Raw genomic sequence first — 278503 nt, 5'->3', positions numbered from 1 at the left:
GCTAGGAGGAGGGTGAAACAGCCTGTGACTTGTCTTTGCCTGGTGTTCACCGCATTCAGAAGTTCCTAATTCTTGAAAGCGTGCCTTGCTATACTGTTTCGCCTTTGCTGCATCCATGTTTGCACATTTTGTGCCCCAGCTGGAGGGTTTATTTGCTCAGAGGTGTTTGGAGTTCTGCATGGCTTGGTTTTTCCTAAGCTGCCCATGGCTGGGATTACCGCATCGTTGAGGATTTGTGGCTTCTCTAAGCTCTGGTTATCTTATATGTGAGAACCACCAGATATAAACGGAGGGAATAAATTGTTTGCCAATCTGGCAAGACAGGGAATGATGGCTCTAGCTTAATACAAGCCATGAGAGATCAAGGGAGGAGATACTATCTTAACCACTTCTGAAAAAATGTTCTTGCCCCTTCAAGTCTGTAACTTACGGAAAAAGGGGAATACTGGAAGTGAGGATCTCCCATTGTTGGCCTGCTACTCCTCGTCAGAAAAGAACCTAATTTTATGTGCAATGTTCTCCTAAATCATAATACTTAAATGACTTAAGGGTTAAGCTTAAGCTGAGGCCTTTTGGTATCTTTTCACAGCAGAAACGCAGAACTTGGAGCCTGGCACGTAATCGGAAAGATCATTTGGATTGCTGAATGTATTTGATTTTAAAACCGCTGGGTTTCTCCTGTTGTCCGTATCCACTTTGCCAAGAAAAAAAATTTTGTATCCTTAGGTTTGACACTGGTTTAGCAGGAAAATCTTCCCTGCTTAAGTCATAACACAGTAAGCTAGAGGGGTGAGATACTGCATGGTTTCCTTAAAACTTCTAAGACATTTTGCTTTATCTTAAAGGTGTGTGCACTTTGTAATTGCTGCCTCAGGTCTGGGTGATGGCTTTAACGTGAGGTAAGAGGTTACCTCTTCTTCTAAGGTTAAATGGTAATAAATGAGAAAGGGGCGTTTGACTCCTCTAACAGTCAGTGAGATGAAGGTGGCTGCCTTTCCACCAAGGTGTGGTGTTAGTGCTGCTCTTGGATGTTTCCTGCTTTGCGAAGCTCATTTTCCAGGTTAGCCAAGCGTGATGAAAGCTGGAATGTGCTGGTTTTCCTTGACGTTGCATTCCTAGGAAAATAATTTTTAGCTGCTTCAAATCGCTATGTGAATACCATCGCTTCCCTGTTAAGTAACTGATGGACCCTGTTGGTTCTACATCACACTTGGAGGCTTTGCTCTCTGCTGCTCATATGTCCCCACTCTCTCTAGCCATCTTGTGCTTGCTCTGCAGGACCTGGTGGTGAGCGCAGCTGGTGCGGGCTGGCTTTGATTTGGTCACTTGGGGTGGTGGGGAAGGGCTATGCCATCCTGCCCTTCCCCCCCCAACTCACTTCAGAGCCTTGTTCTTATCAAGGAAATAAAGTCATCATTGCTTTCATTTGAACATGCATGAAACGAGGTGGAACCTTCCTCCTCAGCATCAGCTGTCTCACCTGGAGGGCACTGTCAGGTACCCAACATATATTATTTTTTTTTTCCCCTTTTTGTTTTTCTATCCTGGATTTAGTGAATTATTCCAGTCCCTCCTTTCAATTTAGGATGGTGAAGGACTGGCTCCAGGGATGAGGATTTTTGAAATCCTCCTAGCAATGGATAACAAAAACATTAATCTCCTGCTGTTCAACATGCTTGGGGGGTGTGTGTGCTTGTTGAAGGGCACATGCTGTTCGTTTATATGAAATAAGTGTGTTACTGCCCAGCGCTGTTGCTGAAAAAGGGGGGAACAGTGGAAGTGAGGATCTCCTGTTGTTGGCCTCCTACTTCTCATCTGAAGAGGAGTTAATTTTATGTGCAATGTTCTCATAAATCATGACACTTGAATGGCTTATGGTTAAGATCAAGCTGAGCCCTTTGGTATCTCTTTCCACAGGAGAAAGGCAGAGCCTGGAGCCTGACACCTAATGGGAAGGAAAGCACTGCAGCACCCTGTGGTTGCTCTGTGCCTAGCTGGCTTTGCTTTCCAGCAGGCACCAGGGTGGCTGAAGTTCCCCTTGAGAGCTAGGGTCTGTGAGAACCTGCCCCCTGATCCTTACCCGTAAGCTCTCGACCTGTTCTGCATCCACCCCCAGGCAGAGCTCCATACGTTCCTGTTGCTCCCTCGCATAAAGGGCAGCTCCACCACCTCTCCTTGCTGGCCTAGCTTTCCCAAAAAGCACATGGCAATCTGTGACAGCATTCCAGTCACACGAGAGACCCCACCACGTCTCTAACTGCAACAAGATCCCAGCCCTGCGACTGTACACAGATCCCTAATTCCTCCCGGTCGCTCCCCACGCTGTGTGCATTGGTGTACAGGAGTTTCAGAGGGGCAGGTGAGCAGGCAGGTTCCCCAGGAGGGGTGCGAGAGGATCTGCCATAGCCATGCACACCCTTGAGGTGGCTGGTCTGCTTCTCGTCATCATGGGATGCAGCTGAGAAACATGTATCGCTGCTCTGCTTGGCCTGGCTTGTGCCCCGGGTGGATGCGATGGTGTGAGCCTCGCTGCTTTGGAACCTGCCTCCTGCATCCTTCAGTTTAAAGCCCACCTCACCGAGCTGCCAGCCGGATTCCTTTGCCTCTTCTAGAAAGGTGAATCCTATCCCTCCCTAACAGGCTATAGTCATCAAAGGAGGAGGTTACAAAGACTTGCTGGGCTTGTCAAAAATGTTAATTATCCCTGGTTTCCTCCCAGCCTCAGGTGATGGTACCAACTCCCTGTTACTCCCTGGCATTCAAGATAGCTGTACTGAGCTGTAAGTCTCATTAATACTGAATTTGGATGAAAAATGCATTCCTCTCAACTGAAAATGGGGAGACACAAACAGCTTCCTCCACCCCCAGAGAAGCTTAGTGTGTGCCAAGACTCCTCTAGCTCAGTGGAAATGAGTAAGGCAGCGTAGCGATCCTGCCAGAAGGGAGTAGGACCCCACCCTCCCTCCCTGGAGAGCGAGCTTAGCATGCATTGTGCTTGTTCACTTCATTGAACTGATCATCAAAACAAATGAGCATTGTGAAGGTATCGTCTGTGCTGGGAGAAGGCAAATTGTGCCCCACACCACCCTACTTTGTGCCCATGCTCCCAGCTAGCTGCAATCCCAGCCATGGAAAATTACAGGTAAAGGGAAATACCTACTTTTTGGTGGACTGTCTTTAACACACACTAAATCTGTTTTCTTGGTGAACAGCAGCGAAGATGCAAGGTAAGAAAATAAGGATGCAGTGCTGCTCGGTTCTTGCCTGCTGTGTACAGAAGAGGATATTGAGGATGCACTCAGACTGCTAGTGGTAAAGTCAGGGGTCACTGTGTGATACAGCGGGATGCTTCCAAATACAGCAATTTTTCACAGTAGTAAACCCCTAGGCCGATAGCAAACTTCACCATCTAGAAAACAGATCCAATAGTTCATTTGGAAAAATAGAAGCACTCGGTCCTTTCAAAAATCTATTTCCTACAGCATATTGGATTAGGGAGGCTCTGCCTGCTGGGTTTGGCTCTATTTGCCATTAGGAAGACACATGGGAGAGGACAGAACTGCCTCCCCAGAGGTTCCAGACTTTGTCTGGTTTTAGTTGGCAAGTGTGAGGTCTGGATCCACTTTATTTTGACAGAGGTAATGAACAATAATTAACTGTTCTGCTCTAAAACTAGTGTGGCGGCAAGGCATTATGTTAGGTGATGGGATTGATTTTTTTTTTTTTTTTTTTAATGTAAAATGACTTTACGCTTACGGCATCCCGTGATTTAAGAGGTCACAACAAGATTTACAGCGCTGGACCTCACAGGGCACCCAGCCCTGCTGTGTCTGCAGCTTGCACTGGTTTCCCAGTGGCTGGAAGCAAATCATCACCATTAATGCAGCCCCGCTTAATGCCAGGGATCACAGATGTTTGCTCTTGAGCCTGAAGCGTGTGAGATCGGTTAATCTGGCAAACAAATCTAGCTCAGCTCGGTGCAATTTCAGGTAGGTCTTGCTATATCTGGGAATTTAGAGGAAGAAAAGAGGGTGCCGGGTTCCTGGACTGCTGAAGGCTTCACCCCTCCTCGGGAAGTTCCTTGCATTTGGCTGTTGGAGGAATGGACTTGCTGAAACTGCCAGTGCTTGGAAATTCGGATGTTATAGCAGGCATAACCGTAAAAGGTTTGTGTTTAATAACATGCTAGTGCCTAGGGGCACTGATAGGCTTTTCTTTAAATCTGTTTGACAGGGTTGTGAGCCCTTACAACAAGTGCAAGGCGTGCTAATGGCTCACGTGCCAGTGGGAGCTTCCAGCAGTAGATTGCTAAACTTGGCAAAGGTTGCTTGTGTCCCAGTGGGATTGGGGTGGGGACGGCTCTGTGTCTTAACCCAGTTCCAGTGATTGACACAGAGGATGAAATCTGCATGTGGCATCATCTGCTGAGGAAAGATGATGATACTTAAAACTGAGCTAGAAGATCTTACCCTAAAGGAGGGATTTAAATTAAATGGTTCGGTCTGGAATTTCCTTTTTATCCAGGAGGTAGAAAACCCACGTGTATTTCCATTCTTCCCCATAAAAGAGAACTCCAGGAGGGTGGGATTTAAGGAGCACATCACTCATGGGGATTTGCACCTTCCACATGTGGCATCTCTAGACCTAAAGGAGAATCATATGGCAGCAGAGAAAATATTTGTTCTGGTTGCTGTTCTGCAGTGTTTTTCCTCTTCTGGCCTGAACTGTCTCACTTCTCAGTCTTTGCCCCCAGCCCCTCTTCCCCTGCTTTCTGAAGTTCCCTTGAAGGTGTGGATAGGATTCCTGAGGAGCTGACATCCCGTTAGCACCCACCTCCCCCAGCTGAACAGCTAACCCCGGCCCTGCAGCTCGGGTTGGGGGGGCATCTCGCGCCTTCCCTGCTGCCCCGGCCCCCGCGGGTGGCTGGCAGGTTGCTCTCGGAAGCTGTTTCCCCCACGTCTAATTTTATGCATTGCAGCCTTCTCCGCTAGAGACATGTCAGCAAGGATCTACGCTTGGCAGAAATAGCTCTGGGAGAGTAATGACAGCAAAATGGATGCTAAATAGGGACTAGCAGAAGTGCTGTAGCACCGAGGTCAATTATAATCAACTTTCCTGTAACACATCTCTGTTTGTTCCGAGACACGCCAGGATGGGCAGCAGCTGGGGCTGGGAGGTGGTTTGGGGAGTGGGAGCTGTGGAAGACAAGGCTTGGTCAGATGGGCGAGACCATCTCCTCTTCCTTCTGCACCTGCCTTGTTCTTCCTGGGGATGCTGTTCCTCTGCTCTTGCAGCTATCCGAGCAGCTCAGCATCCACTCATCGCTTCCCTTGGCATTGCTGGCCTTTAGCTACGTGCAAACATGGTTTTTAAGATCTCGGGGATGCAGAAGCAATTTTGCAGCCGGTGTGTAAGGAGCAGGGGCACGCAGAAGGGAGATGCTGGCCAGAGGTGCTTGCCGGGGTCCAGCCAAGTTAGGAATGAATCCCTGCGGATGGACGTGGGGGGGTTCAGTGACTCGTCACAAAAGCCTCATGTGACTGAGCCAAGAATAGGACTGCTTAATCCAGGGAGAATTGGGTAAAAGTACATTGTTACACATTAATACATTTGCCTGTGAACTTCGCTTTGGGATCAACACAACAAAGAGAAAAATTCAGAGGAATGGAAGCGTTTCATTATGGCAACCTTTGAAACAAAGCCTCGTGACTTCTGAAAGCATTTCATTTTCAAAGGGGTCTCTTTTTTTTCCTTTCTGAAGCACAAAATGCTTCAACATTTAACCCCCAAAGGAAAGAAAAACAATGTTCTCTGCGGTTTAAATGAAAAAATTCGGGGAAGATTAGGAGTTAATTCACCAAAATCTATTAAAATATTATTTCTTTTATAGAAAATCGGAATTATACACTCACGTTTTTTACCCACATCCCCCTTTCAAATCCATTCTTTACACAGCTCGCTGTTGTCTCTTATCGCTGCCTGGTTCATGAATGATTAACCCTCGCTTCCTTTGAAGGCTGGAGAACAAAACGCCACCGTTCCAAGTCCCTTTTCTTGCTCTGGATGCACTCTGTGGCAAACCCAAGGCACTTTGTACCCTGCCCTGGAATATATTGACTCTTATCAGATGGATCGGGAAGGCAGATGGGATCTTCCTTTATGATAGATGCTCTCTTAGTGAGCATGGAAGAGATGCAGCTCGTGATACCAGCAAACACCTGCTTTATCCCAGTATTCTGGTACCCACGTCTGGAGATGGTTCCCAGCCCTGCTACATCTCGCATAAACACTTTTCCTGAGAACAAACAGCTTTTTTTCCCAGTTGTATATAAACATAGACTGATGTTTTGTTTGTATAAAACTCATGCAAAGCCAGATGCATCCATAGCCTAACTAGTTAGACAGCTTAAAGCTCTTTCATGCCGCTGATGAAATTCTGCAAACTGTAGCTAATTTTTGTGCGTGCGGGTGGAGTTTCTTTCGTTTTGTTTTGGTTTGGTTTGGTTTTTTTCTTCCCAGCAACTGTCTTCTCAAAGCGCCTGTCTGTCCTGAAATTATGTCTCTCTGTGTTTGTCAAATGGGCAGGCACAGCTGGTGGACTTCTCCCCGTGGGTTAAATATTCTGATTGAGAGATCCTGAAGCTCTCAGCTCCTGTCTCCGCATATTAAGGTGACTATCTGCACTGTAGTCAGCTCAGGGCCCTGCAGGAGGGAGAATTAATTAATTAACTAGTTAATTAACTGTCAGGTTGCCAAATGTCTGGAAGAAGTGACAAGACTGCTGTCTCCAGTCAGTCCCCTTGCATTGCTGTCCACTGCTTGTGCCAAAGCATGGTCTCCCATGGTCAGCTGTGCATGGGTAGGTCTTGGTCTTTGTGCATGTTTTTCCCCTTTATCTACAAGATCCTGATCTCTGCTAAAAGAAAAGCCTTTTACTGGGCTTCTGGGGGTGGTTTTTTCTGCGTCCCCCCTATTTTATTACCTCCTGGCCTGCTAACTGCAGTCCAATGTGCCTTTCCCAAACGCTGAGGAGAAGCGGTTGGGTCAAGAGTGCTCGTTGGATGGAGTTGGCTCAACCTGAAGGGATGCAGGTGAGAAAAAGGGAAATAAAATGTTCCTGTTTGGTTTATTTGTGTAATCTGCAGGAATTACTGCAACTCTCCTGCTGTTCCCATGGAAACAGATGTTGAATTGCAGGAAACTGCTACAGGTTTTCAGGACTTTTTTTTTTTTTTTTTTCTTCCTTAAACAGTGACACCTCCTTTATCATTTCCAAGCAGCCTGGAAAAGCTCTCCTTTTTGAGGCACAAATCTGGAACATCCCTGGGCCTTTCTTGTCTTACACATCCCTCGAGATATCCTGGGAGGTCTCCTTAAGTGGCAAGCAAGGCGCTGCCGGGAAAAGATGCCATCGGGAGGAAGGTAAACTCCGCTTTCCTGATGCGTGGTGGTGGTGGGTAGCAGCGTGCATCCCTCCCTCCCTCCCTCCCAGCACCAGTCCTGCGCGGTGGGAAGGGCTCAGTGGCCACCGGTGCGTAGGGCTGTGCAATTCTCACTGCTCAAAAAGCATCTGCTGAGCGAAGCCAACGCCTGCCTTTGTACCAGGGCTCGGGTCTCTGTAGTGCATTGCATAAGCTCCATCCTTCCGAGACAGACAGTTATTTTCCAGCCTGTCAGGTCTGACTCATCCAGCAGGCAAGTCGGCAGGCAGGGATGGAACACCTGGGGCTTTGTGGCCAAGCTGCTGTACCTGTCTCCATGCTTTTGTCCAATTTAAACTTGCCCTCCTCCCCCGCCTTCATCTCTCATTTCATCTTTTGCAGATGTTGACGTGGTGCAGACTGTTCGTCGTGGGAAGGTAAGGCTGCATGCATTCATCTAAGAAATGATGCTGGCCAGTGAAAGGTCAATGAGGGTTTGTTTTTTTTTGGAGTTCCTTTGTTGTTTTGTTCTTAATTGGGTGAATTAAATGCTTATGAAGATGAAAGAGTGTTTTAATAAATTATTAGCATCAGATATATAGGACTATGAGGATTATCAAGGCTTCCTGGCAGAGCCCTGTCAGGGCCACGCCATCTCTGCTCCCTATTTTATCATCATCCATCATTTTATCACAATCCATCATGTTTCTGCTGCCGGCCCGGGGCCCCAGCTGACCCCAGCACCCCACTCACTGAGTGCTGTACACGCAGTGTGGGGAGCCCAACCACAGGCATGAAGCAACAGGTGAAATGGGCAGACAAAAATCAGGAGGGAAAATGAAAATGAGATGAAGGGCTCGAGATCAAACAGCAACGTAAAAAGCCAAAACTATGTAAAAAGCCAAAACTATGCGTACACACCCAAAAAAAGCCCATAAAAAAACCTACCCAACACCCTCTACCCCCAACCCTCCCCCAGATTTAAACCAACCAACCAAAAACCCACCTGGGGTCAAACCCGGTGTCCTGAGCCCGGGCCCCAAAGTGTCCCCCAGTGTCCTGAGCCCAGGAGCTCCAAAACGGTTTGAAACAGCCACCTGCTGCGTGGTTTCAGTGGGTTCTGTAAACCACAGCTTATGGCTGATTTTAAAGTGGAACCCACAGCGTAACGCGGTTGCCAGGGCCACCTGCAGTCTGTCACAGCCCCTTCCCCACCATCACCCAGAAAGGTCACCCAGCATCAGGCAGCTTTGAGCTGGTGCCCAGCACGAGTTCAGCATGGGGATGGAGAGGAGCTCCCCTATGCCTTGAGGACCAGCACATCTCACCAGCTTCCCCTTTCCTCCCCCCATGGAAATGAGCTTTCTGTAGTCAGTTCTTCAGTGGGTTGAGGAGAAGACCTTTTGTGGTTTTTTTTCTCTCTCTCTCTTTTTTTTTTTTTTTAAACCTTCTGGGTTGTAAGCAAGGAGCTTGCAAGCTTGCTGGAAACCTTGCTCACCAGCTGCCTGGACTCATCTATAAACAGTCTGGTAAATAATAATAACTTACAAATACTAAGTGTCCAATAATGCCAGACTGCTAATAGCTCCCCTGTTAAAATCCAGTTTGATGGGGTCTTTTAAAATTTCTGAAGAAGAGAATGCTTTTGTAATAAACATCTTAATGTTAGATTGGCCCTGTGCTTGAGGTTTTTATTTAAATGCAAATTGAATCCTCCCAACGGAAAGCTAACAGGAGATTAAAATAGCTGATAGGAGATGAGAATTTGCTTTATGTAGAGTCATTTGACTCAACTTCTTGTTGATTTCCTCACTTTTCTTATTTTATGGCTAGAGCTGCTTTCAGATAGCTTCCCATCTCCACCAGCTTGAACTATCAGCAAGAATAAACCCTGCCTGGATTGCTACAGGGCTGAACTTGGGGTCAACTCTGGGGGCTTCTGCAAGCCAGGGCTCAGCCTGACACCTCCTCTGGGGACTGTCACTGGTCGGGGCTGCAGGGACAAGAGTGTTGGAGGCACGAGTCCCTCTGACATGGAAACGGAAGCCTCTTCCAGCTCTGGAAGCTGCAGCTTCGAAGGCTGTTGGGTGCTGGAGCACCTGATGCTGCTGCACGGGGACCAGCCGTGCCCCGAGTCATGCTGAGCCGGTGGTCACAGCTGTGTGAGCACAGTGCCGAAAGGAGAAGGCATCCCTGGGGGTGTCAAGGATGTTCAGAGTTCAGGGGGGTCCTGAAGGATTAGAAACATCTGCAAGCGCATCTCTGGGGAGGAGCTCTGAGGCTCGATGGAAGATGTGTTGAAAGGATCTTTCTCTTTTGCTTAGAAATGTTTTTTCGGCAAAGTTATTCTGCAACACTTTTAGAAGAGTGGAGAAGTGGGTCAGGGAAGTGAAAGCCCAGCATGAGCAGCGGGCTGGGAAATGGGACCCCAAAGGGTGCTACATCCCACCGCTGTCTCTGCAGCCTCCGAGCGAGGTGAGCAGAAGCTCTGGGGCTGCTGCTGCCTGAGCTGCCCCCGCTGCGTCCTTGTTTTCCACACGGTGAGTGCCCGTGGGGTGCGTGTCCATCCGATGCCCACACCAGCGCTGGGCTTTTCTCTCCCTGAGCAGTGTGGGGTCCCCCAGCTCCCAGCCGTGACCGGGACCCAGCTTGGGGCAGCCCCCCAGCCCTTCCCTCTGCCTCCTCCCTGGGGCAGCTCCCGCTTTTTAGCTGTAACTCCCTTCTTTTTTCTCATCAATCTGTTTTGGTTTTGCAGGCAGGGAGAGCCCCCGTTAGGGAACACCCTGTGCGAGCCTGGGGAGCCATAAAAGGCTGAAGTATGGGTCTTGTAACGCAGTGTGTACACACACGCACGCACGCACACCCCTGCCTGCTAGCACCGAGGAAAAGACCAGATGGGGAAACACTCTCCCTCTTAATTGTCCTACATATTCGGGAGGGTGAAGATTAGGGCTGCTGGATTTATGCTGATTTTTTTTTTTTTTCTCTCCTCGCATCCCTCCCACGCAGCCCTCCCAACCCTGGCTGCTCCCAGTGCTGCTCGCATCCCCCTCGGCAGTGCTGCGGGGTGCAGGGAGGGACGGAGGGAGCAGGGGAGGAGGGGGATGCTTGGTGGGCACCGAGGATTTGGGTGTTGAAGTGGAAGAGTGTTTGGAGCAGAGAGCCATGCTCCACCTGGACTCAGCACGGTTTCCCAGGAGCTGTGAGTACATCCGAGCTTCCCGAGCCATCCTGGCAGGAGGGAGGGAGTTTCTTGATGGAGGTCAGTGGGTTATGCCTGGGGGGGGGGGAGGGGGGGGGGATGCTTTGGAGGATGCTTCGGAGGAGGATGGCTTTCTCCTGCTGTCAGGCCAGGCTTTTAATAAGCAACCAGAAACAAAGCTTTGAGTTTGTGTTTCCCCCAAAAGAAGTGGGTTAAGGAGGGGGGTGGGGTGTTCCTTTTTTTTTTTTTTTTTTTCCTTTCCTTTTTACTCCCCCAGTAGTCCCTAAATCCCGTTTTTTCAGCCTTTCTCCCAGAGCAGGCCCCGGCAGCTGAGGCAGCCGACAGTGATGGGGGTGTGCCATGAGCTACCCCCAGCTGAGGTCTGGCCCGAGCTCTTTACATTCCCTCCGGAGGGATGCAGCCTAAATACAGAGTAACAGGACCTTTATAAACATAACCAGCGAGGCTGCAGGGCTGGAAAAAGACCTTCTGTGTTTGACCCGTGCAAGAGAAGCTGTTTGTGCAGAGCAGAGGCAGCCTTTGGGGGCAAGGGAGGAGATGCAGGATGCTGGTGGGAATTGGACCAGGGAAGGGGTGCGCTTCAGTCTCGCAGGTGGGTTTTCTCTTCCCTTGATGGAATTATAACTCTCTCCCTTGAGACAGACTGTGGTGTGAACAAATCTTGCCTTGTTCTTCTGATTCTTCAGCCCACCCGGGGACAAAAGGATGGTCTGGGCTCTTTCCCTGTGCTAATGAGTGCCAAAAAAAGAAACTGCTTTTGTCTCTGTCCTGTAGCCTGCTAAAGCTCCTGGCATCCTTCTGATGCACGATTGCCGTGCCGTAAGCCATGGAATATTTCTTTCCACGACCTCTCTGCCTTCCTCCTATTAGCAACTGCAGGAAATTGCTTTTGGCATGATGAGGCTGGAAATGATCTCAAGGGACTGGTAATGGGGGGACGGGGTGAAGCTGGGGAGGAGGTCACATCGGTCGCAGCCTGCTGTCTTCGCCTTCAGACTGCACCTCCTTATGTCTGCAAAGAGGGATGCTCAGAACAGAAGAAATGAAACAAGCTGCTTGTGAGTGCTGCTGCTTTTTCTTTGTTTGGTACAATTAATTCTCTTATAATTGCAATGTTTTTTCTCTTTCCTTTTGCCAGCTGGGTAATTTGCAGGGAACTAGTGGATTTTTTTGTTGTTGTTTTTTTTCTGGGTAGCTGTTACTATGGCAAGGAAACTTGATTCAGTGTGAAGAGAGGTCAGAAATACCAGACTGAACATTTCATGCATGTTCTGTTTAAAGCCTCAGCTGCCAGGGTTTGAACAAGGGGAGAAGTAAAGGCACCAGAGTCCCTGGTTTTCAGAGGTGATTTTTAAAAAGCCTTGTCTGTTTAAAAGTTGGAGTAATTTCAAAACCAAGACTTTGGTATTATATGACCTTGTGGGTGAGGACTGTCTATGGAAAGGCTGTCTGTAGCTTGCTCTGAGGGTCACCAAGAAGCAGTGTTAGGCTGGGTCACGTAGCACCCTGCTGCAGGTGACCACAGCAGCTCTTGGTTTTGCAGGACCCTGCAGGAGAGCGGGCGTTTGCGATGGGAGCTCAGGCTTCTCCCGTGCTGGGGGGGTTACAAAGGTGCCAGACTCTTCCAAAGACCCTGGTTCTGCTCAGAACCATGAATAAGCGGTGAGGATTTGAGAAAAGCCTGTGGGGGTGCTGAGCAATCTGGACTATTATATGATGGGGTTCTGGGCTCCTCTGAAAAATCTTTGGGTAGCAGAGAAATCAGCCTTATCCCTGGGAGAGGGATTTATGGCTCCCTTCAGAGTGCTGAGAGGGGGGAAAATATGGACTTAGAGCCTCCTGGAACATCTGCCCCTGTGAATGTTGTGATTCTTGTTGGCTGTGTCTTCACTGGAATAAGGAAGAAATAAATTCCCTGATTTACAGCAGGGATTGGTATCTGAGCCCACAGGGCCTCTTTGTACTGTGCTAACGTTTATCTGAGAGTGGAAAAGGTGGCTGCACCATGACATTTATACATATCTAGAAGGAAAAGCAGCTCACTTCAATTGTAGTGATTAATGGGGAGGTTTGGGTGCTGCTTCCACAGCTGAAACTTTTTCAAGGTGTTGTTTGAGATGCCCTGTATCCTGCTAACTTCCAGTGCAGGTGAAAACAGCATAAAGAAAATTATCACCGTGTTTCCCCTCCTTTCTCATAGAAAATTACCACCCCATTTCCCCTCCTTTCTCATCACTTGCTGAAAATCCTTGATTCTGGCCGATATAGGATGTGACACCAGGGCAGCTCCAGCTGCAAGTGGTTACTGTTGTTAGGGTTTTGAGGAGGGGCAGGTGGGTGGGGGGTCCCAGCTCTACCAGCAGCTTCCCTGTGTGGGTGACCTGAGCACCCAGCCCAGCAGGGAGCTTCAGCTCAACTCCCAGCAGAGCAGGTATGAGGGTCCCCGGCGAGCATCCTGTGCATGGTGTGCTTGGGCCCTGTGCACAGCATCCTGCGCATCCCACAGCTGGCACCTCTCGCCTTCTCCATCCCTGCTCCTGGGAGCAGGCGAGCAACGGTGGGTGGTCTGGGAGCAGAAACGCTGAGCCACAGGGGACTGATGCTTCCCAGGGGCTGGTCCCTTCTCCAAACCAGGCATTGGATCCTGAGCCTGAAGCAGCACCGGGAAAGCACCCGAGTGCTGGTGTAACTTGGAATTGCGCAGGGAGGAGAGCCAGGAGCAGGCAGGCAGGGCAGAGCTGGACTGTGCCTGGCACCCTTGGCAGCAGGTGAAATTCCTGGGGATCTCCTTTCTGTGTCCCCCCCAGCCTTGTACCGTGACTGCTCTTCGGGACAGCAAGGGCCTCCCTGCACCGAATCCCTTTTAACTGTCTTCAAGCCTGTGCTGTGTCATCTCTCCCTGCTCTTACTCAATAGAGTACAGGCAGCCAAGACAGAGCTGAAATGAAGCTGCTCACTCCTGCCTGGTGCTGAGGAGCAGGAGCTGTGATTTCTTCTCTGTTTTTGTGTGCTATTTCCAGCATGTTGTTGCCCCTGTTCCTGCCTCTCCTGTGACGCCCGTCCTCAGAGCAGTGGGAACCGTCACCGCTCTGGCTAGCGATGCTGGCTGGATGTCGGGCTGCTTTCAGCTCAGCTTTGCAGCCTTTTCCTTGTGTTGGCTGGCACTTGGCAGGACTGCCCCGTGCTTATCTGGTGGGACATTTAGGTGAGTACAAGAGCTTTTTCTCCCAAGGTGGTGGTTTCTCTAATAGGCTTCTCTGTCAGGCTGGTGGCTGGCTGCATCTCTGTCTTAACCTGCTCCTGGTGACAGCAAGGGACATGTGGGCGTCTGGCAACTGGCAGACAATCTGGGGGGCGGTGATGTTCTGGCAGCGCAGCTCCTGGTGGGGCTGTGGCAGGCATCCTGGGTCTGACCCATCCCCAGATCCGCTGATGGGAATCTGGGATCATGCTACTGAAGTCAGCGAAGCTGCGGGTCACTGGGTACGGCTCAGGTGAAGTTGTGGTGGGATGCCAGGAAAAAGCATGGTGGTCTCCTGGATCTTTGTGGTGCCCCTGAGGTGAGGGTTTGGGCGGGTGATGCTCTGCAAGGCACAGCCGGGATCCTTTGCTGGGGCTGCAGAAATGCTGGAGGCTTGTTGGGGTCAGTTGGACAAACATGATATAGCATCAGTTCGCACGGAGTTGTATCTGCCTCGGGCTGAGTGAGGATTAGGGGTCTCTCCCTGTTTCTAGCCCTGTCCCCCTCCCTGGAGTGAGTGTGTAAGTGTGGCTGGGAGTACACTGATGTCTCAGGGTGGATATCTTCAGCATGAGTATTGAAATGAGGAATTTGGGAGTATCTCCGTGGCTTTTCATCTTCTGGGGCCTTTTTGCATTTCCTTTAATTCGGAGAGGTGTAAATAGGACCCCTTTTCACTCCGCTTGTGCGATGCGATATTGAGGGTCGTGCATCAGCTTGAAGAACACCCTGATGGCTGAAGGGTGGAGGTTTTGCCTCCGGCGGGGTTGTGTGCTGACCCTCTGCAGCTGAGGGAATTCCAGAATTCCAACCTGGAGTGGCAAAACTTCTAAATCCTGGAGAGAGGTGAGAAAGGAAGGAGAGGGAAAGCAGCCACAGTCCGCAGCACCAAGCGCTGAGATCCTGAGATCTCTCTCCCTGTTCAGCCCGTCTATCACTTCAACACCCACCAGCACATATCTCTTATAAATCACAAATCGTTGCAGGTAATAAATGCCACTAAACCAGGGGCTCTTTAAAATGAGCCCAATGTAACCTGTGAGGTGAGGAGTGGCCTCTCCTTGGAGGGAGCACCTGGGTGCTGCAACACGGGGAGCTCACCCAGGGGTCCTGCTCTCCCACCTGAGCCCTGTCACCCTGCCGGTGGGTGCTGCAGGGCTCTCCCTGCCCAGCTGTGCTCCACAGCCTCTTGGCAAAGCCCCTCGGGGTGTGTGTGTGGGTGCTGAGCTGTTGAAACAAGGGTTTCTCTCCTGCAGGAGTCAGAGCTGGGCACCAGAGTGGGCTCAGCACCGTGCCTGCCATCTCCTCCGATAGCAAAGCAATTACCATGCATTTCGATTTTAATGTAGCCGTTGAAGAAAAAAATGTTAATGCTTCCAATTTGTGTGGTATAATTAAGTGATAATTCCCTCTGCCTGGGAGGAGAGCGTGGCTGCAGCGCACGGGGGTGTTGGGTCAGCACATTTTGGCAGCTCCCAGCTCCTACGGTGCAGTGCTGGCATTGCTTCCCGCTGAGATCCAGGTGATGCTGGAGAGGCAGAGACAAAGGGTGTGGGTACAGTGCTTCAGACTGACCTTGATTTTCTTTAAAGAGCATGAAAGAGAAGAATAGCAAGTTATTTGTATGCTAAGGCAGCTGAATTGATGCAGAGCCTTGTGTTGCTGCTGCTGCTGCTGCTGCATGGTGGCTCTCTGGACCACAGCTGGGCTGAATTTGCAGGTCTTTGCCTGTTCTCATGAAGGACCTGCCCAGCACTCCACAGAAATATGCAGCCATCTCCAAGTGCTTTGAATAGCACTGTGTGCTGGTATGTTGAAAAAGAAATTTATTTTAGACAATTATGCTTCAGTTTTGGATAGCCTTAATGACAGCCGAGAAACTGTCTGGCACCAGCCGTGAGTTTCTGCTTCTGTCAGACATTTGAGTGATGCTGATTGTGTCTCATCTGCGTTTTTTCATTGAAGAAATGGAGGCACAGGGCAGGAAAATTACTTCTCGGAGGTCAGGATGCAAATTTGTCATGCTCCTGGAAATAGGAGCTGGCTCTGCTTTTCTAATTTGCTGGCCCGTGCTGAACTTGTCATGGTAGTGCATGAAATTCGCCTGGAAAGGGAATAAACTATTCATGAAAGGAATAGTCCAGAGATGCTTAAACTGCCAAGACAAACCCACCTGAGCTGGTCGGGTGGCGGGTGGTGATGCACATCGGATGACAAGGCATTGAAGGGAAGGGAGACCAACAGCTGGTGAGCAGGTCTGCTGCTTGTCCCTTTCTCCTCTGCTGCTGGGGAGAGGCACAGTGTGGCTTGACTTGCTGCTGCTTTTCATCATTGCTTTTGTGTTCCTTTGTACCGGGGATGTGCGCATGTGCCTGTGCTGGGTCCTGCTGCTGGAGGGTTACAGCCCAAGGAGCATCCATGAGTTTATGAACCACGTTCTTTATGCAATAACTGATGTTTAGCTAACTACTGAAATGTATTTGGGAGAATAAGTTAAAAATAAACAGCCCTGTTTGAATTGATCAGTTCCCATGCCAGCTCAGATTTACATGAAGAGACTTTTGATGGTGCTCGATCCAGCTGTTGGGGACCTGTTTCACTGATGCTTTTCCATCAGCCTCCTCTAATTCACACTTTCAGAGGAGATGTAGGAAGTAACATGACCATGGAAACGGATCTTCCCTTCAGATGGGCCCTGCAGGCTCAGCCCCGAGGCAGAGATGAGGAGTTTGTGGGGATGCTGCACTGTAGCTGTCTGAGATAACCGCAAACACCCTGGCTCTGGTCCAAGGGCCACCTCTGTCTCCCTGCTTACCCGACAGGCATGAATTTACAGAAGCAATAACGTGGTGTGCCGCATGCAGGATGAGTCTGGGGTACAGCAGCAACAGCCCGTGTGGATCTGCCCTGCGAGCAGCCTGGTGCATCCCAGGGCTTCTCCCCTTCCAGGGGGATCTGCCTCATTGCCTCACGCTGTGGTCCCCGGAAAGCATCAGGATACCCACTCGGATGATGAAGGCGCTGTAGGTGGCTGTTGCTAAGCTACAGGCTGTCTGCTCTGGCTGTCAGAGGGCTCCCAGAGCTGAAGGGCTGTGGTCAGACCTGGGGAGTAAGCACTGTGGCAGGGCAAGGCGGTGGGGTTCAGAGTGGAGATGACCTGTTCATGGGTCAGGGAGTTTTGCAAAGCCCACTTGTTTTCTCTCTGCTCCAGATGAAGCAGCAGGAAACAAGTCTGGTTCTCCTTTTTGGGAGAAGGGAGTCCATCCCCTTAAGAAACCCAAGGGCTGTACTAGTTCGTTGCTTTATTTGTGCTTGGGTGTCTTAGGAGAGAGAAAGTTGGCTCTTTGCATCCCATCCCACATCCCCACTGCTGTATCAGAAGAAAAAACACCCGCAAGCAGCGAGTGGGCTGAGGCACTGGCCCTGGGCTGGCTGTCAGCCAGGGGGCAGGGATGTGGGTCCAGGGGGCAGGGATGTGGGTCCAGGAGCAGAGCCCTGCTCTGCTGCCAGGGAAGCTCTTTACCAGGGGCTCGGTGGGACCTCAGCACCCACAGGGAAAAGTCTCAGGCGTCTGTGCATGGGGAAAAGAAGGAATGATGCTGTCCTAGACCAGAGCGGCGCTCGGCCAGGAGTTTGCCTTCTTTGGGTTTTCTTGGCAACTGCTCACTCTGCCCTACAGTCCTGCCTCCGAAGGCTTGTGCAGGCAGCGTGTGCTGGGAGAGGCTGCGTCTGCAAGGGCACAGATAAATCTTACTTTGTTTTAAGGGCAATTGTTAAACAACTCCAGTTACGCAGTGCAGGTGAGGTTGCTCAGTGTGAAACGCACCTTATTCCATGCTGGGTGAGCGAGCAAGCCCCTGCCTTTGTTCCTTTCTGTTTGTCCTCTCTCTGTCCTCCTGCGCTAATTAATCTCATCTGCGTGCTTAAAGGCCTTTCCGAGAGAAGGAATGAAAAAAGACCGTGGGTTTCCAGCAAGAGCTTGTGCCTCTCCCTGCTGGGCTGGATCCCTTACAGCTCCGCAGATGCTCTCTGGATCCCTTACAGCTCCGCAGTGTGGGGCTGGAGAGGGAGTGCTGGCTTTCGCCTTCCCCAGCCGGGGATTCCTGGGGCAGGTTCTCCCCAGGTTCTGCCTGAGGACGTACACAGGGGTCAGGAGGAATAATCAGGTCAGAGAAGGAGGATGCAAGGAAAAGTTCTCCAGCAGGCAGGAGGACAGCCAGGGAAGTGAGCAGACAGCTTGCAGCCTCCTCAGTTTGAATGTCGCTTGGGGGCGGGGATGCTCAGGAAACAGGATAACAAACTGACTCCAACCTCTCTTGCCTTTTTTTTTTTTTTTTTTTTTCCTCTCCTTCCTCCCTCTTTTGTTTTGTTTTATTTTTAGGATCAGTCTTGGCGTGAGCTTGAAGCCGATCTGGAACTGCAGGATTAATGGAGACGCAATGAGAGGTACCGGTCACTGATGCTCTGTGTCAGGGGGTGGCAGAGGGGATGGGGGATGCTCAGCTCCCTGCCCTGCATCCTGAAGGGGCAGGGTGGGTATTTGCACTTCGTGTTTCTCCCTTATTTTTCCCTGGCACTTCCCTGCTCTGTTTTGCAGCATAGCCAGCCCCCTCCCTTGGGCCGGGACCGATGCTGCCTCGCCGCAGCAGCCACCATGGAGGTAGCTAATACCAAAGATTTCCAGTGGAAAACCCTCGCCCCGCTCCCAAGCAGCAGGGTCTACTCGACACTGGTGGAAGCCGGCGGGCAGGTGTTTGCCATCGGGGGCTGCGATGACAACGGTGTCCCCATGGACTGCTTCGAGGTCTACTCCCCCGAGGCTGACCAGTGGACCTCGCTGCCGGCCATGCCCACGGCCCGAGCAGGGGTGGCCGTGGTCACCTTGGGCAAGAGGATCATGGTGATAGGAGGGGTTGGAGTGAATCAGATGCCGCTGAAGATAGTGGAGATGTACAACATAGATGAGGGCAAGTGGAAGAAGAGGAACTCGCTGAGAGAGGCAGCCATGGGCATCTCGGTGACTGCAAAAGGCAAGGAGGGTTCTGTCCCTGCTGTGCCCTCCCAGGGCAGGGTGGGATGGTGGTGGGGTGGGCAGGGTTAGCATCGGCTGATGCATCAGGCACAGAAGCTCTCTGGGCAATGGCACACTGTTACATTGTTCTCCAAAACCTTTTCTGGGCTTCTAGAAGTATTTGTCATATCCCACCTGCTAAAGATGACTCTTCTGTAGGCATCCAGTTAAACTCAGGGGTTGCCCAGTACCATCAGCCCTGCAGCTGTGAGAGCAGTGGCTGTGCTGGCACCTGGGGGTATTTCAGACAGGCCCAAGCTCCAAGGTCTCAAATAAAACCTCTCCATGGTTTTGTAGTAAATTCTGGTCTTTGTGTGCTGCAGATCCTGGAAAAATAGGAACAGTGCTGCTGGCCGAGTGCAGCCAGGCTGGGAGGACGTGGCTGAGCTGCAGAGCCAGGGTGAAGGTCTCAGAGCCGCGGAATAGCTTTGATTTGAAGAGACATCTCTGGTCCAAACCCGGAACTGGCCAGAAGAAAGTCAGCTTCATGGTGGTGGGGTCAAACCATCGTACAAGGAGGGGAAGCAGCTGGCCTCGTGGGGGGCTCCTGTGTAGCTCCCTCTGAAAGCTTAACCACTGCCTTGAACAGGGCTTGTTAAACGGCTGCAAGGCTCTGCCTTATCAGCCCATCTCATTTTTTAATTTCTAAGCAGAGACACGGAGCATTGATTTCCTTTAGCATGCTCTCCCGTGCTTTGAAAAGCCTGAGACTGGGAGTTGTGTTCCCAAGCAGCGTGCCTGAGGTCGGCCAGCTTTCCGCCGTGCCCGGGATTACGAATCTAATCTCCAGGCAGCTTCTTTGAAAGCTGCTTGGTTTGTTTGCTTAAGTGGGTTTAAAAGCTACCATCAAGGAATGCTTAAAAATAATATTTACCATCTTGGAGATGATTTTTCTCTCTGAGTATAAGCTTGCTTGACTGATATGGCAGGGTCAGTTTGGTGTGAGAGGCCGGGAACAGAAATAGCTGCCCAAATCCTTGCAGCGCGCAGGCTGGGCTCTGCTTTTCCAGCTGCTTTGTAAGGCTGCCCACAAAGGGCAAGGCTGCTGTCGCTGCTCTCCTGAATCTTGTCTGTGAAGTGCTTGTTGAAGGAGATAACGTGGGTGCTGTGCAGGTGGGACTCCGTTTTGGAGAGCCAGGTTTGCTGATAGCCAGAGGTTGGATGTGGCTGCTAGGGATTTGGTGAGGAACAAGTAGCCTCAGTGCCTTGGCTCTGGGTCCTCTGGTCTGGGTGGCAGAGCTGCCATCCTGTGCCAGACCTCGGCGGGGCAAAGCAGGAGCTGAGCTGAGGAGCAGCAGCCACTGATGGGGGAGAGCATCAGCATTCCTGCAGGGACCAGAAGGATGCTGCGTTCCCCTCTGCCCTGGGGATGGGAGCTCGGGACATGCACAGGGCCTGGGCAGGAGCGAACAATTCTGGTCCACACCATATGATGGCACGTGCCTTTTTGCAAGGGGCTATTTCTGATGCTTTCCTATAATAACGTGGGATTATTTTATTTTTTTCCCCCTCTTCTTGGCCCTCTCCAGACTACAGAGTCTATGCGGCTGGTGGGATGGGATCTGACCTGCGGCCGCACAACTACCTGCAGCACTACGACATGCTCAAGGACATCTGGGTGTCACTGGCAGCCATGCCCACACCCAGGTACGCTGCCACATCCTTCCTGCGAGGCACCAAGATCTACGTGCTGGGTAAGAAGCGGTCCTGCCTCCTCCTACTCTTCCTTGGGCAGCAGCTCCTTTGATCTGAGCACTTAGAAACCTCCCTGGAAGAGTCTTTTGGGAAAGCTCTTCTCCATCACTGCCTGCTTTCTCACGCATTCAGAACCACCAGGCTTGCAGCTGTAGGTTTTGAGTGGGGCTAGTGCTGGGTTTGGATTCACAGCTCCCGAGCCAGCACCCACGAGAGCCCCTTGCACCCTTGAATGCCCCCAGAGCTCGCAGGTCCCAGTGACCTCCCCTGTCCCAGGCCCATCCATGGCTGCTGGCAGCTGAGGGTCCAGCTGATCTGTGCCACCTCAATTTGCAGTCCTGCAACTGCGCTAACAGCCCTTGCCCTCAACTAGTGAGTAAAAATACTTCCATGTGTTTTATATCGGCAGAGTACCCTGCAGCTTCACAAAGGGTCTGCCTTTGGCAGAGGAAAGACCTGTTGTAGCTGGGAAACACTGGACTAAGCCTTTTGCAGGGGACTATTTTCGTAAGTTTCACTTTATGGAAAGGGTAACTAAGGCAGGGAAATGCTGCCGTTCACTTGTCGCCAAGTGGCATATCAGGATCAAACCACAGAAGTCCCGATGGCTCGAACGGCCAGACAGCCCTGGCTTTCTTTAGGGGTTACCAGAAAAGACTCTTTGATCTATTTTGCAGTTTGCTTGCTGCTGGCAAACAGTTTGTGGGCCCAATAGCGAGCACAGGCTCTGCCTTCAAAGGCACGCTGAGAGCATCTGAGCTGAGAATAGCTGTATTCATCTGCGTCTGAGGGGTGGAAGAATAATGCGCATCTTTGGTGGCGGTGGCAGCAGCTGCTCTGGCTCTCCTGCTCCATCAGGAGCTTGGCAGCCAGGCCAGGGCTTGCTGGGTTGCACTGGCACTGAACTCATCTGAATTGCAAAGGCTCCCTGAGCGCTGATCCCTGCTCTGCTGTGAATTTGTCTTGATTTAATCGGTGCATACTAAACACCTTCCTGTGCCAGCGACCTGCTGCTGCCGGTGTGGAGGGGTGTGATGCGCTGAAAAATGAAGCGTTTCCATGCCATGAACCTGCAGTTGAAGGAGAGGGTGTGCAAGAGTGAGGAGTTACCTGGCTCAGCAGCCTCTCCCACCAGTGACTTGAGACCTGAGGACATCATAGGGGCTAGCAGCTCTCTTGCTCCCAGCTTGCTCCAGGAGGCTCCTCTGGTTCCTGCTGCCGTTGGCTTTGCGCTACGAGCCAAGCTGACCCTTTCCTTTCCATCTCCCCTGCCCCAGGTGGAAGGCAATCCAAGTACGCTGTCAACGCCTTCGAGGTCTTTGACACGGAGACCAGATCGTGGACCAAGTTTCCCAACATCCCCAACAAAAGGGCCTTCTCCAGCTTCGTGCCCACAGAAGACAAACTCTTCAGTCTGGGGGGCCTGCGGCAGGGACGGCTCTACCGGCAGCCCAAGTTCATGAGGACTGTGGACATGTTTGACATGGAACAAGGTGGGGGCCATCCCAGCTCTGTCCTGTACAGAGGAGCAGGGTGGGTGGCACATAAGGCTGGGCTTTGGGGCTTTGCAGAACGCAGAGCTCTCATCTGCTGAGTCCTGGGACTGCTGGTGCCTTGAGCTCCGCCACGAGGAAAGCCTGCAGTCAGGGTTAACAAGCCAAGGCAGCAGACCGTGGTCCTGAGGCAGCTGGGTTCAGCAGCTCCCTCCCGACGTGGTGGTGGGGAAGCTGGCCCCTGTGTCATTTTTTGTTTTGGGGTTTTGTTACCCCAAGGCACAGCAGCAAAACTGCACTTCCACAAGCAAGTAGGTCAGAGAGGCGGGTGGTTTCCCAGGGGTGGATGCTCCTGTAATACCCAGTCTGTCCTGTCCCTCCCAGGTGGCTGGATGAAGATGGAGCGTTCCCTCTACCTGAAGAAAAGGCGAGCAGACTTTGTGGCTGGCTACCTGAAAGGCAGAGTTGTCGTGGCTGGGGGACTAGGTGAGGCACTGGGGATGGTGGTAACGCTTTAAAAGCATATGTGAGTCGCGTGTTATCATTACAGAGAGGAGAGATGCTGGCCTGAGGGAGCAGGGAAAACAGACCCCAGAGTGGGATGGGGTCCAGAGCACAGACACTGTCCCACAGCAGACAAGGGATGCTTGCCGGTGCTTCCTGGGTGACCTACTGCCTCAATTTGTGCTTGCAGGAAACCAGCCGACCGTTCTGGAGTCCACAGAAGCCTTCCACCCCGAGAAAAACAAGTGGGAGAGCCTGCCCCCCATGCCCACCCCGCGCTGCGCCTGCTCCAGCATCGTGGTGCGCAACTGCCTGCTGGCCATCGGTGGGGTGAGCCAGGGCCTGAGCAGTGCCGTGGAGGCCCTCTGCCTCTCCGATTCCTAGCTGGCTGCTGCCGGCGGAGGACCCTGCAGCAGTGGTGGTGGTGCTGGGCAGGTCCTGGCAGCGCTGAGGCTGGTGAGCACCACCCAGACTGCCCTGGCAGCTCGGCTCTGCTTTGGAGCCTGCAGCCACAGGGCTGCTGTTCCTCTCCATCCCAGGCACTGCTGGTCCAGCCCCATGGAGGGAAGAGCACTTTGGCCAGGGGTCCCCTCTGGTGGTCTTCAGTGCTCTGTGGGGAAACCCAGATGAAGGAACTGCTCGCAGCGCTGGTGTGCCGTGTCTCCTGCCAGCTGGAAGGACGCTGGAGACTGGGGCATGGGCAGTGTCTCCCTGCCACCGTCCTGACCCACTACCAAAGGCGGCATGTTCAGAGGTGTTAGGGGTATCCCCACAGGTCGGTGGTAGCTCAGGGAGAACCGGTGTGGTGTTGCCCTCTTAGAGCGTCCTGGGATCTGTGCGTGCTTCCCTGCGTGGATCCTCTTGGCTTGCAACAAGGGAAACTCCTAGCGTGCAGCCAGATTCAGGGGATTGTTCTTCTGCCTTCATAGCAAGGCTTTTCCTGCCAACCTGTAGCATCTGCCTGTCGCTTTGGCAGAAGCTGGAGTGAGGGGCTCCTGGTGCTCCTGGGAGGGATGAATGCCCAAGGGACTGTTTTGGTTAGAGGGAAGACCTCACTTTTGGCACAGGACTAGCACAGATACTGCCTTTGCTGGGTTTCATGTGGGGATGGCCTCAGCCTACAATGTTCCAACCTGGGTTTTAGCTCCTTTTGATGATTTAGGATCTCCTGGTCAGCCCTGGGAGAGAGGAGCAGAACTGAACTCTGGTTCTGGGGGCTGGCTTTGACCGTGGCTTTGCTGGCAGTGAAGCTAGAAGCCCCTGGCTGTTGCCCCCTCTCTGGTTTTGCTCTTGCCGGGCAGTTGCCGGGAGGGATGACCGAGCCGTCCGGTTACAATTCCAGCTTGTAGCAGCTGCACCATTAAAAGCTCTTTTCGGCAAAACCCTTGGAGCAGCCCAGCTACGCACTTCTGGGGCTTGTGATGGCGTGAAAATACGGGATCCAGACTGAAAACGGGGAGCGGGGGGACCGCGGTGGTGCGTGCCCCATCCCTTGTTCCTTCCCGAGGTGGCACATCCCCCTTTCCAGCGGTGCCCGGCGGGGAGGGGGTGGCGGCCGCCGGGGGCTCGGCCGTGCCGGGCGCTGCGGAGCACCGGGGCCACCGTGCGGCGGCCGCGGCAACGGCAGGGGCGGCCCGGGGGGGCGGGGGTCGCTGCGGCCCCGGGATGCCCCAGGCGAGCAGTGACCGGCCCCACCGGCTGCATCTGCCCCGGTGGGAGCCGGCCGGTGCCCTCCGGCCCCTCGGTGCTGGGGGGGTCGCGGGTGGCTGCTTTGGAGCGCAGCCCTGTCAGCTCCCCGGTCCCCTCTCTCTGATCTCCAAATGCTGCGGAGCTCAGATGAAAGGGGAAAAGCACCAACTCTGCCACCACCAACCCGCTCGCTAATGATTTACATCCCACCTGCTTGTCTCTGGCTGCGTATGTTGGCAGAACAGCGCCTGTCCCCATCCTCTGTCATGTTCCCATCTGTGGCCCTGGTGCTTTGCTGGGGTTTTTTGCATCGTGTTTTGGAAGGTTGTAGAAATGCAAAGAGCAAACGGCAGAAAGGAGCTCTACCCCGATGCAGATACACAGCTCCGGCCAGGGTGGTGGAGCAGGTCACAGCAGTGCTGGGTTGTGCTTTAGGCCCCTGGTGAGGAGCACGGAGCCCAGTGGGGACGATCTTGACATGGTGCCACTGGGGAGGGCTCCAGGGTGAGAAGTGCTGGGGGGTGAGGCTGCAGGGATGGTGAGCGGGGCACTGGGGCCAGGCGTTTCTGTCTAATGGCATCCCTGGGTGATTAAAGGTCTGGTGGGTCTAGCAGAGCCGAGGGAAGGTGCTAAGAGCATCCCTCTCTGCGCGTGCAGCCCTGGGGGTGCTGCCTCCTGACCCCAGAAGGCTCATAAAACATCCCTTTGAACTGTAAAAATTTGAGGATGGCGGAGGCTTGGAGGGAAAGGGGGAGCCTTCCCTTCTAGAAGAAACCCCGTGTCTCCTGGCACAGCAGATCTCCATTTCAGCTGCCTCCGCGCAGCCGAGAGTCTCTAGCAATTAATGAAGTGTTTTCCTTTGTCCTTAAGGAACCTTTCCCACACACAGCACAGCCTGCTGCTCCTCTGCTCTTGCTTTCTCATTAGCCCTGAGCCCTGCTTATTGCGGCGAGGCCGCGCTGGTCATGGCTTAGGGTTTGGTGCCACTGTGCTGGCTTTGTTAAGCTGGAGCAAGGGGAGGAGGAATCCGCTCCTTTTGTCTGGCTGCAGCACAGCTGGAGGCTGATCCTTTGCTTTCTCCCTCCAGAAAGGCTGAAGAGAGTGACAGACAAAGCACCGTCATGGGAGCAAACCCGCTCTAGGACTTAATGAAGAGATGTCACGGGCTGGGGACAAGGCTGGGGGGAGACAGTCCATAATCAAAGGCAGGGATGTGCCGAGCATTTAGAGAAGGAGAGAAAGAAAAGCTCTCTGAGTCACAGCATAGACAGAAGTAGATCCGGGTCTGCTGCCTTTGTAGTGAAACCCAAGCTCTGGTCACCAGACAGGGTCCCTGCTATGTCCCCAGAGCTGCCGTGTCCCCAGCCAGCGGCAGGTCGCTCTGTGGCACTGGCCGCTCCTGGCTGAGGGCCCTTTTCCCCATGGTGGTGCTATGCAGAGCTAAGTTTTAACAAGAGCTTGAAATCTAGATGTCATTTGGACTTTTCCAGGTGTAGTTCCCACCCTGAGCAGCTCTCTCAGGAGTTTGTTTCCATGTCTGTCCCCATTTCAGGGGCTGGGGGGCTTCCCAAGCAGCCGTGAGCTCTTGCTTGCAACCCCCAGCATGTTCTGCAGCCTCCCCCTGCTCTGTCTGCTGGCTGCTCCCCAAGACCTGCTGGGAAAGGCAGCTGCCAAGACTTCAGACACTTCCAGCACGCCCCTGCCGCACCGTGCTTCCAGATAACACCCACTCGGAGACCTCTGTGCCTGAAAAACTGAAGCACTTTCCCTAGCAATGATGTTGTTTGCTTTTCACCAGCAGATCGTAAACGGCTTGGCAAACACAGAGAGGTCACCAGGCAGCGGAAATGAGTCCTACACCTAAATATGTGGTCGGTGGCAAAAGTGAGGATTAGAGGGTAGGTCTGACCTGTCCCTGTGCTGGGCTCTGCTTGGGGGAGCCCACCCCCTCAGTACAGCCCCTCTGATCTGGCTTTTGGTGGCTGGACGTCAGCCTGGTCGCGGATGGGGCACAGGGACCTCCTGGGCTCTGCCAGTGCCTGCCCCTCGCTGAGGGAACCTGGCTGTTCAAACTAATGGTCCTTAGTTATTTCTGGAAGAGGTTTCAAACTTGGAAGCATGCTCCTGAGCTGTTCTGCTGGGTGGCAGAGCAGCCCAAGGTGGGGCTGGAGGAACTCTGCTAATTAATCACAGACTAACAGATTTAATAAGATTGCTGCAGAGGCCAGGGGAAATCAAGCCAGAATTCAAAATGCAGAGTATGTTACAGCCTCTTGCCCCGGCACAAGCTCTCTGAGTGTCCACTCCAGACATCCATGGATGTGGTGTGACTGACCCTAAGCAGAAGGAACCTGACAGCAGGGACTCAGAGGTAAGCATGCATCCTATCCACAGCACTTGCGCTGCACCCCAAAAATGGCTTGGTGGATGCCAGTCCTGACCCCCACCCTCTCCTGGGCTTCCTCACTCTTGCTGGACCTCTCTGGGGGCTCATCCATGGATCTCCTCTGGGGCAAGGACGTGTCCCCTGTGGGGATGGTGGCTGCCCAGCAGGCAGCAACAAGCTGTTAGGAAGCACCAGGTTAAAGTCGCTTCTAGGCTCGCTGAAGACTGGAAGGGGATACTGTGGGACTCCAGCAACAGCCACCTTCTCGCCAGCCACCTGGCCTCCTTTGAGAACCCGCAGCTCTTCCCTGGCTGCTCTCAGCTTGGGGGAAAACCCTTCTAGTGGCTTGAGATCCCCTCCAAGAAGCAGGGGAAATCCTCCAAGTTTCCTCGTTATCTCTACGGGCTTGATGGTGGCATTGACTAGTTGTAGCGTGCTGAGCTGGAGGATTGAGTCTCTCCACAGATGGTTCTTAAAACTGCACCTTGAATCCTGCCGTTCTCTGTGGTGTTCCTGTGGGAAACGGGGACTGCGGGAGATAATCTGCTTTTGTTTGAAACAAAAGGGCTGTGCCTGCCCTCCAGGTGATGGAGACGCCACCGTGAGCCAAGGCTGGGGAGCAGGGAGGTGAATCAGATGCGCCCTGACTCTGTGTGTAGGGTTGTTTGTTTTTAAGCAGTGCCGTGCTTGTTCGGGCTGAGCGGTGGTGGATGCGCTCCCGTTCTCCTGCCAGTGCTCTGAACGGCAGATGGCATCCATGGGCTGAGCCCAGGCTGGACCAGCACCTCCCGGCAGGCATCCTGCTACAGCCGGGGTGGGTCTGCCCTGCCCAGGCGTGATGGACCATGCTGGTGGGACGGCAGGCTGGCTCCAAAATGCCATTTTGGATTGTGCAGGGATCCCGGCTAATAGCATAAGGATCCAGCAAATCACTTGATGCAAAAAGGATGTTAGGCATCTCCTCCGGCATTTTGTTCCCACGAACAGGCATTGCCTCCGAGTCCAAGCACCTGGCAGGAGCTGTGACAGAGCTGAATTCTGCTCTCGGGTCCCCCAGGCAGATAGTCTTTAATGCCACTGCACAGCGTCAGTCCAGGAAATATCTGTGGGCTTGAATCCTGCTCTTGCTCACGCTGCTGCAGCTCCTGAGCTCTGCAGTGAATCTCCAGGGATTAGATCGCTGCGGAGTTTCTTTCCCCAGACGCATGTTGCCTGTGCTTTTCAGCAGCTGATGCTGAGTGCTTCCATCTTTGAAACTGATACTTGATGGATCTTGTTGTGCCTGGAGGGACAAGGTAAAACCTCAGCTGGGAGGTCGAGCCCAGAGATCAAACCAGCCCCGTGGAACGGGGCCTTTGATGGGAGCTGCCAGCAGCAGTGGGTGAGCTTTGGCAGCGGCGTGGGGTGGACATCCACTCCTCGGGGCCAGGGGTGGTGACAAACCCTTCTCTTCTCCGGAATGGTCTGGCTGCTCAGCCGTGGGCATGGCACAGAGGTACCCCGTGCTGGGAGAAGGGGGTGGGGGTTCTCTGTGCGCCTCCATACACAGAGGGGGAAGTTGTGTGTTAATGTAGACAGACGTACAACAGTGTGTTGTAAGCTGGTCCACGGGTCCAGGTTTACATAGGACAGCACACCGGGCTGTGTGTACATCCCCAGGGTAAAGCCTGCAGCTGTGCGGTGCTCCTGAGGGATGGGAGCCAACAAAATTGCCACTGTGTGAGCAGGTTGGGCGGCCGGCAGCTCCCAGGCTTATCCCGCGGGCTGCGCCCACGGCTGGGTTTGTCCCGTGTTATGAAAGCACATACCTGTGGGCCACTGTCACCTCCAACAGGCACTGCTGCCTGAGCCACAGCCGTGCCAGAACTGCTTCAGGAGAGCTCAGGGAGGTACCTGCATGAATTCACACGTTGCCCCAGCTCCGTGGGCGACGGACACACACCGGGTCCCGTTGCACCACCTTGGGTTGCATCGTGCCACCCTGCTGGGGTGCAGAGGAGCTGCTGCCGGGGCTGGGGTTGCTCCTGCTCACGCAGAAGCTGGTGGCCTCAGCAGGCTGTAGCTTCCCTGGTGCATTGGGTAGCGTTTCCCAAGGTCAGCTGAAAACAAATGGTGGTGGTTGTTCTTCAGGGGCAGGGAATTCAGCGAAGTGTCCACCTCATCTCATCTCACCTCACATCCCAAGGATTATTGGTGTCGTCTGACACTGAAAACCAATTTAGATGCCAATTCAGTGGTGTATTTAGGGGGTGTGCTTAGACCTCAGCATAGAAGACCTGTTGATGTCAAAGCACATTTGCTGAACCAGGCCTTTAAGTTGTGGGTGGTGGTCAAAGGGGCCTGTTAGCAATAAAGCAAATGAATATAAAATAACTAGGTTTCAACCCAGCTTTCTTTTCCAAATACATAGTAAATGTGACCTGCCTCGGAGAATTTTTGTCAGCAATCTTGAGAATGGATTAGCGATTGTCTGCAATATCTTTTCTGTTTTTTTAAATATGCATTAGCTCTCAGAGAGACTCGCACTGAAATGGGACCACATTTCGGCACACCCCACGCTTTGAACGGTGCACGGCGGCATTCTGTTTTACTGATCATCCCTCAGTGTCAGCCAGCTCCTCCAGTCTCTTGGGAGCTGCAAAAAGCTACGGGCTGGTGCTTCTGCCCCAGCCAGCCCCCCGGTTTGCCGGCAGCCCTGCGCCCACCACCCTTCTCAGCAGTTGCAATCTGTTCTGTGTGCGCCTTTATCTGAAACCCAGCTGAGCTCTTGTAGTTTTCCAGCGACCTAATGGGGCTCAACAAATCTGGAGCTGGCTGCGGCCGTGTCCTCGCCTGAACTCCCAATACTCGAAGTTGTGTTTACTGAAAGCCAGGCTTTTCAGTACCAGCGCCCGACGCAGCAGTGCCGCCTGGTCCTGCTGCCGATGGCTGTGCTGCCCCCCTGCCAAAAAGCATCACTTCCCATCGTCCCGGAGCAGACTGTGTTTTATAGAAAACTCCTTAGAACAAGCTCTAACAGATCTGGTTGTGGAGCAGAAATGAGTCCTGTACCTTTCTGTGGTGCCCGTAACACAAACAGCGATGCCCCGCTCCGCTCGGCTGGTCCTGGCTGTCAGGGGAAGATGCTCTTTGGGGTCAGCGTTGCCCTTGGGCCATCAATCAGCCAACCCTTCCCCAACAGGGACCCAGCGTCGTTCTGTGTGAGTGCTGTCGTACAGCTTCAGCGATGGATTTATCTTTGGATGGCTGGGAATAGAGCTCCTCCATGCTGCCAGAGCTGCAGTGGCACTGGGAAACACCAGAACCCGTCTGTCACCGCCATCCCTGTATGCACTGTCCTGGCCCTGTTAGGTCCCCAACCCTGCAGGGACATCAGCCACTGAGTCACAGCCAAGCCGGACCAGCAAAGAAACCCACTCCATCAGCATCCGCCGGAACTCCGCCGGATATCGAGTCACTACCCTGAAATGCAGACGCTTCCTGCTCTGAAAATAAAAGCTCCAGCTTTCTGGGGGGGGACCTTAATTTTTTATTTATTTTTTTTTAAAAAAATGCCTCAGCATTTCTGCAGCCCCATGTGCTGCCACAGGCTGTAACCTGCCCTGCGTGATCGTCCAGCACCCGGCAGCACATCGTGGGGCATCCTGGGCTGTCTGATCTGTACAATCTTTTTGATCTATAGTAGTGGGATCACGAATGAGATGGTATAATAGAAGAACAAACCAGATAAGAATGTCTTCTATTTATTATCTATATAATATTTTCTCTCCTTGGTGTAGGTAACTTGTGGTTGCTGGTCTGTGCAACACATTCCCGTTCGCCGTGTGTTAGAACGAGCCGTTGGCGTGCAAGAGGATGGCAAAGCCTGGGGAATTGCTCCAAACTCACCGGTACAGAAGAAAATCATGTATGGGTCCCTACTCAGCCCCTGCTACCACTTGTCTGCTGGTTGTAAGTGGGGACTTCGGCCATAGGGGTTAACATATATTGTAGTGGTTGAAGCACAGGGCTCGAGTTGGATGGGGGTTGCCGTTTTGGTTTTTACTCAACGAAGTTTTAGATTAAAGTGTAATCCAGACCACTGCACATCTCTCTTACCTATCTGTAGCGATTTCTAAAGTACCGTGCAATAACAAAGATAATGTCATCACCTGATAACATGGCAATTAAAACCCCAAAGAAGATAAACCCATATTTTAAAGTGGCTGGTCCCTGGGTTCATTGCACTTTGGACTAAAAAGTGCGTAAATCTAGTGATCAAAGGAGGTGTTTGTCACAGACCTGGCATGGTTTGCCCCATACCAGTGGCCAGCAGATGAGGTCCTGGGACCTTCTGTGGGTGGTTGAGCTGTAAGTGAGCAGGACACGGATCCGGGAGCCTGTCCTTCCCCATGGGTCCCCGAGGCACTGTGCCTGTGCACTGCTCAGGTCACTCCTGGTTCCAGTTTTGCTTTGCTCTTTTTCTTTCCTTGGTGTGCTTCACCGCTCACGTTTCTACACGCTGAGCTGCTCAAAGAGTGATGTTTTTTTCTACTCTGTCCAGCTGAATGAGGCAATATTTCTGCTTTCTCCAGCTGTAACCCATCCTTGACTGTGGCACATCCCTTATCTCCGCGCGGCCGGGAGCTCCTTCTGCTCTCCTCTCCATGCCTCTGCCCACACTGGTGGCAATAAGGAGACATGGCAGGACCTGGGTCCACAAGCCCCATGGTGCAAACATGATCAGGCCAATGGCGTTTTGCCAAATGATCCTTACAAATAACTAGCCTGGGCACAAAATCTGCCCACCGAGTAGTTAAGAAGCTGGAAAAAAGGAGCTTGGCTTTACCCAGACCTTGAGTGGCCAGCCAGAGGGACGGTGGCCAGGCTGGTGGTGGCCAGGCTGGTGTCACCCACCGCAGTGGTGGAAGTGGGGTGTAGCGGTGGCCTCTGCTGTAATCATTAGAGGTGAGAGGCCATAAATTACTTTTCAAAAGGGCCCTATTGGTGCTAATGTGTTTCCCTTCTTCTGCTGATGGATGGGGCACCCAGTTGGGAGGATCAGAGCAAACCCAGTTTCCTCGGTGTTTTCAGAGGAGGAATGGCTTTCACACCTGCCTGAGCGCTGCCCAGCAGCAGGTGAGGAATGCTGCCAGCTTGGGAGACCACTAATGAGAGGCGACCATTCCACTTTTTGTTGTCTTTGGCATTTTAACGCCTAGTGGATTTCTTCCTTTCCCTCTTGGAGGGCTGGCTGCTGTAAGCGGATCTTCTGGGGAAAGTTTATGCCCTTACCAGTCCACAAGCAGAGGAGAACAGAGCCTGTTGCCACTGAGCCCAAAGGCAGAGCCGTAGGTTTGGACCAGGACGTGGATGTTTTTAGCACTGAGGTAATGCCCTAGCATTTATTTAAAAAGAAAAAACCAAACACAAATAAATACAGAGTTAGGAGCCTGCAAGTAAGTAGGGCTTCCGTTATGACAAAGCATCGCGGTGATCAGGCTAACTTTGAGCAGGTTTACCTGACATGGAGCCAAATTCTTTGTTGACTTTCATGTCGGGTTCAGCGGAGATGCACGGGGGGCTGTGCTACAAAGCGCTGCCGCTGCAGAAACCCCAGTCAGGATTCCTAAGGCTGCAGCCGGGGGAGGCAGGGGGAATTTTAGTGGATTTCCCCACTGCTGAGAAAGCCCTAGTTATACTGTTACAATAAAGGATCCTTATCAGTGGATTCCAGTGGACTTAGATCTGTGTCCCTTGACATTTCCATTAAAATAGGCTTCCTGAGCCAGCCTACAACAAAAGCATACCTAAGCCTACTGTATGGGCGACAACACAGAAAATTGCCGAAAGATTTATCTGGTAGAAACAGAAAGAGAAGCTAACCAAGTCTCGGCTTCCTTTCATCACTGGGAAAGCCTCTGGAAAGCATCCTTATAAATCAACGGGAGTATTAAACACGTGCTTAAGGTTAAATGCGTGCTCAAGCGCTTTCTTGGATGGGTGGGCTAAACCAGGAGCGATCCCGCTACACCAGGAGCGATCCCACAGCTGTCAGTGGCGTTACTCTGCGGGCTTGCAGTGTCCGGGAGACAGACTTTCATCTTAGGAGAGCGAAATTGCTTTGTTTATTGCAATAAGGTAGGCTTGTACCTTCCCCCTTCAACTCTTCTGCAGTCTCTGGGCTGTGCCTGAACAGGATCCTATCTGTTTACTTTGACATTGAAATTACAGCAGTTTAGTTAATCTCATCTACGCCTTGTTTATCTTCCCTATGGGCCCTGCTCACCACTTGCAGATGGAAACGCAGCTCCTGTTCCTGCACAGTAAATAATTCATAATGGCAACTCTGCTTCAGCGCAGTATCATCTTTGGGTGCACTGGTGGGAGATGACTCATTTTAAAACGGGGAGAGGGATTTGCTGGTGGGTTAGGGTGTTGCTCGGCTGGTGGGGGTGTAGGGGGGGTTGAGGGTGGAAAGGATGCAGGACCAGCCTGAAGCTGCAATTTGTTCATCCCTGACATCTCGTAAGGAACGGAGGTGCCACACGGCCACCAGCAATAAAAATCCAGGACAGTGGCAGCACAAGATACCAGTGTGTCCCAACTGCGTTGAAATGGTATTTAATATATAGGTTTCCCACCACCAAGACAGATCACAGCCACAGAGGAGCAGAAGCTTGGTGCATGGCTGTCTCCACGACCTGGGCTCTGGTGCCTGTTGATACAGCTACCCAGCAGATATTTTATACATCTTTAATAGATATATATATAAAAACATATATAAATAAATGTGTGTGTATATATATATATATATAACATGTCATTTTATAATGTCAGGCCTCCAATACGCAGCTTGCCAGTCCAGCCAGGAGACTGTGACACCTGCCTGGGTCTCATCCTGACACAGCCGCGCTGCGAGCAAGTGCTGGGCCATTGCACAGCTCCATCCTACACCACCTTTGGGACATGAAGCTCTCAAAGAGGGGTGGGTGCTGGATTCAATCATCCCTCCGGGATGCTCAGGAGCCCCTGCTCTGACTCACCCTGCCAGGCTGCCCTTGAGCTGCTGGAAGTGGTGGGAAAATCCAGGTCTGAGCCGGGGGATGAGTAATGCTGTAGTTATCTCCTCCTTCGATCGATACGGTGCGTCCTCACACATGCCAGAGCTGGGCAAGAGCTTTTGTTTTGGCTGCTTTGGGAAAGAATTGCATTCTTTTAATATCTCAAAACAAAGATTTACCACAGGGGCAAAAAGACCACACGGGAAGGTGCTGCCGATTTAACCAGAAATGCCCATAAAAAACTGCTGCCGATTTAACCAGAAATGCCCATAAAAAGCTGCTGCCGATTTAACCAGAAATGTCCGTAAAAAGCCTTTGTGTGGGAGCGCCAAGCAGCCCGCAGATGTTGCCCCCCGCTTTGGTGGTGGGACACGCTGTCCCTGCCAGGCTGTGTCCAGGAGGCCAAGGCATGGTCCTGTGGCCAGCACAGACAGGCTGCGCTTGCCCGGGCCTCTCCCCTCCCTGGTTTTGCCCTCAATACCTACTTTTTTGGGAGTCCTGGGTGCCTTGTGGCTCCTCGCAGCACCTGTGTGTGTGCCCCTGTATGTCCATCTCCCCCCATCCCCGCGGCTCTCCTGGTGCGAGGTCCAGGGGCTTTGCTCCGCATCCCCCCAGCACTCTGGTCCTGCGCCTCCTCCCAGCCTCTGGGTGCCAGTCTCTCCCTGCATCACCTTCTGGGGGACCCCCAACTCCCCCCACTCTGCGGGACACCCCCCTACCCCCGTCCCGCTGCCCCTGTGGCTGCTGCTTTGTACCCTGCCCCTCTGCCTTGCCCCTGGGCTGCCTCTGCCGCCCCCCCGGGCATGCAGCTCTAGGTGCCCCCCTGCACCCTGGTGCATGCCCCCCCCTCAGCCCCATGCTCTGTGCCCTCCCCTTCGCTCCCACCCGGTGCGGGGTCTCCCCCCCCCAGAGGCCTGGGGGTTCCCCCTCTCTTACCCAGGAGGTCGCCCCCTCCCACCTGGGAAGCCCATGGGTCCCCCACTCCCCCACTCTGTCCCCCCCGGAGTCCCGTGGGTCCCCCCCTCCCACCTGGGAGGCCCGTGGGGTCCCCCTGTTCCCACTCAGGAGGGCCGTGGGTGCCCCCTCCCACTCGGGAAGCCCGTGGGTCCCCCGCCCGCCCACTCTATCCCCCCCGAAGTCCCGCGGTTCCCCCCCTCCCACCCGGGATGCCCGTGGGGTCCCCCCCCGAAGGCCCGTGTCTGTGCCCCCCCCCACCCGGGAAGCCCGTGGGGTCCCCCCCAGAGGCCCGTGGCTCGCCACCCCCAACCCGGGCGGCCCGTGGGGACCCCCCGCAGCCCCCCCCCCGTCCCTCGCACCGGCTCCCGGGCGGGGCGGCCGCCGCCGGGCGGCCAATGGGCGCGGGGGGGCGCGGCCGGCGGGGCCGCCGCATTTAGCGGCCGGGCCGGGCTGAACCGAGCGGAGCCGAGCCGGGCGGGCGGCGAAGCCGGGGATGGAGCGGGCGGCGGGGCCGGAGGCAGCGATAGGGACAGGGACAGCGCTGGCCGCCTCGCTGGCCGAGGGGTTAATCAAGTCCCCGCGGCCGCTGATGAAGAAGCAGGCGGTGAAGCGGCACCACCACAAGCACAACCTCAAGCACCGCTACGAGTTCCTGGAGACGCTGGGGAAGGGCACCTACGGGAAGGTGAAGAAAGCCCGGGAGCGCTCCGGTAAACTGGTAAGGATCCCCCGGGGCATCCTCCCCGTGAGCCGGTGCGGGGCTCTGCGCATCCCCCGCTCCGAGAGGTGCGGCCCCGCCGGTAGCCGGGAAGCGCGCGCGGGGGGGGGGGGGGGGGCATCCCAGAGGGGTCTCGCACCCCCCGGGGGGGCTGCAGCTCCCTTTGCCCACTTGACCGCCTTGGCCTTCCTGCCGAGAGGAGCCGCAGGTCCCCGGCAGCCGAGAGCAAACATTGCACTTGAGGCTGAAGGGCTTCCCGCAGCGCCCCTGCCCTGGCTGGGGGGGGGTTGCATCCCCGTCCGGGATGCTGAGCCCCTGGGAAGCGAGTGGCTGTGTGCCATGCATGGCTCAATCCAGCGCAGCCCTCCGGAGGCGTGCAGGGAGAAGTGGGGGACCCTCACCCCCAGGGAAGCAGGGTGCTGCTGGCCTGGCAGCCCTGGCCTTTTGGAATCCACAAGGTTTCAAAGGATAAACCTGAACGTGATTTCCCTGCTCTGGTGCATCCTGCACCACAGGGTGCTGGGACCCGAGAAAGGCGCTGGCACCCACAGCCTGTCCTGGGAGCTGGGGGGGAGCGATGGGGTCCCACGGCTGGACCAGCTTGGGCAGGTGCTGAGGGCTGAGCAGGGTGTGAGGCTGCATCGCTAACGTGCCGAGGAAAACCACTGTAAATCCGAGAGGTTTTCTTGTGTAACGCTCTTCGGTAAGTCAGCTCTGCCATTTCCATTGGCCTATCTGATTCTGAAGAAGCTGCTGTTTTGCTGCATAATCAGGGCCTTGAAATGCAGCTTCCACCCACAGACCTGGAAGGATCCCTCCCCTCGGGATGGGCGAGAAGCCTTGGCTTTCCCTGGCGGCACCTCACAAAGCTTGTGTGGGGAATGGCTGAGCTGCCAGAAAACTCACCTGCCTGTGGAAGCCCCTTGGGACAGGGGCTGGTTTGGCTAGCAGGTTGGTCTGTTATAATGCAAATTAAACACACAAGCCAATGCCTCCCCAATAAATGCTGGAGATAGTCAAAGGCTGGATGGACTAACTAGTACCTCGACGAGCTGGCCGTGTAGGAACAGGAGGCTTAACCACAAATCTTCCCTCTTCCCACAAATTCTTTCTTGTAGCACTCGGCATTTCCGGACCTGTTTAATCTGCAGGCTTATCCTGAGCTGGGTGGGTGTTTGCTCCTGCTCCAAGTGGTTTTCACTTCCCAAACACCGAGGTGTGAGAGCAGGTCCTGCAGCCTCTGCCAGTTACTCCTCGTGGGCTGCGTGGATCCAACGTTACCGGCTGAGGCTGTAACGCTGGAGCTGCTTCGTGCCTGGTTTTTGCCTCTGGCTAATCAGAAAGTGCCGCTGTCAGATGCACTGAATATTGAACCATCTCGTTTTGCTGCGTAGCTTTCTTTTTTTTTTTTTTCCTCCTCTGAATTTTAACCAACCTACCCGGACTTAGTTCAGAGCAAGGTGTCTCTAACCAGCTGGTAGGCTGCAGGGAAGACCAAGCTCCCACAGCTGAAGGGTTTTTGGGGACTTCCATGAACATTCTTTGTCTGAAAACCCCTTGTTTTCCAGTTAGAAATCCTTTAGGTGAAATGATGCTCATACCTTCTGGTGGGTACTTCTGCTGAGTGCCCTCCCCAGTCCTTGGAAAATTGTTGTGTCCCTGAAATATTAAGCAGGTGGCGAGAGAGTCACTGGTTCTTTTTCCTTTCCCTTTTTTCTTTTCTTTTTCCCTGCATCTCTCAGTTTGAAGACTCAGTAATATGTGCCATGGTGGTGCAAACTGGTTCCTGCACCTGTTTGCATGGCAGCATCTAGCCTTTTTTTTTTTTTTTTTTTTTTCTTCCAGCCTGGTTCCCAAGCCCTGGCCCGCAGCCAAGTCAAACAGAAAGAGGGACCTTCTGTGGGACTCGCTTGCGGTGTCAGAAATGTATTTGTGGCCTTGTGTGTTGTCAAGGGGGAGGCAGCACCTGGAATATTCCAAAGCAGCAAAGCCTCTTTTGATCTCCAGTAAGGGGCGAACACTGGTCTCTTCCCTAGTGGGTTGTAATCCATGTTTCATGGAGCATGAAATGCTGCACTCACAAACTGGAATAACTTCTGAAGTGCTGCCTGGGGTTGTAGCTGAATGCACCTTTCAGCAGCTGCTGAGAATACCTGCTCTGCCTCCCGCCCCACCCCCCCCACCCCCCAAAAAAAATAAAAATTAAAAGGCTTTTTGACTTGGAATGGACTCTCAAGTTCTCTAGGCTCCTGCAGCGGGACTTCTTGGGGATGTTTCCTGCAGGAGATTCTTCTCATGGCGCTGGTGGTGGAGGCAGTGTGTAGGCTGTGGTGCTGTGTCCCTGAAGCTGCTGATCCCTGTCTCCAGGGTGGCACAGCCTTTTCTGTCTCAAGGGGAGATCCTCTGCTGTCATCCCTCTTAGGTAGAGGATGTTTTGGAACAAAGCTGCTTCTCAGCACCCCTGGGGAAGGATGGGATGGCCCAGGGTTTAGCCTCCCCATCAGCGCTTGACAGGCAGATAAATCATCCCACCTTGAGTGGCTGGCTCAGTCTTTGTATGAGATGAGGACCCTAACAGTGCCGTACCCTTGCTGTGCATCGTGCCTGGCCGTTACTGTCTGCAGGCGAGCCCCGGGGCTGTAACAGTGCCCTAAACCTGCTCAGGGCTGCTGACTCCCTCTGCCTTGGAGGTCACTAACCACCGGGCTGGTAGGCAAGGGCGTTCACCAGCACCCTGCTGAATACACCCGGTGGCATCTCCTAAGGCTTCCCACAGCCTGGAGCCACTTTGTCTTTTTATGGAGGGTGGATCTTGCCCTAAGCCCCGGCTCAGCAGTGCATGTGCATGAGCATCTTGATCAGCAAACACGCGCTGCATGCACCGCAAAATCCTGCGGCAGTTGGGTTGGATGTCGAGCTTCAGGGGGGAGATGAATAGAGTGAGTCAACAGGAATTTGGGAGCCCGCTGGCTTGCTGCAGGAAGGCTTTGCCCGCATTCTACTGGGGGTCAGGTAATCAGGGGCTGGAGCAAAAAAATTGTTAAACGTTAACCTAGCACAAAGGTCAGGGAAAAGAATACCTGGCTTTCAAGACGCTATTAAGCGCCTTCAGAAGCTTTGCCCAGAAACTTGCACCTGGGTTATTGGACTTTCTTTGGCCAGAGTCCATTCTGCTTGGTTGCTCCAACCCCTGGGGCTGATGCAGGCGTGATGCTTCCCCAGTGAGCAGGAGGCAACCTCTGCCCTGGCCAGTGCTGGCCTGAAGTGGACTAGTGCAGCAGAGCTCTGGGGCTGGAGGGACTCCATCGGCCATCTCTCTTGCCCATCTGAGCTCTTCAAATTGACCTGTCCTCCCATGGAGACACTGATGTGGCAGCTGGGATCTTGCTGCTTTAGTACCGGGTGACTAGCTGTGGGTGCAATGGGTGTTACTTAGCAAGGGCTGCAGACTTGCTCTGAGCCCTTTGCTGTTGCTGCTTGGTGGTCTAGCTCTCAGGGAACGAGGTGTCTGACTCCCCTAAATCAGAAGGAGGTGAGGCCGAGAATCCATCCTGCACAGCCAAAGGCGGAGGAGGGTCCCTGCACACTGTAGCCATGAGCATCACTCCTGTGCTGGCAGCTGGGGCCGTCGGGTGTCCGTGGCCCCTCTCCCCGTTGCTGGGAGACCCGCGTGGAGGTTCCTTTACAGGATTAATGCTGTTCCGCATTCTTGTCTGATAGAAAAAAAGAGGTTCTGCTGGATTCAGTTGTAAATTCAACCCTAGGAGCACATTGTCTCTCCCCAGCCCCTTTGAAAGAGGATTAGAAGGCATCTATTCTCCAGCACTTACTCTTCTTTCTCCTCCCCTTTCAATTTCCTTGTAGAGGATAACTTGAAAACCCAAGTGAAAGGCTGGAAAGCAGCTTCCATCGTCCGGCACCATGTCTCCAGGCCGGCTGGAGTACAGTCCTGTGCCTAGGAGGGATCTACTCTTTAATAGCAAACTTTCTCTTACCTTTACATGATCAGCTCCTTGAAATAAGTATTTACGAGGAAAACAAAACCTGGTGGTTGTTTTTCTTTTTTTGGTTTTGTTTTGTTTTTTTTTTTTTTCTTTCTTTTCTTCCTGCTTTCATGACCCCAAGAAGACGTTGTTGTTGTTATCTTCCAAGTCATGTGTGCAGGTCACATTCCTCTGGCTGGCAGCAGTCCAGCGGCGGCTGTAGCCTGGGACACAATTCCTGTAAGCCACGGCACATAAATGAGGAGCAGGGCTGTGCTACCTGCAGGAGGAGGCTTGGCAAGCTCTCCTGGTAGGAGCTGGCAGCAGGTTTCCCTTAGGGGGGAGGTGGGGGGAGCTTCTCCCTCGTGCACAGCATCAGGACTTGGAAAGTAAAAACCCCTAATTGATAAAATTCACTTTTTTTTTATTTGGAGTTGCTTCAGTGGAGCCGTGCAGCATGGCTTTTGGGTGCAGCACGCCTGAATGGGGAAGATAGGCTATTGATCTCTTGCTTGTGAGCCCCTTCCTGAAAGGGGGGTGGGGTGGGTTTCTTGCCCTGCAACAGGCTTTGGGAAGCCACGATGCTTCTGGCCCCAACAGCCAGGTGACCCTCTCTGCATGTGCTCATTCGCAGGTGGCTATCAAGTCAATCCGGAAAGACAAAATCAAGGATGAGCAGGACCTTGTCCACATCCGGAGAGAGATTGAGATCATGTCCTCCCTCAACCACCCCCACATCATTGCTGTCCACGAAGGTGAGCCCTCCTCTCCCCTTCCCATCCCAGCAGCATCCCCGAGCAGAGCCTCCCAGGTGGGCTGGGTACCAGGGCAGGCTCTGCGGCAGTGGGGTTAGCGCTTGCTGCCCTTCTCATTCAGAGCACAAGCTGTTTGCTATGGCCTGTGTGGTGCTGGTGACTCAGCACCAGCAGGGAGAGCAGATGCTGCTGGGCTGCGGTTTCCCCGCTGCACTCCCCCGCCTCTGCGCAGAGCAGTGGCGAGGGGAAATACCTGCTCCAGAAATAGCCGCTTCCCATCCCATTGCCTCCCGCCCGGAGAGGAAAGCTGGCTCCAGGAGTCTGTGTGGCCTTTTGAGGCTGGAAGCTTTGGTGCTGCTGCCGGCGAGAGGCTGTGCCGTGGAGGGGGAGCTGGTGGCCAGGGCTCCCAGCAAAGCCCAGTGTGCTGTGTGTGGGTCTGGTTGTGCTGGATGCTCGCCCCAGCCACGGCAAGTGCTGGAGCGATGGGAATCTGTGACTTTGCTGTCAGCCTGAGGCAGGAGCTAATCTCAGTGCTGGAGTCCCACTTATTCCCTCCCCTGGGGCACAGGAAAAGCAAACTGCAGGGTGCTGGGAGAGCTCTGGGTGCTGCTGGGCTTGGCTGGACGCAGGGTGCTGGGAGAGCTCTGGGTGCTGCTGGGCTTGGCTTTACGGCCAGGGCTGGGCTTTGCTCCCAGGGTGTCTGGACAACACCGACCAAAGGGGAATTTCTCAAATTCTAACTATGACTAGACTTAGAGCAAAGCTCCAGCTGGATCAGTCTTTGCTTAAACGCTGAGTCCTTTGGCCGCAAACCCAGCGTGCTCCGCACTCTCCCTCGGGGCTGGCTCTGCTGGGGTTCATTGTGCGGTGCCGGCATGTGGCCGGTGCCTGCGTTATTGCTGCCTCTGGTGTGTGTGAGGGATCCAGAGTCCTTTTGTCCTCTCAACAAAAGCAAGTGGATTGGCAGTTCATGGGCGGTGTTTGCAAGGACTGAGTCACGCTGACTGCTGGAATTCAAAAAATATTGAGGTAGCTTTCTGCAACAGGAAGAAAATGCTCCTTTTCTCGGCTCGAGCCAGGGCTGTGTTGAGAGCAATGGGAACGTGTAGAAAGGCCAGCCAGCAGCTCCATCGCCTTTCCCCTTGGCAGAGCTCTATCTAGCAAAGAACCATGTGTCTTAGTCACCCCCTGGCAGAGCAGGGCCCTTCCTCCCGTGCTGTGTGGCTGCAGAGGCCGCTTGTCCAGCAGCCCCAGTGGCACTGTGGGATGCGGGTGGCAGCTCTGGCCACCCCATTCCGACCTGTGGGTACCTGCAGAAACCCCGACACCTTCTGTTTTGCAAAACAGACTGAGGGCACAGGCACTGGGGGTGGGCAGTGTGTTAAGTTGGTCAGGGCTCCACCTGCCCGTTAAAAGGCAGGAGAAGTCCCTTACCTCTGCGAATCCATCCTAATGCCCTGTGGCTTCCCATCCCTGCGCAGTGTTTGAGAACAGCAGCAAGATCGTCATCGTGATGGAATACGCCAGCAAGGGGGATCTGTACGACTACATCAGCGAGCGGCAGCGGCTGACGGAGCAGGAGGCACGCCACTTCTTCCGACAGGTCGTGTCAGCTGTCTACTACTGCCATAAGGTGGGTCAGCACCACGCTTCCCACCACCTTCCCGGTGGGAGAACGGAGGGATCGCTCCTGTGTGCTTGGCAGGCTCCGGGCAGAAGTGCAGCAGCTGGGGCTGGGCAGGGGTCTGGTGCGTGATGGGGAAGCTCAGCCTGGGCTGGGAGGTGAGGGGAGCTGGTGGCCACTGGCCTTTCCTGGAGAGGGGTTCGTTCTGCCTCTCACCTGGGGTGCGGCAGCTCTTGGGCTGGCACGGAAGCAGCGCTCAAGCAGCTTTCGGGAAGTCCTTGTCTTGGCTTTCTGCTGCTGCGGCATAGGGTGACTAACCCTGCCAGGGAATTATCGACTTGGAGACACCCAGGGCTGTCTGCTGGCGCTGAAAGCTGAGCCCTGGGTCACCTGTTTCAGCCCCTGAAAGGGATGTAAACCCACAGGGCCCTGACCGTGGAGCCTGTGGGTCTCCCTGGAGGATGCTCTGAGGTCGCGCCCTGTCATATATTGGTCCTGGGTACCCGCGTGCCCTTGGCAGGGAGGAGGGGTTGCAGGGCACCTCCTGAACCTGAAGCAAGTTGGAGTCTCTCTTAGCTGGGCAGTAGCAGGTCCTGGTAAATCATGGAGCTGTGCCCCGGCGGGAGCGGGCACTGGCCGCTCTCATGGGTGGGCGGCTGGGGAGGGTGCGGGAGCTCAGCGTGGCACCCGGTGTGGGGTGCTGGCGTGGGGTGCTGCCCTGCTCGTGCTCCTGAGCACCACGGGGAGCTGATAGCACACGGCTTGGGTCATGGTTTACAGCCCGTCCTCATTGACGCACCCAGGGTTATTTACTGCTCCTCCAATTGCTGTCACAGTGTCCTGTTCGCGTGCCGCTGTGCACGGCAGTGACCTCCCCATGCCACCTGACTTTCCCTTCCCCAAACCCGCTGTGAGCTAAACCCGGCTCTCCCCTCCCTCGTGCAGAATGGGGTCGTTCACAGGGACCTGAAGCTGGAGAACATCCTTCTCGATACCAACGGCAACATCAAGGTGAGAGCCTGGCCGCGCTTTGGGTGTCACCCAGCAAAGGGGTTTAAGGGATGCTGCCCAGCGTGGGCAGACTGGGGGTGGCCACAACACCATGGTCCCCGCAGGGCACGCACTTTGCGGAGCTGCGGGAAGCCATCTGTCGGCACTGGGACTGCTGGGATCAGCCTGGCGCTGCTGTTTGCCCAGGAGATGGGGAGCCAGGAGGGCGCCTGTACCTGCCCCTGCCATCTGCACCTGGCAGCTGAGCAGGAGAGGCTCCGTGCTGCCTATTAAAGCCGTTATCTATCTCTCTGCTGATAAGAGGGCAAAGTCTGAACGCTGAGGTCAAAGCCCGACTGGCTGGATAAGGAGGGACTCTCCCAGCGAAAGTCCTGGTCCCTGTGTGCACCTCCCAGGTTGGCGGAGGGAGGTGTGGGGCAGCTCCTGGCTCCGCTGGCTCTGAGTGATGCTTTTTGCCCCAGCTGGGAATGCTGTGGCCGCCCGGGGAGGAAGGGCATGGCTGCAGCTGGGAATCTGCTGCGGTCGGTGATAAAGGGCTGCGGGGTTTTATCTCAAAGGGGGTAATTTAGCAACTGGGAGCTCATGGGCAGGGGCTGTACCTGCTGCTCAGTGAGAGGTGATGGGCGTGATGAGGATAATGAACGAGTGTGCGAGGTGGTGCAGAGAGGGGCTGAAGCAACCTGGTGTGGCTGTGAAGGAGCTGGAGGAGAGCCCGGCAGCTCTCCCTCTAACCCCACCTGTGCCTCTGCTCCCAGGGTGCTGGTGCTGGAAGAGCAGAGCCGCAGGGCAGCTGCTGTGGTGGCTGGGATGAGCTTTCTGGGAGGGGGAGAGGGGCAGGAGCAGCCCTGGGGGTGGGCACCCAGCCCGCTGCTGCTCCCTGAGGAGGCTGGGGGCACCCAGGAGCAGGGTGCCGAGGGCAGCACTGGTTTTGGCCGAGCTCCCAGCTGGGGAGCTTTGGGTGGCAATGGTACTCCACCCGTGAAGGGAAGCTTTGCTGCTTGATAACAGCTATAAATGTCTCTCCAGATCGCGGACTTTGGCCTGTCCAACATTTACCAGCAGGATAAACTTCTGCAGACTTACTGTGGCAGCCCACTCTACGCATCCCCCGAAATCATCAATGGGAGGCCGTACAAGGGCCCGGAGGTAGGCTGTGCTTCACCCCCTGTGGATGGGAATGTCGTGCTGCCTCTTTTTGCTCGGCCTTGGGAAGGCACTGGGTGTTTTCCAGCGGAGCGTTGTGGGCAGAGCCCTGCCTGCGTGCTTTGGGGTAACGGGGGTCGCCTAAGACCAAGTACCGCGTGGTTGGTGTGTGGGAGCCACAGAGGGATGGACGTGGTGGGATGCAGGTGGCTGGAGCTGGTCCTGCCCCATGCTTTGTCCTCCCCCTTGGCTTTTGCCATTCTGGGAGCCTGCTGAGGCTCTGGTGGGGGGTCCTGCCCAGCCAGGGTGGGGGCCAGGGCAGCCTGGTCCTGCTGTCCCCCCCTCCAGGCTCATCTGTCCCTCTGGCAGGTGGACAGCTGGTCCCTGGGTGTTCTCCTCTACATCCTGGTCCACGGCACGATGCCGTTTGATGGCCACGACTACAAGACTCTGGTCAAGCAGATCACGAGTGGGGACTACCGGGAACCCACAAAGCTGTCAGGTAGGCGGACGCCCACCACCCCACGCATCCCCCTCCCACGTGTTTCCTTCAGTGCCTGACCTGCCTCTTCCCCAGATGCTTGTGGGCTGATCCGGTGGATGCTGATGGTGAACCCGGAGCGTCGTGCCACCATTGAGGACATCGCCACGCACTGGTGGGTTAACTGGGGCTACAAAGTGCCCATCGGGGAGCAAGAGCTGCTGCGGGAGAGCGAGTCCCCCCTGGCCACGGTGGCAGAGTGGCTCCGCCGCTCCTCCCGGCCCCTGCTGGAGAACAGCTCCAAGGTGCGATGCTTCTTGAAGCAGCACATCCCCGGTGTAGCCCTGGAGCGGCAGCGCTCCCTCAAGAAGTCCAAGAAGGAGAACGATGTCTCCCACGCGCTGCAGGAGGTGGCCCTGGCCCCGGAGAACCCCTCCAAGTCCATCCTCAAGCGGCCTAAGGGCATTCTGAAGAAGAGAAACTCCTGCGAGCAGAAGGTGCCTGGCCCTGGCCCCCCACCGGCAGTGCCCGTGGGAGAGGCGAGGGGTGAGGATGGGGAGGTGGCCGCTGCGGATCTCACCCAGATCCTGTCCTCGGGCATGCTGCCTTGCAGCACGGATGTCGGAGCGGTGCCCATGGCCGTGCCCAAGAAGGGAATACTGAAAAAGCCCCCGACGAGGGAGTCTGGATATTACTCATCCCTGGAGTGCTGTGAGTCTGGGGATGTCCTGGATGCAGGGAGCTTGGACCTTGATGGGAACGTGTTTGCTGACAACCCCTCCCCAGAGCAGGGCCCCCAGGGTCTCCCCACCCGTAGGAAAGGCATCCTCAAGCACAACGGCAAGTACTCCTCCAGCAGCACCGAGCCAGAGGGTCTCCCCGGGCAGGGCTTTGGGAGCTTCAGCGAGGTGCCCCTGCCTCAGGCACCCCGCGCCCGCCCGTCCAGCGCCGTGAGCGAGGACAGCATCCTTTCCACGGAGTCCTTCGATCAACTTGACCTGCCTGCCCTTGTCCCCCATGGTGGCAGGGGCATGCGGGGCTGCATCTCCGCCGACAGCCTCCTGCGGCTGGAAGAGGAGGAGGAGATGGAGGAAGGGCGCAGGTTGCGCCGCTGGACTGTGACACATTGCCGGAGCCCCCTGAGAGAGAGCAGCTTGTCCCTGGCAGGCTGTGACAATGTCACTGAGGTCTATCGACGTGCTGTGGCCATTGGCATGAAGCTGAGCTGAGGGCACCTCCTGGCAGGGCTCCCCGGGGGGGTACGTGTTGGGGAGGGGGCCGAGCCCTCCCTGTCCCAGGGCTGCTGGTGCTGCTGAGCCACATCCCACGTATTTATTTCGCAGCCTTGTGCCCCCTGGGGAGGAGCGCAGGTGGGGAGGGAACCAGGGTGGCTCTGGGGCATTGGCAGGGAGATGCCCCAGGGCCGGGACATTAAATGGACCAAAGTTCAGAGTGATCCAGCCACTGCCCTTGCAGAGGGGCTGAGGGGTCCCGGAGGCTCCTCGCTGCCTCATCCCCTCGCAAACAGGTTCATCTCATTGGGGGTGGGGGGAAACCAAGGGGTTGAGGATTTTTTTTTTTTCCTTTGCACTGTGTTTTGGCTGCACAAGATAACAGATGGGGCAGGTGATATATACCTCAAACAAGCTGGAGATGTAGCAGGGTGCTGGTGAGGGGCTGAGGGGTGCTGCCCTGGCTGCTGCCTGCTGGCTGGGCTCTTGGGATGTGCCGGCAATGGGATGCAAAACCACCCAGGCTTTGGCTCTTCCCTCTCCTATGCTGAGAAACCCAACTGGATCTGGCCAAAACCCCAGTCTGAGAACATGCTCTGATGGTAACATCACTATTTTTTTTTTTTTTTTTTTAATGTCAAAAGGAGGAAGAGGAAAAAAAAAAAGTGCCTTTGAGGCACCATGTCTTTATTTATTGCCTTTGTCCAACTTGATGTAAAACTTCAGCAGCACAGGATGTGTTTGGCTCTGTAACAGACTCCCAGATGTTTTTTACAGGGGGTGGTGGGTGGAGGTGTCTGTGCCGTTGTCTCATGTGCCGCACATCGAAGCTCCGTTGCACTATTGCCACGTGTACGCTGGCCCTTTCCCTTCTCCAGGGTGTGTGTGATTTCCCCTCCTTCCTACAGAGGTGGTTTTGAGAAAACCATTAAATTAAAAGCAAATGCTAGATCCGAGTCGTTATCTTGATTGCTGTGCCACTGCTGCTCGGGGGAGCAGGGAGGTGTGATAGAGTGCTGCTCCTGGCAGGATGGGGCTGTGCATGGTGCTGGGCCTTGCTGCAGTAAAGGTAAGTGTGAGTTAGCTCAGGATGTATCCTCTGGGGTATAACACCTTCGTGCAGCATGTACTTGGCCCCTCCAGTGCCAAGGCTGCTGCGTGGGCTTAAACTGGTGCTTTCCCCACCAGTGCTGTGCGGTGCTGAGCTGTGCCTTGGCATATCCCTTATGTGGGGGTTCAGCACCCACCAGGATGGTGACTGGCTGTAGTTTTTAAGGCTGAGCAGCTGTGTGACCCCGTGAGGGGGGCTGGCTGGGGGCAGGACCTGCTGTGGCAGTACCACAGCACTGCTGCAGTGATGCTGCCTGCGCTGTGCCCCTGCACCGGAGGGCAACGAGTGGAGCCTGAAGTTCAGGGAAAGCTGTGATGGATGGGGGTGGGTGGCTGCTGAGGATGGTGGTCTTGTTACCCCCCTCCCCACCGCAGGGTGTCCCAGCTCTGCTCCCAAACTGCGCTTTGACAACGCCGGTGGTGGGTGGGTTTGGATTTGTGGAATATCTGCAGGTCTTGGCTGCAGGAGCTGCCTGCTGGGCAGCTGCCTTCTCCACCTGCAGTGCCGGCAGGTGCTGGAGAAAGGACAGAGCGAGATGGCCCCAGCAGCCAGAGCTCGGCCGTGGCAGGTACCACCGGGCTGTCTCCTCTCCGACCCTTTCCCCCAGCTTCCTTTGTCCTCTCCTCCTGCTGCTGCATTGAGACCAGTTTTATTGCTTTACAAAGCGCTGTAACGATTTCCCGTTTCCAGTTGGGTTAATAAGAGACATTTCAGGTCTCCACCACCACCGCGGAGAGGCTGAGCCGCAGGAGCAGGGTGGCAGGGTTGCCTGCCAGGAATGCCACCCCTCGTCCCACGCGGCCAAAGCCATGGGGGGCCACGTGCGCTCTGCCCCCCGCCGCGCATTCCCTGCGTGCTTCCCGTGTTATTAAGAAATGTCGGAGCATTTAAAACTGCTCTGAGGGCATCCAGCTTAGCCAGGGCAAAGTTCCAGTGCCCTGTGGGCTGCTGAGGTGGGAGGGGGCAAGCCGAGGGCTGCAGCACCCATGGGTGCGGGGGCACGGAGCATCCCAAGGTGGAGGTCACGCTGGGGAAGGGACAGAGCTTGCTTTTTGGAAAGCGTTGGTGGGTTTGGTTTCTGGAGCATCCTAAGGTGCTGCGGTCCTGTTTCATTAATAATTTTCAAGAAAATGTTCTTGTGTGCCGGCTTCAGAGCCAGGCTGGGCTGCAGCAGCTCCAGGTGGGCACCGCGCGGGTGCCACGCACATGCTGACCACCCCACCACGTGTGTCCCGGCTGGTGGCAGCTGCTCTTTGCACCAGTTTAGGAGTGGTGTCTTGGTCGGCTCAGGCTTGTGGCAGCCCCCCAGGGCTGCGGCAGCGAGCGGAGCTCCCACCCCACCTGTCCTGCAGCGATGCGCAAGGGTGAGAAATGCAGTCGGAGACTCCCAGGGCTGGATGAGCAGGCGAAGGAGGCAGTCTGAACCCAAGGGCACCTCGGAATCGGTGGGAGGGGGCTGCAGTGACTGTTCCCCATCCCTGCCGGTGCCCCCCTCCCCGCACTGTGCCCGTGCTCCCAGCATTCTCCCACCAGCCCTTGGTAACGCTCCTTTCATCCCAGCCCTGATTTCCACTGCCCCCCGTATGGCAGCTGCCCCCCACAGCTGGGGCCTGAGCCCCCCTTTCAGGCCACGACTATTATTAACATCTCTTCTTTATTCAGCCCTTTCATCTTGAGGATTCACAAACCTCCTGCTTCCCTCCTGCCTCCCCAGCTCCCGGGAGCCGCTCAGCGCAGCCCCCCTGCCCCATCCCTGCTGTGGGTGTTTGAAGTGGGTGAAAATGACCTCAGCGGCGTTTTGTTAAGAAAATGCCATTTTTTGGGGGTGACTTCAGCATTTGCTGGCAGTGCTGCCTTGGTGTGTGGGAGCGGAGCTGTGCTCCTGCTGGGCTAGCTTCGGGGAGAGGGAAAGGGGATGAAACACTCAAAGATAAATTGTCCCTGATGATGGGTGATGCTGGAGTGCTTGGAGCACTGTGGATTTATACCAACTGGTGCAAACTTCCCTTGCCACTGTCCCGAGGGGTTGTCCAGGTGAAGCCAGCCTGCAGTGAGTGCCGCGGCTGCTGGGGGGACAGTCAGGACCCCCTCCTGCTAGTCCTCAGGGTGCTGGCTTCTTACTGGGGGAAACTGGTACATCCCCATGGGCTGCACCCCAGGGACTGGTGCTGCAGCCATTGCCGGAGGGCAGGTGTAAGGATTGTCAGGCATGAAAACTGGGCATTTCCAGGGATTTTTCAGTGGGGAGGGGGTTGGGGTGGCTGGCCTGGCTGTGGCTTGGTGGCTCGCTCACACCCCAGGCATGCAGCACCATGCACCAGCCCAGACCTGTAGCTGCCGCTTACCTGGGGGCTGTTCCCGGAGCCACGTCCCCATGCGTCATCCGCAAGCAGCCCCAGCACCCTAAAAAAAAGGAGAGAGAAGGATATTTTGGGGCCGGAGCAGCAGTGAGCTGGCTGGAGGAGTGGAAGCGGGTGGCTGCCCCACCACTCCCAGCAGGTCCTGCCCGGGCTGGGCTGGGCGTCCCGGCAGAGGGGACCTGTCAGCGCTCCCCTGGCCCCAGGGAGCTGCCGTGGCCCTGAGTCACCCCACAGCACCGCGCTCCTGCCCGGGCTTGTGCCGTGGAGCCCGGATGCGCTGAGCCCATATTTGGGGCTGGGAGTGGGACAGGCAGAGCAGGCTCGGGGGGACACAGCGTGGGAAGGGAGGCATGTGCCTTCCTGGGGGGGGGATGCCTGTGACCCCCAGGGACAGCCTGCAGCAGAGGCCACTTGCATGTAACTGCTGAGAAAGCGGCTGCAGGCAGGGCAAGGGTGCAGCTGGCATCTCCGCTGGCGCTTGTGAGAACCGTTCTTGTATCGGTGGAAAGGAGACAGTGGCAGGGCCACAGCCTGCTCTCATTAGCAACTGGCTCCTAACGATGCCCAGGGCATGGAGCGGCTCAAGGAACGTGGGTGGATGCCCCAAGCGCTCTGGCTTTTCGTATCTGCTGCCTGGAGGCTGTCATCCTCCCGACAGCCTTGACTGAGCCACACTGCCGTTCCTTCGTGTAGAAATCTCCCCTTGTTGGTTTTCTTTTCCTCAGCTTTTCTGCTTGAGCATTTTTTTGTCTGTCTGACGCGTCATGGGCCCAGAGCCAAAAATATTTTTGAGACATTTTGTCGTAACTTTGAGTGCCAGAACAATTAACACAACAAAGTTTAGATGTTTCTTTTGCATGTGATGCTTTCAAAGTAGGGCTTTTCTTTTTAAGGTGCCTCCACAACTACCTGTTTGATTGCTGGATTTCTTTGAAGATCTAAAGAGAAATCCCCACATGAAAGTCCTCCCGTCTTCAATGGCACTTTGCTGCAGCCCGGAGCGGCTGAAAAGGGGGAGAAAGCGGCACCCGGAAACTTTGATCCTATTTCCCTGGAGCATGAGGAATGGCTGCATCACATCTGAGCCTGAGACCTAAAAATGTAATCCTGGACCCCACCAGGGACGTGGATAACTGAGTGCTGGTAACCACCTTGAAGCCCCAGTGCTCTCCCAAAGCCACGGCAGTGCTGCTCGGTCTGTGCCAGAGGGGGAAGCCTGCGGGATTTCTCTGAGCAGCACAACTCTGCCCACCTACCCAGACCAGCAGCTCCACAGTCCTGGGGTCTGCAGCACTGGGGCTGTGGTCCTCTCTGCAGCAGGATGGGGCAGAAGGGATGAGGAGAGGGTGCTGTGCCAGCACCTCTGGAGCATGGTTTCCAGCTGAGGGACCATCCAGCCATCTCCTGTCCTGCCCATCACTTGCAGGGCCATCTGCCCCATCATGCCTGCTGTGAGCTTCCACGGTGGGACCCCCAAATGCTCTCACTGGACAACTCCTTCTCCTGAGCATCCAACAGCCCATCCCTTGCTGAGCCCCTGGGCACGGGCGGGCACGGCTTATGGCAATGGAAACCCCTACGCTTCTCAAGCGCTTCATATATGTGCAAAGCAGGCATGGGAGGCGCAAAGCTGGCGGGGCTCCCACGGAGACACGGCAAACGAGCCACGCTGGCTCAACCGCCCGGCCAGGCACGCCGTCACCGGCTGCCTGCGCCGGGGGCTGCCGGCTGCTATCGCCCGGCGAGAGCAGGGCTGCGCTGGGGCTCCGCGGGGACATGGCACACCCAGATGCTGTCTCCTTGCCAGGCTGCCAGCTCAGCCCTCCCCGCCAGAGCCGGCTGAACCGCTTTCTCTGGGTGCAGGCTTGGCTTCTTGCAAAAGCAGGTGAAGCAAGAAAGGTGCCCATTTTTCCAGAGGCAGCGGCTGGGGGGGGGGCAGGGCTCAGCACCGCTCGCATGCAGGGCAGTGCCGCTGCAGGAAGTTCCCAGCTGGGATGCAAACCTGCTCCCGACATGGCAATGATGTCCCAACCTATGCAAACACCACCAGCAAGAAGCAGGCCTCCTGGCAACATTGCGGTAGGTCTTGTGGGTAGATGGATATTGGCGTTCCCATTTTACACCTGAAGAAACTGGAGTCACACAGTTACTTGGGTGCCTAAAGATGCAAAGCGTTGCTTCACTGGATTGTCAGGACAGCCTCGGTTGGATTTGCTGGATTTGGGACCCACCAGGTCCAGCCCTTTCAAGAAACCCGTCTGGGTGCTTCTTTGCATTCACTGGCAACCAGATACACTGGGAAAATCACCCTCCCCTGCAGCTCCCAGCGGTTCTGCGCTCCCTTCCCGTGTGAGACATGGGACAAGCTCCCTCACAGCACTGGGCTGGGGGACGGGGGCTCCCAGCTGCTACAGGAATGGCTCTTGGCAGAGGCATTTTAGAGCCTTCTGCTCCCCCTGTGCTGGTTGCCCTGTGCCCACCACCGTGCAGATCCACCTAGGAGGGTCGTGGTGTTGGGGTGCAGCTTTCCCCCAGTACACCAGTCCCAGTGGAGCCCTGCCCAGCTGGAGAGGTGCTGCCCTGGGCACTGTGGAGATGCCATCAAGGTGACACTCGATGAGAGAAGGTGTTGCAAACCTCAGTGTCCTGTAGGGTCACCTGAGTCACTGCGCTGTCAGGGCTTTGCCCCAGACAGGTCACCCTGGGGACTGCCTGAAGGATGGTTTGCACAAACCTGGGGTGCTCCGTGGGCAGCAAAGGGCTGGGATGAGGGTGTCTGTCATCAGGGAGCTGCCCACAGCGCAGCCCCATGCCCCTGCGCTCTGCCTGCAGCACCTGCTTTTGGTAGCCAGGAGGCCACCAGCCCACGGGCACAGGGGGCAGGGACAGCAGAGCCATCAGGGACCCTCCAGCAAGCCTGGGGGGTAGCAGGACCCTGAGCCTTTGGGGGTAGCAGGACCCTGAGCCTTTGGGAGTACCAGGACCCTGAGTCTTTGGCCATCACCTTGTGCCATTTGTTGCCTGATGTGGGGCAGTGAACATTGACTTTGGTTTATGGTGGGACCTGCACTGGTTTATGGTGGGACCTGCACATCCCTGCTCAGCCCCACGACGGTGACCAGGGACCGGCACAGCCAAGCCGTGGTCTCAGCTGAGGGATGCCCGGCTGGTGCCCGGCTGGGTCGGTACCTTGAGATGAGGCAGTCTGAACGGGAAGGATGGTGCTGCCCCTTCCCCCTGCTCCTCCGCGGTGACTTGCTGGGCAGGGGGCAGCCAGGGAGACCCCCCAGCCTCCACCATGCTACGATCGACCTGCGAGCCTAGGCAGCCCTCGGGGAGCTACACGATCAATTATTTTTCTAATCTTATCTAGCTGTCTTTCTCCTGCTTTCTCTTGTGTGCCTTTCTCTCCCTGCCTTCCCCTCCCTCCCCTGCGCTTTGTAGCTGCCCGACAGCCCCACTTCCCCCCTCCAGCCCTTCACTTTGATCCTAGGAAGAAGCAATTGATACTCCTTATCTTTATTGTGGTAAAGACATTCCCGACACTGCCCTTAATTAAATTCCTCTTCATTTTCTTCCATAAGCCTTTCTTTCCCCCTACTCCAGACGAGTATTTATTTTTAAATGTGCAATTAAATTATTAGATTGGCCATGAGTATAACAGCAGCCAGATCCACCGGGGCTCTGCTCCGTGCAGTTCAGGGGGTGACCCCAGGGCTTTCCCCCCCCCCCCTCCCTCCCTGTGCAGCTCAGCCATGGGCTGCTGGGGTCATTCAAGCTCGAGGTGCTGCTGCTCACCCCGTGTGCCCAGGCAGAGGGAGCTTGGGCTCGGAGGCTGGCAGGGCCTGGGACCAGCCTGTGGTGTAGGGACAGCAGGTGACAGGCAGCCAGCACCCACAGGCACTGGCCTTTCCAAAGCCCAGCGTCAGCAGGAGCTGCTCCACGGTGTGGCTGATGCACCTCTGATGGCTGCAGACAACGTACATGGGTGCCTCGATCCCCTCACCACCGGCAGCAGCCCTGGAGAGGGAGGCATTTGCAGCGCACGGGGTGATGGTGTTCTCTGCTGGGTGCTGAGCTTGCTGAGAACCACTCCTGGGAGGGGTCCAGATGCCCCCGGGAGAAGCCCAAGTGCCTGTGCTGGCCAAGAGTGCAAGAGAGTGCGGCAGCGGTCTGGAAAGCAGGCAGTTCCCAAAACCACATCACCGGTACAGAGCAGGCAGGTGGCATCTGAGAGTGCCCGTGCTGACCTCCCTGTCCCTGTCCCTGTCTCCGGCCAGGACATGCCCTGCCCGAGCAGCTACAGGAGCTCACAGCAGGAGGTTGGACCCCGTCAGTCGTGGTTTTAATTGCAGTGGCTTGGAGGAAAGGGGCTGCACGGGACATTATCAGCTCCCATCCATCCAGCAGCTCCCTCCCCACCATTCCCTGGCTGCAAGAAAGAAAAGGGAAGCTATAATGTGGGCAGGCAGACCCCCACCCCGGCCCCGGTAGGGATCAGGGAAGCAGGATGGGCTCACGGGTGGTGGCAGCAGCCTCCTGTGCCCTGCTGTGCTCTGCGGAGGGCAGTGGTGGCATTGACACAGGTCACAGTGGCATGGGCACTGCCAGCGGTAGCACAGGTGCTGGTCATGGTGACATTGGCACTGGCCGTGGTGGCGCAGGCACTGGCCATGGTGGCATTGGGACTGGCCATGGCGGCACTGGCCCTGCCCACGGTAGCACAGGCACTGGCCATGGTGGCATTGGCACTGGCCACCACCACTCTCACCAGGTGAGACCCGAGTGCCCCAGAGCCGCTGCCGGCTGTGTCTCTGCACCACTTTAAGCTTTTCCGCTCGGAAATTTTTCCTCCAGACACTTTGACCTCAGGGGCAGTGAGTATTTTTCATGTAGATCAGTCGAAATTCCCCCGGAGACAGCGCAGGAATGTGAAGCATGTTATCCTTGGTACCAGCTCTTTCTTTTTACGGCCTAAGTTTGGCCACAGCCAGCCAGGGGGAGGGGATGCCTGGGGTCCCGCCGTCTTTCCCACTGATGATTGCCAGCATCCCCGCGCCCCTAGACCCCCTTTCTCCTCATCTTCCCCCTCCTCCTTGGGAAAACTCCCCCGCTGCATTGCATCCCCACGATGTGCCAGGATGGGCTGTCCCGGCGGGTGCCTGGGTGAGGGTCCCCATGCCAAGGTTTGCAGTGGGGTGAGCAGCAGCAAACGGGGGGTGAGGCAATGCCAGCAGCACCCCAAAAAGGAGGTGGGTGCCTCTGGGCGCACGAGGGAGCAGCCTCCAGCTCTTGGTGCTCCTCTCCTTGGGCACGCAGGGAGGTCCCCAGAGCCACGGGGACGCTGCTGGGATGTTTTGGGAGCCCCACCAGCAGAGCAGAGGGCAGCTAATATATTATTTTATCGTCTGAGGCTCATGCAGCTGGAAGCTTGACGGCGTAACACTAGTGAGATAAATGGCTGCCTTGTTCATCTCCATTAAGTGCAATTACCCCTTAGATACCAAACCAATTTATTATTATTATTACTTCTTCAAAGCTTGCTGTGGTGACAGGTGCCCATGCACAGGAGGCAGGGGATGGGGGCCAGTGCTGCCTGGCCACCCCTCGCCCCATGCCGTGGGGCCTGGGCACCCCAGGGTGCCTTTGGGTGGCACCGGCAGCGCGGTTGCAATGTGGCAAACCAGTCCCAAACAGGGAGCGAAGGGAAATCCTGCAGAGGAAAGCATTCCTCTGGCTGTGCCCACCAGAGAGGTCCCACCCCGCCGGCTCGGCCACAGTGCTGGTGCCCCCCACCCCTGCAGGAACCCTCCGACCCACCTCTGGTGTTCCCCAGGAGCCCCCAGTGCCCATTCTCCCTGCGGGCACCCACGCCAGCCCCATGCCATGTGGCTCGCAGGGGATGCGACCTGTTCCCCACGCCGGGGCAGGGGTGGCTGAGCCCCAGGACCCCAGGGTGCAGGGCCATGAGGGTCCTCGTGCCCGGTGGCACCAGCTTGGTGTGCCCCGTGGCCCCCGCCACCCCAGTCACTCTGTCTTATCCCGCTCTCAATAGCAGACTGGGAGCCCAGCTGCAGCTATTACATAAAACGCAATTAGCAAGGCGGGCGAGGGAGGCCTGAATGGCATTAAGGAATTCCTCCCAGGCTGACGTCAAAGCTTCACCTCTCCTCTCACCACCCACACAAAGGGGGCCGTTATGAGCCCCCCTTCCCCTCCCCGACCCCGCTGTGCCGCTGCCCGCTGGGAGAATGCCAGTCCTCAGGGAGCCCCGGGCTGCACATGCCATGCGGGAATTGTCCCTGTGACCAGCGCGAATGTCACCGGCAGCTCCCTGGCTGCATGTGCAGGATTTGCTGGCTCTTGCCTCCCCCCTTGCCGGGCATGGCCCTTGCCGTCTGCCAGCTGCTCGCTCATGAGAGGGGGGCTCAGCCAGGTGCCCAGGCCTGGGGAGCGGGAGGATGCTGGATGCTGGATGCTGGGGGGCAGCAGGGATGTGGCTCCTGGCTGGCAGCACCCAGCCCACGGGCCCTGCTGCCCCCAGGCAGGATGGAGCTGAGGTGGGGACCAGCCCAGGCAGCTGGCCAGGGGGGACAGGCATGTTTGGGAACAGGAGGCACCACAGGTCCTGAAATTCCTGCTGGGATGGCAGTCGCCCAGCAGGCTGGAGGAGCTCTGCTCACCGCCCCAGCACCGGGGCCTCATCCAGCTGCTGCCAAGGAGGTGGTGGGGGGTGGCTAGTGCCAGGACATGAGCATTTTGCTATGAATGCCCCAAAGTGCCACAGGCTGCTCCGCTGCCCTCAGCCAGCGGGGGCTGCCTCTGCTGAGGGTGGGTGGCAGGGCTCGTGCACGGTGCGGGTGGGACCTCCAGGACCCTCCCCACTTTGCAGAGGACACAGCCATTGCTGGTGCTGAGCTGCGGCACGCACCCGCTGCGTGCTCCGGCACCCTATTGCACCCACCTCCCACTGCCAAGGGAGCCCACAGCCCCCTGAGGTTCATTTAACTCAGGGTGCTCACTGCTCTCCGCAGAAAGCCCCCCTTGTTCCGCAAGCTCAGGACCACCAGCCCTCCCCTCTGCCCCCCGCCAGGCCCTCCCGCCCCTCCGCGCTGCGCCAGACCCCCAGCCCGGGTGGGGTGGGGTGTCAATGCCGCGTGCAGGCAGGAGAGGGTTAAAGCGCTAATTAGGGTGCGCTAATTAAGGTGAAGGGCCCAGCCCGGCCCTGCCCGGCACTTAGGGAGGATGCTCGGTGGCTCCGGTCCCACCGCCGGGCCCTCTGCGGCGGAGCCCGGGGGCCCCCCTGCGGCCGCGGGTCCACAGCGCCGCGCCCCCGGCCCGGCCGCCCATCGCCGGCAGGGAAAAGGCTTTTCCCCGTCCTTCCTTTTCCTTCCTTTTCCTTCCTTTTCCTTCCTTTTCCTTCCTTTTCCTTCCTTTTCCTTCCTTTTCCTTCCTTCTTTTCCTTCCTTTTCCTTCCTTCTTTTCCTTCCTTTTCCTTCCTTCTTTTCCTTCCTTTTCCTTCCTTCTTTTCCTTCCTTTTCCTTCCTTCTTTTCCTTCCTTTTCCTTCCTTCTTTTCCTTCCTTTTCCTTCCTTCTTTTCCTTCCTTTTCCTTCCTGCTTTTCCTTCCTTTTCCTTCCTGCTTTTCCTTCCTTTTCCTTCCTGCTTTTCCTTCCTTTTCCTTCCTGCTTTTCCTTCCTTTTCCTTCCTTCTCCTTCCTGCTTTTCCTTCCTTTTCCTTCCTGCTTTTCCTTCCTTTTCCTTCCTGCTTTTCCTTCCTTCTCCTTCCTGCTTTTCCTTCCTTCTCCTTCCTGCTTTTCCTTCCTTTTCCTTCCTGCTTTTCCTTCCTTCTCCTTCCTGCTTTTCCTTCCTTTTCCTTCCTGCTTTTCCTTCCTTTTCCTTCCTGCTTTTCCTTCCTTTTCCTTCCTGCTTTTCCTTCCTTTTCCTTCCTTCTTTTCCTTCCTTTTCCTTCCTTCTTTTCCTTCCTTTTCCTTCCTTCTTTTCCTTCCTTTTCCTTCCTTCTTTTCCTTCCTCCTTTTCCTTCCTTCTTTTCCTTCCTCCTTTTCCTTCCTTCTTTTCCTTCCTGCTTTTCCTTCCTTTTCCTTCCTGCTTTTCCTTCCTTTTCCTTCCTGCTTTTCCTTCCTTTTCCTTTTGCTTTCTTTCCCCACCGTCCTTCCCTTCCTTTTGCTTTCTTTCCCCACCGTCCTTCTTTTTCCCCATGGGCAGGGGGCAGCTGCCCCCCCGGGTCTCAGGGTCCGGGCTGGGGCAGAGCCAAGCAGTGAAGGCCGGTGTGTTCATGTCGCAGGTGTAGTGGTGCTGAGCTGCCCTGGCGCAGCCGGTGCCGCACACGCCTCGCCGGGACGTGGCCGGGCTGGCAGCTCTGCTCAGCCTGTGGATGCGGCCGGTCCCCAGCCTGGTGCCCCAGCATCAGCCCAGCTCCAAGCAAGCCCACGTTGCTCAGACCGAGCTCACGGAGCCAGGACCGCTCCCTGCGGGAAGGATGTGTCCCGAGTGCCACCTGCTGCGACAGGCCAGGCTCCGCGGAGCCTCCGCGAAGGTCTGTGCTGTCTCGTCCCACCTGCAGCACGGTCCTGCGCGCTGGCGCTTGGCTGCCTCGTCTCCATCACCTCCTGGATGCCCTTTCCAGTAAGCACAGGGGACACCTGGGAGCGGGGTCCATCCCCGTGCCCCCAGTCCTTCCGCAGCCAGAGGCAGGACTCTGTCCCCTCGACGCCCCACCACCTGCTGCTTTGACTGTCCCCACCCGTCCCCGCTCAGCAGCCAGTTCAGACCAGTTTGCCATCTTTCCAGGCCAGAGCAGCTAAAACCCAGCCTGCCACTGTGCTTCAGAGCTAGCGCAGCCTCACCTCCCGGCTGCCCCTCCACACGGAGCTCACTCGCAGCCCCTGTGGTTCGACTTCGGAGCTGGGATGCACCCGGCACCTGCCGGCCCTGCTGCCATGTCTCTGCAAGGACAGTGGGGCCACCTCTTGCTGTGGCCACCCTCCACCAGCCCTCCTCGGTCTCCTCCACCACTTCTTTCCTTGTCGATGCATCAGACCCAGCGCCCTGGCATTGTGGCTCCTGCTCAGAGCTCTCTGCTGGGGCTACAGGCTGGGGTCTCCAGCCCGGTGCCCCACCAGCCCTCCTCCTTGCAGCCCCCCACCCCTGTGTTGCCAGTTCCTCTGCTCTGTGCAGAGCCCCCAGCTGCTGGGACGCACTGGGAGTTGTGCTAGTGTGAGGGGTGATGCTCAAGTGCCCAGGGGATGCAGGGAGCCAGATGTGGGGCCACAGGTGGGCTCGGCTCGGCTCTGGGAGCACAGAGGATGTGGGAAAGGACATGTACCTTCCTCTCCACCTGCTGGAATTGCCTCTGCCCCTCCTGTGGGACCCCCTCAACCCTCCCAAGCACCCCGTGCCCCCGTATCAGGCTGGGAAGTGCCACAGAAAATGTTAAGGGGCAAATTCTCAGCTGAGGCAAAGTGGTTCAGGGGCCTCCGAGGTCGGTGGAGTGGCACCAGAGGAGGATCTGACTATGCATATAGTTTTATATATATATATTTATATATATGTGTGTGTGTATAGATATATTACATAAATATATATGTATGAAATAATTTAAGAAACATCCGAGACAGCATGCTGTGCTCTTGTGTAGGGCCAGGGAGGCTGGGAAGGCAGCTGCTCGCCTCCCCCCACTCTACCAGCTTTGATTCACAAATGGAAACAGAGTCTTGAATTAAATTAAAAACCGCACGCGCACACACGCACACGCACACACACACGACACAGTGCAGAGGCTGTAAAACTCAGAGGCGTGATGCTGGAAAGTCCAGGTGTCCCTGAAGAGATCAGATCAACTAAAGCCAAAGGAGGGGGAAAATAAATAAATGAAACCAGCAGAGGGGATCTCGCTTGTGCTGGTGCTGTCTCCAGCATCAGGTTCCCCCGTGTCTGCCCAGGCCCCCGTGGGGACACAGGGACAATGTCACAGCACCGCTCTGTCCTGGCTGGGCTGTGGTGGGGCTGGGAGAGGCTGGTGGGATGTGCACGTCCTGCTGCGTTTGCCTTGGACCCGTGTTTTCCTTCACCACATGCTTTGCTTTCGCTCTATCCCAGGACTCAGCTTTTTGCCATCTTCGTCATCAAGGATGAAAGGGAAAACCCGGCCCCAACTATCGCCTCTCCTCTCTCTGCGGAAAGTTCTCCCGGAGCCGGGTTTGGTCCAATCCTTCCCATCAACAGAAGACCTCTGCAGAAGACCTCCTTCCCACAGACTTTCAAAACAGAACGACATTTAAAAAACAACCCCAAAAACCCTAGAAAAACCCAGCGCTCCATAAATAACCAGTTTCTTCCAAAACTCCTCGTTCCCCATCCTGCCCTCCCCAGACACCCCAAAGGACCGACGGATCCCGGCTCCAACACGCTGTGCTCCGAGCAGTCGCTGCTGGCTGCAGCAAGGATGGAGGGCCAGGAAAGAGACTGAACCAAGCGTGTGAAGAAACAACCTGAAGGCTTTGGACCACCGTCCCCCCCTTCCTCTCCTGTGCAAGAAATGGAAAGCCCCCGGGGCTGCAGAGCGGCCAGGCTGCGGATCAGCTGGAGAGCAGAACATGCTCCAGAAAGTAGCTGATGGAGTCCCAGTGCTTCCAGAGGAAGAAAAGGAAGAGGACGAGCAAGGCGGTGCTGAGGATGCGCATGCGGGTCTTCATGAGCGGGGTGATGAAGTTGGCAATGGTGGAGACGAAGACGAGCAGCACGGCCATCAGGGCAAGGATGACGTTGATGAACTTGCCCAGCAGCGCCCGGGCGTTGGCGTTCTCCACCCCTTCCAGCTGCACCACCTGCTGCTGCTGCTGCTGCAGCTCCAGCTTGGTCACCCGCGTCAGGCAGGACTCCACGGCCTCCTGCAAGGGACACAACGTCAGGGCAAGCCAGCGGCTCCGTGGATGCCCCGTGGAGGATTTCAGTCCTCGCCCCGTGCTCGGAGACCTGGCTGCTGGGAAGTTCTGCTTGCACGGCTCCAATGGGTGTACAACCTTGTGACACAGTGGCCACCCCAGCTGGAAAGCAGCTTCCCTCTGCAAACCCTTGGCCCACGCCATGTGCCACGTGTGCCCGTCCTGCACTGCCTGTGCCGGGGAGGTCTTGGTGCCGGGAGGACCCACTGCAGCAGGGGAGATGACCCGAACCGGGACACTGGGGACTATGTGTTGGCCCAGATGTGGCTTGTAATAGCCCAGCACTGCAGCCATCCACCTGGAGACTTGCCCTGCCTTGAGCACCCGGGGGCTTTGGCATAGTGGGGACTTGCTGGGGCACAGACAGGGATTTTGGGGACATGGCTGAGTTACCTGCTTCTTGCTGTGACAGCATCACAGTGAGGATCTCATCTCGGAGGTGCTGGAAAAAGGGATCCCCCTTTGCCCACCCTCTTTCCCAGCCCAGAGAACCTCCCTGCCCTGCGGATGGAGGGTGCAGTGGGGGGCTGAACCCTCACACACCCCTACCTGGATGTCCCGTGCCCTCTCGTAGGACTGGTAGGCCACCTTCTCCTCCATGCTGGCCAGCTCCTGCTTCAGGTTGGTCATTTCGTTCTGGTGCAGCTCGGTGAGATCGTTCAGCTGCTCCTCCAGGCGCTCGTACCTGCGCATGGGGGGTGGAGGGGCTGGGGTGGGCAGGTCTCCCCACAGAAACCCCTGCCCTCCTTCCCCTGACACTAGGGCAACCTGCCCAGCCCCTCCGACCCACCCTGCTCCAGGCTGTAGCTGGGTATAGCTGCCGAAGGGAAAGCACTGCGGGATCCTCCACAGGAGTGATGCTGCCGGTGGGTCTGGCAGTGGGGACTGCAGCTCCCCGTGCCCCTGGCATGCAGGGCTTAGCCAGACAAGCCCAGGATGGTGGCCTTGTGGTCCCCAAAGAGCCACCCTGGGCGACACGTGCTGCTGCCCTGGCACCCGCCCGTCCCTACCTGTACCGCTCTTCTTGCAGGCACTGTGTCATGTAGGTGTAATCCCGCTGCAGCTGGGCCTTGAGGTCCTCCATGGAGTCCTCCAGGTGCGACTGGCTGTCTTTGATCTCCCGGAGCTCCTCCAGGATGGTGTCGAAGTTATTGTGGTGGCTGTCCAGCGTGTTGGACTTGGGGCTCCCCAAGCCGCCGGGTCCTGCCCCTGAGTTGCTGCCACCAGCCGAGCCGGAGGTGGCACTGGAGCACTCGTCATCGCTGCCATACTTAGGGCTGGAGACCAGGGTGGCACTGCCGCTGAGAGCCCGGGAAGCCTCCTCCGGGTGCCCGTCGTCCAATGTGTCCTTCAGGTGGGCGATGTTGTCTGCGCTGCCAAACTTGTTCCGGATGAGGCTGGCAAACTCCCGGGGCTTGGAGACCACAGCAGTGTGGGTGGCCTGGGACAGCCCCGAGAGCCCTCCCTTGACACCCTCCACCACGCCGCCCCCAAAGCCGCTGATGCTGGAGCGAACGTTGGCACCCACATCCTTGAGACCCTGGTGCATGTCCCGGAAGACATCCTTGGGCTGCCGGGAAGGGCCGTTCTGCTCGATCTCCTTCAGCTTCTTGTGGTAGTGCTCCAGCTTCTTGTGCAGCTGCGCGATGGTCTGCGCCGACTTCTGGTTCTTCTTCTCAAAAACCTGCTTGATGCGGGAGGCTTGCTGCTTGTCCGCGTTGTTGGCCAGCTTCAGGTACTCGGCCACGTTGTCATCCCGAGCTTCCTGCTCGATCTTGATCTGCTCAGTGATCTTGAGGATCTTTTGGTGCAGGTGCTCGATGGCGGCTTTCGTTCTGTGAGGGTCGGGGGTGCCATCGGGGACATCCAGGCAGACGGTGCCGTCAGCATCGCCGTGCCCGGCGGTGGAGGGCAGACCGAGCGCGGTCACATCCCCCTTGTCCAGCTGCAAGCAAAGAGAGAGGAGGGCGATGCTCAATGGAGGGAGCTGACAACCAGGCAGCCCCCAGGGAGGGGTGGGAGGGGAATGGGGCTGGGGGCAGAGGAGGGAGAGGGAGCCAAGAGCTGGGCAGCAGAATAGTTAACCAGAGCAACAGCAAGATGTTTTTTTCTCCAGCTGGTTAAGCATTTCCCAGCCATACCACTACTGCTGGCATCCCAGGAGTAAACCAGTTAGAGGGTGCAGCAACAAAAGAATGAGGGTCTGGGGTCTGGCTTTGGCCAGGGGCTTTCAGCAAGGAGCATCCACCGCTGGGAGTTTGCCTCGGACTTTCTGCCCTCGCCCTGTGCACAGGCACCCGCGTTTCTGGGCTGCCGGACACCCAGTGCCAGCCGGGGAAAAAGGAATGAGAAGCTAAAACTGGAACCCATCATCAAATGTTCCACCAAACCAGCAGTGAGAGCAGGGATTGAGCAACCCGGAGGTATTTTAGTCTTGTTTTCAGACTTTGGCTTTTAGCCTAGATGCACACAGGAGTTTTTCAGCTGAAGAGAAGCTCTGCCACAACCTCAGTTTGTGGGTACCGGTCCCTCGAGAGCAGCAGGCTGCAGGAGCAGCGGCTCCTTTGCTTCCTTTTCCAAGTTTCCCACCTGGCAATGCCAGCCTCCTCTCGCAAACACAAGCTGCCACCTAGAAAGTTCGGACACACGCTGCTTGCCGTTTTACAGGTGGGAAAATTGGAGCTTTGGGAGAGGGAATGACTTGCCTGAGGCCACACTTAAAACCACCGGCAGAGCCTGGACTGCAACCCAGGGTCCTGCCTTGTGCTCTCCAACCCGGGCATGCTGCTTTGCCACTTGGGGAAAAAAAAAAAAAAATCACTAAAATCTTTCCAGTTGCTGGGTTTTATATGCGGATTCTTATGCAAATCTCAGTGGTTGTATAAATGGCTCCTGGCTTCTAATTAAGAGCTGCTTGAAAGTTAAATACTGTTGGCAGACCTGAATAATTTCTAATTTCCATCACACTTTCCCCGAATGACCCTTTAATAGGGATAATGCTGCGAGATCATTACTTAGGAGTGTGTTATCACCAGGAAATGCCTTGCGCGGGAGGGAGGAATGTTCTCAAGATGCTGCTCATAAACACTCCCGTCTGCAGCAGGTCCCACATGGGGCTCGGGAAAGCAGGGGCAAACGCTGCCCTCCTGCTGTTCACTGGCATCTCCTCCTTCCCCAGCTCTGCTGTCCTGCTGGGAGCCTGGGGGTGTTGGTCTGGGGGTCTCAGCCTCTTGGGAGGCAGAAGCAGACAACCACAGGCTTGGTGGGAGCATCCCCCAGTCCCCTCCCCAAGGCTTTTCTTCTCCTTTGTAATACAGGGCTGGAGGATGAGAGGAAAGGGGAGAACCCAGCAGCCCCCAGCCTGCAGGTGGATGCAGGGCAGAGCTGGGAGCTGGCTTCAGTCTGGCTGGAGCAGCACATTTTTTTTTAAAAAATATATGCCCAACAAACCTGCAGAGTTTTCAGACCCCGCTGCCAGGCTATTTTTAGTTGCTCAGCTGGGCTGGGCCCTTCAGCTGCCCCACAAAGGCTTTTGCTCCGGTTTCTTATCGAGGGGCAGAAATTAGAAGCAGCAGGAAACAGACTTTTTGCCCAGATGTGCAATTCTCTGCGCAGTAAGGGACAAACCAGCTGTGGCAAAGGAAAAGGCAGCCCTGGAGATGCCAAATCGGGAAACCCCAGCTGGGGCAGTGAAGGGGAGAAGTTGCTCAAACTTTATTTCCAAAGAGGGAAAGGTTTGGGAACCACCCAAACCTTTGCCCCTGCAAAGCCAATCTTTCGGATTTATTCGTGGGAGTGTGTTTGGGAGCGCGGCGGGAAGGGAGGGCAGGATGGGTGGTGGACGACACGGATCCGATGCTGCCCATCTGTGCTGACATGGCTGGGGTGAAATCCTTTCCCCGAGCCCCACCAAAAGCTCTGCTCTCTCTCAGACGCAGGAAAGTCACATCAGGTTATTGCTTTGAAAACAACCACCAAAAAAAAAAAAAAAAAAAAAAGACAATTCTGATCTCTGCAGTATTAAAAGACACTGCCTGCTAAATCCCAGCAAGCCTAAATGACTGTGCAGTGGATTTAACAGGGGGATTAGCAAAAGCCACACTTTCCCTACATGCAGAAAACCTTCTGGTACGCACATGGAAATGAAAGTGTTGTTTTCCAGTGCTTGTTTTCCAGGCGGGCTCGGAGAGGAGAGTAGAGGCTGATGTGGGATGCGGGAGGAATGCAGGACGCAGGAAGAAAAATTATTCTTATCAACAGAATTCAACCCAAGAGAGCTGAGATGTGCAAAAGCTTCAAGCTAATAAGCTGAGCAAACAGTACTTAGAGGGCCATGGCTGGGCACAATTATGCAATGCTGGTTTATTTGCTGCTGCAGGTTTGATGGAAGAAAGCCCAGGTGGCAGGTGAGGAGCACAGGGCACAGCAGCTCGCTTGTGGCCACGTCCCCAGCCCGGGGCTCTGGGTCTCCTGGCACACCCAGGACTGGAAGGGATTTAAACCCATTCTTACAAAATTGCAAAATTATTGCAAAGTTCAGAACAAAACTCTCAAGACACTTACTCACGCCCTGAACTATTCTGTTTTCCATCCCCTATAGCCTACTGGGAAGCGCAGGGGATGAGCTAACACCGCGGCTCCGGCTGCATCCACCCCGAGCGAAGACTTTCACTACGAAGTGTGATCGTGGTTCCCAGCTGAAATGCAACATGGGGATGAAACGGCTGCGGGAAGGACCACGTGCACCCTCAAGCATGGGAAAAATAAGTACCACCGAGCCGTCGAGGGGTGCTGGGGTGCAGGGCAGACCCCAGGAGCTGCTGCACTGATCCAGCAGCTCTGCAGCACGGGTGTCACCGTGCCCCAGGCCCTTGGTGGCTGTGGAAAGCCGCGAGGGAGAGGCCACGGCCGGCAGAGAAATGCAGGTGGGCGGTGGGCATGGGGAGGTTGATTTGGGGGCAGTCACAAAATACAGGTACTTCCATGGCCCCTCTTCCTCAGAGCACTTTATCAGCGTAGTTCGGGACAGCATCCATCCTGTGCACTGGTGCTGCCAATTTGCCCAGCATCACCGGGGACACTCTGGGTGTCCCCAGTCCCGTCCCCATCCCCACGTGCGTTCACAGCCCCGTGCCTCCCCGAGCGGAGCTGCTATTCCCACCAAACCGCGTTACCCACCCCAGGCGTTGAAAATAGAATCAGGAGCCCTGACTCACACTTCCCACCCTCCTCCTGAGCCTGCAGCCGCGACTGAAGCAGGCACCCCGTGTCCCCCTCCCTGCCCGCTCCCGCACTGTCCCTGGATGGACACAACGGGCCGGCAGCAGCTGCCGCCGCTGATTTACCAGCCTAAGAATAATTTTTCTTACATAATGGAGCGAGGCATGTTAAAGGTTTCATCTCGCAGCGGAGCTTCCCACCCCGTCTTTACTGTGCCAGCACCGATTGTGCTGGTGGGTTTCATTCACCGAGCGCCAGAAACAGAGGAACCGAAAGCCCCTACGGGTCTCTCTGCCCATCGCCATCCTCCCCGCAGTCCTATACTGACCCCAACGAGTGTCGGGACCTACCTCCATGGCGGGCAAGGCTCGGGTCCCCCAGGGCTAGTCAGCGTGGGCTGCTTGGCCGCATCCCTGCAGCGTCCCGGAGCCTGGCAGCAATGCATGGGCAGCGCTGGCTGCCATGGCAGGTGCTGGCACGGGGGAAGCAGCAGCTGATGGCAGCGAGGACTCGGGGGGCAGTGGGGAGGGAGGCAGGAGGAGAGCCCTTCCGCAGCCCCCCGTCAAGGCTGGCCCCCCATCCCCGGGCGCTTCCTGAAGGCGCAGGGATGGAGCCGATGGCTGCAGCGGGATTGCCGACTCAGGAAATCTGCTGAGGCTGTTTACAGCTTTCAGCGACTGGAGCTTTCAGGGCTGTAATGCCAAACCCCCCTCGTCCCCGTGGCGGGATATTCACACGCCTCCAGCCCCATACGCTGCCTGTGCCCTGACGCAGGGGGTCGGGACGGGCTGTTGTCATCTGCTGTGTCACATACCAGGACATAAAGCCTGGGAGAGGCAGGGGGAGGGCAGGCATAAAGCAAAACCCCGGGTGGGACCAATGCACAGGGAAAATAGTCGACAAGCAAGGAGCTGGGCAGCCTGACGGAGCTAAAAGCGGGGAACCAGCCGCTTGTGCCAGGACTAGGTGGTGTCTTGGCCCACGCCGTGCACTGGGATGGACCTGGACCCAGCCAGCTCACGCCACGGAGAGCGATGGGGAAGGTTGCACCGACCCGATTGTGCCACAGGAGAACATGCAATGCACAGAAAACACATCCAGCTGACTGACCAGATAGAAGTGCTTGAGATTTCACATGCAATTAAAATGATATTAAATGGGATATCGGAAAAGCAAGTGGGGCGACAGCAGGCTCTGGTTCTGCAGAAGCCAGTGGCAATGCGGAGCCACCCCCCAGGTGCTGCATTTATGCTGGGGCCGGTGGAGCTGGTGAGGAGCCGCAGCAAAAATCCTGGGTGAGAAAGGAGACCCGGAGCTTGTGTGTTTACCTGAGCCCAAACCCGTGGGCTTGCACAGAGCAGGGTCGGTGTGGCCAGCCCTGGGTAAGAGCGACTGAGGGAAGCAGCATTCCAGCCCACAGCCTTACGCTGTGCCAGACCAAAGCCCTCAACATGCCCTCCTGATGCTGGGGCTTTTTGAAACCTCAAACCAACTGTGGCTGCAGATCGGAGCATTTGTGCAGCCGCAGACAAAGGGCTAAATGAGAAAGGTTCACTTGCAGCTCTCTGCTTTAGTTATTTCTCACAAAAAAAAAAAAAAAAAAAAAGCAACAACACAACAACAGCTTAGGAAGTATTTTCAGCCACACATTGAATTGTACAGGCCGGACCGATGAGCTGATCGTGACCTAGATGCATGTTTAATGGGGAAGACCGTGCTACTCCCACAGCTGAGACAAGCCGAGCGCTGCTCAGCCTCCCGCTTCCCATCGTCTCTCGGGCTGTCCCCGTGTCCACCTGTGCCCTGGCAGCCTGATGCCGCACCACCGGAGAGGCTCTGGGTGCAATGCTGCACCTCTGAGCGACGCTGCACCCCCAGCACCACTGGCGTTGGAGCTGGCCTTGCCAGGAATTAGCAGCTGTGGTGGGCAGCACAACCATCAGCCTGACCTGGCATGGATGGATTTGCAAGTTTTGGTTAGACGGCTCCACAGAAGCACCATCCCCAAGTCTGGGTCCCTCCATATCTTGCAAACGTGAGCTCCCGTGAACCTCGGCACAGACACCACCACCCTTACAGCTCGGCAAAGCTTCCCTGTGGGAACACCTCCCTTCCAGGAGACACCAACTCCGGCAGGTCTGGGGCAGGGGCTGCTGGCGCTGCCGGGCTGCCAGGACGCGCACGGCTGCAGATAAGCTGGGCAGTGTGGCAGGAGGAAACAGGCGCAGAAGCAGCAGCCTCCGCCTAGGCTGCTCCCAGCCGGGAAGGCATTTCCTTGGATCCCCCCCAGCCTTTAGCCCAGCACTGCCAGACCCTCCCGGACTGGCATCAGGCCATGCCAGCAGCTCTCCGTGCACCAGTGGGTGCCAGGAGCAGGGAAGAGGCAGAGCTGGAGAAGTCTGTCTGTGGCAAGGTGTGAAGCTGCTAAAGCCCAGTTCAACGCCAATAACCAAAATCCTTGACCTCTTCCAGCCCAATTCCTGCCGCTGTGGCACCGGCACCGGGCCCAGCACCCTGCCCCGGGCATCCCCAGCCGTGCCGCCGTGCCTGGCAGGAGTTTATATGAGATGGTGCTTGGGACCAAGGGATGGGCTGAATCAACCACCCAGCAGCACAGCTCACCAGTGCTGTCTTCCAAAACCAGTCTGGACTGCTGGCCCTGCAGCGGGGAAGCAGCGCTGGAGGGACCCGGCTGGTCCCTGCACCCCAGCCTGGGGATGGCACAGCCCTGCGCTGAGCTGAGCATCCCTGCAGGCCATGTAACCCCTAGGCGTGTTGCTTCTATACACAGAGCCGCTGGCAGCCCCTCTGTTTCTTGGTCTGTCCTTTCAGGCGGACAGGATCTCATAGGCAAAAGCCTCCCCTCTCCATCTGGCTGCAAGTTTGGGGGAGCAATCTTTGTGCAAGCCAGCGCTGAGCCCCTTCCCTGCACGCTCACCCGCTGTTTGCAGGCACTGGCAGCAGGTGGTGGTACCATCCGTACCGAAAGGCACAAAGAGCAAATTCCCCGCTAAGTTAAACCCACCAGGAACAGAAACTATCTGTGCCTACCATACGGTGCTCAGCTGCACTGGGGAAGGGTGAGGAAGGAGCTGAGCTTCGTCCCGGTGCTGCATCAATGCTCCAGAGATGTGGGGTGCAGCCAGACCCTGCGGGCAGCGCCACGATGCTGCCCATGGGGACTGGTGCTGGCAGCACCCGTGGCTCCTTGCCAGCGTGGGTAGTGTGTCTCCTGTGGGCAGGCATTGCCCCTCGTCCATCCCTCCGGTCGCACTGAGCTGCCCCAGCAAGGGTGGATTTTGCAGCCTGGCCGAACCCTGGGCTGTGAATGCCTCCGGGCATGACACGGGGCAGATTACCGAGTGACGCTGAGCTTTGGTTTAACATCTCTCATGGCATCACTTCTCATTTTAGCACAGGAGCCAGAGGTCACTTCCCATCGCTTTTCTGCTGTCTCAGCAGGGCAGGCAAAATCCCCAGCTGCACAAGACACTCTGGAAAACACCCTCCCTGCTGCGAGCTCTGCTTTCCATTTCCCACATTTAACGCGCTGTGGCCGGCCCCCAGGCCCATCTGCCCCACCAGCACTGCAGGCACAGCCCCGCTTCCATGCTGCGACTCGGTCCACCCAGCCCACCGTTAACTGCAATCCCTCCCCGGAGCCCCCACACCTCCTGCCAGCTCACAGCCCCCCCGCAAACCCTGCCTGACCTGCCAGGCTGTCCCTGGCCTCAAGGAAGGATGGAGGAGCCTGGATTTCCCCAGAGGAGGCCGAAGAAGCGAGGACTTTGATAAACGCCAGGATGCTCAGGATAAGCCTTTGCGGCAGCCTGCTGCAACGAGACCTGGATGGCATTTTTTTTTTTATTTATTGAGGACCTCAGGCAGCTTGATTTATAGGAAACCACCTGTTCTCAGCTCCCCGGCACAAGGGGAAGGTTAGAGTTAGCAAATAATTGCAGAAGCAAGAACATTGCCTATTAATGCCCCAGCAAAGCGAGGTGGAGCAGTGGTGGAGCATCTCCCCTCCCGAGGGCACAGCTTCCCTTCCACACAATGCAAAAACCCCACTGGCACGGGAAACATGGGGGTTTTGCAAGGAAATTACCCGCGAGGTTGGCAGTGGACTCCCCTTCATCCTTAGCACCAGCTCTGCTTTCGATTTAGTCCACTGCTTAGAATGTGGCAGCTATGTTTTTCAGGCCTGCCTGTAAAAGGCAAATTTAAAAATAAATAAACCCCAGCTCCCGTACAAACAAAATCCCTGGATGGCCACCAAATCACAGCACGTTCGGCGTGTGCCGGTGCTGAATGGTGCAGAATCTGGCCCTGAGCTCCTACAAAGTCCCGGTCTGAGCATCTCAACCAAGAGACAGGTCACTTAGCAATGCAACACAAACACCCAGCAAATTTGGGACCTGAGCTCTGCCTTTGCTGGCCGGCGTGGCCCGCAGCCGGGGCTGGGCTTAGCGTAGAGGAGCAGGCATTAAAAAAACGGAGGAAGACGGGCTGAGCTGCACCAGCCTGTCCTCAGCCAGGCTGGGAAAGCTGCATACGGATTATTGGAAGGCAGCATGCTGATAGAGGTGCAGATCTGTAAAGTCCAGCGCTCCTTAGCCTCACATTCCTGAGTGCATTTGGTTCCCAAAGCAAGTGGCTTCCCGGCGCAGAGCCCGGCGGCAGCCTGAGCTCCAGCTGCAGGGACCACCCTGCTTCTCACCCCTTATTCCTGGGCACCCCGCGTCCTTGCCTTGCCGGTGCCTAGCAGCAGGAAGGAGAGCAGGGGGGGGGGGTACTTACAAAGACACCCAGCAGAGAATTTAAGAGCAATATCCTTTTCCCAGGACAGGATTCAGGAGGATGCGGTTCCGGCATGAGGATGCCCTGGTCACTCCTGCCAAGAGCCTGGCTGGTGCTCCGCGAGGCGGCCGGATCCTCTCCCTCTGTCATGGCTGCGGTTAAGGAGTCGGAGGGGCAGAGGATCGTTCGACGTGCATGTGCAGAGGAGGCACGACGAGGCTCTGAGGCAGCCAAGAACAAGCAGCACAGGCTGGCGAGCCGGGAGGGAGCCTGGGGGAGCGGGAACAGGCTGGGTGCCACAGGGGCCGGTCCTGCTCCTCCAACTGTGCTGGGAGAACAAACAGCACCGCCAAGCGCTGCCTGGCCGGCCTGCCTTCCGAACCGTGCAGAGGACAAACAAGCGAGCCGCTGCGGTTCCCCGGTCCCCGGTCTGAGCTGGGCTGGTGCCACCATCCCATGGGGCTCTCGGTGGCAGCAGGCAGGGGCTGTGCTCCTGTGACGAGCCCTGTGTGGAAGCACAGATCCCGGGATCCGACCTTGCTGCCTGCCCTGGGCGTGGGGAGTCCCTGTGGCTCTGCACCCCTCCACAGCACGTGGATCTCAGCATCTCCTAAGTCAACACCACATCTCCGGGCTGGGGACTGTCTCTTGTGCCCTGGGCTTGCAGGTCACCGGGAGGGACACATCTGCAGGGATGATTCAATGACCGTCCCCCACGGGTGAAGCTGTTCAGGGCCCTGCCTATGCTTGGAGAATCTTTGGAAAAATTCCCACTGTTGTTGTTTGCTGGAGGGAATAACCCCGCGAGCTCCAGCAATGGTGCTGCCCTTTGGCTTGCTGGGTGACACAGCATTACAGCCACCACCAGGACCCCTAGCCCACGCTGCTGCTGGGTTCTGACACCTCTGACAGGCTGCTTGTGCAGCTGGGGGGGATTTTTGGCAGCTTTTGCGTGAAGGGTTTGAGGGGGAAGGCAGGGAGAGGCAGGGAGAGGCAGAGCCGCAGCGAGGCGAGGAGTCACAAGGCAGGACCCCGCTTTGCTCATCCTGACTCAGGAGCCAAATCCTGCTCTCAGCTACAACCCAGCCACCTGCCCGCGGGGGCAGGGGATGGGCAGGAGAGATTGCAGCGTGGATGTGAACCCTTGCTCTTCCAACCCTGCCCTGTCCGCCCTGGGCAGCCACCCTGCACATCCCAAACCCCCTGGGGGCAGGCGGCAAGGCAGCGTGCCTGTTGGGGAGCGGGAGCTGCTGGTGGGCTGGGAACAACAGCCATATGTCAACGAAGGCTGAGGAACACGATGTCTTTTGCTAGGGGGTGAATCAGTACAAAAGTCTGATATTCTTCTTCTCCTGAATTAATTAAGCAGCAATCTTGGGTATCTTTGTCTTCACAGCTATTATCTGCTTTTCCCAAAGTGCTCCTCAAAGCACCATCCCAATGGGAGTGAGGGAACGCGTTCCCACCACCACGCTTCACTCACAGACACACGCCTCCAGTGTCACCATGCCCAGCAGGGGCTCAGCCTGCAGCCGAGGTCAGCAATCCCCCCCCAAAACCTTGGCCCTTGGAGGGTCTCTGCACCCTGGTGCTCCTGGCTCACCCCCTGGGGACCCTGCCCAGGTGCCGAGGGGATGCCTGGCCGTGGGGCTGCATGGAGGGCAGCTTTCCACCACCGTTTCCTCTATTCACTTTTGCAGTCACCACTGGCCTATTTTAGCTCCTTCCTCTGAGATTTTAACACCCGAACTCACCCGGAGTTCTGGTGTAGGAGGGGAGGATGTGCTTTGCCTCCGTCAGCAAATCCTCCTGCAGAGATGCAAGGGACTTCACTAAATGCATAGAAGTGTTGGCTCTGGTCCCCAGCTGGGGAAACTGAGGCAAGGACTGAGGGAGAACCCCTGGCTGGGTTAGATGTGGGGGCAGCAAGCAAAAGCAGTGAGACTCCAAAGTCCCGTGTCCTCTGAGCTTGTGCCAGCTCCTCAGGGACACGTAGGTGCTCAGCACCTCCAGAAAGCAGGCTGCCTGCTCAGGAGCTCAGCCTCAGGCTTCTGGTTTTAGGATCACTGGCCCCAGCAAAAAAACTCCTGTTAAAAGCAGGGTTTAGGGGCAGCAAAGCATCAGCAGCATCCCACCATCCAAGCCACCCCAGTGCACCCGGCTGACCGCCCTTGCCACCACCACGTCCTCACCCACCGCAGGGAGAAAGGATACTCAAGTGCCGTGGAGCAAACCCGGCTTCTTACTGGCAAGCCCCCGGCCCCGGGGCATCTCCCCTCTGAGCTGGAGACGGGCTGGGGCTGCTCAGCACCCCGACGGGCCACGCTGACCCCGGGAGCTCATGGCTGGGTTGCGCAGAGTGCCCGTCCCTGTCCCTGTCCCAGTTGTCAACTGAGACCAGTTCTGGGTAACTGGAGCCGTAGGAGGTCCACGTCCCGCCCTGAAACCGAAGGCGTCAGATGCCGGTGGGGCCGGAGGGAGCCAGAGGCTGGGCTGGACACATGGCAGCCAGGCAGCAGATGCCTGGCAGGGGAGATGAACTTTGCCTGACGGCTCCAAGCTGCTGGGGCAAGGGCTGAGCTGTCCCGCAGCCTCCTGGCCACCGCTCACCCAACCCTTCCATGCCCGTGGGCCACAAGCCACCCCTGGGGTGGATGCTAAGAAACGGCGGGTTTCTCCCTGCCGACTAATCCGTCTCGCCCTGATATAGCCACTGACCCAGTGGGCAGCTAAATTTAGCGGGATGAATCCTGCCCTGTGCTGGGAGGGCTGGTGCCCTTGAGGCAGCAGGATGGCAGGGATGGGGCTGTAAGGGCAGGTCCCCCCTGCAAGTCAGAGCCCCAGGGCACTGCAGACCACCCCCCCACAGCAAGCAAGCAGGAGGGGGGAGATGGGAGCAGGAGAACGGCACGCTCGGGCTACCAGCCTGTAAGTAAACGTGGCCCGCAGCCGCCCAGCGCCAGCCTGGCCCGCAAGCCCAAAGCTGAGCCGCGGCATGAAGCCCCCCTGCTCTCCCCCCTTTCCTTGCCTGTGTCTCACGGGAGAAGAATCTGCGCCGGGGGGCCAAGGCGGCTGCAGGAGGGGCAGGGGGTCACGGGCAGCAGCGGCAGCTGGTGCTGTCACTCGCCCAGGGACACGGAGGGCAGACGGGCAGGGAGCGCGGCCAGGCTCCGGCCCCCCGCACCCCGCGGGGATGCTGCGGGTCCCGGCCGCCGGGGCTGAGCACGGCGCACTCGTGACACTAGTGAGCGGTTCCCTCGGGGACGCGGGGGAGAAGCCGGCGGGGGCGCGCAGGGGCGGCCCGGGCACGGCGTGCGGTAACGCTGCCCTCTAGCGGCCGCGGGCTCCCCCCCGCCCCCGCCGCTGCTCGGTGCGGGGGTACGGAGGGACCCCGAAGCCCCGGTGCAACCCGCGGGGGTCTCACCTGGACGTGGACCATACCGCAGTCCCCGCAGGCATCCGTGCAGCTCCCCGGTAGCACCAGGCACAAAACCCCGCGGCCGCCGCGGTCCAGCTCCGGCCGCCCCGGTGGGGACAGGGACGAGGGTCCCCCCGGGATGCTTTGTCCCGCCAGCACCGGTGCTTGGCTGACCCCACTGCCACGGGGGACGGGGGTTTGTGGGGAGACCCCACAGCTGCTGCTGCCAGCGCCGGGGCCGCGGTGGCCGTCACAGTCAGTAATGCCCATCGGCCCGCCTCTCCCACGAGGTGCTGGCGGGTCACCAGGAGGGGATTAGGGAGATAAGGAGAAAGCTCCCCAGCACGCTCCCATCGCTCCCATCGCCACGCGCGGTCCTGGCCTGCAGCCTCCCCCTGCCCCAACGGCGCCCGCTGCCACCACCGTCGTCATACGTGCCACCGCGTCTGCAAGCTGGCATGTCCCCGCGTGAAACACCAACGCTGGCCACGTGCTCCCTCGGACACACCAACACCAACGTACGCCCCAAAGGTGCCACCTCGCTTTAGCTGAGCAAAGGAGCCACACGTGATGGGACGCACAGGTCAGCGGCTGCTTGAAATCCAGGGATGCTCCCGGCTGTTGGTACCCACAGCCCCGGGGAAGCGGCTTCCCCAGCTCACCCGCGAGCAGAGATCCATGTTACCGCAAACCAGAGAGCACGTGTCCCCACGGCACCCACCGGCTGCGGTTCTTGGAGCAGAGAACACACAAAACCCTGGTCCCAGGCTTCGTGCAGTTGCCAGCGGGAGGCACGGGGGGTCCGAGTCATCCCACCCTCATCGGGAGCGATGTGCACGGACAAGGTGAGCAGGGCATGGCGGGGGGGACAGCCACGAACGCATGTGCTCCAGGTGGGCATCGCCCTACAAAGCCAAGCCTTGTCCCCAGCGTGTGGCACAGGTGACAGCCCTTTGCTTGTCCCGCCCCCCCCCGGTCTCAGCTGGGGGTTACCGCTTGGAGATGCTCCCCACGACAGGGGCACAGGGCAGGTGCAGGCAGCACAGGGGGTGCGAGGCACCTCTGGGCTTACACCAGGAGCCCCAGCCAGAACCATGTGCTCCCCAACTGCCACAGCACCCCAGCAGCCACCCCCTGGGGTGACTTAGGGGGTGCAGGGGGGAGGAACCGTGTGTGCCTGGCTCCAGCGGGGCGCAGGGTGGTCCAGCACTGGCGGGGACCACAGAGCAAAGAACCGATGCAAGTGAAGTAGGGAAGGGAAAACTGCAGGAACCTAATTAATTAGAAAAAAAGGAAAAATAAAATCAATAGCTGTTCAAAAAGCACTTGCTGAGGCTGAGCGATCCCATGAGGGTTTAATCCAGCGTGCGCTCAGGCCCTTATGCAATGGATGGAAAATCCAGCATGAAATTTCTGGGGGAAAAATTGGTCTTTCACAGGAGTCCTGTGCAGCCCTGGGGCAGCGGCTTCCAAACTGAGGGTGAAACGGGGAGGAGGCGTCTGGCCCTCGCAGGACAAGGCAGAGGCGACGCGAAGTGATTGCTGGCCCAAAGCCCCCATGCAAACCCGCTTGCTGGGGTCTGGTGGAGCTGTGCTGGGTGTGCTGGAGCCCAGGGCACGGCAGCACCAGCCACCCCTGAGGAAAAGGAGCTGGTTTGCCGCAGGCAGAAGGCTGGGTTTCCTGAGGGCTACGGAAAAATAATACGGCATGACAATATCACATAGCTCTTGTTTCTCTAAATAGGTTATTTTTCCACTGCCTCACAAAGGCCCCAGTATCGCCTCTCTTCTTATTACTCTTTGTGTCATATGCAGTTAATTATTCATCCCCTTTCTGCGCTCTTCGTGCTGCTCCGTGAGCAAACATGGACCCACTCAGCTCTCGTCTCCCTCCGGGTGCTTCTGTCCCGGTGAGAACCACTTTGGCTCGAGGTTTTGGCCTTAACCCCAGAGGGCTCAGCGGGACCGGGCTCCTTGCAAGACCAATGCCACGGGCCAGATGGAAGAAATTTTGGCTGCAGATGCTCAAACAACATGAATGGCTCCTGGCCTTGCTCGGGTGCTTGGTGCGGTGTGCTGGCATGGGGAAGGTCATGAGTGCCCTGGGAAGGGTCGGGGTGCCCAGATTTGCACACACTAAAGGGAGGAGAGGAGGACATGGGCAGCCGATTCTTGCAAAGCTGTTGATACAATGACGTGTTTATCCTCTGGGACCCGATTCCCGCGTCCCGGCAGTGGCCCTGTCCCCGCATGGCTGTGGCAGGGAGCAGTGCTGGCAACCGCTGCAAGCTGTGAGAGTCAGCTGCAGCTCGGCGCTGGAAATGCCAGGCGAAAAGAGAAAGAAAAAGTATCTGGTTGATCCTTTTTCCATTAGCTCAGAGGGCAACAGAAGTCTCCAGGTCAGATTTCCCTCTCGGAGACTCAGCACCGAGGAGAGAGGAGCGGCTGGGGGTAGGGGGTGCGTGGGAAGCATCGTCCCCAGCCCCTGTCCCCGCTGGGTCCCACTGCTGGTGGGCGGCACAAGGACCAAACACCCCTGCTGCTATCCCAGCCTGCAGCTCTGGCCAGCCACTGCCACCCTGTCACACAGCCCTTCCTGCAAAAACCACTCAAGAGTGCTGCAGCCCGCCTGGCCATCTCCCCACCCCAAGCCCTACAGCTTTTCCACTTCACTGCTGGTATTTTCAGGTAAAGTAAAAAAAAAAACCAAACCAAAAAAACAACAAAAAAACAAGAGAGGATGCTTCCAGCCCTCAGGGCTGCAGAGAGTGGGTTTAGAGCGTGACACCCCCCGAGCTCCAAAGGCCAAGGAGAGAAGCTGACACGTAGAATCCCACTGGCACCTGGAGCACCTCTCGCTGCCTGTACCTTGTCCTCAGCATGCCATGCCGCCGCGCTAATCTCAGCTGTTTCATAATTAACGAGGCTAAACGCTAGATGGAAATGCCATCCTCTCTATTAGCTCTGCACAGAGCAGTTTAAAAATCACTTTGGACGGAACCCATCTGCAGCCGCCTGGAGGAACCTTTGTAGGCACCCAGTGCTGGGATGCCCGGGATCATCTCTGACCCCACGCCGGGGGTGCCATCCCACTGGCACGGAACTCCTGCCAGGTCCTTTTCTCTCTCCCTCAAATCCCACTCTGGGAATCAGACCGGGATACATCCCTGCCTTCACTTCCCTGCGAGAAAAGCATCAACTCCATCATCCAGACCCAACTCGCTGCTGGGCAGGGGCTGCCATCCATCGTCCTGCACACCCAGTGCCACCAGCACTGCCCCCAGGGACAGTCTCCTTCCAACAGCATTTTGGGGTGCTCAGCACCCAGTCCTGCCCCTGCTCCCCAGTGTGTGCTCGTGCCCCCCAGCCGCCCAGCCACGTCCCCACGGCACAGCCCTACCTTATCAGCCAGGCACTCGGTGTCCTCGGTGAGCAGGTAGACAGCCCCGCTCTCGGCCAGGAGGATGGCGGTGTCGGTGGTGGAGGAAGACCTGGGGCGACCCTGGTGCTGATGCAGGATGGCGGTGAGGCTGCTGTCCTGGGGGGCCTTGCGGATGAGGTGGGGGCTGCCTTTTTGGGGCTCCAGCGAGCCGCTCTTGGCTCGCCGGCTGCCACTGTGCAGGCTGGTGCCGCGCTTGATGGAGGGGCGAGAGCGGATCTGCTGCAGCACCCGGTTGAAGGCGGTGGGACGCGCCGGGAGGTCGTGCAGGGACATGGCGTAGGAGACGCGGTGCATCTCCGGGGACCGCTCCTTCTCATCGGGGGAGTCGTGGTCGGACGTGCCGTAGTGCGGCGGCAGCGAGTCCTGGGAATTCTGGTGCTCCCGCTCTCGCGACCGCCGGCGGCTGTGGAAAAGGTGCTTCAGGCCATGGCCAAACATGGACCCTTCGGACAGCTGCTGGATTTTCTGCAGGAGAGGAGAGAAAACAGCCCCTCTTACTGTCAGGAAGGGATGGCATCACCCCACTTTGGCACATATGGCTCTGGTGGCTGGTGCCCATGCTAGCACTGAACCAAAACACAAAGCTCCAGGGCTCAAAATGCTTCTGGAGGGCTCTGGGGACCCCACCCCAGCCCAAAGTGATCTGAGAAAGGGAGCAAGCCCTGCTGCCCGCACTTCATTTTATAAACGTGGAAAAATATTAAACATTAGTGTCCATTTGATGGCACCCAGGGCTGAGCACAGTGGCTTGGGATGGGTCAGATGTGCAACTCCAACAGCATTCCCCACGCCGGAGAGAGGTCTCCAGTGAGCACTGGTTACCCCTAAAAGGAGCAAGAGGGGCAGAAAGACTCTTGAGAGCGACGGAGGGAGGGGGGTGCCTGCTGCAGCCAACGCTACGTGCTGTGCAGAGACCCCGACCCTGAGGGCAGCGGGGACGGAGCAGCCTTTTTCCCAGCTGGAAAAGCCAGGGTTCCTCCCAGCCTTGGAGCCTTGGCCACCGACGCGCTGCCAGGAGCCACCTGCTCCCTGAAACAGGAGGGCTTTTCCCTGGGGCAGTTTCCATGGCCCCTGAGCGCAGCATGGACCAGGCTGGCCTTGCTTATGGGGGTCAAACTGCAGCTCATGGCCCAGTGCCACCAAATCCAGTCCCTGCTGGGCAGCAACTGGTTCCCAGCAGGAGATGGGGGCATGCCGCTCCCCCAGGCACCCCAGGGTCTTCCTCTCCCAGGGGGCTGAGACTCACGTTCCCACAGAGCACACGGCTTTTCTTGTGACGACTCTTGGGAATCGGGGTGGATGCTAGATGCAGCCGCGGCCAAGTCATGCAATATGGATGGTGGAACAGATCATGCTCTTGATTACAGCTGGGTCAGCCCAGCGTGGTTTCCCTGCAGTCACTGGAACACCCAGATTTGCATCCATGGGAGATTTTGGCTGGGTGCCCTCTGCAATCCCCTGTGTGTGGTCAACTGGGGGGCAGCAGCATGAGCAGCAGCTTCCAGCATCTGCAAAGGGCTTAGCAGATCCCGGATCCCAGACCCCTGGTCGATTGCAGCTCCCAGGCAGCAAGTAAAGGAGCTCAGGTTATCAAAAGCTCCTCTCACCTCCCAAAGCAGGTGACCTCAGGTACCAGGAACGCAGTAGATCACAAGGCACAAGTCTGCCCTGTTGCTTTCTGCCTGGATTCTGGAGTTAAGCTGAGCATCCTACCTCTGTGGATGCCAGTCCTGACCCTGCTGATGTTCAGGGACATTTCACCATGGATTTACTGCGGCCAGGACTCTCCCCAGGGATGCTGGTTCCCATAACTGTGGCGCTACCAATTACTCATGCTTGAAAACCAGCGTGAAGCGGGCACAGCACTGGGAGCTACTTATAGCCCCAGCGACGCTTGGCAAAAGCCCCGGCCTTTAGAAAGGCAGTGATGCTGGAGACACAACCTCCAGGAGCTGCAGACTGTGGATGATTTCACGGCCATACAGAAAGGACTTCATCTCCTAAAAATCCCAGACATTGAAACCACAAGGTCCAAATCCATAAGGGCCCAATTCTCATCACACCTGTAATACTGACAAGGAATCAGCAAGTAGATCCTGTGTCACTAAACACTACAGGCAAACCCCTTAATCCTTCTGTTATCTATTCATAATGAAAATTTCTATCCTTTTGGTTTTTCCTAGGAAATATATAATAAATCTACAGTGCCGAATTGCTACTTCAGGAAATAGTGATTTAAATTTTATTCTATTTATAGAGTCTCTATGGAAACAGAGACAGCATTAGATAGGTAATAACTATAAACCCACAGATTTCTACCATCAAGGGTATGGCATACCCTCGGATGCACAGTTAGCCCTTTAAAAAGTCCAAGTGAAAAGAAATGACTAACTCCCTCCCCTGAGGGTTATGAAAACAAAATAAAAGTGAAGCTGGCAGTAAAGGAGAGGACATTTTCCCAGGACCAGCGTGGACGTGGAAGCCAGATGCCCTTAGGGGGTTCTTGATCTAATAGAAATTCACCTTTAAAAGAAATGCTCCTCATGCCTTTTCCAAATTTTCCTGAAAGAACCTTTCATGGGCTCTGCAGGTAGAGCTCCTGGCGGGATGGTAAGAGATCTGCATGGGAAAAAGGGGGAGGGAAGCAAAAATAGGAATCCCAGCTTTGCTGTTCCAGGCTTGAACCCCACTGGAACGACGGCTTGTCTCCATTCGAGAGCTGCTGGGTGTGGGCACCACGAACAAGCCATTCTGCAGCGGTTCTTACAGGGAATTTGTTGATGTAAAACCTCTGTTTTCTTACATTACTCCGGGATATTACTGCACTTTCAAAGCAGAGGCATTTTTCTGGCACAAAATCACTCGTGGCTCAGTACAGAGCGTCTGCACGGGCTATTTTGGAGCAGTCGTTGCTTAATAACTGATGCAATGGATACGGAGGTTAATTTCTCAGTGTGGACAGCTGTAAACCACGAAGATTACTGCAGAAATATCCTTATTTCTCTTGTCTTCTACATTAGTGCAGCCAGGGTCTTGCTCTGAGACGGGGACTTGTTTCCATGGAATTCAAAGGAGCAGCTCCTGCTTCACGTCCCGTCGTGGATCAGTTCTTGGCTGCGGCGGGGTCAAGCCCACGGCACAGTTCGGCTGAGCACAGCTCTGGGCTGACCACGGTCAGACCCTCTGCCTCTTCTGTCTTTATCCACTGATGGAAAATAGTCCCTAAACTGTGAGAAGCCAGGAGGGGGCTGCACAACCCCCCCTCCTTGCACCCATCCCACTGCCCTGCCTGCACCGAGAGCCGAGTGCCAGCCCTGTAGGGATACTGTGAGGACAAGCCATGTCTGGCCCAGAGCTGGAAAAAAAACCAGTTGAACTCAAACCAACATATTTTGCAGGAAAACAGTGACTTGGATGACTGTTTTGTCTGGGACGCTGCTCTTTGTCAACTTCCCATGGGAGAGCCAGGTGCTGCCCTTGCCTGCTGTGGCAGGGATGCGCATCCCTGCCTCCCACTCGGGCTGTGCTGGGCTCTCCAGGGTCGGTGCTCCTGCCACTGCCAACTGGCCACGCAGCCCCAAACCTCCCAGTTTCACCCTAAATGGTTTCCCAGCTCTGCCCCGACATCCAAACCTCTTACTCAGCTTTCAGACACACAAGGAGGGGATCTTGTTGCCGTGACCTTATAGCACAGCCACACGCTGCGAAATCCTGCTCAATTGTTATTATTATTGTTAATTATTTATATCCCTGGCCCGCCCAGAGGCTTCAGCCAAGACTCTGCAGCCCTTTGGAGGAACTGCACAGGCACAGTGGAAGACTATCCCACTCCATCCCGTCCTATTCTATCCTGTCCCATCCCATTCTATTCCACCTTGTCCCATCAGATCCTATTCTATCCTGTCCCACCCCATCCTATTCCACTCTGTCCCAGGCCACCCTATTCTGTCCTGTTCCATCCCTCCCATTCCATCCCATCCTGTCCCATCCCATCTCACCCCACAGCACTCCATATTTTAGGCAGGGGGAGCCGTTTCCCCCCGTGGGCACAGACAGGGAGAGGCCACAGCACCAAGCAGCTCACAGTCCCGTGAACAGGACCCCAAACAGGACCCCTGGACATCCTGCTCACCCCCCAGGGGGTCTCTACTCCTCCTGTTGCTTTCTCCAGCTGATCCTCCTCCGGGTCCCCAGCAAGGGGGTCCTACCAGCACCCAGCCCCCCACTGCCAGCAGCCAGGCTGGGGGCCGGGGGCAGAGCTGTCCCCGCGGGGTGGCAGCCAGCCCAGCTGCCCCTCGCAGCCCCATCTTCCACCAACATCCTGAGCCCCCCTTCTGCCTCTCCTCCCGCTGCCACAACCAGCAAGGAAAACGTATAGATGTTCTAAAATGGAAAATAAAGCACTCCCCCACACATGCTTCTCCTCCCGGGGACAGGATGAGAGAACAAACATGTGACAAACATTACTCATGATGTTTAATGCACTACCAAAACGCTATAGTGAAACGCAGCAGCTTAAACACTCTCCAGAATAACATCCACGGGGCTGGCACCCACTGCCCAGCTGGGTGGGCTGTGGACCCCCGGGAGCTCCTGACCTTGGGTGGCATTTGCAGGGTGAGATCTCTGCTGCTGGTGCCGAGAGGAGCCAGATGTGCTCCCAGGGGGATAACACAGCAGGTGACAGCTCACGACTGCTTCTCCCATGGCTGTCACCTCTGCGTCTCTTGAATTGACTGTGGGGATGCTGAGTGCTGAAATTTGGTGGGAAAGAAAGATGTGGACCCTGGGGGGGTGTCAGACCGGGGGGGGCTGGCACCATAAGTAGCTGGGCACAGAGTGCTTGACCTTAGCCAAGCAGCCCACACCAACATGTGTCTGTTGGGATGTGCGGTGCAGCTCGGGGGACAGCATGTCCCAGCCTCAGGTCTCACCCCTCCACCGCGCCTGGCACAAACCCCAGGGAAACACGCTGTCCTGGCTGCATCCCACCCAGGAGGATGCTCTTCTCTCCCTGGGGGGCTGGGGGGTCCCAGTGTGCAGCTCTGCCAGGGTCCCTGCCAGCAGCCCAAGACCTTTTGATGAGCAATGCCCCGGGGAGATGATGGATGCGGCCGCTCCAGGGACCGCACTGCTCCTGCTTGAGCTGCTTGACAACAGCTCCATCCCACTAACCGCAGGGGAGCCAGCTCACCTTGGCGGTGTCCTTTCAAGACCAAAATATGCCTGGAAAATTGTTCGTGCGAGGGATTAAATATAAATGTACCTGAGGGTTTAGAATAGGGGATGGTGACCTTTCCAGGGAGGAGTTGTCCTCCGCATCCTCCCTGCAGCGAGCAGCCTGCACGGGCACTGCTGGGGGGGCCCTCTGAACCACATCAGGAGGTCTCCACTCCCAGACCCATCCCCTCATAGCGAGGGACCTTCAAAAAAAATAAACTAGCTGAGTGGGTTTGGCCTGCTATGAGGAAATGGGATGTTAATGCTTCACACCATTCCCTCCAGCCACTGCTGTCCCAAGCCCACTGCTCTGGGCAAGACCTCTCCTGGGGATTGAATGGTGGGGCCTCCCCTCGTCCTTCATCACCCTCCTCCCCAGAAGAGGCTCCCCAGCTCCAGGAAGCCCCAGGGAAGCTTTTTGTCCATGGATGTGGGGTTTGAATCTAGGAAGACGGAAGGGCTTAGGCCAGTGCCTCTGGACTCCTGATTTGGCTTTTGGGTTCAGAGGGAAAAGCGGGAGAAATGAAGACCAAGACTGTGAAACTGGAGACGGAAATGATGCCAGGCGTCAACTTTCAGCCCTTGGCCAGATCAGCCTGTTTGGGAAAAGAGAGACCCAGGGAAAACACTCGGCTCAGAGATGCTCAGGGAATGTGGGAGTGGGACCAAGCAGTGAATCCCTTGGTGGTGGGACACCCCGGACACCCCAGCAGCCACGAGAGGCTGGATGTCTCCTTCTGCAGTGTTTTGTATGGATCCAGTCACTCTGCTGCGGAGTGCAGAAATCCCTGCCACCCAACGTATTTTTGAGCAGAACTATGTGTCATGCATCTGCTTTGCTCCTTGCCAGAACTTTGGTTTTTTTTTTTTCCTTTTCCCCTAATGGAGCTCTCGGCAAAAGAGCTGGAGTCGGGCTGGGGAAGGGAGAGCTGCTGCAGATCTGCTGGGGTTAGAGGATGGAGACGACACCAGGCATTCTGTTGTTTCCAGGTTGCCAGCTCAAATCCATCTTTGGCTGGCAGCAAACAAAAGTTTACATCTGATGCTTGCTCAGTGTTTGCAGGGAGATGAAGCTGGAGGTCTCGGTGTGTGGCACCATGCCAGCCTGGGGACAGCAAAGGGGCCAAGGACCAGTTTGTTTGAACCCAGCCCACCGTGGCGAATGCAGTGTGGCTCCAGAGGGGGTTGGGGGCAGGAAAAAAATAAGATTATATTAATGATGCCACTAATTGTAGCAACAGGAGGCGAAGCAGCTGCATCGGTGGTGTCTGTGGCAGGGCCAGGCAGAGCGCCCAGCTCTGTTGCGGAAGCTGTGGGCAGCACCGAGGCACAATTTTTCATGTGCTCTGCCTGGCAGAGTAAGTTTGAGGAATCATTCCATGTAAGCAATTAATTGCTGGGCTATAAATGCGTTAAAGGTGAGCATCGTGAAGCAAACCTGCATTTAGGTATCATACTTGCATCAATAAAATCAATGGGCATTTGGCCACTGCTGTTGCTGTGAGCTGGACCGGGCTGCAGACTAGGCTGAGCTCCAGCTCAGAGCGGGACGTGCTGACCACGGAACGCTTGGCCATCCCCATCGTAAGCCGTGGCTCCTTCTGCCCCATGCTCCCACCGCCTTCTGACTCCCTGTGCAGGTGAAGAGGGCCCTGGCTGGGATGGGGAGAGGCTGAGGGATGATGCAGATGAGAAGCACTACCTTGGACCATGCCAAGCAGAACCTCCTCCAGGTAAGGTTGTCCCACCCCACCAAGCCTTGCGTGGCCCTGAGCACTGTATCCCCATGGATGTGCCCTCCTCTCGCATGGGGGTCTCCCCTCCAGCTGTTTTTAGGGCAGCAGCAGCAGCTGTACATCACATCAGCAAAGCCAAAACGGCCTCAGGAGCAGGAGCTGCTGCTTGGACATCAAGGAAAAGGCATCGCATGTCACAGCAAGCAGCATCCTGCAGCCACGGGGCTTCTTGTCCTTAAAGCAGCCGAGTTCTCCTGCGGGAACAGGGGGGTTTATTTCCTGGCTGCCCTTCTGGAAGGGATGCATGCAAGCACGGCAGCAGCCTGGCAGTCCTGGCTCTGCTTCCCAGCTCCCGTGTGACCTTGACCGTGCTGGTAAGACCTTCTAGGCCAAGCGGCAGGCTGGGGTGCTCCACAACAAGGGTCTCCTCCTGGATGCCAGGCTGCCCCAGGTGACCAAGGACATTTTCCACTTTTGTACCAATCTTTTTGAAACCTCTGTACCACCGCAGCGCAAGCTCTGCAGGGAATTCACCTCCGTGACATAAAGACCCATTGCACCCACGCCAGTGGGACCCTGTTGCACAGCTGGGGGTCAGAGCTGCTCCGCTTCCAAACCCACAAGAAATTTCTGCCCAATTCCACCCAGTCCTGCCTGCCTGCATCCCTGCCCGTGCCCTGCCACGGGGGACCAGCTCCCTTCCCTCCCGCAGCGCTGCAGCGCCGCGTAACTTGTTTTCCTCATTAACCGGACACAGCCCGAAGGCACAGGAGGAGCAGCCTCGGGGCCATTTATACACCGTCACTTCCCGGCTGCCGCAGCACTAATCCCAGCAGCGCTGGCGGTCCCCGAGCATCTCCCCACGCTCAGCGCCGGGGTGACTCTGGCCGTTATTTCCCAGGGTCTGCTCAGCCCCTCTGCAGGGGGACAGCCCTCTTACTCCCAAAAAGCCTGCTCAGGGGACAGCAGCCCGCTCCAGGCCTGCCCTGGGGTGCCACCCTCGTGCCCGCAGCCCCCTTGGCAAGGGCTGGGGGTGTCGCCAGGGTCCTTCTCATGTCTCCCACCACCACCCTGTGATTATCGCTGCTTTTGGTGGCCACAGCCTCGGTGGTGCCCAGCCCCACGCGTGCTATTGCACTGGGAGGTGTCCCACTGCGGGGGCACTCACACCCCCAGGGGCATCCCCACCATTGGGAGCATCCCCAGTGCAGCAGTATCCCCAATCCCTGGGAGCATCCCAACCTGGGACCTCTTCATCCCAGGAGCATCCCCATCCCAGCAACATCCTCATCCTGGGACCATTCCCACTGCAGGAGCATCCCCATCCCAGGAGCATCCTCATTCCTGGACCATCCCCATTGCAGAAGCATCCACATCCCAAGAGCATCCCCACCCAGGGCCATCCCACATCCCCCAAGGTCACACCTGTAGCTGAGCAGGGACCAGGCTGTGGGGACGGTGGTGCCCCACCAAAGCGTACATCCCACCGGTGACCCCACCGGGCACTCACCACCACCAGGAACCCCACGGGAATGCCGTAGGGTGCGTGCCCGGTTGCTAACCCCACTGGTGAACCTCGGGGTCCTCACCCCTCCGGTGATCCCACCGGGATGCTCGCCCCGCTGTCACCTCACCGGTACCCACCGGCCGATGCCACCACGGCTCACCTTCAGGTCGGGGGGCTTGGTGCGCGGCGGGGGGACAGCGCCCGCCTCGGGGGGGGCCGCCGCCGCCGCCTCCCCGGGCTTGGCCTCCATGGCGGCGGGGCCGGGCGGCTCCCCCGCGGCGCCGGGGTCCTCCTCGGGCTGCCGCAGCTCGTCCGACCGGCACCGCTTCATACCGGTGCGCCGTGCCCCCGGGAGGCGGCGGTGCCTACGGCCGCGGCGGCGGCGGCGGCGGGCGGCGCCCGGGCGGCCGCTGCGGGGCCCGAGGGCTGCGTGCCCCCGCCCCGCCCGCGCCTGCCCCGCCGTGCCCGGGCCGGGCGGCGGCTCCGCGCCGCGGCGGCTCCGCGCCCGCCGGCATCGGCATCCCCCGCCGCCGCCGCCGCCGGGGCCCTGAGTGGCGGCGGCGCTGGCCACTGGCGGCGGGCGGAGGGCGGGGCCGGCGGCGCCGATTGGCGGCGGCGGCGCGGAGCTGTCGCGGCTGCCGGTGCTGCCGGGCCCCGCCGCCCCCGGCCCAGCCGCTCCGCGCAGCGCGGAGAGGGAGCGACGGCCCGCCGTGCCGCTGCGCTGCAGCGGGGCGCTGCGCGGCCCTTCGTTCCCCCTTTTTAAATATATATTTTTTATTAGAATTGTTAAAAAATATTTTCCGAGGCCCCGCGCCGGAGCCCGCCGCAGCCCGGCGGTGCTGACCGGGCAGCGGGGCCGTCCCGCCGCGGCCGAGGCTCCGCCGCCGCTTTGCCTCAGTGTGGGCCAGGGCTCCGCCGGCCGCGCTCCACCGCCTGCCGCTCCCAATGCCCGCTCCGCGCTTTCCTGTACCCCCCCACCCCGCTGGCCGGGCTGACGGCGGGGGGGCTCCCGGAGAAGGCTCGGTAGCGGCGGGAGGGCGGCCCGGCCACGGGAGCCCCGCCGAACTACAATTCCCAGAAGACACTGCGGCGCCGCTGGACTACAGCTCCCGGCGTGCCCCGCGCGGCGCGCAGCCTCCCGCGCGGGTGAACTACAACTTCCGGCATGCCCCGCTGCCGGGGTCCGCCCGCCCGCCTCCCCTTTGCCCCGCGGCGCCCCGATAAAGGTTCCGCGCAGCGCGCAGCGCGGCTTGCTGTGGCGCTGCCCCTAAGGAGGAAGGTGGCGGCGGGGGTAGGGGAGGCGGGAGGGGTGGGGGGGGGGAGAAAGGAGGAAAGCCGGGCCGCCGGGGGTGCGCCCTTCCCTCCGGGAGGGCGGAGAGACCGGGAGCGGCAGCCTGGCAGGGGCTGAGTGTCCCCCGCGGTGGGGAGGGGATAGCGGAACGGACCCGGAGGCCATGGAGGGCGAAGGGGCCCCTTCGTGGCGGGGTCCCGGCGGGGTGATCCGCGAACTGTGTCGTTCCTTCGGCCACTACAACCGGCACCTGGCGCGACTGCAGCACAACCTACGCGAGACCAAGAAGTTCTTCCGCGACGTCAAGTACTCCCACGGGCACCCCTTCACCTCGGCGGCCGCTGGCGAGGGCCTCCCCGCTGGGGCTGGGGACGGGCCCCCCCGGGACAGCCCCGCGCCCGGCGGTGAGAGAGGGACGGGGGGGCTCGGGCAGGGCCTGCGGTGGGCGGGGAGGCCTGTGGTTAGGGGGTATGTGGGGGAAACGGGGGGCTCTGGTGGGGGGAGGGCTGTGGGGTGAGCTGTGGGCAGCGAGGGTGGCGGCTTATGGGGGTTGGGGTGCAGGTGGGAGGTGAGGGGTGGGCTGTGGAGAGTGAGGGGTGCAGCTGGGGGGGTGAGGGGTTGCTGTTGAGAGGCTGGAGGGGCTGTAATGGGGGGTTGGGTGGGCTGCAGGGTGGGCGTGTGCATAGGGGGGGAGCTGGGGTGCCTTTGTGGGGCGAAGTGCCAGGGGGTGAGTGGGTGATGGGGGCTGTTGGGCCCCTCTACCCATCTCCCAAGCCCCCACCCTGAGGCTCCCAGCCCCCCGCAGGGTGGGGTTTAGGGGGATGCAGCATCTGGGGAGGGGTGTGTGGTGTGGGGCTGGTGTGCCTGTGGTGGGGCTCTGGGGGTTAGAGATGGGCTTCATTCATCGGCTGTGCCCTCATCTGTCACTGCTGGTGGGAGCCCTCCTGCCACGTGCAGAACTTTGTCTTTCCATGAGACTGTCTTGTGAGAAGACTTTAGCGTGACATCAAATATTTATAAAGATCTTTATTCATTACCAAATGGCTCATGAGTCATCTCTGTTGGCTACTTGTCCAAGATGCTTGTCTATGCTTGTCTTAAGCTTACAATTGTTTTGAAAATTGAAGTATTGTTGGGCTCTTCTGGCAGAATGTGTATAAAAAAAAAGTGTTCTGCTGTATTTGGTCCGGCTGAAATGGAGTTAAATTTCCCGGCAGCAGGCCTAGTAGTGCCGTGCTTTGTATTGTTAGCTAGAAGGGTGTTGATAACACACCTTGGCTACTGCTGAGAGGTGCTCACACGGCATCAAGGCTGTGTCTCCAACATTCCCTCCTCCCCAGTAAACTGGGGGTGGGTAAGATCTTGAGAGGGGATGTAGCCAGGACAGCTGTCCCCAACTAACCATATGATATCTGCTCAGCAATAAAAGCTAAGAGAAAGGAGGAGGGGGGGCATTTGTTATGATATTTGTCTTCTGGAGCAATCGCTATGTGTGTTGAAGCCTTACTTCCCGGGAAGTGGCTGCTGATGTGGAGAATAAATCTTCCATTTTCCTTTGCTTCCTGTGCATGGCCCTTGCTTTGTTAAACTGCCTTTATCTGGACCCATGAGGTTTTTTCCCATCTTATGTTCTCCCCCCCCCCCCCACGCCCTTCTGAGGAGCAGGGTGAAAGAGCATCTTGGTGGGTGCCTGGCATCCAGCCAAGATCAACCCACCCCATCCATGTAAACCGTCAGAATAGAACTGAGTAGTGTTGTAAAAGCACAATGTCTCTGTTTCCATCTTTCTGTCACTTCAAAAAGCAGGAACCAGTTGTTTTCACTCATTCTCTGCAGGTCTCAATGGTGTTCGAATGGTAGCGCCCCACTGGAGTTGCTCTTCTGTTTGGTTACTTCTTGCAAAACATTGCTAGTCAAATAGCAGTTGTCTTTAAAAGTCTGCTTGTAGGGCTTGGTAGGCATGTGCGCATCATTAATTAAATACTCCTAACAAAGGATACAGATTTGACCAAATATCTTGCCTATTGTTTCTAATACAGAGCACCTGTAACCTTTTTTCTTTGTTTTGTTTTGTTTTTCGGTTTTGTTTCTTCAAACACCTTGACCCAGTTTGACTTTACTGCTAAATGTGTTACCAGCTGGCACTTAAGTATCAGGGCTTGAAGGAAAGGCTGGCTGCTTTAGAGCTTGTTCATCTAAACACTAATAACAGTGTAGACTCTTGGTTCAGGATTTCGGACTGCAGAGGTTGTATAACATCTGCTGTTCTTACAAATAAAACTTAAATCAGTAGCTTGCAAACTGGTGAAGCGGTGACACGTCTCAGGTGGGGCACGGAGCAAGTTAGTCAAGCTGCGCCGTGTTAGAAAGTGGGAGGTTATGGTGGCAGTCTGGAGGGGAGTGTGGAAAGAGGAATGGGGGGGATGAAGAGCAGGAATTGGTAAAAAAAAAAAAAAAAAGAGGCTGGCAGTTTTCTTCAACAAGCTAAGTGCAAAATAACTGTGAATCAATGATTATTATTTTTTGAAGATATGGGAAGACACAAGCCTTTGCCTGAAACCCAGAGCCTCGGTGTTGCTTGTTACCTTTGTGCCTGAATAATCACCTTTGGACAGAGCTTCTTGCTTCTGTAAAATGTTAGATGTATTATGCGTTTCCAGTACTCTCTGAAACTCAGTGGCTGGTAATAAAGCTTTTTCCCCCCTGTGTAACAAGGGGAAACTATTTTAGGTTTAACAGTTAAGTTTACGTTAAAGTCAGAGGCTTTAAGGAGCACGGTTCTCACTGACTTCAGAACCACTTTTTCATAGAATCTGCCCTACAGGTGGTGTCAAAGTGAGAGGAATTTTGACCAAACAGTTCTGCAGACTTCTTGATATGCTCTGCAGTGTGCTGAGGCATGAATGCTAATGTCTTGTGAAATACAAAGGAACTGCGAAGTGATACGGACAGGATACTTACTGCCTATGGTTGAAGTGGAAAAATAAACTGTGAAAGTAAATTCAGATGTCTTGGAAACAAAACAAATGTGAAGAGGTTTGCTTTTGGGACACCTGTGAAGCTTGTGTAACAACAGAGAAAGGTAACTGCTCTTCAGATCGACCAAGCAACCTAAAGCAGACTGGGTTACTCTGTCCAAGACCAGATCCTAACTGTTTGCTAAGCTGAGTAGTAGCAGCTGACCTTTCAGGTAAGCTGTGTCAGTCAGGGTTGAGCACTTGAAGGAGCAAATGTATACTTGCTTTTACATCCCACCCTCCTCTGCTTAGGAGAATGGCAGGCAAGATTTGTCAATAAAGGGTTGCTGTTGACCAAATGTTCCCTCTGTGGCCTTAGTACCAGGACTTACACCTCATAGTAAGAGAAGGAAAATAAATTAAATGGAAAAAAATGATTGCCTTCAGGCTACTGTTTATGAGGGGAGAAAGTCTTGTTTGTACTATCTGCGTTTCTGAAGCACTCAACAAAATACTGTCTGTTCTCTTAGTCTGCTTTGTCATGAATAGGCTTTTAAGAATGATTTGTTAAAAGTCTTGTGACAATCCTGTACCTTTAGCCTGCGCAGGTCCAGCAGCTTCTTGGTGCTGTTAGCTAGCTTGTTTTGTACTGACTTCCTGTGAAAAGAAAGTATTAAGGACTCAGTAGCAGATTTCACTAAAATGTGTAAAGGAAAAAACCCCAGCAACCATGCTTTCTACTAATTGTAGTTTTCTTCATTCTGTGCTTGAAAAAATTTGAACTCTTTGACCTAGGAACTGGAGGTTTTTTGATATTTCTTTTGCCTTATTTCAGAGATTTCTGTAAACTGAGCTGTACCTCTTGCACAGATATTCACAGCGTCTCCAGAGCTTTGGTCAGCAGATGTGGTGTTATCTTAATGAGGGTGTGCTGGGGGTAAAGCCCTGGGCTTGGTAGCCTAATGACTCCATACATAAATGTGTTTTGTAGGGGATGAGTGTATTAACCAGAGGGTTTGGGAGAGTTTTCATCCTGACGCTGTATTGACTGAGGGTATATATCCTAGTTAAAATGTGACTGCTCTGCCCATATTGCTGTGATCCTTCAGTGGTTAGGGCTCCTATTGTGCTCTAAGGTACGTCAACGTAAGAAGATGGGTTTTAAGACTAGATAATGTGTGGGGAGGTGGTTGGGAAGGTCCTTGTGAAACAACTCCTCAAACAGATGGGAGGAGGCACTTGCTAACAAGCTTCAAGTTAAGCAGAAGATGAAGCTTTTGGTTCTGCAGCCTGGGAGCTGCTAAGGATGTAACAGCTGCTCCTGGAGGAACTGCTTGTGTTGGTATATTGATTAGTTGCATGTGTTCTCCTGGAATTAACACCATTGTGCTGATAGGTGTGTGCTGGGGTGGAACTAAAACTTGATTTATGTAACGGTTGATCTTAAGTCTTGTAGTGGCCAAAGCATGCTGCAGGTCATTGCCAGCACCACAGTAAGGATTTCTATGGAAGGTATTGGTATTTGTAATAAGAAGTATGAGGGTCTGGCCTTATTTAGGCACTGTTGTCTGCATGTATTATGGAAAATGGAACAGAAGGATGAGACTGGCAGTGTAGTTGGCCTTCCTTGGAAAGGGGATGAGTAAACGCTTAAGGCTTCTCTAGATTCTGTAAATTTAACCTAAGGTTCTTCTGCCAAGTGTTTGAATTTTGACATGAGCCTTGGTGAGAGACGTCCTTGTTCTTGGACAGGCCTCCTTTTATCAAAAGATGCTTAATAGGATGCACATGCTTAAGGACTCTCCCTGCAGCCATTTTTTTGAAGTGTTTATCACATGTCTCCAAATGATACAGTCTATGGGTACAGGACATAGCACCAGCTAAAATCTTTGGCAAAAGTCCTGTCACAAACAGGAGCTGCTCATATAGGTACAGGAATGTTGCTATATCTCATCAGTAAGCAAGTTCTAAATGTACTTTTTTTAGGTACTGCAGGAAGTCATATTCCTCTCAACTTGAATTCTTCATGTTCACGTTAGTGGCATCACCTGTTAAGTACTGTATGAGTATTTTTGCCCTGTGTCTTATTCTGATGTGCAGAGATAGTAATTTACGTTCTGCAGCGCAGAATACGAGCAGTAGCTCCATCTCTTTGCAACTCGCTTGAGGTTTGGGACATTGAGGTCACTCTAAGGGATCCAGTGATAGATGATATACACAGGGTTGAAACCGTTGCTGTGACCTGGGTGCATTGATGGTACGCTGGGTTAGTTGTGATATGGCTGAATTTTGGTGCTGGTCCCAGGTTTGTACTTCATGTACATGGAATATCGCAGTGTGACATAATGTTAAATAACGTTAAATGTAACTGCTTCATGACGGATAACGCTTGTAGTAAACTTGTTGAATAAATACTGATCCCAAGGAGGTAGTGTGCATAAAAAGATGAAAGGCGTTTTTAAAGATGCAATATTTGTAGATCTATTCGGTGCTTTAATATTTCAGCTGAGCTGCTGCATTTCAGTCATTTTGTGCTGGCATGAAGTACCCGTAAATAGAGAGGCCAGCCGTAACAGGGAGAGGGTTGCAGTCTGCCTTTTTCAAAAGCCTGTGCAGAGAAGACTTTGTGGCCTGTACACCACTCCACAAATTGCTTTTTTCATGCTTGGTAGCTGAAAAGCGAGCTTGAATTCCAGTTGAAGTTTCATAGACATAACAAGATCAAAGAAATTATTTATCTTGTAGACAGAGGCTTAAATGTGCCATTTGTGGCGTTTTGCTGATTTTTATCGTTTGTGAGCTGCTAGTCAGATTCTGCGCTTCAGTCATTTGATGTGGCCGCTCTGCTGTGACTGCGGGTCTTGAAAGGCTTGTTTAAGAAACAGTTATGAAGAGTCACACTTCAAGAAGTGATGTCACCCTCCAGCTTTTCCAAACTGTTGGTTTATGGGTGTCAGTGTCTGGGGCTGTGTGGGGCAGAGGTGCCGGAGGTCAGCACTGAGAGGGTTTCTTTGTAGTGTTGCATGAGATGGAAGGACTCCTCTGATGGAGAGAACTCCTCCAGCAGTCTTCTTTCCAGACTGCATGTTTGAAGGCAAGGTAAATCTTAGGTAATATGTTAAAAAAGCCTTAAACTGGGTCTAAGACACAGCCAACTACACATGGTGTTGCTCCCAGTTTGAATGATTTTAATTAAAATAGAGGAACGGCATGCTATCAGAATAAGGACTAGAATAGCTGTTGTGTTACCTTTAATTTGGTTAGTAGTGTTGAGGAATATCTCGTATATGAAAGTATCTTGTTTTCTTAGGGCTTGAAATGCTGAAACAATTTTGGATGCCAGAACATGAGTCATTAAGAGAATTTTAATAGCCCTGGTGAAACCTTCCCCAACAAAATCACTGCTTCTCTGCTGGATTGTATTTGAGCCTGTCTTTAAACTATTGTTCTTGTCAGTTTGCCTGATATCAGGGCAATTGTACTCGTTTATAGCTTTCAGATTTGGCAATTCTTCTGAGGACTGGTGTCTCCATTTATCACGTTATTCCTGGGTGCCGTCTGCCTTTGGATCTGGGAACATGGGCTAGCTCCGGCTGTGGTGGAACCTGAGCTGTTTTGTACTCCAGGGGACTGTACTGAAGTGCAACAGATGGGGAATTTGTTTGTCTCCATTTTTTTTTTTGGTTGTACTACCAGAATTATTCTGTTGCTATGCATAAGGTAACACAAAGCTTCTTAGACTTCAGCTTAGATGACAGAGTGTGGGAAAAGCTGTATTTAGGATTTGTAAAAGAATACAGAAGCTAAATTCAGTACTGAGATTGAATTAATGTAGTAAGGCAAATGCAAGGAGTTGCAGCATCATGGACTAAGAATTGGGAGGGCCTGGTTAGTGGGATGGTACAACGAATGCTTCAGATGGAAGATGGGTAAGGAGCATGATTACAGGGAGTCCTGCTACTCTGAAGAAGATCCAGATGTTGAGGAATTTCCTTTTGCAGCTTAAATCTTACTCTTAAAATTAATAAGAATATCTGGGAAACGGATCCTATTTAGTTCAGCTATATAGGTTAGGAAAGATGTGTGCTGTTAGTGCGATCGAAGGAGTGAAGCTGTTTCTCACTGTGTTTTAGGCTGCGCTAGGAACCTTCTGGCTGCTAGCAAGGAGTGTCTTCCCTTGGGCTCAGCTCTATCCAGGCTGGTGAAAGTGTGACAGTTTCTTTAGGTGCTGTGATTGTGTCTCTGTCGTAGGGAATTGCTGGCAGAGGCTGTTAGTTCTGCTACCATGTCTCAGCAAACTTCATCTTGTCATCTGCTTCACGTGGAGAAGCAATTTTGCAAGAATACCTTTCCCTGGGGCTGGAAAGGAGGTTTTGCTACTTTCGTGTCAGTCATCCTAGACTTTGGTCAACAAGCTTGTGCAGTAATACTCTTGGGATTTGGTAGATGCAAAGTATTTGACATTTTTAAGTGCGTGGGTGGAACTGTCACGGATTCATAGTAGACTGAATTTATTCTGATATGTGACAAGAACGTTCTGTACAGCCAAGTCATCAAAACTTGGGAAGGGTTAGCCTTGGTGACGCATTGGGCCACTGTTCCAACCCAAGGCAAAATTAGCCCTTCGGTTGTTTCAAGCTTGACAGCTCTTTCCTTTTGACTTTTAGGACCTACCATTAGCCTTCCATCAACCTGCTGAAGAGAGCTCTGTGTAAATATTTCCCAGTGAAATAGGTGGGGAGAACAGTAACAGATTGTCTTAATGGCTTTTTGATAATCAACCTACTGTGGACCTCTGTGTTGGTGCAGTAGAAATGCTGAGTTGCTGACACTAGTTTCAGGATACATAAGCAAATTCTTGGAGCTATGTGGGCTTCTTGGCGGGCTGCGGGGCAGCAATGGCTGAACTTCTGCGTTCAGCTGGCTTAGAGATACAAGACTTATTGTTCAGCCAACCTGTTCTAATGCAGTCTGTCCTCAATTTCAGGGCAGAATTTCATTTCCTTCCCCCGCCATGAGGAAGAGCATCTCCAGCGGACTGTGAGCTGGCACCCTTGCCTTCTGATTCTTGGCCAGAACTGTAATGCCAAATGCCAGTTACTCAACATACTGCTGGGTGAGAAGCTGCTCCCTACCACCAAAATCAGCAATGAGGAGAATTGTAAGAGGCGACGGATCCGTTTCACGCACGGGACACAAACACGGGTTAGCCTAGCGCTGCCTGAGCAGTACGAACTGGTCCATATGATGGCAGCCCACCGAAGGCACTGGGACACAATACCAGAGGAAGACTTAGAAATTCACGGGGACAGTGAAGATCCTGCTCACCGGATAGCAGAGCTGGAGGTCATGCTGCCATACTCACTACTAAAGGTAACTAGGTGTCCATGTACCATCATTGTGGTGAACTTAAGATGTCATGTTTATAGTCCCTAATAAAGCTAATGGTGTAGACTCTCAAGCATAGGAACTTTTTTTGAGAATCTGGAAGTCTGGTCTTACGTTTCAATGTTGACTTTTAGCATTGTCATTCCTCTGTGATACTAGTTGCCATCCATCTCAGGAGCCATGCTTACTCAGATGTAATTCCAGGTGTTTTTGAAAATTTTACTCCAGTTTCAAGGTCATTCAGAGTTAGCTTTGCTGTCTGATAGTAGCTAGAAGCTGTCGTACAAGGATATGCACTTTATCTTCATCTTGAAGAGCTTGTCAGAAAATAAAACTTCTGAATTCCAACATCTGATGAAATGACCTGACTTCATTTGAGGGTGACTTTTTTATTTTTCTGTGGTGTCAGTGGAAAGTGAAGGTGTTAAGAACAAGAAGGTGAGAGTCTGTTCTTGGTGCTGTTTCTAAAATTGGTGGTATCTTGCTTTGTGACTTTCTTTTTAGTTGTCCATAAAATGTGTTCCTGTTCTGTGAGTTGCCGTTTGGTGTTTAGCAGTTATCTGTAAAGGTGAGGGCTGTATTTCATAGCTTTTTATAGTTTCCATAAGCTTTCATTGCATTTCATAACTTATATTGAGCCTTTGTTATTGCAGTATAGTACTTCTGCAGCGTTGTTTGGCAGTCAGGTATCTGGAATAGATAATTCTTAAACATAAATTGCTTAAGTGCAAAGAATATGATCTGTTTTCACATGAGTAAGAGTATGAGCTTCACAGCTGAACAAAAAAATAGCAAGCTAATTTTTTTCTGGACTTAAGAATCAAGACATGATTGTAAATAGGCAGAAAATGGAGACCCAGTCTACCTTCATCAGTGTGAAGTAAGTTTTACCAACCTAGTCTGTAGCTAAATGGAAGCCTAATTGAGGTCAGCCAAGGCAGCGCTGTTGTAGTGCATTCGTGGCTTCCAGTGCCCACTGAAAAAGAACAGAAGGGCCATGTTTGTATAAACTGTATGTGGGGCATCCACTCCTTTCCCAATGAGCACCGGATCAGCTGCTGGTGCTGCAAAGGAAATGCCTGTTCTGGATTTTCTGCTTTTAAAATCCTGCCTTGCTATGCATAAAAGAGTATTTAGCTTTACATTTATTTTACTCAGTTACATTTTTATATGGGGCAGTTCAGACACACTGCAGTTTACAGCCCTCTTTCAGATTTCTCACGTGCGTGACAAAGATCTCTCTGTCTAGCTTTGGTTATATTTAGGACACTTAGATGAAAACAGCTACTCAGATTAATTTGAAAAGGGTTGGTGAAATAAAAGGCTCTTCCAATAGAAGGAGAGGGAGGGTGAATCACAGCTAGCTTCAGATTGATTCAAAGGATTCCTTACATGAATTCATGGAGCTAAAAGAAGAGCAATATTTTTTTTTTAAGGCTGATAGGAGAACATAATGCATTTTAGCAGGCAGCTTGGCTAGGGACAGCTTCCCCTTAAATTACAGGAGTGTGATCTCCTGTTGAGACCCCTGTAGGTCTTCTTCCACCCTTCTAGCTGATGTGCGTTCTCCAGCTCTGCTCAGCATACACCAAGACAGCAAAGTTTATTTGCAAGTCATGGACGCTGTGTCTGTAACTAATGGAGTATCTATCTGGAGCGGTAACGGATGAGTGGTTTTGAACATCGTCCAAAGTTGCATGTCTGTGGAACTACTCTGAAGGATTTTCTGCTTTTTCTGAACTTGTGAAACAAAATTAGAGGTCTAGCAGCAATTGCGTGCTTGATGATAATGTGATACTCAGTACAAACCTTAAGGATTTAGATTTGCCCAGGAACCAAATAATTTGGAGGAGCTCAGCACATTTTGGGCAGAAGGGGAGGAAAATCAGTCTGTTACCTAGAATCCCTGTATTTTGATCTGTTTTTCTCCCAACAGCCCAGTGCTTAATTTAGTACTGTGTTTCATGATAACCTTACATTCTAGATACTCAAGACACTCCTAGTGTTTGAAAAAACATTTGCGGCTTCTTATTGTGGACTTGAACAGTTATGGGAGATGAAAAGGATTTCTGTTGGAAATCATATTTATTCCCTACAGTCAGACACTTATCTGCCAGTGGGCTGCCATCAAAGGAGCTGTCAGTGATTTCAGGATGTGGGGAATGCTGTGCAGCTTTTTAAGCCTGAGAGCATCTCTTAACAAGAGACTTAATTGCACAGGCTGGCTTGGCCACCTAAATTACATGCTGCTGTCTTGTGCAAGCACTTCATGCTGAATCATGCTTCTTGGTGCAGGTACTTGTTTGCTAAATCCAAACTCATTAGCCTTTACTCCAGTAAAGAAAGGCCAAGTTATTTGTAAGTTCAACAGTATCTAAATATTAACTAAACTACTTCTTTTACTTGGAGATTAATTCAATAGAAGTATAGAATATACCACTTTTTAACACTGAAAACTGCCTGTGGAGCACCCTGAGGTGTTTTTTTTTATTTTTTCTTTAGTCTGATATGCAGGATGGAACCATGCTTGGTTTTTTGTGTTACTGAGTGATTCTTAATCAAGACTTGTTTCACAGAAAAGGGGGTGAGGAGGAGGAAGCCAAAAATTTCATTTGAATGGTTGGCTGCCATGAGAACACTACCTTGTGGTAATAGGTATGTGAACTTACTTCATTATTTTAAAATGCAAAATATCAGGGAAGGAGAAACTTTGGCAAAGCTGCTGTATTCCTTGGGGATCACTGTGCACAGGAATGCATCTAGGTCATGGGGAATAATCCATCTAGCCAGATGGATTATTAGATTTATAGTGGGAGTAAACAGTTGGCTCTTTCCCTAAATCTTATCAGTTGTCCCTGGAAGCCAAAGTGGACTTCTCTGAAGTATTGGTTTTCATCTGGATGGTACAGCTGAATGGGAGGAGGGCAGCAGGGCTGAAAGTTTCCTTTTTCAAGCCTTTGTGTTGCTTTATGCTTCATGCGACTTTGAGTCTCGGGCTGAAAAGTTTTAGCCAAGGCTTGTAGGGAGAGGAAAATTCTCATTTCATTCAAGTGAATGAAGAAATACGAGATGGTTCTATGAGCTCTAACAGAAGAATTGAAGTAGTTTGGGTTTATTGTTGTCTTCAGGTGCTATAGCAGTGATTCAGGTCATATGAATTAGTAGTTGTTGCAAGTAGCAAAGAATGTGGTTAAGTACCTATTGGGTGGTTATTTTAATGTACCTCCTGCTTAAAATTTGGAAGAATGTGCCCTGATCACTTTCGTGAGTGTTTTTAATGTTTGGTTGTGGCACTGATATAGAATACTGAAAAGCTTTCCCATGGATTGAGATGCTTTCCCCTCCACATAGCATCAGTTCACTTCGGGGTATGCTGAGGTGCATCAAATACCTAAAGTCATTGTCATCTGGCCTTTATGCTGGCATAACTGAGGGTAGAAGATACTGAAAGTGCTAGCACCATGAAATTATTCTTCCACCCATGTGAAAGCTGTTCTCTATTTCTAGTTTTGCTGGCTTAGTGATATACCTTTCACAGGGGAAGAGTTCACGGTTAGAAAAAGAGCTTTGCTTCCCAGACCGTGCTGCGTGTGTACATCTCAAAGGCTTTCTTGGGCTGGCCCTTCCAGCCAAGGTAAAATGATTCCCTGATGAAGTGGGGGTCAAAGTCATTGCACAAAATCAAAGCACTTATGGTCGGTAAAGGACAGCAGCGTTTGCTGGAGATCAGAGATGTAGTTCAGGTTTCTTACCTGGGATTCTCTCTAGATAAGGGTTACTGAATTTCTGACTCTGATCCCCATGAAAACAGAAGAAACCAGCAAGGGTTTGGAAAAACTGGGGGGGAGTGTGTGTAAAATAATAATTAAAAAAAAAAATTAAGTAGAATCTAGGGGTATATATGTACCTCAGATTAGTAGGGAGGCAATGAAATTAGCTCACATATGTAACAAACACAGTAACTGTCAGACTTCAGTGATTCACAGACTATTCTTGGAAGGTAGAGTATTAAAATTGGCTTAGAAAAAGACTGAGCTGGGCCTTCAGTCTTAATCTGCTTGGTAGGAGTTTGGGTAAAAATCTGAATAAATTGGGTTAGCTTCCCAGCACCTCAGTTAAATAAGCAAACAGTGATTAAACTGCTCAAAGCCTAGCAAAATAGGACAAGGTCCTCTTGGGATGTAGCAAATAAATAGTTTTTGACTGATTTGGAAATGAGGAATTATCTGTTGACTTGGTAGAATGGCACACTTCAGTGGTCCCTGGGTGCATTTAGTGAGACTCCACTTGTCTTACTGTAGGTCAAGACCTACTTGATCCTTGATTTTAATTTTTCTTCTGGATACGGGATGCAGTGGTCATCCTGGCATTGTAACTCTGAATCCATAGATGAGTACGTTGTGTGTCTGCATGGTATTATTCTCTTCAAACTGCCTTTTTTTGTATTGCTGTTGACAGCACCTGTGCATCGTATTTTAAGTAGAAGAGCTGTAACTCTGATATGTGTACCTGATGTTCAGATTGCTAAGTGGGAAGCTTTGATATTTTAAAAAGGGTCTTTTAGTGAAGGAAGAAAGGAATGAAGTTACTTGACAGCAATTTCATGCTTACAGCTCTGTCAGAAATGTTCAAGTGTGTTTATAGCGGTGTGACCTTGTGAGAACCAGCTTAAAAATGTTAGGAATCCAGAGTGAGTCATAGGTATTCCCCATATAGGAAGACCTGATCCCTAATAGTATGAAGCTGCATAGATGGTGCTTAAACTTCTGTAGGTCACTTTTTTTATTAAAAAAAAAAAAAAAAGGCAGCGGTGGGCAAGAAATGTGCTAATGCTCTTTGGAAAGCCTGAGAGGCCTCTATGGAAACAGAAGGACCAGTTGCTCATGCTGTGTTCGGTTGTCTGTGTTGGTTTTCTCCCTGTCTCCTAGAGACAGCACTGGCTTCCTCCTTTGTTTACAGTCGCTGGCGTGAGTCATCTGTCCTGGTGAATATTGCAGCACTGCACATCCCATTCTGCTCAACCTCCTGTGCATCAGGCAGGTCGGAGTTCAGCGCCGGGGAGTCCCATGGTGGTAACGACTTCCCCTTAGCTCTGAGAGTGGTTGGGAGATGTGGTCAAGTCTTCCATTTTTCTGATGGAGAAAAATAATTGAAGAATTCTTAATTATCACCCTCTGGTGTGAGTTGGGAAGATGGCACTTAAATTCTCTTTTTCAGTTCAAAACCTTTGACATCTTATTTCCTTATTTTAATAGAGTGCTACATGCAGTTCTAAAACTTGCATGTCCAAAGGTGAATCTTGTCTCCTTGGAAAGGAAGGCAGCAGGTTTCAGGACTGACCCTTTTTAGTAGCGTTACTAAGAAGTGATGTCAGTGGGAGCAAATGACCGAAGCAGTGAAACTGTGCAGTAAGGAAATAAGTAAATGAAACAAATCTCTTAGCTTTTGCTTGAATTTGAAGGAAGTCATAACTAAGCTTGGCACAACCATCTGTTCTTCCTCATCTGTCCTTTGACTGTGAACTCTTTGGAATCTGTTACTGTGCTGCCTTTGTCTTGGCAGTAGTGGGTAGCGTAGTACTTTCAACCATTGTAGATTACACTGAAAGCCAACAGCATGGATATCTCCTCCAAGAGCTGCAGATCTAGTAAACATCCATGGGAAGGGTTGTTGCAAAATGGGGCAGCTGTAAGCTGGAGAACGACAGCTACTCAGCAGTAGCACGTCCCTAGGAAACTTGTTCCAAGTCGTGTTCTGAACCAGGCTAAAACTCAAAGGCACTTGGTGCAAAATAAGAGTGTTGGAGTCAGCGGGCACTAATCCATGTCTGGCTGCATCCCTGCGAGAGGGCTGGTGTCATCAGCCCTGCAGGTAGGCTCTATGCTAAAGTGTGATGCTGCGTGTGAGATTCCATAACTGTTCTAAAGGGTTTGAACACTTATGGTTTTGCATGTTGTGAATGAATTACAGTGCATTTTTGCATATATCAATTTTTAAGAGGATCTGTACTAATATATTTTTTTACTACCTCACTTGCCAGGAAGTGGATGTTGTAGTAGCACCATGTCGTGGATTCCAGTCTGCTGAAGCCACCTTGGGAGACTACGTGAACCAAGTGTTGCCTGTTGTCATCTTTGCCATCAGTGAGGCTGAACTTTCCTCATCGGATGAGAATGAACTGCGCGAAATCAAAGAGAAATTCGCTTTGCCCATTTTCTTCTTCAAAGTGCCAGAGTCTGGGGTTGACCTGATCTCTCCCAAAAAACCTGATAATGAAAAGTCCTCCCTTTACTGCCAGCTGATGGACTTGGAATACCTGAGCACCAACCACTGCAGCTGCGGGGCACCTGCTCCTGATGCTGATGCCCAGAGCATGCTGGTGGAGCAGTTTGAGAAGCTCCGTCTCCTAAGCACTTTTTCCAGGCAGGTGCTTCAGAAGCATCTTGTGGAAGCAGCTACCAGTTTAAATGAGGTGCACTGCCGCTGCCTGAACATATTCATCAATCAGGCTTTCGACATGCAGCGAGACCTGCAAATCACCCCCAAGAGGCTGGAGTATACCCGTAAGAAGGAGAATGAGCTCTATGAGTCTCTGATGAACATTGCCAACCGCAAACAAGAGGAGATGAAGGACATGATCATAGAGACTCTTGGCAATATGAAAGAGGAGCTCTTGGAGGATGCTGCTAATATGGAATTCAAAGGTAAGTACTGGCAGGAGAGTCATGGGAAAAAAGAAGTTAGGGTCTTTAAAGGAGAGTGACAGAGTAACGTTTGCCATCTGCTAAGGGATGGTTGAATGGCAGTCTAGACAACTGACTTTGCAAGAAAATTCAGAACTAATAAACAAAGGGTTTTTCTGTAGTACCTCCTGGGTAAAAAGCACTATCCTTAAATGAGAGGCCTGAAGACCTTATGTTGTGGTTTCTTATAAATCAGAAGCTTTTTTTTTTTGCCCCCAGAGCTTACTGCACAGTCCTGTGTCAGGGTATTTTACCTCTCTGCTTTAATGCCCTGTTCTGCTGAAGAAAACTCTCTCAGCTTTGCCTCAGTAGGTGTGTTGAGACTTGGGAATAGATCTGTTCTAAGAAAAAAAGCTCTTTGAGTTTTAGTGATGAAGGCTTGATTTGTACTTTCTGCTCTACTTCTTTGAGAGATGTTTGCGTAAGACTTCTGGGTAAGAACCTCCTAAAATGAAATCCTTCTGGGGAGGTAAGATTCTCCTTTAAAAAAAAAAAAATTAATCAACATAGTGCTCCTGAGCCTACGCTTGCATTTAGTATGTTGGTTTTTAGTGGGAAATGTAAGAATTCTCACTACATCTTCTAGTATACCAGAACTTTAGGAACACACAAGCTGGAAGTGTGTGGAATGATGTGTAACTGCGAAGGGTGAGAGGCTATCCAAATTTTGGCTGCAGGAATACAAGGTCTGTCATAAACATCAAAGTGAAGATTTGTAGGTTGATACTCCACAGCTGTTTTCTCCTCTGCTTGCTAAGCAGAGGTTTACTGTAACAGTAATTTCCATTCTCAGGAAATGCAGTTCTCTGGGCTGTTTGGGATAGATTTTTCTATTTAAAATAAAATCAGAAATTACTGTTGGTTTAGAAGAAATTATTTTTTGTGAATTGAGTGCTTTTCTGAGGCATGAGAAGGGCCAAAACTAGACAATTTCGTGTCTCGACTGACTTCCTCTCAATTTCAAACTGGAGTGTTATTTCCTGGGATGAAGTGGAGAAATGATGGATTATGTTTAATCCTGTATGTTGGGATCTGGATCTTTTTGCTTCTGCAGGTGGGAAGTGGGTAAGGTCTTTCTTGAAATGTTTGCTTTGTAGTGCCTGTACAAAATGTAGTGCTCATAAAGAACTTGGTTATGTTGCAACATAACCTATTTGCATGCTGCAGAAAACCCCAACAAACTAGCATATGCTAACAGTGTAGCAAGTGTTAATTCCACCTGTTCAGGGCTGCTATTGCTTCATTGTCAGGATAGGTAATAATTCCTGTATTCTCTCTGTGCCACTCTTTACTTGGAGCGCTGCAGTGTCTGAGTTCAGGATTCTGTATGCGCAGGAGTATGTTTAGGGGCAGCACAAGATAAAACACCTGCAGGAAATGTGTGTATGTTTACTTGCACAGCAAATACACTTAGTGTAGCATCTTTTGAAGTAATATCCTAAAAGAAGGAAGGTGTTATTTTGAGGAGCTAATGCCATCTGCTGATCGGTGGATTTGTTTTAAGTAGGCTAGACTGTTGTTGGCCAAAATCCAGAGACAAGGTCTTCATCTTCTGGTAGTAATGTAGTATTGCTCAGAGTGGTTACAGTACGTGAGCAGTGGTTGCCTAGTGTTTGTTTGAAAATGCCAAGCGGTAATCAACCTTCTCGAGGTACCTGGAAAAAAATTTCATGTAACCACTGTGGCTGTTATAGCACTTTCTTCATAATGTTCATCATTCAGCAGTGTTTGTGGATCACAGCGTGACCTGGAAGAATTTCCTGGTCTGTACTTCAGTCAGCTTTGTGCTTTGGCCCTCTAATTTTTGAGATGATAGTTGACTTGGCACCACTGTACCACTGTAAACCTGTAGGAGCTACTCAGTGATTGTATAGAGTCCATCAGGCGTTAAGAGCAGAGTATCCTGTGAATGCAAACAGCAGCAAATAGAAGCAAACATCAGATTATTTTCCACTTTGTTCAGATGTGATTTCTAGCTTCCCTGGAATTGGAGTAACCAGGTGTTGTGTGTTCCTGGAGCTACTCTAATGCTTTAGTACCTTCTATCACAGAATACCAAACTACTTAAGATCCCCAAGTAGGACTGGGTTTGGGACCTCATGTAAAACTGGGATTTTGTAGCATTAGACTTGCAGACCGGCGAGGGTTTTTTGTATGACTTTAGAAACACTGTTGGTATCAGTTTATATCATCTGGGCCTGAAGTAACGAACCTGTGAAGGAGCAAAATAGTGAAAGAACATTTGGAGGAGAAGCTGGCCAGACTGGGGCTGTGCTGCAGCTCCTTTGCAAAACACTCCAAGCGGCTCTTGGTAGCTGTTCTTTGCAACAATGATATATTGAATACAAAAGACTCCTCTTTCTTTTCTTTTGTACAGATATCATAATTCCTGAGAATGGGGAACCTGTTAGTTCCAAGGACATCAAGTGTTGTATTAAGCAAATTCAGGAACTGATTATTTCTAGATTAAACCAAGCAGTTGCCAACAAGTTAATTAGTTCAGTGGACTATCTGCGCGAGAGCTTTGTAGGGACTCTGGAGAGATGTCTGAAGAGCCTGGAGGAGTCTTGGGAGGTTTCAGTACATCCTGCAAGGAGTTTGGAGAAGTCAAAGGATGCTTCTGTACACATCACAAGCAATTATCTCAAACAGGTATGGTGGCTTAAATGGCTGTCTAGAATATTCTTAATAATTGCCTTTATCCTGATCCAACAAGGGTGGTAGGAGACTGAGATGCTCAGTGAAATTAGAGGAGCACAGCTCTGGAGTATGGGTGGATCTGGTGTCATTAAGGGGGGGTGCTAAAACAGGAGAACAGTCACTTAAAGGCCTAGTACCTACCTTTCCTAAATCTGTATATAATAGTCAATTACAGCCTAGAAACCTCTATGAGCTTAACACAATAAATGAATTGAGCCAAGTGAATCATGGAGTGTCCTGTGTGGTGCCCGTTTTTCATTTTCAGAGGGTCTAGTAAATTCTATAGTGACTATAACTTGTCAAGTTCCCATAGTTTCATCTTTCCCCTGCTTTCCAGATACTAAATGCAGCGTATCATGTTGAAGTTACTTTCCACTCTGGCTCAACAGTAACCAGGATGCTGTGGGAACAGATCAAACAGGTATGGGCATCTTTGTCATTTATTTCTATTACGTGTCACTGTATAGTGAAGTGTTTTTAAAGCCAAAAATAATGTGAATACTCACAGCTGCTCTCTAAATTTTGACTCTGGGCACATGCATTAGAAAGCTGTTGCTTCCTCACTCAGCACTGAGGCTGTGTGTATGGTTTATTCCTGGTGGTACCAACATTTAATTTAAAGCAAATAGCTCTTCAGTGTTTTCTTTCTGTTCTGAAACCGCAAAGGAATGATGATCAGCATTTTGAAACTCTTGCTGTTTATGTTTTGGGTAACTGGTTATTTATTTGGGTTTGGGGGTTTCTTATGGTTCTTTTTGTTTGTTTTGCAACATATTTTGATTCAGGTCAATTCACTCTTCTTCCTCCAGAGCAGACCAGATTTCCTCAGGTCTTTTGTTTTAAATTTCTGACTGTTAAAGCATTCATCTTTCTCAAGTTCCTGCTCTGAGCTGTTGATGACCTTTACTGCCTTCTCCCTGTTGAGATTCCTTGTGTGAACGGGTGAGAGGAGTATGAGTTTTTTCCCAAATAGATGCAGTGCAGACTGAGTGGTAACAAACCTTCAGGTTCCTCCTTCAGCCTGGGGGAAGGATCCAGACTGGGTGTGCAGCAGCTGGATCGCTATGGCTTGTAATGAAGGGTAGGGCAGGGCACCTTGATCACCCAGCAAATTAAGGGAAGTGGCACATAGTGACACCTAGGATTTCTGCACCTTAACAGCCAGTCCATCCAGCAAAAAGCTGCTTCACTGTAGCTTTCACCAGTTTAGGAACATCTCTGGGTTACTGCTCATGCTGCCTGTTCTTTCAGCCTCCAAGCTGCACCGCAACTGTGTGGTTTTCCTTGTGGTGGCTGTCTAGCTACGTACGTTCTGGGTCAGATGTGAAAGGATGGCTGGCTTGTAGGAATGAACTGAGCAGATATTTAGAAAAATGAAACCTCTTATTGTGTGTGTGTACAACAATATTGTGATAGCAATTAAATTGTTATTAGTTACTGTAAGGTAATTATTTAGCCCAATTCTATGTGAAGATGGTGCATTATTACAAGGTGTCTAACCAGTCTGAGTAAACTGACTGACCCTTTGCTGCTTTTAGTGCTAGTGCCTTAATTCTGTTTCCTGTTTTACTAGATAATCCAGCGGATTACATGGGTCAGCCCACCTGCCATCACCAGTGACTGGAAGAGGAAAGTTGCTCAGGATGCTATCGAGAGCCTCAGTGCATCCAAGTTAGCCAAGAGCATCTGCAGCCAGTTCCGGACCAGGCTAAACAGTTCCCATGAGGCTTTTGCAGCTTCTCTGCGCCAGGTGAGCATGTGCAGCTGTTAAGGAGGTCTTATTTTGTACCTTGGCACTTAATGGAAAAAGAATTTTTAACTGCAGGGATAGCTAGAAGAGCAGCTCGTGCAGTTAATGCTGCCATTCTGTAGGTGGAGGTGGCAGAGCTGATGTGAATGCCCTAATTATGAGGTCCTGTTTTTAAACTAGGCATGCTTTAAGTAGGATCTCTACTCAATTGTGTAAGGACCTTCAACCTCATTACAACTAGAGCTTCAAACCAGGCAGGATTATGGTGTATATATGTGAAATCTCTTGTAGTTAGAAGATGGCCATTCTGGCAGGCTGGAGAAAACAGAAGACCTATGGCTGAAGGTGCGGAAGGATCATGCTCCTCGACTAGCACGACTCTCGCTGGAGAGCAGGTCCCTGCAGGATGTGCTGTTACATGGTGAGCATTGTGCTCGATGTTCTCTTTATTGTGTTCTGCTCCCTCCTTCTGAAGCAGTCAGTGGGTGTAAAGGAGTGGGAGGGGTGTTTTGCTTTTCACTCAGCTACTTCAGTGAGCCTCCATCTGATGCATACTGAGTACCTCGAATTGTGCAGCTGCTGGCCTGTGAAAAGCTCTGGGCTGCCAGCCTGATAGTGTACAGGAAGAAATAAACATGTTTTAATGTCTGACTAAATGGATGTTGTGCCTTGCAGGCAAACCAAAGTTGGGCCGTGAGCTGGGCCGAGGACAGTATGGCGTGGTCTATCTGTGTGACAGCTGGGGAGGGCATTTCCCATGTGCACTGAAATCTGTTGTTCCTCCAGATGAGAAGCACTGGAATGACCTTGCACTTGAGTTTCACTATATGAGGTATGTGTATTGTAAGCGCTTTTCTTGTTCCATGTGGATCTCTTCAGCTTCACCGCTGCAAATAAACGCTGTTTGCATAGGCAGAACTTTGCTTGCTCTAGTTCTACTCTGCAATCGGTGACTTGACCTCATGTAATGCTAACTGCAACTTCTTGCTTACAAAAGCAAGACAGGTTGCCAGTGCCGCTGCAGAAATCTGACAGGCACGGAATAGCAGGCAGATGTTCCTGTCTTACTCTGATTCTCTGGTGTCTGTGCTGTTCAGATGCTTGCTATTCTGCAGCATGAATGTCATGGTTTAGTCCCAGCTGGTAACTAAGTACCACGCAGCCACTCACTCACTCCCTCATCACCCAGAGGGATGGGGAGGAGAATTGGAAAGGAATGTAAAACTCGGGGGTTGATATCAGAACAACTTGATAAATAAAATAAACCTGAAAGAACAATAATAATAGTGATAATAGCAGTTATAATGAAAAAGGAGAAGGGGAGAGGAATAAAATTTGAAGGGAAGGGAGGAAAGAAAACAAGTGATGCGTAATACAATTGCTCACCACCTGCTGGCTGATACCCAGCCAGTTCCAGAGCAATGATCTGCAGGCCCCGGTCAGCCCCCCCCAGTTTGTGTACTGAGCATGCCATCCCATGGTATGGAATACCTATCCTGGCTAGTTCAGATCAGCTGTCCTGGCTGCGTCCTCTCCCAATTTCTTGTGTCCCTCCAGCCTTCTTGCTGGCAAGGCCTGAGAAACTAAAAAGTCCTCGACTTAGTGTAAACATTACCTAGCAACAACTAAAACCATCAGTCTGCTATTGGCATTGTTCTCACACCAAATCCAAACCACAGCACTGCACCAGCTACTAAGAAGAAAATTAACTCTATTCCAGCTGAAACCAGAACAGTAAATTAGAATTAATAGGGCATGATAGTAAACAGTCCTTCTCCCCTTATTTTTGGTGTTGAATCATCCCTCCTCTCCCAATCTGTCATTGTTCTGTCTGAATTGACAGAGGAAAATGATGGGTCTGCAGTGCAGAAACCAGCTTGGTTTTGGTAAACAGCTGCAGGCAGGTGCTGCAGTACAGACAGCTGAAATATAGTACCAAAAAAAAAAAAAATACTCTAAACTTTATTAGGCTTTCTTGAGTTTAATTGGATCAGACAGCTGTATGCTGTAATGACACCCTGGGGGGGTGCTGTGAATTTTTACTGTACGGCACCTGGTACAGGTGTATCTTACTCTTGGGCTAAAGCTGCAGCCGTTGGGAGTTTTTCCTTTACAAGGTGAGGCTTGGCCTGTTGGGAAGGATAGAAAAATGACGAGCTTTCTGTGCTGAACTCTCTCCAGGTCTCTGCAGACACATGAGCGCCTTGTACATCTCCACGGTTCTGTGATAGATTATGGCTATGGAGGAGGCTCCAGCATTGCTGTCTTACTGATAATGGAACGGTTGCACAGAGACCTCTATACAGGACTAAAGGTAACAATCTGTATGTGTGTATACACTTTTTTATATATATGTTAAAAAAAATTCCACATCTAAGTATCTGTTATTCTGTAAAACAAAGCTTTAATTGCTTAATTTTGCTTACTCTTAGTCAAAAACACCAAAAAGTTACTTCCATTTGTAGGAATTAAACCTGTGTTTGTTTATTCTTCAGGCTGGGCTAGAATTAGAAACACGATTGCAGATTGCCTTGGATGTAGTTGAAGGAATCCGTTATCTTCACAGTCAAGGACTTGTGCACCGGGATATCAAACTTAAAAATGTCTTGGTACGGAAAACTTTTGCATCTGGCTAATCCTGGGGCCTTATGAGGCCCTTTTAGTGGGAGCGAGGAGTATATTATAAGTGAAGTTATAGCTTTATTCATAGAGGATCTTTTCCCTTGTGGTATTGGTAGTCACGACTAGCCTTGCAGTTGAGGTTTCCCTAACTCATTTTTCAGGCAGAAAGCCTAGGGGAAAGGGAGCAGTAGAGTGACTCTTCTCTTGCAGGTAGAGTGCTTGAGCTACAAGTAGGACTTCCAGTTCCCAGTTCTACTAAATCCCAACCACACCTTCTATGTAGAAGACAAGTGAAGGCATGTCTTGTTACTGAGCTTAACTAGGTACGTGTCCAAGAGCAGTCGAACAATCAGAAGCTTACTCAAGAACAAATGCCCAACCCTTCAAATGTAAACAGTTTAAAAGCTTAATACTGGAAAACAATACTAAAACTGAGGAGTATGGTTATCAGCTGCCTGTGTACGAATTCTTCTACAGCTTGACAAAAAGAATCGAGCCAAAATCACTGACTTGGGGTTCTGCAAACCAGAAGCCATGATGTCTGGCAGTATTGTAGGCACACCCATTCATATGGCTCCTGAGCTCTTTACAGGTATGCTCGTTTATTGAATCCACTACTGTCCTGCTCTGGCTTGAATTTTGAAAGCCATTACTTTGAATTAATATCTCAACTTGCTTACGAGGGAAAAATAATAAAAAGAACAAACACAAAGCCCCCAAAAAACGGAATACTACCTGCTTACAATGCATGCTGTATATTTTTTCCTGTATTTTAAGTGTCAGTTTAAAATCTTTGCTTGCTTGAAAGAGAACTGTGGGATTCGTAAGCTTTGCTGAAGTGCTTAATACTCTTGCAATTCGCAATTTAAATTATTGGTTGTTAAGAAGCTGGAAATGCTTGGCTTTCATAGGCAAATACTTCAGAAAGGATCCTGGAATTTCCAAGCTGTTACTAACGTGTGGAGTGTGTTGAAATTCACTGTGTGTTGTGCTTCTGGCAGGCACACTAAGCTTTTTTTTTTTCTGAGCAAGCACCTTACAGTCACGCTTAAGAGATCCACCTGTCAGAATCCTTTTGGTCAATCTGAGATGCTGTCCCTGCTTTGACAAGATTGCCATCAAACTGAAGCAACCCTAGGTGTGTTTAATTTGGCAAATATTATTCAGGTGGTTTTTGCTACCAACAGTGAAATTGTTGACTAGCAGGCTAGACCTTGCCCTTAGCGGCCAGCGTTGCCTTAGCCCTTTTGCACTTATCCTGTGCAGTGATCCATGAACCTCAGCTTGGGAACTGCTGGCACAGATTAAGTGTATAAATCCTCTGAGAATTGGAAGGCTTTAATTTTTAACCCTCCACCTTTGGCAAGGACTGCTGATGTGTTGCTAGGCTTCACACGAGTCTCGCCTTCTGGCAATGAAGTTGTGGTTTTAATTTGAGGAAGCAGAACACCAAAATTAGTTCTCAAACTGCTCAGTTTCCAGTTACAAAGATGTTGCCTGCCCTGCTGATTGAATGTATTTTTGTCACAGGAAAGTATGATAACTCAGTGGATGTTTATGCATTTGGCATTCTGTTTTGGTACATTTGTTCGGGACATGTGAAGTTACCAGAGGCTTTCGAGAGATGTGCAAGCAAAGATCACCTCTGGAACAACGTTAGAAGAGGTATAAATGGCTTATTTGAACTCAGTTTGTTGATAATTTATGCAGAAGTAAAATTTGAGGAGACTACAAATGCGGTTTTATCCTGTTGTAACTGAAAGGTAAAAACCCAAGTCGTATAGCTTCTTTGACAGTTTAAAGAGTAACACTTAACTAGTTAAACTTTGACACATTATGCTGAAACTAAAATTAGCAGGGATAAAAAAAAGGCTTTCAGTTAACAGTGTTTGCCATAGTGTCACAGGAACTGTGCTAGCACACTGCTTAAACCTTGCAAAGCAGCACAACACTTATTATATAAACCAGACCCCAGAACCAGCCAGGCATGATCCCCTAAAGAATGTTTAATCCTTTGCAATTTCTGGAAGCCGTGGTGATCTGTACATTCAGATGCTAAATACACAGCACGCTGAGGAAGCTGGATGCTGAGTAAAACACTGTTGATAGTTGTTCCCCAAAATACAAACTTACTGCTATGCCTGCATTAGGTTTAGCGTAGAACTGTGTTTTGGGGTAGCTTAATCCTTCGTGCTGTGTCATGGTATCAGAATGCTCTGCTCCTTTGTGTTCTTAGCTCCTGTCCATATAAACTTTCCCCTTCTCATGTGAAAAAGATTAACTTAGATAAGTGAGTCCTGTATTTGGTCAGAAGGCTGGACTTGCTGCTTGTTCTGATGTTGAACTTGCTCCCAAAGGCACTGTTATGTGCGGGTGGAATGGGAGGTCTCCTTACAGGGGAGGGTGTTCATTCTGCTCCCAAATAGTTGCAAAGAGGAGGCTCTGGTGAAACGAAATGTGTTGGCCGTCCTCTGGAAGTGTGCATGATCTCCTGAGTGACTTCAGCAGTGCTCCCAAAGATGTCTCGGAAGCACTGCTGAAACGTAAGCCTTTATCGAGAGCAGTAGACTCCAGATGGTCCCCTTCGGTCACTTCAGCCTGCACCAAAGCCATAAGCATCAGAAAAAGCTTCTCTGAGATCTGCGGTGTACTGGTGGTAAGCAGGTCCCTCTCCATTTTCCAGGAGTTCGCCCGGAGCGACTTCCAGTGTTCGATGAGGAGTGCTGGCAGCTGATGGAAGCCTGCTGGGATGGAGACTCCTCCCAGCGCCCTCTCTTGGGGATTGTTCAACCGATGCTGCAGGGGATCATGGACAGGCTCTGCAAGTCGAGCTCTGAGCACCCACATAAAGGGTTGGATGACTCTACTTGAAAAGGAAGCACAGAAGAATTTTTAATTGTGGGAGAATTCTGAACCCCTGACTCTGCAGATGGCTTCTTCAGATGTAGCTCTTTGTGGCTAATATGAGTGGGAGAGGTAATAGCTACCAGAAGATTGCTCGGAGGGGTGAGACCTCGGGGATGTTCCATCTTGAATAGCGGCCAGAGAAATCTCCCCATTGATGCTAGTGACCCCACAGCAGCTTTTATTATGGAGTTGTGCAAATAAGATAGAAAATCCATGCCCTTGAACTAAAAGGGATTTTTTTTTTGCCAATCCCACACAAATACCAATCAAAGAAAAGCCTCGTGTGTGTGTCAGGTAGCATCTGTGTTGCCAGGAGTTGATCACGACAGTCTTTACTCGGTACAGTAAAAACTCGTCCCGTTACCCAGTGGTCCTAGGTGGCCTTTGGTCCACACATCACTATCCCAATCTCACTTCCTGATTGGCACCAATTGCAGTGTGGTTGGAGAGGAAAGAGAAAGCAGAGACTCTAGGCTAGAAAGTGTGTAGGAGCTAGAGCATATATCTGTATCAGCTTCTTGCAACACTGAAAATGTTTACATTGACAGGAGCAAAGCTTCCATGTTTTACCTAAGGGGATTTATCTACTGTTTCACTGCAGTGTGAATACCCCAAGTTATAAGCTATTTATCTCTTATGTACCCTTCACCTCTTCTGTAAACAAGCTCTTTTTTCTGGTAATTTTGCTTCATAATAGTTATTTGAATGGCTGAAGAAACCTGACCTTTCTTTTACAGTCTTCTGGTAAAATGGAAGACTGCTCTTGCATATTGTAATACCAAAACAAAGTCATTACGACTAATGACTGTCCATGGGGAAAATGCCAATTCATTTTAATTACATGTGGGGTTTGAATTAGTTGTAAAGGCAATGACAGTTTTAAATTCTGCTACGAGAGACATTTTTAAAAATAAGGTTTCTTCAGCTTTTTTTTTTTAAGGTCACATGCTTGGTGAGGGCATACTCGAGGGAAAACGGGTCATTCATTCTTCTTCAGTAGCTGTGTGTTGTGGCTGTGTCAGTTCATCTGCTGGCTTCACTCTGGGATCTCTGATTTGGCTGTATCGAAAAGAATAAAAAATGGGGTGGAGGGGAATCCTTCACAAGGAAGGTATGGGCTGGGGGGGGTCCTGCTGCCCTTCCCAGGAGGGCTGCCTCTGAAAATAATATCCTTGCCCCTCGCCTTCTGCATTTCTGGGGCAAGGTTGGTTATCTTCATGTAGCTAACATGCGTACAGGGTGGAGGCTGAAATAGAAAATGCACCTCCTTTACTACCTGAGGAAATACTGAGTTGGCAAGTTCTCCCTGGGTTTACTGTTCCTCCCAGCTGCCGAGGATGGGCACGCAATGGCTTTGTTTCCCAGGAAGGCTAGCATGCTGCATCCAGAGTAGCCTAGGCATGTGGAATTACTACACCTTGTTGCTGGAATCTATTGGCTAGTACACAGCAAAATTACAACTGCTAGTCTGCCTGTTAAACAGCTTGAACAAAGGAAAGGGATACATAACCCTGCAGTATTAGTTTAGTTTAAATCTTCCTTTCTTTGTGCAATAAACAGAATTAATGCGCTTTTTTTATATATATATATAAAAAAGACTTTTTTTACTTACCTGCACGTGTGGGCATTTTTCTGGTCTGTGATGGCATTAACAGGATGGTTCTATACAGACACAGGCTCGCCAGCTGCTCCAGCCAAGTGCAGCATCCAAGAACCACATGCGCAGCAGGACAAATACTTTTCCCAAGTAGAATCGTTAAGGCGTTTCACTGCCGCGGTGCACACTCGTGCCACCAATGACACTAACAGTATTAACTCTGTTCTATTGTGCATGGTGGTTAGTAACCTTATTTAAAACTAGGAGAGTCAAGGTCAGTCTCTTGCAGTTCATAGAGGTAGCTTGTGTAAATAATAAATGTATGAATAAAATTTAAATCTCTGTATATGCAATTCCAGAAATGTCTTGTATAGCTTTGCCTGTGTAGCCATCTCCAGACACTTATCTGATGCCTTTTTATTGTTGTTTGTAGCTACCCTGATGTCTTGTTCCTATTTAGTTTCTTTTTTTTTTTTTTTTGCATGTGGAGCATTGTAGATCTGCTGGTTTTCCCAAACTCAGTACAGCTACTCCTCTGCATTTATTTTATTTTTTTTCTTCTGTTGGGTATAAAGTCTGCCTGACTGAACTTGTTCTGAGATTTCACTCCCCCTGTTTATTTTAAAACTAGTGCTCTTCCCCCCCGTTAGAGCAAAGAAAACAAGGGGAATAATTACAATCTGTGGGATCTTTTAAGAAAGTAAACTGAAAGCAGTACCAACCTGTAGTAGCGCTGAGCCTAGTGCAGCGGCTGAGCAGAGCAGGTGCTTTTCTCCCAGATAAGGCTGCCTCTATCGCCTCAGTCTGCTGAAGGTGTTTATTATGGTATGTTTTACTGTTGTTGTAAAATTTTGAGTACTGATAACTCGAGCATCGTACGGCGTACCGCACGTAACCAGGTAGCAGACACAAACCAGCACCTGCTGTTCCAGTACCGTCATCGTTGCTACTTAAACCAAGCTCAGTCCTGGAGGCTGAGCCTGATTTTTGTGAACAGTGAGGAGTAAACATCTCCCCTGCCCTTCTGTAAGCCGAAAGCGGAGATCAGGCCTAAAATTTTGGAAAAAAAGGCTTTTGCACGGCCGAGGTGGCTCTGCTGGGAGCGTGGCAGGTCACGGCAAGGTTCGGGTGCAGCCGGAGAGGTGCCAGCACCTTGCCGGGCACGTCGGGCTGCCTAGCCTGGTTTGAAGCTTTTCCTTCCACTGCCCCCAGTGGGGGGGAAGGGCGCCCACCCACCCTCTGCGAGTGAGGTTTGGGGGGCTTCAGTGCCCCAGCAGTGCCGTGCTGCCCCTGCAGAACGGGGGTTTTGAAGCACCAATTACCTTAATTCAGAGGATTATGACTTTTACATGAAATACCTTGTCTTGGGACTGAAAAGCAGGTGCGGAGTTGGCCTGTAAGGAGGCTGGGGGGCTCTAACCCCATCCCACCCCCCGAGCCTGCATGGGTGCACTATTTGGGGATGGGGAGAGTGACCCCCGCCTTCCCTCAACCTGCTCATTTTCCTTAAGTTACATGACTAATGCCTTTTTTTCTTTTACTGCTTTTTCTTCTGTCTTCTTTTTCTGGGGTTTGTTTTCTTCTTTTTCTGGGGTTTGTTTTCTTCTTTTTCTGGGGTTTGTTTTCTTCTTTTTCTGGGGTTTGTTTTCTTCTTTTTCTGGGGTTTGTTTTCTTCTTTTTCTGGGGTTTGTTTTCTTCTTTTTCTGGGGTTTGTTTTCTTCTTTTTCTGGGGTTTGTTTTCTTCTTTTTCTGGGGTTTGTTTTCTTCTTTTTCTGGGGTTTGTTTTCTTCTTTTTCTGGGGTTTGTTTTCTTCTTTTTTCTTCTTCCCCCACCCCACCCCCCCCACGGTTTTATTTTTCCCTTTTTTTCTTTTTCTGGGGTTTGTTTTCTTCTTTTTTCTTCTTCCCCCACCCCACCCCCCCCCACGGTTTTATTTTTCCCTTTTTTTCTTTTTCTGGGGTTCCTTTCTTCTTTTCCTGTTTTTTTTTTTCTTTTTTTTTCTGTGGGCTTTCTCCTTGTTTTTCTGTGGTGGCTTTTTTTTGTTTTTAATTTTTCTGTGTGTTGTGTGTGGGGTTTTTTTGGGGTGTTTTTTTTTTTTTTCTTTCTCTCTAATGCAGACCTGCCCCTTCAGGAGTAAGCTGCCCCCTTAGATGCTCCAACCTCTTGGGGGGCTCAAGCCCCGACCAGCACTCACTGTCCCTGCAGCAGGGCATGGGCGTTACGTGTGTTACGGCGTTGTAGGAAAATGTACGGAGCTTTCCGCGCGCAGGGCAGCGCACTAACGGCGACGGCCGAGCTCAGCCCTTGGATTTTATTATAAAGTTGTTGTTGTTACTCTTTCGTGCCTGTGCTGCAAGAGACGTGAATGAGCTGGGGGTGGGCGCTGCGCGATGAACCTGCTGTGACAGTGCTGCCCCCGGGACAGCCCCCCCCCCCCGCCCCCCCCCCTTCTCTGGGGGGGACCCTCTCTGTGCCCCTGGGACCTCTCCTCTGGGACATATAGCTCCTTTCCCCCCCCCGCCCCCCCGGGATACAGCCCTTTCCCCTGATGCGACACCCTCTTTCCCTTCCCCACCCCCCCCCCCCCCCCCCCCAAGGACCTTACTCCTCTGTGGGGACCCCCATCTGCCACCCCTGGACCCCTTCCCCCGCCCCCCCCAAATCCTCCAGGAGCGCCCCCCCCCCCTTCTCTGCCCCCAGGACATTCCCCCCCCGCCCCTCTCTGGGAGACACACACACACACCCCACCTCCTCTGCCCCCCCGACCCCTCCTCCTCGGGGACAACGACGAGCCCCTGCTGCACCCCGGGGACCCTCCTCCTCTGGGGGACCCCCGCCCCCGCCGTGAACCCCCTCCTCTGGGAGACACACACACACACACCCATCTCCTCTGCCCCGGGAACCCCGTCCTCCGGGACACACACGCCCGGCGCCCCTGGGCCCTCCTCCCTCCGGACCCGCCGCCCCCCGGGAACCCCCGCCGCCCCCCGGGAACCCCCGCCGCCCCCCGGGAACCCCCGCCGCCCCCCGGGAACCCCCGCCGCCCGGCCGCGGGGCCCAGCCGGAACGCTCCCCCGCGCACGCGCCGGGCTGCCCGCCGCGCTGCCTGTTCCCGCGCCCGCGCGCCGCCGCGCTGCCGAGCGCCGCCGCCGTGAGGGGAGGGAGCGGCGCTGGGCCCGGCCGCCGCGGCGCGGGGCGGGGCGGGCCGCGAGGCGCCGGTGGGGCTGGCGGAGGAGAGGGCGCCCGTCAGGCGAACGCGGGGCCGGCGCGGCGCAGGCCCCCGGCGGGGTCCTTCGACGACGGGGACGGAGGGAGCGGGACGGCGGCCGCGATGAACCTGGAGCTGCTCGGTGGGTCGGGGGCGCGGGGGCCGGGCCGGGGGCGGCGGGGCTGGGCCGGGGGGCGGCGGGGAGCGGCGCGATCAGGCGGGCCGGGCCGGGCCGGCGGGCGCTCCTCACTCAAGCGCTGTCGTTGCGTTTCCTTGCAGAGTCCTTCGGCCAGAACTACCCCGAGGTAATGGTGCTCCCCGCCCCCCGCCGCCCCCGGCCCGCCGGCTGCTGCGAGCGGCACGGCGGGGCGGCGGCGGCGGCCTGAGCGCCCCCTGCGCTCCCTCTCCCCGCAGGAGGCCGATGGCACCCTGGACTGCATCAGCATGGCCCTTACCTGCACCTTCAACCGCTGGGGCACGCTGCTGGCCGTGGGCTGCAACGACGGGCGCATCGTCATCTGGGACTTCCTGACCAGGGGCATCGCCAAGATCATCAGTGCCCACATCCACCCCGTCTGCTCCCTGTGGTGAGAAGGGCTCGGCTTTGCTCGGAGTGATGGAATTCGATGTTCAGTTGCAGCTGACCTCGCAGCCTTTGCATCAGTGTGGAAGACTGCTCTCCTTTTTGTTAGAATTGATCCAGCTCCACGTTGGCTGGGCGTGCTCTGACGCCCTGACAGCCCTTAACACCCTGCACGGCTGGTTGCTGGGCTGCCAGCCCCTTGATTTTGGCCGTGTCCCTGTTAGTTGAGTATCAGGGGCTCCGATGCCCTGATGGCCCTTAACACCTGGTGCTGCTGGTTGCTGGACTGCCAGCCCCTTGAATTTGCGCATGTCCCTGTTTGCTCTCAGGGGCTCCAATGCCCTGATGGCCCTTAACACCCCACACTGCTGGTTGCTGGACTGCCAGCCCCTTGAATTTGTCCGTGCCCCTATTAGTTGAGTATCAGGGGCTCCGATGCCCTGACGGCCCTTAACACCCTGCACTGCTGATTGCTGGGCTCCCAGCCCCTTGAATTTGCCCATGTCCCCAGTGCTGAGCATCAGGTGCTTTGGTGCCCTGACAACCCTTAACACCCTGCGCTGCTGATCGCTGAACTGCCAGCCCGGTGTGGGATACGCAGTTACATTTCAGGATACTTTCCTTTAAGAGAGTTTGGAAATGCGTTATGCCTGCTAGGTTTTTGGCTCTTTGTTTTTTTTCTCACACTAACAAATTTATATCTGAGTCTGATAAGTTGGTCTAAACTGTGGATGTATGCTTTATGCATTTAGGGAGTACCTTACTTAAACTGTTTCTTATTACTGCAGCTGGAGTCGAGATGGTCACAAACTGGTCAGTGCTTCGACTGATAACATTGTGTCGCAGTGGGACGTGCTCTCAGGAGACTGCGACCAGAGATTTCGATTTCCTTCACCTATCTTGAAAGTTCAGTACCACCCTCGAGACCAGTAAGTCCTGTGAAAAAAGGGTTGAATGCTCTTATTTTGGTAGAGCTAATGATTGTTAAAATGTCTTTACTGCAGTTTGCAGAGTGATTTTTCCAAGTCTAATAGATGACCTTGGTGTATTATCTCGTGATTAGGACCCTAACTGGATTTGTTGTGGCTCTCTTTATTATGAAAATACCAGGATGGGAGGAGAATAAACGAGGGAATGAGTCTTGGAAATGTGTGTAGAAACCTCTCGTTGAGTTTACAAGTTACTGCATAAACTTGGAGAAGCTTCCAGAGAAAGAAAGGAAGTGAGATTAGACAGTAGCTCAGTGTTACTTTGTGATAAAGTAACAAAGACAAAATAAAATAATAAAAATACAGAGGTATTATGTATTCTTGATATATATTGAGATTTTTTTCCCAGGTTCTAAATGCGGAAATTCTTTTCCAGGTGAGAAACTACTCACTTTTCTTTTTCTGCTTTGCAGAAACAGAGTTTTGGTTTGTCCCATGAAGTCGGCACCAGTGATGCTAACCCTGTCAGACTCCAAGCACGTTGTCCTACCTGTGGATGATGATTCTGATCTCAATGTGGTGGCCTCCTTTGACAGGCGAGGGGAATACATTTATACGGGCAATGCCAAGGGGAAGGTGAGACTTCAGCAGGTGGCATTGGATGCAGTAGCTTAGATTACTACTTGTCTTTGCCAAGATGCTTAATGTTTCTGGGTTGCGTTCTTTGTTTTAATGTACAAATAAGGCTTCCTGAATGTCTCTTGAATAATTGATACCGCGTTGATATTATCTTCTGAATAAAGCATCACACTTTATCTTTGAAGATCTCTAGACTATAATCTTTGAGTTAGGTCTTTGTGTTGCTGTTGTCTTTGATCATATTTGTTGGATCCTTTTCCAGTGTAAATAAACCAATGTTTATGTCACAGAACTGTCGCAGAAACTGTAGTAGAACTACAGTTGCAGAATCCCAACTATTCCTGTGTAGATTGCTGAGGCTTCTGTTGTCAGGGTTAGTAGCTGATGCGAAAGGTACCAAAAGGGGATTGAGTTAAGACGAAGACACTGATTGCCTTCTGTCTCTTTAATCTTCAGATCTTGGTCTTAAAAACAGACACTCAGGATCTTGTGGCTTCCTTCAGAGTGACAACTGGAACCAGCAACACCACAGCTATTAAATCGATTGAATTTGCTCGGAAAGGAAGGTGAATTACTTTATTTATCAAATGGTATCTTTAAAGATTAATTGAAAACTATGGGGTAGCTTGACAGAATGTACAAAGTGTTAAAAACTCCTGCAGTTCTTTCGTGGAACATTTTCTGGTTCTTTTTTATTTTCTTAGCCTCTTAATGCAATGCATGTTCTGTGCCCTCCTTCCTACAGCTGCTTTTTAATAAACACAGCTGACCGGATAATCAGGGTGTATGATGGCCGTGAAATTCTAACCTGTGGACGAGATGGGGAGCCTGAACCGATGCAGAAGCTGCAGGATTTAGTGAACAGGTAAGAGGCAGCAGGATGGCTGGTCGGCCTCACTTAAAAAGGTGAGGTTTGTGTGCTCGGCACTAAGGGGATTGTCTGGATGAAGGGTAGTACCGTATCTTACTAATTGTAATGGACAGTTGTTTTCGTTTGAAACCTGTCTGTCACAATTTGATTTGAAGTTTAAATATTTGTGGATGGGAGTATGTAAGATCTCAGCCTGAAGAACAAGCCCACCCTGCAGTCCTCCATCCTCCGCTTTGTGTTGTTTAACTGTTTAACTTGTGATGCTGTCTTTGCACGCAGGACACCGTGGAAGAAGTGCTGTTTCTCTGGTGATGGTGAATACATAGTGGCGGGTTCAGCACGACAGCATGCCCTGTACATTTGGGAGAAGAGTATTGGAAACTTAGTGAAAATCCTCCATGGGACCAGAGGAGAGCTGCTCTTGGATGTAGCAGTAAGAATAACTGTCTGCTATTGCTATGTTTCTTGTTATTTTGAAAACTAAGCTTTCTTAATTTTATTTACCAATTAAGCTTCTCCTCTTTTCTCTTTCAAATAAATCTAGTGGCATCCTGTCAGACCGATCATTGCTTCTATTTCGAGTGGTGTTGTATCAATATGGGCTCAGAATCAAGTGGTAAGTGTTCTGGATTGTTTCCTTGAGAGATTCCACAGCGGTCTCTGTCTTCATAGACCGAATGGTTGCATGTTGAAGTCCTCTATTAAATCCCCGCTCAGCAAGCTTCTGAGGTTCACCCGCTTAACTTGTCTTGTTGAACGTGAGGAGGGTACCAGTTGCTGCGCTAGTTAAGCTTTGCGTTGTCTTAACTGTTACCACAGGGACGTTTTGTGTGGGAATGATGTCCTGAATGTATTTAAGTACAGGAAATCTGAGCGAGCGAGCCAAAACTGCAGTGGCTAGATGTGAACATACAGCTTTGTTTTATTCGCAATATTTAAGGAACGTTACAACATTGCTTTTTCAGTGTGAACTAACTTGTGCAGTTCCTAATTCGCTGTGTGACTGTGGACCGAAATGAGGCTTGCTTTTTTTTGTTTTGTTTTGATCTTGTATGCGGCTTGGGGGATTTTAATGCAGAATGAGATTGTAATTATATGAGTCCTCACTGTGGCTGCTGTTTCTTTGCATAAGGTAAAAATCGTTTTGAATTTGTGGTTTAGGAAAACTGGAGTGCCTTTGCGCCTGACTTCAAAGAGCTGGATGAAAATGTCGAGTATGAAGAGAGAGAGTCAGAGTTCGACATTGAAGATGAAGATAAGAGTGAACCAGAACAGACAGGTACTGCATTAAGTGTATTTCTCTGTAGCAAATAGTTTGTAGTCTTGACTACATGACCATAGTAAAAATTAAAACTAGTGATCACGGCAGTACACGTGGGCGTTGAATGACAGAACGGGAGTGGATAAATGAAGGTGTGTGAACTAACAGAGTCAGTATGATCCCTGTCAATTGCTATGCAACATTTTCTTTTTAGAAATGCCTCCCTTCTCCAATATATATTTAAGCAGAGAGCAGTAGTGAATGTACCTGTCGTGGTTTAACCTCAGCCAGCAACTAAGTACCACACGGCTGCTCGCACACTCCCCCTGCCCCTGCTGGCGGGATGGGGGGGAGAATCAGAAAAAGATAAAACTCGTGGGTTGAGATAAGAACAATTTAATAATTGAAATAAAACATAATGACAACAACAATTGAAATGAAAAGGAGAGAAAGAGTAATAAAACCCAAGGGGGAAGAAAGTCCAAGTGATGCACAGTACAGTTGCTCACCTCCAGCTGTCTGAAGCCCCCACCAGTCCCCAAGCAGTGATCGGTGGCCCCTGGCCAACTCCCCCCAGTTTATATACTGAGGATGATGATGTATGGTATGGAATATCCCTTTGGCTGGTTCAGGTCAGCTGTCCTGGCTCTGCTCCCTCCTGGCTTCTTGTGCACCTGCTCACTGGCACAGCAGGGGAAACCTGCAAAGTCCTTGATTTAGAGTAAACACTACTTAGCAAGAACTAAACCGTCAGTGTGTTATCAACATTATTCTCATACTAAATCCAAACCACAGCACTGTACCAGCTATCCAGAAGAAAATTAACTCTATCCCAGCCCGGATGTACAGGCTTGCTCTCCCAGAAGCAGTGCTGGATTTCAATCCGTGGCAGTCCTACCTGGCCACTTGGTGGTGCCAGGAAATTGTGTACTCCAAAAGGCGACAGCTAAACTGTGAAAGAAATCAGAATTATTCCCAGCATACCACAGAGCTCTCCTCATTCCCAGGCTTTGCAACACTTCTCGTATTCAGATTAATTCTTCGTTAGCAGTTTCTAATATTCAAGTGGAACATTGGCTTGTGGGAATTAAGCACTAAAATAAATTTCATCAGCTTTAGAACTAGTTCAGTGAAAACAACAAAACATTAAGATTTTAAATCTTTTATCTAGCTTTATTACTGGTGTTTTATAACAACAGGCTTGTATTAGAACATAGAAAACCAAACTAAAAACCTGGTGTATTTAAGAGGAAATACTTCAGGGTTATCTTCTGCTTTAATTCTCGCTTCTGCATGCTTAGACACTTAAGCACAATCAGTCTCGTTCTTTCTAACTCATTTGGGCTTTTCCTTACTGTCCTGAACTTGTCTTTTTCTCCCTGGTTCTCAGGAGCTGATGCTGCAGAAGATGAAGAAGTGGATGTAACTAGTGTGGATCCCATTGCTGCCTTCTGTAGCAGGTGAAAGACCATTATTTTAAAGTATGAATAGAGAATGTATCACTAATATTGCCTGCATAATACGTTATAATAGCCCCTAGTTTTAAGTGAAAGCAAACTTTTTCCTTCACAGTGATGAAGAACTAGAGGACTCCAAGGCTCTGCTTTACTTACCCATTGCTCCTGAAGTTGAAGATCCAGAAGAAAACCCTTATGGACCTCCGCCAGATGCGGTTCAGAGTTCTTTAACTGATGAGGGAATAGGTTCTGAGAAGAAGAGGCAGTCCTCCTCTGATGGACCTCAGGCACCAAAGAAGAAGCCCAAAACCACCAACATTGAACTACAAGGAGTACCTAATGATGGTGTGTGGAAGCTGCCGTTTTTTTATTGTTGGTTCTGTATCCGAGATGGTTTTTAGCCTTGCCTTAGTTTTGGCTGGAGACCTGAAGTTCAGAAGGCCACTCCTTAATTTTTTCCTTCCTTTGAAGTTACTGCTCATGACAGTTACTAATAGCCGCCGTCTCCACAAATTTTCTGGCATTTTGCAAGCTAGGAGTGAGTAAGGCATCCTGAAACTAATTTTTAATGCTGTTTGTATCTTAACCCCAAGGGCTGCGTGTGCTGATACAAACATCTTAAGGGATAATTCACATTGGTAACACATTGTCTCTCCACAGAAGTCCATCCGCTGCTGGGTGTGAAGGGAGATGGTAAATCCAAGAAGAAGCAAGCAGGCAGGCCTAAAGGATCAAAAGGTAAAGACAAAGATTCTCCATTTAAACCGAAACTCTACAAAGGGGACAGAGGTGCTTTACCTCTGGAAGGAGCAGCGAAGGGTAAAGTGCAGGCGGAGCTGGGACAGCCTTTGACAGGTAAGGAACCCAGCGTGAGCGTCGTTGGCTTGCTTGGTGGCCTTGCTTTGTACAGACCCTGACTTAATACAGTCATTAGCGTTTTATCTTCCCAAATGGCACTTGTTCACTGAATGTTTGGCTGCTGTCAAGGATAGGTAAAATTTCACAGGTTTTTTTTTTTTAAAGTGAAAGTGCTTTCAGTATTTGTAATGAAACTGCTACCCATCCCTGTGTTACTGCATACAAAGAGCACGTCGGGTTTTTAGTAAAGATTGAGCGCTATTTCAAAAGCAAAAGATCTTTTGATAGCTTTAATATTTTTGTTAACTTCTGTTGACTCTTACATAAACAGGAATAATGTTCGGTTTTGGTGGCTCGATTTTGAGGAGGGAAAATGTAGGTAATGAGGGAGGATTCTGAAGCTGAAACTGACATTTTGTGCCATCAATACTAGGCAGAGTGCGGAAGAACAGAAAAGTTTTTTAAGCAGAACTAGGAAATGGAGCACCGATAATGGTCCGTTTGATAAACAATCCCTGAAATAAAATTCAGGAGCTGAATTTTCTATTCCTAGCTACACAGCAGCCTTATTTAAATCCCAGAAAGTACAGTTGCTGTAAATGAGGATGGGTTTTGGTGGACTTTTCTCCTTTTTTCTTCCTTTTTTTTTTTAGTGTCATATTTTGTTGGTTTTGTACTAAACCAGGACTGTCGCAGTCCCTTTTGTTGGGGCCCAGACTTAGTGTCGGAGAGACTAAATGTTTCCCATCTGTCTTACTTGCTACTTCGGCTTCTTCTTTGGGAAAAGTTCATTCAAGTGCAGTAAAGAAAGCACATGTTTGAATTGATGTGGACTCCAGTTTTTTTTTGGGGGGGGGATTATAGTGAAGAACTCAGGGTTGATATATGAACAGCTTCAAAGACATAATGTAATTGATACATCAAATTTTGCATTTCCTTGAACTCAGCAGCTGCTGGTGTGGATTTTATACTGTACAGAAGTGATATTATTCCCCACCCACCCCTCATTCCCTCACTGCTGCTCCTGTGCTACCCACCTTGCTCATTGGCCTTTCTGCTCAGCTCCTGTTACGTTGCTTGTACTAGTATTGATAATTGCTGTTTGCAGAAAAAGGGAACGGGATAAAAGGAACTTAGCCTGTACGTGGAAAAAGTGGTGGATGTTTTCTGGGCTTCAATTTAATCCTTTCACACTGCACCTTGCAAAATCCAGAAATTAAACAGATAGCCAAGCATGTCCTTAGACCTTGTTTGTAGCCTGGGAGGTAATGCTGACCTTCTAGTGTTAGATTTACTGGACAGGGTGATTCACTTTTGACTTCTCAAGTCATTAGGGGTCATCCAGTATGTTTTACAATCTGATAGTAAGGAATTATCTGGATTGTGTAGATCCTCAGGTGTCTTTGCTGGCATCTGTTACACAACCTGAGTGCTCTGTTGTACCATGCTGGATGGACAGAGCGGGTTTGAAGACCAAATGAGTATAACCATTAGCTTCATCAGCAGGCCTGTTGATTTGCTTTCTTTTATCATGCTGCTAATTAACATGAGCATATGCAGAAGGATATAAATGAGAAAGGATCACACGCTGGAAGCTTAACAATGTGGCTTCCAAAATGAATTTCAGTCATCAATTGCTTCAAAAACCAGTGCTGGATATTTTGACCATTTTAGTAGCTGTCTGTTTTTAGAAAAGTACTTTTAATAGCAAGTGGTTTTGTTCAGCTTTTTCAAGGTATGGTTACGTAGCTCTGTTATCAACTTGTTTTACTAATTTGCTTGATCTGCATCGGTAGACAGATCTCAGCGTGCTTTCTTCTTGCAGCGATAGCTGTTGCGTTGATCTGTTCTGAGAGCTGGGATAATACTATTCCTACTTCCTCTAACGTGTTTCAAATGAGGCAACATTCTAGACAGATTCCTTTCTTGGTTTTTTGTGGTTTTTTTTTACACATCCTTGCAAAGCCATATTTGGGAGGATATTTCTGTGGTTTTCCCTGTAATGCTCCAGGCAGTCGTTATAATACAATTGGACTTGCTATAAAAGACAAGAGTGGAATTTTACTGCTGCAGAGCTTGGGATGTGCATACCTGTGCCAGTACAGTTAGCTTTGGGTTTTGGACACTGTAAAATGGAAATTGTCTTTTCTTATGAACAAATGGGTTTAGACCCGTGTTCCCTACTTACTTTATGCATCTATTGAAGATGGTAGAGCTCTCTGAAATCATCTATTGAAGATGGTAGAGCTCTCTGAAATTTACTTTCAGGCTTTGTTGCCTGTAAGCACTCTAAGGTGTTTTTCCATGGTAGCGTTCTTTAGCTTGATTGAGATACAGGCAAAGAATTGATATTGCATTGATGGACTTGTGTCTCTCATTAGGGCCTGTTATTGTGCTTCCTAGTGCTGTTAACTTAAGAGGATCTAACAGATCCATGCAGTAGATCTCAGTAGTCAGTGGTGGAAGTGTCTGTATGAGTCATGTTACGAGAAGAACAGATAGTGCACAGAAAGAAACCGTCACTTGGATCTTTCCAAATTCACGGTAGTCTCTTAGTCCGTGAAGTCCTTGTCTGTCTTCCTTTGTTCTCTTTACGGCTTGCACCTACAAGCCCTGTTTTGGGCAGCCAGGTTTTCTTGGGGGGTTGCTGATGTTCCACCATGTGCAAATGCACACTTAGAAATTCAAAAGGCCACCTGCCTGGCACCCTGGAGCCAGACTGCCTTTTCTGTCACTTGTGCATGATGCTGTTAATTCTGCTAGTTCCTTGTGCTGTTGCTTTTGGATATAACTAATCAGCCGCTAAAACAGTCACACAACAAGCACTTCTCCGTTGAAAACTGTTTGCCGACATCCCATAATACAGTGTCTTTCTGCAAGCTGCATGGCCAGGCTTGGAGCCTGGTGCAGCTGCGTCTGTGTCACTATGCTGTGCAGTCTGATAGTAAATGCCTTGCTCTTAAAGCTGTTATGTCAAAATCAGGTTTCAGTATAAACAAACTGAGATATTTGATCTGTTTTATAGTTTTAGGATAGAATCATACAGCAATCTGGTTTAACCCAAACTTAGGTGGAACTTGGTTTCAGTTGTGCTTTTGCTCTGAGATTTTGGGATTGATGAATCAAAAAATGTTACACCAGGTAAGTTTGCTTGCAACTTTGTGGAGTTAAAGCTGAGTTTCTTAGTCACCTTGTCCATGCCTGTGCACGTCATCTCAATTACAAATGCAGAAAGGCTGGAGATCTTAATTTGTCGTAGGTAATATCTTGTTGATTACGTGTCATTCTGAAAAGGATGGCTTTATCTAGAAAATCTTGTTTGCTGTCGTATTTTTTTTCTGGAAATGCTACCGTATTTGGTGGTCTCTGGTTTCTGGTAACATCTGTTTGAGTCTGGTTACTTATTTTTCACCTGTCTTTGATCTCTTTAGCAGGTGGTGCAATCTCAGAATTGTTATGAAGACACTCTTCTTTATCTTCCTGTATTCTTTCCTATACTGGCACCATAATGTGGAAAATAGATGAAGTGCTCAGTCAGAGTGAACTGACTAACACAGCAGACTGATTGTTCATGGATTCAGGGAGTGACTTTTGTAAGAAATGAATATGGAAGAGGAAACGGCCTTCATTTCTCCTTAACTGCCTCTTCATCGAACGGTGTAAGATGCTGACTCTCAGGTCATGCGATTTGCAAAGAGACTAACTGGACTGCCTTTGTGTTGATATATATAACTATTTCTAAAGTGAGCTGGTACCCAGAGCTTATCAGCCATTTTCTTTTGAATATTTTTGTTGTTCCCGAGTTGAAGAATACCCAAAGTACGTATTTTTATTCCTGATGCCATATGACTGTGTATCCTGCAAACTTCCCTTTCTTTGCTGTTAATTTTCATTTCAGTGAGTTGTAAGTCCTTCTGTGCCAGCTGCGTTACTTTATCAGCTTTTCTGTTAGCTCGGTGTGACATCTTCTATGCTGACATGCTTAGTGAAACAGTGCTGCTGATTATGTGCCAGGTTTGATTTCATCTCATGTGGATAGAGATCTAATGTGAAGAATTCAAGACACCCTCTGAAGTCTGCAAAGAATGAATCTTCGTATTGTGAATATTTTAGACGTGAAGGATGACTCTGATTATGGGAGAAGGAATCAGTGAAAGTAGCTCTAGATAAAATACTCAGTTTATATGCTTTCCTCTAGCCTGTGATTCTGTCCTTGAAACTGGTTTTATTCTGTCTCCTTCCTGTCAGGTGCCCTGCCAGAAACAATTGGTTTCCTCCTTAGCTGGGAGGTACTGGCAGTTAGAGAAAAAACAGAGCTGGTATTTCTCTGAACTGAAACAGGAGTTCTTCAGGGTTTTTTTCCCCCACTTCTGGATCAAGAACGGAAGAAAGATGAATGCTAACAGTGCATTCCCAGCCATGCTTTAACCTTTTATACCTTAAAGATGGTTGTAATATTCCCTTTGTGGGAATGGGAAGAAACACTTTCTCTATCCAGTACCTACAGCCTGACACCTCTCTGTGCTAGACCAACTGCCTGTAAAAAGAAAGTTTCCGTTCCTAATGCCCCTTGCTTGATTGACTTTTATAGTTCCTGTGCAGTTACTTCCAGTTTTTCCTCAGATGTCATTATTGAGATTATCATTACGTATTTACGTTTTCGACGTATCCTGCAGACATGAAAAACCAAGAGGAGGAGTCATAAAGAGATTTATTAATTAGCAGTCGGAAGTATGCAGTACTCGCATGAGAGATAAGCATGGGAAGAGAGGACGCGCTTTAAATCAGAAGGTTTTTGAAAACTGGTATTTTCATCTCCGGCTCTGGTACAGTGGCCTGCTTCATTTAATGAAATTCATTCCCATGCATTACAGTATTAGTTTTCTTTGTTCTTTCTGCTTGTAGGATGACTTTCATCTTTCCTGGGGCACACTGTTACGTCAAATCCACCCGTACGTGGTGTGGCTGACCCCACAAGCTTTAAAAGATGCACAGGCAATGGTTCTCCAGATCGTTTTGAAGCGTATGATTTGCCACAGACTCTAGCCTTCATTTCTGTTAAAACTTCTCTGTGCAGTGTATATGTCTTTGGTTTATTCTCTTCCATCTCTTATTTTATTTTTTGGTATCTGTAGTTTTGTACAATATTTGTCAGATACTGGCTTGATAGTAGTATATAGTAGTGATGTTAGTTTTTGTCTTTGTAAATAAAGAGGTATGTTTTATTTCCTAAAGTCAATGGGTAAGTCTTGGCTTTTTTATACAACTGTGATTATGTTGTGACACGTTTAGGAATCCAGCTGTGGTGCAAACACAAACGGATTGTGCCTTCACTGCAGTTGGTGTGGTGGTGTTTGGTTGGTTTTTTTTTAGTGTGGCACTTGGTGGATGATCTCTTTTCAAGGGAGGGGAGTAAATCTGTAGTCGTAATAAAAGCCCTGTATACCTGGGTGCAGCCTGGGCGCTCAGGGACAGGCGTGCGAAAGGGGAGCTGAACACAAAGCGTGGTGGGCGTAGAGGGCACCTCCAGGGAAACTGAATTTGGAAAATACATGTACTAGATCTTCAGAAGTCTCCAATTTAATAAGTGAAGAAGTGTTAGGAGGAGAAAGATGGATATTCATTAGCAGAGCTGTTAAAGAACATGGCAATCCAAATCCTTTCTGCAACCTGCTTCAGCTGCTGGTAAGGAGATGGTGATTATTGAACTACCTTGACCATAGTTTGATTGCTCCGTTAAAAATATGTAACTTCTGATATTATTTTTTTCATTAAGAACTTTTTTCAGTAACATGTTATTCTTTGGGGACACTTGAGTACTACGTGGATTACACTGACATGTCTCCAAGCATTTTGCTGCAGTGGCAGCATACGAGTGGTTTGTGTTTTACAGATGCATCAGCGGAACGTGGAAATCTCTGATTTGGCGTTGGTGGCTGAGTCCTCATCTCGGAGAACTCGCTTTGGCTTTAGACTTAGGGGAGTTCTTTGTTCTTCCTTGGAAGGTTTGGGGCCGCATTCTGACCCGGGCAACAGGACTGTGATTGTGATGCTGGCACTGTTCCCTAGAAACATGGGCTCGTGGAGATGCAGGCCCTGCACAGAGATGGACATCATCGGTGGTAAAAGTCGGTTCAGATTGCCTTCGGTTTCAGTGCCATCAGACTGTCTAGAAGTTGAAATGTTTTTGTGGTCTTAGTAACTTGGGGTGTACTTTAGGTCTTGAGATATGTGTATATAGGACAGGACTGTACAGGTGCTGCATAAGGAATTAGGATTTCCTTATGCTCAACAGCATTATTTTAAAGGTTCTAGTAGTGATTACTTTTTTTTTTTGGCAGTTTGGTGGGAAAATCAAACTGGAACAGTACTACTTTACAGTGGAAATTCATCCAAAATAGTATGTAAAATCTTACAGAGAAGGGAGGAGTAAATCTTTTTTAAATTGTCAAATATATCAGAGTTGCTGGAATGGAGTGGATTAAAATATTTGGCTGCCCTGTTACAAGAACTGGGATTCACGATTCACGTTCGGACTGATAGGCTACTGCGTTGCATCTTTTTTAGTGGTGGTGGACTTCGAGCCTGTCTTGTTGGAGGATTTTTCCTAACGGATTAGGTCTTGAAGATGATGCTGATGGGATTTCAGAAATCCTAAGTTTGAAGATTTACAGTGAATTACTTTTGTGGTTTTTTGACTGCTGAATTTGCATGGCTTTAGAAAGTAGCACACCTGATTGATAACCCTGATATGGAGACCCTGGGGACCAGCCGCATCCTTGGGGTATTACTTTGTGCTTTCTGTCTACTGTCGGCTTCCTTCGAAAAAGTTACCATCCCGGCAGAGCTGAAGTCTGCTGTAGTGAAAATTGTGGTCAACGCCACATCCTGCAGCGTCACCTGTGGACTGGGCGTCAAACTGGAGGAGATGTGCGAGATGACTCCCGCCGGAGAGAGGAGGAATTGTACCGTGCGCAGGTCCGGCTGCCTGACCAGTTGGGTTTGTGGCTTGCTCCACTTCACTCTCCCTGCGGGCAAACCCTTCCAGTTCAGCTGCCTGACCTCGGATGCGGCCGGCTTTGGTAGCCAAGCCTACAGCTATACGTGGAGGCTTGCCCCAGCCCTTGTCACCACGAACGACGTACTGTTCAAACCTTTCAAAAACCCCGGCTCGGTCATCAGGTTTTCCCCTGTCAGGGAGTCTGATGCAGGGACGTACCGGTGTGATGTGCAGGTGCTGAAGACATTCAAAGTTGTCAAGAGGGTTTACTTTGGGGTCAGAGTGATCCAAACTGACTTGGTGGATCTGAACTTTCAAAAATCCTTGACTTGGGAACAGAAGTTAGCAGCAAATGAGGAGGAAGGAAACACAAACAACGGCACCCACGAAGAAGTGCAAGAACAGCAGCCCTTTTGGCAAAGAGACTTGTTTTATGAATGCTTGGTGGGAATTGGAAGTGGAGTGATAGGGGGTGTCTTGGTGAGTGTGGTGCTCTGCTTCTTGTGGAAGATTTTGAGAAAGAGAGCTGCAAAGTAATGAACTGAGATTTAATGCAATTTCTTGTCTCTCTCTCCATTAGTATTGATGCGTTATTTCATGGCGATGTTTGTAATTTTTTTTCTTTTTTCTGGCTGACACAGTTTATTACCCAATATTTTCTTAAGCTTTGGAGTCTGGTAACTTAGTACAGGACTAGAACTTGAGTTTTAATGGAGTAGGGCAGACAGTAGCTCCAAATGGGGCAAAGGTTTGCCTCCACGTTGTGTGAAAGGCTGGTCTGGAATCATCCAGACACGACAGGAGCTAGAGGACACCAAGCCACAGAAAACTGCTCGCTGCTAACCGCCTTGCTGTGCTCTTCTAATGGGCCTTTATTTTACCTCTAGGCTGGTCGGAGGGGGGGGTTATTTAGCTAGTAACTTGCAATCTTTATCCCTGTCTCATTTCCTTGAATTTCTTCTGCCTTGCTGAGAACTCTGGTGATGCGAGCTGACAGAAATCGCCGTTTGATAGATGATATTTCTCCAGCGAGAGGTGCAAAGAAGTAAGGATGCTTCTGAGCTGGGCTTACCAGGTTTCCTGCTTCTTTGAGGTCCTTTCCATCAGATCCAAGTGGTCCGGTCTCAGTCACTGTGGGGGTGAGGGGCGGACCACCACTGCCTGCTTCCTCTAGAGAGATTTATCTCCTTCCACTAGAGCCTGGAAAACTGTAAAGTATTTTCAGGCGATAGCTTGGAGCTTGCCCTGTTTCCTTTGTAGTGTGGAACAGTGAAGCAGGGAGCATTGGGTAGCACAACAAATCTTCAATTTGAGCACTGCTGCTTAGGAACATAACCGGGTGTTTTTAATCATGACTCAGAGCTGAGCTCATTCCTGAAATGTTTGAAGGGGGAGGAAGGGAAGAGTTCAGTGGGCTTGTGGATCTTTTTATTTTTCATGGTGATTAATAAGTATAAAAGATGCCTCAACTCTGTAGGGAGTATTGTTTCCCCCTTGGTAGCAGAATCCACAGAGGGACCTATTAAGTGCCTTCTCTTTCTACTTTCTGTATCTTATGTTACAGTAAACAACTATATTTACTAAGTCTGGAGGTTTTTTTCTTTTTTTTTCTGTGAACTAAAGTACAGGAATGCATAGCACACCCAGTTCTGGGGAAAACAATGATTACGACTCTAACGTTAAAGGTTGAAGCATGCTATTATTTTTTCTTTTTACCAGAAAAACAATAATATGCTTCAATATAGAAAGAGTTGGATATGGAGGCAAATATCTTATTTGCAGAGAATCCTACACTAAAAAATCAGACTGAAATGTAGCGAGCCAAATCTTCGTGTACAGTGAGGTCGGTCATAAAAGTATATCAGGACAATGATCTGTGGACCCTGGGGTTGTCTAGATGTGTTTGAGTGAGGAAGCAAGCCTGTCATCAGGCTTGAATTCCCTGTTTGTAGTTCTGCTGAGCTCCCTATTTTCTGTGGGGAGACTTTAACGGGCATAACAACCAGCAGAAGCTTGGAAGCCTTGCGGGGAACCATTCCGCAGTGCCAGAAGGTGCCTTCAGGAAGATGCACTGTCCCTTCCTGATGCCTGGGGCAACCCTCTGGGAAGGCACAGAAGGGTTGGAGACAGCAAGGGACTGTATGTCCTTCCATCTGGGATCTGGTCCTGTGGGTGAGAAGTTCCTGAACAGGGCTCCAGTCGTCCCAGGATTTTCTTGCTTCTGTTCATCGGTTTCCTCTGACTCAGCGCTACAATACTGAAGTTCCTCCTGTGCTCGGTGCTGGCTTTGTCTTCGCGAGGCTGTTCCCTCTGGTTCTGCAATGCTTTTCTTTGCTTCTATTCCTTGGATAGGAGCATGTGCTGCTTTTTCTGAACCTTATTCCAGTATTTCCCAGCCTTTAGCTCGCCGAGGCTGTCCTCATCTGTGGTCAGTCTGCTTCGTTCTATGATTCTCAAGGCTGTGTCCTTTAGCAGCCAGTTCTTGCGTTGCTTCTTCAGGGTCCACTTGCTCCTTTTGCATGCCAGCCTCCATCTGTTCCCGTTATCCCCTGCTCTGCCCTCTGGGCTTTCATTGCATCGCCTGGGTTTTGCTGACACTCCAGCCGGGTCGCTTGGACACTCTGCAGCAGCCTTTTCCTGCGACAGGCTCCCGTAGCTCCCACGATGACGTGCGTGGTGAGGAATTGTAAGGTTTTTGAGCTGGCAGCAATACGTGGTGGTGGGCACGTCTGTGGCCTGTGCTGATGCTTTGTTCTCGCTAGCTTTCCCTCTGTCCCCGCTTGCCGCACTCTGCAGGCAGTTCATCCCGGTGCTGCAGCCCTTTCTCTCTTGGGGAGCTGTTTTCCCCAACCTGAAGGCACTTAGGGAGCTGCTTGTCGTGTTTGCATTGCTGGTGCTCCCCCCCCCGTGAGGTATTTCTTGTTCCCTGCAAATTGCTCTGTATTGGCTGCATTTGCTTTCCAGGAGTTCTTGAAATCTTCTGCACTCCTCTGCGCTTACGCTGCAGAAATGGGAGTTGCTTAACTCATCGTAGGTGGGGAAGGATCCGTACGTAGTCTGCTCCGTGCAGGTGTGCTGGCACCAAGGGCCACGCTGGGACCTTCCTGGCCATGGGCTGATTCTGCTCCTGCGTCAGGCCCTGAATTCTCACCTGGCTGAGTGCTGGTGTCTGTAAAGCCCAGGCTGCTGTCCAACTCGGGATGGAGAAATGCCTGCTTTTCTTCTTTGCCTTCACTGCTTTCACTTTCCGCCTAAAAACAAACACCCACAAGCTGTTAGAGATCTTTGGGGCTATCCTCCCTGACTGAGCATGAGTCATCTCTCTAAGCATCCTCCAACCATAGGCAACGGCAGGATTTCGCTCTTGCCTGAAGCTTTCCCTGCTCCTGCCTGGGATGTGGCCTTTTCAGGGTCCCAGAGATACTGGAGAGGGATGCAGGGATGCAGTAACAGCTGCTGAAACTCAACTCGTCTTGATGAAGAAGAGCTAATGCCTGAAAGAGAAACACAGTGAGAACAGGGAATGTTAAATCTGCTTTCCTGAGGTGACAGGAAAAGATTTTTGGAAGATTTGGAGGCAAAATAGGATGAGCTACCTTGTAGTTCAGCTGTTCTTTTGCTGTGGCACAGGGTGTGGGAAGTGAAGAATTAGATTTGTTATTGTTGTCACAATCCTGGGGCAGCAAGTAATGGAAGAAAGCCCTGAGGAGAAACCAGACAGAATCACAGGTCCCTCCCCAGCTGGGTGAGAGGGACCTGTGCTCGGTGCTTTGCCATGCTGAGGGTGATATTTTTGTTACGGTCTGCATGGCAAACCAAAGCAGCAGTGCTAGGCAGGAGCCAGATCAGCCTGTTCTAAACTTGGTGGATGCAGCTGATGAGAAATCCAGCTCCAAGAGATGTTGGCTGACCTTGTGCTTTGCATGCTGTGCTGTTCCTGCTCTTTAGGAGACATTGCTTTACCTTAGGAACATGCGCAGAGGTTTACACCCAGTTTGCAGCAGTTCTCTTCCTTGCGGCATCGCTTGTTCCCTGCTCTGAAGCCCGTCTGAGTTGCAGCATCAGATGTTTGGGGAGGCTCGTGGGCAGCTTCTGTCCATACAATTCCAGTGTAACCTGTTCCCCTGTGCTCTGGAGTATTTCTAGGACCTCCTGTAAGCTGGCTCTGGAGATACCTTTTCCATTGACCTAGTTAAAAGGGAATTGGATTGCGAGATAGTCCATTCATACCAATTAATCTCATTTTCTTAATGCAGAATTTCTTCACCTTGCCAAAGAGCTCCCCAGTCCTGGAAGCTGGTAGCTCTACTACAGAATTGACTGCTCAGAGACTCAGCAGTATCTCCCCAACCTGAGGAAAGAGATCCATGTAGGTGGGGTTCTTAATCTCTTCCTCATTCTGCTGCAGAGGTCGGAGGTGAAATCATCTCAGTATCTCAAGTGTGCTTCTAAGATCAGCATGAAAAAAAGTTACAGTAAACTCCATGTTTTGCATTTGGTTTACTGTTTGTCTGCCTTGTTGATCCCTGCATTAGGTGGCTCCTTTTATCTTAAAACCTATTTCTAATCAACTGAAACCACAGTGAGCCTCTTCTAAGCAGGGTGAAGCACGCTGACTCAGCCTTTTGGCCAGGTTTAACACCACAGTGAGTGAACGCTGCGTACAGTGAGCTCTAGACTTGTTCCTGCAAAACTCTTCTCACCCCCAGGGAATTCTTTTTCTGCAGCCTGTGAGAAGCAGCAGCAGCACCACGTGATGTGCGCCCTGCGATGTGCGCCCCGTGTCTCAGCCTCCTCTGGAGCCTGCTGCCAGCCTGCCTGCCTGTGTTAATAAGCTGGTCCACATCTCTCCTGTCCACCAGTGTCCTTGTGGCAGATGCCTGTAGCGTACATCCCAGCCCGCGCAACGTGCAGCCATCCTTTTTTAAAACATACAAACAAAAATACAAACAGCTAATGAAAACTGAAGTAGGCTTTTTCAACGCACCTGATTTACAGAGCTCTTTTTGCCTGCTGAACGTGAAGAAATGGGCAGGTGAGCTTTGTAAATGAGGTGGGCATCGCAGGAGAGGGGAAGCTGTGTGTTGCTGCTGCTGTGTGGGACAAGACCTCCTCCGGTCATGTTTGGGGCAGGCTCTGGGATCCCCTCTGTGCTGAAGAACTCTCTGAATAGCTGGAGCAGACGTGCTTGGTTTGGGAGCTAATGGTTAACATCCACAAAGAGAAGCTGTCCCATCTGGGAGAGCCTCTCTGCTCTTTGTCATGTAAATGCAGGGGCTTGCATCCTGTGGGCAGCTGTGTTTTAGAAATGTAGAAAGATTACATGAAAGGTCCAGGCAATCCATTTTCTCACTGCTTAGCTGAGGAGGTCAGAGTGGGAGCCAAAAGGATCCTTCATCTTTTTATTGTGCCCTCCTTTTTTTTTTTTTTTTTTTTCCAAGGGGAGCCAGGTGTCCAGAGCAGGAAAATTAATTTATTTTTTTAATGCTTATTTTAAGATCGAGGGCTGTGATGGACAGTGTGACTCCAGAAATCAGAAAGGATGGGACTGGGTCTTTATTGGCGTAGTTGCTGTTTAAAAATGGCACTTGTATGCTTTTGGAGTTTTGCAATAATCTAAAGTGTTGGCTGACATTTCCGTTAGTAGGTCTGCTAAGGGATGGAGGGAAAGGAAGGGAGAGCAGTCTGAGCTGAAAGAAAGGTCACCAAAAGGGAGTAGGGGAGGTTGGAGGTACAGAGAGGTCAGTGAAAGCAGCAGGGACCGTTCAAAACAGCATATTCTCTCCACCTCTTAAGTTTCCTTCTGTCTCTTCCTCTAATATGCATGGGGTTTTAGTCACTGTCCCTGGTCTTCCTAGCACAACTGGGTGAATTGCAGAAAAAAAGGTGTCTCTTTCTGCTCTGGATTGGAAATATGGTGCCTAAACTTCTTCCTGTGCCTGGTGGGTCCGTGTGCCTCACCTGGAGGGGAGGATGGCAGGGACCACACGCAACCCCTGTGTGCTGCCACCTCCCAGCTGGAGGTATTTTTGTGGTACCACACTTCTGCCTGCTGATGCTCCGGAGTATTAGGAAGCAATTAGTATTGTACATGCTAAGGCCAGACAGATTGTGTGAGGGAGGAAGTCAATTTGCTAATGGCATTAGCACTTGGGAAGAAGGAGGTAGTGACAGAATGCTGAGGCACAGGCAGCTGTTTAAATTGCTGTGAGCTACTGAAGCTTATCTAAATGGAGTAACTAGATTGCCCTAACTGCTGGAACTTGAGTGGCAGCGAAGAGGAAAACAAACCCCATAAGCTTCTTTTGCACCAAGATGGGTCCGTCTGACTCTTCCATCGTCTGCACGTTGATCTCTGTTAATTCTTTAACTTGTTCCTGCAGTTGCCTGCAGCAGCTCAGCAATCTGCCGGGATATATAGAACAGTGGGATATATGGAACAGTGCAGCTCTTGGGCTGTTGGCTCCTTGTTTCCCCTGTTCCCACTTCCTGCTGCTTCTTACGTGCTGTTTTTCCTCTTCCTTTGGCTCATTTATTCAGTATATTGCTTACTACAGGCATTTCCCTAAGCCTCACACCAGATAAATAACTAGAAATGCGGTGATTTTTTATATATTTTTTTAAATGACCTTTAGTTTTGTTAAAACATCTTTCCTAGTCAGGCATTTCAGAGCATTGTACGCAACAGCCGTGAACGTGGTGCTGTGGTGGTGTGGATGCACCAGCAGTGCAGCCCCCGTCGGTCCTGCGCACGCTGGTGGCAAGACAGGCGTTTGCCTACCTCCCACAGAGGTTTTCAGGAGGTAAAGAGGGAAATACTTTGTTTATGGCTAAGAAATGCGTGTGACTACATAACTACTAACACATCCCTTCCCAAGGACGGCATCGGATCTCTTCCACACTCTGCGAGGAACTACTTTGGAACGTTTCCTGAGTCCACAGAACGATCCTTTCGAAAACCAGGGAAATTCAGAGTTCACTCTCCCCTTCCCTTTTGCTGGCTTTCTCCCAGCACAGATACACTGAGTAGCTATTGATGTTTTGCCTTTGTTCTTCCCTCCGGTTTTTTTTTTCAAGGAAACTGCAGCTTTTTGGCTGTCATTTCTGCTACAGTATGCTGCATAAATATGTTCATTTGTTGCCTGTCTCTGGTGATGCTGGCTTAGAGGTGTGGAACTCGCAGAAAAAACAGTGTGTTTTGCTGAAGCACGCCGAGTACTGTGGGTTTAGTTCATGCATCATCTTCAGCTGGGTATAGAAAAGCAAATTCACTATTGCAGCACTAATCCAAAGCAGGAATGTTTTAGTTAACTCTAAATGAGTGTGTGCTGAGTCAGGTATACACCATAATAAGGGATTTTTGTGCTTAGTGCTGGCCGGTCATAGCTAATGTGATGCCATGATTTAATTTAAGCAGAAGCTTTAGACCAAAATTACTTAGCGGCATATAAAATAACTCCGCCCTTTGCTTTGGCTGTGTTGAAGTTTCTTCTTCTTTAGCAAAAGTTGTGTCTTTGGCTTCGGTGGGGGTCAATAAATCAATATTATTGAATATCTACTGAGTGCCAATAATGGACAAAATCTTAGGCAGTAAAATAAGGTTTTAGGGGGTTTCAAGCATTGCATGCTGGGCTCTTCTGAAAATCTGGCTTTCATGGTAGGTATCAACCCCCCAAAATCATAGGATAGAAGCAAATAACAGGAGGATATTATTAAACAAAACCAACTGTAGCATAGATTTGCACAAAGCATTTAGGATGCTGTTCCTCGGTTTTCCTGACAATATAACCATTGGTTTGGTTTGCACCCTGTTTCCACAGAGGCAGGAAGATCAACTGCTTATTTTCTGAGTAGGAGTTTTTTTAGAATGCGGAGTACGAAGCATCTTCAGAGTGGTAAGACCCATCTTTTACATATGTTAGCTTTAAAGATGTTGGCTTTAAAGATTAACTCACAGTAGTAATTTACTTGTACCTCAATGTGGTCCCAAAAGGAGAGAAGAAAGATCATTTTCAAGCAGTTCTTCTTTCTTGGAGCTCTCTTTATTGGCTTCCCAGGAACAAAGCAGGCTCTGCTGATGCTACAAACCTGCTCTGACTTTTCTCTGCCTGCCTGCCCCAAGCTGAGTTCATTCCAGCCAGCATCCATCCTCCATCCCTTGCTTTTTCTGCATCCTTTACATTTAAAAAAAGCTGCTGCTGTTTATCTTCATGGGGCAGAGGAATCTTTCATTACCCCCGTCACCAATATTGGTCTTGTTTGTCTAAACTTGTGTGCTCTTTGTGGAAACTGCCTGTTTCTTCCTGATGCTTTTTCATTTCCAAGGAAGATCTACTTTGATTTGTCTTCCTACTTCTGTTCTGTGGGAGGAGGGCTGCATCCGTGGAAGTCCTTTGCTCGCCCTTTTGGTATTGGCAAGTAAAGTGACAGTATATTTTGTATAGAAAGCGATTAACGAAACCTCTCTGCGAGTGTCCAGGCAGGGGACCCAGCGAGCTGTGGTGCTGTGTAGGCAGCAGAGACCCAACAACCTAAAACCTTTAGAAACAAGAAATTCTTTAAATTACCTGTGGGGAAGGAAAGAGGAGGCTGTTTTCTCAGGTGAGACACAAACCTTTAGCTCTGGGGTCCGTTCCTTTTTAATTCTTGAAGTGTTTTGATACCAAGTTCAAGAGATTTGCTTGAACTGCCTTTTTTTGTGACTTTAATGTAATAAAGTAAATTTGAACCTTATGTGGAAGTGCTTTAGGTTTCACAGAAAGTTATCTATTTTCCATTGATATTTATGTGTAGAAAAGTACCTCTTTTGGGACCAGGCCTGCCAAAATGTCGCAGCAAGGACTGGACTCACAGTGCCTACAGCCTTAATGCCTGAAACCTGTGTAAGAGCCTTGGCTGGAAACACACAGATGCTCCTGGATCAACTGTTTTTTGTTTTTAAATGCAGCTGAGCTCTGGTGAGGTTACGGTGGTCAGCTGGTGCTGGCGCTCTGGGACTGGCGGGCACGTGTGATGCCTCCCAGCATCCTTCATCCCACGTCTGTGCAGCATGGCTTGCTGGCGTGCTCGCTCCGTGGGGCTGTGCTTGCATTTCCAGTAGGACCTGCCTGTCTGTTGGTGACGCTACATTTGTCTCCTTGATCTGTATCATGCATGGCGGCATTTAATGAAGGCTCTTGAGAAAGCAGGAGTGCCCTGGCAGGGGATGAGCTGGGGAGGGATTCATCTCAGTCTTGGCTGCTCCCCGCTGGTCTCTTTAATGATGCTGCCCTCACCTTTACAAAGCCCCTTTGCAGCATCAGTCCCTGAGCTAATTACAGCACCGGTGATGAGCAGCCTCTCCTGCGGCTCGGCAGGGCACGGGGCAGAGGGGCAGGAGCCTGCCGGGGGTCCGAGCACAGCTGAGCCCAGCCTCTTTGCACCCTTTGTTGGGTTTGCTTTGCCATCGGCACCCGGAGGCCAGGGGCTGGGCAGTGGTAGGGGGCACCCAGACACGCTTGTCATCTCAGGCTGTGGGTGGCTGTAGCTCCTCTCCATCCTTAGGGGCGCAGGGGGAGCCTCAGGAGCACATCTTGCTGCAGCCAGTGCCTAAGCCCCCCCTGTGCTCCCCGTGGGCAAGCATGGTGTTCCTTTTAGGGACTGCACGCCAGTGCGTGGATCCAGGATGGGCTGAGGGAAGGGGTTTGGCTGAGGCTCCCCATGACCCCACTGGTGCTGAGCCCCATTTCTTGTCTGTCCGCCCTCCGGCACGGCTGCGCCTGCCTTAATCATGGGGTGGTTTGGGTTGGAAGGGACCTTCAAGATCATCTGCTTCCAACCCCCTGCCATGGCAGGGACACCGTGCTCAGCTTAACGCCTGGGGGAACCCTCGGGCCCATTCCACTTACTGCTTTAGCTGGTCTCTCGACAATCCTTCCCAAGGGTAGAAGGAAGCCAGTAGATTTTTATTTTTTTTTTAGGTCAGAAGGAATTACTGTGATGAATTAATCTGACAGAACATAGATGAGGTGATTGCATGCAGGGCTTCCTGCAATGAAGGAAATTATTTTCTATAATGTAAGTGAACCTTTGCAAGCCAGCTTGTGGCTGATCTAGTGGATATCTTTCCTGGAAGACTTCCAGACTTGGTTTAAAGGCTGTTATTGATGACCAGGCTTTTTGGCAAGCTATTCCAACAGTCAGTTACCCTTTCTGCTAATAAGGTGCATTAAATTTTTTACTTTGAGTTTCCTAGCCTTTAGAATAGCAGCCAGAGATGTTATTACATTAACATCTCTAACCAGACGCCCAACACTCGCAATTCCTTGCTCCATGGACAGCCTCTCCTCTTTTGTTTAGTTAACACTGTCATGGGATAGAATTTGAGTTTACTATATCTTAATTGACTTCTCCGTGTGGATCAGGTCTCACTGGGCTCCTTTGTTTTTATTGGTATGTGCAATTGGCAGTCAGGAAAAATACAGTCCTGTGCCAGGGGACTCTTGGGCAAGGAAGGTACTAATTGCATTGAAAGTTGGACAGAAGCACTCCAGACCCTAGTAGCTGTCTAAAGTCTCTGAAGATCTTTATTAATGAACTGCGTGCTACTGTAGCCAATAAATAACCATAATTACAGTAAGTACAGTATGCTTACAATGTTTGCCATTTGGTTTTCTTAAAAAAATAGCATACAACAGAGTTACTGAGAAGAAAGCTGCCCTGTTTGTGTGTAGTAAAGCTGGATTAAAATATCCACAGTAGAGTATTTCTGTGGATGGGGGATAGCTTTGCAGGTTTAGAGCAGATGGGATTTAGACACCCCACCACCCCACCGCCCCCCAGCATGAGCTGAATGTGATGCCTGCGTTATCCAGCTGTTTCCCTGGGCAGAGACATCAGTGTCTCCCATTCAGGGTACAACACTTTGTCCGTCCTGCTGCAAGGGTGAGCTCTTCCTCATTCAAACTCATATAGCCGAGTGCTGAATTTAGCCCAGACAACCTAAAACCAGAAGCACAATCTTCAGTCTGCAAGTTTAATAGTATCAGGTAGAAGATTATTTCATGTTAAATAGAAATAAATCAGAATAAAGCTCCTCTCATTTGGTAGCCTCAAAGCATTTCACCCTTGTTGTGTACTTACAGCACCCTTGTCAGGCTGGTTTTTACTACTGACGAGTAAGACGGACCCTGTGAAATTAATGACTTTCCTTCGCAAGCCATTACAGTGCTGAGAACAAACCCCACAGCACTTAACTCCTCCTTGTAAGTTAATCTCTAAGGCAAATGCTCAGTGCAGTTAAATTCAGGGGGTTGTTAGTAAGACAGGAAATTGATTTGTAACTTAATGCAGTAATGTAAAGCCAGTGAACTCTGTTAAGATGTTGAAGTTTTCTCCCCTGGCTCTGAACACCTTTCCTTTTAACCCCTGTGCTGCATTTTAGGAAGCTCTAACTGGCTTTACGGTAGCCGCCTTCCACATCTTTTTTGCCTGTTGGTGGCTCTGGCTAGGCTTTACATGCAGGTTCTTTTTATAGCCTGGATAAAGTTTAACGTGGGTACAAATGCTGCGTTTGCACGAGCGAATCCTTTTCCGTGGGTTACCTAAGGCTCTGGTAAATTAAATGGCAGAACGGACTGCCTAAGGCAAGGCAGTCTTTGCCTTAACTTGCCTTGTGTCTGTGTACAAACACTGAGCTGTCTCAGCTGAAGTTTAGCCTGTAACCATCTGGCCCTGAACTTGAACTTTCTCATCTGCCAGTGTTGCAAGTGGAAGACCTTTTCCATCCCCAGCGTGCCCTGTCCTTCACCCAGGGTGCTTCCCTGTACTAACCTGCAGTGTTTCATAATGTGTTTCTATCTTTCCTGCTCCGTGGCTTTGGAGTGTCGACAAACCTCCCTAAAATCTCAAAAAAAAATAATCCGTGGGAGAGAGACTGCCTGTTTACCATGTGCATGTTTCAGAGTTTCTGCATGCTAATGCTCAGGAAACATTGATGTCAGCGGAGCCGTGGCTGGCCACATTAGGTGAGGACTAGGTGACGGAGACAGCACAGGTACAAGGACAGGTTTGCCACCAAGGACTCGGACAGTGACTGATCGCCTTGCTGAAGCCTGTGCTCCTGCGGTTACGCTGCTCTTGGTGCCTGAGCTGAGTAGTTTACGTCAGCTCTGAAACCCTGCGTGAGCTGCAGTCCCACCTGTGACAGCAGTGTGAACACACGGGTACTTCCAAACTGCACAGAACTTGCAAATACACTATGACCTGCTTGTGCCTCGCTTCTCAGGAAGGGAAACTGAGGCAGCAAGTGGTGAAATAATTGCTTGGAGCTGTAGATGGAGTCAGTGTCGGAGCTGGGATTACAGCAAGCGGTTGTAAGGCCATTGTGGTTATCACTAGGTCATACCTCTTTGCTTCTATGTGTAATCCTTAAAATGTTGCAAAAGCTCAGCAGTGTTTTGGTCTAAAACACATACTGATGAAGCCGTATGTACTGATGATTTGCCTTCTCAAACAAGAGACGTAGCTTGAATTCACATTGAAGACATTTAACTTTCAAGGGGATCTGCTTGTTGTTTGAAGGCTTTAGAAAACACTGTCCCATCAGTTTTACAGATTAGAATATATTCAGCCCATTTGCAATGCAGAGCAGGGCAAACTGGAACATCTGAAATCCAACTCATGTTGGTTTTCATTTCTTGTATAAAATATGCCTGTGATCTAGTTTAAACAAAGAAATGTATGGAAAATGTATTAACCTTCCCAGGGAAATGGTGCAGGTGGCTGCTATTTCAAAAACAGCGTCACTGCAGCATTTAGATACCGTTTTCACCATGCTGTAAAGCGTCTTGCTTTCCAACACTGTAAAATTCAATAAAACCGACAGAGCCACCAGTGTTGCCAGACACATTTGGAAGCATCTGTTGAGACCCAAGTTTTTGCAAGAGCTGTTGGCGTAGCCTGCGTGGTCAGACCCAGACTGATGCTGAACCTCAGCCCTCGAGTTTTGCAGGAGTGCCTTGCTTCGCTTTCCTTGCTTGTGAGAGTTCATCCAACATGTTGTCCACCCAAGCACGTTCTTTGGCCCTGGAGATGTGCAGCTCTTGAAGGGAATTAGCAGTGTCCCTGGGCCTGCAGGTGTAGCAGCCCCTGGGGAGAGCAGGCGCATCGGCTGCCCTGGGCTGGGGGCACACGATGGGGTGAACACGGAGCCTGTGCCTGAAACCAGCGTGAACCTCGGGACGGTGGCCAGGCTGGGCACCGAAGCAGCTCCCTCCCGCTCAGTGATTCCTCCCAAGGAGTGCAGCAGCCTTCAAGTACGAGAGATTTCTATTCCGTCCCAACCTGCAGAGTGCTGGCTACTCAACAGGGTCAGACCTGGGGTCCCCCCAGCATCTGCATCTCCAGTCGGTGAAGGCTCTTTGGGCACGTCATTTAACCTTGCTGCTTTTATTTGCTTCTCTCCTGAATCAGGCCCCAGGGCTGCACTGGGCATCATCCAGCAGAGCTCTGAGCTCCATAGGTCCTGTTAGGTTATGCCTCCTAAATACTGTCGTTATGGCTAGTTCTGCATATCAGTCAGGTTAACTGTTGCCCAAGCCCTAATTTCCTTTGCTTTTGAGCTAACACTGCACCCCTAATTTTCTGTTCATCCCATCTTTTGTGGGAGAAAGGTTGAAGGCCCAGCAAGATGGAGGTGAGAACAAAAATGCCAAATTAACAACATAAAAGATTTTGCCAAACAAAGCTCCCAGACATCAACGAAAATATTTTAAAATCTTCGTGAACATAAATCGTACAAAAATATCATTTATATTTAGCTGTTGCCCTTCTGAAAGAAGTGTTTCAGCCTGCTGGAGGGACCGAGGGGATGATTCATGGAGAGCAGCAGAGGGACCTGGAGGAGGCTCCGGGGGGAATGGCTCCCTGCCTCACTCTGCCACGTGTCACCGGGAGCTGTCGTCTTCCTTCTTCCACTTTATCCCCGGTGTTATTTATAAGGGAAACAGCGAGGTACCCTTTCCTTTTGCTGCAGCCGTGCTCTAAATGTTTGGACTCTTTCATTAAGTTTGTTTTTCTTTGCCTATTTCTTATTTCTCTGGTTTACTAAACACAGAGGAGCCCTTCTTCCTTCAGCCTAGAGCCTTGCTGTTCGCATCACGCCGTGTGAACCTACCGGTATATTTACCTTCTTGCTTCTAGGGTAGCCCAAATGCTAAAAAGCATGTGATGGGGTACTATGGATATATACAATAGGCATAACTCCAGGAAGCCAGGGATTTATGCATGTAATCTCTCCAAAGCTGGCTAAGGCTTAGGACACGGTAGTTTTAAAATGATTAGCGAGGGCAAGGAATTGGCATCTAGTATAGAAACCGCATGCGAGCACCTTGCCATTGCACGGTCCTGCAAGTGTAGCCCTTTCTCGGGTAATTCTGGAACTGAGGTTGCTCAGGCCAGCAGTATTGTCCTCTGGGAAGGAGGAAGGTCCAGGCAGGTAAAGGTCCCTACAAGCATGCTTGGGATCTGACCGGCAAGCAACAGAAATCAGCTGCGCGTTAGCTTTGGTCAGTTGCTTTACTGGGAGACAGAGAGGTTTTAATAAGCAACGTCCCCAGCTGTTTTAGTTAATGGTGCACCTCGGCATCCCTGTACTTCTTTGGGGTATCAGCCCTCCCATTTCCATCAGCTGGGTCAGCCTTGGGCCTGAAAACCAGCCTGACTGACAGGCATCCCGAGGGGAGACTGGCATGTTGGCTGTTCAGAACCGTTTGTGTGGGGAGGTGAATCTGACTGAGTCCAGATTTTCCTTGTTGCCCCAGTGACGGCTTCCTTCAGCCTCCAGTTCTTGTTTAAATTATGTCATATTCCTTTTTCTTCCTCCTTTAAGACCCTCTCTATGGAAATTGGGTATGTTGACATCTCTGTTATTAAGCAGAACCACCTCTTTGAATTAGCAGATGCTAGAAAAGTATCTCCTTTTTGCTTACCCCTTCTCCTCCCCCAAACAAAAAGGAAAGAAGCAAACAGTATAACAAAAACACCCCAAAAGCATGTGGGATATGGATAACATTGAACGTTGCACCTCACAGTGTAACAGTTGATACAGACAATAGGCTGGGGTTGCAAGTTAACACCAGTGTTGTAAAAAAAGCTTTTCACAATCTAAATTCTGTTCACATCTGATCTTCAGGATGGGGCAGAGCTCAGTCTCTCTTGTGGCTTTATCTCCTTGGGCTGGTTGCTGCAGAATTTGGCTCATATTGGGGGAGGGGAGGGAGAAAAAAAAAATCCTGTCCCATAAGTCATTAGAGATGGCTGTGACTGGGATTGGTATGGAACATGCTGATCGCTGTCAAATCCTCAGTCCCCATCCTCCCCTTACCCCCCCAAAATTCACTGTACATATTAAAAAAAAAAAAGGTCAGATTTAGCAGTCTGGTTATTTTAGTACATGGCTTCATAAGGCAGAAAACCTACTGGATACAGTGTGTTGGGCAGTTGGCTGTCAGAATTCACGTAGAATTCTTCTTTGTTTTACTCCTTTCTTTAAAAAAAAATTTAATCGGTTAAAGACCCATGTCTTGTATGAAAGCTTATATTCTTCCAAAACAAACCAAAACAGCTGCTGCTTTCTTCCTCCCTTCCAACAACATTGTCAAATCCTTTCTCTGTAGTGCTGCTGTGGTATAAACTGGAAGTTGCAGCAGCCAGATGTTAAGGAGTTCCCCAGTGGCTTGGGAGGAAGGTGTCCGGGAGTCCTCTGCTGCGCTGGCCATCGTCAGAGCTCCAGGTAGCTGATCAAGGCCACCATTAGTAGAGAGTTAGTTGTAATAACGATGGCATGTGGCACTGGTCTCATCACAGAGTCTTCCACCATCATACTTGTCCCTGAAAGAAAGGGAACAGGGAAGGAGCAACCGTCCTGTTGCACAGACACAACTGGATGTGTTGAGCGAAGAGTTGGGGAGGTCAGCAACGTGTTAGTTTTGGGATTTCTATGTGCTCGTGTTGTGATTGTCGCTGGTGGACCTCCCGGGAACACTTGTGCTTGAAATGAGAATTTGGAGGTGGGCGCTGCGTACCTACCCCCTGAATCAAGGGAACCTGCTGGAGTTGGGGTCGGGGCCCCACGAAGTCAGGATTTCGCCCTTAGTGAATGTAAGTTGGGCTGGCGTGGGGCCTCGAGGACTTGAGCTGCAAGTAGTCAAGGTGGGTTCAGAGTGGGCTGAAAGGTTGCCCAGTCTGGGGGGTGGGGGGAGCTGGGGAGGGCTGGAAGGGGAGACATCAGAAGTTCCTTTGAATGAACAGCACAAGGGAGCCAAGGACCAGTTCTAGAGTGGGCTAAAACCCAGGGGTGGGAGGTTCCCCTCTATTCCTGGAGGGGAGAGTGGGATTTTAAAACATCATAGCATTTGTTGTGGTTACGCTGTGCTATGGCCGGGTAGGGGAGGAGGTACGGCTTATCAAAGAACGGTGGTAGCAAATTCACTCCTCTCTCGGAGCTGCTGTTGCGGTGGTCTGTGGAGCACCCTGTAAAGTGTCCGTGCATGGAGCGTGTGTAGGCAGGGGAGCACACCTACCACTGTTTCGGAGGATGTGAACTTCTGCTGGGATTCCATCTCCCCCAGGGCCCGTCACCCTGATCTGTACGAAGGCGTGAGTGAAGTCTTCAGGGACAGGGATGTCGATCCGGCTCTTGCTGGCCAGGAATAGTGTGGGAGCAGAGTGGGAATCCTGCCTGTAAAGCATCTGTTGGAAGAGGCACGTCTGAGTTTATGTTCGCTAAGGTGAATGTTATGTTTGTTAAGGTGAATTCCTTAGGGTCACCTATAGGAGAAGGCCAGCTACGTGCTGCCTGTACCTTGTACCCCGTAACTGCAGACTCCTCCGCCTTCGCCACCACTGGGTCCCACTTGATGCTGACCGTAGACCCAGAAAAAGTCCAGGAGATGTTGCCAGGTGGCCTCTTTGGTGCTAAGAGATACAAAACAAGACAAGAGATTCAATGAGTCGGGGGTTGATGAGAAGGTTGTGCTGGTTACAACCATCTCCCGAGACTCTGTGACTAGTCAGCGGGACTGATGGCACCCCTGTCATCAGTTTAAAGGGGATTATCCCCCCAAACATCACTCTGAGCAGAGGTCTTCTCAGCTGTGCGATACACAGACCACGAGACTGATCTGAGGAAATTCAGGGAAGTGTTTTATGGACTATTTAAAAGGGTGTTAGAGCACCAAGATAAAAAAGCTGATCGTTGGGGATCCTCTGGAGGGAGCAGCAGCCCCAGGGCGTACAGTGTGCACAACGGAGTTGGGCAGGGCTCACTCACGTGGTTTTGTGGTCGTGACGTTGGTGGAGGGGCTGGGGGGGCCAGTTCCAGCCCGGTTGTAGGCTCTGACTGACACGTGATATTTGGTGTTGGGGTTTAGGCCAGTTACGTGAGCCGATGTGACCAGTCCCGCGGTTCTCACTCGGTCAGCCGCCTCCTCTTTATCACCGTCCTTCCAGTACCGGATCTGAATAGAAAAGGATATGATGGGTTTGGTAAGGATGGAGGCCTCTGCAAATGCCAGACCCAGTCCATCTACAGCCAGTGCTGGAGACTCTTTGGTGTTTGTTTCGGTGCATTTTGCTTAGTATGTACCCGGGAATAAGGTTACAGCCTGTGTGGAAAAGCAAGCAGGGAAAAAAACGGATTTTTCTCTCTTACTAAGCTCTCTTGTGAGCAGTAGTACTGGCCCCGTTAAGAGCCTCGTGCTGTCCATTAATTATCCTCCATCTTTGGAAACAAAATGCTGTTTCCTTTCACCTCACTTAGCCTGGGGCAATTTTCTTTGCTGGGTTTCCCGATCTCAGTTTCAGCATCTCTCATTCCCATGGCAGACTCGTACCTCGTAGCCCAGAAGCACTCCAGTCATATCTCCCTGCTCAACGGGCTCCCAGGACACATCCATTTCTGAGGACAGAACAGCCTTGGCCATAACTCTAAAAGGAGCCACTTTTGGTTCTGAAAAAGACAACAAGAGGAAATAAAATCCTTTTCCTAGCTCTGGGCAGCATAGTCACCATACTGAGATGAAGGGCTTTCCTGCAGCACCGTTACCGTGCAGCCAGACGGCTGGTATTATGTCTACGGAGCAAAGCAAGGGGAAGGGATTTAGGGACTTAGTAGGACAAGCTGAGCCACAGCTGTCTGCTGTGAGCATCCGTGCCGGCTCTGGAGCTCTGGGTGTACAGTCACGGCTGGGCGTAGGGAAACATCTCTCGGTGTATTTGAAGTAGAAGATAAATGTTATGCTGAAATCACTGTCAGCTGTTCCTCGAGCAAAAGAAACCTCTGCCGTTGCTGAGCTCCCAGGCACAGCTCTGCAGGGAGCTGAGGACATGGTGGCTGGTTGAACAAAGCGGAGTGAGTTCAGAGTCTCCGCGCTCCCTCTTTACCTTCTTCTGCAGAGTACACGATGGCAGTGAGGCTCTCCGGTCCCTCTCCTTTCCTGTTGTACGCTTTGATCTTCACTTCAAAGGGGGTGTAGGGGCCGATGCTCTCGTTGTGGTAGACGTAGTGCAGCGATTCTGCGTGCGGCACCTTTGCTGTCAGCCACCCCTGGGTGCCTTTCTTGCGGAATGACAAGATGTAGCCAAAGCCATCTCCATTCTGATAGTCTCGCAGCGTTGGCTGTGTGGGGGGTGGAAAGAGAGAGGAGCCTTGGTCCGTTCAAACGAGCGAAGCTTTGGACTAAGCCCCGTGTTTGGCTCAGCCTCGTATCAGAATTGTAATTGCGATACTGATTTCCCCAAAGAAATGGCACGTGCTCCTCCCCTCGGCCCTCTCCCCGCGCCCACGGCTGCTGACTTACTGTCCAGTTGATGATGAGCTCGTTGGGAGCCCCTCCACCTCCGCTCAGCCCAGATGGTGCCACAGTCGGTGCTGTCAGGTCCCGAAACAAAAGCAGAAGCACGGGTTGGGTTAAGGAAACCACAGTGATGAAGATGAGCACAGACACGGCGCGGTCTGGGAGTAGCCAGGCTTTGACAGCTCATATGAAAGTGCTCGTCTCTAGATTTTCAACCATGAGTATTTCAGATCTTTGTGAAAATCAGGTCTGGAATAGTGGCTGGTGCCTGACGAGCTTATTTGGAGGCAGCATGTCTCCAAGGGGACAAGAATCAAGCTCAGAAGCAGTGATACAGAGGAGAGCTTTTATTAGAAAGGAGTTAATATGCATTTGGTATGTTGAGAGCGGTTCTCCTGCTGTTTTTACAGCCCTTCTGCTTGCACGTTCAAGCAGCAGAAGATAGAATGAACGTTCACAGCCATTTGCTGGGAAATTTACCTTGTCTGTTTTACAGAGCTGTGCTCTGTGCTAGAGCAGGGCTCTTTCCCCTTTCTAAGCATTACTGCCCAGAAGGTACAGGATTTGAAACTAGGATTTATAATGGTTGAATGTATTGTATCTCATGCTGGTGAAGTTAGCTGCCAGCTCTAGTGCGTGTCTTTGACGTGTGAAATGGGCAAAAAGGCAAAAAATTTTGTGATGGCATCACCTCTAGGAGCTCTCCGGAGATGATTAATTGTTTGGGACCAAGGCATGCTGCAAGCCAGCCTTCCCCTCCAGCATGTTGGGACAGGCACCCCTGATTCCTTTTTCTACCTCTGAGCATATTTGCACATACCTGCTTCTTTGGTACGGATTTTGCTGGAGGGTAGACTTGGCTCCCCAACTCCAAGGATGTTACTCGCTAAGACCCGAAACTCATAATCCATCCAAGGAATGAGGTTCACCACCTGGGCTGTCTCTGCATTGCCTTCAATATTTACAGGATCTATATAATCCAATAACATGAGAGGAGAAGAAATAGAGCGAGTGGCAGCCAGCGTATGAGCACAGAGCAGGAACGTGCCAGCGAGCTGGTGCCCCATGGCCAGCACGGGCTGTGCCACCACCGCTGCCCCCAGGACACTTACTGGTACGCATTTGCTTCCATTTGCTGGAGAGGAGGGTCCGCGCCTCCACGATGTACCTGGCGATAGGGCTGTGGTTGTCAAAGCCACGGCTCCAGCTCAGCTGGACGGTGGTGTCACCGATGTCTCTCACCACCACACCCCCGGGGGGGCCTGGAGGTCCTGGGATGATGGGAGACAGAGGGACATATTGCGAAGATGAAGGATTTGGAGGCTTATCGGTCTTTATATTGTGCAAGTCACAAATTCAAATCAGGCCTTTCTTTTCTGGAAGCCTCCAGAAGCTCATAAGCATATCCCATCCAGTTCAAATATTAGACGGTCGCAAGGGAAGAGCGAGATGATTCCTTGCAAGGACCGTGCTGTTGCTTCGGGCTTGTAAGGAGCAGGGGACCTTACAACAGAGACATTACCTCTGACAGTCAGCGTGGCTGACTCCGAAGCACTGTCCACAACTGTCTGGGCAGTGCACGTGTACCGCCCCGAGTGCTTTAGCTGGGTGTTGAAGATGCTGAGGTCCCCGATAGCTTCCTTCTGCATGGGGAAGAGAAAAGACAGCGAGGAGAGTGTTTGAACACGCCTGATGGCACGGTCCAGCGTTTGACGTTGCACTGGGTTTTTACGGCAGGGTTTTGGTAATGGGGGGAGCTTCTGTGAGAAGCTGCTAGAAGCTTCCCCCATGTCCATCGGATCCCGTGCCAGCCGGTTCCCAGTCGGACCCGCCGCTGGCTGGGGCAGGGCTGGGGACCCCCCAGGGACCCCCGCTGGGCCCGGCTGTGCCTGGGGGGCTGTGCCCGCGGGGGGGACCCACGCTGGAGCGGGTCGTGAAGAACTGCAGAAGGACTCACGCTGGAGGAGGGCTGTGACCTGACCGCAGCCCCATCCCCATCCGCTGCAGGGAGCGGGGAGAGAAATCAGGGGTGAAGTTGAGCCCGGGAGGAAGGGAGGGGTAGGGGGAAGGTGCTTTAAAATTTCATTTTATTTCTTGTTATGCTACTCTGATTTGACTGGTAAAAAATCAATTTTCCCAAGTCAAGCCTGTGTTGCCTGTGACGGCAGCTGGTGGCTGATCTCCCCCTGCCCTTATCTCCACCCACGAGCCTTTCGTTATGTTTCCTCTCTGCTGTCCAGCAGAGCAGGTTTGGTGGGCACCTCACCTCCAGCCAGGGTCAGCCCACCACAAACGTGAAAACGAAGAGGCTGGCATTAATTTTCTGCCCTTTTTGATGGTACATAATTGCCCTTTCTACTCACCACGCTGGCGCGCCGATAGTGCCCCTCAGACTTGTCAAAGTCAATGGGGAAATCGTCTAGTGACCAGGTGAAGGTTAGGTCCATGGTGGGGTCGTGGGATGCGTGACATTGCAGGGTGAGGTTTTCACCGACATTGATGTCTGCGCTAGATGGTGCCAATGTGATTTTGGTGGCATCTGCAGAGAAAGAGCAGGGAGGGCCGTTAGCTGCAAATGTCCGTGGACAAGGTATATATGAATCCTGCAGAGCATCCAAACCAACTAACACTTTCCAACTTGTCATCCCTCTCAAACAGCTGTAGCTTTGCGGGAGGAAGATGAGGGATTGCAGTGGTTAGGGAATGGAAATGCTTTTCTCCAGGAGCAGTTGTTGGTTGGTTTGATTTGGTGGGTCAGGCAGAAGGTTTGCTGCTCCACAGGCTGAAATGTCTTTGATTCCCTGAGCACTGCATTTGATTTTCGGGAGTACAAGGAGAGGAGAAATAGGACATCACGGCATTCTTAGACGTTTGTTGCTCGATTGACCCCAAATCAAGACAAACATCTCTACCTCGAACAGAGAGGATTCCAGTACTGTTGGCTTTGCCCATGAAATTCTCAGCAAAGCAGGTATACTTTCCCTCATCGGATTTGCTGATGTTCTGGAGGATCAAGGTGCCATCTGTGGTAATAGTCACCCTGGAAAGGAAGGAGAGCCATACAAGAGGAAGGTTAAAATGTCTGTTCACTCTGTGCACCTGACAATTTCCAGCGCTTGCTGATTTTAGAGAAACTGGTGATAAAGACACGACTGCAAAGTATTGAGTAGGAGTTTTCTAAAGAAGAAACTAGAGGAATAACCAAAGGCTTATGTTCAGGGTTGTAGCAGCACACTTGGGTCATCAAGTCCAGTCTTCTGGCAAGAAAAAAACGTGATTTTAGAAACGGTTTCTAGGTAGAAGCTGACTCTGTGCTGCTACCTGCTACTGTTGATCAGAAGTTCAGTCCCTTTGGTCCAGAGCACAGTGGCTTTTGGTGCTGCTCGTGGTTGGCATGGGATGATGACCTTCCCACTTCGGGCTGCGGGTATCAGTCGCTTCACTGGGTTTAGTCTAAAATCTGGTGCTAAGGCTACAGGGGGGAAAAAAAAAGAGGATTAAGGAATGATGAGAAAACCCTGCTAGGTGAGCATTTTAACTGCCACGTAACTAGGTATTGATCTGTTGTTGGATGGCTTGGTAACAGAAGCATGGCAATATCTGGCGAGCAAGATGAAGGAGTGATTCCTCTGCTGCCGGGTGGTTTCTAACGCCTGCCGAGGCAGGTGTTACGTGAGACAGGTGTCGTACGTAGCAATGGGGTGTGACCCTAACAAGTGCAAGGTCTTTGAGAGACACAAGAACAGCTGCTTTTGAAAATGTAGAGGATATTCTCTTCAATGTCCTGACCAAAGTCACCAATGCAGACATCCAGCTTGCCTAAAACTCCTTCTGGAATTGCAAAGAAAGAATTGGGTTTTATCTGTTGCCCTCATGCGTTGCAGTGTTGAACAGTTGATGCTTAGGTCTGTTAATTTATCTCTGGCATCTACTGACCGTGAGGAGACAAGATTTTAGACTAATGTGGAACAAGTTTGGCATCGGTCCAGTTCCAGTCACCATCCATCAAAGCGGGCTGAATGGATACTGAAATAATTTTTTTTTAATTTTTTTGACCTCTTTCCTCCAAAAAGAGGAAGGCTGTGTAGTGGAAGAGAGCTTGTGCTGCTGCTGTCTGTCCTGTACACTTTCTGTAGCTAAACAGATGTCCTTGTTCTCTTTCAGCATTACTGAATTTACACAAGATTTCAATTTTAAAGGGTTGTAGAGTGTCTTGTTGAACCAGCAACTATATTTCAATGGTGAATGAAGCAGTTTTTGTCTGCTCTTATCTTACTCTGAGATTGCAAGCGTAGGATATTAGGAAGAGAACTAAAATGCTTCAGTGTCCCATTGAAACCCAGAGCACTGGGAAATGAGAAATTACCTTGCACTGTTAATTCAGCACTTGCATATACTGTGCCATGCTTGTTCTCAGCCACACACTGATACATGCCAGAGTCCTCCAGGACTAGCTTGGAAAATCTCAGCTCTCCACCGCTCACTTCGATGCGGTTCTGTGCAAACAAGAGGATGAACCCATTAGGTGAGAAAAACAACAATGGAACTCAATCCTGGTGCCTTCAGGGTTGAGTTTCATTACAGACCCTTAGGCCAGTTTGAAGCCAGCCTGGTTTTCCATGGGAGAAAAGACAGGACATTTTATTTTAGGTCTGTCCAGTCGGTACCCCACATCACTGCGCTCTGTTTGCTGAGACTTCTGAGTGCCTGAGCAGCAACGTGCAGGTCATACAAAGACAGGTACAAGGTGTTATTTTCCGCCCTGATAACTGGCTGTGAGTTCCTGTAGTTGCATGAAGCAATGGCTGGGATGGCAGTGACGGGAGAAGGAACTTGCTGCGGGTAAGGACTGTGGCATTGCTTTGCAGCCTCATGGGGGGCACATGGAATAGGGATGCGGGGTGATAAAACGGGGTTGAGATGCATTTGCAGCGAGGCAGGAGAGGGTCTAAGTCTGGAGTAGCAGGTTCAGTACTGCGAGTTCTGGTGTGCACTGGCTGCGCTGCCCTCGCTGCCAGCCCTGTGCGGTGGTACCTGGGAGGTCAGCGGCTGCCCGTCCCGAAGCCATCGCACCGCGGGTCTGGGTTTGCCGGCAGCCGCGCAGCTCCAGCGCAGGTCGGACCCGATGTCGGCTTCTGTGTCTGTGATCACCTTCAGCCACTCCGGCTGAGCTGCAAAGGAGCAAGAGAGGTGGCAGAGCCAAGATGATCAGATGAGAGGTTTGTTGTGCCAGGCAGGCAGAAGGATGCTCATTGTGTCATCTCTGCTGGCAGATTTATTTATCACAGCGTGTTTCACCATAGTAACAGCCTTTGCCTTTTGTGCAGCCATGCAAGGCTGAGTCCTCGAAGGGTCTGGCTGCAGCTGTGCATGTGGACTGCACAAAATTACGGCAGAATCCAGATTTGAGGAAGAGCCTTATGGTTTCTTTTCTTAATGCAGTCAATTCTGAACTTGAGGAGACTGGATTCAGGCTAAGATAACCAGGTTAAGTTTTGTAACTTGACTAGATCTATTAACAGCTCCAAGCATTACCCCTTGTGGAAGCACTCCAGGCTTGGAGAGGACCTTGGTTGAGAGCCAAGTTTGATTTTTACTGCTATGATTCCTTCCCTGGTTACCTTATTTTACTAGAGTTATTTTAGAGCAAGTTAAGAGATCTCTCTCTACTTGCTAGAGCCTAAATGTATCCACCAAGGAAAGGTATCAGTAATCTCTGCAGGTCTTTGTTAGGGCTTTGCAACAGGTTTAATTAGGGCTGGTACAAGGCAGGATCAGAGGTGGTAATTTTACTCCCAGAGGCTCAGTCTGTTGCCTGGGGCATCTTGCTGTGCTCTGGAAAGGCACATGTTTAAATGTGTTACCTTGAATGATGATGCGGCCCTGGTAGGTGTCTCTCCCTTTGATGTTTTCAGCCTCACACTCGTAAGTGCCTTCATCCTCAAAGCCAACATCCTGGATCTGCAAGAGGGGCTCACTGCCGATCCACTTGGAGGACTGTGAGCCGTCCAGCTTCCTCCACTTTATTCGAGGAACAGGGCTATGTAAAAGTAAACCTGGTGAAGGCCAGCTCTCCGGTACCCCGTGCCGCCTTACAGCTCAGTGTAACTCAGTCCCCGTTTGGCCACCCAGGTCCCATCCCAGCTGGGCTTTGGCCAGTAGGACAGATGGCTTTAGCCAATTCCTCCCTCTTCCCCCTCCATCTCTGGTCTACAGCAGACCAGAAGAGAGGGGTTGTGGAAGTTACAGGTTCTGCAATACCCTCCCCGTCCTGAGCCTGAGCGATACAGACGCTGCACTCACTTTCCAAAGGCAAAACACTCCAAAGTCACCATCTGCCCAGCCAGAGCGTAGGTGTCTGCAGGAAACCTGGCTTTTATGCTGGGTGCATACTGCCTGGCATCTGTGAAAAGGAAAGCACTGTTGGGGAGTTCTGGATGACTTTAAAGTGGCACACGTGAGGTCTTAAAGGGCAAAGGTACCTGCAAGGTTATGCTACTTTCCAAAAGCTTTGTGCGTTTGGGTAAGGCAATAGAAGCTAAATTTGATTTCCTTTTTAAAACAGCTCTTACTAAAGTCTCTAGAAATCTCTTTACCACATCTCAGGACTATTTCTTCCTACCTGCTTAACTCCCCTTGCCCAGCCCAAGAAGTATCTGCAGGGGCACCTCTGCAAGGTCACCAGAGGCAGAGGAGAGTGGTTCCAGGGATCTGTGAGCCCACCCAGGCTGCACCTTGTGCCGTGTCTCTTTTACAAACAGAGAAACCCCGCTGATGGGGTTTGTAGCTGCACAAGCAGCGAAGCCTGGAGAGAGGGCTGCTTCCCCCAGGTTCCGGCCAGTTAGTATTTTGGTAAGCTCTTAAGCTCCCCTGAGAAGCTGGTGGGTGATTTGTGCACCGCTGGTGCCCTGTGGAGCCTGAGTGCTTTGTGGTGGCTTGTCTCTTCTGCGTTTTGCCCAGTCTCCCTCTTGATAATGCAAGAGCACTGACCCTCTGCAGCGAGACTGAGCCGGGAGAACTTGCTGAAAACGCTCTTGGTGATGAAGTCGATGTGGCTGGTGGCAAAGCAGGAGTAGTTCCCCAGGTCGGAAGCTTCTGTCTTGGCAATGTAAAGGTTTCCAGTGGTCTGAGAGACGAAACGCCTTCCATCGGCTGGGATGAAATTGGGAAACTCATTCAGGAGCCATCGGTAGGATAAGCCTGGGGGGAAGAGAAAAAGGAACAAACTGCACAAGTTGCCTGTGTCTTCTCGGGTGGGACTAAACCTGGCAGGCTGTCTCCCAGACCAGTCTAAGCTGAAGCTGGTCCTTGGATGGTACTTGTTTTCTCCATGTGCTAAGCCCTACCTCTGTTTTGTTGCTTTACAGAGCCTGAATTTAAAAATTTGCTTCCCTAAAATTCCCAAAGAAAAGCAAAGAGTAATTCACATGTCTGGGAATCGCTTGCTCTGTGGCCTCTCTCTGCCTGGCACCAGCAGCGCCGCTAATCCCTGCTGGTGGCAATGCTGAAACGCAAACCCCTACCTGGGTAATGGGGAGGGGGGCTGCAGGCAAACATCACTCCCCAGCCTTCTGTAATCTTCACGGGGTCTCGCTCTTCTGCGGAGAATTCCTGCAAAACTGAACATGCAAAGTGAAACCTGCCCATGGGCAAAGAAAAAAGCTGGTGGAAATGCTATGTTTTATCTCTCCCTCCATAGACTTGTCTTTTCAGTAGTCGTACAGAGGGAGATCCAAAAATATTCCTGATTTTCTCTGTAGTGCATCAGATTCCTACTGCCCCTCCATGTTAATGGAAAGCGCCAGGGGATTTCTCCGGGGGATGATGTTGGGTATCATGCACAGGAGAGCTTCTCTCCAACTGTTATTCATGCGAGCAGAGGGGCTTAGTTTACCCCCAGCGTAACTGTAGCTGCGTTTTATTGACCTTGTGGAGACAAACTTACAGCCAAAGCGGAGGGAAGCTTCCCTGCTGACCACCGTGCCCCTGGAATTAGATGCCACGCATTGGTAGGAGCCAGCATCCTTGGCTTTCACGGGGTTGCTTATCACTAGGTCGCCTGCAACCAGCCTGTAACGGGAATCTGGCTCCATCTTTATCTCTGTGCCATTCATCTTCCACCTGCCAAGAGCAAGTGTAGAGAGTGAGGGGGGTAAATATTCATCGCAGCACTCGTGGTGCCTCGTGGGAGGCTGTGCTTGCTTGTTTTTTCCAGCTGTGCTGTGTTGGGATTTGAGTCAGATTTATATCTGTGACCTGGGAGGGACGGCGCATCATGTGTGGATGAGGAGGCCGATTCCTACATTAGTGATTTTCTTTATATCAATGTGGAGAACAGAAGGCAGAATTCTTGGCGGTTGCATTCCAGCCCCGGTACAGAGAGAGCAGGGGAGCTCACCTGTAGGTCGCAGGGGGACTGGCTCTTGCTCGGCAAGCCAGCGTGACTTTTTCTTCTGCTGAGCCTTCAGGGAAGAGGGTGTGCACAGGCTGCTCCTCAAACACCGGCCCGTAGTTCCTCGTGCTACTCTGGGCTTGGCACCAAACTGCAAGAGAGGGGAAAAAACCTGCTCAGCTCAATTTAGTTTTTTCTAAAAATTCTCATTTTTAGTTTTGTAGGGTGTCCCTGGCAGCATCACAACTGCATCTGGACTAAAAGAAGGAACAACTTGAAAATCACAACCCATCTGTTACCGCAGCGCAGCCCCAGCCGTGGCTGCGGGTATATAGCTTGCATTTCCCACCGAGCATCTCACACCATCCCTGCTGTGCCAGAGGGACCAGACATGCTTCAAGACATGCTGATGAAGGAGTACTGCCACACGCCTCTTGGAAAACCGTGCACAGACTGGAGCTGGGAACCACTGGTTGCCCTCCTTGTCCCTGGCAGTTAGAACGTGCTGGTTCCTCTGTCTGTACAAACTTCAGCTGGTCAGTTCCTCCCAAGTCATCTCCAGGACAAGGGAGGAGACAGCAGAACCTGGGTCTTCGGAGCTCTGCTGCTGCCTCCCTGCAGCCACCTGGCAGATCCCCTCCATCCCTGCATCTGCAACATCTGCAACATTGGCAACTCAAACCTGCTGCTTGCTGGTTGCCCACCAGCGCTGTGCAGGTATCGGTTCTGCTGTTCAACTCATGGGATGAACTTGAAGCTTCCTTTGTCGTGTGTAGACACGGGTTTGGTTCTGACCTTGCCGTCACGGGTATGGCTCAGCCATCGGCACATGAGGAAGAGAAGAACCTGCCTGCCTTCTCCTACCGTGTCTGGGCCACCCTTTGGCGTGGTGATGCCGTTTCGCTGGAAAATGCCAGCTGTCCGCCGTGACTCCATGTCTCAGAGAAACACTGGCAGACCCCCTTCCACACAGGCTCGATGGAAATGGCAGTGCAAGTAAGAACAAAGCAAAAGCTGCCTGGAAATCTCCTCGCTGCAGAAGCGGCTAGTGGGCTAACGGTCACCAACAAGCCTGTCCTCTCCCCGGCTCCCTGAGAAGTGCCTGTCCCGTAGCAGGGATGGAGCTTCCTCAAGGCAGCCTGCTCCCAGCACAGTCCCCTCTGCCTCTGCAGCGATAAGCCTCGAGATGCTTAGCTAGCCCCAGGATCCTTCCATGCTTTGTAATTGAATTAATAACTGTCTTAAAACTGCCATGCCAACCAGCAATCTGTTTCCTTCCCTACAGTACACAGCATGGTCACTAGTTAAATTAAGCGACTCCAGTAAGTGTGATGTTTTATGCAAGAGTAACTTCCAGCAGGGAATGGCCAGCTCAGCTCTCCTGGGCTGGGGGGAAGCAGCCCTTTACCTGTAGCTCCTGGGGTTCGTCTCATGTTCCGGCTGCTCTTGCATGCAGAGATGAGGCTGAGATGGGAGAGGGGCTCCACTAATTGGCTCTGTGGCTTCGGAGCAGCTGTCGGCTGCTCCCTGTGTCCGAGCACCCGCCAATTACCCCGACCATCAGCTCCCTCAGCCGGGATGTGCTGCTGCGAGGGAGCCGCATGCGGGCAGGAGCCTGATGGTCCCTGGTGTCACACAGGGCAGAGGCACCGTAGCCCGTGTCTAATACTTTGGAATGAGAGAGAAGCAGCGTTTTGCGGGTTGTATTCCCTCCCAATCAGCGCAGGTGCCTTTTTCCTTTAGTTAGATTCACAAAGGAAAAGCTTGTGTAAGCTGGAAATTTTCCCTCAGTTGGGTCAGCAACGGCTGTGCTGAGCAAATCGCAGCTGGAAATAACTGTGCTGACCAGCAGGTAAAATTATCGTGAATTAATAAGAAAATAGTGTATTCATTGTGTTCCGATAGATGGTGGTGAATGGATTAAGGTTTAACAGCTTTACATTCTGAGATTAATAGGTAGCATATGGTAAATAATTTCTATTTATTTAACAAATAAAATATATATTATTAACACTTACAGGCATTCCTTCTCTCACGATATGCTCTTTCCCAATCAAGCCAAATTACGCTAATCATCCCTTCTGATTCCACCCAGAGGCTGCACCCCGTTGCTGTCTGCTGCTGTCCCTTTTTCTCTGCTGGAGTTACGGGCTACAACTGCCAGGCAGTGATTTTCTCAAATGTAATCAATGCCAGAAGCTCAGATAAGTTTTTGTTTAGAGGTCCAAGGTGGCTGGTTGGTGTCGGGGGTGAAACGCCTGGATCTTACTCATTAGGCAAAACAACGGTTAGATTAAAGTAGTTAAACAATTACAAGACCAGGATATGGTTGGAACCAGGAACTGAGAGCTAAGCAGAATGGTAAATCTCGGTACCTCCGAGCCTGATCATCTGGGCTACTTCTCTCACGCCAGAACTCTCATTTTGGGTGTTACCAGAAGAGGTACGTTCCTCGGGCTCTGTCACTTGGATGGTGGGGAGAAGACAACCACAAAATAAAGGTCTTCAAGCCTGGAAGCTGAATTTGCAAGAAGCACAGTGACACGCTCAGAATTGGGCATGCCTTATGCAGCCCTACTTTCTGTGTTAAAATCCAGCCAGGAGAGCAGAAATTATGGTAGATACGCCTCTTGAGAACAACATTCATTATTAGGAAGAATAAATATTAACACCAAAATAAATAGGAATAGATGAAAGTGGAACACCTGAAAATTAAAATTTGGGAAAACAGCTGCAAAAACACTTGAAGCTTTCACGTAGTGCTCCAAGAGTGGCTTGTACTACTGTTTGGGAGAGAAAATACTATACCCTGAAATACATCATCAAGGGCATAGTAATCTCTGCATATAAAAGAATCCCAAACTTTATACCAGGTGTTGCTGGAAGAGACAAAACTCAAACCTTATCTCCTTTGCCACTGCAGTGAGCAGGGAGGGTTCTGCCAGTGCCTCCCTTGTGCAGTGCCCTGGCCCGTTTCTGGCAGGTTTTATGTTCTTATTAGTATTTGGAATATGTTGAAAGTCAGACCTGGAAAGCCCAGGTGTCCAGGAGGCTGAATGCTTTCCCTTTGTGCTAGCTTTGGAGACCTGGAAATGATAAATGTCTCAGTTGAACGTTTTCCAAGATGTATTCCAGTTTATGAGGACGTCAGCAGCAATCCTTTTATTGAGCACAGGCAGCTCCGGAGCACTGACCACAGCCTGGAGCCTTGGCACATGCGGGAGCTGGGCAATTAATTGGTTTTATAGGAAATCTGCGCGCGCGCGCGCACACACACACACACACGTGCACAAAATCAAAGTGGTTATTTTTAAAAAGCAGCTCTCTGAGGAACAGGGGGTTATTTTTAACGAGAAGCTTTCTGAGGAACAAAGGGACAGTGCTTTGGCTGGCCTTAGATTTCAAGATTTTCTGTGCCTTTTACTGAATGAAGAAAGGCCAGAGAGATTTTTAGACTTTCACGACAGCCTTATTCGTTAGAGAGTCATCTCTGTGCACTTCATAAGCTTTAAACCCTTAAATACTGCTGGGAAGTCATCCTTTCGGCGATACGGCCGAGGGAGGGGTGACATTGCCGACCCAGCTTCCCAGGGCTGGAGCTGACAGCCCAGACCTGGAGGCTTTGGATCTTCACCTGCTCTGGAGTGTTTCCTTGAACCTGATCTCTAGCTGGAGTCTTTTTGTCCCTGGTCCCTTGCTGGTGTTCCCCAGGAGCATTTCTCTGTGTCCCAGCTGGCTCCTGAGATCCATTGCATCATCAGCCAAGGGTCAAAAGAAAATAACCCTCAGAGACTTTACAGGGAATCATTTTTTGTGGACCCAGCTTGGATGGGGAGCAAGTTGCATGAACTCAGGTGGTTAATGGGAGAGCCCAACTCCATCTTGCTGCCTCTACCAGATTTGGGTCAGACCAATTTCCAAACAGGCTAATTGCCTCCCAATCTAGGGCAGCCACCCCTCCCTCTGCCTCCTCGGGGATCCAGAGAACATTAAAAGGTAATTAGATATTTATAAGGACAGGCGAGCAGTCTCTGCCTGGGATGATGAATTAGCTTGAAGACATTATCTAATTCTCAGTTGTCTGAAATGAAATGTCTCCCTGCTGAAAAGGGACCTTCGGAGTGCAGCCTGAGATTCCCTGAGATCCAGAAATGGTCCCCAATGGATGGGGGAATCTTTGCAGTCAGGGTATGGCCGAAGAGGCATCCCTAGAAAAAACAGGAGGCGAAGTGGCTTCGCCATGAGCGAGTCCTGCCAGCAGAAGGAAATTTGTCCTTGTGCCGAGGCCAGGACGAGCACAGGCTTTGCCTGAGGTTCTGCATCTCCTGCATTTCACCTAAACAGCAGTTTAGAAAGGGGGAGACATGTGTCAAGCATTCCTGTCCTCTTTCTTGAGCGGTACAAAGGGAAGCTGAGTGTGGCACAGACACGTCTCCTGGCTGCATGAACCGCTGGGGAGGGTCAGGCTTTGGCGTCGGTGCAGCCGCGGAGCACGGAGAGGCGTGTGCCGGGCAGGCAGCACAGCACGCGTGTTGCATCCCCCGGGTGATGTCCCGCTTGATGTCTGCCAGCCCATCTCACCTCTCATGGAAACCTGCAGCCCAGAGAGGCAAGGGGCTGCTCTTACCCAGAAAGGTGACGACAGCTAGGGATGTGCGGACAAATCCAGTGGCGTGTCCCATCCTGCACCTCCGGCTGGGTTACAGCCTCCGCGGCTGAGCCTCTATGGGTGAGCGGGGACAGCAGCCCTGCGAGAGACAGAGAGGGGCGTCAGCTGCAGCGTTGCTGTGCCTCTGTCCGAGGGTCCAGCACCCGGCTGCACAGCCCCCCGGCAGCGTTGCTGTGCCTCTGTCCGAGGGTCCAGCACCCGGCTGCACAGCCCCGCTGGCCTCGGGCCCAGGGTGACGGTCACTCGGGAGCAAACATCCAGCTGCCTGGAGAGGAACGCAGGGGTCTGAAGGAGCTTTTTTTCTTTCTGACATGACAGATCTGGTTGGGAAATCGGTCCTCCTCCCAGCCTATCTGCTATTCTTCCTCCCTCCTCCAAAAGGAATGCTTCCTTCCTAGCGTTTTTTAGTAAAAAATGCAAAGTCAGAAGCACACAGGATATTGGTAGGGGAGGAGCAGGAGGAAATGATTTGTTCTTGTTATTCTGTGAAAAAGGCATCTTTAATTGAAGCTTTTCAGGCGGGGAGTGACTGCTTTTGGGGACTGTGCCAGCCCCGAGTCTCTTGTTCTGGAGAGGCTGGGGGGACCCAGCTGGTTACTGTGCGCTGCACCCCAGCTTGCAGAGCTTCGTGCAAGTGCCTTTACCCTTGCAGGCGGCGGGGAAAGTGAGTGCACAAAGTGGCTGCACAGGGCTGGGGCGTTCTTGCTTTTTTTCTAAGTTTAATGCATTTGAATAGTTAATAAATGACGGAGTGCCAAGGCATTTCCTGATGCCATGAGACACATTATTAGGTGGAGCAGTGATTTCTAGTCCCCTCTGCAGACTCCCGTCTTCCAAGATCTTTCAAAAAGCAAAAATCCCCAACAAAACACCGAGCTGTTTGTGCAGACTGTGGTCCCTGCGCTCTCCCAGCTAAACCCACCGTGGGACCAGCTTCAGCACACGCAGCTCTTTCTGTGTAACTCCAGCAGGGATGTTGGGCTGGTTTGGTTTTTTTTCTCCCTCTTTGTTAAAATACACTTTTGAAATAATGCATCAAGGAGCCCCACAGCCCTGCAGGGCCTCCTGTTCCCCGGTGCCCTCCCAAACACCCCCCGGTGAGTTGCTGCTGGAGGCGCTGCCAAGAGCCGGGCTGCTCGTGGGCTGCGAGTGCTGCTTATCCCTCTGCTCCAGCTGGTGCTGCTTCCACTCCTCTCCCTGCCCATCTGTCTGCCCGAGCAGGCAGTACTGCTCCTAAGCTCCTTCGAGCAGGGATTAGCTTTCTGTCCCATGGGATGCAGCCCCTGTACATTGCATCTTTAAAAAATCCAGTGCTCCGCTCATTAATAGCAGCCCTGGAAATGCACCTGAGCAAACAGCGATAGCCCCGTGTTTGCTCCATGTCCTGCCTCCGGGGACCCTGGCTGGGTGGAAAAGCCACCTGGCCTCTTTGTGTCCTCACCCAAAAGAGAAGATTTTGCTACCACGCTTAGAAGAGACCCCATCCCAAATCCTCCTCAATTTTTATCTTGCTTGGGTTGGAGGGCTGGATCCCAGCCTCCCGGTCCAGTGCTGAGAGCGGAGCTGCCTGCCCTTCGCTCACTCACACACTGCTTAAATATTTTTATATATATAGTCCCCTAAATAAGGCTGGTGCTTAATTGCATGGCGTGGCCAGGGGAGGAGGGACCCCTGCTACAGATGGACGATCCAGGGAGGGAGCGGAGAGAGGCGTCAGACGCACTGACATGAAAGCTGCTCCACGCAGTTTGTTCCAGCAACCCTGAAGTGAGTCAGTCACATGAAATCACTTGATGTCAACGAGAATCATGCCCCAAATGGTGTCCTGAACCCACGGCCTTTCAGCGAACACTGCCTCATTGTTCCCCTGCCTTCACCCTCTGCTTGCTTCTCTCTCATGTGTCTTGTGCTCACGTCGTAAGCACTTCGGGACAAGGACCAGCTTTTAGCTCGATCTGTTTTGCAGGCAGCGCTGGGATGTGGGCTTGCAGGCAATGCCAGCGCTGCACTAATTAATAAGTTGACTTCTCCAATTCTCTGCTGTTGGGTTCCTTCACCAGCACCTTCCAGTGCCCAGGGTTTGTGGAAGGCGGTGAGCATCGAAGCTGTCCCTACACCCAGCGGCAGCAAGTCTCGCTCCGTCACGGCCAGCCCCGGTTTCGGAGGCTGAGTCCCCTGCCTGCGCCCCGGGAACTGCCCACGAAGGCACTGCCCGGCTGCAGCTTTGCTTTCTTCTGTTCGTTCTTACTCTCAGTTTTGAAACAAGTAGGAAAGAGTGTGGGAAAGCTAGATTTTGCCATTTTTAACAATAGCAGGCAATGAGGAGGTCGGGGAGTGCGGCATTGGCCATCCTCCCTCCTGGGAGGCTGGAGGCTCCTCCAGGCTGCTCCTGCCCCTCGGGCACCTTTCTGGGTGTATCAGCACTTTACACTTTCTGCTGTGTGAAATGGAGATGCTGCATTTGAGCGAGAGCAAATTGCCTCCTGCCTCCCCTGGGTGCTTTCGCCTAACCAAGCAGTGGTCCCGAGGGCTGAGCTGGGATCTGCACGGGAGGGTGAGCTGCGATGCCCTTCTGTGGGAATGCTGCTACCAGGGTCCCCCTTCAGCTACCTCCCCTGCGGCCGAGCAAAGCTGGTATCTTGTAAATATTAAGCTGATTTAAATTATTTAATTAGTTTTCAATTCATGATTTATGATCTAAACTACAGCTTTGATCCCCAGTTCCGCTGCTGGCTGCGGCTCCGCAGCTTCCCTCTTTGCACCTCAACCTCCCCATCCACTCTAACCCCTCATGTTCACATCGTCTCTTCTCAATCCCTTGTGTCCGTCCCTCCATGTCTCCAGAATCCTTCCCACGCACACAGATGTGTGTTTGCTCCTGAAATACTCGGGGCCCTTTCTGGAGGCGAGAAAGGCTTGGCGAGAAAGGCGCTGCGGCTTGGCAGGCTGAGGTGGGGTGTGGGGAGGCTCTTGGGGGGGGGGAGGACGGGGAGATGCTGCTGCTTTGCCCTTTTGAATCCAGCTTTAACTCCTTTGTAAAAAATCAGGAATGTGATAATGAGGGACAACTCCAGGTACAGCCCGCTTCAAATGAACACGTGAGAGGGTAATTTCGATGAGTGCTGACACTGTTTGCAATTAGAGGCTGGATGAAATAATCCTCTCGGATGCTGTTTTGCGGGTTCCTGACTGTCTCATCACCTGAGTGCTGCGATCAAATTGTGCCTGAGGGTCTGACGCTGCGAGGTCACACCTGGGGCTGCACTGGGACTTGGGGGCATCTGAAAGCCATGACCCTGAGCGGTGGATCCCACATCTGACTCTCAACTTCTCCAAAACACGGGCATGCGCTTTGCAGCTGATGTTTAGCCCTGTTCTCCATCCTTAGTTAGAAGAGGGCCCACGGGGATCTGGTCTTTCCCCCTTTCATAGGGTGTTTTGACAGTCACTCGAGAGCCTTCTGTTGTACTGAAAGGGGATCTGTCATCCCTGCTAATGGATGCTGTCATTAATACTTCCAGTAGCAAGGAGGCATGGGCACACTCGAAAACATGTGCATTAGCCCTTTCCTCTGGAGACCCTGGGACCTGGGATAACGATCCGTTATTGTAGAGGCAAAGAGCTACAGAGAGATTCCGAGTCCTCCTGAGCCTCTGGGAGAGGAGATGCTGCCTGGTCCAGCGCCCGCAGCCCCAGTTCTGACTGTGGAGCAGCAGCAGCATCCTTTGGAGGAGGTGACTCCAGCAGGACTCTGGGCACGGCGGGGCCAGAAATGGCTTTTGGTAGGAGATGGGCTTTAAGAAGAGGTGACATGGCCAGCACAGGCGAAGTGCTGTATATCACCAGAATAAATGAATGTAACTCGGTGTCTCATGGTTAGGTGATGAGATGAGCATTTGTGTGTAAGTGGGGCAGCTCCTGCCGCTGCAGCATTCCCCAGGGAAGGATTGCTCCCGAGGGTGGGCGATGCAGGAATTTGTCCTGTGCTGTGAGTGTCCCTTTTGTTAAGGACCGTCGCTAAGGCTAGAAGGGACATGCTTTTGATGTTTGCTGGATTTTGGCTTGTGAAACCAAGGTTAGGTACATTTTGCCCACCAGAACAGCATGTTTCAAGGAGTTGCAAGTGGTTTTATTGTGATGTAACTGTTCTCTTGTAAAACTGCCTGTGCTGCGGAGAGACGAGTTAGATGCAGGCTCTGGGTTTGGCCTTTCTTGAGCTTTTTTGGGTTCAGATCTGTTGGTGCCTCCAAGACCTGCAGCAGCTGCTGCTGCAGAAATCCTGGGCCACCCAAAAACCGTCCTAAGCAGTGAAGTCTCCAAGGTCCGAATGAGGACCAGAGGCACCCTCAGAGGGGTTCAGAGCCTCACGGCAGAGTTCAGCCCTCCCTAGGCTCATCAGTCAGCCCGTAACAGACACCAAACCCTGTCTGCAGCTCCTGGGGGAACCCTGCTCCCCGGTGAGGCTCGGGACCCGATGGAGGAGTGCTGCGGGCACCGCTTGCTCAGTTTGGTACCTGTCACCAGCTGCAGCAGAGATGTGTCCCAGAAACACTTCTAGCAATAGCTGGGGGGGTCCTGTGCACCCTTTCTGCTGCCCAGGGGGGTTTGGATCGCTCTTGGCATTTTACAGAAGTCCCACAGGCTCTGCCTCTGGCAGGTAATCGCCTCTGCTGTGCGAGCTGAGGGAGAGGAGCAGCATGAGCTGCACTCCCTGGGGAGGCTCCTGGCCACCAGCTACACCCTGTTGTCCCTGTCCCACCCTGTCACCCTCGCCCATCGCTGTCACCGCTGCAGGGACTGTGCAATGGGCACATTCCCTTGCCCCGGGCTCAGTGCTCCCTGTCTGCACCCCAGCATTGCTCTGAGGAGCCAGGCAGTGGGACAGCGGTAGGGGATGGAGTGGGGACTTGGAGGAGGGCTCTGTCCCCGGCTGTGCTCGCACAGGAGGAGCTGAGGCTGGTGCAGGAGGCTCAGAGCCTCCAGCCCAAGGCTGTGGGAGCAGATGGTGCTCACAGCCCGGCCTCCTTCCCTGCCGGCAGCTCCCTGCTGGGCCATGGCGATGCCACCCGCAGCCAGGGCTGGAGCTGGGGCTCTGCTGTCCGGATGCATTTGTTATTGCCCGATGGGCTGAGGCATTGGCACAAAGTGGGGACACGCTCTGCACGCTGCAGGAGGGCTTTGCTGTGGCCGGGTGAAGGGGACACACGCAGACGGGGACAGGTGGGGTGGATTAAGGCAGGTGTTTTCCGTTGGCTCGTCTGCCTGCCTGGCGTACCTGCCCTTGCTGCTGCTGCTGCTTTTACACCTGGGCCATGCAGGCAGCGGGCAGGGGAGGCATGGTGTCGTGGCTGTGGTCTTCAACAGCCCAGCTCAGGGACAAGGGAGATGGCCCGTGGCAGCGGGTCTGACCCCTGGGATGGGAGCAGAGCCACCACCGAGCAAGGAGCAGGGGGCTGTGCCAGAGCCCCCCGAGCCGGTGCCTCCGCCCTGGCCCTGTGCCCCAGGTGTGAGCACTTGCAGCCAGCCCTTGTTAGTGTAATTGCAGACACGGGGGGGCTTTGCCCTCCCGGCTCAGCGCAGAGACAGGAGAGTGTGATGGAGAGAGAGGTAAGGGGGGAAAGAAGAGAAGCAAATGTTTAGTTTGGGAGCATTCAAGCACCCAGAGGAGGATGGTGGGGAGCTGTAGGGTGGTGGGACCTGACCAGGAGGGTGTGGGTGCGGGGGTTTCCCCATTAGCGTGGCTGGGGAGGGTGGCCCGAGCTCCCTCGGGGCTGGGGTGGCTGCGTGCTGGCACTGTGAGCTTGCTCTTGTTCTTTGTGCAGTCTGCAGCCCTGGCTAGTTTGTGCTGCTGCATTGTGAGACTGTTGGCAGCTCCCACTTTGGGGTGCTCTGCCCCAGCTGTGGTCTTAGCTCCCAGCACAGCCTTTGTGTCCCTGTCGCCTCCCTGGCAAGAGCCCCCAGCACCCTGCCCGCCCCAGGAGCTGTACAATACACTGGGCTTCTAGAAAAGAAGTCAAGCAGCAAAATGCCAACCTAGGGGCAGCGCACCGTGCAAACGTGCTTTGCTTGCTGCTGGAAGCAAAGTTCGTTGTGTTTGCTGGGGTACCCCCAGAACTTAGGGGTGGGATTTTATTTGGGGTTTCGTTTGGTTTTGTTTGGGTCTGGCTCCGGTCCTGCTGCTTTCTGTTGAGTGGGCTCAGTGCTGTGGTCCTGCCTTGTGGGACCAGGCAGGAATGTTGCAGGCTTCCTCGCGGTGCTCTGCAAATCAAGTTACATCTGGAGCAATTCTGAATTGCCATATCCATGGAAACTAATGTGCTTCTCCCTTTGACATGAGCATCCAGAGCGATGCCATTCCTGTTCCCTGTGCAGAGCAGACTTGGTAGGGCTGGAGCCCGTGGTGTGTGCATGGGCCCTAATTAATTTTTTCAGAATGCAGCAGGCGGTAGGATTTGGTGTGTGAAATGGGTGGAGGGGCAGAGTCCCGTGTGTGTCCAGCGGTGCCTAAACCACCCGTGGCGGTGCAGCCTGCAGGGGGGAGCCAGGTGGCTGCCACGTGTACATCCCTACCCGTGGGGTACCCACGTGTGGGCTTGTCTGTGTGTGGGGAGGGGGGGTAGCACAGCTCTGGTGAGTGGTCAGTGGTGATTCCAGTGCTGCTGGGAGCGTTTAATACCCCCGGTGCCTGGGTGTGCAGGCAGCCTGGGGAGGAAAGGCTCTGGGCGTCCTTTTCCCAGAGCTGTGAGACCAACTGGGATGGGGATGTGCCAGGATGGGTGCTCTCACCCTGCACCAGCCCCTTGGCTGTGTCCTATCAATCACTGATTAATTTGATTGTACTAGAGCTGGCTTGGTAAGGATCAATATCTGATCAGTGGCTCCTGCTCTTTCCTCCCAAGGCGAGTGGAGGGGAGCAGCTCAGAGTGGTGGTGGGGGTGTGTGTCTAGGGAGGGAGGGCAGCTGAGATTATCCAGCATCCTGGAAAAGATGGGAGAAAAGTCTCTGTGAGGGGAGGGAAAGCCCTGCCCGTGGGACATGGGGAACTCTGCTGCAGTAAAAGCATCGCTGGCATGACTGGGGAGAGCCCTGTGCTGCCAGGAGGGGACGGAGGCTGCCATGCTCGTATCTTTTGCATCACTTGATGTTGGATGGACCCGTGCTCGAGCCAAGCGCTGGAAGGAGAGCCACGGCTCTCAGGCTGCGCTTCTCCCAGTGGATTATATGGGGTGTTACTGGACATCCGGACACCTGAGAGCAACTCCTGCTTAGGGCAGGGAGCGGTTTAGCTTCACCTGGGGGACAAAATAGGCCTGTCTAGTCCTCCTTGTCCTGGTCAAGGAGCAGGCAGGGTGCTGTGATACAATCCCAGCAGGACAGCTGCATTAAGGCATGGTTTTCAAGCACTCTGTTTTCACTGTGTCTTTTAAGTGCTTTTTCCTAATAATTGGTTGGCGCATTCATGTACATCACGGGTCAGGGCACCTCATTGTAAGAGGGTCTCAGTGGGAGTTTTCTTCTGGTTCCACCCCTCCTCAGACAGGCAAACCCCCTGTGCTTGTGCCCAGCTCAGCCCCTCTTTGTGCAAGAGACAAAGCCGGGACTGGGGTTCAGCCCAGAGGCACGGGCTGGGGGTGTCCGCAGCGCTCGGGACTGGTGGCTCTGGGAGGGGAGTGACTGCAGAGCTGAAACCTAGCCGTGATGAAACGGGTGACATTAAGTGGACCTTTATCGCTGTTCTGTTCTGTTGTGCAGTCTGAACTCTAGGTCTGAGCTTTGCAGTTAGTGCTTTTTTTGTTAGTTTTTGTTGTTTTTTTGTTTTCCTTCCCTGAACTGGCCAGATCCCATCTCTGGCTGCACCTTAGTGCCTTGGGGTGGTGGGACTGCAGCCTGAGCTGCGTGATCCTCTGCTCTGCTGCAATAAGCTCTTGGTAAATCCTCAGGGTTTTGGAGGTGAAGCGTTTGGTGGGACTGACCCGGAGGAGCTGGACCAGACTCATGTCACCTCCAGGCAAGACCTTGAGGTCCAGGGGTAGCGTTGCCAGGGTGGCTGCAGTAGCAGCTCAGCCCCAGGGAAATGCCATGGGGACCAGCACAGTGTGTCAGAGAGCAAAGGAGACAAACAGAAACAGCCAGGAGACCTTCCCATGGAGGCTTTACTGGGGAGGGGGTTTCGCTGCAAGTTGCCCACTGCCTTGCAGGCTGGGTATGAGCCTGGTGTTTGACCGAGACTGCCAGCATGCAGCTCCTAAGCTCTCCCTGAAGACTTGTATTTCAATCAATATCCTGAGTTGATAGCAGCTGGAAGGATGCTTAAAGTCTTTGAAAACAAGGCCACAAGTGACTCCAGTTTAGCACATGGGGTGTTTGAGAGATGTCTGCCTGAAATCCTGGTTAACACCCTGATTACAGTTGCTAAAGTTACAAATATGGTGCCCTTCTTACAGGCACTCCCCTGCAAAATCGCTGCATTGCAAACCAGTCCAAGCACAGCTGAGCACAACCTTGCAACCACTTTGCTTAGGAAATGCAAGTTATTAATCTGAGGTTGCCCGGGAGGGGATGCTGAGGTGGCCTGAATGCTGGCAGAGGGGACGGGAGCTGAAGTCTGACTGCGAGTGCTGCTATCCCCTCCCCAAAATAAAACTCCGAAATAAAGCTTCACACTGCAGGTTTTCCTTTCCTCTTGCAGCGCGGCACCACGCGTTGAGCACGCACAGCTGAGCTGTGGGGAGCTCTACCTAAACCCTGGGACATCCACAGAGCTTCCAGCCTCGCAAACCCACCCACTTTCTGCGATAAGTGCTACCGTGTCGTCAGCAGCAGAAACTCTTTGATGTGGCACCGGTATAAATAGCTCCCTACCTGCGACAGAGCCTGGCTCCATCCCCTCCCTTCTGCTGCCTGGTAAATAGCTTGGCAGGAGCTGGTCCTGGGGAGAGGCTTTAGCAAGGAAAAACAAGTGCAGAGCTTGGGAAACCTTCTGGCTAACGCGGGAAGGTGATGTGTTATATGGGGAAGCCCTAACACCCACCAGCCTGTCACACCGGCACTGGTGCTGGCTGCCCTGTTTGTGTCGCTGGGTAAAGTCATGCCAGCAGCAAGAGCCTTCCTGGGGGTGGGGGATGGGGGTGGGGGGGTCGTGCATGGCACCAGGCATTTGCCCCAGCCTCACAGAGCCCCTCAGCACTGCTGGTGCTTGTGCTGGCCATGCTGGGGGGTGCCCTATCCCCAGGCGGAGGGAGCTTCAGTGAAATGGTGCTAAAATCCTCTCCCTCCTAGGAGAAGGTTAGGGTTTCCTCTGCAATGGTGTCATATTTTGCTTCTTGGAAGGAATCATCCCTGTGTCCAACCTTCTCACCTGGCTTTGCTAAAGTGGTTTTGGTATTCAGTCTCCAAATAGCGCCAAGCTGCTCTCTTCTCTATACAAACCAGCAAGAACCAGCACAAAACATCTATCCCCCTTCCTTCCTCCATGGAGGCTCCCTGTTTTATGACTCTCCGGTGCAGGACTGACAGCTCTACAGGCTGTACAATAAATAATACATGTATTAATTTAGGACCTAGGCTGCTGAGGGGGGCTGGGTTCAGTATTTCACAAGCAGCTGTAGGGTTGAATACCTCTTGTGCTCCCTGAGGTCTTGGGACATCTCACTTGTGCTGAACATCCCTCTGGTAAAATCCTGGATGCTACAGCTGCGTTGTGGCAGTGGGACCGAGAGTGTTTGCCAGGGAGAAGAAAACATTTTGGGTTCAAGGAAGGAGCTTTTGTATCGTTTGAGAGTGGGCTTTGCTTCCTTGTCCGCTGAGACCTTTTCCTTCCCTACAGCTCCACAAGCATCCAAAGACATCTAGTGTGAGGAGAAGACAGAAAGTGTCTAGAAGGAGCCTGATGCAGCCTATCACAGCAGATTTTAATAAAGTTTCTTCCCTTTCATCTATGCTTTTTGACTCATAAAGGACTGAGTAAGCCTCTCTAGCCTCTTTCTGTGTATCTGCACTTTAACAGCACCTCTGGAATCCCCTGGTCAGTGCTGGGGTTTCCTGCGTGGTGCATGTGTTTGTATGACAGCCGACCTGGTGTGCTGGGGATGTGTGCAGCGATGCAGAGCCCTGGGCTTCCAGGATTGCCGTGAGCCCATCTCAAAATCTTCCTGGGCATCTGCGGTTCCTCATCCCTGGAATGCAGGGCTCTAGTGTGTGACACTGATTTAGGAAGGAGAGGGATGTGCATCCAGCTGTGCAGGATAACTACAGGCAGTGCTGCGTTAAACCAGTCTCCATGAAACGGAGCAAAACTCATCCCTGAGCAGAGGGGCAGTGCTCCGGGCTGGCCAGCATGGGTGAGCCTGGTGCTGGGAGCCAGCCCTCTGGGTGCTGAGCCTGGGGCTCTCTGGTTCCCACAGCCCTGAACTACTCGGCTGGGAAGCTGTCAGGAGGCTCCCTCGGGATGTGAGGTGTTCCATGACTGCCTGGGTTTGCTGCGTGCCCAGCACCTTCAAGGCAAAATCTCAAGGGTTGGGGTTGTGGCCACTGCAAGTAGACAAAGTGCTACAGGAGACCGTGGGGCTTGCAGGGGGTGCCGGAGGGAGGAGGCACTGAGGAACACGGGGAGATATCCGCCTCTCATTGGGGCCCATGACTTTTCCTGGATAATTTGGATTTTGGACATACATAAAGCATGCAGAGTGGCTGAACAGCCGGGCTGTTTAATGTACGTGAGCTCAGTCTCCACGTGGGCTCCCAGCTCTATGGGCCAGACCTTCCATGCACGGCATTTAGGTGCGTCTGGGGCGTGTGTGTGAAATAGCTCCCTAATGACATGGTTGGGTTCTCTGCCTTTTGTGATTTGCTTGTGGTAAGGCTGCAGGCAAGATAGTAACGCAGGTCATTAAATTCTCTGCAGGTATTTTGAGTGACAGAAGTCGTGGTTGCTCTGTTTGATAGTAATTGATCAGGTGATGGAGAAGAGCGTTCGCATCCCTTTGTCTCAATCTGCTTGCGCTCCAGGGAGGGTGTGCAGCCGGTCTTGGCATGACCCTCTCATTCTTTCTTTTCTTTAGTCTTGGGTAATTCTAATCTACCCCTGGAAAGTACAGTTATTTCTAGAAAGTTTGGGGCTTTCTTGTAGTAGCGAAGTAAGCAGCTTTTGGGGTTGGTGGTGTTGCTGACGGGTGTGCTCAGTACCCAATACATGGCCTTGAGAGGTTCATCTGTGGATGCAAAGCTGCTCTTAAATCTCATGCAAGTGCCTGTGCTTCAGCTTTGTATCCCCAGAGCTTGTTGTGGACGTGCCTGGAGATGGCCTGGGAGAAGCAAGAGATGTTCTCAGGGTTTGGCTAAAGCCCTGGGCCGGGGTTGTGCTGGGGAGGGCTCTGGCTGCTCCCAGCTCTTGGATGTAGAGGCTGCTGCCTCCCATCCTCAAAGCAACTAGTGTTTCCTTGGAGAGATGACAATCTCTCATGAATACTGCCCAGTCTGGCCAGAAAAATAATGCTGAGGCTCGTGGGAGTGGTGCAAGCCTGGGGGTGTCAGTGGGCCAGCATGGGTGAGATGCAAAGGGAGGAGGGAGCTCGGGAAGTTTTGGGACTGGAGCCCTGTGCAGCACAGCCCAGCCCGCCCTGCCACCGGCTGCTTCCCCATCCGAGCATCCGTCCCGCTGCGAGTGGGAAGGAGCAAAGCGGTGCCCTGCCTGCCGGTGCCTCCCCGTGCCCACCCTGGGGTGGGCAAGCTCTCGGCCGTGACTTTGCACTGAGCCCCTCTGGCTCCCCGCTGCCCTGAGACGCTGCAAAAGCCCGGCCAGCCTCAGACACAGCAAATACCCCGTGAGCCTGGAGCAGCCCCGTCTCCCACCTCTCACTTGGGATCTGCCCTCACGGGGGGTGCCTAGGGAAGGGACTTGGGACGCCACAGTCTTCCTCATCCTCCCTCCCTGCAGTGGGAACTGGGGTCTCCTGGGCTGCTCTGGGCTCTGACAGCCTGTGCTGGTGGTGCTGAAGTAGTTTTGTGCAGCAAAAGCTCTGCCAGCCCCCCCACCTCTCCCAGGCGCCACGTTCGAGATGCCTGACCCCACCAGCAGGCTCTCAAAGTGCCTCTAGCCAGAACGCACCAGGAAAAAGCACAATAGTAATAAATAATAATAAAAATACTCCCAGACGTATTCCATAAGAGACATTTCTGCTGACAGCCGTGTCGACCTCGGCCGCTCAGCCCCTGCCACAAGTGACACAGCCGTCGCCCCCCCTTCCTTCCAACTCCACCCCCGGCTCCTCTCCAGCGCAGGCAGAGCCTGCATCGCCTGCAAAGCCATCACCCGCCGAGAAATGCCCAAACCAGCCCCCTGCCCCTGCCTCCCCATCCCTGCCGGAGGTGAGTGGGATCTGGCAGGTTCTCTCCTGCCAGAGCAAAGGCGAGCACGCCCGCAGGTTGGCTCTGATGGGGAATGGTGCCCTGAAACCCGGAGCCTCCTTCTTCCCTCTTGGCCGGAGGACGAAGGCGCTTACCTTGTGCGGGATGGTTGCGTGTGCATGAGCTGGGGCTCCGCGGCTGCCGGCGGCTGGGCTGCGAGGCAGTGCTCGGCTGGTGCCTGCCCGAGTGTGGATGTGTGTGCCCAAAGCCACTGCAGCATCTCTGCATTAGGATGTGCTCCTCCCTCTCCTCCCTCCTTGCGTGCGCGCTCCCTCGCTCGCTGCCAACCACCACGCTGGTCCCTGGAGAGGGTATTTTTTTCCCTCTGCCTTTACCTCACTTGCCACAGTCCAAGGACCAGTCAGGGAGGCAGAGCGACTTGCAGCATCATGCATAATTCATGCCCTTCCTCAGCCTCCCTGGCTGCTGCTCCCACCAGTCCCCAGCAGAAACCCCTCATCCGCACCGATCGCCGCCGGCTCCCCCCCAGTCCCTGGGGCTGGAGCAGGTGTAGGCCTGGGGGGGCAGCTGGGGGACCCAGCGGGGGTCTGAGCCTGTGTCTGTGGGGTGGAAGCAGGAAAGGGATTAGCCTCAGCTGGGGGTGTCTCGGCAGGGATACCCACCTCTGTGCAGCGTGTGCATGTGTCTGTATATATGCACACCTCCGTGCCTAAATAAATCCATCTAAATGTATACCCACGTAACCAGGCTTATCCGCGTGCTAGGGAGATGGGTTCACAGCAGAATGTTGGGATGCTCCACTGAGCCGAGCGTGGCTGTCATAGGTGGTACCCGACTGTGCCGCACGGGGAGGATGGGGTTTCCTCGCATGTGACCGAGCGAGTGGCTCTGCACGACGCTCAGCCAGGGGACACGGGGCTGGCAGCCTGGGTTGGCTTGGGGTTTTGGGGTGCTGGAGCCACTTTTGGCTGTTGCGGTGGTCCGAGGGGCTTAGGACTGGGCTTGCCTGCATTGTCAGTGCTCTGCAAAGAGGAGCTGTGCCCCTTGCGAGGCGGCGCGCAGAGCCCTGCCCGGTGAATATTTGCAACCGTGAGATCTTTGCTGTTTTCTGACTGCTGAGGGAGGTCTGTCTGGGTGGAGCGACGCTGTAAGGTGTGCCGGGGGATGCTCCAGGACCTCCCCCATGCTATCCTGCAGGCACTGAGGTTTGGGGGAAAGAGATGCTGCTGAGCAAGCTGAGGTGCGAAGGGCCCCCGTGGTGCGGGGGTTCGCCGGTGGGCAGGTCGCTGCCAGGCTGTGCGATGGGAAGCGGAGGATTCGGGAGCGTGGCAGCGACCACCCTGCACTCTCCATCCCTCCCAGCTCCAGCCCAGACCTGTTAATGATGTAAGGAGATCAACGGGCGCTGGGGCTGTCCACAGGTTAATGGCCTGCAATTACAGAGGAGTAATTAAGGCATCAGTATCTCTATTGATTGGCACAGCTCCAGTGGTCTAGGCTCCTCCAGCAAATGGGTGCAGGCAGGAGAGTGCCTGGTGGAGTGGAGCGCATTGCCGGTCCCGTCTCCCTTCCCCTTGCCCAGTTTGCTCCGTTTTCTGCTCCCTGCTGCCGTTTTGGGGTGAGGTTGGGAGAAACCGGCCACAGCCCTCGCCTGGGACAGCAGACACTTTTGGTGGACAGAAAGGAAGAACAGGGCTGAATCCTGACGGCTGGCAAAAGGATTAACGAAGGGAAACCCAAGAGAGGATCCCAGCCCCATCCCCAGTGGAGGGAGGGGGACCTGCCCTCTGCCCCTCTCCTCTGTGTCTCTGCTCTCAGCAGCTCTCCGGGGGTCTCTCCGCAGGTGACAAGGGCATTGGTGACCTCTTGGGTGTTCGTCCTGGGGCAGACATGTACTGAGACTGCTGCGACAGTGCTGGGGGAGGAAGCAGCTCTGTAAGGGCTCCCTTGGATATTCCCAGTGCCGGCACCGGATGGCTCTTAGCTATGGTAATGGGCAGTAGGCTGGAGCTGCCTCTCCGAGGAGGAGGAGGGTAATTGGAGGCAGTCTGTCGGCATTGATCCAGCCCTGCCACCCGTCCAGGCAGGCAGAGGTCAGGGAAGATATGGGTGTCATTATCGTGCCATAAAAAGGGACGAGCGCTAATGCCTGCATGTCTCCCCCTGTATCGATCATGAGGATGAGGATGGGTCCATTGGTGCTTGCTCCTGGATGATAAAAACCGATGGGAATGATGGAGCAGCCGCCTGCGCAGCCCTGTGTGAGGCTGCCTTGGGCCCCGGTGGTTCCCGTGGATCTGGGCAGTGGGAAATGGTGACTGAGGGATCGGAGGGGCCCTTGGGTTCCAGCTACCTTGAATTTCTGCATCAACAGCCAAGTGCGACTCCTTACCCGTCCTTCCTTGGGGCAGGGGCTGGGGGTGGCTGGTGTCCCCGTTGCTGGTCTGCACTGGGGAGGTCTCCTACGTTGGGCAAAAGGTGCTTTTTGGATTTTTCTCACTGCCGTTCAAGTAAGCAGTGTGGAGGGGGTGGATGAAGTCCCTGCTGTGGCACTGGAGTAGGAAGCACTAATACTTTCATCCTATTAGCGAGGGCCGCAGCAATTACATCTTCATTAGCCAAATAGGCTCTGCTTTTTTTCCCCTTTCCTTCAGCCCATTCTCGTCAAGGCTTTGCACCAGGGAGCCTCTGTAAGAGCACTTCAGAGCCTCGGGGGCAGGAAAGGCTGGGGAGTGCAGGATTGGCCCCGGGGGCAGGCATCGCTCTCATCTGCTGGGATGTGCTGGGTCGGGATTGGGAGGGGAGTAGGGTTAAGCCCTGGCTGGTGCTCCTGTGTGTTTGCTGGGCCATGAGGGCTTTTTTCTCCAGCGGCCATCGCGTGCTTCCAAAGGGTGTTCGTGCTGCAGCCGGCATGGCAAGGGTGCAGAGCTGCAAATCTCAAACGTGCCAAGCCAGCATCACAAGTATGTCCAGGTAACGGGGCAGCCATTGCTCCTTTGTGCCTCAGTTTCCCCACTGGAAAGGATACCGTTGCCCACACCGAGGCCTCACTGGCCTCTGAGATGGTCAGTGAGGGCTTTGCGAGGAGCGATGCGCTCCTGGCCGGGTTGCTGGGAGCAGACAGTGCTGCTCTGGGGGGTTCCCCTAATGCTCCTGGTGGGCTGGCAGCTGTGTGCAATTATTGAAAACCCTGTTGACAGCTAGGAGGGAAGTTAAACTCCAACTTTCACAGCTCTCCCCTGGAAGACAGACGTCAAACAGGGCATCGGCTGAAATCCCAGTAGTGTGGTCTGTCTCTTGGGAGACTGGGCTCTCCTCCCTGTGGTGGGTGCCCTGCCTGGTGCTGCCTGGCCTGGGGGCTGCCAGCCCACCCACCCATCAGGCACCGTTGGGCTGGCTGGGCTCTGCACCTGGAAGGGTGATGTGCAGCGAGATGTGCCGGTGCTGTGCATCCCTGCCTGGGTCGCTGCTCTCACCCCATTCACCCGGCATCCCTCTGATGGTCTTGTCCCAGCACTTTGAGCTGCTCCCAGCTTTCAGCCTCTACCGGGTTTTAATGAACAATGTATTAATGCTGTTTAATGCAGCTGAGCAGATCTGGCTGTGGGTGGGAGATGTCAGAGCACCCAGAGCAGAGGGGCTGTAAAATACTTGTGGGGAGAGCTGCCCTGCCGGGGCCAGGTCATCCCTGCAACCTGCTGGGGTGCAACAAGAGTGGAGACCTGCTGCTCCCCAGACCCTTTCTGCAACCTCTTGTAAACGCAGGAGCTGCTGCACTGAGCTTGCACAGGCTTTGGGAACTGTCCTCTCTGCCCTGAGCCCACAGATGAGACGAGCTGGAGGGTGGAGGGCTGTGCTGGAGGGTTTTCTCCCTTTCCACCACCCTGGCTGCTGCTTTCATGGGATTGTTTAGGTTGGAACAGACCTTTAAGATCATGGAGTCCAACCGTGCAGTCCTGCGCTGAGCTGAGCTCTGCACCTGGCTGTTGGGCGATGCTTCTGAAAACAAAGCATCCCTGGTGCCTTATTGCGGCCAGCTCTGGCCCAGAGCTTGTGCTGCTTTGCCCAGATAAACCAAGGACTAACAAAACAGTCTTGCAGGGTAGCGAAGAAGATGCTGAGGTTTTTGAACGACTCGGTCAAATTTTCTCCAGCAGAAGCCCTGCGCTGCATCTCTGCAGTGGTGTTCGGGCTGGGCAATGCTTCCCCCTCGGAGGGTTTTGGGGGAGCAGCCTATGGAGCAGCTTCCCCTCCTGGGGCGGGCTGTGAAGCGGGGGGATGCTGGGGACCCGCACGGTTTTGCAGGTGAAGGGCTGCGTTTGGCGAGCGCTCACCCAGTGCTGGTTTGGGGGGTGTGCAGTGGCTGCGCTTTTACCTTTGGAAAGCCAACGGAAATTAATTGCAGGCTTAGTGTGAGTTTTGAACAATGTTTTATTATATGTTTAGTGTTCTCTATACAAAAAAATCCAGTCTTTTCTTTTTACAGTGATTCAAAAAAATGATATCTGAGTATTTTGGCCTTCTTTCATCTCTCATGCAGTCGCTTTATAAGTCCTTATATTAAACATTTTTTTCTGTAGTCCATAAATCTTCTCGCTGTAAACTGTTAATTTTACAGCTTCAGCTATACATTTCTCATTGGAACAAGTGGGTTATCGCAAAGGTGTTGTTTTTTGCTTTAAAAAAAAGGCAAATAAATACATAGAATACTTTAGAACAACCAGCAGGTTTTACAGAGAGGATGGATGGATTGCGATATATTTACAAATTAAAGAAAAACAAAATGGTACAATACTTTCTTTCCGATGTGAGCGGGAGGAACGAACATTTAAAACTCCGTACTGTGAAGGATGGAGTCTGTTTTGTGGGTTTGACACAGGGTTTAGACTGCTTTTGACAACCAAAGCCCGATGCCCACTCGGGAAGGACATGGAGAGGTGGGCACTGCTGGGCAAGGGTGAGCTACTGATGCGGTGGGTTATTTTCTTAGGACCAGAAAAGCATCGTTATTCTTGTTAATAAAACTGGTCTTAGTGCAAGAAATAGAACGTGGTTGGGTTTTTTTTCCTGTTGTTGTGGTTTTTTGTTTTTTTTGTTTTTTTTTTTTTACAAGGTTTGTTTATTGCTTAACTGAAATCGTTGGCTGCTAGTACACAATTAAGCCTGGTACATGGACGTTACATTGCAGGTTGAATTCGCAGCTCTGCTGGGACCTGTGCACCGAGGAGAGGCGTGGGGACCTGCCAGGACAGCTGGTGGTACAGATGGAGTGAGCGCTGCATGCCAGGTAAGGCACGGCTCCGGCGATGGACGATGCTGCGCGGCTCTGCCCTCGCCCCCATCCTGCTCCTCCGGTGTGATGGCAGCAGGAGCTGCGGCCCCTCGGTGCCAGGGCGATGTCTCGGGTCAGGAGTGACTTGTTACACACGGACTTGGGGTCTGTCATCTGCGAGAAGGCAATGCTGGCAGGGGGTGTCGCGACCTGGTGTCCAGACGGGACAGACGGTTGGGGTTTCTATGAGCAGGATTTCAGGGCTTATACCAAAACTCAATTTTTTTCCTGCTGCTTTTCTGGCTCTTACTGCAACATCACTTCGGGGAGAATAGCAGCAGCCTCAAGATTGTGTAAACACAGCGTGTCCTCTCGTATCCCATGCTTGCACTTGGTTCGTATCAGGTGCTGCACACACGCAGGGCTCCGAGTAGCAAAGGGCTGCGTGTGGGAGAGGGGCAGGCTGTGTCCTGCGCTCAGGTGCGGCCAGCAGAGTCTGGCTCCGTCTCCAGACCATGGACGAGGGTTTGGCTCAGACCGTTTTGGAAACAGGCTCAAATTTGCAAGTTGAGAGTTGGACCCAAACTGCTTTTTCCCTGCTTTCAGACAGCACGTGATTTGGGGTTTGGCTCGTCTCTCTCTCTCTCCTTATTTATTTATTGATTTATTAATTTATTGTTGGCCCCTAATTTAAATTCTTTGTGAAGATATATCTTCTGGAAAAGAAAAGGTGAAAGTGTGCCCTGTTCCAGAGAGGCTGTGCAGATGCCAGGGAGGGATGGTCACCCTTGTGCTGGGGACGGTCACCCCTGCGATGGGGACCGACCCCTTAGGAGGGGCTGACAGACGGTTCTCCCAAGCATCTCTGCTAATCCTGGGGGCTACGCTATAGGTGGCAGGAGACAAGGTGACTGGCCCATCCCCTCCGGAGAGGGACAGCTGGGGATGAAGAAGCAAAGCTGCCCCTGTGGGGTGACACTGGCGACAGGCAGACACGATCGCTGGCACAGCACGCACCCGAACAGGCAGAGGCAGGTGGGCAAGACCCCCTCGGCACCACCGGTCCTCGTGCAGGGTCTCCATCCATCTCCTGGTGCTCAAAGGGCGCTCGCGCAGTGATGCCCGAGTGGGTGCAGCCTGGCCCTGGCTGTTCCTGGGGGGCTGCGGTGGTTTTGGTGCTCAGAGCAAGGGAGGGCTTCGCTCCCCGCGACACGGGAACTGCACATGCAAACGGCTACTGGCTCTTCATTAACGGGAGTAAAAACTGTTAAGCTCAGGGTGAGTTTTGAATGTGGTGAGAATTTTCTTTGGGCTCCAAAGCTCTAGGGGAAGCCTCAAAGAAATTTGAGGCAAATTTGTACTACGCCTTACAATTTTTTGAGTAGTATTGACACCCAGCTAATACAAGGCTACACGTAACTTACACCGAGCCGTTTGTCTGCCAGGCTCTCGGCAGATGTCTCCTTTCTTTTCTGGTTACTTCAAGTAACGTGGCGGTAGGACTCCAATGTTTTGCAAGACTTTTCTGGGGCAAGAGGAGGACTGGCTGGCCTGAGCCCAGCTGCTTCCCTCCCTGATAGCCAAGGCACACCATGGGGCACAGCTATGGGGTGAAACACTTCTCTGTTTCCAAACGGATGCTAAGATGTTTGCTCAGTGAAATGGTGGTTAATGACAAGACAGAAATACAGGCTTTAATACAAATGGCACGTGATACAGATACATGGCAGGGACCGCCCTGCTTCCAGTAACGCCTGACCCACTTGCTTGAGGTTTGGAGGGGTTGCGTGGTAGCCGAGGGTCTCGTGGTCCCTGTTAGCGGTTGGTCCACAAAGCAGTGAGGGTCTGGTGTGCTGGGTGTGAGTGAAGGTGCCCAGCTCTGGCAGCAGAGGCTTTTCCACAGTGGAGGCTGTAGTTTCTTGGTCTCCTTTCCACCAGCGCTTGGGCAAGGAGTTGGGCAAACTCAGCGTTGTAAGGACAGCCGTAGGCTTGGGAAGCGATTACCCCGTGACCGAGGGCTGCGTTACATTTGGCCTGGTGTGTTTGCTTAAAAACCCAATGCAACTGCTGCGTGTCCTGGGAACGGGCTGGGAGATGCTCTCCTTAAACTGGATCAGTGGCGAGCGGCAGCGGTAGAAATAGGCTTGGTGTATGAACGCATTTAAGCTGATGGTACCAGAGCAAGATGTGTGGCTCCTGCTGTGTAAGATGATGTGGATGGAGGACCCTGGCAGGTGGGTTCCTGTGCAGTGGAGAAGGGACATCCCTGTGCTGCCTGCCCTGGGGTGGCAGGCGCTCCCCTCGCTTTAGGAGGGGGCTCTGTATGTTAACACCAGCCAAAACCCTCCTCTGCTCACGCGGTGCGTGTCACTCCTTCGCCGTTTGGTGTGCATCCAGCTCTCTCCTGTTTTCTTTGTGTGATCCAGCAGCAGGTGCTGACCGGGTCCGGGCTCTGCCCCGAAGCGCAGGATAGTTGTGCCATTAGCAGCTTAAAGAATGTGGCAAAGTCCATCTCGACAATCCGTATTAGTAGAAGTATTCGTGTTAGCGATATGTCTTCATAGCAAACCAGCTTGAAAGCTAAAAGAATAATTGCATTAGTCCTATTGCATTTAATCCATTATGCTGAACAAAACCATCCTCCTTAGAAAAAGAAATGAAAGAAAAATCCATCCTAACGTCGTTTGCCGTCTGTGAAACGGTCTGAAGAAATCCCATCTCTCTCAGCGAAGGTACCTTTGGTTTCAAAAGTGCAGGAAGTGGGAGAATAAACACGGCGTTGGCCACTAAGTACGGTCTGTTATCAAACTCTACCTTCTACGATGCTCCATGCTGTCTCAGCTGGGAGAGCTGCCCAGGCATCCTACTCCTACTGGTCTGGCGGATCGAAGACGATCGCGTTAGGGGCGCGTAAGCGGTGGGGGGATAGTATCAGTTTGTTAAACTTCACGGGAAGTTTGCAGCTGTGTAAGGCATGTGAAGGAGCACTCCTATCCGAGATGCGTTGTTGTTACAGTGTGTTAACGGGTTAACTTAAATCGTGGGTTGTCTTGATATGTAAATAAGACAGAGGAGGGGGGTCCCAGGGTGCAGGTGCTGCTTGTGGAAGGGTCTGGCTGAGGGTGATTGATGGAGGGGGGAAAGGCCACTGTCAGAAATGAGGAGGGGAGTTTAGTGGAAAACGCTGTCGATCTGGCTCATCCCCGGTGCCTGGGGAAGGTGTGGACCTCAGGTCCTGCCGTGTGCCTTCCCTGTCTCCTGAGGGACACACATCCCTGAACCTTCCAGCTGCTGATCGGGAGCTGCGGTGCAGGGCGATAGCGAGGGATCCTCCACCTGATCCCCTGGGGTGCTTCTCATCCTGACCGGGTGGCTTTGATTTATTTTAATTTTTATTTAAAATAAGTGATTTCTGGTCCCCTCATCCTATATTAGTACCGGTCCTGCTTCCACTCCCTCTTTGCTACATAAGACTTACGGAGTTGCCTTTAAAAGAAAGCAGTCATGGTCTGGGGGCTGTTTCCCCCCACATTCTTACAAAGCAGAGACTAAACCAACATGGTTTGCCTGCCATTACCCAGGCAAGCGATGCTGTTATCCTGGGCTCGGAGGGTGAGCGGCACCTGACTGTCCTTCCACAAATCCCACAAGCTCTTTTGCAACCTCTTGTCCTCTGAGGATGCTCCAGAGCCCCGTGGGGGTGGTGGGTGACCTCCTCATGGGTTTTGCAAGGGGGATGGACGGCGGAGCCTCAGCACCGGTGCAAGTTATGGTGCCAAGGGAGGTGATGGGGACCTGCTCTTCCCTGCATAGGTGCTGCTTGATCTGTCGGGAAGGAGGTTGCGGTGCTGACTGCTTTGGGAGAGGCCGTGGGCAAGGTGCTGCCATGAGGATGGACAGCTCGGGAATACAGTGCTGTGGTGTCGCTACCCAAAGATCCACCACTTTCCTCCTTGCACGCTGCTCTGCCCAGGCCCTGCTCACCCCTCTTCCCTCCCCAAACTGCCCACCCCCCCTTATCTGGAACCTTCCTGTAAAGATTAAAAAGAAGAATCATTAGCTTCCTCCCAAAAGAGCAGAAAGGGCCTCGGGGAGCCTGGGTGGCCGAGCCCACGGCGTGGCCCCTGCCGGGCTGGCTCTGGATGCCGGGGCCAGCCCTGAAGCTGGGGTGCAGCTCGAGCATCCCACTCCTCCTCCAGACCCTCTGGCTCAGCCAGCTTCCAGCTACAGCTACAACCCATCCGCGCCCTGGGAGTCCTTGCCGTTCGCTTGTTTGCTAAGGATAAGATGGCATTGGCAACCACCTGGTCTGCCTGTTTGCTTGGATATTTTTTTTTCTTTTTTTCCTTTTTCCTTTTTTTTTTTTTTTTTTTTGTGTGTGTGTGTGTGTGTGTCGCTGTTGGTTGGTTTCATTCACACGTTTCTGTTGGAGGTAGTGGCGGCGGCGGCTGTTGTTAAACCCCCATCCACTACAAACACCGCAGGCTGTTTGTGGTTTCAGTGCATTGCGCTATGCCAAGGAGTAGATAGCATTGACGGGGGAGGTGGCTTCCGAGCTCTCGTTGCCTTCGGTCTCCTCTTTGTCCTTCTTCACCGTGTACTGGCCAATAAAGGAGCCATCCTCGTTAAACTGCCCTTCACCCCCCTCTCCATAGTCCACCAAGCTATCGTCACTCTCCTGCTGCTTTATCGTGCCGTCCAAGGAAGTCTGGCTGTTTGGCAGGGGTTTGTTGTCTTCATCGCTGGGTAGCAGAAGACAGACAGACACAGTAAGGGTTGAGAAATGAGGCATACAACCTTCACCCAAGGTCTGGATATTCAAAAATAAATCCAGCGTGCAAATAGACTGACCAGAGACCTCAAACGCGGGGTGCTCTGACGGCAGACGGCAAGTCGTGGTGCGTCTGGCACGTACCTTGAAGGTGGGGAGGCAGCCTCCGCATGGGAGGTCCACAGCTGCCTCTGCACTTGGTGCTGTGGTGGGTATTTCTGCAAGCCCAGCCTTCGTGCTTTTTCTTTTTAGAAAGCAATTATTATTTTTTTTTAAAGCTATATTACAGACGATGCTTAGATCGGTCCAACTGGATGTACATTATAAATATCCTTTCCTTGCATTGGCTTATATTCTTTACTTTCTCTTAGCAGTTTAGCCAACCTTGGTATGTAACCTGGTTTAGTGAGGTTTGTTTCCAGATTTCCTTGCAAAAAGCCACACTCGGGTGTTTAGATAGCTACATGCAATGGGGAGGGCTCTCAAAGCACTGCAAGGGGGCATGTGTAGGATGCCAAGTTCTGTGCAGTTACCAAAACTCATGGGAATTTACCTTTCCAAGCTTATTTCTGAGCATCTGAGCTTGTTGTTTGCTCAGTTCTTAATCCTTTTCTCTTTTTCACTAGAAAAATTAAGCCAGGTCACTGAAAAATAAATAGTCTGACCCACAGGAAAAAAACCCAACCCTTTAAAGAAACCCTTTTAATAAAAATAAAAAAAAGGGAAAAGCTGTTTTCTCTGGAGGGCAAAGGCTGGTATGTCATAAATATAGATAACGTTGCATGGAGGATGAGAGTGCTGTATATAAAAAATAATTTTCATATCACCTAGTCCTTAGCCCATGTTTGATCTTATGTGCAGCATGCAAATTCTGTAATATTCCTAAAGGTATAGCATATGTATCTTAAACATTTGTCCTCCCACCTCCATTCCTCGCTTTTTATTGTTGTTGGTTTAGCTCAGGACTCACCAGACTCCCCGCACCCCCCAGCATGGCACCCTACTCTGTTCCTTAATTTCTCTTAAACTCAGTGAAGTACCGGGCTTGGATCGCATCCTTTGCTAGTCGGTGTCCACACGAAGGTGTTTGCATCCCGCAAAGGCACAAGAAGCACTTTGCTCGGGGCAGGGAGCAAAATGCTCTTCAGCTGGGGAAGGCATTAAATGTCCCTCGTGCCATTTAATTACCAGCATCAGCTCTCTACAGTGGGAGAGGAATTTGGTATCCCACGGTACAACACGCAGCTTTCCAATGTATTTCATTATATCAGCACTTTGTGAATTAAGCAATGATACAAAACCAATATTTGAGGCCTGTTAACTTGGCATCACAATAAAAAACAACTTGTTAGCTTTGAAAGAGGCTGCTTTCTGGGGGGAGGAGGAAGAGAATTCGGTCTGCAAGCAGGACTGGCAGTTAGAAAGCCCAGTAAATGCCGAGTAGAGAGTGGCAAACCCCAGATCCCTTTATTTGCAATATCCTTTCCCAAAGTTTGGGGTTCAGTTAAAGCTGAATCTAGACCCAGATTTTCCCTAACGGGGGGTTTGCATCACCAAACACCCCGGCAATGCGCTTCCCGAACCTGCCCCCTGGTTTTACCTCTCTCCAGTACTATTTATCCTGTTAGTGCATTAGGAGAGCGAAGCAGATACTCATCAGCATCTTGATGCAACATAACCCTGTTAAAATGGATTTCTATGGGCTTTGCTGATGTGAGCATTAGAGAACCAGAGCACCCAGATGAAAACAGTGGGGGAAATGTTGTTCTGAGTTGCATAAATCATTGAGAAGAGGGGGAGGCTTGGCCAGGGGGGAGGATTTTCAGGACTGAGACAAAGAGTGGGCAGATTGCTTAGGAGCTAGAGGTTTTTTTGCTCGTGTCCCTTGCCACCATCCCCTAGGTGTTCGGCATCAGGGCGCTGAATGCACCGAGGGCATCGTCCCCAGGTCCAACCCTTGGCCGGTCCCACTACACCAGGTGGGATCAGCTGCTCGAGCGTGGGGCTGGGGGGGCCTGGCTGGTGCTCGGGGGTACCCCCAGCCTCCAGAGCTTTTCCAAGCAAGTTGCAACTCGCTGAATGTGGGGGTACCCCCGATGCCAGCAGGAGTTAGAGGGACCTTGTTTAATGTGTTAGGTGGAGGCAGGTACGTGGGAATAGGGAGGGGAAGGTATAGTTTCAGCTATAAAGAAATAAATAGCTAGAAGGAAGGAAAAAAAAATAAAAGAAAAAAAAAAAGCTAAATGTGCCGGACTTCTGGCAGCACGTGGTCCTACCTTTCAAGAGACCTTCATGGTCCATGTGGATAGACCAGGTGAAAAGGAGAAGAAAGAATGGGAATAAAACAGAGAGAAGCAGAAAGAGCCTGATCAGAGAGAGATATGATGAGGTCTGCATTTACAGGGGCAGTGCTAAAAACCAAAAAGAAACGTCTGCATTCCTCATGGAGCTAATTGCCTCATTATACCAAATGGAGCCAGTGTCATTGTTCAGAGCTGGAAAAGCTCAGGCAGGGCAGAGCGGGTCATGCAGGTGGGCGGTGGGCTGGTGGCACAGCGCTGGTGGCACAGCGCTGGTGGCTGAAGTCCATCAGCGAGCAGCTGTAGGGAACAGCAGTCGCTGCTGGTAACCGACATGCAAGAGGGCGAGGGCCGAGGGAATGGGTCGCTGGGTTTCCCCGCCAGCCTTCTGCTGGGTTTCCATGATAGAGTCATGCACTGGCACCGTGTTACCTGCTGACAAGCCTACACCTCCCCCGGCTGCTTCGCCAGACCTCCCCACGCCAGACTCAGAGGACTCTGCATCCTCCTGTCTTGGTGTCTGCTGAGATGGGGCAAGCTGGTGCTGCCTGCAGTGTGTAACCTGTGCCACAGGACACTATCCTGAATCCCAACTGGAGCCCAGAAGCTAAAACCTCTCAACTTTCCCTTCCCAGTGGCCAGGGTTTCCAGCTGACTCCCCCACGTGCAGCTTAAACATTTGGTATAATGAGGCACAGTCACTGGCACAGAACATTGTCCAAGGATAATGGGTCTCCTGCTTTGAAAATAAGCTTCTCAGCTTAGCCTCTGCTCAGGAAAACCATTATTCTGTTAGTGCAACAGAAAGATGTGACAGTATCTCTTAATTACAGGCTGCAGAGATTTGAAAGTTGCATGCACAGGGCATTAAGGACGTGAGATATGATGAGAGCATATCAGACATGCTATGTGGAGGTGGGGAGGGAAACCAATGAAGAGCTCACATCAGCTCAATTCCTGTCCTTGCTTGAAATACTAATTGCTACCCTCCTTGAGCCTAACATCACAATCATTTTGAATCTTAATCAGCCAACAGCGTTTCATATCAATCCTTCAGGTTCACCTTCCTTTCTGCCTCCTTGAGGGAAGCCTCCTATTACTTCTTCCAGGAAACCTGGTGTTCCTGAGAAGAGAGGGCAAAGTTTATGGGTTGTTGGGTTTTTTTTTTTCTGTTGTTGTTGTTCTTGTCTGATAGGATTTTTCCCCCCCATCTGGTCTGTGGGACAGCGTGATTGAAAATGTGGGAGCATCTTGGAGCTTGGTTGTTGCCCTTCTACTGACTTCTGCCTTTAGCTTGCAAACTTTTGGGAATGGGGCTGTCAATAAAAAGTCGAGCTTCAGCTAAGCAGAAGCTGCTGTGGAGGAGGATGAAGGATTTACCCCATTCCTTCCCATTGCCTGGAAGGCAATGCCCCTTGGATGGTGCTTGGGCAGTAAATGCAGCATTGCTGCCTGTTGCAATGCTGCCAGCCATGCCAAGAGCCTGGTTTTCCTTTTGTGCAAGGCAAGTGGTCCTGGCAAATGCAGTTGCCTTAGAGCAATGGGGGGTGACTGCAACCACCTCAGCGGACTCTTGAGAAGCAGATCTCTGAAATGGGTGCGTACTGCCAGAAGCTCGGCTGTGGAGACCTTGCCTGAGATCCAGGCGATGGAGCTGAGCCTGTGGGGTTGTGTGCGGGTAGCTCCTCGGTGATGAGGTGTGTCAGGCTTGAGAGATGGTGTTTACACCATCCCACAGATTCGGGAACCAAGAGGATCCCTATCATGACTCAGAGCATTAAGGGGACTAGTTTTGGTCAAAGTCTGGACACTAGTTGTGCAGTAAGCGGTTACAGGTATGGCTCGTACCTGGGCAGGGAGCGCTGCCTGCACTCATAAAATCGTGCCTGGGGAGAGATGCGTTAGATCTGGGGCAAAGCCTGTAGCAGGGCCAGGCTGAGCTGATTTATTTCTGCTGTTCACTATGTCTCGGCCAGGAATCCACAGGGAACATCCCCAGACTGTGGGTTGTATGTGGGCTTAATGTAACTGCCCCGGCGTGGCTTACTACCACTAGAAGTGAATACCCAGAGGTGTCCCTGGGTGGTGTTTAGGGCAATATAGAATTGCCACCTTTTCCTACAACGCGCCGCTCGTTCTGGTCCCTGCTGGGGTGTATTTGTATTCTGTATCGTGCCATCAGAAAACTGGGGAGCTTGGGGCTTATGACATCCTTTAGAGAAAGAGAGTTGCTATTGAAATGGAGTTACCGTGCTACTAACAATATAAATGTGGTTGTATTGAGGGCTGCAGTTGTTCTGCTTCCACTTACGTATTGTGTGCAGGCGGATATATTAATTTTGCTTCCTCTAAAGTCTTCAGCGGAACACGTGTGTCTTATTACATCCCTTACTGAATCATAAATAAATTCTTCCTGTCCTTGCTACTTCAGTTTGTAACATTAGGAGTATTGATAATGACACGGGGTTTAATTAACCCCTGTTCTGAAGTCAGGAGAAAAAATTCCTGCTGGCCTAATTGGCCTTTGGATCCAGCTCAGATGGAAAGGTGCGTTTTAATTCTTTTAAGGAAAGCAAAGCCCACTGTAGGCACTCAGAGGGCAGGCTGGGTATGCTGTCATACAACCTCATCATCTGTCGAGTGTAGGCAACCCAGTGAGACCTGATGCTGTTACCTGCTCCTGCTCCTTGGGGCTGTGAATGCCGCATTGCACCTGAGCAGGCTTGGGAGAACTGCTTGCCCCTTTCTGAAACATCCTGGGAGTTTTCCTGGGGTAAAAATGGGTGCGGCTGCTCTTCAAAGGATGCCGTGTTGCGTGAAAGCAGCTGAGCGGAGGTGGGGGGAACTCAGAGGGGTTTTAGCAGAACCGCTGCTAGGCTGTGCTGCAGCCCGCAGAGGCTGTTCTGTAGGGTTGGCTGGGGGACCTTATGGAAAAGCCTGGACTGGACTGCAGGCAGACCCCCAAATCGGTACTCCTGCATGCTTTCAGGGCTGATCCAAACATAACTCTGGGCATTTCTGCCCTGGATCCTCTCTTATGGGTAGGAGAGAGGCTGAGCTACAGAGTGATATACCTGAAATACCCTCAGGCTGCTTCGGTGTTTAATTTCTTCTTATTTTTTTTTTAATGTTAGGGGTGTCATTAAGGTCGATCTGCACCTGGGAAGAGCTGTATCCCGGGTAACTGATGCCAAAGTCCCAGCTCTCTGCCCGGACTGATCCTCCCAGGCTGAGACAGGGAAAGGAGACCTCAGCAGCATCCTTGCAGCCTGGTGACTCTTCCAGGGCTTTAGGCAGGAAATGTTTCCTTGGATAGAGGACTTGTAGAGAGAAGGAGGCAGGAGGAGGAAGGTGGGAGAAATAATTTAAGAGGCTGTGTGGCACCGCGGTGCTGCGGTTATGTGGAAGGGTAGCGCGGTGAGGTCTGTGATGGCTGGGAGTGGGGCTGATGGGGAGACGTGGTCGCGTGGGTACACACATGCCAATGGAAGCGTACCTGTAGTCGAACGATCCATCTTCTACATTCTTGTCTTCGGGATTTAGATGCTCATCTTTATTGTCTCGTACTGTAAACAAGCACATCCCCAACATTCACGTTAAAAAGCAGTAGGGAAGATAAAAAGCTTTACGAGACAGTAACACAGCAGCTGGCGTTGAGGCTGTCTTTGTGAAATCCCTGCGGGGTGAAGTACAGCTTTTCATTGACTCCATAAAAAAATAAAATTAAAAAAAACAACCCACACCTGGGAGGGCTTGCAAAGGGCTTGCAAAGGTGGCTGCTGTGGTGGCACCAGGGCACAGGTGCTCCAGACAGCGAGAGAGGATGTATTAATTGGTGACTTTCCTTAAGACTTATCTCTGCTTTGCAAAAATTTAATGAGATTTTTTGCCTGAAAAGATCTTTTTCTAGATAAGGACAAGCAAATTTGCAGAGTAGAGGTTGGGTCACGCACAGCAGGAGTGTCCAGCTCTGCAGCCAAAAGTCTGCACAGCACAGAGCTCTCACCTGACCTTTAATTAACTGAAACGCTTCCCACTAATAATAGCGTTCCCACTGCAGAGAAAGAAGAGCCTTTGTAATCAGAAGCATCTATCTGAGAGCAATACGATTTGATTAATCCCCAGAAGCCTGGGGATGTTTAAACCATGAACACAAATAATTGCCATGCAATGCTCTTACCTGGGTATTTCCCGCCTCTGCTCCTCTTGATGAAGCAGACGATCAAGAGAATAAGGACCAGGAGAGCTATGGCACACATCAGCCCGATGAACCAGCCCTGTGTTGCGATGTCCACGTGGTTCTTGGTATAAGCTGGGAGGAAAATGGAAAGCAAAAAGAGCTATAAGGGGCAGACCACAGAGGGAAAGCAGGTGAATAGTAAGACACAGTCCACCGGCTTAAAAATCATCATTAGCGCTGCATTTGTGTGTCTGTGTGTGTACTGACCAGATTATCTGAGACTGTAGCACAGGGATCTGTGGCTTTTGCTTTTTTTTCAGTTTTCTTCTGTGGTGGTAGGTCAACTCAACGTTTTAGCAGGAGCTACAGACAGCGAAGGGTCACAACAGAAAGTAAAACCTAGCACAGACCAGTGAGAAGGGTGCGTTGCAAATAATGGCAAAAGAAGCTGGGTAACAGATTTGATCTTTCATTTTACTGTGTCTGAAAACTGCCCTGGAAGCAAGAAGGTCTGAAAGAAACGTGTCCAAGCAGATCCAGTCCCTGGTGGCTGGTGAGGCTGAGCAGCACCACTAGATCCAGAGGGTTGCTGAGCCCTGAGCTGGGAAAATCTCAAATCCTGCGAGGCAGCCTTGCCCAAGCCGCAGAGGCGATGGGCAGTGGCTCTGCTGCCACCACCGCCAGGGTCCTGCCGCCTTTGGCTGGCTGTAGGGGGTCTCCAGGGCTGAGAGGGGACTTGTGGAAGCCCACCAAGACTTGGCCAACGCACAAGGAGGGACATAGCACTGGGAACAGCTCTTTAAGGAGTGGGTCCCAGGTAGCTGAGAGGTGGTCTGACTCTTTTCTCTTGGGTTAAGCTCTTTGTACCACTGCTTCCAGCACCCTCGCAGGGCTGTTGAGTATCGATGTGATTAATACCAAGCAAGGAGGTGCCTTGGTCCCCTTCTGGCTCCTAACGGCCGTGTCCTCCCTCACGTACTCTGACTTGTTTGCAGCTCCCATACACGGTCAGACAGACAAATATGTGTCCTATAAATAGCAACAAGCTGCCATTTTCTGGCTCTCATTGACATGCACTTCGTATTCAGCAAGACAGAGCAGAGGAGAAAATAACCTTCAGCGCAGCAGGGGGGCTAAATTTAACCAGACTGCAGTACAAACAGAGAGAGGTATTCCTGGCAGGAGCGTGGGAGATCTGGGCTGGATGGGATGGAACTGGGATTTAGCAGGGGTTTGCCTGAGATGGGCAGCACAGTGCAACGAGCATCTTTTTGTGTTGCCCATGTGCCGAAACCCAAGGTGGTGCTTACAAAGAAAGCATAAAAGAGAGGCAACAACTTTTAAAAATGGATTGAATTGGTAAACTTTCCTAACCCGCACCATTTCAGGGCTGCAAGCGCGCACTTATTCCATCAAAACTGAACCCAAGAGAAGAGGTGCTTTCCTTAAGATGGAATCTAAGCCACGTTGTCAGTAGGTAATTGCAGCCAAACCCTGATGAGGAAAGTCAGGTAAAAGAGAACAACAAGACAGGGTACCGTTTGCTACAGGAGTTACGTCGCTCCCTGGATGCTCTGGGTTTGGGAGAGGCACCGAGCTCCTGGGGAAGCCGGGTGGAAGAAGCTGCCTAATGGTGCCGTGGCTCCCTTCTGCTGCTTTTCCCTCTAATGCTGCTGGATTTAATATTTACCTTTAACGCAACCTGAGCTACATAGTCCTCAAAGACGCGCACTTACTATAATGGAGAGAATGAGATTATAACAAGAGGAGCTGAGAACGGGATTCAATTAGCTGAGTGCTTGGGGAGGAAAAGGGGAAGAAAGCTTTACTGGACAGCTTGGAAATGGAAAAAGGTTGTATTGGCAGTCCTGATGGGATGAGGTTTCTGCAGAAACCAGCGCTAAGGGGTAAATAAGGAGGTCTTTGAAGTACGAAACGCCAGAGCCGCCTGTGAGGTGGGTTTGTGCCACCACACGAGTCAGGGCTGAGTTTTACAGGGAGGGAAGGGTCTGAGTACCAAGTCACCAGGGGATCTTGCAGTAGGATCGTGGCACTGCCTATCACCAAAGTAGAGGTATAATTGCCATCCTTCCCAAAAAAGCAACACATGACGACAAAATTATAGTCACAGCAATCTTGTATTTAGAATAAACGAGTGACTGTCATTGCAGCATTGAGAGAGAGAAGATTAAGTACATGGCTGTCAGAGAGGATGTTTTGATTTGCTTTAATGTAAGGCCGACGTCAAGGGGAAACAGCAGAAAGCAGCTGTGTAATCGAACAGGTATTGATTTGAAGTGCAACTGCAGTGACTTTTTTTATTTTAAATTAATGATAATCTTGTGGCAGAAAACACATTACCTAACAGTTGTAGTTTATATGCCAATAACAAAGCTGACCCTGTTCCACCAACAGAATTTTGTTTTTCTTTCTTTGTAAGGCAGACTGCTGGGTTGCTAAAGTCTCACTGGCTCCAGCCTTGCATGAGCTGCTTCATGAAACAGACAGGTTCCAAACAAAAACAGTGTTTGTACAGGCTGGGGAATTTTTCTTTCTTTTTTTTTTTTTTTTTTAAATTTAGAAGATCTCTTTGTATTAGACTATGTTTGTGGTTTCAGGGTGGTGTTTACTACTGGAAGGAACTCTGTTGGGTTATTGAGCTGTTGGAAGCAAAGTTGGAGGGCGATGTCCTACAACCACAGTGCGGGTGGACTACTTATTTATCTACCCTCAAACGGAAGAAACCTTTAGAACAGCTATTTGCAAAACATTAAAAAAACAAAACCCACAAAAAAACCCAACAAACAAACCCACCCCCCCCCCCCAACAAACCCGGAACAGTGCTTTTTTTGTCAAAAGCATTCCTGATGGCATATGATTGTCAGCGGGGGCCAAACACTTGTGTCAGCAGTATCCAGCCAGCAAATAAATGGGTCTGCAGCGTTTATGCATGCAGGGATGGCGATAGCTCCGTGCATCCTGCAGCGATAGGGCTCAGGTCACCAATCATCCTCTATCGCAGGGACAGAGGTGGCCCCATCCTTTACTCTCCATGATATAATATCAGTAGGAACCCCTTAATTACAAAAAAATAGTTATGCCGAGACTGCCAGCATCAATCAGCCAAGGATTTTGCTTCCTCCCCTCCCCAGCCCCGCTTTCTAACGATTCCCTGCCCCTTGCTGTCCGTTGTGCAGGGGGCTGCCCCCTCTCCCCCCAGATCCCAAAGGGCATGAAAAGCAGGCGAGAAAAGAAAAGAGGCGGGTCCGCGTTGGGAAATAATTATCCTGAGAGACACGTTGCATGGTATGGGGTGGCGGCCGTGGAGCTGGTGGTGATTTCTGAGTCAGGGGAGGGTCCAGAAGCAGAAATAAAATTGGGGGTGCAACATTGCGGCTGGAGCTGTTCTGGAGACAGTCTGAGTTGAAAAATAAGCTCTTACTGTCTGGGGTCAGAATCAGCCCCTGCAATGTAGGAGCAGGCTGGGAGCCCAGGGACTGGAAACCTGCAGACAGTTTGCGTGTCTGCGAGCCACGTCCTGCTGAAGCAAAGCTGTGAAAACTCCCGAGGCCAGGCAGCCGTGCCGGCCGGCGTGTGCAGCGGCAGAGCGATGGGGGAAAACCCAGTGAAAAATAAATCATTTCTGAAAACACGGCTCTCTGCAAAGGCAGGCGTGTGCCGTGGGCTGCTGTGCCGGGAGTTTGACCACATCGCAGGGTGATGGAGCAGGCTGAGGAGGAGGCACGTCAGACCTCAGCGTGGGGCAGAGGCAGGACAGAGCCAAGGTCAGCGCTCACTGGGTATTTCTCGGTGCTGGGCAGCATTAGACATGTCGAAATACCAGCGGTTGCCATCTAACCCCGCGTCATCTTAGCACATCAGAGAATTACTTGGCAGTGTTATGCCTTACCAGATTTTTGGACGCCAAATAAGATGGGGGCGGGGGGGTTGTGTGTGCTGCTGCTCCCCACCTCCCCCTGCAGAACTCCCTTGCTCTGCGTTACGTTTTCTTTTTTGCATTTCCCAGCAAAGAGACTGGTAAGTGCTTGAGCTTTCCATTACATGGCTGGATCTGAGCAAAATAATTTTAATTTTTGAAAATCACAGCCTCTACGTACTACATCTGTCAGTGTGGGTCGCTCCGGTGTTGCTTGCTCCTTGGTTTTTCAGCTAAGTGTTTAGACCCACGCTTTGACAGGTGGTGTGCGCAGATTCCTACGGCAAAACCCCCAGGTGAATACAAAGGAAATAACGGCTGGTTTGAGTTACTGGAAGTCATCAAATGTGAACAGTGAAGTTCTATAAATGCATAAAGCCTGATTCAATACCTATAGAAGTCAGTCAGGGTATTTCTCTGGCATTTGGTGGGCAGTGTGGGAAGCCCATGATTAGAAAGCTGTAAAAATCACTCAGGTGCTAAGCCTGGAAAATTGCTCATGCAATTAATTGCACAGTTGCCAGAGGGAACGTACCTGGAGGATGGAAAGCCCTAGCATGTGCCACATGCAGCTCTGACCGAGGTCTTCTGCAAACACCACGTTCCCCATCCCAGTCCTGCCCCTCGCCTGCATCCCATCACCAGTACATCCCCTCCTGCCCCTCTGTCATGACCTGGGGCCAGCAGCGTGCACGCTCTCCAGGGCCAAAGCAACCACTGCCACCACGAGTAGCAACACGCGTGTGGAAGTGCAAACACGCAGTGGCAGGGCTTCAAGCAGAGCCGCATGACAACGTAAGAATGTTCTCTCCACCCTCCTTCAGGACCCTTTCCTTCCAAGGGACCCCCATCCCCTCCCGGGGCTCTCCTCCTCCCTGCAATGTGGAGCGACCTCCCGGCGATGCTGAGGGTGGCTCTTTCGTCAGGGCAGAGATGGAGGGGCTGCCGGGGGGGTGGATGAGGGTTGTTCCATGCGCTCATGGTCACACCACCTCCCACCACCACGCGAATGCTGTCGGCGGTGATGGATGGGACATGCCTCGGAAACGCACCCCGCGGCGGGGCTGAAGCCCATCTCACCTGAGCTGGTGGTAAAGGTTATGTACGAGTGTTCACTGGGGCTAGACCATATGGGGAACACCCACAGCTTGTACATCATTCCCGGCGTCAGATTCGCCAGCTGCACAGAGGAAGGGGTCTGAGCTTTAACAGGGATAGATTTCTCTGTCTTGTTACCTGAGAAACAGAAACCGCACATCAAACCCAGCCGCAGGAGGCTCGGAGAGATTACCGTGTTGACACTGCAGGCAATGCATTACGCTATCCCTAGCTGCTGAGCAGAAATAATACAGCCTGATGGTCAAGGAGCTATTAACGGCTTTGTGATTATTTCTCACTGAGAATAGAAGAAAATCAGTGATGCAGGAATATGCTGGGAGGGTTTGCTGCATCCCTGCTTGCCATACTGGAAAAAAATACTGGTAGCTATTCAGATCTCTCCCTACTTTTATAGACTGGATAGGTCCTTTATCTGCCCAGCCTCTGGATATTTGAGTATTTCCCACAAAAGCTGTGAAATCTGCCTGGTCCTGCTCAGCTGGATGAAGGTGCTAAGGACTCAAGAAAGGAGCCAATTCTTGTGCTTTCAGGAGTGGTACCTGTGCACTGGTTTTGCTGGTGGCTTAAGGAGGCTTTGAATGAGCTGGATGTTGCAACCTGCTCGCGATTCTGCTTTGGGGGGGGAGAGTTTAACCCTTCAGCTCAAGGAGGGATGCTCGCAGGCTGGTTGCTGCCAGGCTCTATCCGAGGATGACCTTGTCTTTGCACTGTGCCGGGAATCGTTGGCTGATGAGCTTAATGCTGAGCATTAAACCATCAAATTAGAAGCAAGCCTGCAGCAGGGCTTTGATTTGTGGTGCTGGAGGTGTGCGCCTCCCAGTTCAGCAGTGCTGCGGGCAAGGAGAAGTGTGGGTTTGGGGCCAAAAGCGTGCCGTTTGCTTCAGATGCCACCAGAAAGGGAGGAGAGCTGTGGCTGTTTGGGAAGGGCTGAAATCTCGGAGATTTCCTCCTTCCTGGCCCGATCCTGGGAAGGGTATCCCATGGTGCTGCTGCAGCCCATCCCGAGCACAGACTCAGCACGTGGGCTCTGGAAGGGCATCGCCTGCGCTTTGTGCTTCCTGGTGATGGGGAAAACCAAGGCTGGCAGGGGGTGGGTTGGGAGCTGAAATACTTGGCATTTAGGGCTTGGAAAGCTGGTGCATATCCTGAATTATGGAAACTGGTTAGAAAAGGGAAGGCTGAGCGCAGCGCAGCTGCCTACGGAGCAAGACCAGGTACTGGCTGCACATTAGAAATTGTTTCAAGAAGAAATCAAGGTCATCTCTTAAGCAATGTTGTAAATGACCAAAAGTGGTTTGCTGTCAATAATTACACCTAGCTGGTTTATTTTAAATGCCGATTTAAGACTGGCGTACCAGATGATATGAGGGCTGAAATGGCTGGGAAATAAAGTCAGAGATAAGCAGTAGTCATCACTGCCTATCTATAAAAAAAACAACAAAACCCAACCAACCAACCAATAACACGTAAACATCTTTCTAAACGAGTACTAAAACCAGAGATGCTGGCTTTGAGTTTCCAGACTTAAGTACTTAGCCTTACAATATTAAGAGACAATGATATCTGATACGACAGGAGGTTTGGGATCATAGATGATTCTGCCAACTCCAGGTTCAAGAAAGCTCATCTTCAAAGGTGATTAAAATTGGTCTCCAATTTAGGTAGATATCATTTGGTTTCTCCTTAAAGTTTTGTCCCCTTTTGTATTTTTTTTTTTTATATATATATATATATATATATATATATTTATATATTTAAGGCTCTTTAGGTTGTGACCATGTGCAGCCCAGCTCAATGAACAGCCTTGCTCATCTATGTTTCATAAACATCTTACAGCAGTCGATGCAAGGAGGGGGAATCACTTGTCGGTCACCAGTGTTAGCTCTGGTGCACACTCAACAGCCACAACCATGACCTGTTCCCCTCTCCCATCCCCCCCACGGCCACAGAGCATCATTCCACACACAGTAAGTAATTAAGACCGACTAATAGGTTGTAATCGTTGGAGCTGGCAGGATCTCTAATGGCGTCACCACCCTGTAGAGTCCCCACGCGATCTGATGCTTACTGGTGATATACTTAACCACAAAGTCAGTTCCTGCAGAGTAATTGTGGCTCCAGGTGATGTTTGCCCAGTTACTATTAGCCATAGCTCTTATGTCCCATATGGACGATCCATTGGTGGCTGGTGGACAGGTTAGAACAGGAGTTAGTATTTTGGATTATACACGAATGAGACCCCATCTAGCATCTGGTGTCGGTAAAACCCTACAAAATCATTCCTGAAGTTAATGCTTTGAGCTTCACCTACGAGCGTGCCTACGGGACGTATTTGTTCTTTTCAAGATCCTTAACCTGAAACTTTTGGGGGAAGTTCAGTAGCAGAAGCTCGTTGCGTATGGATGGTTTAAGTCCAACTGCACTCAGCTTATCTTTGGAGTCTGAAGACTTCTGTGACACATCCCTGAGGATTTCGGTCAGCAGGGAAATCTGACTAAACTCGTGCCCAAACGCACGCGGGGGACACGTGCGTGAGTGTGCACAAACTCACTGCCACAGCCGAGAAGGAAAGAGTGGGGGAGAATATTGTCACGTTACTGGGTCTAGAGACAGCCAGTGGGGCAATGAAGTCACTCGTTTCTGATTTTGAAGTTAAGGATTGTCGACGTTGCTTTGGAGAGCGGATGAACTTCATTTCTGGTGAAGTAGAGCTAATCCACTAGTTTAGTGTGTATTTAAGTGATGTTGGGTGAGTTACACCTTGGGTTTATCCTTACTGTTATTTACTTCAAGGTGTAGCTCAGGATTTGGTTTGACAAAATACAGACAAATAACTGCAGTCCCTGGGATGAGGCCAGCTCCGTGACCTTTTCCTAAAGGAAATTGCAAGGACCTGACACTGCAGGGTCGGGGACGTGACCTAGAATCCCTCTAACAAATGCCACCTGCGCTGCCACACGGTTGCCCTGTCTGCCCGCATTAGGGCTCATCCCTCATGTCCCCAGGCTGGTTTGGGACACGTGCGGTTCCTCTGGCAGCTCCTCTTTTCCTCCCTGCTCCGTGGCAGCGTGTGCCTGGCCACTGAATTGCCTATTTGCCAGCAGCAACTTTTTCCCCACGAGGTCACTTTGTAGTGACTGTGTTGCGGTAGCGATCTTGCTTCGTTACTAAGACCTCCCGTTCAGCGACCTGCATCCCTTGCACCAGTTTGTAAGCTGGTTTTGTTCTGGCAGCGCAGTTCCCTGTTTCCTTTCCCTTGGCTTGCCATTAGCAGCTCAGCACCCTGTAAGGCTCCTCTGGCTGGGGAGGGCGGTGGTGTCCCGAGCTGGAGCACAAATTTGCATTTCTTAGTTTAGGCCTGTATCTTGAATAAGCAAATTAGTGCATCTTGAATAAGCAAAATGTGCTGCTGATTCGCAAATCTATTTCACTGCAGAGTATCGGGTGGAGGCGGGTCCTCCCAGCATATGATTTTGGTAGGTTTTTTTAACCATCCTGAGCTAACCTTATGTAAAGATATAAAGAAAGGTGCCCGAACTGCTTTAATCAGATTCCTGGAGTTAAATGAGTGTCCCCTTTGACATTCATTGTTACTATCGGCTTTCCCTCTTTATGAAGAGCTAACAAAGGTTTCTGCAGCTTTTGCACTTGCATTTTTGCGTGTATCCTATCCAGCTATGCAACTCAATTCTTTTGATTGCGTTCCCTTTTGCTGCTAGCTCAACTTATTTCTGAATAACCTGAATATAACTCCCTAAAATTATTTATTAACTGTAAATACCATTATAGCACTTTTTAAAAACAAGGCTCAGCGAGATACGGCTCTCTGTATCTCTCAGTGGAACACATACAGTAGAGAATGTGCCTCTACCAACAGGGAGTTTGATCATCCCATTTCTAGCTGATTGCAGGAGAAGTTTGTCTTGACCTGATAAATACCTGGCCCACACCTGCGTGTTGTAAGTTAAACGCTTCCCTGGCTCTCCTGTGGGCTCTGGCTAGGTTACATCGCAAAGAGCAGCAGCGTAAACCAAAAGACTTGTATAAATGATGACAGGTCTCTTAGCTACCGGTTGATGTGCTAAATTTGAAGTGACATTCTTCTATAATAGTAACAGAACCCCTTTTTACTGGCAGTAAGAGGCAAGAGAATACTTCTGAGGGCTTTTATAGGGTCTTCCACCTCCTTCCCAAACACCGATGCTAATTCAGCATCACGACACCCCAGGGAGGGCTGCGTTATCCCCGAGCCTGACACCAGGAGGGTGGCACGGAGACCCCCACATTGCCAGGGAGCCGCTTGTGCACCTCGATTCCTGAGCCTGTGCCACCTCCAGCTCCTCGCAAAGCCATTCCCAGAGTGTTGGGATCTCTTTAAATTTTGCCTGTGCCTGTTATTAATCCTGGCTCTGAGCAAGATGCGGGGAAGGTCCTAGTAGGGTTAGAGGGGTTAGAGGAAAAGGAAAGCGCAGTACCCAACTCCTGCTTTGTGGTGGCTGCCGGAGCCCTCTCTGTAGCTGCTGTGGTGGCGACGGTGGTGGCGGGTAGAGTAGTGGCGGCTGTAGTGGTGGTGGTAGTTGTGGTGGTGGTAGTTGTGTCGGTAGTTGTGGTAGTTGTGTCGGTGGTGGTAGTTGGGGTTGTTGTAGTACTGGTTAGACCGACTGTAGTTGGAGGCGGCCCAGTTGCAGCTGGGAGAGGGAAACACTGGCTTTTTAGACGAGGTGGTGTCTCCTCGGGGCTTGCACTCACCATCCCCGACGTGCAGGCACACGAGAAGGCAGGGCAGCACAGCACAGAGCGGGGGGACCGCGGAGGGAAGCAGCAAACAGCACTGGGAAACACGAGGCTTTTCCCATCCCCATGTGGGGATGGCCACGCGCCCAGCCGAGGGGCACGGAGCGATGCTGGGGATGCAGAGGGGGCAGCAAGCGGGGGGCTGCTCCTGTGCACCCCCCCCCGCCTGCGCCCACGGTTTGGTCCCTTTCCCAGGGCCGAATGACCTGCTTCTCTTTGCTCCGCCGCCGGTGCCCCCCCCGCCACCCTGGGCTTAAATCGCACGGAGGGCATGGACGGAGGCAAGCGAGGGGGGTTTGGGGGGTCCTCCCCCATTGTCCCCCTGTGGAGAGCTGCGCTGAGAGCACTCAGGGCTCCCCGAAATAAGAAACAGGATTTATCTCTTAAGAGAACATCATAATCCCATTTGTAGTGTGCCAGGCAAGCCACAATGACATGAATTCAGCAGCCCCTGGGCTAAACCTCCAGCCTTTTCGAGCTGCCAGTTCAGCTCGCAGCTTCTCAGCTGCTTCCTTCCTGGCTCATCTCCGCACTAATACTGGTACTGAGTCTGGTGATGGAGCAGCTTTAGCATCAGCCTGGATTTTAGCTCATCGGTATGTGATGGATGGTGCTTTGCCATCACTGCCCCTCACAATTTACATTCCAATTAGGACAAAGGGGTTAGTACATCCCAAGCTGTCCAGGGGGGATGTCTGAGCAATTTGTTTTCTAAATAGCCCCATCCACGTCCCACCTGTGCTGTGTTTCCAGAGCAAAAGGGTCAATGTGCATGTTACACAGCCCCCCGCAGTGTGGTTTGAGGGGGTCCTGAACACCACCAAAGCGGGGAGTGTGTTGGCTTGGGCCTGAAAACCTGCCAGCAGAAAACGCAGCTGAAATGCTGCTTAAACTGCCTCAGGTAAATGACCAGAGATTTACCCTGCGGTGCTTGCATTAAATTATATTTACTTGCTCTCACTGTAGGTCAGGGGATTACAAATCCCCCCCGTTAGGCAAGTGAAACCAGCTATTTTAAATATGACCCACAAACCAGAATAGCTCTAGGAAAGCACTTTAAAAGGTGTCCCAGAGCCAAGCCAGGGCTTTCTTTTTCACCAAGTCCATCCCTGAGGAGGACCAACCCCCAAACCCTCAACCCTCCCAGAGGTCCAAAAGCAGAGAAGAGCAGTAGGTCACTCAGTCCATCTCCCTACCAACTGCAGCTGCAATAAAACCACAGTTACCGGCACATCCCGAAAACACCAGCCCACCTCAACGTGTGCCCAGAAAACACCAGCCCACCCCAGTGTGTGCCCAGAGAGCAGCCCATTCTCTCCGCGGCGGCACCAACGCAGCATCGCAGCCAGCCTCATGCAGCAGTGCAGCCACCCAAACACAGCACCCGCCTCGCGCAGCCCATCACCAGCCGAGGGGCGAGCGGGGGTGTCCGGCCACGGGTGGGAGATACTGAGGACGGGGAAGGGAGCCAGGCTGAGTGGGGAGTGGCACGGCTTTGTCCTCGGGTGTTTGTAGCTGGCAAAGCCCTATCCGACCTGGCCCAGCCACGGCGATGGGGGCGTTGGGCGTTTTGCTGTTTGGCGTTTCTTTCACCCGGTTACCGATCAAGGGCTTTGCTGTGTCCTAAGGCTATAAATTAGAAAAGCCTTTCTTGGGTTGAGATGTATTTACACCCATCTTTGCTGATTCATAGCGGTTTTTTGGAAGGTTAAGAGATTAGTGTCACTGGGTTAATGTCACCATTAACCCGATTAAGCTGCAGCTCCTCCACGGGTTTGCGATGTGCACAACCAAACGGTGCCGTAGACACTAGTTATTAGCTAATGCACTCTCAGCATTTTCCCTGTGAATCCCTGGCTCCTTTCTAAGGAAAACAGGACCCAACAAGGCACAAAGGATCGTGCTGAAAGGCAGGAGCTGGTGGAAAACCTAGTACGACCCCCCAGCTCCCAGGCCTGATAGATGTCTCTGCATCGTGCCTCTCCCGCACAGCACCATCGAGGACTGGCTGCATCACCTAGCACTACTGTAATGGCTTGAGCAGAAGGAGAGATTCAGCTGTAATGCTTCTCTAGACCCTAAATACGAAGAGATTATCTGCGATAAGTCAAAGCTTTGCTGTCCCTCATGTAGGGTATGGTCTTTATGTATTACATGCAGATACGCATGCACGCAGGTGAAGCTGCAGTGCCAAGACCCTCCTGGATGCTGCACTGACTGTAGCAATTCAGCACGGGGCTGAGCTGTGCTGCTCAGCTCCGGCCAACAGCAGTGCCAGGCAGGATTTGCCCACACCACCCTAGCTCTAGTGGAAGCCATCCCCGAGAGTGGAGCTATCATTGCATCAGAGTAACACGGCTCGCTCCTGAGCGGGTTTCTGCATGAGATCGAGGAAGGGGTGTCGGGTAAAAATGATCCTGGCAGGCCTAGGAACAGGTGTAAAATGGGACTGGGTGAGTCTGGAAAGCAGTGGTTCAGAGGGGGGAGGATGGGGAGAGCACTGATGGGTAGCACCGTGCCGTAGAGTGGGAGCGGGTGGTGGGAAGGCAGCACCGCGGCCGGCCAGGGCTCCCGCAGCCATGGGCAGATTTAGTCCTAAGCTGCCCCGGGATTCAAAGCTGCAGCCTCATTTGTGTATAAATATGAAATGTATGCGGGAGAAAAGCTCAGCTGGGAGATTTGGGGGAAAGAAGATAAGGGTCATTCTCTAGATTTTGAAATCCATCCCCTAATGAGAGCTGATTTCTGTCAGGGGGGAGATAAAGGCAGTCTTTGACAGAGATCAGAGCGCTCCGGCATCCCCCAAAGAAGAGGGCACCCCACTGGGGGGGTGGCAGGGAGCAGCCTGCGTGGGGCCATGGCCCATCCTGGGGGTCCCCGGGGGTCCCCTGCTCACTGCCCACTGCCTCAGGGCTAATTAAGGAGTGACAGATCACTCCTCCTGGCTGCAAAAGGGGGGGGACAGGGGGGGGTGCCACTGCTCCTTTTGAAAATCTAGAAATCACACACATCCTTCTAAAAACGTGGTTGCAATACTCTCTCTGGTATAACATTTCTGAGCTTTGTGGAGTAGCTGGATTTATTTTTCTGCGTTGAGCTTCGCTGAAGGGCTTTGGCAGCAGTTGCCTCAAGTTTAGGGACAGGGATGAGCATCTGGCGTTTGTGTGATGGGGAAAAAAATTTCCCCCCTCTGAAAGCAGGAAGGGGCTGCTGCCTTCCCAAATTCAGGGCAGAGCAGCAGGCTGCAAACCCGTGTTCCAAGAAGGCTTGAAATTGCCCCAGTACACCCAGGAAACCCAGAGGAAAAGCCAGCACCAGTGATTCCCATTCTCTTGCTCCCACCCTAGCCTAGCCCATCTTCCTGGAAACATCTAAAGGACCATCCAGCTCATTAACAGGCCCCATCTTTGCAAGGCAAATTGCTTTTTCTGTCTGCAAGATGCATTACCCTTTCAGGTAATGGAGATGGAGACCGAGGGGCACGGTGGGGAGGAGATGGGCTGTTATAATGGACAGGCGATGCAGCGGTCTGGCTGTAGCAATTAATAGACTTAAGTAACGAGAGATGCTTGCAGCAGGACGGCCATGCTCTTTGCTGCAGCTTGGCTCCTAGGACTGTGAATGGACCAGTAAAAAAAAAAAAAAAAAAAAAAAAAAAGAGGCCAAACCTTATGCAAAAAGTGTGTGAGGCTCAGATTAGAAAAAAAAAAACAAAAACAGAGAGGAAGAATCATAAAAGCAAAAGGGGGATATTTAAAGAGGGAGCCTCTTAAGAGAGGGACTCAAGTCCTGCTCCGAGTAGTGTCACCGCTCAGGGGTTAATTGCATGGGTTTTTTGCAAAATACAGGAAACAATACGCATCCATACTGCATCTTTAATTATTTAAAGATGCTTTTAATGTGTTGTTGGGCTGTAGTAACAGCTTTCCCTTGGGTGTGTCTGCAAAATAATTAGGCTTGGAGAAATTTGATTAATTTTTCATGAATTTTGATGATTAGCCAAAATACGTTTTCAGAGATTTGGGTGGTTCTTTTTCTTCTCACCCTCTCCCAGATTTTAACAACAGAAGGAAATTGTAATGGCTTTACCATAAAGTGTTCCAAATCTGATGATAGCTGTAAGAAATTCAAGAATAGAAAGGAGCGATTGAGCAACCGCTAAAAGAGAGGGGTCAGCAGTTCTCCCTGCTGTCTGTTTCTAAAACGAACAATAGGATCTTTCTCCTCCGCTTCCTAATTATGGAGACACAAGAAGGGAACAGAGAAAAGTCAGTGTTTTTTCCTTAAAGCCTAAGACCAATACTCTTTATGGTCTCTGAAGAAGTTTTTCCATACACAAGGGTAGTATAGGATCTGTGTTTGCTTTTTTTTTCTCATTCATAGCATAAATGAGAGCCCTTTTTAGATGTCCTCTCTTCCCGTATCACCTCTCCCTTTGTCCAGGTCTGGCTTAGGAAAGGTAAAGCCTTTCTTAAGTAAAAGTCCCTGCATTTCACTTTGATGTCATCAAGCTGGTCCAGTTTCTCACACACATACAAAACAGCTATGACCCTGTATATGTCAGGTTACCCTGAAAAAAAAGACTTTTTTTTTTTTTTTTTTTTGTGCCAGCAGCCCCCAGCAAAGAGTGTTTTACTGCAATTTAAGGCAACTTTCATTGTGAATCCATAAAAATCTACAAAATCTAGGTCATTAAGTGGAGATGAATCTACCGAGAAAGGTCAAGCAGTATTTCAATGGAACCCCGTACTTGTCGGGAAGAGAAACAGCCTCTCGGGACAAAAACCGCTCAAGTTGTGTAACAGCTCCCGCCCCCGCCCCATGCCCTAACGAGAAATGACATCCAGCTCAAGAGCAAGACGAAGATTTGTGCTGGATCTTGGTAGGGCTCCCACTGCCTTGATTTCTCCGGCTGAAGCCTCGCACGATGAGGAGGCTGAGTGCGCCTGAGTTAGTGCTGAGCAACCTACTGCTCCACTTACTGACTTTCAGACTTCTTTCAGCTCTGGCATACCGTTTCTCTTTACTGTTTCTCCTAGCAGAAGGTAAAAAACAGAGGTGGGGGACACCAGCGGGCTCTGTTTTTGCAGAATTATCCTTTAAATGGCAAATAATTCATCTAGCTTTCAGTAGTATAAGAAATCATGCCTGAAATGATATGATGCTGGAAGGCTAAAGAGATGGCGTTGTGTTTTCAAAGTTCAGCAATATCCACCGCAAGTAGAAAAGTACTTTAGAAGTTGATCCTGATCCATGAAGAAAATCTGGATTCTTGTGGATAAGCTAAGCCCTGGCTGAAGTACAAGCTGTAGCAGCAAAACAGCCTTCCCGGACTCGGAGGATAGAGATCCCCTAAGCCAAAAGGTTACATTTGTTTTCAGTGTCCCACCACCCAAAGCAGACCAATCTGTTACCCCCCTTTTTCTTTCTTTTTGGTAGAGAAAAATACAGTAAGAAAAAGATTGGCATCTAATCAGAAAGGAAAGGGGGAAAAAAGCAAAATTATTGGGAGGAGAGACATCACTGCAACGAAATAAAAGGAGGAGAAACATCTATGAGGTAGGAAAGCAAAACCTACAGGTGCAGAGAGCAGGTCCTGCACTTGTATCACTTGGGAAGAGTCTTCTCTAAGAAGCTGTTCCTCCTCGGGAAGCCCCGGCAGCCCCGGGGCCGTGTCCAGCAAAGGCAAAGCACGCCCTCTTACAGAGCCCTTGGTGCGGGGCAAACCAGTGCTGTTGCTCCAGACCAAAAGCTTTTCCGCAGCATTCAGGGTGCATTCGGGCTGGCTGCACTCCCTACCCTGCCGCTAGCCCCCCTCTGAGCTTGGTCCCGGGGCCGGCCCCGCTGCTGAAATCGTGGCTCAAAGGCAGGGAGAGGGGGAAAGTCACAGCTGCAGCTTTTGTAAGAGGTGGGCGTCCTTTGGGCGACTAGAAGTTCTGCTTTATGCTTTGGACTTTGCCGCTGGGTAACTGGGGATTTGGGTTCCCTTGAAAGCAGGTAGAGGCGCCGCCCCCGTTACAAGAAAAGGTTTCTCTTTGCTTCAATGCTGCTGTAGGAATACGCAATCGAGGGCAAAGCCAGCAATAGCCTCGCATGCAGACATGCACAGCTGTGGCACAAACATTGTCCTTAACCCTTTCAATGGGCACCTGGAAACAAAAGGATTCTCCTGTACGAAAGCCCTGGCAGCCCTACAAGAACTGTGGGGAGGTGTGTGGCGTGTGGTGCCCGTGTGCTGCAGCACAGACCTGTGGAACAGGTATAAAATGGGATTTTATATGTTGCCAGCAGCAGCAGCCCAGCCTCTCGGGTGTAAAAACGCAGCTTAAGTAGGGCAGAGCAGGGGTGCAGGATGGGCACCGCCGAGTCAGGGCTGGCTGGTAAACGTGCTGTTTTGCAGGGCAGGGATGTTGGGGCTTAAGAAAGGAGAGGGCTTTGTGCGGATCTGGTGTTAAAAAACCTCTTTAACAGGGCAACTTCACTCTTATTTTTGCTTGTTCAGTCTGTGGCAGTGACAGCGTTTGGTGGGGTTGGCGATCCTGAGGCATCTAGGAGGCTGTAAAGCGCCACTCAGAGATATTTTGCTCTCTGCAGCCCCTCCTGTGGAGCCTGCCCTTGTCCCTTCTGCCTGTGGGGCTTCGTTTTTACCCGCCGTCATTCCATATGCCCAATTTAGACTCCTGAGGCTTCACCTTCCCATTGAAAGGGTTAATGGAGTGCATGCTTAATTGCCAGCACACGCGAGAGAGCAGAGTGGAGTGAGCCTTGCCCCATGCCTGTTACCTCCTCCAGCTGGTACGGTACCTGGGGTTGGCGTGGCTTCAGAGGGCAGCGCCAAGGATAGAGAGGGGAATACGAAGAGAGCATAGAAGAGAAGGGAAGAGAAAACAGAGGAATATATAAAACAACCAGAACACACCAACAAGAGACTGGGGACCACTTGCACAGCACCACCAGAGACTTGAGAGAGAGGGAGTAAATGCATTAGCCACAACCCGTCACCCTCCTGCGCATCAGAGCCACTCGCAGAGAGCAGGGATGTCTCCGTGGAGATGGAGATTACCAGTTAAACACACCAGCTCTGCAGCAGAGATGCCAGTGGTGGCGGTTAAGCAGGGTGCTTAAGCAGGTGCTGATATCTAATCCCAGCAAGGACCAGTTTTGACACTCCAGATTTCACCTTTTTCTGGTGAACGCAATTTTTCTGGTGTAATTCTAACATCAGTGCTCGTCCTGCCCTGTGGGGGTTGAAGCCCATGGTGCACAACATCAGAGAGATGTATTTTATTTAAACTTCTCAGGCGAGTGAGTCTGGCAAGCAGAAAACAACCTCTGAATGTATTAATGGGTTTAATTCTCTTAATCTGCCTTTTTTTTCTTTTTTTTTTTTAATTCCAAACTCATCTTTCGTGTAGCCTTACAGCAGGTACCTTCATAGCATTTAATGTTGCACATCGTGCTCACACGCCTGTCGTTAGCAGGACCCACCTGTGTCCTGTTGTCTCAAGTTTTTACGTCAAACTTTGCCTTATTTCTATCACTTCAGACCGTATACTAATTTTTTCTTGCTGCTTCCCCCCCCCCCCCCCCCCCCCCCCCCCCCCCGCGATTTTTCTTTGCTAAGCGGCAGCAGCTCATCCCTTCGGCCAGGGCAGGTGGGGAGCACTGGGTGCCACCATCCATCCGTGTCCCCAACCCTGCAGACAGGGGACCTTACCTTGTCACGCTGGCACACGCTGTACCTGCTATCTCCTGATACAAAGCGGTTAAGCAATATACAACAGTGGTTGGTTACGGCTATTATTTGGCTGGGCTCTGCTAACAGGCGCTGTTACCAGTGTATAGAAACAAACCCAGTAAAGCAAATGGTTTTTTTTTTTACATGAAACAACTCAACTATTGACTATCAGCACCGACAACTTCAATCCGCTCCCTGTGCTCTAACAGTTGGTTCGGCAAAGCTCCTTTTTAAAGCAATGACGTGCCCCCTCTCACGTTTGCCAGGGTGTAACTTAGTGGTTTTTTTTTTCTCCTAGCATATGCAGCCCCATCTCCCATCCTGTCACGTAAATTAGCAATGCTGGAGCCCACCTAAGAGGTGTCAAGAAGCATTTCATTTCCAATGGGTCATCAGCAGGAATTGCTTTTGCTACTTAGAGCCATTAGTTGGGGAGGGGGAGATGGGGGAAAGGAGACAAAAAACTCCATTAAATCAGAGCGCTAACCAAATCATAGGTCTTTTAGCAATTGCTAAAGAAAGGAAAGAGCCAGCTTTTGTCTCCCCGAGTTCCCTCAGGGCTCCTGAACTTTCACTTAGTTTGATGAATGTCTCACAGTGGGCATTTTATCCGATTATGAATCCGGGAGGTGGGGATTTGCTGGGGAGGGCTCAGGTCAGCTGCTGATTGTGGGGTGACAGGGAGGTGGCATCGTAGCCCCTGTCTGGGGTTCACTGCCTGGAGGATGCAGCTGCAGCATCCCCTTGGAGCCACGTCAGAGTCACCCGTCTCTGCCCCGAATCAGCTGCGGAGAGTGCAGAGGGGCAGAGCGAGAGGAGAGCAAGGTGGCCTCCTGCTCCAGGGCATGTGAGGAAGACCAGTGGCTTGGGGGGCAGCATGATGGTCCCCTGGAGCACAGGACAGTCCCCCCTGTCCCCTCTGCATGCAGCATTTCTGCTGCAGTATTGGGTCCTGGCCAGTCTATCTAGCTGTGCACCAGTTACTGTCTTGTACCGGTGGCTCTGTTGCCCACCTGAGCCTCTGACCTGCGCTTTTTGGCTCATACGTGTACCGTCGCCCCCCCTAACCCCTCAGCAAAGCCAGAAGCTGTTGCTGCTCACATACCTTCGTTCAGCAAGGCTGGTGACTCCTCCACCAGGGTTTCTCCTTCTCCCACCTGGGTCCGTGCGCGCAGGAAGAAGCGATAGCGCGAGATGGGGTCTGTCCTCTGCAGTGTGAACCTTGTCTGATTGGGAGAGAAGTTCTCTACCAGGGTTCGGCCCGTTTTGGATCCGTTAACTGGGGAGGAAAGGCAGGTCGTGGTGGCTTCAGCCTGGTTTCAGAAAGACGCTGCGCTATCTGCCTCAGCACCTTGCCCCCGGGACCGACCTGCCGTCGGTGTGGGGCTATGTGCTTAGAGCTATAGCTGCTGTTCAATACGCTTCATCGAGGGCGGCTGGTGACTTAGTGGCGGGGGGGACTTGCTAACGGGGACGTTCAGGGTTGTACAGGCGGTCGGGGGAAGGCACAGCAGAGTGCCGGGGTCTTGTGCCGGCCCAGGCACCATGCTGGGCTCTACAGAGTGTGCTGCACTCTGGGCAGCACCTCTTTGACAGCTGGGAGCTTGTGTTTGAGTGAGCACAGAAACTACTCAGACTGAGCTTACAGGTCTTGCTAAATCAGAGCTCAAACTTGTTTCCCTGCAGTGGTGGACTGTGGAGAACTGCTGAGCACCCGCCATGCTCCCTGCTCCACGGCTCCTCTCCCACACCAGCCTGTCTCACCTTGCCATCACACAACTCACAGAATCCAAAATCTCCACTTCCTTATGGAGAACTTTCTGGGCTAGGTGAGGAGGTAGCTAGCAGTGAGGAAAATATTTCGTGACTTAATTATTATCACTAAGAAGATAACATGTGGAACGTACAGGCTTGATATCTAAGGTTGTATCCTGTGAGGACTCCATTGGGATGTTCTGGGTGATCCCACTCCAGATTGATGATTTCCAGATTTGGCTGTCGGATTCTTAAATACCTGGGGGAGCTGGGCACTTGGGAGGAGGATGGGACCAGGAAGGAGAAGGAAAGAAGAAAAAACATACAAGATAACATACCTTACAATACTGTATACATCGCAGACTGGCTGATACACTCCGGACACTTATAAATACAGACACACACACAGGTAACACACACACTAAAAGTCAGAAGCCGACTGAACAAGAATCTGTGCCAGAAACCATCTGCCAGCCCGGGGTTTTCAGCAGCGTGAGCGCAGGGAGCAGAAACCAGAGCAGCTCTGCATGCAACCCCAGCCCCGGCAGCAGCGTGCTGCGCTGCGCTCGCTGGGTACCGCACCCGCGGAAGATGCTACAGCCGTGAAGCGGAGCTGCGACACAGCTCAAGTCCCATTTCTGCCTGTTGTACACGTACTCTGCTGGTCTTGTTTACAGCCCCCACCCAGCCCAACATTTACATCTCATCTGTTTGTCTGTTGGAACGGTGAAAAATAGTATAGCAGCTCCTCCCATGGCAAAGCATCTTTGTGTTATTAATGCCTAGAGATCTGTAAGGGGGAGCTGGTGCATGTGCACAGTGGTCCTTACCCTGAGGAATGGCTGCTTTTATGACTGCTTATTCGAAGCTAGTAAAGGAAGGAAGTCATTATACAGTCCTGAATTAAATTATTCTCCTGCTTTAACTCAGAATTGCATGTCTAAACTGGGGGAACAACTTGGCTCTCAGATCTGAGAGATTAGTGATTTTTATAATTTTTTCTAACAGAAGTTTTGCAGAATATCATTCAATCTCCTAAATATCAATATATAGCCAACAAAATAGTGGTACAGGAAAAAAAAACCACCCCAACAACCAAGTTTCCTTATGACAAGAGTATAATCCACTGTAATCGTTTCAATCGGTGCCACCCATGTGTGAGTTTAGCCACCCCAAATGCTCTGTGCCTCTAGCACGCAGGTAAGCAGCTCAATCAAAAATGCACCTGACTGCAAAACACTCTACTGGAACAAGGTCTTTTCTTTCTAAACAAGCTTAATTATGGCTGATCAATTGAAAATCCTTAGAAAATGGTGGCAGCATCCAAGTGGATGAAGAAAGAGACAGGACCGAGAGATGCTGTTCTTGTGCAGCCGGACTTGTGAAGAGAAAGAGGAGGACCCCGTAGTGTTTTGTGTTAATTGAGACAGGATTTGCTTTAGCCTCTCCTGTTTTCTCCTCTTGCATTTTTATAACATACTGTGCCAAAAACATCTGTGCTGTAGGAAGATTCATTGCCAGCTGAAAGTGCAGCTCCAACAAAAAGTTATTGGTGTGTCTATAAATAGCTCCTGTGACAGCAAGAAAATTAAAATCTCAAGTTCATCCTTGACACAAGCTCTTTAAAACAGAAGAATGAAGTGCTCTTGCCTTAAAAGCCTGACAGGGGTATTAGTGACATCCTTTTGGAACAAAAGTACTTGGGTCTTGGAAAGATTTTACTGCCTTTTACTGAGCGAGATGAATATGTGCACTCCTGTTTCACCGACCCGCAGCACCGGGAGGCGCGGTGACATTTGCAGGTCAGGCAGCAGATCAAGGGCACAGTGCTGTGCCTCTGAAGAGGTTTTGCAAACATTTCTCTTGTTCAGCCTAAGAAATACTTGCTGATGCGTTCAAAGTAACCTGAGTGGGATTTTTAGATCGAGGAGACAGTGCCAGTAGGTAGCTCTTAGGTGTAGCTGCAGAGATGTCACCTGCCCTACGGTGACGAAGGCGTGCAGCAGTGCCGTGTGACAGTGATGCTGCCCAGGCTCAGCTAAAAATTATCCCTCGCATCTCCCCAGCAGCATCGCTGCTGACCCCCCCAGGCCTCTCCCAGCACGCACCCGAGGGATGGGTGCCTTGCACAACCCCCCCCCCTGGGGAACGTACCTCCTTCGGGTGTGGGGAACTCCTTAATTTCACTGCGTGGCCCATCTCCTCTCCCGTTGGTTACAACCATCTCAAGCTTGTAGTTGCTGTAAGGAAACAGCCGGGACACTATGCCCCGGTTTCGGTCTCCAGGAAAACTCACATATTGCCGTTTTTTGGAGACCCACAGGTTCTTCAGCAAACTACTGTCTCTCCAGAAATAGGCCTTCAAGAAACATGCATGGCAAGTGAAGCTTTTCCCATTTAAGTGCAATTGTTTGTTTTTTCATTAACAAAGCATAGCAAAACGTTGCCTTTCCAAAGAGCAGCTCTGGGCTGCAGAAGCCTTTTAGAGTAATTAATGAAGCTCCACATCCCTCCCCCCCAGCCAGGCAGGTCAGTGGTGTTACTGGAGGAAGAGGCTGAGCAGAGGGTTAAGTGCTTACCAAAGGTCACAGAGCAAAACCACTAAGCTCAGACTACAAAGAGCTGTTTCTGGTTCCCAGGTGCTAGGCAGCGAGTGACTTTCTACCCAGAGTAGCACCGTAGCGGTGTGCAAGGGAAGATGCATCCAGGCACAAAGGAAAGCCTGAACTTGGAAAGTCTCCCATTCGAAGCCCCGACTGTAAATCTTATTTCATGCAGAAAGAAGATCCATTCAGAAAATAAACCAGAATGCCAGAGCAGAGGCAGCACAAATGAAAGCCGGACCTAGGGAGCTTGCTTTATGCCCAGCAGATTATTTGATTTGAAATGCTGGAACTGTTCGCAGGACACGTGCTTTTGGTAATGTCTTAAACTCTGATAGAAGGTGCTCTCTGCAGACTTTTGCTTGTTGTGAATAGGGTCTGTCCTTCGTAATAAACGCTATGTTATTTTACCTTAGCCGTAAATATCCAATGTTAAAAGAAAAAAAAGAAAAAAAAAAAACAAACCAACACACCAAAACACAACAGGATCCATCATGCTGTCTTTAGTTGCCAGTTAGTACGAACCGCTGGGTTTAGGCTTTGCAGAGGTTGGTGTTCATTAAAAGATGATGTGGGTACTTTGGGGATGACACAAAAACCAGCCTGTCTGTACTTGTCTGAGGTTGATTTCCCCCTGAACCAGCCAGCCCATGGTTCTGGGGAGCTCTAGAGCTAGAAGGCACCTTGCTGCATGGGTAGGACCCCCAAGTCCCTCTCTGGGTGCACAAGGGCAGCCCCGCTTGCTTTTTGAGCACCCCAGCCCAGCACTGAGCTCTGGGGGAGCAACAGGAGATGTCCCCAGCCCCGTCCAGGCACCACAAAGAGCAAACCAAGCCCCTTCGTTTCTGGTGAGGCTCCATAGGAGACCTCAGCCTCCGTGTCCCCATCCAGCCATATCCACTTGGGACGGCAGGAGGAGAGTTTTCTGTCATCCCCGTCGCAGGCGGCTCCGTCACCGGGGCCACCCCGCCTTGTGAGAAGGTTAGCTGTATTAATAGTCAGTGCCGAAGAGATTTGGGTTTGCTCACTCTGTACTCCTTGAGCTGTCCCTGGATGGTGTCCAGGTGCACTCGGGTCCAGGTCAGAGCAATGGCAGTGCTGTTTAAAACTCTTATCCTAACATCTGTGGGCGCAGCCTTGGGATCTGAGCGTTCAGGGATAAAGCAGAGTGTACGTTAGGCACCCAGCAGTACCCTGGAGGGTCAGACAGACGGACGGACACCCCTCTGCCCCCCTTGCCATGGTTTTCCCATCGCAGCATGGCCAGGCTGCTGCAGACGGGGCAAGCAGCAGCTCCATGCCCCAGCTCTGGCATCTTCTGGCTGCCCTGTCTGCTGGCAGCGTTTCATAGGTATGATCACCTCCTTTTCTCCCTCCTTAAGTTCAGTTCCTGAGGATTTCCAAACTGGATAAAATAAAACAGCAGCAACGGGCCAGTTCCCAGCTTCTTGCCCCCACCTGGGGTGAGCAAACCCCCTAAGCGTGTGAATACCCAGAACAGCAGCACAAGCACCTACCTCTGCCCCCGTGCTTTCTCCCCAACATGTGCATGCTTGAAAAGTTGACTATTGTCACTGCTTCCACAGGAAGGGGGGAAGGAAAAAAAAAGCACAAAAACCCCCAAACAAAAAACGTTTCATCAGCCAGCCATCACAAGAATGGTCGTGCTCCAGTTTATAGCAGGGCTTCCTTCCTACACGCCAGGCAGGGCTCTCCCTCTCCGAGTGAAGGGTCCTGGCAAATCCAGCCCCCTCCCACTGTGCCCAGCTGGCTACCGTTAGACCCAGGGGTTACAAAACTACCTGTTAGTTCCACCTCTGTTCATTTGAATTTGGTCAGAACCTGCTGTAGGTCCGCTGGGTTTATTACCTCCTCTTTGCAGCTCACCTGCTCATATGTAGAAATCTGCAGTTATTTGTGAAGCAGTTCAGGGGCTACTTTTTTTTTGTTTAGTTGGTTTTTTGACTTGTCCCAGCCTCGGGATACAGGCAGGACCACATTTGTGTCTGGGATGTGATACGGCAACTTTGGGCTCCCTGGTTTACCTCCATATAAAGCGCATGTGTGGGCTTGTTCACATCCTCCCAAACCTCAAAATTATTACACACTTTTCCAACTGAAAGTGGGAAAGAAGACCCTGGTAGCGCGGAGACGACAGTGCAGCCGGGTGCTTGTGGAGCTTTTTTGGTGACAGCCTCTCAGCTAGGTCCAGCTCTGCTCCGGTGCTCAGCTCTTACCCTGACTCCCCCCATTCCTGCCCATTTTCCTTCCCGTTGCCCTGTCTCCGCTGGGAGAAGATGCCCAGAAGAGAAGGCGTCACGCGTGCTCCCTCAGCACAAGATCGCCGATTTGCTCGTAATTACTGTGCCCCATTTTTGTGCCCCTTTGACTTCCAGCCTGGAGACACGGATGGTTAGCTGGCTTATCTGCCTTCCTTCTTGGTACTTCTAAAGTCACACAGCCAGGGCCCCCCCACTCCTGCTGCAATTCGAGGAACTGACACCTATTTCTTTCAAAACAAAGCTGCTGGCAGCAAACCGCATGATCCTAACTGGGTAAGGATAAGCGCCATTGAGACTGTCGGATGCTACAGGCGCAGACAGTGATCCCAGTAGCCCAGAAAGAAGGTGAAAGGGTTAAACGAGGTGGCTGCTGTTCTGGTGACCAGGTGGGAAGTTTTAAAGAAAGAAAAGCTGAGCCAATGGTGTGTTGCAAATAGGAGCCTGAGCTGGGGCTTTGTCAGGGAGGCACAAGAATCCAGTCCCGGATGAACCAAGGCCACTCACAGCACCTCTCCTCTGAGATGAACTCAGCTCTCTACAGATATCAGAGGCAAAAAAAATTCATCTGGTTTCTTGGAATACAGTCAGAGTTCATCTGAAGTGAAATCTTACTGTCTTCCACCCTCAGAAGTGTTATCCGAGTGTTACAGAGAGCAAGGGAGAGGCTCAGTGACTTGGGGTCATGCAGGCAGAGCCCCCAGCAGAATCTAACGGCCAAACCTTTTTCTTCCAACACTTGGAACTGGATTTTTGTGCCAAATCAAGCAGAGCTGTGAGCACGTCCCGGGCACAGGTGCCAACCCACTGACCTCAGGTGGGATCCAGCCCCGAAACACTTACGATCTCCGGCTGAGAAAGTACTCACAATCTTCCCCTGAGTAGCCGATGACGGTGTCAGGCTCTGGTGCTCTGCCAAAGTCATTCTCTGCCTGCACTTTGATCTCGTAGGGTACATAGATGGGGGTGTTCCAGACGACGTGCCTTGGCGTCTTCACTGTCTCGTTGTACCAGCTCCCTCGGGGGTCCCTTCGCCTCCATCTCACGATGTACCTGAGGTTGGGCCCATAAGCTTGAGTTGCATTCAGAGGCTTGATAGACCAAAACAGAAAAAGAAAGTGAGAAGAAGAAAGAGCAACTGTATTTCTCTGCCGTGGAGCTCCGAAAAGTTCTGTTCAGCAGCTGGTTCTTGTTTCACGCTCCATCAGCGAATCCCAAAGGAGGTCAGTACTTTTGTTCCCAAAGGGAGACCTACCCAGTCCTTGCCCTCCAGCACCAAGGCAGGACCAAGAACCCTATCCTTATATTCCAGTCTGTACTCCCACTGTAATTCCTACCCTCCATAGCGATGCTGGCTTATTTGTGGATGACACCTGCTGGTGCACGGAGAAAAGCAAGGGCTGGTCCGTAAGCCCTATATGCTCAGCATCCTCCCTAACCTGTATCTGCCATCCAGCATCTTTCCTTGTGCTTAAATAGTGGCAAATTATTGTTCTTATCACAAACCTTCTTCTAGGCACTAACAACGTCCTCTCTTGTAAATAGGTGCATCTTCTGCATTTTATTTATGATCATTAAAGTTCTGATGTTCTGATGTGGTATGATGTGGAGATGCTGTGTTCTCTGTATCTTAGCATCTGTGACCGTAATGGTAAGATGCTGAGTGGCTGTCAAGCACCAAAGAACTCACCGTCCAGGTTATCTCCATGTTGTTTTTTTGGGTCCCTGCACCTTGAACTCCTGTTGGGTTAATTTCAGGACCTGAAATTCACATTTGGAAAAAAAAAAAAAAGGAAAAAAAAAAAAGCAGGTTTTAATGTTAAAATGACCATTTGAGTGGTTAAAAACCCTTTACTGTGCCAAGCCAAAAGTACTTCCAAGTCAGAAGTTAATGGCCTGATTTTTCCAGAAGTTCCCATTCAGGTTAATGGAACATGAGACTCTGAGCACTCTTGAAAACCAGGCCATTTATTTAGGAGCTTCTTTTTCTTCCTTTTTTTTTTTTTTTCCCCCACTCTCAAAATGTCCTAAATCTTTGAAAGACAGCCATTGTGAAGCAACCTCAGGAGCAAGAGTGACAGTCTGAAAGAAGCAGAGTGATGTCAAAAGCCAACACTAGATGCCAGCAGATACTGCACAAGTGTCTCTGCAATGGTTAAATTAAGAAATGCAGCAAAACCACTGAGTTCCTGTGAATTCCTCATAGGAATATTCCTAAATATTCTGCAATGTACATAGCACTGGGCACACAAACAGAGACCCGAGTCTTGGTTGTGGACTGGAGCACATGGTTTGGGTTGGAAGGGACCTTACAGACCACCCAGTGCCACCCCCTGCCACGGGCAGGGACACCTGCCACCAGCCCAGTTGCTCCCAGCCCCGTCCAACCTGACCTTGAACCCTTCCAGGGATGGGGCATCCACAGTTGCTCTGGGCACCCTGTACTAGTGCCTTGCACCCTCATAGCATCAACCTGGGCTCCTGGCCAGCTCTAGCAATGGGCAACGAATTAGCAATTTTGGAACAAAATGCCTTTTGCTTGTGGCCAGTTTATACTTGAGTCTAATTTTCTAAGAGCCTTCTGAGCTTCCTGTGCTCAGAAAGGATGAAAGACTTTCTTTAGAAAGCTTCTCGGTAAGGTGAACCCAGGCTTTCCTTCAGCAGATTCTGCTGGAGCGACCTTTGCATAAATCTTTCCGTTTGAGTTTGGCTGCTCTGCAGGGTATCAGTTGCGGGCTTGAGGATGCGATATATAAAATTACACCCAGCACACGACTGCGTGGACCAGCTCGCTCGTTCCCTCACCTGTGTAAATCTGTTGCTTTTGCAGGGGCTATAATCACACCCCATGAGGGGAGAGCCTACATGGAGGGTGGTGGCCAGATGTGAAGACCAACGTCAAGTCACTATGGCAAGAAGGACTGGGAGGACGATACTTACGTGCCCCGTTGGTCTGGTATCGCTCAGAGGGCATGCTGGGCAGGCTGCTGCCCACGTCGTTCACCGCAATCACCCGAAACTGGTAATTGACGTAAGGAGAGAGGCTCAGGACAGCTGAGTTGACGCTCCCAGGGTATCTGGAGTGGTTGTGCCACATGCCAGGTTGGAACCGGTCCTCTTCAAACTGGACGATGTAGTCTGGGGGAGAGGATGGAGAGGTGGAGTTAAGGGTCAGCTCACAGGGAATTTTCCCTCCACCGTGCAGAAGACAGCGGGAGGGATACGGGGCCGAGGGCCTGGTGGCAGACCTGTGATGGGGCTGTTATTGTCGTCGCCGGGAATCCAGGTCAGCCGCACGCTCCTCTCGGCCAGGTCTGTCAGCTCCAAGTCACGGGGCCGGTCGGGTCGTTCTGTTGGCCGAGTAACAAGACACATCAGGCTGGGATTGTCCCAGGAGCTGGGAATCCCACTTCCCATCGCTTCTCCCAGGAGGGGAAACCCTGGCCACCTTAGCCCAGACCTGTGAGAGGACACGTGCTCTCCGGCACGATTCACGTCCTGCAGCTCGGTGACCAGTGCAATTTTTAAAATACGTATGTGCTCATGTACTAATTGTGCCTGGCGTTGAAGCCCTACGTGCTCCCTCTACCACTGATGTTACTTGGTGGTGGAAAGTGGAATATATATTTTACACACATACATATATATTTTTTTATATATATAAAGCACCTATCACCATATCGATAAACATTCTTTGGAACCACTCTTGACAGCAGAGGTAAGAACAGGAGTCAGTCTGTTAGTACCTCAGCACTCCTGTTTCCAACCAATTTACAAAAAAAAGAGAAAAAAGCCACAATATTGTGGCTTAGCAGGGGGATAGGTGATCTTACAACAAACTACGTGCAGCTGCCCCAAAAAATAAACGCAAACAAATAGAAAGGACACAAAACCTCAATGAAAATACCTACTTGTTAGAAACGCTCTAGGCACAATTCTGCTTTTTCCACCTGGTTGCAACCCACATGGTCACACAAAAATCAGCTCATGCAATAAGCGGAACAGTCCCAACTTCTGTCCAGGTAAAGGTCAAGGGATTCAATATGATTTTATTATTTTTTTTTTTGTCTCCCATCAGGGCTCACCATTTCCAGGTATGGGCAAAGTGATTCTTGCACTCGGGAATTGGCACTGTGGGACACACAACGAGGTGGCTCAGGACCTTCCTACCCGCGGCCATCTGGATGGGTTTTCAAGGGCAACTTGGAGAGGACTTGGAAGCATCAGCTCCCAGCTTTCTCAGCCACTACACCTAGATTTTTCTGTTGGCGTTATCGGCAAGGCAAAACAAAAGAAATGTACAAAATAAAATCAACCCAATGAATTAGTGATGATTACCTTTTGGTAAGTCTCTCAAACGGTTAGCAGGGATAGCTGCAAGGTAAGACATTGGTTTGTTAACGGTGTTAGTTTAGTCATTAAGCTTGGTGGCCAGAGGAGCACCTGGCAAATACAAAATTACACACACAGTTATAGATTTCAGAAGGATCCGATCCTGCCTGGGGACCAGAGTAGCTACATCCTTCCCCCCGAGACCTCCAGGCACGCTCTGCACACCTTTATTCATACTTGTAGTACACAGCAAAGGGGAAACATCAGCCTGCTAGAGAGTTAATTAGCTATTAGGGGAAAAGGAAGGGAAATAAATCAAATTATTAGGGATACGGGATCCATATTGCGCTCTGACTTTTGTTGGGCACTGTGGGCCTGTGCCAGCGGTGCTGGCAGGTTGGGGTGCTCCTGTGGAGCAGGATCTGGGGTGGCCAAGAGCAGGGATGGATAAATCGGTGCTTTGTGAGTAGATCTCGCAGTGTACTTAAATGGGTGTGGGGAATGGGCTTAGGTTTGGCACTCCCTCCATTGAAAAGGGGACCTGCCAGGCTAGGGGTGGTTTGCTCACCCCTGGGTTTCCAGTGTTGCTCAGCACCCTGACATTCAATTAAATTCACTTGCAGATTTAGGACTGTTCTCACAGAGCTTCAACGTTCACATTTGGATATTTTTAGCTGTATGTAATAACTATTTTTTTTTTCTTCTTCTCAAATGCAAGTTTTCTTCAACTGAAATTCAATGCCATTGTCTGAGCCCGAGATTAGGCAGCACGTCCTTGCCGAGTCCTGCAGCAACGGAACAAATGCTCTGCCAGCGTTTCCCTGAGCATCTCTGCTTCAGAGGACAAACCTGTGATCACAGATCCCCCTTTCAGTCTGACCTTGAAGTCAGTCTCTTGTATTAAAAATAAAGCACTCAGCTCTGTGTCAGTACAGCTTTACCCAGTACGGTGAGGTACGCCTTAGCTGAGTCCTTGTCCAGCTCTGTGCTAGCTACGCAGGTGTAATCCCCTTGGTCCTTTTCAGCCACGCCATAGATTGTCAGACCATCATCTTCTTTCTTCATCCTTAAAGGGATAAAAATGATAATCATACCACTGTGCCTAAGCACATGAGGCAGCAGGGTTGAGGTCTAAGCGTTCTCTGATAAAATACATAGAAAAGCCCAAACACAACAGGAATATGTCCCTGGTCTGGAGATTTTATCAGCTAAGGATGTGTTGAGCTATTCTGGGAAACCTCATTTCCGAAGGAATCGGCAAATGTACTGTGGTATCTATGTGGAATAATCACTCTTTTAGGAAAACAGCCTGACCTCTGCCTGGCTCGTGTCCTGCGATCAGATCTCGCTTCATGAGAAGGGGGTTGGCTGGGGAAAGGAAATTACAACCATACCACTCACAGCAGAGAAACATTAATTTCAAAGTAGCTTGTTAATAACCGACCCATTTTATCAAGATGCCCTAAAATACCTGTAAATAAAACCTCCAGTCAGAGTCTTGATTTACCCATCAGTCAATTTTAATTGCTAGGTGGTGTCTGTTGGAAGGAGTTAGTAACATGAAAAGCATCAAGTACAGCAACTATTGCCTAGATGGGAACTCCATGTTTATCTGTCTTATCCCTCCTGCCTCCTGAAATGTTCTGTAAGAATTCCAGCAATCCTGGGAGAGAAGAGCCATGGAACTGTTAACCACAGACCTGTTCCCGATGTAGAGGGGTGCATCATCTTTCAGCCAGGTGACCGTGAGTTTCAGCGTAGGGTCGTGCTTTATACGGCAGTGGAGGCGAGGCATGGAGCCCCTCTTCACCACTTGGTCTTCTGGTCCTCTCACGATCCTGGTTGGATCTGCACCGAGTCAGAAACAAAGCGTGAGGCGCCAAACTTCTGAGTCTCAGCTCAGGAACGCGAGGAAGAGCGGTGTTAGGTAGAAGGGACATGCATCCACATCAAGTGCTTGGCCAGCCTGCGATACAAATGCTTGCAAATAAATTAATTTAACAAGCCATTAATTTATGCTGACTCTCTAAAAAACACGCAGCTTTCCGAGTCAGCAATCAGTTTTTCTGAAGAGGGAAAGCCCCGGTGGAAATTTGATTCAGAAAATGTTTTGTTGCCATCAGTTAACCCTGAGGAACATTTTGTATTTCTTTTTGCATTGCTTACGGCGTGTCACAGCTTAGTATCCACACCAAGCCCTTCGGCAGCATCAGTACATCCACAGCCTTGGTTTTTCCCCAACATTAAAAGGGAATCTCGACCATTTTCTGGATTCCAGCTCCAAATTACTTAGTGCCTGTCCAGCTGACAGACTGCAGAAGTGCACAGCCAACCCTCCCTTAACCTAAATTATTATTTCTGCTGCAAATTTCAGAAGATCCAAGAGACTGTTCTGACCTGGAACCCTTCATGCCCTACCTTTGACCTCAAGGCGAACCTGGGCCTCTGCTTTACCCAGGATGTTGGTAGCGACGCACGTGTAGATGCCCTGGTCCTCCTTCCGAGCCATGTTCATCTCCAAGCTCCCGTTCTCGTGCGCCTTGTAGTTTCCTCCATCCAGCGTGTTCCCCTGGCCGTTCTTAAACCTCACAACACCACAAAGTGCTATTGTAAGGGAAGAAAGAGCAGGAAACCTCCCCTTCCCACCCCTGCGGGCTGGCAGGGGATGTGCCGCAGCTCTTACCATCGCAGGGTGGGGATCGGTGACCCAAAGAAGGGGCAGTCGAGTCGGGTCCTGTTGTTTTGAATCACCCTTATGAGCTGATTGCGGGGGGCCAGGATCCGAGGAGGCACATCTGCAAAGGGCAAAAATCACAGCCACGGAGAAAGAAAAGAAACCAGCGTCCAGTTTCCACCACTCTTCCCAGTCTCTTCATCCACCCTCCCTTTTCCTTTGTTCACCCTTCCCCGTTGGCACCAGCAAGATTCAGTAGAGCTTCTCTGCTCCCTCTTGTCTCTCCTTCCCTTTCTAGCGTCGCTACATGGATCAGCCTACATAGCATCAACTATGCTTAGCCTCCCCCGGCTTTGCAAGTCCATGGCAATGGACTTCTGCTCCAAAGCCCAGTTGCAGAGGTCACGTACCCTCAAGCACGAGCCTCAGAGTAGCTCCCAACAAAGGCAAGCAAAGAGAAAACTTCTGCAGGGAAAACTTGAGTATAGGGTGTTCCTCATCCCAAAGTACTTACCCAGGACGCTGACAAAGGCGTTGGCGAGAAGGTAGCCGTGCTCGTTGGACGCGTTGCATTGGTACACGGCACTGCTGCCGATCTGGGTGTCTCGGAATACAATAGTGTCTCCAGCCACCTCTCGGCTTGGATTGGGGGGAGAAGCTTCAAAACAGAGAGCACTCTTCAAATTCCATTTTAACTTAAAATTCACGAGACAAGAAATACCATTCCGCATCTTTCCATCTCCGCCCAGATAAAACTAGACTATGTGACCTCCCCAGCCTAAATTTTAACTTAAAATTCATAAGACAAGAAATATCATTCCATGTCTTTCTATCTCCGCCCAGATAAAACTAGACTATGTGACCTCCCCAGCCTACAAAGAACCTACAAAGGTTCAACTGGCCTCATCTCAGTCGAGCAGGTGGTGTGAGTGCTGTGGTGCTGGAGCCCACGCACACTGCTCGGCGAGGTGCCTGGCATCCCGACAGCAGCTCCAGCTCTCAGGGGCAGCCACCAGCACCTCGGCAGGGATTTGGTTGTAAAGGAGGCACATACTCTCCCTTGCTCACCTTCTATGGGTTCGCCGTTCACCAGCCACTGGATTGCAGGCTTGGGGTTCCCGTTGGCTCGGCACACCAGCCTGCCGTCCTCGCCAGGGGCCAGGATGAGGTTCTGGGGTTCGTCCAGCCAGTATGGAGCAGCTTTAAAACACACCAACACCCCGGTTATAAACGTGACGGTACCACCTCCTCCCAAATCCCCTTCCCACTGCTCCCTGCTGAGCTAAATGAAAACACCACCCCTTCCAGTGGGCTTCCCTGGGTGCTATGGGGGTGGGGAGCCCTCTCTCCCCCTTCTTTGGCCACACAAACCCACAACTTTTATATCGGTTAGTAACTCCGCTGAGTTACACCAGCTGAGATCACATCTCACACTGCTTTGAGGTCAGTTTGGATGAGAAGCAGGTACGGCTGGATACAGCCCCGGCTGCCCCTTTCAACAGAGCAGAGCATCCCCTCCCGTGCACATCCCCTCACAGCTGCTGGTTGCGAAGGGAAAAAAAGATGGCAAGGTAAAGATGACGTACCCTTCACTCTCACCGAGATCGTGTGGCGGATGCTGCCCATCTTGTTTGATGCCAAGCAGAAATATTCCCCAGAGTCTTCCTCAGAGACGTTGGAGATACGAAGAGCCTTGTTAAAGTTTTCCAGCTTGGTTTTGCCTGCAGGGAGCTCTCCTCCTTTCTTGTACCACATGATGTCTGGTGCTGGTCTAAGGAGAGGGAAGGAGATAAATCCTTTTGCAAACCAAGAAAATCACTTCTAAGATGATAATCCCACACTTGGAACCACCTACTCACACCCAGGGACTGAGCCAACTGCTGGGCCACCTTTCTTCCTACCATAGCCCCTGAAACCCAGGACCCTGAGCATCACCAGCTGATCAGCAGCAGGGTCGACCTCAGGCACTGTGCGTGGGGATGCAGGGCGCCGCTCTGGCAGCATGTGCAGGCAGCACCAGGCAGCGCTGCCAAAGCCTCACCCTGAGCCCAGGACACTTCTGCAGCACATGGACCACAAAAGTCCTCACCCGCAGTTTATACAGCATGGTGAGCAGCACCCAGGAGACTTGCCAATAGCTATAAGCACAAAGCAGTGGAAAATCATCCTTGGACAGCAAATATCCAGACACCTGCTCTCTGAGCAGTGCTGCAAAACTCAGCTTTCCTGTTTGCTCCATGCTTTTACGCTTCAAGTAGGTTATGAGAGTATTGTTAATAGCGGTTAAAAGGAAGGGAACGATCCCTTTTCCTAGCCAGAGGTATTGCCACTGGTGATTGAGTATCTTGGTCCCAGGCCCTGGCGCTGGGGACCACCCTCTCCCCATCTCCGCCAGCCGCTGGGAAGCGGCACGGGAAGCGGTACGGGAATCAGTACGTACACTCCTGATGCAATGCACTCCAGCAAGAGGTCCACCCCTCTGAGCACCATCTGACTGCTTGAGGTCCCGTAGGGATACATGAAGCTGGGAGTTGTTTCCATAATCCCTCGGGCTGAAATCAGCAGGAGAGGAAAAAAAAAAAAAAAAAAAGAAAGAAAGAAAGAAAAAAAAGAAACAAAACAGCATTTTTAAACTCTCCTTTGCCGCAGCAACAGGAAGGGCACATACAGGGGCCAGAAATACACGGTGTTTTCAGGGGGAAGCTGTCAAGTTCCCAGCCAAGCCTGGGATGCTGAACTCACACCCAGAAATATACCTGGAAAGCAGAGTAGGGCCCAAGGTAATTTTTTAAAGTGGAAAAAAAAAAGGGGGGAGAGAGAGGATGCTTGGCAGGCAGGGAAGTAAAGAAGCAGCAGAGGATGGAAGAGGGAGCTCAGCCACAGGGATGGTGCATCAGGAGAGTCTCCACAGCATCAGCTCCAGCCGGGCAGTGCCTTTCCTGCTCACCCCTGCCTCTAGCACAAAGAAATGGGCTGAAATCAGGTGAGACTTGGAAATACTGATGGACACAACATGCAATGAAGGATGAAAGGAACAAATGGGTGCAGGAAAGGTTTACTCAGACAACTGAGCCGCTTTGCCACAGAGATCTCCGAAATACGGAGCATCCCGGCGCTGTCTCGGCCCTAGCAGCACCAAGGAGGTTTCCCACCCTTACTAGGAGCTGCGGGGCCTGGAAGGACAGTGCCCTTTGGGAAGGAACAACTTAACGAGCAAAATGACCAATTTCAGGACTGGACAGGAAAGTTTAACAGGAAAAAAACAGGGGAAGACACAAGACAACTCTCTACAGATACACACAGCAAAGGTCTCTCTGTAGGGGGAAAAAAGTTAATTATTAATGGAATAAATTCCACTAATAAGTGGAATTATTAAACTAGATCTAGATCAGTGAGGACAAAACAGGATGAGATGGGCTTGAAAGCAGCAATAGCAGAGACAGAGGTTATGAGATTAGGAAAGGGGGCAGAATGGCCAGGGTGGACACAGGGTCACCACAAATATCCACAAGGGGAGCCCACCCCAGTGCAGGAGCAGGATCTTGGGGTGCACACTTGACTCTCCTGCAGCCCCGAAAACCCCATTCGCTAGGAGAGTGGGAGGCAGCCAGGCATGCCCAGCACCACGAGGCTTTTGGGGATGCTGGTGTCTATTTGGGAAGCCTCCAGCTGAGCTCTGGTAGGGGCAAAGGGCTGGGAAGAAGGAGGGGAGAGAGGGCAGTGGCTGTTCATGGAGTTCCCATCAGCCTGCCGTAGGGAAAGCCTGGGACCAGGCTCACAAGGGGAAAAAAATCCCAACCTCAGGAGTTACACCGTGCCTTTGAAACGGCTCCGCATCTGCAGGAGCACGGCCACACACACGCAGCCCTCCGCCCCCACACCCCCGCCGGTGACCGGTCCACATGCGCTCATCAGCAAGTTAGTCAATTATTTGATTAATGGATTACCAGGGCAGGCAAATCTTGACTTTATCCTGGAGGGCCAGGTCTCCGGGCAGGCAGACGCTGCTGTTTGCTTGCCTGCTTCTGGAGAGGATCTCGTTCCCAGTTAAAACCATCCAGCCCATGCTGGGGGCTCTGCGGGGGGTGGCAGAGCCAGCGGCTGGGCTTAAATTTATCGTATTTCTCTGTATTTATCAACAGCACCCATACCTCCAGCCAGACTCTTAAACTTCTGTTTTCTCATGCGATTAGGAGAATGGGATATTGTTTTATAAACCAATATTGGCTTTTCTTAGCCAACAGCCCGCAGCCTGTTTGAACAGGCTGTACCTTTCACTCCCACAATGAACCCGTTTGCTCGGGAACCCGGGGCACAACTAGAAGAGATAAGCAGCAGCGCAAGCCAAATTTTACGAGCCGTATATTAATGATGAAAATTAAAAATAAGGGAGATAAATTAGTATCCTATCCACTTGTTTAATAAACCTAACAACAACACAGCAACGCTGATAAGCTTTTTGCCTTAGTACAGCACTACTAATAAATATTTTGCTGTTTATAATAGGGAGCAGCCAGAAATTCTCTCAGGAAGGGGTACTGCTCCAGCTCTGAACTTGCAGCAGCTACAGCTGGAAGCTGTCAGAGGAATAGCAACGTCTCGCTCATCTGTTTGGATGGAACAGAACTGGAAAAATAAATCCCATGGCTATTTATTTTGGCTCAAAAATAGACTCTGCTTCCAATAGATGGCTGCTGTTATCCCCACCTCTGTGAAAGTGGACCCATTCAGCTGTGAACAAGGTATCCCAGAAACGGCCACTTCTCAGCCCGGAGCAGCCGACTTCCCCCTCCCCACAGTCCTCACCTGACGGCATTCAAAAATCGTACATCAGCTCGCATTTCTACTGAAAGGCGATAATAGGAATATGCACATCCAGACACATCCCATGTGTTCGCCTCCTGCACAGCTAGCCAGCTTTAAAACATGCCACAGATTTGCCAAAAAAAAAAAAAAAAAAAAAAAGAAAAGAAAAAAAAAGAACAAAACAGACTTTCATTTCCATTTTAAAAAAATGGTGAGAAACTTCTGCTAATAAAATATTAAATTAATCCTTTTAGATCACTTCCCCTTCGCAATTGCGGACAGTTTGCCTAGGCAATTCCACTTTACAGCAAAGAAATCGCTGCACCCACTACGAGCCGTGGGGGGACAAGGGCTTGGTTGCATCCCCCATGATTAGCTTGGCCCTCAAGTGCAGGTTGAGACGAGCATCCCACAAGGTCCCACGTCCCTGGGATAGGCTTGGGGACATCCATCGCAGACTGGCAGGGAAGGGGACCCGCCACATCCTGCTGCTCTGCCCTACGCCACCAGCCTGTCCCATCAAGCTCCCCTGCAAGCTAGCTCTGGAGCTGAGCCCGTACCGTAGGGACCAGCACCCCAAGGTAGAGGGTCTGAGAGCCCCAAGTCTCCCAGACACCTACAATACTTGGGAGACTGATGTCCCTCTTCCCTGCTCTCCACTTTGCTTTGCAAGAGCCAACTCCTCACTTTGCTGCAGCTAGTTCCAGCAGCCCGTTCGGCCAGACAGGCCATTCCAGCAAGAAACATGGGGTTAGCAAAAAGAAAAAGCGGCGCGGATAAGGTTTTTTTCACCAGTTCACTAACTATTTGAAGTTGCTGGGTTGGAGCTCAGATTTGCACAGGGGCGTGAGCGGGTGACTTGAATTCACTGGACCCATAAAGCATTCCAGGGGACGTTAAGTGCAAATAGCCCATATATGCAAATAGCTGGCAGTTTCTCCTGTGCACCTATGAATAGAAATCTGGAGACATCTATGAGACTGTGCAGATAAAATGTCCTTTTCCTAACCGAATGACTATTAACCATCCCTTTTTCTTGAACAAAGACATGCAGTGGGAGATCAAGAAGCCCAAGGCCACCACAGTGGCTTTCCCTCCTGAGCTGTCGAGGGCTGCACGCACAGAAGTGGTGCCCAGCCAGCGTGCAGACATCCTCTTTGAAATGCAAACAGCCTTTACAGTGCTGAGGTGCAAGCTGTATTACAGAAGAGCTCACACGGGATTTTTCTTTGGTCCCTGGCCCAAAGAAGCATCTCTTCTCGCTCACCTCTCATTGAGGCATGGTACAGCGTACGCAGTTCCCACTGAAGCTCATTTAGCTGGCAATCCCTTTTCACAGCCATTTCTGTAATTATTTTCAGGGTATGCCCAGCCCATTTGCTGCCACCAGCACTACCTGGGAGGCTGGTTCCTCTGCTGAGCCTGCCCCAGCATCCTCAGAAACCTCCTACTCCTGGGATGCCAACACCCCGGTTCCCTCAGCGGGGCAGGGATGCTCAGGCTGCCTGCCGGCACGAGAGGGCTCTCACCAGGGACACTGAACCCAGTGCCCTCGCCTGGCACATCCTGCTCGTCTCACATGCCAACTCTTTCTGCTCTCAGCTGGCAAAACCACTCCTTGTCCCCAAAAGTCCCCGTGGAAGAAGAAAACGCACCCTGGGTTGTGCAAGGCACAGAGCAAGCTGTGGCTCGGGGTGGGAAGCCAAGCAGGATTGCGTGGCCGCACACCACCAGGGACCAGCGTGGGGTATCGCCAGGGCTGCCCCCACCCCGCTGCCACACAACCCCATCCCTGTAAGCAGCAAGAGGGGCAGAAAGCAAATCCTGCCCATGATAGAGCCCGGCCTTGGGGCAACGGGACTCCGTGGTGGTCTTTGGCGAGGCGCTCGCATCCCTGGCAGTGCCTGCGCTCTCGGCATCGCCCGCAAACAGCCCCATCACCCCGCTCCCTTACAAACCCCTGCTGCTGCCCAACTCTGTCCGCATTATCCCATCATATCCGTGACACTTCCAATCCATTCTCAGGGCAACGATGGTGCCCCGGGGAGACGCGCGGTTTTGTGTCTGAAGCATAATTTATGAGTTTGGGATGGGCTTCTCCCAGCAAACACAGGCTGCGGAGGTAATCTCCCTGCCCAGACAAAGGGCAAGAGCCTTGTGAAAGCATCCCAACACATGTACAACCTCACCACAAAGAAACAAAGCACCCAGCTCTCAAGAAAACTAAATACTCCTCTCCCCCCCCCCCCCCCCGCCCTTTTTCTCTTTTTTTTTTTTTTCTTTTTTTTGGTTTGGTTTGGGTTTTTTGTGGGGGTTTTTTTGTTTGTTTGTTTTGTTTTGTTTTTTTCTCCCAGGCACTGCCTGTCTTTAGCCGCAGCTACAATAGATGCTTTTGCTGAAGACAGAGAGAGGAGGGATGGTGGGTCTTATCTTTAAATCATGAGCCATTTTGCTGAGGACAAGCCACCTCTACAGCAAGGGAGCAAGCTGGAGCTCGCTCAGCCACGCAGGCTTCTTCAGGTGGGCCAGATCCTGTTCATCCAAATGCCTCTCCAGCTGGGCTCTGTGCTAATTACCCTAAAACTCAATAATTTGTAAATCACGAAAACGTGGAGGGGATTTTGTCGCTCTTTGGCTCACTTTGTCCCACCCGTTTTTGCAAAGTTGGGACCACGACCCACGGCGGGGGAGAGGGGCACACAGAGGGGTGCGTGGGCAGCCGGTGCTGCCAGCGCGGCGGCTCGCTGCCCGGTTAGCACGGGAGATCAGTCAGGTTAGGCAGAAGGGGGTTAAATCATGAAGGTCTCCAGAAGCCAGCGTTGACTCACCACTGTACATGTCAGTGTGATTTCGTAAAGACGTTTCGTTATGGGGTTTCTCTGCAATAAACAAAAGACGGTGAGCATATCGAGTGCCACAAAGCGTGCGGGGGCTGGGGGGGACAGGCGGGGCGGGGGGGAAGGAGAACAGAAAACAAAATAACTTCCCAAAACACAAGAGCAATGCAGACAAGGCAACAAAAGCACTCTGAGCACAGCTGCCTTCCAGGACAAACAACACAGCAATAAAGGAGGAATAAAGGAAGAGAGGACTGTTTTCCTCCTACAAGATGGGAAGATAATTAAACGTATGACAACTGTATCACAAACATTTCCTTAAAGTGTTTTTCTTTTTGGTGTAAAGACATTTATAGCTTTGGAGAAAAAAAAATCAGTTCAAATTGGAGAAGAAAATGGTTTTTTCTCTCAGTTTAACTATGAAAGAAACATATTCCAGCTACTTTTTCTCAGCATAAAGCACGGGCTGGACACAGCTAAGCAGCAGCATAATGATGCAGAAAGGCATGGTGAAGATGAACAAATAATAATAAAAAAAACCATAACAATAATTAGGCTCCGAAAGCATAATCTGCTGTAAAATCCCTTTTAATTACAAGGTAATTAAAGTAGATTGCATTACATGCAAAATAGCACCTCTTCAATGGCATGCTGCTCTTGTTTATCGACAAGCACCACCAGCCATCACCTATATTTGAAGGAGGAAGCTAATTGCCACCCGTACTCTGCAAGGAGCCAGGGGATGCACCCTCCTGGCCCGCGGCTACCGGAGGATCTGCCCTCCCCAGCTCACGCCATTACCTGAAACACCTATTCGGGGTCTGAGAACACCCTGGCTTCCACCAGCACGCGGCACAGCCGCGTTACAGCATCATCTGCCCAACAGGAGAGGCGAGAGGCTCTGCTGGCTACCAGGGAGTTGTTGCCCTGAGCCTTCAGCCATCAGCCACACCCCGTGTCTCTGTGCAAGGGGGTTGAGATGCCCAAGAGCTACTACCTGAACCTGGATACCCCAGAGAAACTCTCTGCAGGGAGAGGCAGGGGCGCATCGCTGCCTCAAGCCTTTGCATTTGTCTCTCCTCACATCCAAGGCAATCCCATGCCAAGAGTTTTCAGCAGCTGGTGAATTTTTTAAGGGCAGTCAATGCTCATGGCTTAAGGCTGAGACAACTGAACAGCTTGAGACAAATACAAGCTCATCTCCTCTGAACACTGTAGATATAAAGAATTTTTTTATATCATAACAGATGAGAAATTAGAGCCTCGGTTCTTTAAATTAGTAGGGCTTCTGGGGGGTTGATGGGGTGGCGTTTGCATCTGGTAATACAGCAGGTGTTTTCGAAGGAAGACTTAAAGAGAAGGTCCAGTAAAATTGGAAGCCAATTCTATATAGCCTGGGAGCAAAATGCTGTGGTGGATCTGAGAGTAGCAGGAAGGGGAGCTTGTCTCTGTCTGCACAGAAATCTTCCAGGATTTCTTCCACATTTTTTTCCCTAGAGCTTGATGTCAGGCTGGAGCCTTTGGAGGCTCAAATGACCACAGATCTTTGTTTGCCAGAATTTCTTCAGCTCACACTAATTTTGGATTTAGTCCTTCCCTAACAGGTGAACTCCTTTTTTGGCATTGTTTGGCCAACTCTGTGAACAAACAATATGCAGAATGAATTACCTACACACATTCTTCACCATTAGCAAAGAGCCTCTTTATAATATTTGTATTGCTGATTCTCCACTCACGCTTTGCACAGAGGAGAAGCTGTTACAATAAAAGTGCAAAACACTCCAGTCCCTGTCTGCTTCTCACATCACTTTCAGGTCGCTTTCATAGCGTTACTTCTAATTTAAGCTGCTGTGAGATCAAATTAAGCTCCTAACGCTGGGATTCAGGAGCACATCATGCCTGCTTTGCACCAGAGCCGGCTCCCCAAAACACAGCCCTCCACCCGCCAGCACACACTACCCCTTCCCCACAGTTGGACCTTACTGGGAACGGGAGATGGCTCCTGTCTGATGACTGGGGCCCATTGATGCTGTTTCTGTGTTGACTGCTGACTGTGCAGGTGCTCTGCACACACATCCCCCCAAAAAAGACCCCGTGCTGTGCAGGACCTGCATCAACTCAAGAGCCTTGTGTCCTGCAGCATCTTCTCAGCTCCCCTCTGCCAGCAGCCCTGCCAGCCAGCTGGCATGAAATGCATCAGCATCAGGAACTCACCTTCCTTCAAGCAGTCTCGTTTCTGGAGAAGAGACTGCTGGAGGCTGGACCTGCCCGTGGAAAGGCTCATCACGTGCCTGGAGAGAGCCAGACACGTGCTCCTCCTATCCCCCAAGACGATGCTCTGCATGGTGAAGCTGAGATCCTGGCCATCCTGAGCGTGTCCCACATGTACACGCTCAGACCCCAAAGGCTCAAAGCCCTCGTGTCAGCACGTCCCAGAGCAAAGGAGTCAACAGCAGCTCCTGGTCGGTAGGTAAATCCTGAGCTGTGCCAGGCTGACACGCACTCAGCCCCCCTGTGCAGCACCAGCACAGAAACCTGAGTCTGGAGCAAACCAAGGCTATCTCCAGCTTTTCAAACTAGGGAAAGATCATTTGATATTATACATTTCCCTAAAGATAAGGGGAATGCCCCATCTGTGCTGTGTTTCCCACAGATAAACAGCTTCACAGTTTATCCCAGACACACGGACTTGGCCATACCTGCACCAAGCTACCTCTGCAACCCTCAGCCCATGAAGCTGCAAAGCTCCAAGATGCTGGAGGGAAACCAGCAGCCCTCCCTGCCAGGATAGCCATCCAAGGACCATCATCCCTTATCCAAACTGGTTCTGGTACTATCCTAAACAAAATAAAGGGAGCCACTCTTCTCCCTGGTAGGTCTCAGTGCTGCCAAGGACAGAAAAAAGGCATCTAGAAGGAAAACCCTGCCTGGAGAGGCTAGGGGAGACCCATCCTGAGTGATCACCGTGACACTTACTGGTTTTCACCTTGAGGGTGTAGGGGTTTTTCTGCTGGATGGTGTGGGTGAAGTGGAAGCGCGCGTTGCAGCTGTAGTCGGTCTGGGCATCCTGCAGCATGACATTCGAGAAGTACAGGTCACCGTTCTGGCCCTGGGAGACGCGCTTGTCCTGGTGGATGGGCTCCATGGCTGCAGGGGAGAACAGGCATTCCCAGCAAGTCAGACACTCCCGTGGTGGCTGCATGAAGGAGAAAAGCCAACCCCGGCCCCAAGCCACGTGTGGCTGCCTCCAAGCTCTGAACTAGCAGTAGCGACCCTAAACACGCTGCAGGGGATGGAAATAGTGCCGTCAGGGGCCAAGGTGGGAAGGGGGGTCCCCCGACTCACCGCTGCTCATCCAGAAGATGACGGGAGAAGGCAGCCCAGGTGGCGGGTTGCACTGCAGGCTGAGCGGAGCCCCTTCATCCACCTCTATCACATCCACCTTCTCCTTGGGCCACAGGGGAGACTCTGCCATAAGAAGCAAAGGCACCGCGTGAGGCAGGGAGGGCAGTAAATTTGCAGATCTCTTCCCGCTGGACCTGGCCTGGTTTCAATGGAGCAGCCTCAACGCAAACTGCATTTCTACATGTGCAAGACGCCCTTAAATCTACACCAAGAATTTCCCTGTTAGCTGCAGCCATAACCCCCATGCCTTCATCTCAGTCCTGTGGCTGGATACATCCAGACACAGGTAACAGGTGAAGCAGGTGGAGATGTCTGAGCACTGGATAGTCTCCACGCCTCTTCTACAAGATCCCATATGGTGCAAACAGTCCCTGCTCCCTCAGGGGCTGCTGGCTGCTTGCTCCGTGCTGCTGCTGTTACTCACTGGAAACCTGGAGGTGGATTTTGCTGGAGAGAGCAGTGCCATAGTCGTTCCGAGCAAAGCACTGGTACTCGCCCTCGTAGTCCTCCGGCCGTCCTCCGCTGTGGAAGTCAATGACTAGCGTCCCTGACCGCCGCCGCATGGAAACCTTGGGGTCCTTCGCCACGTTGAAGAACTTCCCGTTCCGCGTCCAGGAAAAACTGCAAGCACGGGGGAGAGGTTGTGTTTGTAACCATGGACCATCTTTACCCGACGAGCTCCTTACCTGTGCTGTGCAAGCCACCGGCTGGGTTAGCTGACGGTGGAGGTGGCACAGCTCGACCGGAGGGAAGCTCCTCCAGAGCCAGCTTCAACGAACATCAGCTTCAGCATGACAAGGGCTGCAGAGGCACTTACGTGGGGACGGGGTTCCCTTTGGCTTCACATTCAATGTAGATGTTATCCCTCGGGTCGACGATGTAGTCCTTCACGGACTGTTTGGTGATCGTGGGGGGCTGAGGCACTGCAAAGCAAACCAGGAGTCATGAGGAGGGTTGTGCAGAGAGGGTGAATCCCCTCCCTGCCGTCCTGCAGCAGATCCTGGTGGGATTTCAGCTTCTTCCCCAGGCTGGATGCGCAACTCATGCTTTAAAGCCCTTCAACACCTGAGGAAATTACCATGAGCTTTTGGGGGGCTGTGCTGCTCATCACCTCTCAGACCAGCAGCTGGGTAGCAGGAAAGCCCCTGTTTCCACTTGGGCTCGTTAAGAAATTTCACAGTCACATCTTCCTGCTACCACAGGTTGTTTGAATTGGACCAAAAAGCATTTTGGCAGTGCACTGTAAAGAGAGGGGCTGCAGCTGGGACCAGAAGCCAGAGAGCAGGGCACTTACAGGTGCTCCCTGTGCAAGAAAGAGGCTCAAAACCTCCCAGATTTACCCCAAAGGAGCGTAGCACTTGTGTTTAGAAGGGCGGAGCTTGTGAAAAGGGGCACAGGAGCCCAGCAGCCAGCGTAGGACCCAGCTCTAGTCCTGAACTTGGAATTGAAGGGCTCGGTCCCACGGCTGTCCTGGGACAAAACTGCTCAGGTCTGAGGCTGTTTGCTCTCCCCCCACGAGCCAGCGATGCTGCGAACGTGTCGGTATGTGGAGCTGAGCTTGGCACATGTGCTTGTGCCAGGCAGAGGAGCCCGCTCTCCTCCGAGGTGCGGCGTTGGCAGTAGCAGCCCCCCACAGGAACATTTGTATTGCAAAGACAGGCTGGTGCCCACTCTGGGGAGACGGCAGAGCCCAAGCGCTCCTCCCAAGCTGCTCCGGCACCTCCTGCACCTCTCCCAGCCGTGCCTGGCTGCACAGAAGCAGCTTGTCCCCAGCCTGGCCAGCCCGGCCACAGGAGCGAGCGATGTCCCCATGCACACCCTGTGCCAAGCGACAGCCACCACCAGCCCCTGCTGGGTACAGACCCCTCCAGCCTTGTTTCGGCCATGCAGGAGATGGACACGTATGCACAAAGAGCGAGGGGAACACTTACATTCACTCTGAATGTTTGCTGTTATTCCCAAAGTGCAAGCATAATGAAAAAGAAGAAAACAGGTTAATTGAAGAACAAACCTATATACATCACGTACACAATCAGAAACGTGTATGGCTATTGCAGGGCTTGCAGATACTACACGCAAATCATTGTATGATTCAAGCATGTTCTAATCAACCTCCTTATTGTCCACGTGGGAGAAGCTGCTGCTGAACGGTCCTGTTAGCTGTCAGCTGCCTGTGCATCAGGGGTTTGGGGACCAAAAGAGGACACAGGCATACTCACACCACTTGCCCACGGGCACTGGTGGTCCTGCAGTCCAGGACTCATAGGGGTTAGCAGTGTTCCCCCCTTCCCCACGGCCAGGCTTACCCTGAGCCGCTCCCAGATTCATCCCCCTGGGTCAGAGGCTAATACGTGCCTGATAAAAAGCCAGCTAAGGGTTTAGGTGATGCTCAGACTCAGAGAAGGTGCCTGTAACATAGCGAGAGATACATATCCTGCCCCCAGGACAGGGGTAGGCAGGGTTTTATCCAAAGAAGAAAACTTGTTAGGGTTGGGGCAGGGCCCACACACCGGCAGTGGGTGAAGGCGCTGATTTCCATGGAGCAGGGAGGACTTTCACAACTAGTGGCATGTTGGGGATAGAGCTCGTGCACTCAGAGCCTGCGATTTACACGTTTATCAGCCCCTGCACAAAGCTGGAGCAGCTGGGGCTCTTTACACACCACCTGGTCAAAGCTGCAAAAGGATGCTCTTAGTTATGATCCCAGTTTTCCACCAGTGCTGGAAGGGACGATGCTCTCCTGCGGCTCGGTGCTGTGCAACAGGGAGCAGGGAGAGGCTAGAGAAGCAGTGAGCTGCTGCAGGCTGCCTGGAGCATTTCTCCACCAGCTGTCAGCATTTCTCTTACTTTTCTAAGGTCACATTACACTTAAGTAGCAAAATTGCTCTTTTCCTGATGCAAAGCACAAGCAATGCAGTAGGCGGCTGTTTGCAGACCCATTCAGTTTTCCCCAGCTGTACTGGCCCCTACATCCATGCCGGCTGCCTGCATTTCTGGAATATTATAGATGTTAACAGAGTCAGGCCTGAAGGAATCACTGAGCTGTGTGCATCAGATAAAATTCCCATTGCTGGGAACAAGAGTGCCTTGTTGTGTTACAGTGCTGACTCCAGGGGAACAGATAATTTCATCCACTATCATCTGGAATGCAGCAGAGTCTGGGACCCCTGCCCTATGTTTTTCAAGTAACACAAATATTTGTTCCCCTCCACAAATCAGAGCTTTCCCACCCTTTCTCTTCAGTCATTTCCAAATTTCAGCCAAAAGCCACTGCCTCCAATTTTTCCTTCCCATTTTGCTGCCCTGTCAGGGATCAGCTGAGGTCCTGCAGCTATGGCCAGCATTCCCAGGACTCCACAGAGCAACAGCCCACAGGGCTGGAAATTTCTCTTATCAAGAGCAACCCTGGCACTTCAGCAGGGTTTTTAGACCCCAGCAGGGAGTTGTGCTTTTTCCACTAACACACTGCTCGCTGGAGGATTTCTGTGCGTTGCACTGTCGGCAGAGATTCCCTGCAGCGACAGGCTGATTGTTATTAACAGCCACTACAGGAGGAAGCTGGGACACAAAGAAATTATGAAACTGGTTTCCAGAACAGTGGCTGAGCAGCTCTCAGTACGACCCCCCCCTCTCAAGTGCATTCATTCAAAGTCATGCATTTCCCACGTGCTAGCCTGAAGATGCCCATTCAGCAGAAACATCAGCCCATGTCCCCCTTCCTCCTCGCTTCATCTCCCTCAGCTCTTGCGTGCTTCTGAATAAAACATAACTCCTATCTCATAATTAACCAAAAACTCCTGACGGAGAGAGAAAATTCCCCTTGCTTGGCAGGACCTGCCTGGGTCTCCGCTGCCCTTGAGGACCTAGGCGTCCGCTCACGGCAGCATCTGCCAGGTAAGGCTAGCCACGAGCTCACATCCTCCACAAAAAGAGCATCCCAAAGCCTGCCTCTGCTCTGTAGGAACCCATCAGGTTCCTACGGGAACATCCCAGGAAGTCGTGGGATGCTTCACTTAAATCAACAGGCTGAAGACCGGCCACAGCTCAGCTGAGATGCTCTGTTCCATTTTGATGGGGGTTTCTAGTCCTCTGCTCAACTTTGAGATAGACTGACGAAATCAGAGAGCGATTTAGGTGACTTTCTGGAGAGCATGTGGTTTAAAAAGAACAACAGCCCCAAACAGACAAAGAAAACCTTAGGCTAGACCAGGAAAACCACCTGGGCTGCGCACATCTTCGCTCCTCAACCATTTCAGCAGGAGATTCTAGAGGGGTAACCCACGACTTACAATCCAGAGGGACCTCAATGGTGCTGACGAGGTGATGAAGGCAGAGAGCGAATGCTATTCCTGCGCGGGTGAGGTGGTGTCTTTGCATGACCATTTTGGACGTCTGGGCAGCGTTAGGACCTCAGTCACGTCCCCCGAGGCGAGCAGACCAGCGGCACGTGCCGACAGATCCTCAGCTGCAAAACAAACACAAACCCAGCGGTCACCGAGCCCTTTACAACCCCGTTTCTGTCATCTTCCTTTTTGGCAACTGTGGAGAGAGACTCTTCCTGATCTAAAAATATTTGTGCGGAGGGACGGGGGTGTGAGTAGTGCCACAAATAGTTTCCAGGCTTTGGTGACCCAGGTACCAGCCTGTGGTCACAGTCCTCCCAACCCCTGGGTTGTTCTGCTGGCAGAAAATCAGCCTTATGGGATGATTTGTGCTGAGACCCTGGAGAGACCTATTGGATGGAAGGAAAAGGACCGTGCTCTCCCCTGGGACCGATGGAAAGTTACTGAAAGTAACTGAATACAAAAGCAGCTAACAGTCTCCATAGGATAAAATAAAAAGGATTATTTGCTGTTAATAAAACAGCTATTCCATTTTATGCACAAAAAATACCTAACAAACATCCGCTCCCTCCCGCAGGGCACCGGGATGAGCTCTGCCTCCATGTGCAGCCTGGCAATAGCAGGGAGCCAGCTCTGGAGACCCTCTCGTGTGCCAAAAAGCCTGTCACCGAGCGGGCACAGCTCTAGAAGGAGTTGGGACACGGTGGGATCTTTCCCAATTGGTCTCTAAATGAGCCTGTTTCCAACTGGGCTCCAGCTGTTTCCCTCCCCAGCCAGTCCCTGGTGCCAGATGTGCAGCATGCTGCTGGGCTCCCAAAGGCACCCATCCAAACCACCTGGGGACCATCAGCTTATCGCTGGCATTTTCCATACACGCGACCTTTGATTTTGCTGTTAATAAACCCACAGACTAAACGCAGATTTAAAAAAAAAAAAAAAAAAAAAAAAAAGCAAAAAGGAGGATAAACGATCTCGTCTGGTCTATAAAAGCCCCCTTGGAAAGGCTGCTGTGGTGCAGAGGTGGCATCACGGCTGAGTTACAACTCTCTAATAGAGTTATAAAAAGGGCATCAGCCGTGCCGACAGCTCTCTTGGCTAAGAACAAAAATAACGCCAGGGCAGCAAACAGTGGAAAATCCCCAGCCTCGCTCCGTGCCGCTCCTCCCCGGCCCTCGCGCAGGCTTTCGCCCAGGTGGGATGTCGCCAGGCAGGGGGGCAGCACGGAGAGGCCATTTGGCAAGCCAGGACAGCCCGTTTTCATGAAATATAAATCACCGGCTGCAGCTTTGGATGCTGCTACCCCTTCAGCTGTTCCTGAGCCTGGGACGAAGCAAGTGTGGGAGGGAGAGGAGGGGGATGCAGCACGACAGACAAAACCCGGCGAGTGCGGGGCTGCCGGGGGGGCTCCGGGAACTGCAGGGAATGCTGCTGGAGCCGGCGAGGAGCAGATGTCGTGGAAAATAAAGAGCCCTGACACATGGCCCGGGAAGCTCTCCTGAACCCCAGACAAGCTCAAAGCCAGCGCAAAAGAACCTTTAAGGATACTTTTCCCTGTTACCCTTGTGGGGAACAAGATGTGCTTAATGGTTTCTCCATCCAGGTCCAATTCCTTGCTCTTGGGCTGAACCCTGAAGGAACTCACTGTCCCAGCGTGTCCCAGTTACACCAGATAACAGATTGTAGGTTGTGAAGGGGCTTGGAGGGGAGCGTTGCTTTGATCTTTTTTTTGCTCATTGTAAGGACTTTTCCAATCCAGCTGTTGCAATAAAAATAGTTGAAGGACAGAATAATTATAGGACTGGGCCAGTAATTAAAATCATGTCCAGGACTTCTGCAGTCCTGTGATCAGGTCATGCTGAACAAAGCTTTTCAAATTACTTCTTTAGCTTTCTGTCTGAGCGAAGACATCATTTTGATCTGTAGCCTTCATTTTTTAAAGCGGTTCATTTCTCCAGTTACAGCTTAAAATGAGTAATGGATCAGCTGGTTTTATGCCTTTCTGTTCCTGAGCACAAGTCTGAGTTAGGAACTGAAGCAGCCAGTACTGCAACCTGAGGTGTAGCGAGGCGAAGATTTCTAGTTGTCCTTACTGTGCTCGCCTACTGACGCTTCACATCACCGACACAAAATGCATTAAACCCCTTTTCATTCACAGATGTAGTATGGGAGGGAAGGTGCAAGACAGCAGGCGTTTAAATAGTGCACATCCCTACATGCTGCTTGGAGCCTGAAAAGCAAAGAATATGTTGTTTTCTTTAGCCTGGGTACCAGTTAGCGTGAAAGAAGTGGCCGTGACACGGGGGAGTAGGTTCCTGGCACAGATGCTTGGGAGATATTTGTACAGACATGCATTTTGCATTAAATACAAAAAGGGCTGAGCCCAAACACTGTACAGTACACACAGAGTCATCTACACATCTAATTGATGCAAAAGAATATATCCTACCCGTCATCATGTGCACTGAGACTGGGAAAGTGAGGGCTGTGCCTATCAGGAAAAGATAAATTTGCAGGTAATTTTTGAGTTGCAAAAGGGAGCAGCAGAGACACGGCAGCTCTGGACTGAAACCGCAGGCAGAGCTACATGGGAATGACCCGGCGCTTCCAGTGCCAGAGGACAGCTGGTATGGGATGGACCACCACTTGTCCACGCGGAGCAGCACCGACCAAGAGCAAATAATAAAACCCACGACAGAGCACACACAAAATGCATCCCCGCCTTTAGAAGAGCGAGCGCCAGGCTCCTCCAGAGCGCCTTTGTCTCAGGGCAGATGTGGGTGCAACTCGCCCAGCCTCAGGAACAATCTGCTGCCGTGCCTGCGCGTGTAGGTGGGTCGTGGGGACGGGCAGTGCTGCGAGCCCCCAGCCATGCAGAACACAGCCCACATTGTCAGGGCTGCTCCGAGCCTGGGGACAGGGACGTCTCCCCAGCACAGAGGGCTGGAGCTGCAGCAGGGGCAAGAAAGTGCTTATCTGGGGATGCTAACAGCCGTGAAGCTGGCTGATGTCTTCATCTGCTTCCAAGTCTGACTCAACCTGAAACAGCCTACGCAAAGGGGCAGCTGAGACTGCTTCTTCCCAGGCTGAGCATTTCTTAATCATCGCTCCTGACCCCATTGTGCAAGACAGAAAAGATCTGACTCCTGCCCAAAGAGAGGAACGAGCTCACAGCTGCGGGTGCCTGATGGGATGGCCAGGGCCATGGAGGCAGCCGGGCTGGGACTGGGGATGTTCAGGAAGCCTCTGAGCTGGCTGGGCTCAAAACTGACCTTAAACCTGGGCCCATAATGTTAAGTAAAAACACACCACCGAGCAAAATCTCATACAAATAGTTGCAAGACCGTGATGCCGTCAAATAGGAATTTAACTACTTAAATGCCTTTCTCATCCAGTGTTAGTGCTTGGCAGGCTCAACAAAAGCCACGTCCCTGCTCTGCTTTTCCTCCAGCTACCAGGAAGACAGCAATGAGGCAGACACAGATGCCTTTTCCCCTAAATACTTACCCAGAGTTCAGAAATGTTTTTCAGACTTGGTGCTTTCCAATTCCCCCATGACCTACTGCACCATCAGTTCTCACAGACTCTTACTCTGGGTTGAGAAATACATCCCAGACCTTGGCGCAGACCTCCCTCCAGATGCATCAGATACTTTTGTGAATACATTTTTCTCTGAAAACAATCACAAGTAACTCCAGGACAGGAACTTTAAAACCAGAGATTGCTCCTCTTGGCAAAATCCAACCAAATATCCACACAGCATGGGGTGCATCTGAAATCAAAAGGTGGATGTGCAACCTTAACTGCTCTGTTCGAAGCCTCCATCCTCTCTCCGAACAGGCACTGGAGGGAAAAAATTAAAGGCAAGAAAGGGACGGGCACCAGGGGATGACTGAGAAACCCATGATGGGATGGAAATACAGATGCTGGGACTCAATGGCAGCAGTGCCTGCCGCAGCTGAGGGCTGGGCAACCAGGATGGGAACTGGAGAGTTTGGAGAGGATTTGTGCTTTCTACAAATTAGCTATGGTTTTTATTCTTCTGCAGCAGTCAGGCCATATCAGCTTGAAAGAGAAAGAAGTTTCCAGAAGGAAACATCTTGCTGTGCATCAGACATCCTGCATTACAAAACATATGGGTAGAGGACCGTATCCTGGCATCGTGGGTTTTTTGTTCTATTTTCAAGGCAGAGAGTGATTTTGCAGCATTGTCAAATGCTTTCCAAATAAATCTGGATTTTCAAATGACAGTGCAGCAGGTAAGCAACTGCCCCCAAGGGCTGGTGGAGTCAAGGTACAAAGGGTCAAGAGGTCTCGGATGCTCGTGTGGCCTGGCAGAGCCCAGCCTGGCCCCAGGAAGCCCCCCCTCCACACACAGCCAGCAAAGGCAAGCCCCCCACGACAGCCTCTCCCAAGGGATGCTGACGATCACAGCACCCACCAGGCGAATGTGCCTGGATTACCTGCACAGCCATGTGGTGAATAGGAAGCCACTGAAACTACACCTGGCCCAGATGCTGTTACAGGGTCATTGCCCTGCTCTGCTGTGAGTTTCACACTCAAGTTGCTCCTTATGTAAAGACACCGCTCACATACTAATAATTAAATCAGAAAATCTATCCGAGCATTTTCTAAGCCGCTCAAAATCTGCAGTGAAAGGGAGGAGAAAAAATAAAATTCAGCTTTTAAAATTCCTTCAGGTCCTTCTGCATCTCTTCAGAGCCCTGCTCCAGCATCAGGAGTGCTGGGGATGGTACCACTAGAGAAGAATTCCTCTGCAGGCACTGCTTCACAGCTCCCGGGGGATGCCCAGCCAGCACCACGGGCTGCCTACCAGCCTGGCAGAGCTGCAAACCTTTACAGTCCCACAGAAGAAACGTGGAGTCTCTATTTCTCCACGCACATGTCAATCTAACACGTCCATCGCTTCCTCCCTGCTGTGGGATGGGGGAAATCTCTCCTTTCCACAGATGGTGGTGAGCTGCACTAGTGAATGCTCACATCCCAACCCCAGAGCATCCCTGCTTCCCCCCGCCCCGGCAAGCCAGAGCTCCCATCTGCTCAGCGCCAACAAGTTTCCCCGCTGGCTTTGAATGGCACAGCCGGGAGAGGGGGGGGATTTTGCCTATGGCAGGCTCCCCGCGCCAGCAGAAAGCGGCTGGACGAGCTGCTGACATGCTCCGCTCATTAGCGGAACATGAACCACATGCCACGTAATCCGCTTGCTGCTTCCCCAGCCGGGCTCCGGGCTGCCCCTTCGGAGCTCCCCAGCTTCGCAGCGCTGGAGGGCTGATAACACATGAAAATAGCTCCTCTTGCTGCAGAGATGCAACCGGCAGTGAGAACCCGCTCTGGGCCAAGGCTGCAGAAGCCAGGACCCCAATCCTGCCCAGGCTGATTTGGCCAAAACTCACCTCTTTGTCACAGTTCCCAAAACCACATCCCTGCAAACCACAAGATGCGGGATGTCCTTCCCCAGCCCTGCTGCCCTTCATCCTGCCCTGGGGAAGCTGGGCAGAGTGCGAGGACTTTCCCCGGGTGCACAGGTAACACTGGGGAAGGGCTGAAATTAATTTCCTTCTCAACAGTTTAATGAAATGAGACCTTCCAGAATAACGGTGGAAACAAATCCCTCCCCTGTAGCCCTGCTCCTGCAAAACGACCACAGGCATGAGCTCTCTGAGGCAGACGAGGGCTGCAGAGCAGGCACAGAAATGGTAAGCAAGGGGAATCTCTAGTTGAAGTTAAGTAAAATTAAATAATTCCGCAGTGAAGGATTGGCTTTAGTCAGCTCATTAGGTCCAGCAGGATGCTTTCAGCAGCAATTAGGCATCCATCCTTATTTACGGTTCTAAGAGGAACAGTAAAACTCGAGCAGCTAGTGTTCCCGAGAAGATTTCTGCAGCACCATTTAATGCGTTTCAGCCACTTAATTAATACTGATTGAATAGCACAGAGCAACATTCCACAAAGAGAAAACACTTTTGGTTTCAGTTAATGAAAACACTGATTCAGAGGGTATATAGGTATGTGAATGTCTAACAGTGACTAAAAGCTTCATTTTGCTCCTGCTCTGTTCTGCTTCTCTGTCGCCTTTCCCCCACCATACGTAACACATCAGATAGGTTTCCAGGTTGCTGACTCCCAGGTCACAAATCTACACCCCCTTTTTGTTGTTTGGGCAGTGATGGGCTGTTCTGTCACACCTGGCAAAAGCCACCACAGGGGTGCCAGCCGGCCCCGACACCCCATCCCAGGAACCGCTCCAAAGGGGTGAATCCCCATTGGGAACCATGCTGGGAGCCAGGACCCAGCCTGGCACATGAAACCTGTGTGATAAGGATGAAGATATCTGCACATCTTTTCACTTTCCCAGGACACAGACACGCACCAGTAAATTCTGCAGGTGCGGCTGCATCCCTGCAACGCACGTAAGAAGCCATTCAAAGCAAATGTTGCATTCCAGCACAGAAGTCAGTAGAAAGAAGAACCAATCATGAAGAAGCAAAGAAACAATCGTGACGGCAAGACATCATCGTTTGGCATTTCCATCCCGAGGGATGGACTGTGCCCTTTCCCCGGGACAGCCAGCAGCGCGTGGGGAGGGCAGCGCTTCCCGCTTGCCCCTGTTTGGAAGAGAGAGAAGCGCTTTGTGCCTGTTCCTGAGCTTGGGTACAGCTTTCACAATTGTTCTGTGAAACAACTGCCAGAGCAAACACCAGCAAATTCATTTGCATCTTGTCTTCTCCCCCTTAAAAAATAATCATTCCCATCCCTTTAGCAGCTAACGCTTCAGACCTGCGTAGCCTCTAATGGCAGGCAAGATGGAAAGTCAGGCTTGCCATGGGAAATGGGTCCTAGGCTGAGGTTATCGATGGTCTAGCGTCTATCGACAACCATTTTCTATACCCGCTATAACCCCAAAGGAGCTCCCAAACCCACCTTTGCTCCTGTCCTCTGAACAAAAAGACATTCTCAAAACATGACCTGCAGCAGCAGGGGTTTGCAGAGACAGGCACTTCCAACACCACCACTGCCAACCCTCCGTAACACCTCCAGGCAGGCCAATTTGTTCAGGATAACCACCCATATAGTCCTCCTATTACATTTTCAGCACATCTTTAAGAAACGCATCTTCAAGCAACACACATGCTGGCTGTTTCTCACAGCCCCTGGTTCCTTGTCTCAATCCTCCACGGGATTTTTGCCGTATGCTGAGTTTTCCTTTCACTCCCTGCAGCTCTCCTGCCTCTCACGTGGGTGAGTTTTCAAACCCAAGCCCTGTGGGCTGTATGCATTTTAAAAGAAGTGAGCAAACAAACAGGCATTGAGCAAAAGTGCCGTAACATCACCAGGAACAAGGATGGCTTCCTAAAGTCACCCACCAGCACGTGCCAGGAAGAGCCGCGGCAGCATCCCTCCAACTCCACACAGGGCAGCTCGTGGGAAGTGGGAATGAATCCCTCAATCCCCTGAACTTTAGAGCTGATGCTGGCAGTAAGGAGATTTATACTTTAGCTTGTCTCAACAGCTATCAGACAGCCAGAGCTCACCCGACCTTCCTCCAGCAGCAGCGGGGATCAGCCGCACCCGGGCTCTGATTTCAGAAATATTGAAAAAAAAACCAAACAACCCAACAACAACAACAAAAAAACCCCACCAAAAAAAAACAAAACCCAAAGAGAAAAGGGATAATTGCACTTTCTGCTATTCAGAGCTGTGGCTGCACTTTGCAACGTTTGAGTACAGGCAGTGGTAACACTTTCAGGAGGTAATTCATTCCCGGGTAGAGCCATGTATCGCTACTGAGAGCACGGCTAACTCCAGGGACAGACTCCTAATCTATCATGGTCATATCTTGATACTACATAAATGTGAATTAATTTATCATCCTGTCCTTCTGGTAATGTAAGGAAATACTGTCATTCTATTACCCAGAGGGACTCTGGTCCGGAGAGGTTAAGTGTTACCCCAAGGTCAGACAAAAGATATGGCATGTGTGGGAAATGAGCTGAGATCACCGGACTACTCAGTTTAATCAGAAAATACCACTTAACCTTTACAAACCGGTCACCGTCAGAGAAAAAAACTTAAATGGAAAAGCATGAAACTTTCACGGAAGACAATGATGCAGCCTTCACCAGGCGGCACATCGCCCGCGAGCCCGTGCCGTGCCCCTGCGGCAGCTGGGATTTGGCCCCACGACAGCTGATCCGCAGGCTGCTGGAGCCGCTCCGGGGACCCGCGGGGCACCGGGTCACACCAGCCCCACTAATCAGCTTCCCACCCTCCTGGGGAGCTGCTTGTTTCCACATCTTTTCCTTTCATCAGCAAAAGCGAGACGCGAGTAAAAGAAAACAATCCATGGGAGTTATCCTTGGTAGAAAACAAAGGGGCTCCAGAGCATCGCTTCTGCGCGGGCTGCATCTTGGGCGTGTCGTGACATTTAAGGATCATGGGGTGGGTTACAGCTAAGATGAAAACGCAATCATTTTTACTCATTATTTTGGGGGGAAAATATTTAACAACTCATCTTATAATGCAACCTATCTCGAAAAATACATGATCATTTACATAATTAGTATGTTGCTGTATTTAAGAGGGACAAGGAAGGGAACTGGTGTGAAAAATACAGATTAAAAAGGAAAGGAAAAAAATACAGGTGTGAAATTCTCAATGAGAAGCTTTAAAGGGCAGTTTTGGGGCACAGGACACACCGATGGCACCTGGGCTGGCAGCCTGTTTCAGTGCTGCAGGGGACACTGCCTGGGAGCACTTCACCTGGCAGCGGGTGATGCTGGGGCTGGCCTGGGAGCTTCTCAACCACCAATTTTGACACGAAAGCAGGAGTCCCAACAGCCAAACCCCAAAGCAGCTGTTGGGTGGTGCCTGTGAGGAACACTCTGGGCATCTTGGAGCAGCACCTACATCCCTACCCATGGCAGGGGGTTGGAACTAGATGATCTTTAAGGTCCCTTCCAACCCAAACCATTCTAGGATTCTACATGCAAACCCAACCCAATGGTGATGCTGCCAAACCTCTCTGGCTAGAGAGGTGGAGACAACAGGGCACCAGTCCCCCACCCTCACAGCAAAGCTCCTTTCCAAGGCCATCCATCCCACGCTGCTGGGGGGAGGCACAACTGAGCTAACAACAAGGAGGGATGCCCAGCCTGCGAATGGTTAATGTCTGCCCCCCCGTCATATCCCTTAGCCACCCCTCCCAGGGACAGGGACGGCAGCATCTGTCCCCTGGTGATTAGCTAACTGCTAATCACGCAGAGCAATAGCTATAAACGGCAACTGTAGGACAGTTCATGCAGCAGCTGCTCTGGAAAAGCTGCCTTTCCCCTTCTGGCTCCTGCACGAGTCTGCTCTGCTGCCCTCCGCAAGGCACAACCCCGAGGAGGAGCGTGCGGACCTGGGAGTCTGCGGTAGGCTGAGCGTCTCTGATAAGGACAATAGATACAACACCCCAAGAGAAGCAAGAACACGTATTTCTTCAATTGCACGGGGCAGGAGATGAGCTGGGTTGAATTCCTCAAGGGCACCAACCCTTCTTGCACTGCTTGAGCGCTGGTCATAACCTGCACCTCATCCATAGCAGTGACGTGCCTCGAGGTGCTCAGGAAGGCAGCTGTAGCGATGGGCAGAGCCACTTTGGGCAAAGCACCCCCATACTGCCCTCCCACCACCCGAGGAGCCATCAGACACGGGAGGGAGCTGATGCTGACCCTTGTGCCTTGCACCGTGGCCCTGGCTCTGCCGGGCAGCCCGCAGCTCTCCACCCTGCGAGGTGTCAGGTGTGACATCCCAGCAGCAATGGCCTTCTGCGGCTGCTTCTCGCTCACGACAGCAAACAGCAGTGCCCCGGGCAGGAGCTGTGCCCCGGTCCCACCTGGGCAGCACTCGGGATGAGGTGCAGCAAGGGTCCGATAGCCACGAACTAGCTGAGCCTCCCAGGCATGTGCTGCTGGCTGCAGTCAGTCCCTGTGGAGGAGACTGCAAGATGTGGCAGGGGACAGGCTGCCCAGGCAAGGTCCCCTCCCTCTGTGCTTTCCTTCAGCTAAAAAGCTCAAAAGTTCAGCAAGATGTTGAGTCTGCCTTTGGTGACACGGAGGTCCTGGCTTGAAAAGGGTCTCACCGGGTCACACGAGCTGCCCTGCCCCTGCCCAGCCTCTCCCCTTCCCGTGCCAAGGGCTCTCCCAGAGCATCTCTCACACCCTCAAGCCACAACTAAATGGTGACTTTATTCAGCTGTGCCAAAGCCCCTCTTCAGGATGGGCCACACGAGCTGCCACCACTCTCTAGTGCGCGGTGCCAGGCAGGGTGAGCCGCCCTGCTCAGCTGCGCCCACGGATGTGATGCACGGGGGTGGGGGCAGGGTTGTGCACACCCTGGCACTGCAGGAGGGTTTCCCTGGGCACAGAGGGATGAGTTTAGCCAAGCAAAAGGGCCTGATCCTCAGCGTGGGGGTGCCCAGGGATTAAAAGACCCCTTGGCTGCTCTCTTACACCAGGAACACACGTTGGTAACTAAATGAATGGGAGTATTTTTGGTTTTGTCACACATAACTGGGGTCCTGCTTGCTTGTGATCACTAAACAGCCTGGGGGAAAAGCCATTAACCCTTACATTACCCTCTAACCCCTTCCCTGGGACCCCCAATACCCTGATGAGCCCTTTGCCTGGCTGGAAAGCTTGCTTTCAGCCTCAGCAGGGTCCATACCACAGCCCAGAGTGGCCACCAGCATGGATGAGAGCTGCTGTGTCCCTGCCCAGAGCCAATGTCCCCAGCACTCTGGTTTCGGTGGCCGGGCAGGGGCAGTGCTGCCACAAGTGAACCCGGTGTGAAGCTGGGGAAGCAGCACAGGAGCATCTGCAGGGCAACAGGGCATCAGAGGGACCTGGGAGAGCCCTGGTCCTGCCTGCGCCCCTGCAAACAGAGACTATTTTACGGGTTTTCCTTTCCAAACAATTCACCAAGATGTTTTATTTAGCAGATGGAAAAGAAAACAATTGCATCAGTAGAGACTGCCCTTGATTTTATTAAGCTGAACGCTCCCTCCATCAGGGAAATGCAGTTATCTCAGTAGCACAGCCAGAAGGAAGGTGAATACTTCTGGATGTTAGGGTAGAAAAGTAGAAGTACCCACTCTAGGGCAGCAGTCTTGAAGCTCTGGGGAGATCGAGACCAGGCTGGGGACACACCTGGGCTCTTTCAAACCTGCTCACAGTCGTGGGTGCCCTTCAGGATGCACTGAACGGGCACAATTATTCAAGTGCTGAACATCCTCCATTGGAAATTATAGTATTCCAAGGTGGAGGAGGACTTGAGTGCAAAAGCTTTCATTTTCATGGGGTGGTGTAAGCCCAGAAGAAAAGCTGGGACAAGAGCTACCAGGAAGAGCAAGGGGCATTTTGCCCCTGAAAACAGGAGGCAGAAATGGCACCGAGGGCTGTGACCAGCTCTGAGGAGCTGATGGGCAGCATCACAGAGCAAGTCCTTCTGTGCCTCCTCAGAGGGCTCAGGGAACAAAGCGGGACTGTGCAGCCACCTGCCCGCATGGGAATGCGCCTTCCAAGAAGCTGGATATGCCACGTTCCCAGCAGAAACACCATGCGGGAACACAACGGCACAGCCAGCCATGCCCAGCAGAGATGCTGAGGTCTGGGAGCCCACCTGCTGCAGCCCCAGACTCCGCTCTTCCTTCAGTCCCCCATCCTTTTGGCTGCACTCCCCACCCGTGCCTTTCATCCACCGCCCCCCAGCTGCCTCCACCTCCAGAGCAGGTCCCCAGACACCATTTCCCCCCAGTCTGTAACTGGATCAAACACACAGGTGTCACCGACAAGGCAAGGACATGCCTGCTGATGATTAATCCCGTAAGTGAGCTGTATTTACAGTCACCGGTTCTTCCCCAGAGCCTGGCCGAGGGCCCTCAAGCTGCTGTATCACCTTACAGCTAGTCATGATGTGCGGGCAGCTGCCAGCCACCACATCCTCCATCCCTCCATCCACCACCCCCAGACCAGGCAGGCTCCAGGACCCACACCCTTACGCTGGGTATCAGCTCAAATCCAGAGATAAACACTCCAAGGAGAGTCAACGTAGATAATGAAGCTGCTCTGCTCTTCCCAGATACAGTCTTGGAGCACATCTGGTTCCCATGTTCTGCAAAACACTTCTGACATTTAATTTCAAACCCGGGGCACTTCGACAGTGGTGACGGAGCAAAGCAGCAGCAAATCTGACATTTCATCCCTGACATACAACCTTTAGATGAGACGGCAGCACAGAACAGTTGGAAAAACGGGAGGGGACCAAGAAAGATGGGGCAATTCTGTAAAACCTTATATAAAAATGCAAACAAGGCTCTCTAGAAGTCTGCCCGTCTCAGTAGCACTGATCTGCTTTTGCAAAAATGCTGTGTAACGGGTTTTTCTTGCCCCGTGCACACTTAAACCTTAATTACACAGGAATCACAAGAAAAATATCGTTACCTCTCATCTACGCTCCCTGAACGAGTCACATTACTACAGTATAATTGAGCTCATGGCTGGGAAATTGGGTTTTCAATGACTGCCCACCTGCAACAAGTCTTCACAAAAATTGTCTTTTACTGGACTGTTCTGCACTCATGAGGCATATCTTGTCCTGATTTTCCAAAAAGGGCAAACCAAGTATCACAAATCCCTGTTTTCAGCCAGAAAATCCCTCCTCACACTGCCTGGCTTTCAGCTGGTCACTGCCAATAACTCCTCAACCTGCTGGCCCATTTCAATTCCAGCTGGGGACCCCTTGGCCTCTGGCTAGAGACATTCCATTCTTCCCATCTTAGTGAAAATGGCTTGGCAGGGTGCTTTCGTCTCCTTTAGCAGGGAGATTTTGACGCACAGACTGTTTAGCTGGGAGATTTTGATGCACAGACACAGTTAAAATCAAACCAGCTCTACAGCTCCCACTACACACATCCCCTGCCACGCACCCAGCACCCCGACCTGGGTATGGTGGGCACCTTCACTCCCCCTTCCTCCTTTAAAATATTGCTGGTGGGGTCTGAAGGAGTTTATTTCTCAACAGAAGCAGTCAATGACTCAATGTGAATGATCTACGTGTCTCCCATCACCCCCTGTAACGTTTTGGTGGCTCCGTTCTCACTGCCTGTCCTCAGATGTGGAGTATTGACAGCTTTTGATGACAGACAGCGCATTTTAGCCTGGTATAGCAGAGATGCTGTGAAATCACACGTTATTTATTACCCTGAGCTCAGAACTAGAAGGGATGCCTTTGCAAGTTTTCACATTACCCTGCATAAAATTCTCACCCTTTGCAACACGGTCATTAATATTGCTGGCACAGTCACTCCATCTGCCTTTTGAGCCCCCTCCAAAACAGTAATAAGTTAATTGGTAGAAGCATTTGGCTTCTACATAATGAAGTTGGCACAAAACCAGCTTTTAACCTTCAGGACTGAGTACAGGATGCAGAATAAGGGATTACTTGTTTACCGTGTTTAAAATGTAAATAAAGACATGCGTATGCATATTGAAAAAACAGGCTGGTGCTTAGTATTTCTTTTAAAGAGAGTTAAAATGAAGGCAAAGGCAGCAAGGCTGCACCCAGCGCTGGGCACAGCATCCTCCCATGGAGCTTCTCCTACAGGCTTTGCTGGAGGGGAGCTGCTCCGTGCAAATCTGCTGCCACCGGCACCAGGCGCGACGCCCACACCGAGCCGGCAGCATTTCTGCCACTAGCTGTGAAACTGGGAAGGCAAAAGCAACTGGTTTGTGCCCTGAGAAGGTACAGATGGGCACAGGAACAGCGTAGGTGTCAGCAATAAATGGGGGATAAGTCACAGAAGGGAAAAAAAAAAAAAGCCAAACCCGACCAGCTGCAGGACTAACCATCACTTCGTGATCTCCAGCTGTGCGAGACTGATCCCCAGACCACAGGCAGTGTTTAGCTGGGAGGCTGGTTTGAGCCGGGGTACACAAGCTAAGGGCCTTTATCTGCCTTTTCTCTAGGCTGCAAAACATTTCTAACACTCCACAGGCTGGAAGACACGAAACCTGTATCCTACAGACCCTTGAAGATACAAATCTCTTCTTGTTGACAAGGGCTGGCAGCAGGGGGAAATGTGGCTGGATAAACAGTGGGGGTTAAAGACAAGCAGAAAACAAAGAAAAGGAAAACTTCAATATTGAACTACTCCACCACCTCCAGCCTCATCTCAAATTCACCCAGCTAAGCTGTGCATCGTGGTGGTGAACTGCTGCAAATCTTAAATGCAAAATGTCTTTGTAAAACCCATTAAAACACAGTAGCTGATAGAAAGAAAGGGAGGATGAGAAGGGATAGGGAACCATGGGCTGAATCAGCAATTTTCTTGAGTTCTGTATGCCAAAGTTTGAGCTGAAATCTGGCTTTGGTTTTCTAGTAAAATATTCAAATGCTTCCCACCTCGACAGTACTCGGGGAGAGGAGAAACAATCCCACTAACACCCGACATCACCTCTGGCAGGAGCGTCAGCGGCTGGTGCTCTGCGTGGCTCAGCCAAAGCATCCCAACGCTTCCCATCCCTGAGCCACTCCACCGGCCCCAGCACGCGGGCCATGCTCCAGCTGGGCAGGCTGCCTGCACTGCCTGTCCTGCCTGCACTGCTGCCTGAATAGGGCTCGGGGGGAGCCAGCGCTCAGCCAGGCACCGGGTTCAGGGCATGACCAGTCTATGGGCTTTTAAAAAAAAAAAACCAAAAACAAAAAAAAACCAAACCCCACTGTTCCCAAGCTCTTGCCCTTGACTTCCCCCAGGACAGAAGGTAATATAGAAATGCAAAGCATGTTCCACGCTGGCTAAAGTGATATGGAAAATAGTAAATGTTTTTCACGTGGTTTTTGAAAGTTTTTCCCTTTTTTTCAAGCACAAACCACTGATGTTTTCCAAGCAACGTTATTTTTACACTGAAGGAACTATGTGAGCTTGGGTTTTGTGTAGTGGCTTTAAGAGTGGAACAGAATCCAAAGGAGAGCTACACACTAATTTGTAATTTTAAAAATAGAGTAAATTTGAGTTTCTTAATCAAGAAGCACACAGAGGACCAAGTGGAACTGGATCACTGTAAAATAATAAAAAAAAATGCAATACACTGATTCCAAGTTTTCCAATATTCAGTGTAGTGCTGACGGCAGCATCCCCTGCCTGCAGTCTCGCTTGCCCTTCAGGGCTGGTACCAGAACGTACACACTGGTACCTCCACTTGTGGCTGCTGGGCTGGAAGGTTAAGCCTGGTTTCTTCCACGCTACTTCAGAGTTACACACTCAAATCCCCTTGAGAGCCAACAGCACTGAAGAGCCTAACCCATTTAGACATCTCTCCACTTTAAGACTGTTAGAAATGTTGATAAGGCAAGCATATGCTTAAAGGACAGCTAAAGTTAAAAAAAAATTAAAAAAAAAATCAAATCATCCCTCCCCAGAGATATTTTCACAGCTCATTTATTAAACCCCCTCAAAGAACGGAGGGGAAGAGCCAGCTTCAATTGTTTTTAAGCTGTAACAAGTGATGAGAGTTCAGTTTTGCCTTCCAGCCTTGCTGCTAGTTTCACTCCTAACAAGCTGCACTTCAAGGCAACGCGCTCATCACACAAGCAGCTTGGTTTCCAACCCAGCGTGAACAAAGGCAGAGCTAGCCACGAGCCTGATCACTTCTGGCCTGATCCTGTATCCCCCCAGCTGCATCTTTAAACCCAGTTCAACCAGGTTCCTGGCTCAAGAGTTACGCTCCAATTTATAAGATGGGATTTTCATGCTCATTTGTGGACAAGCCCACGCTCAGCGCTACAGTAAAGCGACGCCATCCCCATCAGAAGATACCAAGGGGCTTCTGTTAATGAGCTTTGGCTTGGTCCCAAGCAAGGCTGCTTGCTTTTTCTTGCCTGAATATATATGTAAGGCGGCAGCAGCATTTTCCAGGTGCTGTTGGCAGAGGAAGAGCGTTGCTGCCTGGCTGCAGGAGGAGTTGGGTGGCTGCAAAGGCAGCTGCTACCTGGACAGCAGGCAGGGCTGGCAACGCAGCTCCTGAGCCTTTATCACCATCTGAGGAGATGCCTCTGTAAAAACTGGATTAAAACATTATTCTTACAAATACAGAGGAATCGGGTCTGTACTGTTCCAGACACGGGAAGATGCCCAAACGCTATTCCCCTGAGGATCTCTTCGTGCTCTCACTTGGCAAGCGCTTCCCAAAGTAATTCGGGAAATCACAAGCCTGTCAGAACTGAACCCATTGAAGCAGCTCGATAAAGCTAGAAATTTTTTTCACTGCTCATAAACCGCTCCTTTTTATGATCTTACAATTACAAACAGCTGTTTATTTTGCTAGTTAGCTCTTTTACAGCATTCCTTCCCATGCATAATGAAAAGTTTCAGGCATTTTCCAGGAATTTTTGGAGCAGAGAGGAAGTTTGGCACTCTATTATTTGAAAATCACTGAAAGGGTGCAATTAGCTCAAGAACAAGCATCTATTCTGGGTGGCAACCTCAGGATCCTTCCTCTGGCATCCAAACAGGCACCATGTGACAAGCGGATGCCAAGCAGCCGAGCCTCCCTCCTGCTTAGGCATGCATACAATTCCCATAATATCTGCCTCCTAGCCTTGCTCATAGCTCAGAAAGCTGGTCAAAACCTGCAGGCATCTGTAACCCTTTGCATGCCGTGCAGGGTTTCAGGAAACACGAGCAAACCCAACAGCTCCCATGCAAGGTGCAGCTGGACAATCCCTGCCTGGTCCAGGCAGGAATGGGGGCTCTCGCCTCTCCTGCCCACAGCGTTTTACACAGCTGCGAGAAGAGGTTTAATTCCAGTGGCATTAAATCAAATCAGTCCCTCATCCACCCCAGCTAACAGGTTTCCACCATCAATATCTCATGGAATGCAAGAGAGGTGACATTTGGGGAAAATGAGGATTTCCACACAGGAGGAATGAAGCCGGCAGGATGGAGCCGAGAGCACGCAGGCAGGCACAAAAACTGTTAAGGCTTTAGGGCGTCACTGAGTCACACACTGAGATGGGAGCAGGATGGTTTGGAGCAGCAGACACCCTCGCAAGATGCCAGACCCCTTTCTAGGGGGTCACAAGCCCCCAGTGCTCTCCCCAGCCGCTCACTCGCATCCCTTGGGAGCGCAGCACTTGTGCGTGGCCATAGCAACCCGCGTTCATGCGCAGAGATGCCTTCCTGAGCAAAGGAAGCGGGGGGAATTCACTCCCCAGCTCAAAAATTATTCATGAGAAATTAGTGAGAGCTACAACAAACCCTCTGAAGTGTGTTCACCCCCAGCCCTGCCGGGGAGCAGGCAGGCAGAGGACCTTTCTCTCCATTCCCCTTGGCAAAAGGCTGTTAATTTAATATTTAAAAAGGAAAAAAGCCCTCTCTTGCAATGTCAGTTCTGAAGCACCAGTTTGAGTGCCTTTTTTCTTTTTTTTTTTTCTGTTCTTCTTCTTAATTAGAAGAAAAACCTTGAAGGGAGTCTCTGAGCAGTTGTAGAAAGGCTGTTCACCCCATCACTGCTTCCAGACCCCTTCTCCTACTCCTCTAGTTCAGTTCCCATTGCAGCCAACGCCAGCACGAGTTGCTCGTATCAGAGATTTCCGATTCCACTAATTATTTTTTCATTTTACTCTAAATGCTAAACCTGATCTTGCACCAACAGATAACTTCAGGCTGCGGGCAGAGACTCGCAGGGATGCAGCAATGCTATGGGGAGAGGGGCAGCCCTGAGCCACCCCTTCCCCCACCCCTCTGCCCCCAGATACCCCCAGCCCTTCCCTTGCTTATTTTCATCCTGCACCCCCAGCGAGGGGCAGAGAAATCCCCTTACTTACTGCAGTAAATAAACAGACATGGAAAAGAAAATACCCAGCCAGGATACATAAGAAGTTAATTCAATTAAAGGACCGTGTTCCGCCACAATTATGTGATGGTTGAGAAACCAGAAACCTCCTTACCATTCCCACCCCACCAGAGCTCAATAAGCATTTCCCATTGGAATTGCAGCTGGCTATCCCTGCAGCTCAGGGATTGCTTCTCCCCTTCCCTCCGGAGCGGGCAGAGGGTTTGCTCAGCCATGGCAGAAGGAACATTCATTCGGGGGGGGCCAGGGCCCCCACTGCAACCCCAGGACTCCATTACCCACCCAACAGCCTCATTTCAGCCATTTTACGCTAGTTATTTTCTGTATAGTTTTATGCAAATTCTTTCTGCAGAGAGAGATGCGTGGAAATGTATTTGCCATACCGGGAGTGCAGGCAGTGCAAGCAGCTCGTCACATCAGCCTCTAGACACGTCTGGTCCTGCTCCATTTGGGGATGCTAATGCCATCCTGCCAGGTCATGGCTGGGATGCAGGTGAGCTTGCCACGCATTTACGCCCTTTGCACCAGTCCCCAGCGAACTGGCTGCTAGATATTACACGGTGACTAATGGCTTTTGTTGCATCTCCACCACCGCAGCCCAGCGTGGAGCCTGGTGGGGTATAATTCTGACCTGCCTTTCAACGCTGGGACTGTGCTGCACAATTATGGGTAGGGAAGGGAGGATGTCAGGGCAACAGGAGGAGGAACACAAAAGGCAGTAAAAACTGAGCTTATCTAAAGACTTTGGTTTCTGCTTTCCCAAATTTAGATGCTTCATGGGCAGGAGAGAAGCTGAGACTTGAGCTATGTGCAGGGGAGATCAACCTGCAGCCAACTCTGGGTCCATGAAACAGTGTCCCCCCGGCAACAGATGTCTGATGGAGCATATTCTGAAAACAAACCAGCAAAACTGAAGTGCGGCTGTTGTTATCAGAGCTTTTAGGATGGGTTTCCCAGTCAATCTCTTGAGAGGTTTTCATTTTAATCAGCTCGAATTACAGCAACAGACAGGTACAACTGATGTATAGAACTCGACACAGCATCTCCAGAGCAACACGGCTGCAATTACACACAAACTGTCTGACCATGTGGCCTGTGTCAAAACCTGGAGCAGCTTAGAGAGCAGCTTTTGTTCCAGCAGCACAGGCAGGGCTGGGAGGGAAAGGTTGAATTTGTGTGCTGGGATGTGCTGGCCATGGCAGAGGGCAACACAAATGCAACATCCTCCTTGCACCACACAGCTCACAAGTCCACCTGGATGGATGGAGGAGAGCAGGGAGGCAGATTTCCAGGTCACCAGCTCGTATGTGCCTTTTGTGTTCCTCCAAAGCACAAAGCCAGCCCAGTGGGCTGCACTCTGCTCCATGCACAGAGCTCTCCAGGGCCCCAAGAGCCAAAGCATCTCAGCGCAAAGAGGGTTTGGGCAAAGTAGAACAGACAAAGCCTGCCATTAAATAGTAATGAAAATGCCCAGCACAGTTTGCGGGAGGGAGATGACACTAATCACCTCCCCAAGGAGTTCACCTCCATCATCTCCTCATGCCCAGAGGCTGCCGGGTGCTCTGATGCCTCCTGCCACTGCAGCGCAGGGGTGTGTGGGCGACCCTGCCGTGGTACCTGGTCTGCTCCCAGTGCTTGATGTCTGCCCTGGGGGGGCATGTGTAGGTGCTCTGGAATAACCTCCTTCCCACACCAGCTTGTATCCAAACCAACCCACAGCACAGCGCAAGGGAGCAGGAGGCTACAATCAGCTTACATCCAGATTACCGCAAAGCCACCAACTCCTTTTGCAAGAAAAAGCTTATTAATAACCCAAGAAGTCAGGATAGCACTTTTACATCTTGCCCTAAAGCTCTCTGGATTAAAAGAGAAGCATCCTAATTAAACCAAGAGGTACATATGTTTCTGATGAGTGCTGGTATTTACACCACCGCCTCCCCCCTGCAAAGGAACGGGCTGTTTCCATCCAGGCACAGCAGCAGCGTTACTCAGCTCCGTCTCGGTGACAAGCAGCCCCGAGAGCAGGAATTAAGGGGTTAGATGCACGTCATCCCTGCCTGACTTGGAAAAGAACACAAAGCAAGAAAGTCAAAAGACGCACTGCAATAGTAGAGATCAAAACCCAATTAACTTGCCCTGGGCAGCATCCAGCCATGGCAAAATGAGGGAAAGGAGGGGTCCGGGTGCAGGCGGCTGCTCTCAGCACGCAGCTGCCACAGCAAGACAGACACACAGGGACAGAGCCACCAGCAGGTCTCACCTCCAAGGTGACTCATGTTGTCCCCTTGGGATGCCCTGGGGACACGCCAGTCAGCCCTCAAGTAACAGACTTTCCTGCCCATCCTACTGCAAACGTCTCAGCATCCAAGGCTTTTACAGAAAATCACTTCCACCGCTACCTCCTCACAAGTTACTCCAGAGGCAAAGACCTGCCTACCTTTCCCTTTCCCATCTAAGACACAGCTTTCCCCCCCCAGAGCTCGGGGTTAAGGTCCTCCGTCTCCTCTATCCCAAGCACAAAGTGTCTCTGTGTGCTGGGGAGGATGCACCAAGCCCCTCGGCTCCGCCAGCATCCCCCAAACCTGGCAAGGACCCAACCTTCCCTGGGTGCCAGTCAGAAATCACTGGGGTGGTGCCCAAGACCCTTTCCCCACCCTCCCCCTGCCCCACCGACACAGGGCTGCGTTACCTCCAGCCCACCCATCCCCACGGGCTGGGGAAGGGGAGAAGGCACAACAGCCATTATTAATAACTCCAACTTTCTTCTCCCTTCCCTCCCTGCTCTTGCTGGATTTTCCTTCATGAATAATGCAGGAGCTGTGGTGCAGGACAGTACCCACTCTGTCCCCTGCTGGTCCCTGAGCCAGCAGGGAGTGGGTTCGAGTGCCAGCCAGGGCCTGTCCCCATGTCCTGGGTGCCAGCACCACCAGTACGACGGGGTTTTGTTCCCCAGATGCAGCTTCCTTTTGTTCCAGCCCCGCTGGCAGCAGCATCCGCGCTGGTGAGACAGACCCGCACATCATGCAGCAAAGCTGCCGAGGAGGTGATCAGAGATCTCGCTGATGCCGGAGCCAGCCCATGGACAGAGACTTCCCAGCCAGGGATTTTTAAGTATTTCACTGATATTTCAGCCCAATTTCCCCCCTCTCCAACAGCAGCATCTCCACTTTACACCTATGGAAACTGAGGCAGCAAAGGTGCAGAAGGGTGAGGAGTGTGGTAGGGAGCCTCATCTTCCACCACACTCATTTGAGTATCCCCCAGGTTGCTCAGGTACCAGCTCTGCTGCTACCAAATCAAAGTGCAAGACTGTGATTTAATCAAAGCCCCCTTTGCTCTGTAGCCACAGCCCCTGAACACAGGCTTCACAGACTCTGCTGAAAATATTATTTGTTGCAAGGTACAAGATGAAGCCCAACAAGTGTGAACCCCTCCAGTCCAAGCCAGAGGAGCCGAGGAGGCTGGCCCAAGTGCGACAGGACATACTTTTGATAGCCCAGGCTTTTTTGCCCTTCTACCAGCTGGTGTGGGGGGTGGGAGGGAAAGAAGAAAATTCACTTTGATCTCCTGGATCCTGGTCTCACAATGCAGAAAGCACAAAGCACGCTGCAGACCCAAGCTCCAAATGTCTCTCCAAACCCTGCCTGCTCCCAAACCATCCTTGAGACTCGGTGCAGGGTGTCCGCCCTTGAGCTGCTGCACGCTGGGAGGTGCATGGCCTCCCCCCAGCACCCACCAGGCTGCCATCCATCCCCCAGCACCCCAACAGTCCAACACCACACGAGCAGGGCTGAAACGCAGCTGAGCACAAGCCAACGGAGCAAAGCAGCTGCCTCCTCCCAAACCCACCTCATCCAACCGTTCTGCTGAATCACTTACTGCATTGCCGGCACTGCTGGTGGGACCTTCCCCGAGCCTTGCGAGGCTCACGCCCGAGCTGAGGCACCCAGCAGCATCAGCTGTGGGTTTAACTCCTGGAGCATCGCAGCACACCAAAAGGCATTCAGCGCCAAGGAGAAAATAATTACCTCCCAGCAGGTTTCAGCCAAGCCTGAACTGTCCTGCCCTGCATCTAATTAACTCCATCTCTAACAGTTAAATGATTTTCTGCCAACCAGACTGTAGCTGCTAAAGGAGAAGCACCCTCCCCGTGAGGGTGGCTGCTGGGGTGCAGAGGTACCCGGGCACAGCCGAGGTGTCTCCTAGTGTGGGGGAGAGGCAGACGCGTCTCAGCTCATTCCCCCGCGCCGGCAGCGTGGGCTGAGCAGTCAGACGTGAACAGGTTTTCCTCATCGTGTCCCCCATGGTGCAGACAAGATGACTCCGAGTACAGCGGAGGGCAAGGCTGGGCAAAACAGAGGGTGAGCAAAAGGGCAGAGGGTGGGCAGGGAGCAGTGGGAGAAGGGAGCGAAGATGCCAGCCGGGTCCCGAAGCCAGACAGCGCACAGCCCTTTGCAGCTCTGCAACGAGAGCCAAAGGCTGCAGCAAACCCTGCACCAAGCTGACATTAGTTCCCAAACAGATCCCCAGTCTCCACTGCAGGGCACTTCTCCTACTCCCAATAACACCAGTATGGATGCACCAGCTCCTCCATCATTATACAAAGCCTTTAATAGCACTGCGCTTTAGGAAGGGAGAGCTCACTAGCACGGCACAGGCTGTGGCATCCCCAGAGCTCTCTGAAGGAGGCAGGATGGGGCAGGAGGACAACCTGCACAAGGACAGAGGGACACAGGGATTTTTTCTTCCTCAGAGAAACAGGAGATTGCTTTCCTCCCAAAAACGCTTCCCTGGTCCAAAAACAGCATATCCCAGAGCTGTTCCGGGCTAGAGCAGAGGGATGAGACCTCCTCTGGAGTCCTGGCTCACTCAGCTTTCCCCTCCAGATGACACGACACTTTCTGATCCATGAGAAGGACCAAAGTGATTCTGCATTCCAGCTATGATGGGGAGGGGCAGGGGAGAAAGAAAACAAAAAAAAAAAAAACCCACCTCAAAATCTGCATCTCTGATCCTTTTCAGACTCACTCACCCTCGTGATACATCCTGTGTTTTACTGTTTTCCTACTAGCAAGACACAGCTTTTAAAGAGCCAACCACAAAACATCGAAGAGAGGTGATTTAATTAAAAAATAGGCACAGTCTGCATATGTATCCCAGTTCCACTGGTAATTAGGAAACAGATGGGGGAAAGGAGGGGAGGGAGAGAGGAATCTTTGTTAGGTTAATTGTTTGAAGTCACTAAATGAAATATAGGTGGCCTGATTTCCCTGGAGGATCATACACAAACTTAAGGATAGACTTTTGCAGAGAATAAAAGAGGGAGTTTCCCAGTGAAGGACAGCAGAAGATTATGACTAATCAGGCAAGAACAGAAGTGATAAACCCAAGGAAAAAACAAAGCTCCCCTTTGTAGCTTCAAATGGGGAATCAACCAATCTGATCCACAACTTCATTACCATCTTATTAAAATGCTATTTCCATTTTCCTGATTAAACGGTCATGAGTAGAGAAGTCTTTGTGGCCTTGGCTGTCCGCCGGGGAGGAGGTGCTTTGGTGCCAAGAGGTCTAAGCCCTGGGGACAGTTTGGATGACACCTTTTTGAGCAAGCACTTCAGATCTCTTCCTTCCCAGGGTGCCCTCCAAGGACGCACCTTCCTCCCAGCTCAGCTATACCCAGAACCTGATATTTCAGAGCAAACACAGCAACATCTCCCTTGTTTTCTGGCTCCTGTCTCCCTAAAGTTGGGTATTAGTGCTCCCTAGGTCTGTATGCCAAGGGGTATGTTCTTATCTCCGCCAACAAGAGTGCACAACTCCCCCCCCCAGTGCTGCAAAACTTACCCTTTAGTAGCAATTACAGTTCTAATAACTTTAAGCCTCAAACAACTGATCAGAAGGTTATTTGTGACAGCTAATTTAATCACAAGCACAATGCACCTCCATCTCCATGAACCCCCCAAATCCTTTCTCCCCCACAAAAGGGCACCGTAACCACCACAAACTGATTTCAGTTCAACTCTGCTGTCTGTATTTCTCATTAACCTCGAGTAGCTGCTGAGATAATTACAGCGCCAGCCTTGCTGATCCGGATTATTGAGATTGGGCCATGCCCAACAGGCAAGCCAGCAAGCCCAAATGGATTTCAAACCACTAGAAAATTAGACTGGGGCTGGAAGGAAGAAGGGTAAAGGGTCCAGTGCAGTGGGACAACGAGAGCAGGATGGGGCCTTGGGATTTGAAACCATAAGCCACATCCCTACCAAATGATTAGTTACTTCTCTCTGCTTTCCCCTGTATTCAGGCAATGCCTTCCTGCTATCTGGTGAAATTAAAACATGATCCAGCCTCTTGAAGAATAAATGTGAAAGAGATAAGTAAGATCTGAGTTTAAAAACCGAATTAAGTTTAATCTGCCTAGCACAGGTCCTCAGCTGAACCATCACGATACCAGAGAGACTAAACATGATGCAGGACTACGCTTGATAAACGGCGACCGGAGCAGGCAGCTGTGGAAACCAGCATCGTTCCCACCACGCCGAGCAGCTGCTCGGGTGGCTCAGCCACACTCTGTCACCGCAGAGGTAGAAGAAGTGGCAGATCGGCCACGGCTGGAGGGGAGGCAACGGCAGCTGGTGCCAAAGGCTGCCCAGGACAGCATGTTCCTACTGCTGCCCACCTCAGAGCATCTACATCTCACACTGCCTTGAGGGCTTCCCAGTGCAGAAGTGGTCCTCCTGCAAGGGTGTCAGACTTCACAGCACCCAGAGCCACAAAACTTTGCCAGGTGGCCTAAATTGCTAGGTCTGGTCCTGCCACTGTGCCCAGCCTGGTTGAAGCCATAGCATCTTTATTTCCCCAGGGAAGAGGCAGAGCGGGTTTGGCTTTGCCTGCACCTCTCCCTGGGGCTGTGACTAAGGGAGGCTGCAGCATCTGTGTGGCTTGTCCTAGTGATGCCCCCAGGACATTACCCTGACCCCGGAAAGTGAGCCACCAAATATTTGCCGGTAACCCTCAACTTTTACAGCAGAGTGTTCTCCCAGGAGACAAACTGATGCGCAGCACACATTAGCACCATCATCCTCGCAGCACAAAAGCAGCCAGAGAGATCTGCTCTCCCCACGACTCCGGACAGCAGCAGGACACTGCCAGCACTGCAGTCTGAAAAATTTCCCATCATAGCGGATGCTGTCTGCTCAGTGATGGACAGCCCAGACAGCGTGTTACAGAGGTGTGGAGGAAGAGCTGCAAAGCCTGGCAGGAGGTGATGGCCTCAGTCATGCCACAAAAAGCAGTGGCAGCTGGTCAGAAGCAGGGCTGGTTGCCAGCAAATATTTATCCCTGCTTGAAGATGAATGGAGTCACTGGGGATTAACTCAGTCCAGTATCTCTATTGCTTTAAGTTGGGGACAGCACAAGCTGCAGGCCTGAGAGACAGGGAATAATGAGAATGAATAAAGGCTCCCCAGGGAAGATGAGCCATGTTCTCTTTTCGGGACCCCTGAAATCCCATTGATTGCTTGCAGGCTTTCACTGAGCAAGAAGAGTCCACTGGAGCTGGCTCTTCTTTCCCCCCAAAGAAGCCCAGAGAGGCTTTTAGAAGTGGTCAAGTTTCAGGGTTAATTAACTGCTGGGGAAGGGATGAGCTTTTTCATGGGGTGGAGGCCCACAAGTCCACAGAAGTGGCAGGGACGATCCCAGCTCCTTTTGCAGCTCAGGCTTGGCGCTTTACCAGGGACTAAACATGCCTGGGGCAGCAGCTAGGAGACAACTCTACCTTAGCATAAAACTGTTCGTTAAAGAAGATGCACTTCTTGTTCACTCTTGCCTGCTGCTGTTTCAAGGAACGTAGTGCTGCTTTCTCCCGGGTTAGCCCTGCAAACCTCCCGCAGTGTTGCGCACCACGAGTTTAGTTCTGCAAAGCTTCTGGCCAGAATAAATTAACCATATTTCTCTTCTGCCTCTGTCCTGAAGGAAACTACGGAGGAAAAACGCTTGGTTGCTTCTAGTATTTGTACTTGGTGCAGTTTCTAAGCATTGCTACCCTGCTTGCTGCCCCTCCGTATGGGGGCAGGCAGGACTTGGACAGCAGGATGCTTTGCTGTCACGCAGGGTTGCTGCCTTTCCTCTTGCCAGCTCACAGACTGTCCTAACTCAGAGCGAGAAGGAAATATGAGGGATATAAGAAATTCAGGAATTCACATCCACAGCTAAAGGCAAATCACTTCTGCCTCAGCTCCTCTCCAGGAGCAAGACGCCTTTCATCTGCCTGATTAACACTTGAGGCCATGTTCTAAAAACCAGAAGTCCCAATTAACAGTTCAATGCACTTCTAACTTGTTCTTGAAACGTTGCTGTTCTTCTACCTGGATCCCAGCTGTATTCTCATCCTAAACATCTTCACTAGCTTATAAACTCATCACAGAACCTCCGACCACATCCCGTGTACACCCCTGGCTCCCATCCAGATGTCTGGCTGCAGGGCAGGACCCTCTGGGGTCCTTTGCACCCAAAAGACACCCTAAGAAAGGTGTTTCAGCCACTGACCACAGCCCAGATGTGCACAGAGCTGCCAAGAATGTTGTCAGAGCAGCAGGATGAAGCCCATCCTGTCGTGCTAGGAGGATGCTCAGGTCCCCACTGCTCCATCCAGCAGCGGTGGTCCTTGCTGCTCCCTCCCCTCCCTCCACAGTGGCCACAACTGCCAGCATGGGGCTATAATTAGCCACAAGCACATCCTGATGGCAACCCAACTCCAAAAGCCTTTCTTTTGCCCTCTAGAGCCCAATGCTGAAGACAACTATGGATTTGTCACAGATTGTAATTCAGAAATAGAAAGGCAGTGGCCCACATCACTTCCAGCAGCACGGGGTCCCTCGGCACTGGGACAATTAGGATTTTAGTCAGGTGTCAGATTCACTTGCCAGAGACCAGGACTGTGTCATCTCCAAGGCACAGCCCCTTCGGCAGCCTCTCCCACCACAGGCTTGCAGGGAAAGGCCGGGCTGAACCCGGACCCTCGCACCAACCCCATGTGGCATCTGGCCAATGCTGCCCACCCCATCGCAGGAGGGAATTGCGCTGCGGGGCTCCATCTGCCTTCCCACGTCTCAGCATCTGTTCAGAATCAATACCAGGAGCATCGCCAGCGCAGCTCAGCAACCCCCTTTTTACCAGACAATAGGCAGCATCAGGCAGAAACTGCATTTCCATTGCAGAGAAGCATTTTTTTTGCTTTCTGGCATGTAACTTCCATGGCTGTGCACGTACCACATCCCCGCTGGTTGCCTGCACTATTTTATTTTACAAGAGCTCCTTCTGACTGAGAACCAGGATTTATGGCAAATTGATTGACATATGTTGACTTAAACCAGGCAAAGGCACTTATTTCATGCATTCAAAAGCCCACAGAAGAAATATTTAGTGCTCACCCAGGGCCTCAAGGTTTCCTAACATGAAGAGAAAACACATGCCAATCCCTGCAACATGGACAGTCCTCCTTATCTACCTACAGGGAAACTGAGGCAGGGTATCTAAATAGCTGGTTCAGGATCACAGCTTCATGGTAGCAGAACTGGAATTAGAATAAGGACTTCTGGTTTTGTCCTACAGAATATTTTCAATAACTTTTTAGCTGTGTGTTAGGGAGCAATCCTGTGATAGTAAACAAAGGATGGAACTGGGCCTTGAAATATGGAGGAAGCAGAGCAAAAGCTTTGGAAAATTCTCTTTCCAGTTGTTTTCTCTTGAAGACTGACTACAAGAAGGTTAAATCAAGCACTTGCGATCGGCTCAGCACTCTCGCCCTGCAGACAGAGCCACGAAGGCAAAATCCTCCCCTTCACCGAGCTGGAGATGATGGGTCTCATGGAGCATCACTGCCAGGGATGGTTGGGAAGCTGGGAAGGGACACAAATACCCAACAACCCTGACCTTTGTGCTCAGGACCAGCAGCTACCAGGGTTTCCAGAACACCAGAGGCCAGCTCAAGTCCCTCCTGGAGGTCTGGGCACATAGCTGGGACTTGTGCTTGATAATCACCCCTCTTTCCTCCCGTGTCGTGCTGCTCCAAGGCTGTGCCCAGAGCTGGCCACTGCAGTAACAAGGGGAGCAGTGCACAGAGGCAGGCTGTTTTCAAGGGATTAAGAGGAACTGAAAGTTTTGCTGTTCTCCTGCCAGCTGATCCACCTTGTCCCTTGGGCTCCGGACACAGCCCAGCCCTCATACACCCCCAGCCAGCTGCAGGGCAAGGAGGGCAGTGCTCCTCCCGCCAAGCCCCCCCCCCCCCCCCCCCCCCCTTGCATGACTCCACACATCAATGCAAAGCACTTTCCAGCCTCCATGCCTTAAGTAGGTAGCAATAACTCCACGGATGCTCTCTGCCACCACAGGCAGCCCAAAGCCATCCTTAAGTCATACAACCCCTGCCTAAGCATGTCAGGGATTAGACACTGAAAAGTTCATTAGTGTCATTTCCCTGCTTATCACAGACTAAGGCAGGCATGGGGAGGGGGCTGGCACTGGTGTCACCCGCCGGTCAGCTGCAAGGCCACTGCCACTGGCTGCACTGAGTAGAAGTGACACGCTGCTGCTCACTATGTGCTGCTACGCTGCATGGCTGGAGCTGACACTGTGTCTGTGCTGTCTGCTTGGAACAGGAGGGTGATGCTAATCTCTGCCCATGATACGGCCATGCTGGTCAGTGCGGGTTAAACACCCTCCCACGACAGCAACCTGTGATGCTTCCACTGATGGAGAGCAGAAACGCAGCGAAGGTGGCTCCCTGGCATGGGGAGGCTGCCGAGGGGCTGGGGAGGTGGCTCCTCACCCTGCCGGGGGGGACTGTGAAGCTGAGATGTCCCTGTGCTCCTTTCCCAACTCCTGCCTGTGGGCATACACTTCAGCCTTATCCACAGAGGCCGAGTTTTGGCTGCCAATGTACCCTCACACCTGGAATGGTATCCTGCACCCACAGACCAAAAACTTAAGGGAAACATCAGTTTCTCCTTTCCTTCTTCTCCACTCATTCTACAAGAGGAGGTTTTCTCCAAAGCATTCCTGCCTGACTGGTTCAGTCCTGGTACACATCAATGCTCAGACAAACCACCTCAAAATATCATCATTTACCTTAAAATAATGTGGTTTTAAAAGCACATGCCGTAACTCAGAGGACTAGCAGCGGAGCACAGAACTTTTCAGCCATCTATCAGCAGCAGAGTCAGCAAGTTGTAAATGTGACATGATATCAAAGATGGGAAGGAACCTCCAGTTGTCCACACATTGCCAGCTCCCACCTCGACATCAGCAAAAGGCAGCCTACATCCCAAAGCACACCTAACAGCAGTCCCCAAGGAGGTATCTCCACTGATGGCACCTAGCTCCAGCTAGCCAGCTGGGGCGTGGGGCCCCGGGGCTGCTGTACAGACATCTCACATCCTGATAATATCTTATCACTTACATCTCACATCCTGATAATATTTTGTTGCTTGCAGCAAGAGGAAAGTGCCTGCAAGGCTTTCTCAGGCAGCTGATGTACTGCAAGCCCTTGCAACCTGCAGGACAGTCTCCTACACTGGTAGTGTTATTTTTTCCACCTCCACAAAGACTTTTTTTTAATTGTTATTGTAACCAAGTGGACTAATATCACATCCTAGCAAGTGAGACCACGTCTAAGGTGAAGCAAATCAGGAGCTGGGCTAGCAGAGGTTTCTGAGGACAAGGAAGGAGAAGATCCTTCCACAGTGCCAGGAGAGGGAAATGCCATTTAAAACCAGACACTGCTCTGGCAAAGCCCAGACTGAATGAAGGCTAAGTAAGAGCCGACAAGCTGACATTTGAAAATGCAATTAGCTGCCTTGTAGAGCCACCCTGTTATCTTATTGTTAATTATACGTTTGCACAGTCTAAAAGGCAATACACTTATTTAAAACACATTCTCAGGCTCTCCTGCTTTGACTGATACCTTCAACCAAGAACTCCTGTCCTCCTCCCCCACTCCAACCCTACCTCACAGGGTTATGGTGAGCTTGATTTCCACAAAAGGACCGTGTTGTTGTGTATTATATAACTGCCATTACAAACCTGCTCTGGGGGAAGCATCTAGAGCAGCAAGTGAATTCCCAAGATAAGAGATGCTTGGGAACAACTGGATGCCAATGAGAGCACTGAGACTCGCTACATTAATTTCCCATTTATGCAGACCCAGGAAAGTGCCATCCCTTCCCAGAAGGGACAATCCCAGTCATCCCACTGAATTTAACTAACCTGTTTCTGTAGCACTTGATCCAATCTCTTTAATCAGAGATGTATTTATTCTTACACAAGCTCCTAATTCCTCTCTCAACTGTGATAAAGTTGTCTCCTAAACATATTAATGTGTGTCACAGAACAGGGCCGTTTTATGGACACAAACATAATTCACATTTGTTCATCTTGCAAGGCAAGTTAGGGGGAAGGAAGCAGCATTACAGCTGAGCAAACTCAGTGATCTCCTGGGTAAAAAGCCTGCCAGGAACATTTAGAAAGTACAGGCTCCCCAGATCACCTCCTGGCACTCATAGGAACCAGTCCCACCTCCATCTCAAACCCAAGGCTCTCTAGAAAGATGGATCTGTTTGAAGATGAAGGTTAGAGTAGCAAATCAGACAAGGAAACTGGAGTCCATGAAATACAACATTAGAGAGAAGCCTGCTATACTGGGCTCCAGCCAGATAAGCCTCACAGCTGTCACCATGGCCAGGAGAATTCAGACGAGGTCAACCAAAAATATGTAGCCGTGGACCCAGCTGCTGATATTGCTGGAAAATAAAACCCTGTGGGCCTTGGCATCTGGATACCGGAGCTGTCAATAAGAGATGTCAGGCTGTGATACAGAACATAATATTTTGAAGGACACTTCTTTGTACACATATTTCTCTTCTGATAAGTGCAGCCCATGTATTTTGCATAAACTAATACATGTTTGAATTAACCCTGACTTCAGCTTTTCTGGGCATACGGGAAGGAGCGCTTAGTCTTGATAGAAAGTTCAGTCTTAAGTCATTGTACATTACAATCCAAATTCACTAGACATAGTGAAAGAAGGAAATAGGATTATCAATTTATTAAGTAAGTTGATTTGATACGGTTTTCAAGAGGTTGTTCTCAGTGCACGCTCATATACCTAGCTTCGCTGCAGAGGGCATCAAATCCTACCCAGCTACGGTCTTTCGAGTTTACAATGGGAGAAGTAGAAATAAGCCAAGATGTAAGTCCTCAGACACGCTGCAAGACTTACAATTCAACCGCAGACAAACTGCTCAAAATGACAGTGCCAAAACATGGTCTGGGGCATGCCGGCTGTATCATGAAAGGAGGGCTGGCCTGAGAGGAGCTCCAGGGGTCCCATGCATGCTGGCACATGTGCCCGGCTACAAAGCCCCAGTTCTCTCCTTCTCCTCTCCCTCCCACTTGCCTGCACACATCTGTGAACACGTCACAGGGATTCAAACAGAAACCAATGAGCTTGCAACAAGCAGTCTTTGTTGCTGGGTCTGGTAGGAATCTGAAAGCAAGATTTCATGAATCCTGACACCATTTAAGTGACAGCAAGAAAGAGAGCTTTTTCTATGCCCTTAACTCAATAAGGGTACAGCTCAGCATACAGATGTGTCTTTATCAACTGCAGAGCCATGCTGTGCTGTTAGGCATATTAGTAACTCTCCCAGCTATCACAAACAGGGCTGTGTAATTAAACACGAGGTGGCTGGTGGTACCATACTCTACTGTGGAACTGTTAAGAGCCTGTGGAACAAGATGCAGGCTGACTCCAAGTACTAATCATCTAAATTGCTTGAGAAACAGTGACATTTACCACCACTCACACACCAGAGCACAGGCAGCCTCTCATTAACTGTATAGTAGTGTGATAGACTGTGTGTAAAGCTTCCAGGAGCAAGTCAAGAGTCAGGGCTGAGCTTCACCTTTTTGCTTTGTTGGGAGAGGAGGGAAGCGCTGTGAATTCTTTCCCTCCCTCCTTCCCCCAGGCTGCGTGAATATCCAATAAAAGCTGCCTCACAGTGATGCGAGGATGGGCAGTCAATCTTTGTACGTGAGAAACCGTTCTCGAAGTGATGCGAAGAGGGAGCAGATTGTTTTTCTTCCTGCTGGTGAAAACTCTGAAGGTAACGAGATCACAATTCCATCCGAAAGGGACCACGGCAGGTCACCTAGCCCAGCCTCCAGCAGGATCAGCTATAAGGTCAGACCAGGTCGGTCAGGGCTTTATCCAGATGGGTCTTTAAAAGACCTGTCCTCAAGGGTGGAGGATCCCTCCCAGCCTCTCTGGGTAACCTATGCTTCCCCCTCGCCATACAACCTTTTGTTTCAGCCTATGCCCGTTATCCCGCAGTCCCAAGGAGGGAAGGAGCGAGGGGGAGCTCTGCCAGGCGGGGGCTGAGTGTGCGGAGGGGCCCCCGCGGCGGCGGCGGTTCAGCACCCTGGAGAGCGGCCGGGGCGCGCCGGGGCCGGGGGCCGCCCCGCTGGGTCCCGCACCCACCCGGCCCTGACAGCTCCCTGGCCACGTTCATCCTTCCCTGCTGACTCCAAGTACATCATCCTTTAGGCATATTTCCCTGTTAAAATTTTGGGATGGGATACCCTCCTCAGGCTCGCAACATCGTTCATGGGTTTGTTTGTATAAATATACATAGAATCATCCAATGGTGTGAGTTGGAAGGGAACTTCAAGACCATCTAGTTCCAACCCCCCTGTCACGGGCAGGGACACCTGCCACCAGCCCAGGTTGCTCCAAGCCCCATCCAACCTGGCCTTGAACCCTTCTCCCATCCAACCTGGCCTTGAACCCTTCTAGGGATGGGGCACCCACAGCTTCTCCAGACAACCTGTGCCAGCACCTTGCCACCCTCACAGTAAATAATTTCTTCGTATCTAATCTAAATCTACCCTCTTTCATCTTAAAACCATCCCCCCCTTGTTCTATCACTACATGCACTTGTAAAAAGTCCCTCTCCAGCTTTCTTGTTGGCCCCTTTACATACTGGAAAGCTGGTGTAAGGTCTCCATGGAGCCTTCTCTGCTCAATGCTGAACAAACCCAACTCTTTTAAGACCTTTAGGATTATCAAGTCCAACTGTAAACCCAACACTGCCAAGTCCACCACTAAACCATGTCCCCAAGTCTTACATGGAATGAAAAAATCTTGAAAAGTGGGGAATGTACACCCTACTTGTGCAGCCAACCCATACAGCACACCAAGCAAATTAAAAAAAGCCTGAATGTGTGTTCAAGAGCACTGCTCCCTGAGTAACCTCTTGAACACAGAAGCCACTTTTCCTCCTCAAGGAGTGATTACTTTATACATACTAAAAACACAAGCAACAGGTCAGTGCCTTAGGTGGTCTTAGTTTTAGAGACACTGCATCGCCTTTTAACTTGAAGCTTCTTGAGGTTAATGGGATAATTAGGAAAAGTAAATGTTTCATAGCAGAAAGGGGATTTCACTACATTTTCTGCAGATTCAAGGAGAGTCCTATCCACCTCACAGCTCACACTGCAATTGCCAGCCCTGCCCATCTGTGCCAGGGCATGTCAGGAGGAATATAATATGCAGGCTGACAGCAAGACAGTATCATGCTTGCTGTGACTGAGAAGGTCTGTAGGAACCCATCAGTCCCCTTGCTGGAAAATAGCAAAATCTACCATCACGGTGGCATAAAGCAGTAGAAAACCTGCCAGGAATTCAAATGAACCTCCAGGTTCACGTTGCACCAAACCTCTGGGTTATGCTCCCTTTAACAAGCCATCTGTAAGGATCAATGTTTGCTTCCAAAGGTGGGAGAGCAGCAGCTAGGCCAGCCTGTGCCAGATATTCATCAGCCATACCCATGTCACGCTTTGAACATGAGATTATTTGTTACCTGTGACAAGGAACAGCAGTGCCCGTTGGAGCAGGGCATGGCAGGAGGTGGGTCCACCCCAGACTGTGCAGGCCTTCGTGCAAGGAGTTGTCGACACCTGCCCCCCCCAGCATTGCACTGGAGTCATGGGACTGGAAGGTGCTCAGCACTGTGCTAAATCAAACCTTGACTGTACCAGGCACCAGCTTTCCAGTGCCGATACTTCTCTGGCAGCCTCAGAAACCAGCAGCCCTCCGTTTAGGCTAAACTGAGTCACAGAGGCAAAGTGATGCTACCAAAGGATTTCCAGATGTTGCCTTTTAAAGGAAAGTCTCCACTCCCTGTCCCCAAGGCCTGTACCTTGTCTTTTGTCCTGCTTTGCCCGAAGTCAGGGTGCAATGCTTTGCCCTCCTGTGCCCTTGGGCTGTTCTCTCCAAGCTGCATTCCTACAGTGAGGACAATGGGACCTAGTTATCACTAGCAGCAAGGGGATGGGATGAGGTCCAAAGGACTCCAAACTGAGGAGAGGTAAAGAGGCAAGACAAAGACTTGTCCCTGCAGAGCATCCTTGGGAACTTCTACCACGTTTAACCATGCAAAACCATCTCTATTTGTTCAGTAGTTAATCCTTCTCCTCCTATCTCATTAACTAGGAATGGTGATCCCTATAAGAAGGGCTGAGGTCTAAATCCTCCTCTATTTTAATCCATAACAACACAGCATGGATTCTTTCAGATCTGGATTTAAAAAAAAAAGGGGGGGGGGGGGTGGAATTATTTAGCATAACAACAACTTCAAGCAAGTTCATTCTGAGCTGGATCTCAGAAATTACACAACTATCCTGGACAACAAAGGCAGAAGAATGAAGGTACGACCTGTTTCAGCAGGAGAAGGAGGGAGAAAAAAAAAAAAAAAAAAAAAAAAAGAGAGAGACAGAGCAGAAGTCATCCACCAACATTTAAAATAAAGAAAATTATTTTTGAAAGCAGTTACCCACAGGGCAGGGAGACAAGCTATACCTCTCTGACAGGATTTGCTAGAGCCTTTCAAAAACTGTAACTGAATACAATCCTTGGTTTGAGCTGCCTGCTCAGTTTTAAGATACAAGGGAATACTTTGGTAAGGGCAAACTAAATCCAAGGAACAATAAAGATTCAAAGGGGAAGTACTAGAGGTTTCTTTCTTAAATTTTAGAATTCTCCTCCCAGGTTTTGCTTTTATTCAAATTCAGGTAAAACCTGATCTTCTATATGTGACTGAGAAATTCAATGTAAATAACTAATAGATTTAAAGCCTCATAATTCAGCTGTGTTCTTATTTCACCTAAGGAAGCAGAGCTTTGCAACTATGCAGAAACCAGGGGATTTCACATCTCCCTGAGGTCCTGTAACACACAGATGAAGGAGATCTACCTTACTGTTCAGGTTTCTCTATAAATAAGGTTAAGTGCTGAAGAGATTTGAGAGCCTGATGCTGCACAGGCAACTAAATTAAAACCCCAGTAAAAGTCAACACACACTAGTTCTGTAAGAAGGTAGAAATTCAGCAACTCCTGCTGAAGGCTCACAGCGAACACGGGAACCACAGAAATGTCCCAGGAATTTGGCTGTTTAACTTCCTCAGATTTCTTATTCTCAAGTGTAAACCTTTTACCTGTGGGCTCCTTACCAGAGCACACCAAGAGCAAGACGGAGCCAACACACCCCAAAGCTCTGAGTAAGCTCTGCAAGCCTTCACTCTGCCCAGGTAGGCTCCATTTCTAGAAACACTGAGGCTTATCCAGGCAGTGTTTTGTTAGAGACACCCCGTAACTACCACATTTCTGCTAAGCGGGGTTAAACAGATGACAGGAATGGACAGAGGATTCAAGTCTGGCAAGGTACGTGGCACCTATGAATAATTCACCCAGTGAGCTTCCTCCCAAGGACACTAGGTCACCTGGCCTGAAACAGAGCATCGGAAGTAAAAATCATTTCACTGCAAAGTTAAACTACTTTAAGCCACCTATTTACCATTTCCCATCAACCAGAACCCAGCACTAACAAAGGTCCCTTTGCCTCCTGTCCGTGTCCGTTCTCCCCTTCCTCCCGATCGCAGCCAACGCCAACAGCAGCCTGGCTCTGCACCTACAGCCTTTAATTTCTGTTCCCACCCCATCCCCGACACACAGTATTGACACGCCGCCCTTCACACCTGAGCTCAGCACCTTCCCCACACCTAGCAGTTCTCAGTACCCTCCTCCACAGGACGGACACAACCACGTAGAGGCCCCACACAGGGGTCTCATGTGAGTAGTCCCCTTGCAGGGTCTCGGGCTGCTGGCAGGAACACAGATACGAAGGAGGCGACCTCATTTCTTGCCCTTGTTATTAAAGGTATTTGATCATCTTTGATGCTTGGGCACTGCAGAAAGCCTTTGAGGTGGCACTTTGCCAGCAGCAGCATTGATTTTATACCCAAGACCCATGAAGACGAAGACAATTAGATCACTGCTAGGCAAATAATTCATTATGAATTAATACCATTTGAGAGCTTGGGATATTTTCCATTTAATCATTAGCTGGGAGAAGAGATGATTGGATTGACTGACTTAGTTTAAATCAGATCCCTAGCCAAGCCAAGGCAACAGAACCCAGGCAGCACAGCGGCCCGCAGTAACCCCCAGCGAGACACCAAAGACGGTGTTGGAGCTTTGTTATTCTGACAGCCAGCACTATCCTCCAGCTCTAGCTCAGGCAAGACAAAGCCAATCCCCAGGTCCCAACCCCTGTAAGCAAAGTCCATTTTCAAATTTAACAACTTGAGCCCATCCTCCGTCAGCTGAGAAGCCCTCCATGCATTATTTATGTCGTCCTCACATTACAGCTACACAAAAAAGGAAAGTCAGCAAGGGCCCAGCCTGAAGCACTAAATAGAAAGAATGTGATGCTGAATTTGAGCAGTTATCTTTCAAGGTAGGCCATGCAAAGAAGTTTTCTGGAAACAAAGCAGTCACGCTGACCATCAGTTTAGCTGTCTGCCAAAGGGTAGATATTTTATAGAAACACAGTCAACAATAAAGGAGTCTCCAAAAAAAGTCACTGGATTCTTGCTTTTGTCCTCAGCATCTAATGAGAGCACCCTGGAAATACTGACAGTGCCACAGTATCCATCTTAAAAGAGTCAGGCATCTGGGCTGCATTTCAGTATTCCTGTTTTTCTGCAATATGCGTGTCCCCCTGTCCTTTTACACTGCCACCCTCTCAAAAAGCAGATGGAAACATCCCCATCTGACTTTGACAAGCACTCTGTAGCCCACATGCTAGTCCAAGGACCTGACCTTGAAAAAGAATCTCAAAGACAGGATTCAAAAGGGAAAAGAAAAACCTACCCAAGCAGCAAGCCCCACAAGTCTCTCCTAGTTTTAGGTGGGAGAGGGTTTTCTAGGGAAAACCTCCCTCGGCTCCCCCGCAGCCCCCCCTGCATCCCCACAGCACCCTGCCAGAGGCCTCACCAAGATGCAAGCATGCATCTTCCCCCTGCCATGTCCTCCAAGGAGCAGCTAAGATACTGCTTAGTATCTTAGTATCAAGTAGGAAGATACTACTCTGTGCTCAGGCCAAACAGTACCTCTTCCAGGCTCACAGGGCTCCCACCTCAGCCACCGCCACACACACGTAGTGGAGTTTCCTTCAGTCTCCGCAGCCCATTTCTAAGCATTTGCTGGAGATGGAGAACAGCTGAACCACCCGTACAGCCGGGAGTACAAATGATTCAGCACTTTCTCCACCTCCAGAAGGTTGATCAATAGCAGTGAGCTGCTCTGCAGGCACAGCCAGAGCACGCAGATTAAAAATACAGCAATCACTAACCGCTGCTCTCCGGCGAGGCCCGGCTCCATCGAACGCAGCATCGCAACCCAGGGGATTTCGGAGGGGCCGCGCTGAGGAGGCCGGTGGATGGATTTTGCCAGCCCAGGATGTTTCAGAGGGAGAAGACGAATCCACCCCCAAACACGCGAGGGAAGAAGCAGGGTGCAGCCTCCCCGCAGAGCAAACCTTCCTCCCCAGCACCTTTTGGGGACCAAAACGTGCCCGGTCGCACAAAGGTCTCTATCGGGTCTGCATTTCCTTTCCTGCACCCCGTGTCCCCCCAGACTGACACATCAGGATTTTATCGCACGCATAGACATGATGTCATGACGTAAGAGCAAAAATCCCGTCACATGCCCGAGCCCGGTACCCAGCTCCCCCCAGCACGGGGCTCCGGCCCAGGGAGGGCAAAACGGGGGGCTGGGGGGGGGGGGGGGGGGGAAAGGGGGACGGACGGGACACACCCCGCAGGCAGTGGGGTCCTAAAGTCGCAATAGGGGTGCACGGCCAATCCCACCCCCCAGCCCCAGCCATGCCCCGGGGCTGCCGCGGCCAGACCGAGCCGGGCATCCCCCCGGGAGCCGCCCGCAGCCCGGTGCCCCCCCAGCCCCCGCCCCGCTTACCTGATGCGGGAGCGCCGGGCTCGCCGCAGCCGGGGCTCGGTGCGCCGCACTGCGCGCTCCCGGGCGCGGCCGCGCCGCACTGCGCGCTCCCGGGCAGGCGGACGAGCGCGCCCCGGGAGGAGGCAGGGAGGAAGGCAGGGGCTGGCGGGGAAGAAGGCAGGGGGAGGGATTCATTAGCGGGGCTGTTAATTAGCAGCTGCAGCCCCTTAGGGCCGGCACCGGTTCTGCCCTCCCGAAAGTTCCCGCAGGCGCTAAAAGCACAAACCGGGGTCACCAACCGCGCCAGGCTGGAGCCCAGCTCAAGATTTTTCTGCAGGAAAGAAGTGTTTTGTGAGTGCTGGGAGTCACCCCGATGAAGGCGGGGGGGGGGGGGGGATGTACAGCCCGCTGTGCTGCCCCGAGCAGCGGGATCCCCCTGGGGGGGGGGGGGGGGTCTTTGCTGCATACGGTGCTGAAGGGTTGCAAAACCACGGAATCACAGGATGGTTTGGCTTGGAAAGGACATTAAACATCATCCAGTGCCACCCCCTGCCACGGGCAGGGACACCTGCCACCAGCCCAGGTTGCTCCAAGCCCCGTCCAACCTGGGCTTGAACCCTGCCAGGGATGGGGCACCCACAGCTGCTTTAGACAACCTGTGCCAGCCCCTCGCCACCCCCCAGTAAAGAATTTCTTCCTAATATCTAATCTGTCCCAGCTTGGCTCTGGGTAAGATGTCAGCTGGTGGCTATCTGCAATCAGGCGCTCTCCCCCGCCGAGTGACCCAGCAGAGGCTTCCGTTAACATCGCAGCCCAGACATCTCTTCAGCGACTTGCTTATCAGAAATGTCAGTTTAATTAAAGCCTCCCCCATCTAGGAAACACTCACAGCAAGATTTGCCGCTTCCCTTGCCGTATATTTTATTACATTCTAAATAGTCTATTGAGGTTGTGGAACTTAAACTAATATAGACACTTGTTCTAGAAGCGGCACACTGATCCTTATTGATTTAGCATATCTTCCAGACAGCATATATTGAATGTGCTGATATACACTATATATTCAAGCCCTTTACAGGTTTATCACAAGAAAGTATCGAGGTCTCTGGCTTAGCCCATTTGCATTTACATGTCTCGCCAGCTCAAGAAAGCAAGTGAAGAATTCACATGTCAGGAGTCCAATGTGCGTCCTGCGTGGCGTACTGGACCACCAGAGAAAAGACCCTTCCTTAGGAGATGTGGAAGAGAAGCTGTAGCCTGCAATTTTACCATCGAGTAGTACATGCGGTAACAAAATCAGATTCAGAAAGCAGATACTGCAGGACAGCAATGGCCCAGCTGCTATAAATGAAGATAAATCAATTAAGAGCAGCTGAGAGTGCAGAGCCCAGTCCAGAGCTCCGGCCACCCGTCCCCAGCTGCCAGGGTGCGAATGAAAACAGGGGCAAAAACCAAACCATACACAGGAGCAAAGACAGTTCTGTAAGAAAGCGCAAGAAAACCACGTGTCTAAAGGTGGGGGCTTTTTTTCTACTCATGTCACTGAGGTACAGGCTCACCTCCCTAACCCCGGAGCTGCTCAGCACCTTTGGAAACATCAGGCTTCATCAGGTTTTGCCATTTTTGCAGGGATCCTGTCGTGCAGCTACATTTAGGGCAGGAGTATGTAAAGTCACTCAGGAGCTCCCCCTTAAACAGTGTTGAGTGCTCCTCCAGGATGCTGATTATTAACTCCAGAGGGATCCCTGGCATGCTGTACTTCATGAGCTGCTCAGTGCCTTGCAAAATTCACTTCTCCTTGTTCCTGCAGGTGCCTATCCCTTCTCCCCTGTTAGTGGTGTTGGCTGCAAAACAGCCTGCTGGGAAGGAACAGAAATATCCCTTCTCGCTTTTAGAAGTCTCTTTGCAGAGAACCCCATCTGGAGGAGGTCACTGCCCACCCGCATCACACTAATACTGATTTGCACCATACAGCATTGATCTGTTTGTGCTATGAACAAAATTTTGCTTACTCTCCTTTGTAGCTATCTCTGTGAGATGCCCTGGAAGAAATGGGGAGCAGAGCTCTGATGAGAAGTTCAGAGATTGTTCAAGCATTTGTACACGAGGGAAATGAAACCAAGACGTGTCTCCTAGTGTGCAGCTCTGTGTAGGGATAACCAAATCTGGTGCCGCAAGGATCAAAATGTTCAAGAGAAATAGCTGGCTGCAAACCAGTGGCAACCTGAGACAGTACAGAACTGCAACAGGAATTGCACCCTGTAGTTGCAAGATACATTCATGACAGTTAACCGTTAAAATTAGCAATTGAGCTAGGCCCAGGTGCTTGGTGTTTCCCAACAGGCATGCAGTTGGACTAGGAGGACAATCCCATACCAACAGAGAGAGACATATGTGCCTTGGTTATTGAGCCAGACCTTCGCGGGTGGCAGAGGCCAGCCATGGGAGGAGAGGGGCTGGCTCCTGACACAGCAGTGGTGTGCTCCCTCCTTGGCTCCAATTCCTTCCTAGATCCACTCTGGATATTTGTCCTCACCCAAGAGCTCATAGAGGGTCCCTTCCTTTGCTTTCTCCCTAGAGACCCACAGCAATCAAATTAACATGGTTAACCAGGGAATGGGCAATGAG

At 51.6% G+C, this 278503-nt stretch overlaps 8 protein-coding genes and 3 long non-coding RNA genes across 43 annotated transcripts in view; 7 read left to right on the top strand and 4 right to left on the bottom strand.

Moving 5' to 3' along the window:
* LOC114014203 (uncharacterized) overlaps positions 1–1004 on the top strand; it is a 7743-nt gene extending 6739 nt beyond the window's left edge. Inside the window, exon 7 of the long non-coding RNA XR_003557633.2 lies at positions 1–1004. This exon is cut by the window's left edge and continues 386 nt beyond it. This is a non-coding gene — a long non-coding RNA (uncharacterized LOC114014203).
* A 2827-nt stretch (positions 1005–3831) lies between these two features.
* LOC114014205 (uncharacterized) lies at positions 3832–8777 on the top strand. Of its 2 annotated transcripts, none has more exons than XR_008749979.1 (3): positions 3832–3989; positions 7253–7422; positions 7824–8777. It is a non-coding gene; the product is annotated as an uncharacterized LOC114014205 (long non-coding RNA). The 2 variants fall into 2 exon arrangements; XR_008749978.1 differs by lacking the exon at positions 3832–3989 and adding an exon at positions 6491–6670.
* Positions 8778–10874: 2097 nt separating this feature from the next.
* KLHDC8A (kelch domain containing 8A) lies at positions 10875–25574 on the top strand. The gene is made up of 7 exons (XM_027797127.2): positions 10875–13849; positions 18267–18331; positions 18483–18915; positions 20486–20650; positions 21929–22144; positions 22529–22630; positions 22839–25574. The coding sequence occupies exons 3-7, from the start codon at positions 18540–18542 to the stop codon at positions 23030–23032; spliced, it is 1053 nt and encodes a 350-aa protein (XP_027652928.2). The 5' UTR covers positions 10875–13849; positions 18267–18331; positions 18483–18539; the 3' UTR covers positions 23033–25574.
* Positions 25575–35175: 9601 nt separating this feature from the next.
* Positions 35176–46619, top strand: NUAK2 (NUAK family kinase 2). Its single transcript, XM_055820016.1, has 7 exons — positions 35176–35441; positions 40059–40179; positions 41661–41812; positions 42749–42814; positions 43841–43960; positions 44327–44459; positions 44535–46619. Exons 1-7 carry the CDS (start codon positions 35217–35219, stop codon positions 45665–45667), a joined length of 1950 nt encoding a protein of 649 aa, XP_055675991.1. The 5' UTR covers positions 35176–35216; the 3' UTR covers positions 45668–46619.
* Positions 46620–58680: 12061 nt separating this feature from the next.
* TMCC2 (transmembrane and coiled-coil domain family 2) lies at positions 58681–85914 on the bottom strand. 7 transcript variants are annotated; one of them, XM_055819685.1, is made up of 5 exons: positions 85606–85914; positions 76941–77447; positions 61113–62047; positions 60652–60787; positions 58681–60048 (listed from the first exon to the last, which is right to left on the bottom strand). In XM_055819685.1, exons 1-5 carry the CDS (start codon positions 85774–85776, stop codon positions 59737–59739), a joined length of 2061 nt encoding a protein of 686 aa, XP_055675660.1. In that variant the 5' UTR covers positions 85777–85914; the 3' UTR covers positions 58681–59736. The 7 variants fall into 7 exon arrangements, with proteins under 7 accessions (XP_055675660.1, XP_055675664.1, XP_055675665.1 ...); XM_055819689.1 differs by lacking the exons at positions 76941–77447; positions 85606–85914 and adding exons at positions 70123–70265; positions 72337–72497; XM_055819690.1 differs by lacking the exons at positions 76941–77447; positions 85606–85914 and adding exons at positions 69431–69530; positions 70123–70491.
* An 852-nt stretch (positions 85915–86766) lies between these two features.
* On the top strand, positions 86767–113746 carry DSTYK (dual serine/threonine and tyrosine protein kinase). 2 transcript variants are annotated; one of them, XM_005230344.4, is made up of 13 exons: positions 86767–87140; positions 94681–95066; positions 101122–101785; positions 104202–104476; positions 104862–104945; positions 106098–106274; positions 106566–106695; positions 106950–107106; positions 108456–108588; positions 108770–108883; positions 109374–109488; positions 110427–110561; positions 111580–113746. In XM_005230344.4, the coding sequence occupies exons 1-13, from the start codon at positions 86900–86902 to the stop codon at positions 111765–111767; spliced, it is 2799 nt and encodes a 932-aa protein (XP_005230401.2). In that variant the 5' UTR covers positions 86767–86899; the 3' UTR covers positions 111768–113746. The 2 variants fall into 2 exon arrangements, with proteins under 2 accessions (XP_005230401.2, XP_013160549.2); XM_013305095.3 differs by lacking the exons at positions 109374–109488; positions 110427–110561; positions 111580–113746 and adding an exon at positions 109107–109366.
* On the bottom strand, positions 110888–112022 carry LOC129785752 (uncharacterized). Its single transcript, XR_008749951.1, has 2 exons — positions 111884–112022; positions 110888–111762 (listed from the first exon to the last, which is right to left on the bottom strand). It is a non-coding gene; the product is annotated as an uncharacterized LOC129785752 (long non-coding RNA).
* Positions 113747–116557: 2811 nt separating the features above from the next.
* On the top strand, positions 116558–159451 carry RBBP5 (RB binding protein 5, histone lysine methyltransferase complex subunit). 5 transcript variants are annotated; one of them, XM_055819675.1, is made up of 14 exons: positions 116558–116750; positions 116888–116913; positions 117023–117195; positions 117980–118120; positions 118594–118756; positions 119216–119325; positions 119505–119624; positions 119910–120063; positions 120175–120246; positions 120792–120909; positions 122282–122351; positions 122464–122693; positions 123009–123203; positions 126641–128440. In XM_055819675.1, exons 1-14 carry the CDS (start codon positions 116732–116734, stop codon positions 126664–126666), a joined length of 1617 nt encoding a protein of 538 aa, XP_055675650.1. In that variant the 5' UTR covers positions 116558–116731; the 3' UTR covers positions 126667–128440. The 5 variants fall into 5 exon arrangements, with proteins under 5 accessions (XP_055675650.1, XP_055675654.1, XP_055675653.1 ...); XM_055819679.1 differs by lacking the exon at positions 126641–128440 and adding an exon at positions 157651–159451 and having other exon boundaries at positions 116559–116750; positions 123009–123086; XM_055819678.1 differs by having other exon boundaries at positions 116559–116750; positions 123009–123086.
* On the top strand, positions 128573–131769 carry TMEM81 (transmembrane protein 81). The gene has a single exon (XM_027797130.2). It carries the CDS (start codon positions 129958–129960, stop codon positions 130741–130743), a length of 786 nt encoding a protein of 261 aa, XP_027652931.2. The 5' UTR covers positions 128573–129957; the 3' UTR covers positions 130744–131769.
* CNTN2 (contactin 2) lies at positions 144744–174759 on the bottom strand. Of its 2 annotated transcripts, none has more exons than XM_005230346.3 (23): positions 174604–174759; positions 162062–162182; positions 157441–157585; positions 156988–157163; positions 156566–156661; positions 156033–156242; positions 155346–155445; positions 154907–155082; positions 154077–154213; positions 153409–153538; positions 152364–152514; positions 151955–152082; positions 151406–151581; positions 150565–150685; positions 150155–150313; positions 149863–150012; positions 149046–149116; positions 148630–148864; positions 148080–148195; positions 147518–147704; positions 147050–147162; positions 146769–146937; positions 144744–146076 (listed from the first exon to the last, which is right to left on the bottom strand). In XM_005230346.3, the coding sequence occupies exons 2-23, from the start codon at positions 162114–162116 to the stop codon at positions 145967–145969; spliced, it is 3111 nt and encodes a 1036-aa protein (XP_005230403.2). In that variant the 5' UTR covers positions 162117–162182; positions 174604–174759; the 3' UTR covers positions 144744–145966. The 2 variants fall into 2 exon arrangements, with proteins under 2 accessions (XP_005230403.2, XP_055675648.1); XM_055819673.1 differs by lacking the exon at positions 174604–174759 and adding an exon at positions 162302–162413.
* Positions 174760–178989: 4230 nt separating this feature from the next.
* On the bottom strand, positions 178990–276123 carry NFASC (neurofascin). Of its 20 annotated transcripts, none has more exons than XM_055819805.1 (32): positions 275897–276122; positions 237561–237736; positions 235203–235220; positions 234089–234194; positions 233696–233892; positions 233212–233334; positions 232843–233013; positions 229858–229908; positions 224664–224775; positions 223810–223994; positions 223292–223423; positions 222738–222881; positions 222233–222344; positions 221968–222134; positions 221250–221397; positions 220491–220615; positions 219556–219591; positions 218466–218567; positions 218158–218355; positions 216908–216978; positions 216086–216308; positions 213967–214082; positions 212490–212694; positions 210488–210610; positions 209686–209859; positions 207647–207661; positions 200524–200736; positions 198117–198233; positions 196010–196165; positions 190993–191124; positions 190309–190378; positions 178990–184483 (listed from the first exon to the last, which is right to left on the bottom strand). In XM_055819805.1, the coding sequence occupies exons 2-32, from the start codon at positions 237652–237654 to the stop codon at positions 184252–184254; spliced, it is 4068 nt and encodes a 1355-aa protein (XP_055675780.1). In that variant the 5' UTR covers positions 237655–237736; positions 275897–276122; the 3' UTR covers positions 178990–184251. The 20 variants fall into 20 exon arrangements, with proteins under 20 accessions (XP_055675780.1, XP_055675781.1, XP_055675783.1 ...); XM_055819806.1 differs by lacking the exon at positions 275897–276122 and adding an exon at positions 275274–275548; XM_055819808.1 differs by lacking the exon at positions 219556–219591 and having other exon boundaries at positions 275897–276123.
* Between the last annotated feature and the right edge of the window lie 2380 nt (positions 276124–278503).

The sequence above is a fragment of the Falco peregrinus genome, chromosome 16 (assembly GCF_023634155.1).
Source record: "Falco peregrinus isolate bFalPer1 chromosome 16, bFalPer1.pri, whole genome shotgun sequence".
NCBI lineage: Eukaryota > Metazoa > Chordata > Aves > Falconiformes > Falconidae > Falco > Falco peregrinus.
This window is presented reverse-complemented; position numbering and strand designations above follow the sequence as displayed.

Coding starts and splice junctions, on each gene's coding strand:
- KLHDC8A (XM_027797127.2), top strand. CDS start 18,540: ATGGAGGTAGCTAATACCAAAGATTTCCAGTGGAAAACCCTCGCCCCG. Junction 18,916..20,485: donor CATCTCGGTGACTGCAAAAG/GCAAGGAGGGTT, acceptor GGCCCTCTCCAG/ACTACAGAGTCTATGCGGCT. Junction 20,651..21,928: donor CACCAAGATCTACGTGCTGG/GTAAGAAGCGGT, acceptor CCCCTGCCCCAG/GTGGAAGGCAATCCAAGTAC.
- NUAK2 (XM_055820016.1), top strand. CDS start 35,217: ATGGAGCGGGCGGCGGGGCCGGAGGCAGCGATAGGGACAGGGACAGCG. Junction 40,180..41,660: donor CATCATTGCTGTCCACGAAG/GTGAGCCCTCCT, acceptor ATCCCTGCGCAG/TGTTTGAGAACAGCAGCAAG. Junction 43,961..44,326: donor GGCCGTACAAGGGCCCGGAG/GTAGGCTGTGCT, acceptor TCCCTCTGGCAG/GTGGACAGCTGGTCCCTGGG.
- TMCC2 (XM_055819685.1), bottom strand. CDS start 85,776: ATGAAGCGGTGCCGGTCGGACGAGCTGCGGCAGCCCGAGGAGGACCCC. Junction 77,448..85,605: donor CCAAGCCCCCCGACCTGAAG/GTGAGCCGTGGT, acceptor CCTCTCCTGCAG/AAAATCCAGCAGCTGTCCGA. Junction 60,049..60,651: donor AGAGGGCACGGGACATCCAG/GTAGGGGTGTGT, acceptor TGTCCCTTGCAG/GAGGCCGTGGAGTCCTGCCT.
- DSTYK (XM_005230344.4), top strand. CDS start 86,900: ATGGAGGGCGAAGGGGCCCCTTCGTGGCGGGGTCCCGGCGGGGTGATC. Junction 108,589..108,769: donor ACCTCTATACAGGACTAAAG/GTAACAATCTGT, acceptor TTTATTCTTCAG/GCTGGGCTAGAATTAGAAAC. Junction 109,489..110,426: donor GGCTCCTGAGCTCTTTACAG/GTATGCTCGTTT, acceptor TTTTTGTCACAG/GAAAGTATGATAACTCAGTG.
- RBBP5 (XM_055819674.1), top strand. Junction 118,757..119,215: donor CGGGCAATGCCAAGGGGAAG/GTGAGACTTCAG, acceptor TTTAATCTTCAG/ATCTTGGTCTTAAAAACAGA. Junction 120,064..120,174: donor AGCTGCTCTTGGATGTAGCA/GTAAGAATAACT, acceptor AAATAAATCTAG/TGGCATCCTGTCAGACCGAT.
- TMEM81 (XM_027797130.2), top strand. CDS start 129,958: ATGGAGACCCTGGGGACCAGCCGCATCCTTGGGGTATTACTTTGTGCT.
- CNTN2 (XM_005230346.3), bottom strand. CDS start 162,116: ATGGGACACGCCACTGGATTTGTCCGCACATCCCTAGCTGTCGTCACC. Junction 157,164..157,440: donor AGTCCCCCTGCGACCTACAG/GTGAGCTCCCCT, acceptor TGCTCTTGGCAG/GTGGAAGATGAATGGCACAG. Junction 150,686..151,405: donor ACTATCGGCGCGCCAGCGTG/GTGAGTAGAAAG, acceptor TTCCCCATGCAG/AAGGAAGCTATCGGGGACCT.
- NFASC (XM_055819805.1), bottom strand. CDS start 237,654: ATGGTCATGCAAAGACACCACCTCACCCGCGCAGGAATAGCATTCGCT. Junction 222,135..222,232: donor CCGATCCCCACCCTGCGATG/GTAAGAGCTGCG, acceptor TGGTGTTGTGAG/GTTTAAGAACGGCCAGGGGA. Junction 210,611..212,489: donor GTTCCCCACACCCGAAGGAG/GTACGTTCCCCA, acceptor CCTCCTCCCAAG/TGCCCAGCTCCCCCAGGTAT.